Below are 277,769 nucleotides of genomic sequence, written 5' to 3'. Positions count from 1 at the left end.
TGGAAGTACCATAATATGTCACCTTTAACTGAACATTAATGACCTTTATATTTCAAACATCTGTATCAAAACCACTCAGAACATGTTTCCTCCTCCAGTGACTCAAACAGAAACACTGAACAATCATCAACAGTGGAGAAAACCAAGAGTCTCTTCCACCAGATTCCTGCTCTGAAGGAAACATCTTCACTCTTCATCGTGGGCAGCGAGACCAAACTCTTTAGAAACACATTTCTCAAGTCAACAACTATAGAAATGATCCCTGAAAGTATAGTCTTGGTTTGTTCTGCATGTTTCTCTGAGTCTTATATCTTCAGACGTGAACCTTTACTCCTGGTGAGCTGCTGTGATCCAGGAAGACAAACCTCCTCCAATCACAAGTTACACTTTGATTTCTGTGGCTCATTGCTGTCATAACAATCATAACTGATCAGTCATCAAAGACAAAAGAACAACTAAGACGTTGTGTAGTTGAGATATTGTCGATTCAACAGTTTATATGTATGTTCAATAGTTTTTAAATCATGTTCTGAAGAAGAGATTTGTTTTTCCTTTTCAAACTACAAGTTAATATCAGAATAGTATTTATAGAGTTAGATATATTTTGGATTTCATTGTCATTTATTGAGAAATTTTTAAGTTTGTGTGAAAAATAAAGTTTGTTTAAAAAATAAAGTTTATTGAATCTGACAAAAGTTTGGTCGACAAGTCATTAATCATAAAGTATCAGAGACTCACATCATTGATAATCGCTGTGACACCGACTCACAAATACACATGAAGATCAATTCACCACTGAAAACAGACCCAACACAGGGTCTCAATTTCAAAATAAAGGTTCTCATAACAGCAAAACTAATGACTGATACCTATGAACCTCACAACTTTATCTTTCTGTCATTACATTGAGTTCTGGACTGAAACTTTAACTTAACATTAATGAACCTTTATATTTTAAACATCTGTATCAGAACCACTCAGAACATGTTTCCTCCTCCAGTGACTCAACCAGAAACACTGAACAATCATCAACAGTGGAGAACACCAAGAGTCTCTTCCACCAGATTCCTGCTCTGAAGGAAACATCTTCACTCTTCATCGTGGGCAGCGAGACCAAACTCTTTAGAAAAACATTTCTCAAGTTAACAACTATGGAAATGATCCCTGAAAGTATAGTCTTGGTTTGTTCTGGATGTTTCTCTGAGTCTTATATCTACAGACGTGAACCTTTACTCCTGGTGAGCTGCTGTGATCCAGGAAGACAAACCTCCTCCAATCACAAGTAACACTTTGATTTCTGTGGCTCATTGCTGTCATAACAATCATAACTGATCAGTCATCAAAGACAAAAGAACAACTAAGACTTTGTGTAGATGGGATAATGTTGATTCAACAGTTTATATGTTTGTTCAATAGTTTTTAAATCATGTTCTGAAGAAGAGTTTTTGTTTTTCCTCCTCCAGTGTCTCAACCAGAAACACTGAGGCCAGGCTCCCCTAGCCGGAGGGAGCCGGGCTTCCCAAGCCGGGGGGGGGGAGCCCCTGGGGAGCTAGGGAAGACGGTCTCGCGAGCTAGCGGGCTCCCCGGCTAGCATTAGCTCGCTAGCTAACCGGGCCGGTGGAGCCCGGCTAGCTTTAGCGCGCTCGTCCTGGGCCATGTAGCGAGACTCCCTACATGGGCATGTAGTGACTATGACGTTTATTTCGGTCTTTATCCCATTTGCCGCACTCTGGCGTATCGTTTCAGACAAAGAGGAACCACAACAAATCGCGGGAGTTGTTTTTTTCCGGAGTTTTTGGGACGGTAGACATGCCAGATACCCAAATTAACGTGTAGAAGCAGAACAAAAGTGGAAGTTTCATAATATGTCCCCTTTAACTGAACATTAATGACCTTTATATTTCAAACATCTGTACCAAAACCACTCAGAACATGTCTCCTCCTCCAGTGACTCAACCAGAAACACTGAACAATCATCAACAGTGGAGAAAACCAAGAGTCTCTTCCACCAGATTCTTGCTCTGAAGGAAACACCTTCACTCTTCATCGTGGGCAGCGAGACCAAACTCTTTAGAAACACATTTCTCAAGTGAACAACTATAGAAATGATCCCTGAAAGTATAGTCTTGGTTTGTTCTGCATGTTTGTCTGAGTCTTATATCTACAGACGTGAAACGTTACTCCTGGTGAGCTGCTGTGATCCAGAGAGACAAACCTCCTCCAATCAGATGTTGTGTTGACACTCGCGTGTCTCAGCAGGAGGAAGAGAAAGTGGATTGTGTTAGTTTGAAGTATTGTAACAGACTCATTTTGCCTGCGGGACTTTTCAACCCACACATAGTGTTGAACACAAATCATGACGGACTCAAAGTGGCATCAGATCCCAAACTAAAAGTGGAACCACCAGAAACCACAGTGAACCAGTGGAGACAGTTACACACAGTCTGTATGAATCTTGACTGGAAACAGGGACTTTGTAAACTAATCACGATAAACTGACAATGATAGAACTTTAGACAAAGTTCTTGCTGATAACAACATTCTGAAACAGAACTAAAAGTCAAAGATTTTTGGACCAAATTTCATAAAGGAATAAAAGAACATTTTCAAAATGTGCATAATAAGAGGAATTTTAAGGGTTCCATTTACTTAATTTTGCACATCAAACATTTTTATCTTTTACTACATATTTTAAGATGTAGTTTCAATATTTTGAAAATAACAGTAGCTGACCACTCAGAACATGTTTCCTCCTCCAGTGACTCAACCAGAAACACTGAACAATCATCAACAGTGGAGAAAACCAAGAGTCTCTTCCACCAGATTCCTGCTCTGAAGGAAACATCTTCACTCTTCATCGTGGGCAGCGAGACCAAACTCTTTAGAAACACATTTCTCAAGTCAACAACTATAGAAATGATCCCTGAAAGTATAGTCTTGGTTTGTTCTGGATGTTTCTCTGAGTCTTATATCTTCAGACGTGAACCTTTACTCCTGGTGAGCTGGATCAGCGAGTTACACCTCCTCCAATCAGATGTTGTGTTGACACTCAGGTGTCTCTGCAGGAGGAAGAGAAGATGGACTGTGTTAGTTTGAATTATTGTAACAGACTCATTTGGGCTGCAGGGACTTTTTGAAACCTCTTATCCCAAAGTTTCCTTCTATGATGTCACAACAATCAACCTGGCTCAGTTCAGTAGTCACCATCTGAGTTCACAACATCAAAAGGCTGACGGGCATCAGATCAACACAAGCAAGACTTTCCAGGCTGCTCTCCTCCCGTTTATCACTTTCTCATCTTTGTCAGAACAGGACATGTCTTGTTCTTGTCTTCACTTCTTCTGTCCTGATGTCAATGATGAGCTTGTTCCTCCAATCAGGAGCCAGGCCATCAAACAGTCATGATTCTGTTCAGTCGCTCGCTCGCAGTGAGGGAGCAGCAAGGTGATGGGCCGATGCAGAGCAGAGTGGACGGGCTGAGGAGAAAGGTTTACCAAAGACCTGGATTTAGACTGGACCTGATCCGTTCACAGCACGGTACACAAGTACTGTTGTCTTGATGTGGATGCAGAAACCTTTTGGTAACCAGTGAAAGAAGCAAGGCACATTACTACTGAAACATCTCAAACCTTCTGTCATTACATTGAGTTCAGGACCAAAGCTTAAAATTACTGAACCTTATATTTTAAACATCTGTATCAGAACCACTCAGAACATGTTTCCTCCTACAGTGACTCAAACAGAAACACTGAACAATCATCAACAGTGGAGAAAACCAAGAGTCTCTTCCACCAGATTCCTGCTCTGAAGGAAACATCTTCACTCTTCATCGTGGGCAGCGAGACCAAACTCTTTAGAAACACATTTCTCAAGTCAACAACTATAGAAATGATCCCTGAAAGTATAGTCTTGGTTTGTTCTGCATGTTTCTCTGAGTCTTATATCTACGGACGTGAACCTTTACTCCTGGTGAGCTTCTGTGATCCAGGAAGACAAACCTCCTCCAATCACAAGTTACACTTTGATTTCTGTGGCTCATTGCTGTCATAACAATCATAACTGATCAGTCATCAAAGACAAAAGAACAACTAAGACGTTGTGTAGTTGAGATAATGTCGATTCAACAGTTTATATGTATGTTCAATAGTTTTTAAATCATGTTCTGAAGAAGAGATTTGTTTTTCCTTTTCAAACTACAAGTTAATATCAGAATAGTATTTATAGAGTTAGATATATTTTGGATTTCATTGTCATTTATTGATAATTTTTAAAGTTTGTGTGAAAAATAAAGTTTGTTTAAAAAATAAAGTTTATTGAATCTGACAAAAGTTTGGTCGACAAGTCATTAATCATAAAGTATCAGAGACTCACATCATTGATAATCGCTGTGACACCGACTCACAAATACACATGAAGATCAATTCACCACTGAAAACAGACCCAACACAGGGTCTCAATTTCAAAATAAAGGTTCTCATAACAGCAAAACTAATGACTGATACCTATGAACCTCACAACTTTATCTTTCTGTCATTACATTGAGTTCTGGACTGAAACTTTAACTTAACATTAATGAACCTTTATATTTTAAACATCTGTATCAGAACCACTCAGAACATGTTTCCTCCTCCAGTGACTCAACCAGAAACACTGAACAATCATCAACAGTGGAGAAAACCAAGAGTCTCTTCCACCAGATTCCTGCTCTGAAGGAAACATCTTCACTCTTCATCGTGGGCAGCGAGACCAAACTCTTTAGAAACACATTTCTCAAGTTAACAACTATAGAAATGATCCCTGAAAGTATAGTCTTGGTTTGTTCTGGATGTTTCTCTGAGTCTTATATCTACAGACGTGAACCTTTACTCCTGGTGAGCTGCTGTGATCCAGGAAGACAAACCTCCTCCAATCACAAGTTACACTTTGATTTCTGTGGCTCATTGCTGTCATAACAATCATAACTGATCAGTCATCAAAGACAAAAGAACAACTAAGACTTTGTGTAGATGGGATAATGTTGATTCAACAGTTTATATGTTTGTTCAATAGTTTTTAAATCATGTTCTGAAGAAGAGTTTTTGTTTTTCCTCCTCCAGTGTCTCAACCAGAAACACTGAGGCCAGGCTCCCCTAGCCGGAGGGAGCCGGGCTTCCCAAGCTGGGGGGGGGGGAGCCCCTGGGGAGCTAGGGAAGACGGTCTCGCGAGCTAGCGGGCTCCCCGGCTAGCATTAGCTCGCTAGCTAACCGGGCCGGTGGAGCCCGGCTAGCGTTGGCGCGCTCGTCCTGGGCCATGTAGCGAGACTCCCTACATGGGCATGTAGTGACTATGACGTTTATTTCGGTCTTTATCCCATTTGCCGCACTCTGGCGTATCGTTTCAGACAAAGAGGAACCACAACAAATCGCGGGAGTTGTTTTTTTCCGGAGTTTTTGGGACGGTAGACATGCCAGATACCCAAATTAACGTGTAGAAGCAGAACAAAAGTGGAAGTTTCATAATATGTCCGCTTTAACTGAACATTAATGACCTTTATATTTCAAACATCTGTATCAAAACCACTCAGAACATGTTTCCTCCTCCAGTGACTCAACCAGAAACACTGAACAATCATCAACAGTGGAGAAAACCAAGAGTCTCTTCCACCAGATTCCTGCTCTGAAGGAAACATCTTCACTCTTCATCGTGGGCAGCGAGACCAAACTCTTTAAAACACATTCCTCAAGTCAACAACTATAGAAATGATCCCTGAAAGTATAGTCTTGGTTTGTTCTGGATGTTTCTCTGAGTCTTATATCTACGGACGTGAACCTTTACTCCTGGTGAGCTTCTGTGATCCAGGAAGACAAACCTCCTCCAATCACAAGTTACACTTTGATTTCTGTGGCTCATTGCTGTCATAACAATCATTACTGATCAGTCATCAAAGACAAAAGAACAATTAAGACGTTGTGTAGTTGAGATAATGTCGATTCAACAGTTTATATGTATGTTCAATAGTTTTTAAATCATGTTCTGAAGAAGAGATTTGTTTTTCCTTTTCAAACTACAAGTTAATATCAGAATAGTATTTATAGAGTTAGATATATTTTGGATTTCATTGTCATTTATTGATAATTTTTTAAGTTTGTGTGAAAAATAAAGTTTGTTTAAAAAATAAAGTTTATTGAATCTGACAAAAGTTTGGTCGACAAGTCATTAATCATAAAGTATCAGAGACTCACATCATTGATAATCGCTGTGACACCGACTCACAAATACACATGAAGATCAATTCACCACTGAAAACAGACCCAACACAGGGTCTCAATTTCAAAATAAAGGTTCTCATAACAGCAAAACTAATGACTGATACCTATGAACCTCACAACTTTATCTTTCTGTCATTACATTGAGTTCTGGACTGAAACTTTAACTTAACATTAATGAACCTTTATATTTTAAAGATCTGTATCAGAACCACTCAGAACATGTTTCCTCCTCCAGTGACTCAACCAGAAACACTGAACAATCATCAACAGTGGAGAAAACCAAAAGTCTCTTCCACCAGATTCCTGCTCTGAAGGAAACATCTTCACTCTTCATCGTGGGCAGCGAGACCAAACTCTTTAGAAACACATTTCTCAAGTTAACAACTATAGAAATGATCCCTGAAAGTATAGTCTTGGTTTGTTCTGGATGTTTCTCTGAGTCTTATATCTACAGACGTGAACCTTTACTCCTGGTGAGCTGCTGTGATCCAGGAAGACAAACCTCCTCCAATCACAAGTTACACTTTGATTTCTGTGGCTCATTGCTGTCATAACAATCATAACTGATCAGTCATCAAAGACAAAAGAACAACTAAGACTTTGTGTAGATGGGATAATGTTGATTCAACAGTTTATATGTTTGTTCAATAGTTTTTAAATCATGTTCTGAAGAAGAGTTTTTGTTTTTCCTCCTCCAGTGTCTCAACCAGAAACACTGAGGCCAGGCTCCCCTAGCCGGAGGGAGCCGGGCTTCCCAAGCCGGGGGGGGGGGAGCCCCTGGGGAGCTAGGGAAGACGGTCTCGCGAGCTAGCGGGCTCCCCGGCTAGCATTAGCTCGCTAGCTAACCGGGCCGGTGGAGCCCGGCTAGCGTTAGCGCGCTCGTCCTGGGCCATGTAGCGAGACTCCCTACATGGGCATGTAGTGACTATGACGTTTAATTCGGTCTTTATCCCATTTACCGCACTCTGGCGTATCGTTTCAGACAAAGAGGAACCACAACAAATCGCGGGAGTTGTTTTTTTCCGGAGTTTTTGGGACGGTAGACATGCCAGATACCCAAATTAACGTGTAGAAGCAGAACAAAAGTGGAAGTTTCATAATATGTCCGTTTTAACTGAACATTAATGACCTTTATATTTCAAACATCTGTACCAAAACCACTCAGAACATGTCTCCTCCTCCAGTGACTCAACCAGAAACACTGAACAATCATCAACAGTGGAGAAAACCAAGAGTCTCTTCCACCAGATTCTTGCTCTGAAGGAAACATCTTCACTCTTCATCGTGGGCAGCGAGACCAAACTCTTTAGAAACACATTTCTCAAGTCAACAACTATAGAAATGATCCCTGAAAGTATAGTCTTGGTTTGTTCTGCATGTTTCTCTGAGTCTTATATCTACGGACGTGAACCTTTACTCCTGGTGAGCTTCTGTGATCCAGGAAGACAAACCTCCTCCAATCACAAGTTACACTTTGATTTCTGTGGCTCATTGCTGTCATAACAATCATAACTGATCAGTCATCAAAGACAAAAGAACAACTAAGACGTTGTGTAGTTGAGATAATGTCGATTCAACAGTTTATATGTATGTTCAATAGTTTTTAAATCATGTTCTGAAGAAGAGATTTGTTTTTCCTTTTCAAACTACAAGTTAATATCAGAATAGTATTTATAGAGTTAGATATATTTTGGATTTCATTGTCATTTATTGATAATTTTTTAAGTTTGTGTGAAAAATAAAGTTTGTTTAAAAAATAAAGTTTATTGAATCTGACAAAAGTTTGGTCGACAAGTCATTAATCATAAAGTATCAGAGACTCACATCATTGATAATCGCTGTGACACCGACTCACAAATACACATGAAGATCAATTCACCACTGAAAACAGACCCAACACAGGGTCTCAATTTCAAAATAAAGGTTCTCATAACAGCAAAACTAATGACTGATACCTATGAACCTCACAACTTTATCTTTCTGTCATTACATTGAGTTCTGGACTGAAACTTTAACTTAACATTAATGAACCTTTATATTTTAAACATCTGTATCAGAACCACTCAGAACATGTTTCCTCCTCCAGTGACTCAACCAGAAACACTGAACAATCATCAACAGTGGAGAAAACCAAAAGTCTCTTCCACCAGATTCCTGCTCTGAAGGAAACATCTTCACTCTTCATCGTGGGCAGCGAGACCAAACTCTTTAGAAACACATTTCTCAAGTTAACAACTATAGAAATGATCCCTGAAAGTATAGTCTTGGTTTGTTCTGGATGTTTCTCTGAGTCTTATATCTACAGACGTGAACCTTTACTCCTGGTGAGCTGCTGTGATCCAGGAAGACAAACCTCCTCCAATCACAAGTTACACTTTGATTTCTGTGGCTCATTGCTGTCATAACAATCATAACTGATCAGTCATCAAAGACAAAAGAACAACTAAGACTTTGTGTAGATGGGATAATGTTGATTCAACAGTTTATATGTTTGTTCAATAGTTTTTAAATCATGTTCTGAAGAAGAGTTTTTGTTTTTCCTCCTCCAGTGTCTCAACCAGAAACACTGAGGCCAGGCTCCCCTAGCCGGAGGGAGCCGGGCTTCCCAAGCCGGGGGGGGGGAGCCCCTGGGGAGCTAGGGAAGACGGTCTCGCGAGCTAGCGGGCTCCCCGGCTAGCATTAGCTCGCTAGCTAACCGGGCCGGTGGAGCCCGGCTAGCGTTAGCGCGCTCGTCCTGGGCCATGTAGCGAGACTCCCTACATGGGCATGTAGTGACTATGACGTTTAATTCGGTCTTTATCCCATTTGCCGCACTCTGGCGTATCGTTTCAGACAAAGAGGAACCACAACAAATCGCGGGAGTTGTTTTTTTCCGGAGTTTTTGGGACGGTAGACATGCCAGATACCCAAATTAACGTGTAGAAGCAGAACAAAAGTGGAAGTTTCATAATATGTCCGGTTTAACTGAACATTAATGACCTTTATATTTCAAACATCTGTACCAAAACCACTCAGAACATGTCTCCACCTCCAGTGACTCAACCAGAAACACTGAACAATCATCAACAGTGGAGAAAACCAAGAGTCTCTTCCACCAGATTCCTGCTCTGAAGGAAACATCTTCACTCTTCATCGTGGGCAGCGAGACAAAACTCTTTAGAAACACATTTCTCAAGTGAACAACTATAGAAATGATCACTGAAAGTATAGTCTTGGTTTGTTCTGCATGTTTGTCTGAGTCTTATATCTACAGACGTGAAACTTTACTCCTGGTGAGCTGCTGTGATCCAGAGAGACAAACCTCCTCCAATCAGATGTTGTGTTGACACTCGCGTGTCTCAGCAGGAGGAAGAGAAAGTGGATTGTGTTAGTTTGAAGTATTGTAACAGACTCATTTTGCCTGCGGGACTTTTCAACCCACACATAGTGTTGAACACAAATCATGATGGACTCAAAGTGGCATCAGATCCCAAACTAAAAGTGGAACCACCAGAAACCACAGTGAACCAGTGGAGACAGTTACACACAGTCTGTATGAATCTTGACTGGAAACAGGGACTTTGTAAACTAATCACGATAAACTGACAATGATAGAACTTTAGACAAAGTTCTTGCTGATAACAACATTCTGAAACAGAACTAAAAGTCAAAGATTTTTGGACCAAATTTCATAAAGGAATAAAAGAACATTTTCAAAATGTGCATAATAAGAGGAATTTTAAGGGTTCCATTTACTTAATTTTGCACATCAAACATTTTTATCTTTTACTACATATTTTAAGATGTAGTTTCAATATTTTGAAAATAACAGTAGCTGACCACTCAGAACATGTTTCCTCCTCCAGTGACTCAACCAGAAACACTGAACAATCATCAACAGTGGAGAAAACCAAGAGTCTCTTCCACCAGATTCCTGCTCTGAAGGAAACATCTTCACTCTTCATCATGGGCAGCGAGACCAAACTCTTTAGAAACACATTTCTCAAGTCAACAACTATAGAAATGATCCCTGAAAGTATAGTCTTGGTTTGTTCTGCATGTTTCTCTGAGTCTTATATCTTTAGACGTGAACCTTTACTCCTGGTGAGCTGGATCAGCGAGTTACACCTCCTCCAATCAGATGTTGTGTTGACACTCAGGTGTCTCTGCAGGAGGAAGAGAAGATGGACTGTGTTAGTTTGAATTATTGTAACAGACTCATTTGGGCTGCAGGGACTTTTTGAAACCTCTTATCCCAAAGTTTCCTTCTATGATGACACAACAATCAACCTGGCTCAGTTCAGTAGTCACCATCTGAGTTCAAAAGCATCAACATGCTGACGGGCATCAGATCAACACAAGCAAGTCTTTCCAATCTGCTCTCCTCCCGTTTATCACTTTCTCATCTTTGTCAGAACAGGACATGTCTTGTTCTTGTTCTTCACTTCTACTGTCCTGATGTCAATGAGGAGCTTTTCCTCCAATCAGGAGCCAGGCCATCAAACAGTCATGATTCTGTACGGTAGCTAGCTCGCAGTGAGGGAGCAGCAAGGTGATGGGCCGATGCAGAGCAGAGTGGACGGGCTGAGGAGAAAGGTTTACCAAAGACCTGGATTTAGACTGGACCTGATCAGTTCACAGCACGGTACACAAGTACTGGTGTCTTGATGTGGATGCAGAAAGCTTTTGGTAACAAGTGAAAGAAGCAAGGCACATTACTACTGAAACATCTCAAACCTTCTGTCATTACATTGAGTTCAGGACCAAAGCTTAAAATTACTGAACCTTATATTTCAAACATCTGTATCAGAACCACTCAGAACATGTTTCCTCCTCCAGTGATTCAACCAGAAACACTGAACAATCATCAACAGTGGAGAAAACCTAGAGTCTCTTCCACCAGATTCCTGTTCTGAAGGAAACATGTTCACTCTTCATCGTGGGCAGCGAGACCAAACTCTTTAGAAACACATTTCTCAAGTCAACAACTATAGAAATGATCCCTGAAAGTATAGTCTTGGTTTGTTCTGCATGTTTCTCTGAGTCTTATATCTACGGACGTGAACCTTTACTCCTGGTGAGCTGCTGTGATCCAGGAAGACAAACCTCTTCCAATCACAAGTTACACTTTGATTTCTGTGGCTGATTGCTGTCATAACAATCATAACTGATCAGTCATCAAAGACAAAAGAACAACTAAGACGTTGTGTAGTTGAGATAATGTCGATTCAACAGTTTATATGTGTGTTCAATAGTTTTTAAATCATGTTCTGAAGAAGAGTTTTGTTTTTCCTTCTCAAACTACAAGTTAATATCAGAATAGTATTTATAGAGTTAGATATATTTTGGATTTCATTGTCATTTATTGAGACATTTTTAAGTTTGTGTGAAAAATAAAGTTTGTTTAAAAAATAAAGTTTATTGAATCTGACAAAAGTTTGGTCGACAAGTCATTAATCATAAAGTATCAGAGACTCACATCATTGATAATCGCTGTGACACCGACTCACAAATACACATGAAGATCAATTCACCACTGAAAACAGACCCAACACAGGGTCTCAATTTCAAAATAAAGGTTCTCATAAAAGCAAAACTAATGACTGATACCTATGAACCTCAAAACTTTATCTTTCTGTCATTACATTGAGTTCTGGACTGAAACTTTAACTTAACATTAATGAACCTTTATATTTTAAACATCTGTATCAGAACCACTCAGAACATGTTTCCTCCTCCAGTGACTCAACCAGAAACACTGAACAATCATCAACAGTGGAGAAAACCAAGAGTCTCTTCCACCAGATTCCTGCTCTGAAGGAAACATCTTCATTCTTCATCGTGGGCAGCGAGACCAAACGCTTTAGAAACACATTTCTCAAGTCAACAACTATAGAAATGATCCCTGAAAGTATAGTCTTGGTTTGTTCTGGATGTTTCTCTGAGTCTTATATCTACAGACGTGAACCTTTACTCCTGGTGAGCTGCTGTGATCCAGGAAGACAAACCTCCTCCAATCACAAGTTACACTTTGATTTCTGTGGCTCATTGCTGTCATAACAATCATAACTGATCAGTCATCAAAGACAAAAGAACAACTAAGACTTTGTGTAGATGGGATAATGTTGATTCAACAGTTTATATGTTTGTTCAATAGTTTTTAAATCATGTTCTGAAGAAGAGTTTTTGTTTTTCCTCCTCCAGTGTCTCAACCAGAAACACTGAGGCCAGGCTCCCTTAGCCGGAGGGAGCCGGGCCTCCCAAGCCGGGGGGGGAGCCCCTGGGGAGCTAGGGAAGACGGTCTCTCGAACTAGCGGGCTCCCCGGCTAGCATTAGCTCGCTAGCTAACCGGGCCGGTGGAGCCCGGCTAGCGTTAGCGCGCTCGTCCTGGGCCATGAAGCGAGACTCCCTACATGGGCATGTAGTGACTATGACGTTTAATTCGGTCTTTATCCCATTTGCCGCACTCTGGCGTATCGTTTCAGACAAAGAGGAACCACAACAAATCGCGGGAGTTGTTTTTTTCTAGAGTTTTTGGGACGGTAGACATGCCAGATACCCAAATTAACGTGTAGAAGCAGAACAAAAGTGGAAGTACCATAATATGTCACCTTTAACTGAACATTAATGACCTTTATATTTCAAACATCTGTATCAAAACCACTCAGAACATGTTTCCTCCTCCAGTGACTCAAACAGAAACACTGAACAATCATCAACAGTGGAGAAAACCAAGAGTCTCTTCCACCAGATTCCTGCTCTGAAGGAAACATCTTCACTCTTCATCGTGGGCAGCGAGACCAAACTCTTTAGAAACACATTTCTCAAGTCAACAACTATAGAAATGATCCCTGAAAGTATAGTCTTGGTTTGTTCTGCATGTTTCTCTGAGTCTTATATCTTCAGACGTGAACCTTTACTCCTGGTGAGCTGCTGTGATCCAGGAAGACAAACCTCCTCCAATCACAAGTTACACTTTGATTTCTGTGGCTCATTGCTGTCATAACAATCATAACTGATCAGTCATCAAAGACAAAAGAACAACTAAGACGTTGTGTAGTTGAGATATTGTCGATTCAACAGTTTATATGTATGTTCAATAGTTTTTAAATCATGTTCTGAAGAAGAGATTTGTTTTTCCTTTTCAAACTACAAGTTAATATCAGAATAGTATTTATAGAGTTAGATATATTTTGGATTTCATTGTCATTTATTGAGAAATTTTTAAGTTTGTGTGAAAAATAAAGTTTGTTTAAAAAATAAAGTTTATTGAATCTGACAAAAGTTTGGTCGACAAGTCATTAATCATAAAGTATCAGAGACTCACATCATTGATAATCGCTGTGACACCGACTCACAAATACACATGAAGATCAATTCACCACTGAAAACAGACCCAACACAGGGTCTCAATTTCAAAATAAAGGTTCTCATAACAGCAAAACTAATGACTGATACCTATGAACCTCACAACTTTATCTTTCTGTCATTACATTGAGTTCTGGACTGAAACTTTAACTTAACATTAATGAACCTTTATATTTTAAACATCTGTATCAGAACCACTCAGAACATGTTTCCTCCTCCAGTGACTCAACCAGAAACACTGAACAATCATCAACAGTGGAGAACACCAAGAGTCTCTTCCACCAGATTCCTGCTCTGAAGGAAACATCTTCACTCTTCATCGTGGGCAGCGAGACCAAACTCTTTAGAAAAACATTTCTCAAGTTAACAACTATGGAAATGATCCCTGAAAGTATAGTCTTGGTTTGTTCTGGATGTTTCTCTGAGTCTTATATCTACAGACGTGAACCTTTACTCCTGGTGAGCTGCTGTGATCCAGGAAGACAAACCTCCTCCAATCACAAGTAACACTTTGATTTCTGTGGCTCATTGCTGTCATAACAATCATAACTGATCAGTCATCAAAGACAAAAGAACAACTAAGACTTTGTGTAGATGGGATAATGTTGATTCAACAGTTTATATGTTTGTTCAATAGTTTTTAAATCATGTTCTGAAGAAGAGTTTTTGTTTTTCCTCCTCCAGTGTCTCAACCAGAAACACTGAGGCCAGGCTCCCCTAGCCGGAGGGAGCCGGGCTTCCCAAGCCGGGGGGGGGGAGCCCCTGGGGAGCTAGGGAAGACGGTCTCGCGAGCTAGCGGGCTCCCCGGCTAGCATTAGCTCGCTAGCTAACCGGGCCGGTGGAGCCCGGCTAGCTTTAGCGCGCTCGTCCTGGGCCATGTAGCGAGACTCCCTACATGGGCATGTAGTGACTATGACGTTTATTTCGGTCTTTATCCCATTTGCCGCACTCTGGCGTATCGTTTCAGACAAAGAGGAACCACAACAAATCGCGGGAGTTGTTTTTTTCCGGAGTTTTTGGGACGGTAGACATGCCAGATACCCAAATTAACGTGTAGAAGCAGAACAAAAGTGGAAGTTTCATAATATGTCCCCTTTAACTGAACATTAATGACCTTTATATTTCAAACATCTGTACCAAAACCACTCAGAACATGTCTCCTCCTCCAGTGACTCAACCAGAAACACTGAACAATCATCAACAGTGGAGAAAACCAAGAGTCTCTTCCACCAGATTCTTGCTCTGAAGGAAACACCTTCACTCTTCATCGTGGGCAGCGAGACCAAACTCTTTAGAAACACATTTCTCAAGTGAACAACTATAGAAATGATCCCTGAAAGTATAGTCTTGGTTTGTTCTGCATGTTTGTCTGAGTCTTATATCTACAGACGTGAAACGTTACTCCTGGTGAGCTGCTGTGATCCAGAGAGACAAACCTCCTCCAATCAGATGTTGTGTTGACACTCGCGTGTCTCAGCAGGAGGAAGAGAAAGTGGATTGTGTTAGTTTGAAGTATTGTAACAGACTCATTTTGCCTGCGGGACTTTTCAACCCACACATAGTGTTGAACACAAATCATGACGGACTCAAAGTGGCATCAGATCCCAAACTAAAAGTGGAACCACCAGAAACCACAGTGAACCAGTGGAGACAGTTACACACAGTCTGTATGAATCTTGACTGGAAACAGGGACTTTGTAAACTAATCACGATAAACTGACAATGATAGAACTTTAGACAAAGTTCTTGCTGATAACAACATTCTGAAACAGAACTAAAAGTCAAAGATTTTTGGACCAAATTTCATAAAGGAATAAAAGAACATTTTCAAAATGTGCATAATAAGAGGAATTTTAAGGGTTCCATTTACTTAATTTTGCACATCAAACATTTTTATCTTTTACTACATATTTTAAGATGTAGTTTCAATATTTTGAAAATAACAGTAGCTGACCACTCAGAACATGTTTCCTCCTCCAGTGACTCAACCAGAAACACTGAACAATCATCAACAGTGGAGAAAACCAAGAGTCTCTTCCACCAGATTCCTGCTCTGAAGGAAACATCTTCACTCTTCATCGTGGGCAGCGAGACCAAACTCTTTAGAAACACATTTCTCAAGTCAACAACTATAGAAATGATCCCTGAAAGTATAGTCTTGGTTTGTTCTGGATGTTTCTCTGAGTCTTATATCTTCAGACGTGAACCTTTACTCCTGGTGAGCTGGATCAGCGAGTTACACCTCCTCCAATCAGATGTTGTGTTGACACTCAGGTGTCTCTGCAGGAGGAAGAGAAGATGGACTGTGTTAGTTTGAATTATTGTAACAGACTCATTTGGGCTGCAGGGACTTTTTGAAACCTCTTATCCCAAAGTTTCCTTCTATGATGTCACAACAATCAACCTGGCTCAGTTCAGTAGTCACCATCTGAGTTCACAACATCAAAAGGCTGACGGGCATCAGATCAACACAAGCAAGACTTTCCAGGCTGCTCTCCTCCCGTTTATCACTTTCTCATCTTTGTCAGAACAGGACATGTCTTGTTCTTGTCTTCACTTCTTCTGTCCTGATGTCAATGATGAGCTTGTTCCTCCAATCAGGAGCCAGGCCATCAAACAGTCATGATTCTGTTCAGTCGCTCGCTCGCAGTGAGGGAGCAGCAAGGTGATGGGCCGATGCAGAGCAGAGTGGACGGGCTGAGGAGAAAGGTTTACCAAAGACCTGGATTTAGACTGGACCTGATCCGTTCACAGCACGGTACACAAGTACTGTTGTCTTGATGTGGATGCAGAAACCTTTTGGTAACCAGTGAAAGAAGCAAGGCACATTACTACTGAAACATCTCAAACCTTCTGTCATTACATTGAGTTCAGGACCAAAGCTTAAAATTACTGAACCTTATATTTTAAACATCTGTATCAGAACCACTCAGAACATGTTTCCTCCTACAGTGACTCAAACAGAAACACTGAACAATCATCAACAGTGGAGAAAACCAAGAGTCTCTTCCACCAGATTCCTGCTCTGAAGGAAACATCTTCACTCTTCATCGTGGGCAGCGAGACCAAACTCTTTAGAAACACATTTCTCAAGTCAACAACTATAGAAATGATCCCTGAAAGTATAGTCTTGGTTTGTTCTGCATGTTTCTCTGAGTCTTATATCTACGGACGTGAACCTTTACTCCTGGTGAGCTTCTGTGATCCAGGAAGACAAACCTCCTCCAATCACAAGTTACACTTTGATTTCTGTGGCTCATTGCTGTCATAACAATCATAACTGATCAGTCATCAAAGACAAAAGAACAACTAAGACGTTGTGTAGTTGAGATAATGTCGATTCAACAGTTTATATGTATGTTCAATAGTTTTTAAATCATGTTCTGAAGAAGAGATTTGTTTTTCCTTTTCAAACTACAAGTTAATATCAGAATAGTATTTATAGAGTTAGATATATTTTGGATTTCATTGTCATTTATTGATAATTTTTAAAGTTTGTGTGAAAAATAAAGTTTGTTTAAAAAATAAAGTTTATTGAATCTGACAAAAGTTTGGTCGACAAGTCATTAATCATAAAGTATCAGAGACTCACATCATTGATAATCGCTGTGACACCGACTCACAAATACACATGAAGATCAATTCACCACTGAAAACAGACCCAACACAGGGTCTCAATTTCAAAATAAAGGTTCTCATAACAGCAAAACTAATGACTGATACCTATGAACCTCACAACTTTATCTTTCTGTCATTACATTGAGTTCTGGACTGAAACTTTAACTTAACATTAATGAACCTTTATATTTTAAACATCTGTATCAGAACCACTCAGAACATGTTTCCTCCTCCAGTGACTCAACCAGAAACACTGAACAATCATCAACAGTGGAGAAAACCAAGAGTCTCTTCCACCAGATTCCTGCTCTGAAGGAAACATCTTCACTCTTCATCGTGGGCAGCGAGACCAAACTCTTTAGAAACACATTTCTCAAGTTAACAACTATAGAAATGATCCCTGAAAGTATAGTCTTGGTTTGTTCTGGATGTTTCTCTGAGTCTTATATCTACAGACGTGAACCTTTACTCCTGGTGAGCTGCTGTGATCCAGGAAGACAAACCTCCTCCAATCACAAGTTACACTTTGATTTCTGTGGCTCATTGCTGTCATAACAATCATAACTGATCAGTCATCAAAGACAAAAGAACAACTAAGACTTTGTGTAGATGGGATAATGTTGATTCAACAGTTTATATGTTTGTTCAATAGTTTTTAAATCATGTTCTGAAGAAGAGTTTTTGTTTTTCCTCCTCCAGTGTCTCAACCAGAAACACTGAGGCCAGGCTCCCCTAGCCGGAGGGAGCCGGGCTTCCCAAGCTGGGGGGGGGGGAGCCCCTGGGGAGCTAGGGAAGACGGTCTCGCGAGCTAGCGGGCTCCCCGGCTAGCATTAGCTCGCTAGCTAACCGGGCCGGTGGAGCCCGGCTAGCGTTGGCGCGCTCGTCCTGGGCCATGTAGCGAGACTCCCTACATGGGCATGTAGTGACTATGACGTTTATTTCGGTCTTTATCCCATTTGCCGCACTCTGGCGTATCGTTTCAGACAAAGAGGAACCACAACAAATCGCGGGAGTTGTTTTTTTCCGGAGTTTTTGGGACGGTAGACATGCCAGATACCCAAATTAACGTGTAGAAGCAGAACAAAAGTGGAAGTTTCATAATATGTCCGCTTTAACTGAACATTAATGACCTTTATATTTCAAACATCTGTATCAAAACCACTCAGAACATGTTTCCTCCTCCAGTGACTCAACCAGAAACACTGAACAATCATCAACAGTGGAGAAAACCAAGAGTCTCTTCCACCAGATTCCTGCTCTGAAGGAAACATCTTCACTCTTCATCGTGGGCAGCGAGACCAAACTCTTTAAAACACATTCCTCAAGTCAACAACTATAGAAATGATCCCTGAAAGTATAGTCTTGGTTTGTTCTGGATGTTTCTCTGAGTCTTATATCTACGGACGTGAACCTTTACTCCTGGTGAGCTTCTGTGATCCAGGAAGACAAACCTCCTCCAATCACAAGTTACACTTTGATTTCTGTGGCTCATTGCTGTCATAACAATCATTACTGATCAGTCATCAAAGACAAAAGAACAATTAAGACGTTGTGTAGTTGAGATAATGTCGATTCAACAGTTTATATGTATGTTCAATAGTTTTTAAATCATGTTCTGAAGAAGAGATTTGTTTTTCCTTTTCAAACTACAAGTTAATATCAGAATAGTATTTATAGAGTTAGATATATTTTGGATTTCATTGTCATTTATTGATAATTTTTTAAGTTTGTGTGAAAAATAAAGTTTGTTTAAAAAATAAAGTTTATTGAATCTGACAAAAGTTTGGTCGACAAGTCATTAATCATAAAGTATCAGAGACTCACATCATTGATAATCGCTGTGACACCGACTCACAAATACACATGAAGATCAATTCACCACTGAAAACAGACCCAACACAGGGTCTCAATTTCAAAATAAAGGTTCTCATAACAGCAAAACTAATGACTGATACCTATGAACCTCACAACTTTATCTTTCTGTCATTACATTGAGTTCTGGACTGAAACTTTAACTTAACATTAATGAACCTTTATATTTTAAAGATCTGTATCAGAACCACTCAGAACATGTTTCCTCCTCCAGTGACTCAACCAGAAACACTGAACAATCATCAACAGTGGAGAAAACCAAAAGTCTCTTCCACCAGATTCCTGCTCTGAAGGAAACATCTTCACTCTTCATCGTGGGCAGCGAGACCAAACTCTTTAGAAACACATTTCTCAAGTTAACAACTATAGAAATGATCCCTGAAAGTATAGTCTTGGTTTGTTCTGGATGTTTCTCTGAGTCTTATATCTACAGACGTGAACCTTTACTCCTGGTGAGCTGCTGTGATCCAGGAAGACAAACCTCCTCCAATCACAAGTTACACTTTGATTTCTGTGGCTCATTGCTGTCATAACAATCATAACTGATCAGTCATCAAAGACAAAAGAACAACTAAGACTTTGTGTAGATGGGATAATGTTGATTCAACAGTTTATATGTTTGTTCAATAGTTTTTAAATCATGTTCTGAAGAAGAGTTTTTGTTTTTCCTCCTCCAGTGTCTCAACCAGAAACACTGAGGCCAGGCTCCCCTAGCCGGAGGGAGCCGGGCTTCCCAAGCCGGGGGGGGGGGAGCCCCTGGGGAGCTAGGGAAGACGGTCTCGCGAGCTAGCGGGCTCCCCGGCTAGCATTAGCTCGCTAGCTAACCGGGCCGGTGGAGCCCGGCTAGCGTTAGCGCGCTCGTCCTGGGCCATGTAGCGAGACTCCCTACATGGGCATGTAGTGACTATGACGTTTAATTCGGTCTTTATCCCATTTACCGCACTCTGGCGTATCGTTTCAGACAAAGAGGAACCACAACAAATCGCGGGAGTTGTTTTTTTCCGGAGTTTTTGGGACGGTAGACATGCCAGATACCCAAATTAACGTGTAGAAGCAGAACAAAAGTGGAAGTTTCATAATATGTCCGTTTTAACTGAACATTAATGACCTTTATATTTCAAACATCTGTACCAAAACCACTCAGAACATGTCTCCTCCTCCAGTGACTCAACCAGAAACACTGAACAATCATCAACAGTGGAGAAAACCAAGAGTCTCTTCCACCAGATTCCTGCTCTGAAGGAAACATCTTCACTCTTCATCGTGGGCAGCGAGACAAAACTCTTTAGAAACACATTTCTCAAGTGAACAACTATAGAAATGATCACTGAAAGTATAGTCTTGGTTTGTTCTGCATGTTTGTCTGAGTCTTATATCTACAGACGTGAAACTTTACTCCTGGTGAGCTGCTGTGATCCAGAGAGACAAACCTCCTCCAATCAGATGTTGTGTTGACACTCGCGTGTCTCAGCAGGAGGAAGAGAAAGTGGATTGTGTTAGTTTGAAGTATTGTAACAGACTCATTTTGCCTGCGGGACTTTTCAACCCACACATAGTGTTGAACACAAATCATGACGGACTCAAAGTGGCATCAGATCCCAAACTAAAAGTGGAACCACCAGAAACCACAGTGAACCAGTGGAGACAGTTACACACAGTCTGTATGAATCTTGACTGGAAACAGGGAATTTGTAAACTAATCACGATAAACTGACAATGATAGAACTTTAGACAAAGTTGTTGCTGATAACAACATTCTGAAACAGAACTAAAAGTCAAAGATTTTTGGACCAAATTTCATAAAGGAATAAAAGAACATTTTCAAAATGTGCATAATAAGAGGAATTTTAAGGGTTCCATTTACTTAATTTTGCACATCAAACATTTTTATCTTTTACTACATATTTTAAGATGTAGTTTCAATATTTTGAGAATAACAGTAGCTGACCACTCAGAACATGTTTCCTCCTCCAGTGACTCAACCAGAAACACTGAACAATCATCAACAGTGGAGAAAACCAAGAGTCTCTTCCACCAGATTCCTGCTCTGAAGGAAACATCTTCACTCTTCATCATGGGCAGCGAGACCAAACTCTTTAGAAACACATTTCTCAAGTCAACAACTATAGAAATGATCCCTGAAAGTATAGTCTTGGTTTGTTCTGCATGTTTCTCTGAGTCTTATATCTTTAGACGTGAACCTTTACTCCTGGTGAGCTGGATCAGCGAGTTACACCTCCTCCAATCAGATGTTGTGTTGACACTCAGGTGTCTCTGCAGGAGGAAGAGAAGATGGACTGTGTTAGTTTGAATTATTGTAACAGACTCATTTGGGCTGCAGGGACTTTTTGAAACCTCTTATCCCAAAGTTTCCTTCTATGATGACACAACAATCAACCTGGCTCAGTTCAGTAGTCACCATCTGAGTTCAAAAGCATCAACATGCTGACGGGCATCAGATCAACACAAGCAAGTCTTTCCAATCTGCTCTCCTCCCGTTTATCACTTTCTCATCTTTGTCAGAACAGGACATGTCTTGTTCTTGTTCTTCACTTCTACTGTCCTGATGTCAATGAGGAGCTTTTCCTCCAATCAGGAGCCAGGCCATCAAACAGTCATGATTCTGTACGGTAGCTAGCTCGCAGTGAGGGAGCAGCAAGGTGATGGGCCGATGCAGAGCAGAGTGGACGGGCTGAGGAGAAAGGTTTACCAAAGACCTGGATTTAGACTGGACCTGATCAGTTCACAGCACGGTACACAAGTACTGGTGTCTTGATGTGGATGCAGAAAGCTTTTGGTAACAAGTGAAAGAAGCAAGGCACATTACTACTGAAACATCTCAAACCTTCTGTCATTACATTGAGTTCAGGACCAAAGCTTAAAATTACTGAACCTTATATTTCAAACATCTGTATCAGAACCACTCAGAACATGTTTCCTCCTCCAGTGACTCAACCAGAAACACTGAACAATCATCAACAGTGGAGAAAACCTAGAGTCTCTTCCACCAGATTCCTGTTCTGAAGGAAACATGTTCACTCTTCATCGTGGGCAGCGAGACCAAACTCTTTAGAAACACATTTCTCAAGTCAACAACTATAGAAATGATCCCTGAAAGTATAGTCTTGGTTTGTTCTGCATGTTTCTCTGAGTCTTATATCTACGGACGTGAACCTTTACTCCTGGTGAGCTGCTGTGATCCAGGAAGACAAACCTCTTCCAATCACAAGTTACACTTTGATTTCTGTGGCTGATTGCTGTCATAACAATCATAACTGATCAGTCATCAAAGACAAAAGAACAACTAAGACGTTGTGTAGTTGAGATAATGTCGATTCAACAGTTTATATGTGTGTTCAATAGTTTTTAAATCATGTTCTGAAGAAGAGTTTTGTTTTTCCTTCTCAAACTACAAGTTAATATCAGAATAGTATTTATAGAGTTAGATATATTTTGGATTTCATTGTCATTTATTGAGACATTTTTAAGTTTGTGTGAAAAATAAAGTTTGTTTAAAAAATAAAGTTTATTGAATCTGACAAAAGTTTGGTCGACAAGTCATTAATCATAAAGTATCAGAGACTCACATCATTGATAATCGCTGTGACACGACTCACAAATACACATGAAGATCAATTCACCACTGAAAACAGACCCAACACAGGGTCTCAATTTCAAAATAAAGGTTCTCATAAAAGCAAAACTAATGACTGATACCTATGAACCTCAAAACTTTATCTTTCTGTCATTACATTGAGTTCTGGACTGAAACTTTAACTTAACATTAATGAACCTTTATATTTTAAACATCTGTATCAGAACCACTCAGAACATGTTTCCTCCTCCAGTGACTCAATCAGAAACACTGAACAATCATCAACAGTGGAGAAAACCAAGAGTCTCTTCCACCAGATTCCTGCTCTGAAGGAAACATCTTCATTCTTCATCGTGGGCAGCGAGACCAAACGCTTTAGAAACACATTTCTCAAGTCAACAACTATAGAAATGATCCCTGAAAGTATAGTCTTGGTTTGTTCTGGATGTTTCTCTGAGTCTTATATCTACAGACGTGAACCTTTACTCCTGGTGAGCTGCTGTGATCCAGGAAGACAAACCTCCTCCAATCACAAGTTACACTTTGATTTCTGTGGCTCATTGCTGTCATAACAATCATAACTGATCAGTCATCAAAGACAAAAGAACAACTAAGACTTTGTGTAGATGGGATAATGTTGATTCAACAGTTTATATGTTTGTTCAATAGTTTTTAAATCATGTTCTGAAGAAGAGTTTTTGTTTTTCCTCCTCCAGTGTCTCAACCAGAAACACTGAGGCCAGGCTCCCTTAGCCGGAGGGAGCCGGGCTTCCCAAGCCGGGGGGGGAGCCCCTGGGGAGCTAGGGAAGACGGTCTCTCGAACTAGCGGGCTCCCCGGCTAGCATTAGCTCGCTAGCTAACCGGGCCGGTGGAGCCCGGCTAGCGTTAGCGCGCTCGTCCTGGGCCATGAAGCGAGACTCCCTACATGGGCATGTAGTGACTATGACGTTTAATTCGGTCTTTATCCCATTTGCCGCACTCTGGCGTATCGTTTCAGACAAAGAGGAACCACAACAAATCGCGGGAGTTGTTTTTTTCTAGAGTTTTTGGGACGGTAGACATGCCAGATACCCAAATTAACGTGTAGAAGCAGAACAAAAGTGGAAGTTTCATAATATGTCCCCTTTAACTGAACATTAATGACCTTTATATTTCAAACATCTGTATCAGAACCACTCAGAACATGTTTCCTCCTCCAGTGATTCAACCAGAAACACTGAACAATCATCAACAGTGGAGAAAACCAAGAGTCTCTTCCACCAGATTCCTGCTCTGAAAGAAACAGCTTCACTCTTCATCGTGGGCAGCGAGACCAAACTCCTTAGAAACACATTTCTCAAGTCAACAACTATAGAAATGATCCCTGAAAGTATAGTCTTGGTTTGTTCTGCATGTTTCTCTGAGTCTTATATCTTCAGACGTGAACCTTTACTCCTGGTGAGCTGGATCAGAGAGTTACACCTCCTCCAATCAGATGTTGTGTTGACACTCAGGTGTCTCTGCAGGAGGAAGAGAAAATGGACTGTGTTAGTTTGAATTATTGTAACAGACTCATTTGGGCTGCAGGGACTTTTTGAAACCCCCTAATCCCAAAGTTTCCTTCTATGATGTCACAACAATCAACCTGGATCAGTTCAGTAGTCACCATCTGAGTTCACAAGCATCAAAATGCTGACGGGCATCAGATCAACACAAGCAAGTCTTTCCAATCTGCTCTCCTCCCGTTTATCACTTACTCATCTTTGTCAGAACAGGACATGTCTTGTTCTTGTCTTCACTTCTACTGTCCTGATGTCAATGATGAGCTTGTTCCTCCAATCAGGAGCCAGGCCATCAAACAGTCATGATTCTGTTGAGTCGCCCGCTCGCAGTGAGGGAGCAGCAAGGTGATGGGCCGATGCAGAGCAGAGTGGACGGGCTGAGGAGGAAGGTTTACCAAAGACCTGGATTTAGACTGGACCTGATCCGTTCACAGCACGGTACACAAGTACTGGTGTCTTGATGTGGATGCAGAAAGCTTTTGGTAACCAGTGAAAGGAGCAAAGCACAATTACTACTGAAACATCGCAAACCTTCTTTCATTACATTGAGTTCAGGACCAAAGCTTAAAATTACTGAACCTTATACTTTAAACATCTGTATCAGAACCACTCAGAAAATGTTTCCTCCTCCAGTGACTCAACCAGAAACACTGAACAATCATCAACAGTGGAGAAAACCAAGAGTCTCTTCCACCAGATTCCTGGTCTGAAGGAAACATCTTCACTCTTCATCGTGGGCAGCGAGACCAAACTCTTTAGAAACACATTTCTCAAGTCAACAACTATAGAAATGATCCCTGAAAGTATAGTCTTGGTTTGTTCTGGATGTTTCTCTGAGTCTTATATCTTCAGACGTGAACCTTTACCCTGGTGAGCAGGATCAGAGAGTTACACCTCCTCCAATCAGATGTTGTGTTGACACTCAGGTGTCTCTGCAGGAGGAAGAGAAGTGGACAGTGTTAGTTTGAAGTATTGTAACAGACTCATTTGGGCTGCAGGGACTTTTCAACCCACAGATAGTGTTGAACACAAATCATGATGGACTCAATGTTGCATCAGATCCCAAACTAAAAGTGGAACCAGCAGAAACCACAGTGAACCAGTGTAAACAGTTACACACAGTCTGTCTGAATCTTGACTGGAAACAGGGACGTTTTAACTAATCAAGATAAAATAATGATGGAACTTTAGACAAAGTTCTTTCTGATAACAACATTTTCGAAACAGAACTAAAAGTCAAAGATTTTTGGACCAAATTTCATAAAGGAATAAAAGAACATTTTCAAAATGTGCATAATAAGAGGAATTTTAAGGGTTCCTTTTACTTAACTTTGCACATCCAGCATTTTTATCGTTTATTACATATTTTAAGATGTAGTTTCAACATTTTGAAAGTAACAGTAGCTGACCACTCAGAACATGTTTCCTCCTCCAGTGTCTCAACCAGAAACACTGAAGCCAGGCTCCCCTAGCCGGAGGGAGCCGGGCTTCCCAAGCCGGGGGGGGAGCCCCTGGGGAGCTAGGGAAGACGGTCTCACGAGCTAGCGGGCTCCCCGGCTAGCATTAGCTCGCTAGCTAACCGGGCCGGTGGAGCCCGGCTAGCGTTAGCGCACTCGTCCTGGGCCATGTACAAGACTCCCTACATGGGCATGTAGTGACTATGACTATTATTCCGGTCTTTATCCCATTTGCCGCACTCTGGCGTATCGTTTCAGACAAAGAGGAACCACAACAAATCGCGGGAGTTGTTTTTTTCCGGAGTTTTTGGGACGGTAGACATGCCAGATACCCAAATTAACGTGTAGAAGCAGAACAAAAGTGGAAGTACCATAATATGTCACCTTTAACTGAACATTAATGACCTTTATATTTCAAACATCTGTATCAGAACCACTCAGAACATGTTTCCTCCTCCAGTGATTCAACCAGAAACACTGAACAATCATCAACAGTGGAGAAAACCAAGAGTCTCTTCAACCAGATTCCTGCTCTGAAGGAAACATCTTCACTCTTCATCGTGGGCAGCAAGACCAAACTCTTTAGAAACACATTTCTCAAGTCAACAACTATAGAAATGATCCCTGAAAGTATAGTCTTGGTTTGTTCTGCATGTTTCTCTGAGTCTTATATCTACGGACGTGAACCTTTACTCCTGGTGAGCTGCTGTGATCCAGGAAGACAAACCTCCTCCAATCACAAGTTACACTTTGATTTCTGTGGCTCATTGCTGTCATAACAATCATAACTGATCAGTCATCAAAGACAAAAGAACAACTATGACGTTGTGTAGTTGAGATAATGTCGATTCAACAGTTTATATGTATGTTCAATAGTTTTTAAATCATGTTCTGAAGAAGAGTTTTGTTTTTCCTTCTCAAACTACAAGTTAATATCAGAATAGTATTTATAGAGTTAGATATATTTTGGATTTCATTGTCATTTATTGAGAAATTTTTAAGTTTGTGTGAAAAATAAAGTTTGTTTAAAAAATAAAGTTTATTGAATCTGACAAAAGTTTGGTCGACAAGTCATTAATCATAAAGTATCAGAGACTCACATCATTGATAATCGCTGTGACACCGACTCACAAATACACATGAAGATCAATTCACCACTGAAAACAGACCCAACACAGGGTCTCAATTTCAAAATAAAGGTTCTCATAAAAGCAAAACTAATGACTGATACCTATGAACCTCAAAACTTTATCTTTCTGTCATTACATTGAGTTCTGGACTGAAACTTTATCTTAACATTAATGAACCTTTATATTTTAAACATCTGTATCAGAACCACTCAGAACATATTTCCTCCTCCAGTGACTCAATCAGAAACACTGAACAATCATCAACAGTGGAGAAAACCAAAAGTGTTTTCACCAGATTCCTGTTCTGAAGGAAACATCTTCACTCTTCATCGTGGGCAGCGAGACCAAACTCTTTAGAAACACATTTCTCAAGTCAACAACTATAGAAATGATCCCTGAAAGTATAGTCTTGGTTTGTTCTGGATGTTTCTCTGAGTCTTATATCTACAGACGTGAACCTTTACTCCTGGTGAGCTGCTGTGATCCAGGAAGACAAACCTCCTCCAATCACAAGTTACACTTTGATTTCTGTGGCTCATTGCTGTCATAACAATCATAACTGATCAGTCATCAAAGACAAAAGAACAACTAAGACTTTGTGTAGATGGGATAATGTTGATTCAACAGTTTATATGTTTGTTCAATAGTTTTTAAATCATGTTCTGAAGAAGAGTTTTTGTTTTTCCTCCTCCAGTGTCTCAACCAGAAACACTGAGGCCAGGCTCCCCTAGCCGGAGGGAGCCGGGCTTCCCAAGCCGGGGGGGGGAGCCCCTGGGGAGCTAGGGAAGACGGTCTCTCGAGCTAGCGGGCTCCCCGGCTAGCATTAGCTCGCTAGCTAACCGGGCCGGTGGAGCCCGGCTAGCGTTAGCGCGCTCGTCCTGGGCCATGAAGCGAGACTCCCTACATGGGCGTGTAGTGACTATGACGTTTAATTCGGTCTTTATCCCATTTGCCGCACACTGGCGTATCGTTTCAGACAAAGAGGAACCACAACAAATCGCGGGAGTTGTTTTTTTCTAGAGTTTTTGGGACGGTAGACATGCCAGACACCCAAATTAACGTGTAGAAGCAGAACAAAAGTGGAAGTTTCATAATATGTCCCCTTTAACTGAATATTAATGACCTTTATATTTCAAACATCTGTATCAGAACCACTCAGAACATGTTTCCTCCTCCAGTGATTCAACCAGAAACACTGAACAATCATCAACAGTGGAGAAAACCAAGAGTCTCTTCCACCAGATTCCTGCTCTGAAGGAAACATGCTCACTCTTCATCGTGGGCAGCGAGACCAAACTCTTTACAAACACATTTCTCAAGTCAACAACTATAGAAATGATCCCTGAAAGTATAGTCTTGGTTTGTTCTGGATGTTTCTCTGAGTCTTATATCTTCAGACGTGAACCTTTACCCTGGTGAGCAGGATCAGAGAGTTACACCTCCTCCAATCAGATGTTGTGTTGACACTCAGGTGTCTCTGCAGGAGGAAGAGAAGTGGACAGTGTTAGTTTGAAGTATTGTAAGAGACTAATTTGGGCTGCAGGGACTTTTCAACCCACAGATAGTGTTGAACACAAATCATGACGGACTCAATGTTGCATCAGATCCCAAACTAAAAGTGGAACCAGCAGAAACCACAGTGAACCAGTGGAGACAGTTACACACAGTCTGTCTGAATCTTGACTGGAAACAGGGACGTTTTAACTAATCAAGATAAAATAATGATGGAACTTTAGACAAAGTTCTTTCTGATAACAACATTTTCGAAACAGAACTAAAAGTCAAAGATTTTTGGACCAAATTTCATAAAGGAATAAAAGAACATTTTCAAAATGTGCATAATAAGAGGAATTTTAAGGGTTCCTTTTACTTAACTTTGCACATCAAGCATTTTTATCGTTTATTACATATTTTAAGATGTAGTTTCAACATTTTGAAAGTAACAGTAGCTGACCACTCAGAACATGTTTCCTCCTCCAGTGACTCAACCAGAAACACTGAACAATCATCAACAGTGGAGAAAACCAAGAGTCTCTTCCACCAGATTCCTGCTCTGAAGGAAACATCTTCACTCTTCATCGTGGGCAGCGAGAACAAACTCTTTAGAAACACATTTCTCAAGTCAACAACTATAGAAATGATCCCTGAAAGTATAGTCTTGGTTTGTTCTGCATGTTTCTCTGAGTCTTATATCTACGGACGTGAACCTTTACTCCTGGTGAGCTGCTGTGATCCAGGAAGACAAACCTCCTCCAATCACAAGTTACACTTTGATTTCTGTTGCTCATTGCTGTCATAACAATCATAACTGATCAGTCATCAAAGACAAAAGAACAACTAAGACTTTGTGTAGATGGGATAATGTCGATTCAACAGTTTATATGTTTGTTCAATAGTTTTTAAATCAAGTTCTGAAGAAGAGTTTTTGTTTTTCCTCCTCCAGTGTCTCAACCAGAAACACTGAAGCCAGTCTCCCCTAGCCGGAGGGAGCCGGGCTTCCCAAGCCGGGGGGGGAGCCCCTGGGGAGCTAGGGAAGACGGTCTCACGAGCTAGTGGGCTCCCCGGCTAGCATTAGCTCGCTAGCTAACCGGGCCGGTGGAGCCCGGCTAGCGTTAGCGCACTCGTCCTGGGCCATGTAGCGAGACTCCCTACATGGGCATGTAGTGACTATGACGTTTAATTCGGTCTTTATCCCATTTGCCGCACTCTGGCGTATCGTTTCAGACAAAGAGGAACCACAACAAATCGCGGGAGTTGTTTTTTTCCGGAGTTTTTGGGACGGTAGACATGCCAGATACCCAAATTAACGTGTAGAAGCAGAACAAAAGTGGAAGTACCATAATATGTCACCTTTAACTGAACATTAATGACCTTTATATTTCAAACATCTGTACCAAAACCACTCAGAACATGTTTCCTCCTCCAGTGACTCAACCAGAAACACTGAACAATCATCAACAGTGGAGAAAACCAAGAGTCTCTTCAACCAGATTCCTGCTCTGAAGGAAACATCTTCACTCTTCATCGTGGGCAGCGAGACCAAACTCTTTAGAAACACATTTCTCAAGTCAACAACTATAGAAATGATCCCTGAAAGTATAGTCTTGGTTTGTTCTGCATGTTTCTCTGAGTCTTATATCTACGGACGTGAACCTTTACTCCTGGTGAGCTGCTGTGATCCAGAGAGACACACCTCCTCCAATCACAAGTTAGACTTTGATTTCTGTAGCTCATTGCTGTCATAACAATCCTGTTTCAGAAAATGCTCAATGACCTGAAATCTTCATGTAATTAAGACTAGTTGTTGAGTGATAAAAAAGCACGAACTTTATCTGTTTTTGGTCATTACTGTTCTTCACACCCTGCAGCAGGAGGCACCTGGTGGCTGTTCTGAACTTCAGAGGTCTGATGAGAGGCAGAGAACACCATCTCATCCTGCAGAGATTCACCGAGCTGAAGAAGAAACTGGTTAACGCCAGGGGAGTTAAAACCGAAGTGTTGTTTGGAGACATGCAGGTCACCGTCAACACAGACTGCCTGTCCAATCTGCCATTCTCCTGCTTCAGCTGAGTGACGGATAATTCTACACAGACAATGAACTGATGTAGGTAGGTGAAGAACATTAAGAAGTGGATATAATGTGGAATCTCTGGTTCCACATATTTATAAAGTAAAGCTGACCACTCAGAACATGTTTCCTCCTCCAGTGACTCAACCAGAAACACTGAACAGTCATCAACAGTGGAGAAAACCAAGAGTCTCTTCCACCAGATTCCTGCTCTGAAGGAAACATCTTCACTCTTCATCGTGGGCAGCGAGACCAAACTCTTTAGAAACACATTTCTCAAGTCAACAACTATAGAAATGATCCCTGAAAGTATAGTCTTGGTTTGTTCTGCATGTTTCTCTGAGACAAACCTCCTCCAATCAGAGCATCATAACCGACAAACCGACACATGCCCTCAATAAAACTGAAACCATCTGCAGTCTATAATAAACACCTTATTCTCAGTAATATGTTTCCATTTGTTATACCTGTGGTTGCTGTGAAGTTTCTGTTTCCCCAGACACCTTCTGTCCATCACTTGCACTGATGCCAGTTTGAGCAGGGGATGTTCTCATACTTTCACTTTACATTTGGATGGTGGGGTAAACACAGTGTTTACTATCACTTTGTCACATTGACAAACAGTGATTGGGTCATTATGGAAAGAAATGCAATCAGAAAAGATTGAAACACAAGTCACTTCCTCTGTTGTGAACCGAGACAGGAAAACAGCTGCTTGGTTAAATAAATACATATCTAAATATGCTTCCAGGAAATGTGAGGGGCATGATATCCACAAAGATTTCTCATCAGTCTTCAAATACACAGACTGTCTGTTTAATCTGTGTACGGCAATTAAAAAGATAATGAAGCCTAGAAGCAGGTTTGGACAGGCCTCTGAAAAGGGAAACTCCATCATGAGACACACCCTATAGCTATGTTTGGAGTTTTTAAAAAGGGAAATATCATCAAGTGTAGAAATATGAGCTTCAGGCAAAACGGCATCTTAACTCCAGACAAACAATCAAAGCGAAATATGAATGTTTCCAAAATGTATATATCTAATTAAACAATAACAAAGTTCATCAAACCCGTTTTAAGACCAACTAGAAAGAAATGTAATATCTTTAAATATCAGGGCTATAAAATGATTAACATCTTCTATCAACTTCTAGTTTTTAAATGCAAAACGTCTCCTGGCGACTCTCAGTCACATGTTTCATTCCTGATTCGTCTCCTGAAGAAGCCGAGCAGTGGTTAGAACGGTTTCCTCAAAGCGAGAAGGTCGTGAAAATACTAGGGAATAGTTTTCCAAAACAAGAGAACAGAATCAAAACCTGCACTTGCCTTGAACTTATCTGTTTTCCAGTGAAGTAAAAACTTTTAGGTTAAATTTTACCATTCAAGTCTTATTATTTAAATTAGCCGTTAATTAGATTTGGAAAATCAATTAATTATCAATAGATTTTGTCCTCATGCAGAAGGTGAAGTCACATGATTTTTAAAATAAAGCCTGAACCACAGGATGAGAAGCTACACAACAGTTCAGGTTTTCTCATGTGTCTGCCTATAAGAGGAAATGTGCAGGTGCAGGAACGGAAACCAACGCATGCGTTCATGATTTAAACGACATCCTGTCATTTGCATTACCACGAATATCTTCTCAGTGTCGGGTCGACCTGCTGCAGAGACACACGAGTTCTCACCTGTGAGTGTCGCAGCCTTCAGGATGTGTCGCAGATGTTTCTCCAGAAGATCCTCCAAAGTGTCAACACAGCATCAAACAGGTAAACTAAGTTATCTACGGGCTGCAGGGATGAAAGATCCAGTTTATATTCTAACAGTAATACCCAGTTTGATCCTGGGCTGGTAACAAAAGAGCTGATGTAATCTGGACCAGACCAGTGCTGTGCTTCCTGAACAGAACTATAAGTTTAGTGGGAAATTGAACTGCAACATCGTTTTATTAGATTGTCGTGAATAATACACGTTATCTGATTTTAAACTTCTTCACTGAGTTACCAGAAAACATCACCTGGTCTGTATAACACTTCTTTAAGGATCAGTTCTTGAGTGACACCTCCCTTCATCACGATTGTTATGGTCAGTTAGCAACACCGCAAAACCACATTCTCAAAATGATCATAGTGAAGAAGGATTCATCACAGGCCTGTGTGAGCCTTGTTCAGGTGGGTCTAACACACTGCCTCCGGAGTCTACACAAATTATTCAAAGGAGAAGACGGAAATGTAAAGGAGAGGGAGCAGCAGCTCAACAAAGGATGGAAATCATTATGGAAAATGGAACTCCACCCCAGTGCGAGATAAGATAAGCAGCAGAACGCCTTATCGGTCAGCTCACGTGAATGTGACAGGCTCCCACTACAGTTCCGGTCTGGTCTGGTTGAGGTCACCCTGTGGAAGCTGGGAAGGAAACCGGTTCTTGATTGGTGGATTTGTGCGGGGGGGTGTTCCAGTGAGAAGTTGCTAATTTGCTTTTACTCATAAGGGACGGAAGCTATTATTCCCTCGGCCTCATGCACAAAGACACACAGCAGCTTGTTGGAACATGACTGCTGGTTGTTTACCGAGGGAGAAGAATCATCGGATCTGAGCCTCGAGAATCATCGACGGCTTTGTTAGTGACCGAAAACAGCCAATGAGCAAACGTCATCGATTCCAAACATCTCCACTCGAGCGTCTCTCGACTCTGGAGTTGTGTGGACGGAGAGGAATCTGAAGCGGAGTGGATCATTTTCAGTGTCCTCTCCATGTTAGCAGATTAAAGATCATTTAATGACCAACTGAGAAAACGAGGTTGAAATCCTTAAGTGTTCCACAAATGAACAGTTCTCTCTGGCAGGAAGTTGGGCATTGTGTTCTGAGGTATCCTGTCGTCAATTACTATTTGACAAGTGGAACCTTTGACCTGTTGGTGGCGCTAAAGATTCCTCTACAGGCGCAATGAATGTGTCTGTAATGGAAATTACACAGTAAAAAAAACAGAGTGAGAGAGTGTCCAGCATTGCTTCAGCGCTGGTGATTCTAAAAAAAGACCAGCTCCCTCTCTGTGTGTGTGTGTGTGTCTGTGTGTGTATGTGTGTGTGTGTGTGTGTGTGTGTGTGTGTGTGTGTGTCTGTGTGTGTGCGTCTGTGTGTGTGTGTCTGTGTGTGTGCGTCTGTGTGTGTGTGTGTGTGTGTCTGTGTGTGTGCGTCTGTGTGTGTGTGTGTGTGTGTCTGTGTGTGTGTGTCTGTGTGTGTGCGTCTGTGTGTGTGTGTGTGTGTGTCTGTGTGTGTGCGTCTGTGTGTGTGTGTGTGTGCGTCTTTGTGTGTGTGTGTGCTTCCCCTCACTGGAACTATCAGTCACATAGCAGGAGGAGCTTGTTGCCTTTATAATTCAGAGCAGCTGTAGAGCAGCTCACAGAGCAGCGGGACCAGGGTGAGTAGCTTCTCCTGACGAGTTCAGACACAAACATGTTTATCTGCGTATCCGAACCGAATGATCGTGTGTGTTTCTGTTTCACATCGTGTCTGTAGGGACTGTGTGAGATTTCATTCTGAACTGCTTATTGTTAATCCATCTGATTTTTTAAAAGCTATTTGTATGATTATTGATTATGTTTAGTTTTAAGTCCAATGTGCTGTTTACTGTACATTCACTTTGCTGTATTCATGGGATACTCTCTCCTTTGAATCATATGACTTTTTTATGATTGTAGTTTTCACTACTCCTTTGTGGTTTACTGGGAGGAGGATGGTGATGTTGTGCTTTAATTCAATGAAATTCATATTCCTCTTCTAAATAATGTTTCTGTTTAACTTGATGACTCATTTCATCTTTGGAGGAAAAATGCTCTTTTGATGGAGTTTATTTCTAAAGTATTATGGAAGCTGTATTAGCAGCAATTATAATTATTTAGCTGAAGCTAGCTTTTAAGGTTTGTTTTTCTATCGAAAAATATAAGAAAATATCTTTAGGGTCATTTTTAAAATGCAGTTTGTGAGGTAATTAAGAAATTTAAATTAAGGAAAGCAACAACAAATGTATTGTTGTTGAAAAATCTAATTGAATAAGAATATTCTAGCTTGCTAATGCGATGAGCTAGTGCTAATTAGCTAAGAAGCTAGCACTGAAATCTCCTGTTTTTCACTAACTTTATTTCTCTTGACGAACGTGAACTGTTCTTCGTCCTCACTGACTTGTTGACTCAATTCCAGGTTGCTGGTTCAATTTCCTCACTTGCTTCAGGATGCGGACCAGGTCGAGCTCCACGCAGTCAGAGGGCAACTTCCTCCCCAGCCAGGGTTCTGAGGGAGGAGGAGGAAGAGGAGGCTGGTTTAATGGGAAGCTAAAGAAGTTGTTCCGACGGCCAGGAGGTCAGGAGAGCGGCAACAGCACCGGCAACCTCCCCGGTAACATCTCCAGCCCCGACAGCCACGTCCTGCCCAGCGGCCCCGAGAGGCCTCCGACAGCAGGTACAGCAGCTGAATTCATACTCATATTCATACACACAAACTGATATTATACATTGTTTGTTTGGGGTCTAAAAGTCCATCATCTGTATTTTAAGCCTATATTCAAAGTCTTGAATATGTTGAAATACCACAAACAAGGTCTCAAATAAGATTAATCAACTTCTGCTGCATTTATTTTTAAAGGAAATTGAGTATAAATTCATCCTAGTGAGGTTTTCATTAGTGTAATTGTTGTTTTCTTTCTTGTTTTGGTGGCTTGCATAGTTTTTGATATCTGTAATATTTACAGAATGTATTAGCTGCAGCCCTAATCTGCAGTTCATCTCCGAGGTTTAGACAAATCATTTTCCTCTCAAAGTCGGCCGTAGATTAAAAAGTGCCCTTGTCTTTGCTCTTCTCTCCCAGCGATCCTCAAATTCGAGGAGAACATTGAACAAAGCCGCTTCTGGGAGGCCAGCCAGCAGCTGATAGAGAGAGAGGAGCGTCTATTCAGTGAGAACCCCGAGGTCGAGGGGCTTCCAGGTCACGAGGAGGAGGTGAACAGTCTCGCTGCTGACTATAAAGCCCTGGAGCGCCTCGTCCTGGAGACTCTACAGCAGAGTTTGTCTCTCAACACAGGGGGGGCCAGCACCGAGGCTCTGACGTCTGCTGTGAAGGCCATCTACCAGGAGGACGAGCAGGACCAACTGTGGAAGCAGAGGGACGGGCCCCCGCCTGGCTGGAGGGCCAGGGGCTGGATGGAGCTCCATGACACAACTGTCCGCCGCTTGGTGAAGGATCACATGGACAATCCTTCGACTCCTCCTGCCAACCAGGTGCAGCAGTCCTCTGTGGAGGCTGACATCTGCAGCATGGGCCGGCAGCTGCTGGCCGACCTGCAGCTGGTGGTGGGCATGGTGAAGACCTGCTACCCAGCACATGTGAACATCTGTGATTTCTACGCCAGGATCTTCCACCAAAAAACCAGTGCCAGACTCAAGAAGATCGCAGACTTCGGTCTGGGGATTAAGGACTGTACGTTCCTCCTGCGCTGGGTGAACGAGTACTATCCAGGGTGAGTCCTGGATTCAACTCGTGTTTGAAGTAATTATCACGTTGAGGATACAGTCAACATTGTGGTTTTACTACTTTTACCAAAATAGAATATCTGAAAGCTTATTTCAGTTTCATAGAAAAATTCAAGATCCAAGAAGGAGGATGTGTTTTTCAAACAATTCCTCTTTGATAAAACCAAAGTGTTCACGATCTCCAGAAATTGAATCTAAGTGTTTTCGGTGCCCACCATTTTCTAAAGCCTTTTTTTTCTAGTGTCACATTTGACACAAACCCCAATTATCACAATTTATCTTGCTGATCTAATGAGCTTAGTCATCCTCCCCCAGAGGAGAACCCCTTCGGATTGTCCTGGTTCCAGTTTAAGAGACGTTTTCCATCCCTAACTCCTGTGTCTGTTCGTTCTCTTTCTTGCTTTCATATTGAAAGAGGTTCCTGAAATAAGTCTGTTTATATTTAAAACAAGTTATTGCCTGAGCTGGGTTTGAAATGGTGAAGCTCACAGATAAAGATCACGATTGAAAGCTGTGATTTCTTCTCCTCTGTCAGACTCTTTCAGAAGCCGGAGCTGGTCGGGGAGATCAGTGTTGAGCCGCTGGGAAAGCTGCTGCCTGAGGAGCACCTGAAACCTCTGGAAGAACAATACCTGAGCACTAAACAGGTAACAGGAGCTTCACTGGATGTAGATGTATTATTAGTTATTCAAACTACTGTTACGAAGTGTTGGTGAGAAATCTCAGATCTGGATCAGAATGTGTTTGAAAGACTGTGAATCACGTTTTGTTGTTTTCAGACCGAACTGATGACTTACATCCTCCGCGTCCTGGAGCAAGAGAAACAAAAGTGGAAAGACGGAGAGGAGCCGCAGATGGAGGACGGCTGCTACAACAGTCCTGTGTCCTACGACATCATCCAGGTACATCATCAACACGACAGCATGATGTTGAGATGATCATAATCAGTATTTGTATGATCGTGCATCCCGGAGGTCGAACCTGTCACAGTCCTGCAGCTTGAACAGTGATTCTCCACCCGGGAGGCATCAGGTCACTTCTTGGAGTCTTCAGAAGGTTGTGGAGGACGCTGTTATTAATCGTGTTCTCCCTCCCTCTGTAGTTCATCAATGGGATGGTGACCGTAGCTGAGAAAGTGGTGGGAGACCTGCACAAGGCCCGGAGCATAACAAGTGAACTGGACACTTTAATGAAGAGGTAACGTTTCAAAGACATTTCTCTCTTTACATCATGAAACGACTGTGGAGGTGAAAATCAACTGTTGTCCTTCAAACACAAACTCCTGCAGCTTCAAGCTCTTCCAGGACGAAGTCGTGAAGAAGAACCAAAGCAACAGGAAAGCGGTCATCAAGGCGAACCTCGGGGGGGTCCAACAGTTCACGTACGTTTCTGATGCTTCAAATCAAAATCCTGATCGATGGCACGTCTGCAGGTTTCAGTGGGAGCTGATGTAGCTTCTGGGTTCTATCTGCAGGAATGTTCTCCAGAAGAATGGTCACCTGTTCCAAGAGGACGCGAGGACAAACTGTCTGAAGGTTCTGAGCGACATGAAAGAATCTGCACACACGTACCTACTGAGTTCCTTGCACGACGTCCTCAAGGTGAGTTTTATAAATACACAAAGCAACAAACACAAGACCGATAAATAGACATAGATATTGAATTGCAGCACCATGCTACACATGCACCACAGATCCTTACAGATGTATTGGTTTGCACTCACCCAGTTCCCATGTTTGAAAATGTCACTTTTACTCTTCTCTGCTCTGGATGAAAGTGTTAACTGGTCATTGCATCATATTTCTACCTCATGCAGCCACATTACCGCAAACTGGGAACCAGTGAGTGGCTGAACAAGCCCGAGTTCGAGAGGCTGCTGGTCAGCATCAAGACGCAGAGTAAAGAGCTTCAGGGTTCAAAGGAATCCTGTCACCAGGTACTGAGCACAGCATTGAACGCACTCTACCCTTCAAAATAAAAGAATAGAGAATAGAGAAGTATAAATCTTTGGATAAGCAATAGGCTATTTTCTACAAATAAAAAGTAAAGAAATGAAACTAACGTGTTGTTTTTTAATCCCAGGAGCTGATGAGCCAGTTTCATCAGGAGGTGGCAGTGGAATATGTGAAGAGGCTCCTGAAGGGAGGAGTGAAGCTGAAGGACAGGAACCAGCAGGATAGAGCCTGCATGACGGTGAAAGACAACGCACAGAGTCTGCACGAGCTATTCATTGAAATGGTGAGAAATCATCCTCAATAACAAAAAGCATGTGGGCAGGTGCTGTGGACTGACACCAGTCAATCAGAGGAGTTTGTCATTTGAATTTGAAATGTTTTAACCAGACTAAATCTGGTTCAGATACGCAGATCTGAAGGGCTGCAGGAAAAGTTAGGGGAACATTCGGGAGGAGCTCACTCAGACATTCTTGTCCTGTAGCCAGAGAGGAGATCATGAAACAGTTTGTAAGAAGAAGTCGAGTGCTCTTCAGATACATTATACATGAGCAGACCTTCTTATAAACATGAACATCTCTAGAATACAGACGTCCTCAGTCACTAACAGGCTCAGTTCCTGCCCAAGCGTTTTATCCCTCACATCCTCCCTCTGATTTCACAATGAGCTTCACTGGACTGAGCAGCGAGTGACTCATCTGTGACCAAGGGGAAACTCCAGGGTGGATCCTCCTCCACTGTGACCCCTCTGGATTAGAATCCGGCTCGGTCACGAGATGTGCTGATTGGTGATTGGGGAAACTCAGGCACTAATGTAACTGGTCCGTCTTGGCAGGGCTCAAAGGAAGACTGGCTGAAGGAAATCCTCACCACGATTGCAGAAGTAATAAAACTCCAGGATCTTCCCGCCATCCAGATGCAAGTAGCATCCCTGGGAAATGCTTTTCCTGACCTGAGGTAACATTTCCCACAATAACTTTAACACAACAAAAAATTATGCATATCTCACACAGACATGCCGAGGCCTTGTTTGTTTATGGTGAATAAATAAATAAGTATAAGTGACCGAATATGGACAGAGGATGTGGGTTGTTTACATGACATCTTCCTTGACGATAAATAAACCCAGAGAGCAGAAAGTGAACCGAGCCAAGACATCGTTCAGATGTTTCCCACACAGGAAGATATCAAGAGCTCAAAGCTCGCCCTGTTCTGAGGGTCGATGAGAGCAGAGAGGGAGCTGGATTGTGACGTGTTTGTGTGCAGAGAGTTGTGTGTGTGGAGTTTGATTTGCTGTATTAATTGTTTTGTCTTATGCTGTGATCTCTGAGTCACTATAACACGTCAAAACTACGTCTCAGTCTTTGGTTCATTTGTCGTTTTTTCAAATTTCCTTGATGCTAAAAGTGGATTTTTCTCTCCCCCCCTCACCCACAGTGATAAACATGTGGTGGCTCTGCTCAAGCTCAAGACCAACATCACCAAAGCCGACATGAGAAAGGTCAATTTGACTCTGTCGGACGCTTTGAGAGAAACCAGCGGCGCCGGCTCACGGTCCTTTTTCTCCAAAGTTCAGGTGAAGTGAAGAAGTGGAAGTGAGCTGCAGCGTCTGAGGACAGGGACGTGTTTACTGAGCATTAGAGCAGGGAACCTCAATAATAGTAAAAAGGTCATAACACATGTTGTAATTATCGAACTGCACATGAGCAGGATATCTCATTTAATGTCCAGTATTATGAACTTCAGTGTTTGTGTGTAAGTATTATTGAGTGTAGTTACTGTATGAATGTACAAGCTCAACTTTGCAAACGTGGTGCTGTTTACTGCTAAAACCCATCAGGTCAGTTTGTGTGTATTTTATTTTGTTTACAGAAAAAAGGTCAAGATCAAGTGTACTGCTCTTGTGTATATTTGTACATGCTTTGTCTTGTATATTGTGATATTGTGTTTAAAATAATTTAAGCTATTAAATAAAGTTGGTGAAGCCTCAGTGTAGCTTGGTTGTAGTAGTATCACAGTTTTCCACACATCCTACATCCTGGATATTACTGATTCCTTTGATAATCCTCTGTTGTGTTTCAGTTATTTATGTTAATAAACCCCTTTGTTAAGCCTTGTTAAGAACCATGTACCAACATTTACTCTAAACAGTATTTGAAGGGTTCAATTTGTGAACATGTAGTTTAGGAGGAGTCACATGGAAAGATATCGTCCCTGCAGCCAAAAACCAGAATGTGGCTTTTCCCAAAGGTCAGAGGTCAAGGCTTGTAACGACTCAAGCTCTTCATCACCGACTCTTCATCGGGGGAGAGGTAACACCACTGATCAAACACCAGGAGTCCTCCCACTCAGAGTCAACATCAACATCATTCATGAACAATTCTGGGAAATAATAGCTCTTTAGTGACGGAGCGGAAATCGAGGTGTATGAAGTTTCTTGTTTTTAAGGCGTGAAGGGAAGGAAGTGAGTGTGCCGAGAATTACTGTCAGCCCGTTATGTCTTTCCTTGAAGTGTGTGTTTGTGTGTGTGTGTTTGTGTGTGAGGAAGGATGTTGCTCAGGAAGACGGGGCCACAGCTACAAGCCCCCCTCTGGAGAGCGGGAGCGACAGAGGGTCAGTGAACTGCAGCCGTAAAAACCCGTTCATTAACTGGAAGCTGCTTAATGGAAAAACATGGTGCTTTCACTGATGAGTTGAGATGAGATAAGATAAGATGAGATAAGATAAGGTAAGATAAGATGAGATAAAATGAGTTAAACTGAAAGAAGATAAGTTGAGAAGAGATAAGATAAGTTAAGATGAGATAAGATAAGATGAGATAAAATGAGTTAAACTGAAAGAAGATAAGTTGAGAAGAGATAAGATAAGTTAAGATGAGATAAGATAAGATGAGATAAAATTAGTTAAACTGAAAGAAGATAAGTTGAGAAGAGATAAGATAAGTTAAGATGAGATAAGATGAGATCAAATAAGATAAGATAAGATGAGAAACGATAACATAACATAACATAAGTTAAGATAAGATGAAAAATAATCCTTTATTAGTCCCATAATGGTGAAATTTGCACGATCAAGAGTTTTAAATGATTTAAGCTGTGTCAGACATTCATGGTCCCCAGAGGCTGAATCCTACTGACTCTTGTGGCTCCTCTGAAGTTTTCTCGCAGCGCCACCATGTGGTTGATATTTCTGGGTTTTGAGTGAAAAGTTTTTTGGGCGACTATCGGATTGTATTTGATGAAATTTGACAAAGACAAAACGTCTTCACTGGACACGTTACTGGGAAAGCGCCTGAGGAGAGGGTGATCAACAGGAGCCGGTGTGAACTTGACTGGAACTGTGAGGAGCTTTGAGAGATCAATAAGACCGCTGAAGAAATACAACTTATTCACACGCACGTTTCCAGGAAATCTGCAAAAAGTCTAAAGTCTAAACAGTCAAACCTGAAAAATCTGCACAATGTGGTTGACGTTAGTGTTTCTTGTAAAACTCAGCTCGACCACATTTTGCCTGAGGCCACATGTTCACGTCCGTCAACGCTCCCCTCGGGAAACTCCTGATTACGATGTCGGAAGTGAGAACATTGATTCTGGGCAACGTTAGCGTCGGCGTCATAGACTGTGAATGAAAAAATGCTGACTCATCCATGTTAGCAGATGGGACATGTTAGATGCATTTTTTCTCAAAGAGTGTTTCTGTCTGTTAAGTCAGTTCTACACTGATGCTTGTTCATCTTGTTTCTGGTGAGGAACCGCAGCACCATGGAGGTTTTCCTGGAGACACCGGTCGTCCTGTCCGGTCTCCGACGTCCTGTCTCTCAGCTGACTTGTATTTCTCTGCTTACAGGATTAAAAGACGTCGGTTTGATCCCCAACAGATCAGCAGCTGCAGGAGCTGAAACACAAAACCCAGAGCCTGTGAGGAGAGACTTGGTTATTTAGAACATGGGACGCCTGTAACTCTCAGATCTGAGTTCTCACATGCAGCAGCAGATTCTCTTTATTTCTTGTCCTGTTCCGAGAAATTTAAATAGAAATTTGCCTCACAACATTTAAATCATACTTTATATATTATGAAAAGTCCTCCCACTTGGATTAAAACAGCTTCTTCTTTAGTAAATAAACTCATAACGAGACTCTGGCTTCAGGCTTTAACCCCGACAGTGACGACCTGTGACCTCTGTGACCTCAGAGAACGAGGGTGAAACACGGCAAACAATACACCACTCAGACGTTTCCTCCAGGGCAAAGCACAGGGCCAAGATGAGGACGAGTGCAAGGCATCCTGGGAAATCCTTTCTGCCAAGGATCCCAAAAAACAGAAGAGCAAGGTGGGACACAAACTGTTAATGTGATGTCTTGAATATTTAACATTTACAGTGTATTTAAAATCACTGGCCTTCCAGCGTGTCAGCATCTAAACACAGGAAGATGAAGAAAAGAACAGAATCATCTGCGCGGAGGAAAAAGGTGAGTCTGCAAAATCTGTTTTAATCTGTAAAATCAAAGTCTATTGACCAGAACGTTTACTTAACTGTATAATTGAATATATTTGATTGTTTTAGTTCTTTAATAACCAACTGTTGGGTCCTGTTTTCTTCTTCAACAGGAGCCAGGGTCAGGCTGCTGCAGGAGGAAGAGGAGGAAGAGGAGGAAGACACATCTCTGAGTGAATGTTTGAGTTCACACCTTCTCAGATCTTAAATACCATCAGAAGCTCAGACATGTCACAATATGTGTTTGTATATATACATAAAATAATAAATTCCCTATTACCATCTGTATATGAACTGAATGTGTGTATTTGTGTAGATTTCCCTCAGTGTTCATGAATCACTGGATAACTTCTGTTGAACGTTATATTCTAATTTGAATCATTTTGGTTTGTGAGGGAGTTTGAGATAAAGATCATTTGGCAGCTGCTCAGTTTGAAGCGGGTTATCAAGGAAGAAACTCTGGTGCCCTCTGGTGTCACCGAGAGGAAACTACATTCTGGAAAATAATGAGCGACGGGACAAAACCTCTTCGATGAATCTTGTTCTCACGATTAAACCTTCAAATGATAATGAACAGCTTCACTGTTAAAATAGAACAAACAGCAGAAGATGAAGATTTTAGTTTCTCTGAGCTGCAGCTGTTTCCTTCCTGTATTTACCCTGATTCATGAGAACACATGAGGAAACTCTGATATAAATATTGCAATGAACCCTGACACACGACTGTGCAGTATTTACAAGTGTTATTATATTAATATCATAGGTACCTTCATTTGATCCTCTGTGTTCATACTGAGCAGTCTCAGCTTGTAAATATATTTAATAATGTTTATCTTATAGGTCATGTACTTTGATTATTCACTTGACTTTACATTATTCTTACTCTTCTACAAAGCTTTTTTTCAGGAACATATTTTTGTAATAACCGTGTGAGAATAAAACATCTTGAAAGTCTGAACTCTAAATTATTACAAGTTAAAGACTGTTACTGTGAGAGAAGTTTGACTGAAGAATCTCTTTTGCTCGGACTCCGGAGAAAACACTGAACACTGAGCCGTACGATGAAGTGTTAGTTTTCATGCGTATTGTTGTTGTTCTACTTTACGACAAAACGGAGTGAAATTAGATCTTTATTGTGGGGAACAACAGACTGATGATCGACTACACGAAGCTAAAGTCCTGTTGGTTACATGAACAGGACAGGAGGGTGAAAAAAACAAAAAGACAATCAAAGACAGAGAATGGCACCAAATATTTCTTTTGATAACAAGTACATGGGACGTTATTGCATCTCGACAGCGACCAGATGACAGCTTGGAATCAAGCAACTGCTGATGACATATAAACAATATAATACACAGCTCTTTCAGAGTAAAGTTTGGATTAACATCGTGGTGACTGCGGGGTGGGGGGGAAGGGGGGGGGGGGGTCGGGTCGGAGGCGTGGCCGCCCCTGTCTCCCCGTTAGAAAAAGGAATGAAATGCGAAACTGAGCCACGTTAACCCAACTTTTCTCCTCATCACGTCTTTAAGATTTCTTGTACTCGATTCTCTCGACCTTCACGTCGTCGCCGATCAGCTGATACACGTACGTCACCACAGTGGAGGCCTGGATGTCCATTAATACGAAGGAGGGGATGATGTTGCTGTGAGGAAAGAACACAGATGGGTTTCAGGGTGCAAGTCTCATCCAATACAAAACTTCAATCTAATTACATCAGTTATTAATTAACATGTTAATCTCTAACCTTTCCAGTGCGCTGTAGGCTCCTGTGGCAGAGCCGGGGTTGATGTAGAACTTGTTCTCGTTCTCAAACGCCTCGAACTTGTGCGTGTGGCCGGAGATGAGGATGTCCACGTCCAGCTGTCTCTGCAGCAGCGCCAGGCTCGCCATGTCGCCCCAGGGAATCACCTGGTGGCCGTGGATCAGGCCGATCTTAAACTGGCCCACTGTCACCACCTTCTGCTCCGGGTAGTTCAGGTTCTGTGAGCGGAAAACAAACAAACAAAGACGTCAAGACTAACACGTTAAATCTGTTAAATCACGTTAAAGCCGAAGCAGAGACGGCTGATGAACCTGGTGTGTGCTCATCGGGGTGTGGATCTTATTTCCCATGTACATTGCATTGAGAGCTAACATGTCACAATAGCACCAAAGCCAGCTATGTTGTGAAACTGGGATAGTCATCATCGTGAGGATTGCCTAACGATTACACAACGCATACATCCGAGTCAACAGACACACACTCACCTCGTCGAAGTCTCCTCGTACTATGTGCACGTCTCCAGCCAGCGTCTTCAGGTAGTCATAGCTCTCCTTGGTGCAGAGGTTCCCCGTGCAGAGGATGTGTTGGATCTTCCCCGGGACCAACAGCTTCTTGAACTTGGCTGGCAGCGTGTTGCACCGGTGGGGGATGTGCAGGTCACCTAACACCAGGACCAACTGAAAGCATCACACACACACACACACACACACACACACACACACCCAGACACACACTGGTTAGTTAAAAACCAATGAGACCCTGCAGAGTTCTGATTGGATGTTGTGGCAGCTAAAAAAAAAGATAAGTGGGCTGAGGATCGAACCCTGTGGGATGCCGCTGGTCTTCTTCACATCCGAGGATTATGCAAACAAGCTCCTCTAGAATCATTGTACTCCTCTGTTAGTTCTTATTATTAGTTTGTCTTTCATCTTCATTTATAACCAAACTTTAGTTTACTACACCTGAACAACAACATACTCCAGACTGATTCAGCTCAATGGTCAAACAGGCTCAATTCCTGAAGGTCAAACTTGAGTAATAAGCAATATGTGTGAGAAAAAGCTTGATTGATTGTCTGAATTCAAACTGGGAAATGAACGCTACATCTTGTTTATTCCAAAAACAAAACACAGAGAACAAATATAATTAAAAGATATATAATTAAAATATGGACTCAATCTGCGGGATTTCAGACACTCAATGAGAGACACATGACACAACGACACGAGAATCAAACACCAGCATAATTAAATGAAACCAGTCAGTAAAACTCCACTGAGCATCACAGAGATGCTGTAAATAGTAGTTAAGGCTGCATGTTAACACTTTGGAGACATTTCAAGGTCACATCATACTTTAAATGTCAGTTGAGGTGAAAACCAGGAACTGTGTGTGATTGCAGGAATGATTTTAAAGATGAGATAAAGATGGATGACATGGCGCCTTCCAAACGTGAAGCTAAACCCTCTCAATTGCCCCCTGGTGGCCAGCTGCAGAATAGGACATAGAACCTGCCACTAAAACCTTCACTGTGAATGTTTGGTCAATTCATTCAATTTATAATACATCTTCAGGAATTCTACTCCTACCCCCGTGTCAGAGAAATCTAGTATTGAAACTTGAAGTTGTCTTGAATCTGTATTTATTTGGCTAAATGAGTCGTAAGTAGGTTTTTCTTTATGATAAGAGCTAAAAGCGAGTGTCAGGCCCCACATCACCGCGTTGCAGCTGCTGATTTAGCGGCCGTGCAGCCCCCGTCTCCCGTGTTAGTGTGGCAGGCAGAGAAATGAGCAGAAAACAAGGATTCCAACACAGAGCGAGGGCACTTACCCGGTGACCAGCCTGGTTGATTGGAGACACGCAAGGAGAGGGGGAGTGGGTGAGAGAGGGAGGAAGGCGGGATGTGCGTGGAGAGAATGACACGACGACGCATGGCCAAAGATTGAGGAGGAAAAAAAACACAAACAGAAGAAAAAACAAGAGAAGAAAGAGTTGGGACAAGAGGGGGAAACTGAAATTAGAAATTAAAAAGGTGGATGGATTAAGTAGACAGATATTAATCATTCAAAATCAAATAAGAAAATAAAACAACAATGTGGATGAATCATTGGTTAATGGCGGAGGGTTAGTGATGATGATGATGATGATGATGAAGCAATAGATTCTGTCTGATTGTGAGCAGATGCAAAATCCTGTTGTCAGAGCCACTCCAGCACACCTACTTGTTTGTATGACATGTTGTGTAGAGGCTAATATCATTTGTACAATATCTCATGTGTGTTTGAATAGTGGAAAATGCTGAGCTGTGTTTTTAATCCTGTTTTAATGTGTTAAATTACTTTTCTATTGTAGCTTGCGACAGGTGGTGAAGAATCTGTCATCATTCACTTTGATTGTATTGGATTTGGCTGCAACGCTGTTTACACCTGAGACTTCAGACACTTCACCACCCCCCCCCCCTCCATCGGCATAGTGGTGAGTAGATAACGAGTGACCACTTACAAAAGTTTTTGCAAGCACTATTGATTTACACAACCACAAATCATTTTAAACATAAGGCCAAGTTGAAAAATACAAATTTCACTTTAAGTGTGAGCACATCAGGTTTTCACAATAAAATCCACTTTAATTTATAGGAACACAATTTAAAAAAAGGGACTAGAAATAATCAGACAACGCAGATCAAAACTGAACCTCATCATGTTGTTATTTAAAATACAATAATTGATATTGATCCAAACTAAAGGTGAAATGATTTATCAATGGTCAGATAATTAATCAGTAGCTACTTGGGTGTAGGAATGTAAAAAATGTGCCCGTTAATGCTCTAACATTATAAGTATCTTCAGATTGACTCGTTCATAAGACTGCCAACTGAATATTGTGACAGTTCGGATGTTGAACAGTAGAAATAGGAAATCTAAAGATGTCCTGTTGGAGTGTGAGAAGCTTTAACGAGCAAATAACTAAACTTTAAATGGAGAAATTGATCTTAACATTAACATATGGTTTCAAATTTCTCCAAACTAGTGTCCAACCTGTGACACAATGAAGTGGGGAAAAGAAAACTGAATGAATGAATGAAACACTGAATGAATAAGGGGAAGATGTGGTTCTAATGTTATTGAAAATATATTCAAAATGCTGGAGCCTGTAGTTCTGGTTAAACATCATCACTGCTGCACAGGGAGGAAGCCCCATTACATTAGAGTTAGCCTGCTAGCCTGCTAGCTCTGAAGCTAACCAGTTAGCAAACAGGAAAAGTGACAGCAGGGTCGCGACATCAACAAAACAGGACACAACAACGACTCGTAAAGAAAGTAAACAAAGTGAGGAGCCACTCGGAGCAGGAGAAAGTGAGCTGCAGCTGCGTTCTCTGCTTGTTTGGGACTAAACTGTTCAGGTGTCATGTGACCGCGGGTCCGCCTCGGCTCTGACGCTTCGCTGTCGAAACATCTGGATTCGAAACACGAAGCAGAGTCCGCGAGGAGTCTGAGCAACATCTGGAGAAGCGAGCTGCAAACACGCAGCGCAAACGAGGCCGAGGCCTTTTCGCCATTTCATACTCACCATCTTCTGATCTGCTGCGGGAAGAGTCGACCTGAGGAAGCGTCTACGCACGGGCCACGTCACCGCGTCGGCCAATCAGAGGGGAAGACGTCGGCGCGTGAGTCAAGCTGGGTGTGATACTTCCTGTTAGCCTTTCAAATTAAACGTGCGGAAAAAGGTGAGGGCCCACAAAACAGGGGCCTGAAGTGTTAAGCCTGAAACATGCTTCTGCGTTTTCACGGGCCCGTAAGCGCAAGAGCCCTTCCGGGTCCCTTACGTGCTTATGTATCCCTCCTTACGTGCTGACGGGTGTCGACCCCCTTTTCTAAAATTTACGGCAAAGCTCCGCAAGCTCACTCAGCCCGCAAGGCTGTGATTGGTCTGCTCTACATCCCTTCTGGAGCTGCATTTCCGGTTTCATGCCCCATAAAACCGGCAGAAATCACGGAAGATTTAGAAGAACGAATATGGACCATATAGAAGAGCACTTGGCAGAAGATATCCGATAGTATGATCACTTGTATAACCTGTCACTGACTGGCGGATTTGTCCGCCAGAAAAAGGCTACGAGGAGCCGCAGTGGCTATGTAAATAAACAATCGACGAAGAAGAAAGAAGGCGTCTCTAAGGTCGTCTCGACAAAAAGCATTACTCCGCCTAGTGTTCTGGCGCGGAATTGCTTTGTAAGACGCGCAACGGTTGGGGAAGCATGAATGAAAACGAGTCTTGCGCCACAGCGGCGTGAAAAGACGCAAACGCAGTCGCAGAAGCATGTTTCAGGCTTTAGAGGCTGTCTTGGCCCCTGGACCGAAGACACACAAACCATGACATGCAGAATGAGTAAAGGGACACAATATTATCTTATCATATCCATTCATTTCAAATTGTATCGTATTGTATCCATGAATATGATATTGTTTCCCTTTATTTTGTATCATATCCATTCATGTAGTACCCATGGCTCTCACAGCCCTGCCATACAAGCCAGTAGCCCGTCAGATTGACCCTCAGCCTCAGCTTTTAACGTTATTGGGATTAAAAGGCTGAACCACCTGATGACGCCAAGGTACAATTGAAGACTGTCCTTATTATTTTCATTACAACAACCAGTCTGACATAGTTTAAATGTGCCTCCCCCCCACACACACACACCCCTCTATCTCTTCTCATTGTGCTGCTCATTGAGGGAACTGTTGGGTTTCTCTATAAACTATAAAAGGTCTTGCCTTTATTATGTAATGATTTGGCTTTTAACCTTTATTACAACGCATTCTCCTTTTTCCATGGACTGTTTTTGTGAAGCACATTTTAATCGTATTTAGATAAGTGTTTAAAAATAAAGTTATTATTAAGTTTTATTATCTATTTGTATCGTATCGTACCTTTTCCTGTCAAGTCCCGTCACCTCTTATTTCAACCCCATCAACACACGGGACCTCTTACTTTGAAACGGGCGCTCGCGCCGGAAGTGTGTGCTCGTGCCTCGGCTTTGATCTCCAGCTCCGAGTCGAAGCGCAGAGAAGCGTCAGAACATTCGAGAGGTGAGCGGAGGCTAAAACATCCCCCGAGTGTCCACCGCTTCGTCCGGACGTAGGTTCCCCACACGTGTGTGCGTCTCCCCGGAGAAAGACTTGCGAGCTAACCGGGCTAAAGCTAAAGATACAATCCGTCGCGGTACTTTCACCGCGGCGCGTCGACAGCTCCCGGGCTAATAGCTGACGTCGCGTTAGCATCTGGGCTCTGGCTATTTCCAGGAGTTCCAGCCCCGTTACGACACACGGCGACGTGTACCACCACGGGCTACGGTGAATCTATAACGCAACACAAAGTGACGTCACTCTACTTTTACGAACATTAACCGAGGGACTAACGTCGTTATGTTTTTTTGGGGGGGTGAATTGGGAACACGTGTAAAGGTTAGCATGTTAGCTTGCCGTCGAGCTACGTTGTGGCGTCAGGCTAACGGAACACTTTCGGCGATTGCGTGGTTCTGGGTGTCGTGACAGCCACGGAGAACGATTGTAACGTGCGACGATGCGAACGCTCTGGTTTCCGCTGTAACGTGAGTGTGCTCTCCCTCCCCCCTGAAGGTCCCCCCGAAACCCCGCGAGGACGACCCAGAAGCCCTGCCTCCGTCTCCGAGCCTGGCACCTGCACCGGTTGGACGCTCTCGGGTGTTGGACTCGTCTACGGGAGCCGCTCGACCACCAAGCATCTCTGCTGCAACCCACACGCCACCCGCCGCAGCCTCCAGCTCCGTTCACTGCGTCTCCTGGACGATCAGCGTTGTGTTTATGTCTTTGTTTTGCGAAAACGGTGAGTACCCGGGGCTCCGTCTATAACCTGTTTTTTTTTAGTAAAAGGTTGTGTGATAAATGTGTCGTGTGTCTTCTACGTGTGTGTGCGTGTTGTTCGCAGTATGACATGTTTTCCGTGCCACTGTATCAAAATGGCGTCTCCCATTCCCGTCACTCGTGTGCAGTGGCTGGATGACGCACTCTGCACCAAGCATCCAGCTAAGCTAACTAGCCTCCAGCTCCACCTCCTCCCCCCCACACACTGTAATAGCCTCGACCCGTGGCCTTCCCCTTCACCTCGGCCCGGGACTCCCCGGTGCCCATGACGAGCCGGCGGTGAGTCACCCCATGTGGAGCCGCCCTGACATCCCAAAGCCCGGGGATCCGCCGTTAGAGCCGTCAGTATGGAGGATGGAAAAGGGGGGGTGGCGGGTTTGGCAGCTGCTAGGCCTCCTGTTTGTGACCTATTAACAAGAGCAGGCCCTATGTGCCTAAAGCCAGAGGCCCGCCTGGAAGACAAAAGGCTTTTTTCTGTATTTACATGCTCACAAAAGCTCTGCAATGCGTCCAGGCGGGTTTCATTTTCCCTCTTTGGTCTAATCTGCTGAGCTGGCTTCCTCCCTGCCGGATCCCATCGATATCTGCTGGTTTTGCGGTATGTTGGGGGAGCACAGGCTGGAAACTGGCCCTTAGTCACATATCAGACTGGTGAAGCAGGAGTTTGAGCTCAGACTGGTTTGAAGTGGAGACGTGTTTGAATGAGGAGCTCTGGGGATTTTATCCATGGTAAAAAAAAAATTTAAAAGACAGAAAATGATGGTTGATAGGTGCGGTTTGCTTTGTCGCCATTTGAAGTTGAAATTTAACTAACTATTACAGTTTTTATTACATGAAGTTCAAGGGAGGGAAAGAAATGAAGGGATGAGGTCCTGATGAGCATCAATAAAACGTTACAATAAATAAATACAATAAAATAATAGTTTCAAACTAAACGATGATAAACAGGTAGTATTTGGTATTGTTAATATAAGTATACTTATTGCATCTATACAAATATCTAAAGTGAAAAACTCCAAACATTTATTTAACAAACTTTATAACAAAACCTAATCCAACTACAATAATTTAACATTCAACAGTGTCCGTGCTCAAGGGCTGGGTCACATGTATCTCAATGTATCAGCAGTGAACCGTCCACGTCCAATAAGTGCTAACGGCGGGAAATTAAAACGCCTGCTTCCTGGGCGAGGCAAATTGCCAGTGAGGATTTACATTGAGTTCAACTGTGGTGAACTTTGACCCAGGATAGTTTGTGTATGTGTCTCTGTTCACTAACGCAGCAAAATACCGCTGCTCCAAACTCGTCAATTGTCCCAGCTGGGGCCAGGGACGTCCTCGTGTCAGCTGATGTGCTGGACATGGCGTAACTGGTTAAAAGGGAGCGTCCCTCTTCTTTTAAATCGTTCTGTGTGTTGCCAGCTGCTTCAGTGGGTTTGCCCTGTGTTTCTTTCTACACAGGTTTGTTTTCAAACACTTAATTAGACACGTGGAGTGTTTTTAATGTTAAACCTGTAAGTAGAGAAACTTTCAGAGCTAAGGCAATGAAATCTGCGTTGTCATTTGGTATCAAGGTATCGGCCATGTTGGAACTGATGCCTGCTTGTCTCTGGATTTGGGCACACAGCCTGACTCTGCAGTGTCCCTCAGTTTTGTCTGAGTCTCTCTAGTTCCTCCTGAAATTCTCGTAACTCTGGAGAAATGGCTGCACCCACTCTGGACTCACTTTGCACCACAGGAATCACTTCTTTCTGTTCTTCTGGTCTGCGAGCTGTCCAGACCACAAAGGCAATGATTAATGTGCCTCAGTTGATTGGTTTAGAAACTACGTCTTCCCAGATCTTTAATTGTCGCAGCAGCAGTTTGAAACACAATGTTTAGATCCTTAAACAACAGTTTATGTTTTTAACCATCTAGGCATTCAAACCAGTGTTTTTATATTTTATTTATATAACTGAATGACAATTCTTTTGACTCAATCTGTATTAAAGTGGTCTACAACTCACACGAAGATGCCTCTAGATTTTCCTCATTACTAATTGATTGTCGTTTGTCCCTCTCTCCTCTTTCAGAGCTGTTGCGCAGCCGTTGGAACCTGTGTGGTGGAAATCTAGCCTTCAAGCAAGGAGCTTGCGGCCACAGCGGCACAACATTTTTCATGTCAGAGACCGAGCACGCTTGCAGTCGTTTATGTCATCCCCTCTTTTCCAGACAGAAGATCCCAAAAAATCCCCAACCAAGATCCTTTTATCTTACTGATAGTGCTAACATCCAGCCAAAATGTCTGTCAACGTCAACCGCGGCGTGTTGGACCAGTTCTACCGCTACAAGATGCCCCGTCTGATTGCCAAGGTAACTACCCGCCATCAGTATCCACAGCATTCAAGTTTGAGACATCGATCAGATTCAAGTTTATAACATTTTGTTAATGTTTTTGTGCAATCTCAACTTGTGTAGAGGGAATGGTGTCAACCTTGTGTTTTGTCTTCCATTCAGGTTGAAGGCAAAGGGAATGGAATTAAGACAGTTATTGTCAACATGGTTGATGTTGCGAAGGCACTGAACAGGCCTCCAACATGTGAGTAGCACCTTGTGTGGTGTCCCCTGTTCCATCTTATCTCTTCTGAATGTCTTCAGTGAAACAATGAGGATCAATAGTGTTTCAATCAAACAATGATCACACGGTTGTTTGAAAGCAGACGGATAAGATGGAAAAGAAACTGACATTTGGTTTATTGAGCCTTACTGTGATGACCTGACGTCCCCTGTGCTCTCCTCCGCAGACCCGACCAAGTTTTTTGGTTGTGAACTCGGCGCTCAGACCCAGTTTGATTCCAAAAATGACCGTTTCATCGTCAACGGATCCCACGAGGCGAACAAGTTGCAGGACATGCTTGATGGGTTCATCAAAAAATTTGTGCTGTGCACCGAGTGCGAAAACCCTGAAACTGATCTGGTAAATACACCGCACCGGACCGCATCTGGACGTCATGTTGAGTCTGTTCATTCTAATTTCACAAATCCTTTGATTCTGATCGCCCAAAAATGTAAAATCTTTAGTTCATATACCGATAAGTTTACTGTAGTTTTGACTTTGTTTCTTCCTCTCACAGAATGTCAATTCCAAGAAACAAACCATTGGCACTGTCTGTAAGGCCTGTGGACACCGCGGCATGCTCGACATGAGACACAAACTCTGCACGTTCATCCTCAAAAACCCACCAGGTGAGAACGTGTTCCTGCTTCTAATGGAACTCTGACACCAACACAAGCAGTTTTTAATGTAACGATCAAAATAGAAACCTCGACAATTTCATAGAAGAAAACTATTTTGCTTCTCCATCAACAGAGAGCACCGACATTGTAACCGCATCTGCAAAGAAAGAGAAAGATAAGAAGAACCGCAAGAAGGACAAGGAGAACGGAGGAGAAGAGGCTGGAATCACCGGGGACTTCGGCGCTCCTGAGGCTGTGGTGGGTTTCTCTCTGAGCTATTTGACCAATCAGGGACCAGCACTGAGCAGTCAGGTCACTTTAAACACTCACTTAACCTGCAGAGTTTAAAAACACTGTCAAACCCTGGTCACAGTTCAGTGGCCTAGTTGAGAGCTTATCTTTGTTAAGTACTCAAACAGAATTTATTATCAGCGTCGCACAGACTGCTGCAACTTCTGTTATCAGGCTCTGTGAATTTCATGAGATTATTCACATGCTAGTTGACTGTTGATCTCCTTAACACATATAAAAAAATCATTCTGATCATTTTACATTTAAAACTTGCTCAGTGTTTGTTTGCTGAGAAATTTTTAAACGCTTCAATGACGGATTCATGATTCACAACCTGGAGTTTATTTTGAGATTTTATTTTTACATTGGCTGTGTAGAAGATCCCTCAACTGAAGACTTAAATGTTGGTCTGTCACTAATTGATCTATTTGTGTGTCTGCTCGTCAGGATGGAGAAGACGACGATGACGACTGGGCCGAGGAGACTACCGAGGAGGCGCAGAGGAGGCGAATGGAGGAGATCAGCGACCACGCCAAGAACCTGACACTCAGCGAGGACCTGGAGAAACCCCTGGAGGAGCGAGTCAACCTGTTCTACAACTTTGTCAAAGTAAGAATCACAAACTGCTCATTGAGAATTCTCCTTATTCACATTCAGCCTCTGTTCCTCATTACAAATGTCCAATTTTGTTAAAATGGTGGAAACAGCCAACACACAAGTGGATATTATAACTTAGATCTTTTTTAATAAGTGAGTAGCTCATTAGTCGGCTCATTCTACTACTTAAAGATCTGAGTAAGACATTGAAGGAAATGTGTAAAATAACTTATGTGGCAATAGATTTTTGTAAAATACCAATTTGAGTTAAAAGGAGCAAAAGATCGTTCAAATCTTCTTGTGCAGGTTTAAACATTTCTTCTGATCAAATGTTTTCGTTCCTCCTCTAGTACAAGAAGGAGAGTGGAACCATCGACGGGGCCGATAAGGACATCTTGGCGGAGGCAGAGCGTCTGGATGTGAAGGCCATGGGCCCCCTCATCCTCAGCGAGCTGCTCTTCAACGAGAACATCCGCGACCAGATCAAGAAATACAAACGCCACTTCCTGCGAGTGAGTTGAATGATGCGTCTCTTAACGTTCCTCTGGATCAGATGTAACATCAGATGTTTCCCGTCATGACCCGAGTGTTCTTCTGACTGTCTCGTGATTTTTTTTTTTCTCCCCAGTTCTGCCACAACAACAAGAAAGCCCAGAAGTACCTGCTGGGAGGCTTCGAGTGTGTCGTGAAGCTGCATCAGGTCCAGCTGCTGTCCCGAGTTCCCATCATCCTCAAAGAACTGTACGAGTATGACCTGGTGGAGGAGGACGTCATCTTAGCCTGGGCAGAGAAGGTGTGTGTGTAGATTGTCTTTATATTAACAACTTTTATATACATATACACATCTTTGTGGTCCAAATGTTCAACTTTTCAAAAATCCTGTCAAATGTAAATGAGAAGGTGAACTTGTAGCAGTGACATGGCAGAGAACATTATTTCTTATCTGTTTGAGAACAGATGTGAACATTATCTGTTCAGACCTGAAAAAGCAGCAGCAGCGGTATTGACTCGGTTTAATATTGAACTTTATCCAGCGGCTAGTTTCAATGTTTCCATGACTTGTTAAAAAAAAAAAAAAAGAAGTCTAACCTGTTTTTAACGTTTAATTTAATATGGATTAGTATAATCTAAAGTCAAGTTGAGTCCAGTAAATAACCTGAAGTAGTACACAGGTGAGTGGTGAACTGCTTAAAATCAAAATTCAAACTGAAATAACTTGTATTTCATAGACGACAGGACATTTTCAAATAAATACACATACGTAAATTTGTAATTTCCTGCAGAAATTGAAGTAAAACTCTGATCATGGAAACATTTCCTGCAGGTTTGTTGACTTAAACTCTGTCTGCACAAATCCAGTGTTGGAACAGACTGATCACACACTGAGTCGTGTGAAGCTGGTTAGAAAAGCCACAGACAGAAAATATAGACACTTGATTTTCCTCAGAGCACCAACTGTGATTCTCTGTTTCTCCACTAGGTCTCTAAGAAGTACGTCTCTAAGGAACTGGCCAAAGAGATCCACGCCAAGGCTGCTCCTTTCGTCAAGTGGCTGAAGGAGGCAGAGGAGGAGAGCGAGGGCAGCGGAGGAGAAGAGGAGGTGGAAGATGATGAGAACGTGGAGGTAATGATGTAGATTAGTTAGTTTTAATGTGGTGTGGTACAGAACCAGATTTAAGTGTTGATATCCTGTAAACAGAAACGGGCGTAGTGATATAAGATCAGAAAGTCTGGTCTGGATTGTGCAGCGACTCCTGAGTTCATGTGTAAAAAGGCTTCAGTAAACAGACTGAACAAACGTCTTCTTGTTAAACATTGGTTGTGGTTCTGCGACACCAGTTTTGTGAGTTTATTATCCGGTGGGAAAATGTCAACGGCACTGAATCCTCATCGTGTTAAATGAACTCCCTTCGACCACAAGAATCCGTTGGAGACGTGAACCAGTGTTCGTTCAGCAGCTGACTGGTTTGTGTTGTCTCTCCTCAGGTTGTGTACTCGTCCTCCGCCCGCGAGCTCAAAGTGGAGACTGTGAAAACAGGCGCGCCCCAAAAAGAAGACGACGACCTCGACATCGATGCAATCTGAGACTCCTGACGACAGCGACGCTTTTCTTGTGTTGTGGCTTTGACTCTCATTGCCCTGTACGACCTAAACGGCTGGCCTCTCCCTCCTCTACCCCCACCCCCCCACACCCTCCTCCTCCGCTTGTGGCATGACTTAACATAGCGCTTTACTTGCTGCACATTAATGTTAATCTAATTTTGGAGATCTATAGAGTTCATGAAATGAAGTCAATTTGGGGATTTTAATCAGGGGTGTTGTGGGATCATTTTGACTGCACATTTTGTTGTTGTGTGTTTTATTTTATTTTTTGGTCCCTCTATTTTTCCAGTCAATAAAGAATGAATGTTTCTCTATCCAGCACACTCGACCGTTTACTCTGGATTGAACTCGTTTGGCTCGTGTGTTCAGATCATGCAGGTTTCTTTTACTGAAACTCGGAATTGAATTCTAAAGATCCTCGAAAATAACATTGATGGACAGAATATTAACGATGACTGTTTGAAGATTGATTGAAAATTCACCGGTCAAAGATTCTCATGTGTTTATTTGCTTCTGCCATTAAACGGATATATTTGGATTTTTTTGCGTGTTTGTCAGACATAAGGAAATGTGATTGATGGAGTTTGGGGGAATATTACAGGTGCTTTTCCACTTTACATATATTAAAGTTAATAAGTTCAAATGAAAATGTTTCATAGATGTGAAATACACATTTATATTTACAATGAAAACTTGATGGGTATCAAATTCTACTTGTGTTGATAAAAATATTTATTATCTGAAAGATTTTATATCAATTTGTTCCGGTAAAGATAAAAGAATTATTGTATTGTTTAACATCAAATGTTTATATTTAAGCACATCTGTTTTAGAGAAATACATTAAACAGATTTATATAGCAACACAAAATGTCATAAAAGCCGCAGTTAAGCCACAATAAAAAAGATCTGTGGAACAAATGGTTTCCGAGAAATCTGAAAATATACTTCAAGACCATATTATACATATTTATATTGGCCCTGTGAATATACCTGAAGTATAAATACACATTTACCAGATAGGACAAGCTCAAGTAATAGTTTATATCATGATTTATAAGAAAATAAACAAGTTGATATAATAACTACTGCTGTAAACACCTCGTAGTCAAATATCCACATAACACAACATAAACAAGATATTTACACAATCTGTTATATATTTGTTATATTATTAGCGAGAAAAAGGATTTTTGTCGAGTGTAGATGTGTGATTTAGTTCTGCACCTGATTCTTTCCTTTTTGGGTTTATTTCTAAATGTCTTTCATGGTATAAGTGTTTTTCTTCTCTTTTTCCACAGGTCATTAAAGCAGTACCAGAAGAAGATGTATATATTTGTAAATTAGGGCGTGTCTTGGTACGACAGATATAAAAAATACATTATTTAAATGTTTTTATTCGCTCATTAACAGGAAAAGTCTGGACTTTAGTAAAATAAAAAAAAAAAATAATATCACAACACAAAAGGTCACAATCCCCAGTCAGTAGTGCTCTGCTCAATTAAACTTACTTAATATTTCTGAGATTCATGTAAATATAGAGAAGAATGGAAAGTTTTTTCCCATCATTGTGGATTTTGATTTCTCTTTTAATCTCTTTTGGATAAATTGAACAAATTTATCTCAATAAAAAAGTTATTTACCAAAGTGAGGAAACTTTATAAATGTCAGTAAAGTGTAAAGAGTCCGGTTGACAGAACGTGATGTTGTTGTCGGGCTGTTTCCTGCAGCTTCCCGGAGGTTGTTTGTTCCTGAGCAGAAAGTTTCCAGTGGCGCTGCTGGGACTCGATGACAGTTCTGATCCAATGAGACCGAGCTCAGCTGCTTTCCTCACTTCCTGACGCGGCCTTCAGGCGCGGTGGGAAATATCCACACCCCAGTTTCTGTGCAACACATCTCACACCCTGACCGTTTGAAGAGTTAGTGTCTGATGTTTATTACAGTCATTAAGTAATTGTATTGACCCTTAAGAATCCTTAATTGTTTCTGTATTTTTTGTGCATACTTTGATTTCTTTATGTCAATTTCCACGTTTAATGTTGTGATGTAGCTTGAGTTGAATCAGCTGATGAATCAATGATCCTGTCCCTCGATCAGGGGTCGGGGGTCAAGGGTCGAAGGTCGAGGGGTAAAGAACGATCTTTTGTTTGCTGTTGTTGCCCCAAAGCTTCGGAACTGTTTCGTTCCAACATTTAGTTCTGATGTGCTCTCAGGCTTTTTAGTGTCCTGGCGTTGTTTATATTTATTTTTCATCTCATTTCTTTATTCAGCAGATTAGTTGTTTACACGTATTGCTGGTATTATATAACCTGCTTCACAACTGCAAATACTGTATTTTACAAATACTCAACCTTGAAGGAAACTGCAGCATTTGAGTAATTTTATCGTGACCCCACTCGTCACATTGCTAACTAACTACTAATGAGTTTTAAGTACCAACTTATTTTATCGACTAATTAAGGAACATTTTAATGATAATACATCTTAATCACAACATTTTACATCTACATTTAACCACCACTGAATTTTACAACTGAGTTTAAACTTCTAAAGGCTTTTTTTGACTAATTGATAGAAACATACTTTTGTCATAAGCCTACATTTCACTTTTAGGGCACAATTTCGGGACTACTGAACTTTATGAGAACATTTTGCGACTGCTTGATTTGACCACAAACCTATAATGAATTTGAATTCACTTATTCATGAAAAATGAAAATACATTGTAGCCACAACGACACATGTCCTTATGTTCGATATTTTCCAAATGAATATAAATTTCGAATGAATTTTGTTGAATAATTCAGAATTCAGAATTCATGAAAATCATTTTAGTCATTATCCTATATTTGAATACTTTCAACATTTTACGACTACTTGATTTTGCCACTAACGTCTAATGAATTTGAACTTGTGGTGGATTATTAATCGACTAATCGAGGGGAACAAATGAAAACAACTGCTGGTGGGTGGACGGCTTACGAGGAGCTGGGATGTCGGAGCCTGGGAGCAGCCCGTGAACGCACCCTAATCCAGCCCCGCCGCGGAGCCGCCATTTTGGTTCCACCTAACTCAGACAGCTTCACTTCGGGCCACCGGAGATGGAAGAAACCGAACCGACGGCGAGTATCTGAGCCGCCGCCGCCGTCCGAAGCCCGGTAGGAAACACGCAGCGCGGGGCCTCGACGCCATGGCTTCTTTTTAAACTGCTGTTTTCGAGGAAGGGGAAAAGCCCGGAGCCATTTTTCGCTGGACAGCGCCTGAGCGTCAGTTGAGTTCAGGGACTCGAACCCACCGGACGCACGGACGCTGCCTCGGGTCGGACCCGCTTCAGTCTCGCTGCGGACGCACGTCAGGCTGATTTCCTCTCGGCTCGTGCGCTCCAGCACGTCCGCTGCCCCTGAGAGAAGCGATCCATGCGGAGGCAGCTCGATCCGAGGGGCGACGCGCAGAATCGGGCTTAGTGGCGAGTGTGTGTCGGCGGATTTTTGGACGTAAGAACCGAGACCGGAGGAGAAGATGTCCAACAAAACTCCATTACCCACAGTGAACGAGAAGGTGACGGAGACGGTAAGAGCTCGAGTCCCGGTCTAACTGCCCCGGACGCGACGGAGCCCCTTCACTCGCTCGGGCTTCCTGTGATTTGTTGCACTGGGTCGGATTGTTTCACTTTAAATCCTCCGTCGCTCCGTGTTTCTCTTTATTCTGCGTTTTATTCACTGAGTTCTGGGTGCGAGCAGCTGATCGGAACCGGAAGTCTGGACCTTTAGGCCCGAACACAAAGTGAACTACAGCACTTTGCTTCATCTGGCAGGCAACAGTGGTTCCTGGCCCCGCTCCCCATTGGCTCGCCCGGCTGTCACTCAGGGAGTTCCACCGCTCAGCTTCCAAATATGGACTCGTTAGTCCCGCCCCCTCGTGACCAATAGAATCTCAGTCTGGGAAATAAACGTTTCAATGTAGCTGATTAGAGCTTCCGGTGTGGATTTTCAAAATTAAACTTCGCTGACGCACCAAAACATTTCATCATTTTAATCTCTAAAAATAGCAGCGTTGTAGAAAAGGAATCAAAGCGTCTGTGTGTTGTTGTTCTAAATCCTTCAGAAGAAGAAACTACGCACATTGAAACGGAACTAGAGTAGAACTGATTTGCATATGTCCCTAACCTTTAGTATTTCGAATCTGTTTTTTAAATGACACAATTTGAATTAAACGTGTTCTCCTCTAGAGTCATCCACTTCTCTAATGTTACTTCCCACGTTCCTTATTTTTGAATTTGATAGAGAAAATGAACAAAACATTTAGGTAAAACAAAATATAAATGACACTTTAGCCATATTATATAACTACCAGAGCTGGAAGTGATGACTTCAGTGATAACTGTTGTTCTCTGGCCACATGATCGGAAAAGTAGAAATAATGTACAGGGACAGATAAATAAAATGTCCTTAACTGTTAGTATTTTAAATCTGTTTTTAAACAACACAAATTGAAATGACATTCAAGATGATTAAATGTTCTCCAATAGAGTCCTCCACACGTTTTAATGCTACTTTTCATATTTCATCAATTTTGACAAATCAAATGAACAATATTTGAATTGATGCAAAACAAAATGGCAGTTTAGTCAACAGACCCGGTGGTGATGACTTTAATAATGTATAACTTCTCTGGCCACACAGCCAATAAACATAGCTCTGATTTTCTCAGTGAGCTAAAAATTTGTCTATGAAACTTAAGTTCATTCATTTATTATTTGCATCATCTTTATTTTAACCAAGCGTGCCTCAAATCCATGGGTTCCAGCTGCTCACATATCAATATCACCTATTTTTAGTTTTTGTAGGGCCGAATTATTAATAAGTCAAATGTAAAAATAATTGGAAGATGACTGAGCATGAAAATATGTAGTTTTGACCTTTAAGTTGTCACGTAAAAAAATCTTTCAGTTTATAGTTTTCAATTGTTGGGCCATTTTAATTCAAGTTTTCAGAATTTTTAAATCGGTAAAAACATCTTTCTCACAGGTTTCGCTCATTACTCATACAAACCAGCTTCAGCCTGCTCAATGCGTGAATTCCTGATGTGAAGGAAAGAGGATATATATGAATGTTTTGGTTGTTGGATGATTTAAACGATCATATTGTCAAATAATGAATTAGCTGGAAATCGATTCTGTTAGGGTTGTAGCACTTCACGCTCAAATCATAAATTCTGAGCGAACTGCTAAAGTTTCCTTAACTCTAATAACATCTGTTTAAGACGTTTTCAGTGCTGTAATTAATACTCTCTAAACCTTCACTCTCTGAATCGCCACGTGCTTCTGTTGAATTCACGTTACTTTAAAATTCATATTCCTGCTTATCCACCATTATCTCCCCTTTCTGCTCACATCCTGTTCAAGTGCGGCCATGTAACGTGCACATGTGACTTCATCAAAGTCTCATGATTCGTCATGGAAGCAGCAGGGAGTCAGAGACAAAGCACAAGTGGAGCGCTGCTGGGATGTGGTGGAACTTTATTCACCCGTGTGGTGGAAAACGAGACGTTTCACCAGCTGCAAATGAAAAAAAACTGTGAAAACCAAGAGTTAAAACAAAGATAAAAAGAAGTCAGTGAATTCAGATGAAGAATTTCCCTGAACTAATCGATTCCCAGAGTTAAACAAAATGTGAGAAAATCGTGAGAACCCTCAGTTTCTTACTAAGTCCTGAAATCCATTTGTAAGATAATCCTACACAAAGGCACAGAGGAGCCTTTATGCCCCCAACCCTTGAGAAGGCAGCTGACTGGAAGCTCTTATTTTGAAAGGATAGAGTCTGGTGTCCGGTTTTGGTGTGTCTGCCTGCACTGGGGCTTGACTGGGATCAGTGCACCCCCCCTCTCCTGTCTCCCTCTCTGTCTGTGGTTACCGGTGCTCTTGAGTTGGGGGAATCTGGTGTTGTGGGGATCTCTATGGGCATCATCCTCCTCCTCCTCCTCCTCCTCAGCGGGGCAGAATCTTCCTCCTGTTGAAACATGACGGGCGCCCAGGCGGCCAGGAGGCACCGCAGCTTCGTGAGTAGCCACTGAAAAGGAAAGGATCAAATCAAACTGGCCTTTTCTTTCTTTTCATGTCATGTGGAAAAATGGAAACTTGTTTGTTTCCTTAGAGGAAATGTTTCTGTGGAAGAAAAGAGAGAAACCCAGCGTCCTGATCTTCCCACTTGGTCTTCACCAGTGACCTTATCCCAGTTGATGGTATTTTTATCTCCTCAGTCACTGAAGAATCCTAAAATATTCCTTCAGTGACTTAAAGTGTGTCTCTGTAGCTTACAAGAGAGTTTGAAGTGACCTTTTGTGATTTTCATGGTTATTTAAACGTCCCCTGATGTCTTTACAATATTATTATGGAGGTTTTGAATGTCTGCAGCGGTAATTAAGTTGACTGTGACCTTGTCTTACCTTCGTACCTGATACTCCTGCTATCTGCTGTTATATCTCCTTTACTCTCAGTGAGACGTCTTGTTATCTGTAGTATCTGCACAGTGTTGTATAGATTTAATCATATGTCAACTAGAGACGGTAAAACTGGGTTTGTGCTTTGTGGATTGAGAACATGCAGTAGAGTTATCTCGTGGTTTATTTGCCGTTAGAGGAGCAAGAAGTTAAAGGGTGACCCTCTTATTGTTAAGGTTCCCACTTCATCACAGTCCCTTAGTCCCTTTCCCTGTTGTCGGGGTGAATGGGGTCAGATTGGGTGGGGACGGGAGGGGCAGCGCCGGGCGGAGCAGAGGGCACCACCACTGTTAATGAGACGCCAGAGGAGCAGTCGATCACCACATTTAGGTTTTATAGTTGTTGGAACGGGGGTGGGGGGGCTGCTATTGAACAGGGTATCACAAAAAAATCCATCCCTCCATTGGTGGTTGCTGTCAGAGCAGTGCAGATCAAAACCGATTAGGACGCGGCCCAGAATGCACCAGGTTGTGTGTGTGTGTGTGTTCACTGCCTTTGTGAAATATCCTGAGGAGTTAAGTTTCGGGCTCATACGTGTGACGTGGGCTGAGTTCAGATCCCACTTAGACTCACTGAGGCTGACAAAGCTGGTTGGTAAACAGGATTTTCCAGTGTTGTGTGTGAGGAGCAGTGCTGGGCCAACTCCACTGGTATGTGGAATACACACTGACGTCAGGTTGGGCTGCAACCAACTTTTTATTATCAATGAATCTTCCATTAATTTTCTTAATGCCTGAAAAGGCAGAAACTGATTGTTTTATACAAACAGAACAAACCCCAAAGTTATTCAGTTGCTGTCGTATGAGACAAAAGATTCATCCCAGTAAAAACTCAAGACTGTGATTCCAGAACTAATCATAAAACCAGTGGTGACAAATTAGGTCTAATGTCCTTCAGGGAAAAGGGAGCAGAGCTTCTCACCACAAATGACAGATATTTAATGAGTGTTAATGGTGTTTAAAGTGTCATCTGCTAATTACACAGTGGATGAAACATTATAATTCAAGAACAGGGTTGTGTACGAGCTTCACATGATCATTTTCCCAGAGTAAATAACAGCAGCAGTGTCTAAACCAGTCTGCTTCTATAGTTTGACCCGTCAATAACCTTTTATTAACTTGTATTTGTTTCTGTTCACTCTGCTGCGCATCCTGTTCATAAATCCACAGGAAGAAACACTGACAGCCACGTAGTCTTTTATTTTTCTAATCTTTTTAATGCAAGTTAAAATTTATTTTTCATTCAGAACCGAATTTGAAACAGAGTGAAGTGGAGAGTAAAGTACGGCCGCTGAAAAGTTGCTTTACACAAACGAGGAAACGAGGATGACATGAGGCAACCAGAATGGAACTCAGCCGAGCACATACCTCCGCCAAGGCCCCACAGGCTCCTTCAATTCAATCAAGCTCAATGCACAGACTCATAGAGAGTAGTCCCCTGAATCTGATCGTTTAATCAAGATCAATGAAATATTCTCTGGGAAACCGGTGAAAATCCTTTTAAAATAAAGGTAACTACGTTTTTCTGGAAATCTGTTGATCCTGTTCGGTGAAAACACAACTTCCTGAGTCACATGTCTTCAATTTAGTCAATTATTTGAACGTGACTCTCATTAATGTGTTGAAGCCAAGTTTGAACTGTGGATTCTGGTCTGGAACATTTAGATCTGATCAAAAATGAAAACAGGGATGTTCCTAAACAGTGTCAGAGCTGAGAGAATAAATAAACTAACCTAATAATCTCTGGATTTAGATCTTTCTATTTGGACATGACGTCACAGAGGAGCCTGGGAACTTGTGATGGAAATGTTTCCCCTTATTTTCTGATATCTCAGACATCAAATGATTAGACTATATTATTTATTATTATCACATTAATGCCTGTGGCCGACTTCACTGTCACATATTCCCCTGATTTTGAGGCTCTGACGGTTGAAATCATAAAACTTCCTGTAAACACCGAATTCCTCGTTCGTCCGTGGCAGGTGGGAGAGAGAAGTTACTTTCCTCGCCTGGATGGAGAACTATAAATACCATGAGTGGAGCGGCAGGTCACCACGAGTCACCGTGCATGTGACTCACGTACATGTTTCCCAGCATGCACCACCTGCAGTTATCTAAAATAATGTCTCTTTCTTTTCCACAGCACACGTCTCACAGTAATGGGCGTCAGGAGATCAACACGCGCTCGAGCCGCACCGGCGTGCGGTCGCGCAGCTCGGAGGAGCCGCAGCAGCCGCACGTCGGAAACTACCGGCTGCTCAAGACCATCGGCAAGGGCAACTTCGCCAAGGTCAAACTGGCCCGACACATCCTCACCGGCAGAGAGGTGAGACGCACCGAGACGCTCTAGAGAATGAAGTCACGCTTCAGGTGTTCAGACGACTTTTACTGGTTGATCAAGAAAATCAGGTTAATTAGTTTCACAACCCGTTAAATATTGATTACATGTTTACATTTACTTCAGAAAACGAACCCTCACTTATATCTTATTCTTTCTACTTTCTGCTGAGGTGGCAATCAGCAGCCATTTTATTTAGATGCACACATACAATCAAATCCAAACAAATACATTACATTGGATATTTGGGTTTTCCAAAAAGGATCAGTGGAAAAACTTAATGATCTTGACCTGCATCAAATGATTTTCGAAGAGATATTTTTTCTTATCTGAGGGCGTCCTGAACACGACCTGACCCAAATCGAAGAGGAGGAGGAGCAAGATGATGATGATGATTATTTTAATATCCTAAGAACCCCAACAAAGTCCCAGAAATTAAAACTCTTTCCTCTGCCAAGGCCCGACAGTCCCCTAACAGATCTCTTCCCCTGAATATATCAGATTTAAATTCACAAATTATTCCCAGGTAATAATATTAGCTTTAGAGAATGAAGTCAAGCTTCAGGTGTTCAGACGACTTTTACTGGTTGATCAAGAAAATCAGGTTAATTAGTTTCACACCCTTTAAATATTGATTACATGTTTACATTTACTTCAGAAAACTAACCCTCACTCATATCTTATTCTTTCTACTTTCTGCTGAGGTGTGCAATCAGCAGCCATTGTATTTAGATGCACAATCAAATCCTAACAAATACATTACATTTTTTTTATCATATTAAACATGATGACTCCCAAATGGACAGTGATTAGTGAGGATTTGAACTGAGCAGGAAGTGAGATCTGATCCCAGGTCGTCTCAGGAGAAACATTGAGGAAGCATGTTAATGATCTGTGTGTGAGCAGCCTGCGAGCTGATTGGGTGTTGACAGCAGGTCTGAACGAGGCCGTCGTGACTCCTCCTCCGAGTCGTTACGTTAACAGCACTGAAACTGCAGCAGTTTCATCGGGGGGGGGGGGGGAATCACAGTGATGGACCCGTATCTAGCTTTTTAAAAATGAAGCTCAGATCAAATCCCAGAGCTGGAAATGAAACATCAATGCTTCCTCTGTGGCGATAGAAATGTGTCCACAGTGCATCACATCAAAAACTGCTTGTTCCGTGATCAGACGCTTCCTAATCTAATTCAGAAGTTTTCCATTTTTAGAAAACCATCCGATCAAGGCTGCAGTTTTAACATTCTTCTTCTGAGACTTGTCACATTCAACAACTTTGACGTGTGTTCAAAAGGAAGAATTGTTAAAAATTAGAGTGTTCGGGACGAGAATGAGTAAAATATTAAAACAAACACCCTCCGTATACACAACCCGGCTCGTGGCTCTAAACCTTGTTGGCAGTAATGGATGTTTTCAGGATGAGCCGCTGCTGAGCGCTTGAACCGTTTATAATTGATGAACAGAAAGAGTTCTTCTGAACCCAGCGCTCGGCTCTTAACGTGACAGCTCCGCTCTTTTCCCCTCGATTCCCTCTTGATTCTGTCCTTAATTATTCCTCAGCTGCCGTCGGCCTGACTCCATCTGGAGGAGGATGTTGAAACCGTCTCAGTTTGTCTCTAAAAGATATAAATTGAGATGTTTCCAGTGTTTTTCCAATATATTTTCAGTTCTGCGTCGGCTCCTTAATGTCTGTTTCCGTTCCTGAGCTGCCTGATGTCAGTTCCACTTCTTCTTCTTCGTCTCTTTATCTCTGTTCTAATGCTGTTTTTTCTCTCCACAGGTGGCAATTAAGATAATAGACAAGACGCAGCTGAACCCAAACAGCCTTCAGAAGGTAATTTACCCCCCCCCCCCCTCTCTCTCTTGGTTTATTCTCTCACGCTGTGGCAGAATTCATTTACTAATTCATGACGCACGACAGATTGAGTATTAATTGTGTAAGTGGGACGCAGGGCATGCTGGGATGGAGTGTGTGTTCTCCTTATAGCTTCCCGGTGTGAACTAAGAGCTTTTATCATTTCAGTGCTTTTTGCAGTGGAGGAGATGATTCAGCTCTGTTCGGTGTCCCACTCACAAGAAGCTTCTGTAGATCTCGTGCAACGAGATGCTTTCTGTGTTCAGTCTTTTCTGTTCAATCCAGTTCAGGCAGAAAAGAGCAAACTCCAGGGTTTGAGCCAATTAAAAAAAAGAAGTTTTTTTTTTAGATTCTTCCCCGGGGGCTTTTCTGCTGAAGTGGTAATTACTGTTGTTTCTGTGAACATCTGTTCATCTTCAGGAGAAACTGAATGTGCTGTGTATATTCTTTCTTCTTCTTCACCTTCATCTACCTTCTCCCAGTTCCCACTGTTCTGGGAGGGACAGTTTAAATCACCCAAAAGCGGGTTTTTCCTTTTTTTAAATGCAAATTTCTCAGGCGGCCCGAGTGTGAATGTTCCCAGCGTCCCAGTTTCACTTTCCAGTTTGAAGTCAGCCCATAATGCCTTTCTTTTAATGTGTACACTCATTAGCAAGGGAGATGTGTGTGTCTCTGTGTGTGTGTGTGGTTGTTTTGATCTGTGCCGCTGTTCATTTTGGCTCCGTCTCTCGGCGTGGAAGTCATTTCAGGGAAGTCAGGGCGATATCGACCCGGCTGCCGCGGCTCCGGAGGCTTTCTCTGCTTGTCAGATAGATAAGAGCGGCCGGGCAGAGCTCTGCGGCTGCTGTGGCTGCTGGTGGTGTGGCGGTGATGGCCCAGCTCCTCGTTCCCTCGGCCCTCCCAGCGCTCGGCTAGTGGTTTTCCATCAGTTTTTCCAAAGCTCCATTGATTCTGTTCTTTGTATCTCAGAGGCCCGGGCCCTTTGGCATTGACTGTGACACCACCCGGACAAAAAACACTGAGTCATGACCGCGGCCGTTCACGCTAACACAAAGCGTGAGGCTTTTGTCGGCGGCGCTTGTTGTTTTTAGGTTTGGTGCTTTGTTGAAGTCAAGGAGAACAAAATGTCTTTATCCGTGGTGTTATTTTTCCTGCCGCTCCGCCGGGAACACAGATTTCCTTTTGATGGTTATTTTGAGGAATTGGAACAGGCTTGAAAAATAGAACCTACAACACTTCTCAGTACTTGGTCCATGATTGACACATTGAAGTTCACGTTCCTGTCACAGGTTTCTATTTAAAGTTCGGTTTCCGTTTTCTCTTTTTCTTTCCCGGCGGCTGAGACGCAGATTGAGAATTGAAGGAAATCCTGACATGGATTTGATTTGTGGTTTTCTTTTTTCACGGGCCTCCAGCCTGGGTCCTAATCTAGCAAGGTTCATTTCTACAAGGTCACTCGTGTTAAAGGAATACTTTGACTTGCTTTTTAGAAATGTACTCATTTGCTCTTCATGCTGGTTTTGATGAGAAAATCAATATCACTCTGATGTCATCATGGTGAATTATGAAGCTACGGCCAGTTAGCTTAGCTTAGCATAGCGCCTGGAAACAGAGGAAAAGTTCATTTGACTCTTTCTCAAGGTGACACAGCTGAAGAAAGTTCTCTGGTCCTGGATAACAAATATCACACAACTCCCCTCAACACCAGAGCATTGTGTAGTACAGATTCAACCAATGGACATATAACATGTGGTTGTGGGTTTTCCAAAAAGGATCAGTTGGAAAACTTGATGAACGTGACCTGACCCCAACAGGAGGAGGAGGAGCATGATGATGATAATAATAATATATCCTAAGAACCCCAACAAAGTCACAGAAAGTTAAACTTAACGCAGATTTCTTTTTTTCATCAAGCTTCACAAATTATTCCCATGTTAGAATATTTGTGCCCAGCTGTACAACAGAGCACCATGAGAAACCAGTGCCCAGTGATGCTGGTGAAGTTAGAGAACCCAGTGGCCGTGTTCTGGTCTTTTCTTGGGATATGGAATCAAAAGGATGAATAGAAAACAGCAAACGTCTCTTTTTAAAAACATTTATGCTCGTGCTATTTTAAAACCGTGGTTGATTTGTGTCGACTGAACATCGCCGGCTCACGATTTGTCCGATGCTGTGTTTAGGCTCAGATGAGTTTTAAAGGATTGGGTCTGATTGGGTCTGGTGTTTACTGTTTAGATTTGTCTCTGCCTCTGGGTTTGCTCGGTAGAAGCAGCCAACCTGCACCGGAGCCGGCACCGCTGTGTCCTGACCCGTTGTGTAACAGGAGGAATTGGCGAGAGGCTGATAGCGGGGGATATCGTCTCTGAAGCCGACATGTTTATTTTCAGCCTCTGTTCTTAATAGTTCAGAGGAGCTGAGCTCACATCTGTCACCGGCTCCTGGAGAACTGCTCTGCTCCTCCAGCTCTGCTCCTCCAGCTCTGCTCCTCCTGCTCTGCTCCTTCAGCTCTGCTCCTCCTGCTCTGCTCCTCCTGCTCTGCTCCTCCTGCTCTGCTCCTCCTGCTCTGCTCCTACAGCTCTGCTCCTACAGCTCTGCTCCTCCAGCTCTGCTCCTCCAGCTCTGCTCCTCCAGCTCTGCTCCTTCAGCTCTGCTCTTCCAGCTCTCCTCCTTCTGCTCTGCTCCTCCTGCTCTGCTCCTCCTGCTCTGCTCCTTCAGCTCTGGTCCTCCAGCTCTCCTCCTGCTCTGCTCCTCCTGCTCTGCTCCTCCTGCTCTGCTCCTTCAGCTCTGCTCCTTCAGCTCTGGTCCTTCAGCTCTGCTCCTCCTGCTCTGCTCCTCCTGCTCTGCTCCCCCAGCTCTGCTCCTCCAGCTCTCCTCCTGCTCTGCTCCTCCTGCTCTGCTCCTCCTGCTCTGCTCCTTCAGCTCTGCTCCTTCAGCTCTGCTCCTCCTTCTCTGCTCCTCCTGCTCTGCTCCTCCTGCTCTCCTCTCCTACTCTGCTCCTTCAGATCTGCTTATCCTGCTCTGCTCCTCCTTCTCTGCTCTTCCTGCTCTGCTCTTCCTGCTCTGCTCTTCCTGCTCTGCTCCTCCTGCTCTGCTCCTCCTTCTCTGCTCCTCCTGCTCTGCTCCTGCTCTTCTCCTCCTGCTCTGCTCCTCCAGCTCTCCTCCAGCTCTGCTCCTCCTGCTCTGTCCTCCTTCAGCCTGCGGAGGCTCCTCGTGGTCCTCCAGGTCGAGGGTCACAGAGGGAGTGTGGCACCAGGAGCTCTTGATTAAATGTGAACACCGATCAGATGGGTGAACCTCTGTTCCCTGAGTGGAGGCTCCTCTCTTCATCAGGTGCTGGAGGAGCAGTCACTAAAGCCTCTGACCTCATTTATAGAACGAGTGTTTATCACCGGGTCATAAACTCACAACAACCGGTGTTTCCGATTACACCGGACATTTAACAAGGAGTGTGCTGAGAATCTGCAGAGATCAAACTTTGATGTTAAATGTTGGATGTCGCTGCAGGCGTCGTCCTCACTTCTGTGGTTGAAGATGTGCTCAGCGTTTCCCCTTAATTACCCAGAATGCAGCAGCTGCCATCGTCTCATCGTCTTACAGCTTCACTTAGAGCCAGGATGGCACAGACATACCAATATGTGGGTTTATGTCAACATGTACTTTTTTATATAACAGTTTTAAGTAAAAACATTATTAAGTTGTCAGAATTAATCGTTGAAAACGTAATCAATTGCTCGACTAATCAACAACAGTCACATTTATATTTTGAGCTTTTGTTTTATTTTCTTTCCATTCTCTTTCTTTGATTGATCTTCTCATGACACAAAACTACTAAACTGGCAAAAGGAAAGTTTGTGTAGAAGTTTGGTTCTTCTCTTTACACCTGCAGCGTCTACTTCCCCCCCCCCCCCCCCCCATTTCCTTAAAGTGCCCAAACCGTGTTGTGATTGGAGCAGAACATTTGAACCACAGATTTCCTTCCCTCGGGTTGAAGTGCTCAGATGAGAACAATAACATTCAGGCTTTACAGAGAGCACAGAACTTGCTTTGAAAGTTGTGCTGAGGGTGAAACTGCAGCCTGGTTGTTTTCCTCTACAGTGAAATAACCTCTTGGGCCGTTCAGAGCTCCAGCGCTCTCCGCTGATGTTGCAGGGCCTCGTAATCTGATTTGTTGTGACTCAACTCGAAGCCTCAAACCCGGTGGGATGGAACCAAAAAAAAAAACATCAAGTAAATGACCCAGCGTGGAGGAGCCCACGGGATTCTGTTTACAAGCCTCCCATCACTGCTCATTCAGGTCACGTTAACCTAACAAGGAACTCTCAGCAGGGGAGAGTTTCCCTCGAAGTCGTGGACTCCCAGAAACCCAACTGTAGGAGTGACCTCACCCTCAGACCCGTGTGTCACTCGGCCCGGAGCTGCCTGGGTATTGATCACAGGACGGGTTGTGTAATCGGGACGGCTGTGCATCATCGCGCTGGTATGACTGGATCACCAGCAGGTTTCTGTCCTCGACCTAATGGTTGTGTTATGTTGTGAATCATCTCCCTCTCTCTCTGTGTGTTGCCTTTTCCCACTAATTCTGTTTACTGCTCCACCATACCTGACAAAGCATTCCCAGTACATGTTTGTGTTGGAGAGCTTTTATCTGCTTTGTAGGCCAGAACACGCTGGGCCAAAAGAAACCAGTGGCAGTGGTGGAGTTTCTGAGGAGAGAGACGTTTGTGTGCTCGTCTCTGATGGACTCAGCTGTCGCTTGTCCTCTGATTGGACAGTTTGTGTCTTTGAGCCTCAAGGACGGTGTGTTCCTGTGTCCACACGGTAAACCAGATCTATCCCACTGTACTCTGCCAGTTCAGGAGAGGGTTTTCAGGGTAATGATGGATGAGCCCTATCACAGGCGGAGAGCTGGAGACCTCACTCTCACTCCTCCTCCTCCTCCTCCTCCTCCTCCTCCTCCTCCTCCTCTTCCTCCTTGTTAGCAGCCAGACTCGTCCTGGCTCAGTTTGTTCACATGGCTTTCAACCCGGTCGACTCCATCCCCAAGGCCTCGCTGACCTGAGTTCATAATTAACCCTTCAGTCGTCTCTGGAGTTAAATTAGATTTATTATCTCATTATCAAGCGACAGCCGCCGCTCTTCTGAGAATTTGATTGTTTAAGCTACGAATGTGGAATCATGTGATTTCCAGTGACACAGACTGAGGTGTGTTTGTGTTTAGGCCGGTTTCTAGACGTGCACAGAAAGATGTTGGGATACGACTCATAGAAAACCTCCTGTTATGAGGAATAATAACATCATTTATATAGAACACGTCTGTTCTGTGCAGATCACGACTGATTTCACGATAAATCACAGAATTATTTCAAAAGCCGTCAGAAAATGGACTGAACTTTAGCTCGTGACATTTGATCCGTGTGGTTTTTAGAAAATAACTGACAACACCGGTTTATCCAGAAGCATGAGACTGATGCGATGAAACATCTGATCCACTGAACACACGTTACACAGGTTCGAGACCCGGTCCAGAGAGAGGGAGGGTCACAGTGGAACAGGACTGGACCTTACATGTCTCTGTTGAGTGGAGATGTGTAACTGTGTGTTGGGGCAGCTCAGCCAGCAGCACCACACGGGATGTGAAACCATCACCTGCTGCTTGTCACCATGTGATCGCCCCTCAGGCCGACAGCTGGACAGGAGCAGGGCGCCGCAGTGAATCACGGGTCTGAGGGGCCGTGGGTTTGATTCTGTCATCAAACCTTTGTTTACTGTCGCTCAGGCTCCAGGTTCACTCAACTGGTGTTTGCTTCAAGAAGTTGAAGGTCACAGATAAATAAACAACAAGAAGATTTATGATTCATAGCACACAAAAATAAATTTTCCAGATCAGGGTTTTTTCTCCTGTAAAATGAGATGATTTGCTTGATTGTCCATTTTACACTATAAATATTAATAAGTAGAATTTATTTGACAGATGATTTAGAATCTGCATCTTTCAACAATGTTTTCTTAATATTCCAGGGATTGTATTTTATAAAAAACTAGATGGTGTAATTAAGAAGTTCGGTATCAGAAGATCAAATTAAGGTTTTTCTAACGATGTTTCAGCTTCATGATTTGATATCGTGATGATTTTGAATTTAACATTATTCAAAATAACTATTTGTTCTTTGTTTGACAAGGTTTTTAAAAGCAATAAAGTAATAATAAGACCTGATTTGTGACTCGGCTGCAGGTGGGTGTGTTCTCTGGCAGCCCAGCCCCACGATTTGCTCCTCAGCCCTCTAACCAGAACACCGACTGCTCCCGCCTCATTAAGCATTGATGCCCTTTTATATTTCCATGGAAGGGAAGAGGCTGAGGTGTAGTTAACAGCGGATCAATAACGAATGGCACTCAGATCTCTCTGTGCCTCGTACAGCAGAAGACTAAGAAGCTTTCTTGGCCGTTACAGATCTGCTGGTCTGGTCTCTGACTGCTGATGGGGAGCCGGGCGTGTGGCGACAGCGGGTGTTATTATTAGTGAGAGGTGGGAAGATGTGACGCTGCATGTTTAACTTCATTCACATCCTCCTCTCCATCCTGTGGGGTGGGGGGGGGGGCTGGATGAAACTGTCCCTGTGCTTCGGGGACTCCTGTCGTCCAGAGGATGCGGCAGCGACACAAAATGATCACGTTTTCTTGATCAGTGCTTTGACAAGGGCGAGCACCCGGACCCGTGGTGGGCTCTGAACACATGATCTGTTGTCTAAGTATAGGAGTGAGCCAAGAAGAAGAATTGCAATGTTGACGGGGAAACATGATCACGTGTCTCATCGTCTTTAAGATACGAGAGCGGGACAGAAGGATCTGGCTTTTTAATTTGGACTTGAACTGTCATTATTGATTAATCTGCTAATTATGTTCTTTTGTTTCTTAAATTATATTCAAATGCAACTTAAAACTATTATAAGAAACCTTATTCCTACTGTAGCTGAATCAGTTCAAGACATTTGTCTAATAATCCGTTTCCCCATTGTTCTTCTGGTTTATTAGAGAAAGACGACAGGTTGACAATGAGTCTAAAAATGGATTTTGTTCCAGCTCTTTGTTTGGAAGTGACATCATGAGGTCGACACACAGCACACGTCTATATTTAAAAACTTTGACCTGTGTGACACGGGTTGTGTTGGTCAGATTGATTTGTCTTTAGAGGATCTTTGTTTTAATCTTGAACAGTTAATGTTGTCGCTTCATGTCTCAGTACGTGTGTAACTGTTTCTCTGTCCTGAGGTTTTGATTTGTTTAGAATCTAAATATTCCTGTTGACCACGATGAAATGTTTCTGAATTGTTGAATCTTGAAAACTGCATTGTGAATTATAAAAGTGTATTTTCTCTGTTTCTCGTTCCAGCTCTTCAGAGAAGTTAGAATAATGAAGATCTTGAATCATCCGAATATAGGTGAGTGGAAACGTCCATTCACACAAGTTGTCAAACTTTTCACAGGTTGTCTCACGCAGGGCTCTTGACCTTTGACCTTTCTGTCCCCGGACGGTCACATGACACCACAGGTTCATCTGGACATTTAACCCCCCCCCCCGACAATCTGTGCCTGAACCACTCTGCACGTTTCCTTTAGTGCATCTGACCTTGAATTAATAATAAAATGGAATGTCCTCGATTATTTATTACTTCATAAATAATTTGAACGGCAAATGGTTCGGTCCGAGCGAGACAAACCACAGCTCATTTCAAAACCAGATTTAAATCCTTCTTGGTCCAGATTTTTATTCGGATCCACACACGCACGCACACACACACAGACACACACACAGAAAACAGCTCCTTAAATATGCCTGTTTTTCGGTTGTCATAAAAAATCCATGAATTATTCTCTCGGAAATTGGCGCTTATGTCAAAAAGGGAGGGGGGGGGGGACCAACAGATCTTTGTTGGAGGTAAATTATATAAATATCTCCTTGAATCGAGGAACATTGTGTTATTAGAGAACATAGGTTTTGTCCTGGTTACACAATAAGTGACTCACATTCAGCACAGGTCTGGATTCGTCCCTCATTACTTTTAATTTCCGTTGCTCTTATGTTTCCTCTTGTATGAATGCGAGTACAATTACCAGGATGATGTTGTTAAGCTCCTCTCAGCTCACACACACTCTCCCACGTACTCCGTCTTTGTCTTCCTTCCCACCTTGTCTATATTTAGCAGTTCAGCCCTCAGCCGATCATCACACAAGCTTTTATATGTGGGAGCTGTACACACTGCAGTGAGAACAGTGTTTTTTTGGACTGTACAGTAAATATTGAATGCTGCTCGGCTCGGATGATCACGACATCCCCCCCCCCCGATTCCCCTGGTGTCTGTTTTTTGGAGTTCGTGCTCATGAATTCGTTACTGCCTCTGTCTGAATCGCTCCCATCTTTAGACCTGATTGAGTTAATGACTCCCCCTCTGTCCCTCTTACAGTCAAGCTCTTTGAGGTGATCGAGACGGAGAGGACGCTCTACCTGGTGATGGAATACGCCAGCGGAGGTGAGACGGAAACAAGACTCACGTGTATCTGGTGTGAAACTGGAAAAACAACATGACTGTAAATGAAAGTGTGAATCAGAAATCAACAGATCCCCGGCTGCTGTAGAGATGTGAACAGATATAATGAGTAGAAGTCTGCTCTGTACATTCTGCTCCCTGGGTCCAGGTATTATTTATTAAAACCAAATGTGATAAATGTGTGTGTTAATAATTTAGAGATGTAGGGAGCAGTGTGTACTCTGCAGATTCTACTTCTTTCTAAAAGGTACAATGCACAAGAATCTGAGTTTATCTGACTCTGAAGTTTTTTATTCAAGGAAATATCAATAAATGCATTAAAGTGCACTTTGGATGCAGCTAAGACAGAAAAGCAGTTGAGTAAAGCCTAACATTTAATTACATGAGTCCTTTATTTCATGATAACTCTAAAAGTTTCCTGAAAATTATAATTAACAATCAAAGAAACACAAAGTAAACATCAAAACATGTCCTAACGACTTCTGATTAGTGTTGGTGTTTATTGTTAACGTGTAAAGTGAGCGCAGGTCAGTGGGAGACTGAGGAGCTGCAGGGATACCGGGTGTGTAGTGTGTGTAGTGTGTGTAGTGTGTGTCTGTGTGTGACGGCTTCTTATTTAATGCAGCGACACACATACACAGAACCTACAAAGTCATTGATTTCCTGGAAAGGTCCAATTCTGAGCCAAGAAGAGAACAACAATGTTGAGGAGGAGGAGGAGGAGGAGGAGGAGGAGGAAGAAATTACATTAGCATTGAGATATGAACGCAGATCAAAACCAATTACATTTGATCCTAAAGGTTCAGTTTGTGTGATTTAGTCTCTTCTAGTGGTGATGGTGCAGATTGCATCTGAGTACTGTCACATCGGGTTTCCAATCAGCTTTTCAGAATACCGCTGTGACATGTGACCTTGTATTTAAATGATTCTAATTCAAGTCTGACTAAGACTCGAAAGTATCTTCTACTTCCCCTCGTGGAACCTCCTCCTCCTCCTTCCTGGTTTTGATCCCTGCTCTCCTCTCCATGCTCCTGCAGCTCCGACACGTAAAGTGTTGTCGGGCACATTCTGTCTTCAGCAGTTGAGTCAGAGAGCGGTGATGAATTGTTGCTCCTCTGAAGCCGTGAAGTACAGAACCGCCCCTGCAGGTCAGCCCCGGGAGAGTGGGAGGGTTTCCAGGATTCAGGGAAAGCGGGGGAGGCGTCTTTGTGCTATTATTTTTTTTAGCATCAATGTGGATGCACGTACACACACACAAGCCACTCGAGTTTAATTAGCACATGAGTAAGCGTGGTCACGTTTTGCCTGGAAGTGTTGAAGTGTGGGCTGCAGAGAGGGGCTGCTGCTGCTGGAGCACACGGCCGCAGCTCGGTGCCTCCAGGAGAAGCTCCGTGAGGAAGATGAAGCTCTCCCCTCAGTGTGGGCATCAAACCCCCGGGAGCCGTGCACATGGGTGATGGTGCAGCTGCCTGGAAAAACTTAAATCGTGAAGTTATTTCTGTCTGCTTGTGACGGACGTTTTGATTCTCTCTGTACTTCACAGCTCTGACTTCTCATTCGAAGTCTTCCTCCCTCTCCAGCACCTGACTCCATGTCTCACTCGCTCTCTTCTCTCTCTCTCTTCTCTCTCTCTCTCTCTCTCTCCTGCAGGAGAAGTGTTCGACTACCTGGTTGCACACGGACGGATGAAGGAAAAAGAGGCCAGGGCTAAATTTAGACAGGTACCCAGCTTCCCTTCGCCTGCAGTGTTCTGGTTTCACAACTCTGCTCCCGGCTCAGCCGCACACGGGCCCCCCCGCCCCCCGCCCCCCGTCCTCCGTCCTCCGTCCCCGTCCTCACAGAGACAAGACGGATGAGAAACGTCTCTGAAGGACTTTCACCCACAGTCCAAAGTCACTGACTCATGTTTGAAGGAGCCAAAGAAACAGATTCTAAATTAGTTCACTAAGAAACTTTGTTATGAGACTCTGTGTCCAACGAACACTGTTTATTTTGATCGCCCCCTGGTGGCTGGCTGCAGTGTAGTTCATGAACCCTGCCTCCTCCATGTTAGCAGATTGGACTTCTGATAACATGGAGGAGGCATGGTGACGGTTTGAAGTTTGAACCTGTGTGTTTCTACAGAGTTGAAAAGTGTGAATGTTTAGTTTTCCTCATAAATTGAACACAATATGCAAAACAAGGATTAATGTAAATTTAGAAACCACATATTTTTAGCTTTTCTATACCATTGTTAAAATGTTGAATCACTGTGTTTAGAGAAGCTCTGCACAAAGGAAACCGTTCCCTCAACGTGTTGGACGCCACCTGCTTCTCGTGCTCAGCGTCGACCTCACATCCTCCTCCACCACATCCTTCATCACAGCTTGAGAACACAGCAGCAGACGGTGAACTGAACTCTGCTCCTCTCTCTCTTCTTGTGCAGATTGTATCGGCGGTGCAGTACTGTCACCAGAAGCACATCGTTCACAGAGACCTCAAGGTGAGTTCAGGGAAAAACATCCGGGGGCGAACTCTCGTCATTAGCAGATTATCTCTGATCTGGTTCTATAGTGCAGCTGCATGATGGGACGATAGAAAGAATAAAGTCTGTCGTCATTTAAGAAACATCAGTTTTCTTTGGGATTCAGGTCTTTTGGTCAAACAAGAAAAAAAAAAGGCTGATTTAGTATCAATAATGTCCAGAAGTATGAAACGATGGAGCACCTGATGTAGGAACAGTTTATACATCTAACAAGAAGCACAAAATGAAAACACAAATCCAGATTAAAAACAGAAATAACATCTGAAATAACTTATTTATTGATAATTAGAACCGATTTTGGGGAAATTGACCGTTTTTTCTATTTCATCTTAACTTACCAAACGCATCCAGTTCAACAGAATCAACCAAAGTTTCACAGGATTGGTTATTAACCCTGTTCACCGATGCTGTTCTGTCTGATATATAAGATGCTTCAAACAGGACTTATTGATTATATCTGAGTATTTGCTGCAGGAGCTTCATAGATACATTTTCATATTCAACTGAAATCCACATTTATTCCGCGTATTAGTACCAGTGTCTCCACCTTTTGAGGCTAATTTCCTCTGACTCATATTGGATAGAAAGGTCACGGTGTAGAGAGCTGACGTCAGAGTTGTGTGTTTTATTAATCATCTTAAACTCCCAGATTCCCACCCGACTTAAACACGGTGCGTTTGATTCCCAAAACCCTGCACATGCTGCTAATGAGTCCCCGCTTTGCCGTTTTCCAACTTTGTCCGAAGCCGTACAACCACCTTGACAGTGAGCGGGGGGGCGTCTGCAAACAGACAAGCAGTCAGAACCTGCTCACATGTTCTAGTGTAAATGAACCTCCTCCGTTTTACAGCTGTGACGCACTTTCCCTCTCCAGGTTTAAATATTGATGCTTCTGTATTTTTATCTCGGCGTCACTTGAGGAAGAGGAGGCCATGTTTCCGCTCTTCCTCCGTACGTCCACACTGTGTCCTCTGTGGAGCTTCATGAATGATCCATGAGGAGCAGCCTCTTCTCCCTGCGCCTCCTTCGTATGCAAAATAGAACACGTGATCGAGTCCACAGCCACAGAGCTGCCTGGACTTTAAGCCTCTTTCTGCTAGGCGTATGAGAAGAGGCGTTATTTAGTTTTTTGATCTCCTTGTATCCAGCCAAGTGGTGAAGAGTGTTGTTTACCCCTCGTGCAGCGGACGCCCCTCAGCGTCTCACTCCCGTCCTCCCGTCCTCCCGTCCTCCCGTCCTCCCGTCCTCCGGCTCCGTGGACGTTTCTGCTCCTTTTTTTCTCAGCTCCCTAATTAGTATCTCGCCCACAGCTGCGAGGGAGCAGATGTCTGTGTTGAAGTCTTCGCCTCATTTCTTTTGAGAGTTTCATTCACAGAGGAGACGTTTACAGTTTGATTAGATCAGCTCGAACCAAACTGAAGTGAATGTGATCTCCCAATGTGATGATTTACTGCTTTAATTATCATTTTAAATACATTATCTGTAGGTTTCTGACAGTTTTTAAGGAACAAGTGATTAAATGAATTTAGTCTCTTGACCAAATGTGATTGGCATTTTCCTTTTTACCATTTTTATATATTAAACAATTAAAGGAATAGTTTATAATTTTGAGAAAATGTCTTTCTTACTATGAGCAAAACAACTTGATCAGTCACTTCACACATGTGGGTGGCATGTCCGGTTTCATTTTCAGTTTCACACAGGAAACAACTGTACATCCAAGAATTTAATGAGTTTTACTTTTCTATGAAGGTCATGAGTTTTAATCTGTTTAATTTAAATCCACAGTAAAGCCATTATGACACACTTTTATTTCTTGAAGCCTTTATTCGCTAATTAATTCAGTTCATTATCAAAATCACCGTGAACTCTGCTAATCTGCAGTTTGAGTTCCTGGTGAAACTGAATTAATTCAAATTCTCATTCAAAAGTTGAGAAGACGGTTTTAAAGTTCATCAGATCAAAACTTCACTAAAACAAGGATTCACTTGAAAGATAGACAAGGATCGTAACCTTTGACCTTCACCTGTGTGCCCGCAGGCGGAGAACCTGCTGCTCGACGCAGACATGAACATCAAGATCGCCGACTTCGGCTTCAGCAACGAGTTCACCATGGGCAACAAGCTGGACACGTTCTGCGGCTCCCCCCCCTACGCAGCGCCGGAGCTCTTCCAGGGGAAGAAGTACGACGGGCCGGAGGTGGACGTCTGGAGTCTGGGAGTCATCCTGTACACGCTGGTCAGCGGCTCGCTGCCCTTCGATGGACAGAACCTCAAGGTGGGGAGATGTTCTACTGGTGTCATGATGCTGCCTTCAGGCCCAGTGACCACCTCTTCAGTCCTGTCTCCTTCTTAACCTCCTGCTTGTGGTTCTCCTCTCTGCAGGAGCTGCGGGAGCGCGTGCTGCGAGGGAAGTACCGCATCCCCTTCTACATGTCCACGGACTGCGAGAACCTCCTCAAGCGCTTCCTGGTGCTCAACCCGGCCAAGCGGGGAACTCTCGAGGTGAGGGAGGACGCAGAAAATGTAAATATACCTCTCAGTTCTTAAAACTCTCCCCCGGCACGTCTGCACCATCGGAGAATGCCATCTACCCTACACTCTCTCCAGCAACTCCCCCCCCTCCTCCTCCTCCTCCCCTCATTCTGGTCCCTGTGCCCCCCGCCTGCATCATCTCCGCCGACGCCCACAGTGTCCTGTTTTCTGTGAGCGCGGCCCACTCTCTCTCCTCTTTCCTTTCCCGTGTTGTAACCATGAATAATGCATCGTTTGTACCGAATCTGTCCTTCCTGGTTGGAGATGGATGGAGCCTTTCCCCCGAACACGTGACTGTGACGATGCTCAAGGTCACAGCGTCTCTAAAACTTGTTGTGACCTTCACAAGTTTTTACAACATTTAGTAACAAGAAATCAAAATGTGAGACGATTCATAATCGCACAGCAGAGAAAAATTCAGACGTCTAATTTCACTGAGAGCTTCTGCTGAGATTAAAATTTTATGTAAGAGGACGGAGAGTTTGTTCCACAGATCAATTACTGTGCTGATCTCATGCAGTGAAAAGTGTTAATGATTATCTTTAGCTGTAGCTGCTGATCATCCTGACACCAGCAGAACAACCCTCGATACACACAACTGGAAGTCGTCTCTAAAAAGTTCTACTGGCAAAGTCTGGAACCTGGTTTTAGAGACGCTCTTAAGTTTATTGAAAAAAGGAAATTAGACCCAACCCGTTTTACCAAGAGCCAGTTTCCAGCTTTCATTTTCCTTTTTGCGAATGAATGTTTTATTGCTTCTAGTTAATAATAATATAATTCTGTGGCTCCAGATGCAAGTGAATGAACTTAAATGTTGCTTTGACTCTGGAGGTCACGTGTGTCGGCCTCAGATGCCACACGCTCTCCCTGGATAACGGTGAAAGCTCCGGTTACGTCAGAGCCCGATCAGAGATAATTAATTTGGCTCGGTCCTCATTTAAACCCCCCGACAGCAAATTGATCGGGTGCAAATTAAAAAATGTATTCGCAAACAAGACAAAGTGCAGCAGAGAACAATGTGGATGTTAGTGCTGCGAGGTTCTGGACCGGGAGCCACACGGGTTTCATCTCTACAGCCGTTTTCTGATGTGTCCTCTTGGTAAAATCTGGAGAGTTGGCTCTGGAGTTTTCATTTCACACATGCACAACACAGTCGTCAGCTCTAATCACCACAAACTCTGTCTTCTACGTGTATGACATCACTTTGTCACCAGGAGATATTTGTTCTCTTTTAATTTAACAAAATCAAATCCACACAACAACCTCAATGAGTTAGTTAAGAAGTTAGGATCTATCCCACTAACTCCAGAGCAACACAGTGAACAGTTCACTTCATTGAACAGCAGCTGTAACAAACAGGGACGTCACATTAGAGGGCTGTTAGAGGCGGGATGTCTCATTAGGTGCTGCTGTGCCTGAAGCACCATCTGTCCTCAGAACATCACCTTCACACATGTGAGGTGTAAACGACACTCTGGTCATTTAGAGACGCCGTTGACTGTGAGTGGACAGATTGAACCGCTCGTCTTCTCCTGTTCAGGTTTACGATGCTGGTCTAAATCAGTGATAATGATCCAGCGTGATGCAAACATCTGCTCTGTAGAACCACGACGTGCAGCAGAGACAGTTCTGCTGAGAAGCTTCTCCTCGTCCTGGTTGATGCTCTCGATGTGAACGTGGCGATTTCACAGTCGGGTCCTGTTCAGTGATAAGATGAGAAATTAGAAACTAGAAGAAAGAACGTGAACTCACTTCCTTAAGGGATTATAATTAATGGAAAGGTTCCTATCAGCCTGAATAAAAGATGTACAGCTTTTATGTCGGCCAAAAAAACGTAGACATTTTATGCTGCAGAGAAAATTGGGAAACCAGAAGAAGCTAATTTATTTAATCTCAATTACCAGTATATTTATCCATAAAACATCATGGATACCAGATTCAACCTGATTTAAAGTCTCTTTAAAAAGCTGATTTATTGGTTTCTTATCACACATGTTGGTGCATGTCTGTTTATGATAAAGAAAATGTCCGTCATGTCTTTGTGACAGTAAAATAAAGTCGGTGTCATTCGGATTCTTACTGTCTCCATCTGTGTTTGCAGCAAATCATGAGGGATCGATGGATCAACGCAGGATTTGAGGAGGACGAGATGAAGCCGTACACTGAACCCGAGCTCGACATCACGGATCAGAAGAGAATAGGTAAAATAAACATTTTGCTGATTCATGTCAAACAGCTGATATCACATATCTGCAAGTTTAGTTTCCTTTGAAAGAAAATCTTCGTCCATCAGGAGACGTTTATCGAGCGTTCTGACCATCGGCCTCGTGAAACCCTGCTGTGCAATCAGCAAAGTGCACGAGCATTAAAAAGCAGCTTCCTCTGCTTTTCATTCATCACGGCACAAAATCGATTGTGTGAGGAGACGTCGGCGTGGTCGCAGCTTTACCACCGAGAGGCCGACTCATTATTTCAGAGCTGAAGAGCTTTAAAAAGAGGAGATGAAACGTGATGATGAAGAAATAAACATGAGCGCGGCGGCTGCATGCAAAGAGACAACAAGAGAGTGAAGCCTCCCCATCGAGCTCAGGATGAAAGCTGTACAAGGGGGGGGGGCGTTACATAACAGCAGCTGGGGTTGGCGGTCAGTGCACATGTGTCAGTGCGAACTCACAATCAGCAGAGAAAAAAGAGAAGAGGAGGGATGAAAAGAAAGATGCAGAAGGGAATGAGAGAGAGAGGGAGGTCTTTGTCTTTAACTATCGCATCTGCTCCTTGTTAACTTCACTGGTTATTCTGGAAACCATTTTGACCAGTGGGTAATTACAGCCTGAGGTCGTTAATGGACACGGACGTTCAGCAGAAAGACAAAAGCCTTTTCCACCAAAACATCCAGGTCCTGGTGAACACGAGTCTACACTCAGTGAGATCAACAGTTTAATGAATGTTAACAACTACACTGATTATAACAATCTGATCATATAATATCTAAAGATACAGTTTTAAACTATGTGATGAACAGAAACTGAGGAGCAGAGAGAGAAGAGGAGGAGGAGGAGGGGGGTGAAAATGGGAGCGATGAGGAAGGAGTGATGGAGATGGATGAGAAGAGATGGTTATCACAGATTCTGCCTGGTGACAGCAGCTTGTTTCTCTCTCTCTCTCTCTCACTTTCTCTCTCTCTCTCTCACTTTCTCACTCTCTGTCTCTGTCTCTCACTTTCTCTCGCTCTCGCACTTTCTCGCTCTGTCTCTGTTTCTCTCTCTCTGTCTCTCTTTCTCTCTCCCTCCATCTCTTCTCTCTCTATCTTTGTCCCGCTCTCTCTCTCTCTCTCTCCCTGTCTCCCTTTCTCTCTCTCTCTCTCTCTCTCTCTCTCTCTCTCTCTCTCTCTCTCTCTCTCTATCTCTCTCTCTCTCTCTCTCTCTCTCTCTCTCTCCCTCCATCTCTTCTCTCTCTATCTTTGTCCTGTTCTCTCTCTCTCTGTCTCTCTCTCTGTCGCTCTCTGTCTCTCTTTCTCTCTCTCTATCTCTCTCCCTCCATCTCTTCTCTCTCTATCTTTGTCCCGTTCTCTCTTTCTCTCTCTGTCTCTGTCTCTGTCTCTCTCTCTCTCTCTCTCTCTCTCTGTCTCTCTCTCTCTCTCTCTCTGCTCTTCCACTGACCGCTCAGTTCTACCTCTGGTCTGACGCTGCACAGCCGTCAGTTAGTGTCAGTGTCCAGGTACAGGAGGAGACTGACACCATGACTTGAGTGAGATTCAATCAGATAACCGACAAATTGATATTTCTCACAGTCTGCAGCTGGTGGGGAATGAGTCACTCGATGGTATAATGATTGTGCACAGCAGTTGTGTGTCTGCATCTAACACGTCTGCTGTCACTCACTGTGGTTTGACAACACAACAACAAAAACAAACCTGTTCGTTGGTGGCAGGAAATCGGAGCTGGTTACACGTGAGTCACTTTAACACCTCTGGTCTGTGACCGACTCCATCTCTGAATCCATCTCAGACCCGTTTCAGATGGAACCGTTTTATAAAATATTAATCAGGGGAGTGATATGTGGAAATGGAAGAATAAAAGCTGTCACGTGATGCATTATGTGTGAGGGGGGGGGGGCACACAAAGGCACTAGGAACCACACGCAGAGATGAATGTTTAAAGGCCGGAGCTGCAGCAGGAAACACGGCTCTCCTTCACCTGCCGTGGTGCATCATACGTCAGCTGGTCGGGGGGGGGGGGGGGGGGGGTTACATGTCAAAGTCACGTGTGTCCGTGCCACCCACCTGCATGTGTGCTCTCATACAAACCCTCCAATCAGAGTCTTTTTGATGGATGGAGGCAGAACTACAGGCAGGGGGCTGATGACACAGTTAATATGCATATTACTGCCATATTTCATCTTTCACAATTAGTTAATTGATCATTTAACAGTCAGCAGCTAATTGATTGGCTGTCGTTTAAGGTTGAGAAGCGATGGTTTGAAGTTTGAGTAATTTTTCTGCAGAAATACCAAACATGCTCCTGATTTTCATTTTTTTCTAAATGTGAATAAACTGAACTATGTTGTGTTGCTGCAGATGTGATGGTGGGGATGGGCTACAACCTGGAGGAGATCCAGGAGTCTCTGGCCAAGATGAAGTATGATGAGATCACAGCCACCTACCTGCTGCTGGGCAGGAAGGCCTCTGAGGTACGAAGATCAACTGCCTTCACATCAGAATGACTTCTTTTACTCCCTAACACCTGCCTGAGCCTCGACTCCACACGGGCTGAAGGTGGAGGAGCGTTCACTTTGTGTTTTGACTCCGTCTCTCTGCGTCTCCTCCAGAACGAGCCCAGCGAGTCGGCCTCCAGCAGCAACCTGTCTCTGGCCAAACCCAGACCCAACAGCGAGCTCAACGGCCAGTCCCCCTCCCACCTCAAGGTGACGAGGAGCACCTCGTCCAACCACAAGCAGAGACGCTACAGTGAACAAGGTGAGCAGGACCACCTCGTGCTAACAGTGAGGAAACATCATTTTCATTTAACAGCTTCTAGCCACTGGGCTGTTGTTGTTCCTCTGAGTTGAATGAAGCTGCCTCTCTCTCCTGATGAAGTCGGTTTGTGTCGGGAGCTCGTTCAAAGCAGTAAAATCAACCCGGTCACACGGTGGAGGCACTTTACCCTTCAGCTCGGTGCTGCCCGTTGAAATATAACGCTTTGTCAATAACATCAGTTTGTACGACTTCCTGTCTGAGACCTGCAGCTCAGAGATCTACACACAGAGAGAAACCTCACAAGCTCGGTTCAGCAACTGCCACAGGAAATAATCTGGATGGAAGAATAAACTAACTGTTAAATTAAAGCTATTTAAGTAGAAGTATGTATTTAAAGTATAAATGTAATTAAAGTGCGATGATGGAAAGATGATTAATTGGATTCAATTCTATGAAAAAAATGCTAGATAAATACTTTGCATTGAATTATTAAGAGATATTTTCACATTTTTCTAATGGGCTGAGGATCCTGTTTGTCAGTTCAAATCAGTTTCAGATATTATTCTTAATCCAAATGTAGGTCGTCTCCTTTTAGATAAAAGCACTTGAATTAAAAAAAAGCCTGTTCAGTGTTTGAATCTGGTATAAACAGAATCTTCAAGTCACACGTCTCCTTTCTCTCTCAGTCGGTCAGAACAATCCTCCGGGGACGGCTCACCCGAAGAGGAGTCAAACCACCACGGCGGAGAACAGCGTGAAGGAGGAAGGAGGCGTCCAGCTGCGTAAGCCCAGCACCCCGGGGAGCCGCGGCGCCCCCCCCGCCAGCCCCCTGCTGGGCAACGCCAACAACCCCAACAAGGCCGACATCCCCGACCGCAGGAAAGGCGCCACCACCGGCCCGAGTGTGAGTCACGGCATCAGTCACACACTTTGACAGAGAGATCGACAAAACCTTCTGCTGTTGTTAACTCAACTTACAACAGGAGAGTCTCTTCAAATCAGAAACAAGACAAAGGTCCCAAAAAGAAATAGTTAAAGAGACACGGCTTCAGAGTACAAGTGAATCATAAAGAACATTCCTCTACCAGATATTCATGTTTTGGGAGGAGGGGGTGAGGACCTCTTTATCTACTTTACTCATGTTGTTATGGTTCCTGATGGAGATTCACTGAACTTGATTACTGATGGTCTTTTAACCACATTACTTTCCCTTACAGTTCTTGTCAGATCATCATGTTTTACATTCCTTTGGTTCTCTCCTGCAGAGTAACCCTGCGTCGGCTGGGATGACCCGGAGGAACACGTACGTCTGCAGCGACAGGAACAACACGGACCGTCTGTCCGTCATCCCCAACGGGAAGGAGAACAGGTGAGAGGAGGCTGCTTCCTGCCGTCAACACGGATCCATCACAACAACAGAGCGTCGGTGTTCATACGAGTAGATTCCAGACGCTGACACTTTTATCTCAGGTTTAAAAAGAACTGTTTTTCAGTTCCTTCTACAGAATCCGGTTTGTCTCTTTATCCAGAATTAGAGTTTGAATCCCAACACGGAGACAAATCCTCACCTTGAACATGAATGGTGTCAAAGTCAAGTCTTGTAAAATGTGAAATATTCGTCGTCTCAATACAAACTCCAGCGTCAGTCGTCCAACTCCAGCTTGTTCAAATGTTAAGACCGAGAGTTTCTCACGTATTGTTCAAAGATAATCAGGATCCCTGGAAAAGATTTCATTTGTTTCACCCCCTTAGTTTATTTCTTTATTTTCCTTCTATCTTAATTTACTTTCCATTTTCTTTCTTACTTTTCATTTCTGTGTGTTTGTGGTTTGGTTTGGTTTTGGGTTTTTTTCTTTTTCCAACTGTGGCTTGACCAGCATGACTGAGATGGCTCGTGCCACTAGCCCCTCCCCCGCCTTTGCGGCTGCTGCGTTCGGCGCCTCGTCCAGTTCGGTGCGGCTGAGGTATCAAACCGTCGGCCCCTCGTACGCTTGCCAGGCAGGCTGGGCCACACTGCCCCACTCCTTCTACGATCTGGACTACTGCACGCCCAAGTAAGACGGCAGGGCCTCCGATGCACCCCCCTGTCTGTCTCCTGTCTCATGTCTTGTCCGGCCCCTGGCTAACCCACACATCCAGCCAGCTTCACACTCTAACACCACAACTAAACCATGGACACGTGTCCTGCAGCGAGCTGGTTCCTCTGGTCAGGGTCTGAAATGCGTGTTGAGCAGAGAAGAGTAGGTTGAACTCTACAACATGAGTTAACTGTAGATATGTGACGAGTGGAATAAAGACGTAAGGACACTAAGTTAACAATGATCTTAACATTTCAAACAGTAACACAAGAATCATGTAGGCCCTGTAGAATGAAAGTTAATAGGGAAGTTGTATTATCCATTTTTATTTATAGTGAACAGAAAAACTCTTTAATATTTAGATTCCCATGCAGATTGTCATAGATTGAAGTTTTACTTGCGGTTTTCTTCAGACTCTAACGAGTGGAATCAAAATATTAGAAAAATATCCATCCACACTCTGACGTCGCGCCGCCTCGCTCCGACAGACGAGGCGTTTGAGTGTGATAATATTTTTCCGTCATCCCTCCATGAAGCGACCGACCTGCAGACATTCACAATAACCAACTGTCACAGCTCCGCCCCCCCGATCTCTCCTCCATCCTCTGCTGTGAACTTTGACCCTGATCTTCTCCTCCGACCCCGGGTCCCTCACCTGTTCGTCTCACGAGCCCGACGGCTGAGCTCCTCCTGCTCCTCCTGCTCCTCCTGCTCCTCCTGCTGTCCCGGCTCCCTCAGCCCGGGATCAGGGACACAAAGTCACTCTTATCATTCTGAAGAGCTTGATGTCCAGGGCGAGAAATTAACAGCATCCTGTCCGGCTGGTGAATTGACTCCAATCCTCTCTCACAGTCAGAGTCGGTCTAACTTTGATCCCTCGTAGGTTCTGCTCCACCTCTGCAGCAGCAGATCAAACCTGATCTAAGAGCTTTGTTCACACAGAACAAACACCAGGTGGCGCTAGAATCTACAACAGGATGATAGGAAGACATTTTCTTATCGCCTCTATTGAAGTTTTAAAATAAAATCAAGTGTTGTTTGACTTCCTAAAACAAGTTAAGTGAAAAATATAAAGAGAGTAAGTGTGAGTGAGAGGAAAAGAAGCTTCTTGAAACAAAGGGTCTCAAGACTGAAACGTTTTATGTTTATTAATAAAATAAAAAAACGTAATCTGACTTATTTATCAGGCTCTGAATCTGAAGGATTAAACAAGTTGTCTCAATCCATCAGCTGCTGAAAGTTTTAAATGTGATTTAATTTCCTGCCCTGTTCACATCTAACATGCCAGATTCATTTCTCTGTAACTCATGGTCGATATTAGAAGATTCCATGTACGAATAACAAACTGTTGAAACTTGAAAGAGGGAAAAGTGGTGCAAAGAGTTAGAGGGTTATTAATTCCATTGCAGCACGATACTTGTGTTCCTGCACAAACGGAATTAGAAGACTTTATTTATTTATGAATAAAAGATGAAGCAGACAAATGTAATGAACTTGTCTAAGTTCAGGCACATTGAAGTACACGTCTGCAGTGGAAGACCTGTCCCGTCCGCCTCTAAACTCCTCCCCCTCCTCCGTCCACCTCAGCAGCGTGGCGGTGTCGCCCGGCGGGCAGAGGAACCCGGTGGCGTCGACCCACAGCATCACCAACGCCACCACGCCCGACCGGCTCCGCTTCCCCCGCGGCACCGCCAGCCGCAGCACCTTCCACGGCGGCCAGCTGAGAGACCGCCGCACGGCCACGTACAACGGGCCGCCGGCCTCGCCCACCCTCTCCCACGATGCCACGCCCCTCTCCCAGACCCGCAGCCGTGGAACCAGCAACCTGTTCTCCAAGCTCACCTCCAAACTCACCCGCAGGTAAGCGAGGGGAACACCTCACCCCAGGAAACACCCACTCTTTGGGCTTTAGCTCTTTTTTCTGTTCAGTTTTAATCTTAAATTTGTTCTAAAAATAATTTAATGAACTTTTTAAACGATGTTAAACGTCGAGTGGTCGTCAGGACTGAACCAGAAGCAGAGAGACTCCTGCTCTGCTCAGTTTGATCTCCTGTGACTCTGTTCCACTTTACAAACCAATCACTTTGCCTTGTGCAGTCAGGATGATTCATTACATGCTTTGGGGAAACTTCACTGTCCTGTACCTGGTGATTTATTCTTCAGTCTGAGTTGTTGGTCTGTCACTGCCTGGCTGCCTGCCACAGAGAACCGAACCCACGACCTCTGATATCGAGTCATAAGAAGTTTGATTTCTTTGGTCTAAATCCCAGTAGAGAGTGATGTTCAGGTTCACACTGTTTGATCACATACAAAAAAAGGAACAAGTTTATAAATGCGACCACACGACCAGACTTCTGTACGACACAGGCTGAGCCACACGACGGAAACACAACCACAACACAAGTGAGCGCTGGTGGAGGTTCACTACGACAGGAGCAGAGTCGTGAACGGCTTGTGATTGTGTTTCCGTTGTGTACCCTTGTGTTTGTGTTTTCCCCGGACGTGCCTGTGTGAGACGTCTCGGCCTCTGTTCGGTTGGGCGGATGTTGAGATCTGCTGGGAACCGAGTCAGAGGCGTGTCGGGTGTGAAACCTACAAACCGCACAATAAGATGTATATTGTGCTTCTATGATGACTCGAGAGAATGAGTTTTATTTTGAGCTCTTCATGAGAAAGTAGATAAACTCTGCAGGCTGAGTCACTGGTGAGTCACCTCTCACATCCAGGTTGTGTTAAACTTTTGAATTTACTCCTCCTGGGTTTGTCAAATAAAACCTTGTGAACATGAGTCAGATCTGAAAAGCATCGGTTTTCTTTTGGGTTTAGACCAAATAAACCAAAGCATCAGAGGTTCAGGTTCCCTCTGATTCCAGATTTGGTGTCTGTAACTGTTGTCACACACTGGATTGTTCAGTTAATTTGTGTTAGAAAAATAAACGTACATTTATTGTGTAAAGCCTCTTCGAGCGGCAGCCAGGCCAGAGACGTCCCTCCTGCAATGACTGACCTAAAATGAGGAATTGAAATCATTTGATTACCAATGAAAACAAACAAAAACAAAGTCAATCTTCCTTCTCACTGTTGATGATTCCAATCAGCCCATTTTTGTTCACTCATTCAGATTCCTCATGCCCCCCCTCCCCTCCTCCCTCCCTCCCTCCCTCCCTCCTCCTCTCACGTGTCCTTCACCATTCTCACTGTGTCTTTGTCTGGTTCTGTTGTAGAAACATGTCATTCAGGTTTACCAAAAGGTAGGACCCCTGCACTGCCTTTCGCTGTGTGACAAAAAAATAACGACAAAAAACACGACTTCCTGTGAACCTCAACAGACGTGTGGGGCTGAACTAACACAACGCTTAGCTGGAGACACAAACTCTCTGGGTGCGTTTACTCAAACAGGTTTTCATCAGATTAATGGCACCGGATTTCTGACACGGTTTTTCTTACCCAGGAATTACAAATTATCATCTTATCCGATCACAGGGTGAGTTTTATTCTGAAAGGGTCAGTTTGACATCCGGGTAAATACTTTACTTTTGATTCCTGGATTTAAACATTGATTCTGATCAGGTCTACTGCAGTAAAAATGAAGCTAAATAACAAAACCATGAAAAGTGGAGAAGCAGCCTGGCTCTGTCCGGAGGGGAAGAAATCTACCAACAACAACAAACAGTAAACATCTCAACTTGTTTATCAGGAATATTCATATTTCTGCATCTGGACTTCATTTTAGAGTTAATCTGACATGTAGACTTTAAATTAAGATGAAGGAACCGTCTCCACTTCCTCTTGTTGAGCGTTAATTAAGATCAAATGTCCTGGATGTGGTAAAATATGGACATCAGGCACCTTTAGCTTCTAGTACAGTGAATTCTTAGTGTTTGGACAGGGCCAGGCTAACTCCCCCCTCCGTTTCTAGTCTTTGTGCTAAGCTAAGCTGCAGATTTGTTTTTACTGCACAGACTCTTAACAGCAATATAAGCAAATCAAACTATTCTTTCAGATGTAACTCAAACAATAAGAGATCTGAGCCGATGGAAATGTTTATTAGTATTATTATTGTGCATTAATCTGGTTGGAACTGGTGTGTGTGTGTGTAAACGTTCCCACTGGAGCTGGTCTGATGGGCGCAGGCTGACTGGGACTCCTCCATCAACCAGTCGATTAACCAGCAGCAGCACCAACAAGCAGCTTTTGCCACTAATCAATCCGCACCGTGCATGCATGGCATTGACAGCCTGGCTCGTGTTCTCACCGCAGTGACCGCCCCCCCGAACTCTCTCCTGTTCAGGCTGCACAATGTGGGCGGAGCTTCATTATTCACCAGGAAGCAGATTATTATTTAGAGTGATTTCTCATGGCCGTGGAATCAGGAGCAAACTTCTCCTGATTCACACGGTGAGGCGGTGAAAGGTTCAGGCCATGAGGAGATATCTAAAAATACAGTTTGTTGTGTTTGTGTAGAAGTTAGTTAGTTTTAAATGTTTGTTTTGCTTTATTGTGCGTTTATTTAACACCTTTAGTCATTTAAGTTTCATATCAGAATCGAACGCTTGATGCGTTTGTCCCGTTTAGTTCTCGTTGTGTTTTGGAAAGTTTGGGCCTCTTGAAGAAGAACTTCAGTTTCACTCGTTGAGAAGCGTCGCAGCTTCACGTCATCTCGACTCCATCCGGTTATTTATCAGTTCTTAACCCGTGAATAATGAGGAACATTATTATCAGTCCAGAGTCGACCTGAGCTCCTCCTTCCTCCAGGAGACCTCCCATCTTGTGGTTTGTTGTGGTTTCGTGACGCAGTCGGCTTCAGATCAACTCTCCTCTGGTTCACGGTGTGAAACCAGGACACTGAGTAGATCCCTGAGCACAGATCCATTCATTAGAGGGATGTGATCAAACAGTGTCAGCTGTGGCCTCAGAGCAGTGGAGGAGCCGGATCCAGGCTCAGCAGCGCCCCCCGGTGGTTGATTTGTAAATCCCCCGTGTCTTTATCAGCTCTGGTGTCACCTGTCGTCCTCTCATCCTCTCATCCTCTCATCTCTCACTCTTTATCACCTCACTTTGGTTTCGTGCTTAAGAACTGACACTGACAGAGTGTCGGGGGAAAGGTTTTCACTCAAGTCAACAATTCAACTGAGTCAATAAACAATCATGTGATTTAAATAATTAGAACAGAAATATGGCGCTTTATGGTTTTACTTTAATCTTCAGTCAGTTGGTTAATAAAGCAAAATCTGTTTTTTTTTTTATATAACATAAATTAAAAGTTCAATTTCTTTATTACTATTTGACTCCTTTATTAATGAAACTCCTAACTTATAAACTACATTTTTCTATAAATGCTGCTCAGGTCATTTTGATTGTTTATTAATTTATCTGAATACTTTTTTCTGGATTATATTCATAAATGATTAAAATCTCACAAATATTTAGTTTACACAAATAAAATTAATGCATGAAAAGTTAAATAGAATAAAGTTAATTGATTTAAGGAACTGATGTTTGATAAAGTTAAAAATAAGCAGCTATTTTGATAATTGATTATTCGTTTCCCTCAGAATTAATTGTAATTGACTCCCTTACTTTTTTTTATCTAGCACATCCTCAGATCAACTTTGAACTAACCATAAAACTTCATATTCATCTTCACACTCCTGTTCAGTTATTTAACAGAATATTGTTTATTGTGCTCACATTGATTTTTGACTTGTCTGATATCATGTTTACATTTTGTCAGTTTCATGCGTTTCTGTTAAAAAGCCTCTCATCACGTTTTGGGACCAAAGAGTTGAAATCATTTCCTCCTCTTCAGGACGTTGTAGGTCCAGTCTCCTCCTCCTCCTCCACTCCTCCACTCCTCTCCTCACAGTTTGTGTGTTCTTGTCTTCCTAACCTTCCTGTGTCCTTTAACCTTGACCTCTTGCTGCTCTTCCTCTCTGACTAGGGTCAGTATTGACCCGGCCAAACGGCAGATGGCCAAAACAGGGCCGGCCGTCCCTTCTACCCAGGGAGGAAAGACCCTTAGTAAGTCTGTCCTCCGGCCTCTGATCAGCCTCTCCTTCCTTCCTTCCTTCTTGTCATCCTTCCATGGTCTTTCCTTCCTTTATTTTTCGCCTGTCGTCATGTCATACATTTAGATATTCTTTCCCTCTTCCTTTCTTTCTTTCCTTCTTTTCTTTTTCTTGTCATGTGTCCATTGAGAAATTCGCCGTCTCCTCAGATTCACGTTTTTTCTTTCAGATTCAGGAGCGGAAGATATAGAGAGTTGTAGGAAGATGAAGATCTAGAGTAAGGGGCTGTTTCAATCCCTCAACTTCTCCTGAGATGAAAGTGTCGGTTACGTGGAGGGACTCACCCCCCCTCCCTGTCACCCTTCCTCCCTCACCTCCTCCTCCTCCTCTTCCTCCTCGGTCTTGTGATTTTTCACAGCCTCTCTGACCCAGGATCTGCTGTCAGTCCTGTCTGTTCACTCTTGTTTGTCGAGTCACTCGAGCTGTCGGGAGCTCGGAGTCACTTCCTCCTCCACCCGTCCTGTTTTTCTGTTTTCCGTCTCGTCAGAGGAGCAAAGGAACTTAGTTCTCATTTTCCTTGAAGTTAAGTTACTCGTGTTAGGGTGTGTAGTTCTAAAAGTCTGCGTGAAGAATGAGCAACTGATCAGATCAGTTATTCTGCTGCTCTTACTCTCGTTAGAGAAATTAGTCTTTTCCAGCAACAGTCACTGAGAGAGAGTGATCTGGAGAAATATAGATTATTTTCTTTATCTGGATTTTGATATAAATTCTACATTTTACCAGAAAATTTAGTTTTCTATCACATCGAAGTCAGTTCAATATTTAATAAAACACTTCCTACATTTTACCATTTGTAAACAACACAGATAAGACAATTATAGAAGTTTATCTTCTAATTCTGCCATGTCAGCGGTTTCCTGTGGCTCTGGTCTCATCAGTGGAACTTCAGACTGAGCAGGAAGTTTGTTTCTGTCTCTGAGCCGATAAGAAATAATCCATGGGTCCTTCAGATCTGGAGAGGAACTGTTTATTCTTCCTCTTGTTCCTCTTGAAGTTGTTTTTAAATGAGGAAACATCTGGAGTTTGTCACCAGAAGAATCCAACAGTTGCTGTTCTTCTGGTTATTATTTATTACTTATTACAGATTCTGTAAATCATCCATGATGCAGAAGAATATTTGAAATCACGCGACAAGGATCTGAACTCAGCATTTATCTAAATATTGTGATTGTAGTTTTTATATAGACACAGAATTCACGTTGAGTTTCTGTTCACGTGTTGAATTGAACGCATGAGAAACATTTACAATCAGACGTGAACATAAAGTCACAAAATAACTGATCACAGTTTAATGAAGATAAAATCATATTTACCCATTTTTATATTAAATTATAAAATGTAAGGTTTTGTTTTTTCCCTCAGACGTTTTATCTTTTTGCTTCCTCTCGTTGACGGATTTCGTTTTAAGATGTCGTCAAAATTCAGTTTCCAAGGTCGTGATTGATTTTACTTACTTTTGCCGTATTGTGATATAAAACATAACTTTAATTTCTCGGGAGGTTTTAAATTCCGACCTCGGTCCGGTGAACCAGCTCCTGTTCTGTTTGTGAAGCTCTGTGGCTCAGCGGCTGCTCCTCCTCTCGTCTGCTGTGGTTTCAGTTCGGGTTCACTTCACTGTCACTGCTTATTTTTCTGTCCCATGACTCCTCACCGATCTCAATGGAAGCCAAACCTTCCATGTGTGTGTGTGTTCTCTGCTCCTGTTTGGTTTTGTTCTGCGGTGGTGGCTCGTCGTCGTCTCAACTCTCCTCCTCACCACACGTCACATATTCTCTCTCTCTCTTTTTTTTAAATTAAATATTCTCTTGAAGTTGATCTGAAATGATTTGTCGTTCACAATCCACCTCTTTTTTTTGTTGTTCTTCTTTTTTTCCTCTCCTCCCTCGTCTGATCTTCTCATGCACCTCAGAGTCTCAACCGAGTTTGAGAGAAACGGGAGACTTGAGGGCTCAAGGTGAGGTTACCCCCCCCCCCCCCCCCCCCCGACATGTCCGTCCACCTTTAAGGCTTCAGCTTGTCCTTGTCTGCAGTTGTGACCCCCCCTGCCTCCTCCCTCCTTTGCGTAGGAACCCCCCCCCCCCCCACCACCTGCTTTGTTCCTCCTGCGCTGTTTGATGATTTGGAAGTTGTGTTGTGTTTTGAGCTTCTGTCTTTGCCTGGCGTCTTATTTTGAAATGATTTGCATGGCCCTGTACCTGAGAGCTGCTCCGTTAGCATGGCATGTCCCTGCTCCTGTCAGTCTGCAGAATGCTCCTCCTCCTCCTCCTCCCCCACCCCCTTCCCCACAAACCCTTCCATTCATCCTCCACACAGTGTTGTAACGACCTGAACAACCAACCCCTCTCTCTCTCTCTCTCTCTCTCTCTCTCTCTCTCTCTCTCTGGTCTCTCCCCCCCGACAGTCGCCATGTACCTGGGGATCAAAAAGGGGAAAATAAAGACAGTAAGCCTCGCTCCCTCCGATTCACTTGGAGTATGAGGACCACCAGCTCCATGGAGCCTTGCGACATCATGCGGGAGATTCGCAAGGTGCTCGACGCCAACAACTGCGACTACGAGCAGCAGGAGAGCTTCCTGCTTCTTTGCGTCCACGGGGACGGGCGGGCCGAGAACCTGGTCCAGTGGGAGATGGAGGTTTGCAAGCTGCCCCGTCTCTCGCTCAACGGCGTCAGGTTCAAGCGGATATCCGGATCATCCATCGCTTTCAAAAACATTGCTTCCAAAGTTGCCAACGAGTTAAAGCTATGAACAAAAGGGGTTTAAAAGTATACATATATATATCTAGAAGTATTTAAGCTGTACAATCATCCAAGTAGCAGTTTCCAAATGTCTCCTTTTTTAAAAACAAAATACAGAGTATGTATTGACTATGATAATGTATAGTTTAAGGCTTTTGGCAATAATCACTGAATTACCTACTAATCTCTGCGTCAGTTGTGGCCACACGGGGTCGACATTAACGAGTTGGATATGATTTGTCATGCTGTGAATGTGGACAAAAAAAGCATTTCTAGTCTTATTTATTTAATCTTTTTTTCTTTCTCTCTCTCCCGGAAAAAGATAAACAATTTACGTAGCATTTTGTTTTCAGTGTAAATAATGTATCTTGCTTTCTCGAGACGGCTTCACTGCAACACTCATTCTGTTCCCGTTCGTTTTCTTTCTTTTGTATCTCGGAGGAGGAAGAGGTGGGGTGGGTGGGTGGGTGGGGGGGAAGAGTCCGTGTAAACGCCCACATGGTTAAGGTTCACTCATGTCTCAATTAAAGTGTCTGTCCACTTACACGTCTCACGATCTCTTGTGTCCCGGACGCAGTTCAGATGAAGCTCGATTCTGATATTTAAATGTGTTCGATGTTTAAAGGAAAAGTGACAAACTGAACGTTTAGTTGTTTCATGTAAATAAAAGTAATGACAGATTAAAGTTATAAGCCTTTGATGAGTATAGGCCTGTTCATTATTAAAAATATTATATATATTCTCTGTGTTGATGTGTTTTCACTCTGTGTCTCTTGTGCCAAAAAATCTATGAAAGTGACTGCAGATGAAAATACTAATTTATTGAGACGTGAAAACTTGTTGAGTGTTTAGAACAGGAAATACAAACCAGCATTTAACTGAAGCCTGAAAATGTCAATTCAAATTCATGAAACAAGACCAGTGTTTATCAGTTTAAAGTCAAAGATAGAAGCTGATTTTAGCTCCAATATTTAGTTTGGGGGCATTTTGAGAAACAGAGGCAGTTATTAGATTTAGCATCTTAGAAAAAAAGTTGACGGCTGTGAGCCGAGGTTGTTTCCGTGTATCTTTATGAAGAGAATTTCCTGAATTTGAAATTTCATCAATTACTCAAAGCATTTTGTAGAAAAACACCAACGTTGGTAAATATTAAATTTAAGGAAAATAAATTTATCTACACTAATATTACATGTCAATTTTCTGAAATGTATTCTTTAGGCAATTTAAAAAGAAACCTAATATGTATATATGGACATGTCATCTTCCATAAATGCAAAGTGGGGAAAACTTCCCTTTATTTATTCTTATGCCCGACCATTATAGTCCAAACACACGACAGGAAGTTACAACTTCAAACAAAATATGAGCTCAGTGAAGAGTGTTTAGCAGAATTCATATTTAAACTCGAGCAGTAAAGAGTGAATCAAATCCAGTGAGGGATTAACATGTTGCATCAGTAACAAGGTGTTTCAGGAGCTTTAGTGTTTTCTCCCTTTACCACAGACTTTAGACTTTGAAACTTCTCAAAACTTTATCTTACGTCTTTGAAACAGAAACGAGGACGCGTCAGTGATGTGATGCTGAGAAAACACATGAAACTCTCCGGGGATCAAACTTCAACCAGAAGTTGTTTTATTTCTTTTCAGATCCATCCTCACCGAACAGGAACCGTTTCATTTTAAATACACAAACAAATCCAACCGTGTGATACAGAGTCAAACATTCATTCAGACAGGGGAGCGAGGGATGATGGAGGAGGAGAGTGATGGTGGTCGGGCGTCAGGACGGATTCACTTCTGCTCTGGGATCAGGTCGTCGATGGACTGACCCTTCTCCAGCTTCTTCTCCATCTCGACCAGCAGCCTGACTCCGTCCACCACGCCCTGCACCAGCTCCACCTCGGAGAAGCCCAGTCGGTCGGCGTTGGAGATGTCGAACACGCCGCCCACGGCAGCCGTGTCCACGCCACCTGAAGAAGAGACGAATAGAAACATCAACTCAAAGCCCCGAGTGGATCAGGAGGATTTGACCTCTGGCCTCAAAGAGAAGGTTCAGCTTCTCGTACCGGTTCCACGCTTCTGGAGCCTCAGCCTCTTGAGAACATCCTCGAACTTGGCGTGCTTGCTCATGTTGGGCAGCTTCACGTGCACGCCGGCACGCAGCCCGGTGCCCAGGTTGGACGGGCAGGTGAGGACGTAGCCCAGGTGCTCGTTCCACATGAAGGCGTGGCCCCTGTCCTTGAACAGGCCCTCGATCTACAACAGCAGAATGAGACGTTAGACAGAATCCGGCTGAGGTCACAGACGCTGATGGAGCTGATGGTGTCCTGCCGACCTTGGTGAGTCCGGTGCAGAAGCGGTTGAACACCTCCTTCATGTTGCCTCCTTTCTGCATGGAGATCACACGCAGGTGGTCCTCCTCGTTCACCCACACCAGGAAGGTCTTGGTGTCGTTGTGCCTGGAGACAAACGGGAGGAGTTCAGCCTCGGTCCAGACAGACAGAGACGTTAATCAATAAAGAGCTGGGGGACAGACGAGGCCTCACCAGATGCCCCTGGCGTCGGGCCAGTCCCGGCCCATCCCGGAGGCCAGCAGCAGGGGAGACACGGGCTTGTCGAACAGGAAGTGGTCGTCGATGAGCTGCTGCTGCTCGGCGTCGGTCATGTTCTTCAGGGCGTAGTACTTCCCGTTCAGGTCTCCGCTCAGGGAGGCCAGAGCTGCACACACCAGAGGGACACGTTGAAAACAATGCTTTTATTTTGGTGAGAGGTTCTACTGGCAGAAATTAAATACAAAATAATACTTGTGTTTTATCCAAGTTATTTTCTTTACCCTAGAAAAGGACGTTTATATTTTAATACTTTGGAATATGTCTGGAAGGAGAGGGGTGTTGAGCTGCAACACGACACTTCACCACTAGATGTCACTAAACTGAACATTTACATCAAAAACCAAGAGCTGAAGAAGTGAAAGCTAAAAATTAAGAATCAGACAAATCGACCAAAAAGACTTTGGCTTCAAAAAAAGATTAAAATGGAAACTATAAAGAAAACTGTATAAATCAAACATTCAAAGTTTTCACTGAGTTTACATTTGTATGATTTGTCAAGATGTACACTGTAAAATATATGTAAAAGTATATTGTACATTTCATTTCACTGTAAAAATAGAACCGGTGACTTTTATACACTCATGGTGTCTACACTTCCATGTGTCATCATAGTTTATACGTTTACCTGTGTTGTCACCCTTGTTTCCAATATTCTGCATATTATCCTACTTTAATGAGAGAGACGCAAAACCAGAGTCAAGTCCTTTCTGTCTCCAATTTGAAAAAGAAAACTGATTTATTGATTGAGCTGCAGCCTGCAAATATATAAATGTTTGCATTTTGTAAATTGTCTGGTATTTAATGTTTTGGTTTTATGTCTTATTCAGCTCTTGGTAACACATACGTATATTTATATTCCTATTTCTCATCTAATACCTTGAACATGTTCCTGTTCAATAGATTCTGAGGATTCATTAATTAGAGTTTAGTTGCAGCATCTGTTTTTCTGAGCCTCATTTAAATTTGTGTGCAGTGCAGTAATGTGCTCTTCCACCTGCTGCCACTAGAGGGTGCCCACCACCACAGGAATGAGCTGCCTGTGCATCACTGCCTCAGATTCTTATGTTTACGTAACAGAATGATTCAGCTGGAGCCTCGTGTGTGCGTGAGACACGTTTCAGTCCCGAACGACCTCAGCTGTCAATCCCCAGGGGTCAGCCGCCGTGACCTTTACCTTCGATGGAGAGCGTCTCCACGGCACGCCTCTCTCCTCGGCTGCAGTGCGGCGGCAGACAGAAGCCTCGCACGCTGCGTCCGGTCCTCACACGGGAGCTCAGGACGTAGTCGGAGTCCAGGTCATCTCCGCCCTGAAAGAGACGACACAGTGAGGTGGTGCTCACCGCTGGGGGGGGGGGGGGGCGTCGGCGGCTTGGGCCTTGCTTACCTTCAGGTTGTCTGGGTTCAGGTCGGTCTTGTGTTTGTCGGAGGGCTTGTAGCCTCCGTGGCGGTCCTCGATCACGGGGTCCAGCAGCTCCTTGAAGACCTCGTACGTCTCCTCGTCGCCGGCCACGCAGCCCACGGTCATGATGAAGGGATGACCTGCACACAAGGTCAACAGGGTCAAGGGAGGAGGGACGGGTGGGCCTCGGCAGGGCCTCAAGATGGAGGCCTCTACGCTCACTGCTCAGAGGGTGAACGACGCCATGTATGGTGAAGCTGCCGGGTGGAGAACCAGAGGAGGGGGACGGATGGAGCAGGAGGCCTGTCGTCACCTTGAGGCCTCCTGCTCCACCGGCCTCCTCTGAAGGGGTTAAAACATGATCCCCCCCCCCCCCCCCCCCCCCCCGCTGCAGCACAACAAGCCGCCATAAAGCCCGAGAGCAGCAGTGGATTAACGTGCACACGTTACGCAACGCCGCTAATCTGCTTCAGTGATTTTCATAAAGCTGCACCGATGCTTTTAGAGACGGAGGATGGGCGCCGCGGTGCCGCCAAGGTTTTATCCTTCAACAAGGTCACAGCTCATAGGAGGCCCAGAGCTGCCATTACACACACTCCATCACACACACACACCATCACACACAATCCATCACACTATCACACACACCATCACCAACACACCATCACACACTATCACACACACCAGATGGCTGCTGCGCCGAAAAGCCTCTTGGGGATTTTTTTTTTTTTTTTTTACCTGGGTTGTCAATCCCAGTCTGGATGACGTCATCCAGGGTGAACCCGCTGGGGGTCTGCTTGCTCCTCAGACTCTCGTACATCTCGGGGGTGAGGATCTTGGCCATGTGGTTGTTGTGCTTGCTGAGATCCGGGTACTCCTGCTCCGAGGAGAACTTCATCTTCAGCTGGTTGTGCGTGTTACCGAAAGGCATGGCTGCTCCCTGCAGGGCGGAGGAGGAGGAGGAGGAGGTGGTGGAGGAGGATGATGGAGGATGGAGGAGGCGGCGGAACAAAGGGGACAACAAAGACATTTATTTTTAGAAACGTCACAACGATGCAAACATGATCAAACAGCTGCCGACGAACGTGCACGTGACGTGTTGCAGAAATGCACATTGTAAACGTCGAGTGTTTGATCGATGCTCCTGCAGAGGAGCGGACATTTCCCTGAGGCCACATCCCCCCCCCCTTCCCCCGACTCCATCATCTAAACCTGCGGGGATCTGATCGCAGACATTAAACCCTCTGGGATCTCCTCTTACCTGTTGTCGACGGATCTGTGGATTACTACAGCTACCAGGGGTGGAGACGAAGATCCCTATGTTTCAGCCGAGGCGCGTCACGGTTCAACGGCAGCTCAGTCCTGCAGCTCTGCGCTCGGCTCCGCGGCTCCTCCGCCTCTTATAGGCGCGGGGCTCTCCTCCCATTGGTCGGTATTTGTGGTCCATTCATTCCATTGGCTCCTCCATCACACTGCGACTCGCATTCTGCACTAAAGATTGTGTCTTTCAGCCATTTTGACTTGAAGCAGCAGGAGAACACAGGTGATTGGGACCAGTTTGTAAATCACGTGACGACAAATCAAATCAAAGAAGATAGAACAAATAAAAACCACGAAGTGATTCAGTCATTGATTCTGTTTATTTCAGTCAAAACACTCGATTTACTGAGGAAATATCAGACAAAGGTAATAAGGTTTAAATGAATAAATATCTATATATCTATATTTATAAGACCCAAATGTGTAGACTGAAGTAAAGGTTTCTTAGACCTACTCTTATCTTGCAATCCTATACTTTCTTAAGTGATAATAATAATATTGTTATTGTTAATAACAATAATGCTTCTGCTCAGTATTTAGATTCTAGTGTTTTATTACTTTGCTGCTTATCGTTCGCTCAGCACTAAGTTTCTTTCCCTCTCATAACAACAACAAATCTTTTTAAATGTTGAATCTTTAATCGTTATTATTTTCATTACATCTGAGTTTTATATTTATTTCAGCTTCACGTGTTGAGCAATATTGAACCCTTTTGACAGATTCTCCTTTTTAATCTGTATTTGTACTCCCCTGTGTTTTATTAAACTTACTCTTACCCCTGATCAGCTGTGATTATGATCCTAATACTGTGTGTGATTTTGTACATTATTGTTCAACCTATAACTGAACTTTCATGGTTGATTATCAAACTGAATCTAATCAAGAAGCTTATTGATGATACAGAAACACTGACGCCGCAGTTTGACACTTTTACACTTAAGAACCATTTAAACTACATCGGACAGTGAATCGCAGATCTACAAATCACCTGCACTTCCTCTTTGAATGGACCGAAGGAGCGGATAGAGATTATAGATCACTTCCGGTCTGATCCACTCAACTTCCTGTGAAAACAACACCACGTGTGAATGAATGAGAACCTGACAGCGTTGCACACACAGACACACAAACACACGCAGACAGACACACTAAGAGCAGAAACGGTGGTTTACTAACTTAAGTGTTTGTTTGTATCGAGGTGGTAAAGACGTCACTTCCGGACAAGGTGAGTGAGCGATTTAAACTATGGTTTCAAACCGGTAGCTGCAGCTAACGTTAGCATGTTGGCTAGTTAGCATGTTGGACACAAACGCTATTATAACTATTTAGTAGATGAACAAAGGCTCTCAGTCACTCTGTGCTAAGACTCCTTGTATCATATAGATTATAAAACACTTTAATAATTTGTTAACTGTATTTGAAATGTTACCAAACGACCTAACGTTAGCATGTTGGCTAGTTAGTATGTTGAACCTTTTCAGTAGAAGAGCACAGACTGTGTGTCATTCTGTCACATGACTGTTTGTGTGTGTCTGAGGTGACATGTGACGTTAATAGTCTGTAAACTTCGAATTAAGTTTTACACAACAAGCTAACGTTAGCTTGTTAGCTAGCTGCTCCCAACAGTGGTGAATCTACCAGTTAGCATCAGTTGTGGCTAAAGCTACAGGGAAGCTAACCTCAGGTGTTGTGTCCAGGTGAGTTTCCTCTTGGGTCAAAAGTTTAAATCTGAATCTGTTGTTTTTTAACCATAACTTGGTTTTAAGTCTTATTGATTCTAAACAGGCTGCAGATCAGCTGGTTGTTGAAAAAGGACCAGCTCACTTTTAGTGTTTCTACATTTCACTGATCCCTTTGTGTGTCTGTGTGTCTTCATTTTGTCTTATTTGTTCTTGTCATTTAAGATAATAGAGATTCAGAGGGTCAATCTAGGGCTTTGAGGTTGTAGTTTTGTCTCCTTGTGGTAGTTGTGTGTCTGTGATTGTTTGTCTGTCTCTTTGCTTTTGTTGTGTATCTTTGCAGTCGTCTCATATGTCTCTATTGTCGTTTTCTTCTCTTTTTACTCATCGTTTGTCTTCGTGGATATTTTTTGTGTCTCTGTGGTTCTTTAATGTGTCTTGATGTTTACTTTGTGTCTCTGTGTCGTATCTTTGTGTCTTTGTGGCCATTTTGAATGTCATTGTGGTTGTTTGATTTTCCAACAACTTAGTTAAATGGCTTGAAATGGCTGCAGAACCTTCGGGTCACTTTATTTTATGTGTTTGCTTCATTAAACTCGGTAATCATTACAAAAGAGAATTCAAAACAAACCCATGAACACGACTTTGACTTGACTTACATGAACGACGTAACATTAATTCAACGTAAGACGACACAAAGACATGAAAGATGCAGATTCACTGCAACAACCAAAATGTGTAAAAGTCAGAAACCAGCGGATTTTCTGTATATTAAGAATTTAAAGATGAACATTTTGTCTTGTCACTTGAATTCAGTTTACATCTGATTGTGTCCTGGGCAGTAAAATTATATATGAGGAAGTTAACAAATGTAAAATAAGCTCAGCTCATAAAAAGTTGTTAATCTTTACATTTAAATATATTTAAATATTAATAAAAGTATGTGAAGAGATGTAGAGAGAAAGAAGGCGACTGCTTTCTGTGTGATTATCATATAAATAAACTCTTTTAGAAGATGGTGTGTTTTAAATAAGGAAGAACCATGTGTTGATATAGTTCCATGTTGTATTTGGTTTATAAACTTCATCTTTGACGACCTGTTGCAGAGCGACCGGTCACCATGAGCTTCGTGGAGTACAAGGACTTCATTCAGGACGGGGACGTGGCTATCGTGTACCTGGGCCACGACTCCCTGATGCCCGTCAAGGTGCAGCAGGGCGCCCAGACGCAGACCCGCTTCGGAGCCATTCGCCACTCGACGGACCTCATCGGCCAGCGCTACGGGTCGAAGGTCACCTGCAGCAAAGGCGGGTGGGTGCAGGTGCTTCACCCGACGCCCGAGCTGTGGACGGTGTGCCTGCCGCATCGCACACAGATCCTCTACACCACCGACATCGCCACCATCACCATGATGCTGGAGCTGAAGCCGGGGTCGGTCGTCTGCGAGTCGGGTGAGCGTGGATTCAGAACATCACTTATTTCGGTGCAGTTTTCTCTGGAACACAGGAAGAGAAGCTTTATATCTTTTATTTTGTGTTAAATCACGAGAACGAGAAATAACACATCTTTATTTACAGTCTCCAGATAAGAGAGGGAACCAAAATCATTACACACGAGTAATCATCAAGTAGAAGCTGCCAAGAACGTTTGGTTAAATAGTTAATGAGCTTCCATTAGTAGCCTGGGAGGCGAACCAATAACAACCCGTGATGCTGTTACTCTTCAGCACGCACAGTGGGATCCCATCACATCTCCATCTGAGCAGAAACCACCTCGTCCTGCACAAACAGAAGCATTTTGCATTCGAATGCATCACATTCAACGGCTGCTGCACAGAAACGCAGCTCGGGGACGGAAACCAAACACCAGGAGAAACAAGGCTCTCGATTCTGAAGCCATCATGTGACTCATAAATGTTCGATGCCTGATTAAATGTTTATGTCGGGAGCAAAGTGAAAGTAGCAGCTCTGCTCTCGCTGTCGACACAGGATGCGTTCAGGCACGGTGGAGACCACACTTCAGCATTTCAGCAACACACTCATACTTCTTCTGGTGTGGCTCTTAGAGTGTGACCGAGTCGTGAACCGTTACACACCCACATGCGTTTGTTCGGCACGTATGAGATGGACGAGTGAAGCCGATCATTTCCTGTGTAGACGGATATGAAGAAGCTGCACCGACTGATTCACTCTCAGGATCAGTCATGTTCCATTGTTACGTGATTAGAGAAGCCCCTGTGCAGCTCAGGCTGGAAATCCTGTCGTCTGTTTTCAGTGTTTGATTTGTGTCGTGACCCGACAGCAGCATTTCATTTTTACGATGTGTGCGTTTTGAGGTGCGGCTCGAGATCTGCTGTTCTGCTGCAGCCGGTGTTTTATTATCCAGGAAAGCTTGAGTGTTTGAATTGAATGTGACTGTCGGGCCTTAATGGAGGCAGCAGCTCTACTGAACACTGATAGCTCTCCCTTTGCCTTCAGCTGCGTCTTCCATCTCCATTTGTTAAATTGCAATCGCTTGGAGTGTGTTGCTTTTCCCATTTCTCCCAGTGCAGGAGACAGGAGTGGGGGGGATGGTAGGGGACGTTTGTGTGTGTGTGTGGTGCAGTGCTACATCATATTTGACTGCTGGCAGCCCTGCACACGTCACGTCATTGATTGTACTTGGTGAACCTTGTGTGTGTGTGTCTGTGTGTGTCTGTGTGTGAGAGTTGAGATTGCAGAGGTCTCTGGGGTGATGAATGAGTTCAGTGGGGGATCTGTTTAGTCAGCACTTACACTGCAGCTGCGTGAGGAGAGCTGCACTATCTGCATCGGTATCGAATTCCTCTGGTACTTTCTTTGTGTATGTTTAATAATCAGTGTGCATGAGAATAAAACCACAACTCTGGTGATATCGAGATCCAGAGGAGAAACGGTTTGAGCAGATTGAAAGAGTGGTTCATTAAATCTCCTCGTGAACGAAGCGTTTCATTATCTGCACATAACGACACTTCAGAGTCGTTGTGCGTCGCTAATCATCGTCTGTACGACACTGTGGTGACTCATTGTGTTCCGCCTGATGGTTTGTAACCAGTGGAGGAGACGTTTTGTGTGAACATGCAGAGATTAGAGAGGATTTTGTCAGCTCCTCTCTCTCTCTCTCTCTCTCTCTCTCTCTCTCTCTCTCTCTCTCTCTCTCTCTCTCTCTCTCTCTCTCTCTCTCTCTCTCTCTCTCTCTCTCTCTCTCTCTCTCTCTCTCTCTCTCTCTCTCTCTCTCTCTCTCTCTCTCTCTCTCTCTCTCTCTCTCTCTCTCTCTCGTTCCCCCCCCCAACATGGCGGGCCGGCTGAAGGAGCCAGCGGTCATGCGGAGGAGTCACCTTGGAGCCAGGTCGTTCCAGAACTCGCTCCCTCTGTCGAGTGGCTGCTTGTTTGATTCCTTCCTGTATCAGGGTTTCTCATCAGGCACGTCACTGCCAGTGTGCTGAGTAAATATTCACCACAACTCAAGTTCACGACCTCGTTACAGAAGGAGGAACTCGTCATTGATCCTCAAGAGTTGACGATTTGAAGTTTTAAACTGGAAATCTCACATCGAAGGGAACTAGATCTTACAGATACAGTGGAGCAGTTTTCAGACTTGACCTCCAGGTGAAGTCTGGAGAAGAGGTTCTGGAGTTTGACTTTGACACGTGCACAACACAGCAGGAGGTTTTCTGCACAGCATCAAATCCTCTGCATTATTCAGGCGGGTGGGGGAGCAGCCGGGGGCAGCAGGCGGAGACAGGAAGTGATGTATTAACTCTGCTCCAGAGATCATGTGATCGTGTTTACATCACCTGACGTCTTCATCAGTGTCTTCTACGTGTGTGACATCTTTTTTTTTAAAAACAACCAGCCTGAGAATGTATCTCCCTCCCCCCCCCCACACTTGATTCTGCTGGATTTCTACATAACATTATGCAAGGATAATAATCTTGAACAATTCGATAGACGATCAGTTTCTGTATCATGAGTCTTCAGATGTTACTAAAGGCAGAAGAACGTTTCAGGGCTGAAAGCTTCTCTGACGTCTGCAGAGTCCAAACTGGGTCAACAGAGAGAGAGAGAGAGAGAGATACTCTCTGACTTTCACTTTGCAAATTGCCTTCAGGGGAATTCAGCTTCCTGACCTCTGTGCTGGTCTCACTCTCAGAGCCGGTCTCCACGATGTGTTTGATAGAGATGGAGAACAGAAAGCAGAACTGACTCAGAGTTCAGGTCGACAGTCAGCCTCAGCCTCCCTCCCCTCCCCCCACCATGTCTTCAACCTCACGTACAGTCGCCATCTTACCGCCCTGTTCTCACAGCAGATTAGATTCCTCGGAGGAGTCACCAGTTGTTTGGATCATTAGCCTCAAAGCAAAGCTCTCACTTAAGATGAATTCATCCTCATTGGAGTAATGTGCCTTTTAAATCTCATTCCTTAATAAAGAGGAAACGCAGCTTCTTCAAATCAGTTCCTCTGCAACGTGTTCACTGGATCCAACAAAGCATCAACGTTATCTCCTCAAGACTCGAGGAGCAGGAAGATGATCAGATACGAGCCAACGTCTCAATATGAAATATGCTCCTTCGCAGCCCCACTAGTTCTGATGCCGACCGATTGTCTTCAGATGTTAATGTGAAAAAGATCAATATGCTAAAATGCTTATGGTTGTGTTGTGTTGTGGCCTAAAGATGAAGGGACAGTGTGGTGCATGCTCGATGGGGTGTTTTTCAACATCATGTCTTTTATGATAAAGAACCAAGAAGGAAAATCTTGTTCTCTGCACTTTTATCATTTTCCACTTCAGGGTTTTTTCTCTTAGTTTAACACTGATGCTCTTTTTCCTTCAGCGGTGTCACAAGCCTCCTCATGACCGACACGTCTGCTTCTCTTTTTCTGTCACATCAGGTTCTGACTTCTGCTTTCTGCTTCTATTTCTGTCCGTTCTTCTGTCTGACTTATAACCAGCACTCTGTGTCTCCGACTCACACCCTCAACTTGAAGCACAGCTCGCTGCAGCTCGGGTGTGAGGCGGCCGGGGAGAATCAGTCTGTGAGATCGGACCAGCCTGGTCTGGACTTTGGACTGACTGCTCCTGTCATGAAGATCCACTGGTTACAGACACACTTTAAAAACACCAGATCCACTTTGATCAAATTCATACTGTTGCCCAGATTCAGCTATTTGGGTTGAACATGCACTTCCTGTTCTGTTGTTGATGCTGCAGAAGTTGATTTAGTGCTTTGACAAATGGTTGATTAATATAATGAATATTATAATGAGTTACTTAACAAATGGACAATGAGAGACAGTTTATGGACAAAGACTCCAGGTCCTGAATGTGAAGCTGATTTGCAAAGGGCGACTTTCACTTCTCATTTCTTAAGTAGTTTGTGTCCTCACAATCTCGAGTTTCCAAGTCTTCTTCACTACACATGATGTTCATTTCACAAGTTGTGTTGCATCAGAGTCAAACAGTCCATTAGCATCGGGGCGGGGATACAGTGTGATTGACAGCTAGTACGGTCCAATGGCTGCAGGTGGCAGGTGCGCTGCCGGTTGATGCTCCTCAGTTGTAAAAATTTGATTAATTTTAATATTGCAAATTGAATATTTGTTTAAATTTGGCATTAACTCAACATGTGGTGAGTCCTCTCGAACATGTCAACCTCACAGTTACTCGCTCTCTATGTCCCCCCCATCCCCTGTTTCTCTCTCTCTCGCTCTCTCTCTCTCTCTCTCTCTCAAGGGGACAGTCGTTTTTTTAAATATTCCTCAATTCCAAATCGGTTTATTTAACATCTCTGTGTTCTCTCTCCTGTTGGGTTTACTTCAAAACCAGTCCACCGTTTCCTCCATCAGCAGTCTGCACCCTGTGCCGCGGTGAGGGGCTGGAGGCGGGCAGAGCGCGGCTGTGGGGGGGGGGGGACATTGGCCTCTTTGTGGCCGTGTGAACAAAGGCGGCGGTGATGTAATGTGAAGAGAAGGAGGGAGCTGTGGAGGATGGGATGTGCTGGCCTCTAGCATCAACGCTCCCGCAGACGTAACTGCAGGTCACGTGATCGGGCTTATTTCTTTGTAAAATCACACACACACAGAGACACACACACACACACACTAAGGCACACTCGCATCCTCTTTCACAAACTGTACATTAGCAGTCATTGTGTAGAGCAGGAGGAGCGACACGGCTGCTTCCCGGCAGAGAAGGCCCACTCAGAAATGTAGCATCCACTTATCATCCAGAGGAGAGAGAGCAGCAGTGTGAAAACGTGTGTGTTTGTGTGTCGTGGTTACAGCTGGACTCTTTTGTTGTGACTGTGACGCGACAGAGGAAAGATCACACCGTCATTTCAGGGACACAACAATGTCCCCGTGTGGGGTTTCTGAGCTGACGAGAGATTCGTGTGGCGTTGGGTTTTTTCCTCCTGGTGTTTGATGGAGCCGATCCTTCAGTGTGAGAGCAGGACCCGGTGTATCTGTCATCTCCTGGTCTTGAGGGTCACAGAGGAGCTGCTGCCTGGCCCAGCTGACACAGGGCAAGAGGCAGGGTGTCACAGAGCCAACATACAACATGCACACCCGTATTCACACCTATGTCCACTTTAGAGTCTCTAATTAACTTTGGAAATGTTGGAGGAAGCAGGCGAAGCGCAGGCCGCCAGGAGGTCAACATACAAACTACACGGGATTTGAACCGGGGACCTTCTTGCTATGCAGCAACAATGCTAAACGCCTCACGTTCTTCTACTTGTGTTCCTGATGCTTCTGTGCACATCTCAGATGTCTTCACTGCAGATTTCAAATGTCCATTGTAGGTTTATTTTGTTCAGGTCTATGACACAATAACGTTGGACAGATATAAAGCTGAGTAAGTCCTTTTCCCACCGTGAGCCTTCAGCCGTCAGTGACTCATCCTCCCCGTGGCGTCTGTGTTCACAGGTACTGGCAGCGGCTCCCTCTCCACGCCATCCTGCGCACCTCGCCCCCACCGGCCACCTGCACACCGTGGAGTTCCACCAGCAGCGGGCGGAGAAGGTGGCCGAGGAGTTCAAGGAGCACCGCGTGGATCACCTGGTGACCGTCAGGAACCAGACGTGTGCAAGGACGGCTTCGGAGTGAGCGGCGTGGCGGACGCGGTGTTCCTGGACATCCCGAGCCCCTGGGAGGCCGTGCACCACGCCAAGGCCGCGCTGAAGAGACACGGTGAGACGCACCTCTAATCAGACGGTTCAACTCCCATGATCCACGCTGCAACACAACGCTGATACTACACACTGTACATTTGTGTATTTAATGTGATCTGAACAACAAGTCTCAACAGGAGTGGATAACCAGTTAACGACCAGGTGTTGAGTTCATCAGATGAATGAAACGTGTTCGGCTGCGGTCGTATATGTACGGTAAAGTCACGGCTGTTCTGAGTCATCCTGGTGCAGCAGGAACTTCATGACCATGACTGAGCATCTTTTTTTAAAACACCAGCCTGAGAATGTATCCCCCCCCCCCCTCCCTCCCGTGACTGCAGCGCCTCGCTCTGCAGCAGCAGCACGAGCGTCCGTCCCGACCAGCGGCGCTCGACCTTGTGAGCGTGTGTTTGTTCATCGGGACCTCGACGTACGTTTAGCTGATGAGGCAGAAAGTTTGTCTGGAGTCTCTGTGACAACCGGGACCTGCAGCATGTCCGGGCAGGTCGGCAGATCCCTGGTCAGCGTTCACACGTAAAGTCAGGTTGACACGGAGCCTTGTGCAATGTGAGGGTTTCGTTCTGAAATCACCAGGCGTGTTAAGAGCTGTTTGTTTAGGTTTAACCAAACAGACCTGAGGTCAGATCCACAATGTCTTCACTCTAACTGGGTAATAATGACTCTGTTGCATCGGGGCTGATACCTGATCTGCTCTCAAAGGAACTAAATAAGTGAGGAACCTTCAGGGATCAGACAGAGGAGGTGGCTGAGAGGTTGAGGTCGGACCTGAGTGACTTTGTCTGATGCAAAGACAAAGAATCCGTAGAATTCATTTTATCAACGGACAAACCTCAACTTATTTTTTAATGTGCAAGAATTATACACAAAATAATCCCTGTGATCCACATCGACCCAAACAGGTGAGCTGGTTAGTCTGAAAGCAAATATTCCTGAGGCACGTGAATGCATCATGAACATCAAAACCAAGCCCCAATATGAAGAGGAATGCTGCAGGAGTGAAGATGCTGCTCTGCAACTCTCTCCACCTCCTCCGACTCCCTTTTATGGTGCCACTGCCACATCTCATGAGCTGGACCATAGCATACAACACACACACACACACACACACACACACACACACACACACACACACACACACACACATAAAGATACAGATAAATAGAGGGCAGCCATTGTGGAGCAGTCCCATGACCATACAGGGTTATGCTGCAGGGAGAGAGCTGCTGATTGTGGCTCCAGGAGGAAAAGCTTAAATTGCTTCCCACTGCTCCGACTGGATGTTTTCCTCCGGAGAGTCGGAGCTGAGCTGAGCGTCAACAGCCAAGAACCAGAAGAGTGAAACCTTCACAACTTCACCTGCAAAATCTGAAGAGACTCTGAGCTCAGGTCGGCACGACGGGTGTAAAATCCACTCAGACAAAACCCAGACTTTCCATGAATAATCCTTTTCTTATCCATAAATCACAAGAATCATCAAGTTCTACATTTCTGTGGGTATCAAATCAATCCAGTGACGGTGGCCTGCTTGTGTCCGCTGCAAACAGGAAGTGCTAATGACTAAATACTTAAAATAGAGCCAGTTTGAAAAGATACGAGCTGAATAAATAAGTTTAACATTGAGCTTCCTGTTTACATCTGCTAAAGCATTAGTGGCATTTCATTTCCCACAGTTAGGTCATGATGTTTGATGAATAACAGTAAAAACCAATGATAACCCTCATCCAGCAAATTATATCAATCTGCAGATTCTTATGTATTTGTATTTGTCCAGAACAAAGAGGAAACTGAACATAATAATGTTTTAAAACTCAGTGAAGTTTTCAGTTTTCTATCAAATAACAAACAAATTGTCTTATATCTTTTATAATATATCATTAATCGATTATTTAGTTCCCTCCTCTGATGAGTCACAGTCACCGTTCGGGCTGTGAAGATAGAATCTGTGATGTGACTGCAGATCTCCTCTCCGGCTGAGATCTGCTTCACTGCGGTGGAATAAACAACAGGCAGTGAAATATTCCCCCCTTTCTTTTACAAGTTGTAATTCAGGGAACGCTTTGGCCTGAGTCCCGTCGCTGTGCCCGGCTGTTCTCTGACCGCGCTCACCCTCCCTCCCTGCCCCTCAAAGGACTAAGGAGCCTTTATTATCTGAGTTTTAGAGCAAACACAGGAGAAGAAACTCAAGAACCCCAGAGACTCACAAACACATCCCAGCTCCAGGCATGTGAGGATCCCGGCTGATAGTCGAGGTTATTAATAACGGCTCCTCGTACAATCATCAACCCGACCCCTCCCTGTGTTGGCGCTGGTTGCCGGGAGACCGTGGCGCTGTGTTTATGGCCGGGGGGGGGGGGGGGGGGGGGGGGGGGTGGGCACTGGTCCTGTGAGCTGAAGGATGGTCTGCTATCTGAAACATCCTGCGGTGTTTACGAGACACAATGAACTTCCAACAGAGCTGCACCTTCACTCCTGAGTCCACTGAGTAAATCTGCAGCTCCTGAATCCAAAGGTTTCGAACACAGACTCGTCCATCTCCCATCATGCACCTCTGCGTCTTCCATTGGTCCTGAAGCATAAAGTGGACGGGGTCAGATCTGGGTCACTAGCACCTTGTGCTTCTGAAAAGTTTTGTCCACATTAAATGTAAAAATTAACAATTGTGAGGTTTGCGATCTGTGGAAGTTAAACAACCAACAAACAAACCAAAGAACTCCACGCACACGGGATGAAACATCATCTGAACCTCCCAGAGGATGAAATTGAAACTACAAGTGTAGGTACCGTGAATCTGGACATCGAGCCGATTGGTTCATCTACTGTATAGAAGCAGGTTTGACGCTGAGAAGAAAAAAACAACTGTATGTTTAACTTAAATCTGTATTAGAGCTGAAAATGACCCAGGAGTCCACTCCTCTGTCCGCTCTGATCCCAGCTCCGTCCAGCTGCTCTGCTCCGAGTCACATTCTTCAGTCTCCAGGTCAGCCGGTGAAAGTGCACTTGGCTCCTCGCGGCCTCCTGCTGTGATCGCAGCGGGGATCGGTTTGGAGACGAGAGGCCGGGGCCGGTAGGTGATCTGTTCTCATCCTCCTGAGGATCCCCAAACCTCAGCCTGGAGCCCGACGGGTCACAGGTCTGCTTTGTTTGGGAGAGAAGATGCTTTTCCAAACTCTCTCCTAAGTGAAAGGAAAACAAATTATTATTAGAAGCTGTAGTATCCTGAGTTTCCCTGGAGGGAAGAAGATTCCTCCTTCAGTCCATTTTAAGTTTATAAGTCTGGTTTGGATTATTTTTCTATTTCCGTGACTGTTTCAGAAGACACAGAGGAAACGCACCTTCGACACAAGTTCCTCAGACATGAGTCGTGTGGTTGTCACGAGCATGTTGGACAAGAAAACTCACACAAGGATAATTGTGTAATTGTTTCCTTTTCATAAACATTGTGTTTCGGTCAAAATCTTTGGTCCAGTCAGTTTCTCCTGTTCCCAGGAAGTCGAGCGCTTCTCAGAAAACAGAGATCCTGGATTAAATGGACCTGAATTTCCTTTTTCAGACCGACCTTGACTCACTGACATTCATATTTGTTATTGAATCTTTTCTCTCTCTCACTCTCTCTCTCTCTCTCTCTCTCTCTCTCTCTCTCTCTCTCCAGGGGGTCGCTTGTGCTCGTTCTCTCCGTGCATCGAGCAGGTTCAGAAGACGTGCCAGGCGCTGGCGGATCAGGGCTTCGAGGAGATCAGCCCCTTGGAGGTTCTGCTCCGGGTCCACGACGTTAGGAACATCTACCTGCCGCTGCCCGACTTCGGTCCTGACTCCGGGCCCGACCTCTGCGCTCCGACTGAGCCCGACGGCAAACAGCAGGCGCCGAACCACGCCTCCGTCACCCTGAAGACGACCACGCCTCCCAGAGAGATACCGGGTCACACAGGTTACCTCACCTTCGCCACCAAACCCAGAACCTAGAGCTCGGAACCTAGAGGGGTTTTTCTCTCGTGCAGTTGATAATCCGTACTTCCCTCGTACATTCATAAGACTGTGATAATCCAGCGGGGGGGGGCGGTGGGGGTACCAGGTTCCTCCGGCTCCCTGTTGGCTCTGCAGCGCTGAAAGGATTTACAGTTGTGTGTTACATGATTCTGTGCTCCTGTCACTTGGCACCGGTTGGTTGCTTGCATCAAGCAAGAGTGAAAATCAAATCCACAGCAAATTAATTTGAGAAGAATCTCTGTGCTTTTTAAGCTGCTTTCATTTGTTGACTGGAACAGTTTTATTTTGTATTTTCATTTTATGCACGTTTGGATTCATATGAAAACAATAAATGTGTAAAAAGGAGAAATCTTGTTTTGTTTTTATTTGATCCTACAACCCCATAAATGTTGTAATGAAACAAAATCTGAAACATATCCAGCCGATGCATGCACTCGACCAATCAAGAAGTCAGTCCCAGCTGTCAATCATGAAGTTTCACACTGTTTATATACCATCAAAGTTTGTTCCGTATATGATATGATATTCTGCTAACATGGAGGAGGCAGGGTTTATGGCGTATTCTGCAGGCAGCCATCAGGGGGCAATCAAGATGCTTTGGCTTCACTTTGCAGGTATAAACTTGATTTACTAATTTGATCATATTCTTTCTAATCTCAAGTTACTGATTCTTTTCACAAGCTTTTCCCAAAATGTTCAAAACACATGGCAAAGGTTGAAAGCTAAAACCAAGAAGGGTTCAAATCTCTTGAGTCTTTACAGTTGAAATCGTGAAATAATCTTGTTCCTGCTACTTGTACATGTTTGATGTCTCTGTGGAGGAAAGTTGGTGCTGTGGTTCTGTCCTCTTCCAGACCCGACCTGACGGATACCACTGTCAGATGCTTTGTTTGAGACGAGATCCAGTGAAGCTCTGGAAAATCATTACTGCTCCCTGATCTGTTCTCACTCGACTTCTTAGGAAGAGTTTCTTCTCCAAAGCGTTCCAGAAAGTTCAGAGATTAATATCTGCCCTCAAGTTACAGTTGTGAATCATTTCTGTCTAATCATATCATCACACATTGAATCTGTTTTTAGTTGAAGCTCCTGCTGCTTTTAGAGGCAGGTGTCTGCATCGGGGACGCTTCAGGCTGGTTAACGGTTTAATCCTGAGCTTAGACCTGGTTATAAAAAGCATTGAGATTGTTTTAGTTCACCGTGTGGAGGCAGGTCGCTGCATGTGTGTGTCTGTGACCGAGTGGCTGAGAGAGAGCGGCCAAAAATCTACTCCGGTAGCAGCCTGAGCAGGGATTACTCAACTGGCCAAGGCTCAGGGCTACGGGGGGGGCTAGAGAAAGTTAATTAAATTGGAGTGCGAGTCGGGCCACAATTTATTTGACCGAACCTGTGCGAACCCAAGAATAAACTAAGCATCCAGACCCAAGCCTGATGTGTCAAATAATCAACTGTGACGGCCCAATATCATTTCAAGAGTTTTCACGTCCCTGCGACCTCAAGTTGGGTCTCCACACTCTACATTACTAAACCTTACCGAGATCCTCCTTCAAATCGACTGTGCAGGAGACTGATGGGACACCATGACACCATTTCCCTCCTAAAGCTCCGGTTGAAGTGGAAACTTGTAAATGTCGGTTTTAAACTGACTGTTATTTGTGTGTCTGCACGGTAGAACTGGACAAATGAGTGTTTGTGTGTCTGGAGCTTTTCTGTGTTAACCAGTGAGGAGTGTGTGGGCGGAGGAAGTGAGTAACTCTGAGTCCAGCACATCGTGGGTGTTACTTGGATTTAACCTGGATTCACTCAAGTTTTATCAATTTCCCAGAGAACAATTCAAGGATTCAAAAAGCTACAGTTATTCCTCAATGGAAATTATGATTCTATGACTTGTGACTTGACTATGAGGCCTGGTTGAAGCTCAGGAGCCTGTTGGGCCTTGACGGAGATATGAGTGACATGCAGATGACTTCAGTCGCCTGAGGAAATGAACGTAAACTCCTTCAGACTCCGAGAAGTCCAGAGGCTCTGTGATTGGTCAGCAGATGGATGAGTCCTCCAGAGGGTCGAGGCTAACGTGTCTCTGTCGGTCACGTATTTAACCCTCCATTAAACAAACACCAGTTCCTCTGGTCAGTGTCCAGAGAGCTGAGTCATGTAATTGACTGGAAGCTGAACTGATGCCCTGAGCGACTCGTCCCACTGCGGAGGCTCTAATCTGACCGGTGCTGGGAATAGCTGCTCTGAGCCGCTGGAAATCCTGCAGCTTAACCAGCTTGTCTTCTGCCGTCCTGAGCCCAGCGCCGATACCCGGCAAACGTCCAGGCCTGACGCCGTGGTGCCAGGGGGGGGGGGCGGCACGCGACGAGATGAGAGGGCGTGTCGGGCGTCAGCTTCCATGTTTGTGATTAGTGAGGAACCAGGACTTAGAGCCACACAGATTGTTTTGGAGATTTTAAACAATCAGGGGTTTTGCTGGTGACTCAGGAGAGAGAGGAGCTGAGGTTAGAGGATTTAAAGAAACTTATATAATAACCTTTATTCATATGGACCGTGTGGCAGCAGCTCAAGGTGATTTATATGAAAACGAGTTTTTAACCGGAGCAACAGAAGCTTAATAACAGAACAAAGAATGATTTCAGTCAGAGGAGCTCACACCTCCACCACAGCTCAACAGGCTCCTGATGAAACATTCAAATTCACCAGATACATATTTCCTTTGGATCTGCTCCAGATTTCACACGCTCCAGTTCAGATAGTCTCCAGTGGCATGATGTCACGATTGACAGCTGAGACGGACTCACGATTGGTCGAGAGATACCCCGGCTCCCCCCCGCCCCGTTCGCTCTGGCTCCAAATTAAAGCATCAACACAAGACGGCAGCGTTTATATATCCAAGTTGAGACGCCTCATCTGTCTTTATTGTCAGCTTCTGGTTTGTCCGTCTCTTTCCGGTGACGTCTCTCATGAGCTTCCTTGTACGTTTTGGCAGAATCGTTCTCTGGGACTCGAAGATGAATTTGAGATGTGACCTCTCAGAACGTGCCTTTGGCCATGAATCAATAATTGATGCAAACTGAACCCGTTGTAGTTCCGTGGTTAGTTTGGTTTGTGTCTCAGATCCGGGGATAATGAACGGATCTGGTTCTCAGTTCACGGCTGAGAGAGAATCTGATTCCCTGCTTCTTGATACTCTGTATTTTATTAATATCATACACTCCACGATCCCCCCCCCCCGCTCTTATCCCATAGTGTGGGATCAGCAGAGGCCGGTGCAGTCACGGGGATGAAGGATGAGGTCGAATCCCTCGGTGCAGATCTCAGACCTGCACTTTTCTTTTAACCCTTTAATCCTGGTGGGACTAAAAGAGAACGAGGGGCAGAGGAGAAAAGAAGTGGTGATGAGATTAGAGGCTGAAAAGAGACGTGATGGTCTGAATAAACCTCTTACACCTCTCTATCTCTCTCCCCCTCTCTCCCTCACTCCTCTGTCTCTCTGTCTCTCCCTCCCTCTCTCTCTCTCTCTCTCTCTCTCTCTCTCTCTCTCTCTCTCCCTCTCTCTCTCCCTCACTCCTCTCCCTCTCTCTCTCTCTCTCTCTCTCTCTCTCTCTCTCTCTCTCTCTCTCTCTCTCTCTCTCTCTCTCTCTCTCTCTCTGTGCTGGTTTCACAAATAGACGAATGTCATGAGGGGATTTTTCCAGTGGACAGATTAGAAATGATAAAAGCACACAGAGCAGAAATGTATCACACCTCTGATAATTATCACAACAATTCAACACACAGTGAAACGGGTGAAGTGAGAAGCTGCAGGTGTGGACGTCTTGTATTTGAAGGAAGAAGCTTGACGTCAACACAACATGAATGATCTGTTGTCTCGGGACTAAATCCCACAACCCGCTGTCCACAGTGAGTGAAGAACACAAAGATAAAGACTTTGTGCAGCTGATACAAACACGCTCCTCTTATCGTTCGTGCGACACACCAGCGATAACTGAAATGTCTGTGACCCAGTTTCTCTCACGGACGACTGTTTCCATCCTGTGGAGCGTTCAGAGCCACGGGCCTCGTCTGGCTGATCTGAGTCCTGTATGAAATATTGATGATGATATGTTCCAGTGCTTTTCGACAGGACCATCGATCGGTGTGGGGACGCGACCTCAAGCTGGTGTGTCCTGTCAGGGAAACACAAGAAACAGTTATTCACGTTTGATGATTAAATGGAAAAGAGCTGAATGAATTCAGATCATAACTGGATTGCTGGCAGCAGAATATCTGAGTGCAATCGCAGAGTTTGAGCACAAGCAGAGATTGTTGTGATTAGAGTGAGAGCGAAATCTGAACATTACAAGTTGTACTTAATTACTAAATGAGTAATCAGATTTGTCTCTTTTTGTCAACCGATGAACTTCAGTATTCCAAATAATCCGTCACTGACCCCCCCCCGCGCCCCCCCAGTCTATCATGTCCTTGATTGTGTGATGAAACTCCGGCTCCTTTAGGAGATCACTGATTGAGCCTGATTTGTTTTCCTGTTTCCTGATGTAACTCCACTTCCTTGTCTTTCTACCTCTTACATAAAAAAGCCATGAACAGCCTCCCTCTTTTCCCAGGCCCATAATGGCTCCCAGTGTACCCACAGCCCAGTGCCCATTTTCCACGGTGGCCTCCTGCCAAGCGGTTCTTCCATTAACGAAGCCGAACGGTTCTCTGCAGTGAAACGCTGATTGACCTCTCCTCATTGTCGTCCTACTTAGAGTGCGACCCCACACCTCGCCATTGAAAACCACTGGCCTCGGTCCAAACTGTGGTGCAGGAGCACTGGTGTCACTGGGAGACGAGGGTGGCGTGATGGTGGAGAGGCTCGGAATATGGTGAAACTTAGACTTAGACACTTGTTTTCTTAACTCAAGTTCTATATATTTGATCGTATTTGATCTTACATATTTATTTTTAGTTGTTTATGATAAAGTTTATGGTTAAACTGTAAAATATCAAACCTCAGTTACATTTCTTTGGCATGAGGGTTTGATAACGACCTCTTTTTACGACCTAATATCAGCAGCCACGTCAAAATCTCTAATTTAAACTCTGTTGTTTTGCCAGAATTCGTTTCCTGGATGTTTGAAAGTTTCTCTCTGAACCACAGAAGCGATAAAACCAGTCACATGCTCAATGTCCTGTGAGGTCACAGAGCAGGAGGACGAGCAGGAGACAGACACACACATCATGTCCCCTGGTGCAGATTGTCCTCTCGGGGCTGCAGACAGGATGTGTCCACGCCTGCAGCGGAGTTCAGGCACAGTGTGAGCGTGTGGTGCTGTACTGTACGTCTTTGTGTCTCTGGCTGCCTTGTGGCCGATGTGTGTTATCAGCGGTGGTTTCTCAGAGGTCAGAGGTCAGGCTTTGTTCTCTGACGCCAGCGACCCGTCAGCCGAGGCTTTGTTACAGTCGCTGCAGCTCGGAAAATGGCTCCTGTTGTTCTGCAGGAGCTCTGAGAGCAGGAGATCAAACGTGTCTGTGAAGATTCTTCTCTCCCACTTTGAGACGTTTCACACTTTTCAGCTTTGAATGGATTTAACTCAAACTGTGGAGCAAACGTGACGTCACATCACAACGAGGAGGACAAGGCCGACGACAACGAGTTATCAGCTGAAACAATAACACAAAGATTGACTGAATGTTCACTGAGGACAAATGATGACGTGAAACCTCTGATAGGAGTCGAGGAGGAAGACGAGTTTCGTTACAATCTGCTCTGTAGTCGTTCTGTGATCCTGTTCACAAACAAACACTCAAGAACCAAAACATGTGATCTGATGCACTGGGCTCAAAATGAATCTAAAAACCAGTGCATAGTGTGTGTATGAGTCAGTGAGCTCACACACAGTGCTGTACATGAAGGATCAGTCTCTTATCTGAACAGTGAATGTGCAGCCTGCAGGTCGAGTACACACAGGAGCAGATATGTTATCTGACATGGTTCAGCTCTGAGGCGACGAGTGGAGACCTCAGAAGGTGAGTGGGACACGACGTCATGTTCGTGTCGGGGATATTTTGGCCTCATTTCTTGATGGTGTTTATCTTCCAACTTTATTGAGTCTATGATAAAGACGGACGACATGACGGCTGAAGCCAGATTGTCTCCATCGCCCCCTGGTGGCTGGCTGCGGTGGAGTGGATCCTTGTTTGAACTGAAATCACCAAATGTGATGAAGACACTGAAATGTGAATACGAACAGTTATGGGATGTTTGATTCTATTGAAATGAAGAAAATACACGAACGAACCAAGATAAAGACTGAGGTAAAACATTTATAGACTTCAACCTGAGGAACACGAGAGCTCTGGAAACACTGAGAAGCAACTAATCTCAAGGAGACTCACTTTCAAATCGCCCAAATCACGTCTTTATTATTTCTCACTTCAACAAACACATTCACAGATTCACGTTGACTCAAAGTCATTAAAGCAACTCTTCACCGTTTAACCTTAAAGCCGCAGCTTGACTAAAACGAGTTTAATGGTTGAGTGACTGTGATTATTGAAAATGTTTCCTCACCCTGAACGTCTGTTCTATGTAACTTTAGTGAGTGGGTTCCATCTCCTGTGAGAAGTGCGGCTGCTTCACAGAACAAACATTAACTCCACAAAATGTGAAGCAGCAGCAGGTTGTCGGGTCCGACTCGTTCACAACAACAGGAACATGACGTATAAACTCTGCTGTGGACAGATAAGTGTTGTTATGTAGAGCTCTTCCACACCGGCGTCGGCCCTCATCACCAGAAGATCTGGAATCTCCTCGTCTTTCCAAGTTGACGTCTTACTTCTTAGAGCTTAACGGTGTCAAAATCAATTCAAATCCCAGCCATTACCAATCACTACTGGTGTTCCTCAGAGTTCTGTCCTGGGGCCCCTTCTGTTTATCAACTACTTACTTCCTCTTGGCAATATTCTCCATAAATTGAACATAAACTTCCATTGCTATGCAGATGACACCCAGCTCTACATCTCAGCCAGACCTACACCTTTTAATAAAATACGGATTATAAGGCGCCTTATCATCAAAGGCGATATCACATGCCTTCCCTACTTCAAAGCACACGGATATTGAAGTTGCAGATTGAGAAAGAAGAGAGTGACAGTCTGCAGTAAACTGAACAAACTAGAAGAAGAAGCACAAGATTAGAAGAAACAGAGCAAATCAAGCAAAATGATCAAATTTTTTAGGCAAGAGGCTCTCGGGCCCATCGTGAACAAATACTTCCAGAGGTTCACTGCAGCACAGTGGTGCATGTTAGCTACAGAGGTCCATGACTCTGCTTTAATAGTGACACTGTCTGATATGATGAGTGAGATTGTGCAGACACTCACCACAACGGTTCTGAGGACCATCAAACCAGTGTTGGAAAAGGTCCTGCACAAGAGAGCATCTCCAGTTTATCTACAAAAAGCTTTGGAGAACATCAACATATTTCAGGGAGAGTCTCTCCTTAGAATATTTGCGGACGCTCTTGACATTCGAAAGGTGGAATGTCCTCATACTGAAGATCTGACGGCTCTAGTTGAGAAGGAGGTTTCAGAGAAGATCAGCTCCATCTCATCTGCGATCCTAAACTGCTCCGTTTGGCCCCAAGCGCCTGCTTTCTATGTCGATGGCTCCGTATCCAACACAAAGTCCCTTCAACAAATTGTGTGTTGTGCTGCATTGTGTTTGAAAGAGCTGACTCTGAAGTCCTTGTGTTGCGGAGGGAAACCGTCTCAGTGCATGAGGTACAAGATCTCTGAGCCCGGAGCCACTGAAACTGTGACGGAGGTTCTCCTCAACTGCTGCACGAAACTCAAAGATGGTGTTCTACATCCTCCAACACCTAACAACTATCTGGAGGCTCAAAATGCAGCTCCTGATATTGTCAGTGACATTTGCAAGAACCTTCTTTGTGGGAGAAGCAAAACAAAACCTAATTTTGATATGAGGTCAATTTTTAAAAAGGTAAGAACGTTTATTGAAGGAAACGTCACAGATGTCAACCAAGGAATTCACAAACACAGGTTTTCCAGATTTGTCCAAAGGTTATTTGCAAAGATGCTGTTAAACCTGAGGATAGCCTTCAAGGAAAGAGGCTCCAAGTTCCTGGTGAGCCTCAAGAGCAGTTCAAAGCAGAACACTGGTTCCGACTCTACTCGTCCTACATGGAGAACCCACTGGCCGACAACCATCTGTGTGAAAAGCAAACAGTCTTCAGAGGATCTCGCAGCTTATGCCATCCGACATCTGGCCAACATCGAATCCACTGACATGAGGATGAAGTTTTCAAAGGAGCTGACCTATAAAATATATCATCATCTGGTCGGCCCCACATTTACCATGTTTGCAAAACACTGCAGCTTTTCTGGAACCGTCATCACGGAGAGCTTGAGCAAGGCAGACATCAAACAGTCTGGCTCCCCCCCCCAGGTCCTGTACGTGAAGACCGAGGACGCGGTGCAGAGGTTCGTGCAGCAGGTGCTTCTCTGCATGAAGAACAACCTGTTTGAGAAAACAAATAACATCGAGACGCTGGCGGGTGTGATGGCCGACATTGAAGTCATTATCACAAACATGGTGAATACAGACGAACACACCAGCAGCCAATCAGGAGCCTCCAGAAGCAGCTTTTCAGGAAACTGCAAAGCTTTGTTTTCATCGGCTGTTCCCACAATGATTCACAATAAGGTCCTGCCCGAGGTCGATGTGGAACCGATGAAGAGTTTGGAGAACATGGACTTCATCGTTGCACTTTCTAAAAAGATCCACAGAAAACTGAAGCAATTAAAGAAGCCCACAGACATTAGCACCGTCAGTAAGCGTCTGTCAGACTGGCTGGAGAACAAGATCCACATTCCTGAATCTGCTGACAAGAAGGTAATTGCCATGGCCGTGGTTGAGGACCTTCTCTGCAGGTTCTGCTCTCCAGATGTATTATGGGAAGCTGGAGTGACGTCAGAATACAAAACATTCGATGATGCTGTCATCACGAATCTGTATCTCGACCTGAACAACCACAGAAACCAGAAGAAACGTGGAATCCACAGAATTTACGCTTCAGCAATAAAAGCTTTGACCCACAGTTCACTGCTCAAGCGCATGTCTGGTGCCAGAGCCGTCCCATCAACCATCGATCTGGACTGTATTCAGTTGTACAATTATACTCAACTGGCCGAATGAACAGATGCGGACACCATTGACACTCAGTCAGTGTGGCGGTGCCCACCAGCCCGACCCCCAGAGAGCCTCAGCGTGCAGGATGGGTTCCTCACCTGGCCTGTGGGGAGGCGGGAGGGGGGAGTAGTTCAGGCTGGATGGATCCCTGGCCTGACTGGTGATGGGGGCATGTGGAGGGGAGGGGGCCGGTACCTTCACCTGCACCAGAGGATCATCAGCAGAGGTGAGAGCTGCCACCTTGTTGAGCCTCAGGTTTTAAAGGTTCCTTAGGATGACAGTGATGGACACTGAGGAGTGGAGATATGAGAGACACTGAGCTGCAGAGTTCAGAAAGTTAACTTGACTTATGTTTGCTCACGTGTGTGTGTGTGAGTGTGTGTGTGTGTGTGTGTGTGTGTGTGTGTGTGTGTGTGTGTGTGGAGAACACTGTAATTAAGATGCTGCCTAGCCACACCCTTGTCTCTGGCTGTGTGTGGTAGAGCCCTGTTGGACGGTCAACTGCCACAAGCAGCGAATCATATCACACATTGTCTCAAAGCTCTTTAGGTAGAAGGTCAACACCTTAAAGATCAAAGAGAAAAACCAACAGTTCCCACAATGAGCAGAAGAAACCCCCTCAGTCAAATGACTTTGATTCAAGTGACTTTGATTTTGTAATCACGAGTTCTCGTGTTCCATCGAAGGCAGCGAACGCCAACATGCTAATGTTTCACCAGATTAATGTTCACCGAGTTCTCTCAGCTCTTTAGAATGATCACTGTGATAAGGTGGCAGCCGGTAAACACTCCACATCTCTTTACCAGTGGTGCAGCCTTCTCTCTCAGCAGGTGTGTGTTTGCAGAAGGAGGTGCGTCTCATTCCTGGAGGTATGAGCAGGTGCAGAGTGACCTTGACCTCTTCTGGGGGACACGCCCAGCTGCCGGAGCTCCACACGGTTCCATTAGGAATCAGTTAATCACGATTTATGTGAGTCTTGTTATAATTTATTCGAGAGCATGGTCTTTCAGCTTGAGAGCACAAACTGTTGAGATTTTTTACGCTCTCACTCAAAACCCTGTGCTTGCACTCTAATGTACCCTGCTGGTGCTTTGATTTCAAAATACCCAAACCATTAAAAAGCCGGGTGTAGAGATGGTGAATGTAATGGCCCCGCCCTCGCAGGTATCTGACCTGATCAAAGTCTTTGAAATTAGTTTGTATATAAAGATTTTTTTCTGGCTGATAATTTCATAAAGAGGCAGCAATATTATAATGAGACCATTTCATAACTATTCAGAAAACATTGAAAGGACTTTTAAAGCTGTATTAGTTTACATTTTGGCCACTAGGGGGCTGACACAAACTTTTTAGTAAACAGTTGTTTACTTTGCAGTTGTTCAACAAACCTCTCACAGCAGTGACCCAGGAACATTATCCCACGTTCAGGATCCATGAACCTTTAAATCTGACCACGGTGCGATTGTTAAACTCCTCAAGCACTTTGCTTCTTCCTCCTTTTGCTCCAGTGAAATATTGTGTCACAGGTTGCAGGAGGGAGGGAGGGAGGGAGGGGGGGGGGGGCTTCTGAAACACCCGAACACATCACATGTCCTGTTCAAGGTGAGAAGGACACGTGCTCGATGATCGGCTGCCCCCTGCAGGCTGAGGTGTGACACTCACCCAGCCCTGCTCTGAGTGGACTCGCAGTGGATCGGATCTGAATTAATTATGACCGGGTCTCACTCGGGGGCTTTCAGCTCAGGCCCTGAGATGTGAACACACCAGAGTACATGAAAAATGCATTAGAGCTACTGTGCAGGGACAGAAATGGATGAGCATTGTGTTGAGTGTGACGGATAGATGTCCTCTCTATCTATGGACTCAGGAGAAGCTGATGGACGATTGTCCCTCAGACGGACGTGTTGGACACAGATCACATCCCATTCCTCCCTCTCTATTCTGCCACCGCCAGTTGTGCTCGGCCTCTTCCTGGCACAGCACGGCGAGCTAAGTGCAGATGTAGAACGTGGGAGTGGAGACACACAGTAATATCCACGGGCCAAACCGGGGGGGGGCAGCTGAGGTGGAGGAGGAGTGAGTAATTCCTCCTGTTACTGTGGCAACCTGCCAAATATGGCACCGTCACCATCAGGCTCTGTATCGATGGTGACGGTGGGATGGAAAAAAGTCTCCGTGCAAAATGGAGTCTCCAGCTGTTGTCCTGCACAGCACATGGACCTCGGACTTCACCCAAGACTCCCACCTCAGTGAGGAACACTGGGAAGCTGCAATCCCCCCCCCCCCCCCCCCCCCCCCCCGACCCTGTGAGTGTGGTGCAGTGAAGTTAAAACCTCTCAAACTTCAACAGTGAGGAGTTTTACCTCCACCGAGGAGGTTATGTTTTCACCTCCTGCACGGGGCCACGTACACAGGCCATGAACCAGCAGCAGTATTCCACAGGTTTCCCAGTTAGACCAGTTGACCTCTGACCCGAGGCTTGTTCCACAGCAGCGAGGTGAAGCCAATCCAATGTCCCACCCACTGAGTCGATGTCCCGGCGGCTGGTGGTCCGAGTGTCTGCCACCCAGGTCAAAGGGATTAGAAGCCATTTTGTTTCAGCTCCCCCCCACCCCCCCCCCCCCCCCCCGGCAGCTTACGCTAATCGATGGCGGCGGCGCCCACCGGGTGAAGAGGCTCGGCGAGCGTTTACGTAACAGGCCCCCCCCCCCTGGTTCTGCACCGCTGCACAGCTGACAGCGCCGGGGACCCTGCTGCATACCACATGACATAACCAGCGTCCACAACACTGTCCTCCCTTCATCCCTGGACCCCCCCCCCCCCCCCCCCGTCCCTGTTCAGAGTGATTCTGCTCTGGGACAAGCCGACATGCACTCTGTTTATTAATAGGGATTCATCGTTGGTCCTCGGGCTGTGCAGCACCTCCTGAACATCTTGCTCTTCTCACTGTGCTTCTCCTGCATAGTGTGTGAGTGTGTGAGTGTGTGTGTGTGTGTGGGGGGGGGGTCCTCGTGACATAACCACACAGAGAATCCACCGTTAACTGTCCATGTTCGTCCCTCGTGATGCTCCGGGTCCAAACAGAGATGTTGTGATAAGTTGACGTGACACAGCTGGAAACAGCCACAGAGAATAAATACAGGCCTGTTGTTGATGATCCTGAAGCTTTTCTGACTCTGGCCCTTGTTTGACTCTTAATGTCGGTTTGTTCCCGTCTTTAATAAAATCATAAAAACGTTCCAGTTCTGATGTTTGGTTTCTTTTCTGTCCATCACACAAGAATCTGTAGAAGACATTTAGGCCTGAATGAAAAGATCCAACATTGACAAAGCTACTGTGGCAACAGGGAGCGAATGGTAGCTTCCATCGTTGTTTGTTGTTTGGATTAATTTGAATTAATTTAGGATAATTTACTGTAAATAATCTATAGGCCTTAAAGGTCTTTTGGATTCTTTCACTTTTACTCAACTGCATATATCAACTTATACCTAGGTCCATGCATATATATGTATATGCATATTTATACTTACAGAATATTTTGTGTTTCAGATTTTGGACAACATAAGCTGTCTGAATATGTGGCTTTGTGGTATCCTAAAAATGATAGTCTGACATATTTCATACAAAATAGTTTTAACCAATAAGTTGAGGAAATGAGGCAGCTTGATTTATGTTAAGGTCATCTTCTTGTGTATTTCGATCTTGGACAATTATGATAAACTATATTTCCCATGAGCACTTGCACGGCCCAGCACAGGTGGGTTCTGCTCCACCTCATCACAAGGTGAATCCTGACGAGTCCAATGTTTCCCTGCAGAAAGTCTGGAGGTTTCTCCTCTGCACACGTTGGATGTTTGTGTTGGGAGAGTTCCTGGTGAGTCTCTAATGAGGTCATGTTATTCATGCAAAAACAATCCTCTCACCAGTGCTTCACTGGGATCAGCCTGTTTACAGATAGAGTTCAGATCTTTAACCACTGGGTGACTTCATCGTTCTTCAGCTGTTGGTACTGGAACATTGTGTTGTCACTGGTGCTTTGTGCAGTTGTGTTGTTACATTCCTGGACACTAACTGGTGCTGCTCAGGATCCAGTGATGAAGACGGTTGTTGCAGCAGAACCTCTCTCAGAATCAGAACAGCCTGGTTTGTGTGAGTCGCAGCTTCTGGTGTAAATGTGACACTGGAACCACAACTCACACCCCACATCTGACTCCACACAGCTTCCTGTGAGAACCCTGTGAGGGTTGTACAGCTGCTGGTTGCAGACGGTGACCTTTGCATCGTGTGCAGCATCAAATCAGACAAATCAGAAAAGAATCTCGTTAACGTCCCGGCTGCTGCTCGTATCGACGCTGCTGAGGTCGTGTTTTATAACCTCCGTGTTGCATCACACGGCCTCACACATCTATAACACGCCACTGCCATCTGCCCTGGGGGGTGGGGGGGGGTTGGGCGCTAAGCAGCCCACTGCAGACTGAGGATGTGGTGCCCCCTGGTGGCTACACAACACAGATTTCCCCCTGAAACATGTCAGGTCCTCCTGACTCTGGAGGATCTGGAGCAGAACAGGAATCTGGAGGTGTGTCCTTCCTTCTTCTAAACGCTTCCTTCCTGAATGACTCATTGAAAATCTCCCAGCTCCTCAGATTAGATTCATATTTCAAAAAGGTTTTGTTTTCATCTCAGTTTCATGTCTTATTTTAGACATTTCTGATTATGTCTGATTGATCTGGTGAGAGACAGGAAACAAGGACGGAGCTAGATGCCCTGGCTGGGAATCAAACCATCGACCATGTGCTTTAACCGTTTGTCCACTGGACACACTTTGTTTATTGATCCTTTGGATTTAAGCGGTGATGTTGTTATGAAACTAAAAAACTATAAATTTGAATTTAACGCAGATAAATATGCATTATTCTGAGTGTTTGGCCTTTAAGATAAATACAATAAAACATGTGGATTAAGGATCTTTATGTTTGTGTCCGTTAACAAGTCCATTAGTTCCAGCACTTAAGTATTTAAGTATTATTAAGAAGATTAAACCCTCTTACCCCTCAAGTCGTCCGAATCCAATCTGGCATCTGTCAGACAGAAAACTGTGTTCGGCCTGTTTCTGTTTCACTGAGTGAGAAACATCTGAACACTCAGAGCTGAGCCGCTCTGCTCCCTGTGTCCTCGGGCTGAGGACGGACGTGAGCGTCCTCTGAGAGAGACTCCATCTCGGTCGCTTGCAGTGTGAAAGGTCATGTGATCCCACGCATGGAGCGTCCCGGTGGAGGCGGCCTGGTGGTCACCGGCTGGGAGACGTGAGCGGCTCAGTGTTCTCATGTTGAACCTCTGAGTCCCGGCGGCTGCTGGAGGAACTCTGGATGTTTCACATATCTGGACTCTGGAGGCAGAGTCGTGGGATGAGCTTTATCGGAAAATATATATATATATATATTTATATATATATATGAAAAACTGTAGAATGACTTTCTGATTTAAGCATTAAGGTGATAATCTGAAACAAGGTGTGTGACCATCAGTACATGTTATTAATATCTATATTTTCTAATTCACATTTTTACAAATAATTGAGTAGGAAGTTAACCTTTGTTTTTAATTGTTCCATAAAAGTTATCAATAAGGAGAGGGCTATTGATCCATTGATCAAATCAGAGGGAAGTCTGTATTATTCTCGTACATTACATCTGCATAATACACACCTAGCAGCGAGTGTGACAGGGGGGGGGGGGGGGGGGGTCTTAAAGAGACAGGAGCTAAAACCAAGTGTTTGAGACAGAGGCTGAAAAGAGGAGCAGCAGCGATGGACAGTCTGAGGACAGTGATGAACATTAGAGCATGAAAAGATATAACTTTAATAACACTATTTAAAACACTATATTCTGTGGAGGGGGAGTTTGTGTTGTGCTACTGAAGGTTTTCTTAAAAAGTCCTGAGTACTTATTTCTTCACCTTTTATAGAAACGTGTTGATTCCTCTGCACACGTTCCAGACTCAGTAATAAAAAAGAAACACCAGCCCAGATGAAGACGAGTCGTCTTTATTTTGCAGTGAGAATACAAATTTAAAACACAACCATCCATGGAGCATTCACACAATATTTGTTCAGCCTCGGAGTGTCGTTATGTTTTTGTACAAGCGTGTCTCGGAGGAGAAGCAGCAGAATCTTTCACAATCAATGCAGGTAAAGGCCTTTTAAGAAAACCTATTTCTGGGAAGAGGAAGAAGAGGAAAACCTTTCCTGTCTCGGAGCAAACTCGTCATCCTCAGAGAGAAAGGCAGCGCATGATAACCAACAGGGAGTCGGGAACAAAGAAGTGCTCTTAAATAAAATGAAATAACCGTTTTCTCCATAAGGAAGAACTTTTGTTCCTCTAGTAACTTTCTACAATTCTCAATGTTTATCTTGGTCCGTTATTATTCCAGGTTTTCAGATTCCGCACTTTGTCCCTTGAGATGTTACGATTAAGTTTGGTTTAAGGAAATACAGACAAACACATTCCTCAGTGACTACATTCAACACAGGGCAGGAAAATCTAATATTGAAAGCCTCTGAATCTGGAGGTGACTCAGCGCACGGACCTGTTGTTTGGTTTTAAAAGCATCGTCCGGTAAAAGGCTGATAGAAGTAACACAACTGGATCTGAATCTTTTAAACCTGCTCACTAATGGACTCCAGTGCCACCGAGAGGCCGGACGACCCCGAGATGCTTTTAGCGTCCGGCCGAGTGTTGAGGGAAATGACAGCGAGTAAAGACGCCACAATATTTGAGCTGATAACAGGTCTGAATAAATATATGGTTTTTCTTTTTGATGCGGCTTCTTCAGAATCATTTTTGTCATGATACTGAAATTAGGGAGGAACATGATATTTGATGAGCCCATTGTTTGTCTGAATCCACATTTGGTAGATTTAATATTGACATCAGGAGAAAACGGTTTTAGATCAAATCAAAATGTCTTAAAAGACCAAACATCTGTTTCATAAAGTCTGATTTGTTGTTCCTGCGTCACAGAGCTGCTCTGTTAAAACTATAAAACTCTTAAAAACACATCGATGAACTGCAGCTCCTTCATCACATTGAATTTGAGAAAATAGTTCCCAACAAATTGACTATTTCCTCCTGATTGTATTAAACATGTTCAGTTGTTTTAGGGGAAAACTCAATGATTATTAATTATTATATTTGGTGTTTTTGTGACGTTAAACCTACAAACGTTCAGGTGAGAAGTCACCCAGTATTGAAACATGGACTAATACAACTTTGGTTTTGGTATTTTCATGTGATTATCAACTTGTTTGGATAATGGAAGAGTTGAAATGCTTTTTCTGTAAATGCATCATTTTGTTGACCAAAAGAAAAGTTTGTTAAACAATTCATTATTTTCAATTCTCTACTTTTAGCTTCTCAGAAATACTTTTCAGATTTTGAGTATCTGATGCTTGACAAGTGAACAACGATCCATATAAAACATTTGACTGATTATTATTTAAGGGTTTAAATGAAAAACAAGATGTTTCAAGGCTTAATATTTCTGACCATATGATTTATTGAATTATTGAGAAATTAACTCACAGATTAAGTAATAATAGCTTTTTGCAGCTGTAGAGTTTACAACATGTATTGATTACAATCCCAATGAATTCAGAAGTGAAACAGGTTTGTGTAGCTTGGATCTAGAGTCTCTAAACAAACACTGTGAGTTAGTTGCTCCGTCTTTCTGACACAAACATCTCGACTTCATCACGTAGAGAACCGAGCTTCACTGACGTGCTCCCTCTGGAGTTTGTCCTCATGAACCACAGATAATAAATGTGTGTTTTCCAGAACGTTCACCAACACTGATTTAAAACCAACAACCGAGGCTTCGAGAGGACGAGACGGAACAAGAGCGTTTCTCTCTCTCCACTGTAAAACTCTTCTGAAGAATGATGCTGGAGAAGGAAGCAGAGTTCAGAGGGAACTGTCAGTACTAAATGTACATATTGATTTGATATATATATGTTTTTACTGCATACAAAAAGGAGCATGTGAACTTAAGGTGTGTTCGGGTTGGTTTGGTTTGAGAGAGCATAAGGTTCGCTGTGAGATGGCATCTGTTGCAACAGCAGCCGGGCGACCAACATGGGTTCATCTAGTTTCCCCCGTCTGAGTCAGTGACCAGGAGGCGGAGCTGCGGCCAGGAGGCGGAGCTGCGACCAGGAGGCGGAGCTGCAGGCTTTGTGCCATAGAACGTTTCCAAACGCAGCTTTAATGGAGGTTCTGTGGGAGTTCACTGAACCAGCGGTGAAGTACAGGGGCTTTTAGGCGACAGGGCAACAAGGAGCTAAATGATTTGTGTCTTAAATCACATCTGAGCAACTTGTTTCATAGAAACTATGAAGACATTTGACTTGTTGGTGATCGTCCACACTGCGAGCTGCACACACCCCCACAGAACCAGGAGGACACTCGGCTGATGAACGGTCTCCTCGGCTGAGAGATGTTGGCGTCAGTTGAGCTTCTCTGTCGTTTGCTGGCTGACCTGGGATCAGATGAGATCCACAGGTTTCCTCTGCTGACGTGGCAAAGTGAGGCCGGAGCCAAAAAGATCTTCTGCTCAAAGTCAATGAAGCTGCTTTTGTGGACGTTTCTGTTAAATCTCGGGGTCTTCATCAGTAGATGAAGTCTTAGGAAAGTAGATGTTTGAATTTCATCTATTGGGGGGGGGGGGGTCACTATTATTGCTTAGAATTGAGACCAGGACTTTCTAGTTATCTGGTTTCTTCCGGATTAGTTTGTTTTTTGTAAATTTGCCCTGAAGATGAACTTCTTTATCTCATTTGATCTGTTTACTGCTGGTTTCCTGTTACTCACGAGGGGCAACTCCCAGTTGTCACTGGTGGAGGGAGGAGGCAGAGGTAAGTCAGCGTTCTGGGGAAGTTCTACATTCAGCTGATGAGCCGTTTCAGTTGTGGTCGTCTGATTGTTCTCAGGGAGGCTGTTTGCAGTGTGTCAGCACAAAGTGACTCGTGTTGCTTCCTGCTACGAGACGCGTCCTCAGTCGACAACAACAACAACAACAACAATACCACCACCGATATCTGGGGAGTAAATACTGATTTGCAAAAAGACTAAATTTCGGACAAGTAGTGCAAATGTCTGGTGGCGGTAACGGCCAAGGTGCCCTCCTCCACACAGCTGCCTGGTCTTTGTTCAGTCGCTGCACCACAAAGCTGCTGTTACACAAACCCAGTTCCAAGAGAAGGGTGAAAATAAAGGCACAGAGATTTGGACTCCTCTCCCAGTCCCCCCCCCCCGATCCCTCTGCACCAGCAGCTCCATCCAGTTTCTAGAAGACTCAGTCGACTGCGATCACCGTCACTCGTCTCTCCCACACAGGACACTGCGAGCTTCAGCCTTGATGTGTCAATCCAGTGGACATCACAGCCTCCTCTTCCTCACAGCCTCCTCTTCCTCTTCCTCTCCACAGGGACGCTCCCCGTCCTCAGTCGGCCGACAGCAGTGGGTAGAAACAAAAAAGAACCTGAAGCAGCAGCAGCACATTTTCCCCTCCTCTCCCGTCTCTCTGATCCATTTATAGAACAACGCGATCGCACAAAGTCACAACAAACATTAGAGAACACACTACAGACTAACGGCAACACAAGCAGCGGGTGGAACTGTATTTTTATCTTTTCAGACTTCCTGTTCAGAGCTGATGGGCGGCGGCTGCACCAGATTAAAACATGGATTTTAGTTTCCTGGAACTTTATCGCTGCTTCTGCTCCCGGTTTATTTGTCAGTTGAGCGTTTCTCCACGTCAGCCGTGGTCGGTCGGGTTTACGTCACAGTCGTGTGTGCGAGAGCCGAACCAGCGAGGAGATAAATAGGTCACACGGGAGCGGAGGATGACCTTACATCAATAATCCCACTGTTCTCTCTCTCTCTCGCTCTCTCTCTCTCTCGCTCTCGTCTCTGTTCAAACCGCCTGCACTTTTCAAACTTGACTTCTGAAATGACTCTTTTGTCCAAACTTCGCTTCAATTACTTCAAAGAACATTCGGCTGAAGATTCAACTTGTTTCCAGATTTGATTTCAACACAAACTGCAGCAAAATAAACCAGAAAATGTCAAATTTGACATTATAGAAATTTAAAATGGGCCCAGTCCCAACAGGTAACCTGTACTGGGCCGGGCCCGGTTCTCTGTAATTGGGTCACAGAGTTCATTAGCAACTGAATCAAGATCAGGTCCAGTCTGGGGGGTGCGAGCTGTGGAACAGGCGTTATGTAGTGCGTTGGCAGCAGGTTCAACAAACACACACGTCAAATACACAACGACAATGACGAAGACTCACACACACACGAGATTTTGAAGAGAAAATGTCCAATAGCACAAAAGAATGTTTGTGTTTCACAAAAGGAGTTGTGTGAAGTTTCCTTCTCAGCAGGATCAGCCACGACTTTCACAAAGAGACGAAAGAGAAGCGCTGCTGCTTTGCATTCTGGGGATTTGAGTCCATATATTTACAGCCTCTGGAATGATAAGGTCAGTTTTCTGTATTTACACATCAGCTCCTCTCATTCCTGCCCTGGGATCCACGTTCCTGACTCAGTTAATACTCCCACTCGTCTGTCTTCATGTCCAGGTAGTTGAGAATGTTCTGGGCAAACTTCACCGCCTGCTTCCGCGCCACCTTGGCCGTCTCGTCGCCCTGCGGGTCCACGGCGTCCAGGGACAGCAGCTGCTTGGTCAGGTTCTCCTCCAGGATCATGTAGTTCTTGTCGACCCTCTTGCCGTCGAAGCCCAGCACCTGGGCCTGGAGGTCCGAGAGGTTGCCCAGGACCTGCCACACGGCCCGGTGGGACGGGTGCTCGGTGTGGCCCGGCTGGCGGCAGACCAGGGCCTCGCGGAGGTCAAGGAAGGTGACGATAGCTTGGACCTCGACCACAGCGCGGCGCCGGGCCTCTCGGATACAAGGGTTCTTGGCCGTGTCCACCTGGTCCAGGTGCGTGAGGAGGCTCTGCAGCTCGGCCTTGGGTCTGAAGCTGAGATCGCCCATCGCACAGTGTCGCAGGATCCCCTCTCGCAGGTGGGACACGTGAGCTCGCACGTTCTCGATCTCACGGATGGAGTTGTTGTGACCCAGCTCGTATCTGAATGAGAACAACAGGGAAGATATAAGACTTCAGAAGACTCAAGTTTAGAGAACTAACTGCTCGCGTCTCTTTTGAAAACTGAAGCTGAGGCCAGATCATTTATTTGCCAGACAATATTAACTAACTAGTCACATTTGAAACCATGAACCTAAGGACAGTGATATTGGCATTAATGTTTGTTAATGATATGAAAAGAAGATGATTTATATCAAACTGCTTGTGTTGACAAATTAAGTTAATTAATTTTTTGTTATAACATCAAATGGATCATTAATCTGCATATGGAACAATAATGAAACGATCTTAAACAGTTGAAGTCTTGTGGACTTGATTCTTTCTTCCTACCTGCGCGTGTCGTCTCCTTCCCCCTCCAGGTCCAGATGTTTCAGCAGACCATTTATCTCCTCCACCACCTGCTTCCGGTAGTTTCTGATCGCTGCGTTCCCGGACACGTCCAGAGCGTCCAGCTCCACCTGCATCTCCGTCAGGATGCGTGACAGATGGGCGCAGCTGTCCCTCCCACTCAGGCCCATCAGCAGGGCCACCAGCTGGCTGCGGGCCACGCTCACCTTCACCATCACCTGGTTGATGCGGTTCACGGCCTCGTGGGTTTCCCCCGACAGCGGCAGCGAGAGCGTCTGCTGCTGCGTGCGCCCCTCCACCACGTCCTGCACGGCACACAGACGCGTCAGCGCCCGGTACCGGGCTTTGCGGAGCGGCACTCTCCCCTCGGTCTTGACCTGGGTGAGCCTCAGCACCAGCTGCTGCAGGGCCTCCACCAGCTCGTCGTTTATCTCAGCCACCCCCCCGACGCGCTGAGGGGCCACCACGCGGTCGTCCACCAGCTGCCGCGCCTCGTTGCTCAGCTCCTCGATGGCTACACGGGACGGGTGCGTGGCGTTCTCCTCCAGGTACCTCAGGAGGCCCTCCACCTCCTGCGCCGCTCTCTTCCGGGCCCCCTGCAGCTCCGGTTTGCCCTCGGTGTCCACCTGGTCCACGTCCAGCAGCAGCCGGGTCAGCTCCCGCTCCAGACGCTTGTAGTCTCTGTCGTTCTGCAGGCCGCTGAAGGTGCAGACCTGAGGCCCCAGAGACGCCACCTGCTTCTGGACCTCGTACAGACGCATCATGGCAGGGTGCTGCGCATTGTACGACTGCTGCTGCTGCTCCATCGGATGCTGATGCTGCGGAGGGCCACCATGGTCCATTCTCTTCCCGCCATCAAAGGGCTTCCCAAACAAGCTGGAAAACAGGCAACACGGCAGGAGGTTAGGACAAAGAGCAACAAATCAGAAACTGAGTAGAGCTCACTTCTTTGTCCACAGACCTCGACTGGCTGGATCACATGAAACGTTTCTCTTCATCCAGCAGATGAAGAGAACCTCCAACTAATGTCTGGATCCCTGCCCGAGCAGATCAGAGACATCAGCAGCTCCAGCCAAACGTTTAGAGTCTCCACCGAGTCCAGAGGAATTCACAACAGAGGGTCTGGACCAAAACACCTTGATTTCTCACACGCTACTTAAAGCAACACTATGTAACTTTGACTGAGCAACAGCGCCCCCTGCAGCTACAGGTGGGGATTAACTCTGTTGGGCTAGTTGTTGTATCAGTTGGAAACGAGTCCTAAGGTCCCGACAGACAGTTGATAAATTCTTTCTTATCTTATGTTCACAACACAAGATAAGAAAGCTTTGTAACAGAGCAGCAAGAGTTTCATGATATGACAATCCAAGGTGAGAGGATGAAGTCATGAGAGGTGCATATGAATTTTTTGTAAATGATCTTTTGTGCAACATTTAGTCTGATATCTTTAGTTATGTTAATAACACATAACATTTGGACATCACCACTGTGGTGAATGAAGATTCAGATTCATGTAAAAAAACCACCAGCAGAGAATAAAGTGTTGAATCTCAACAGTCTCTCCAGCCTCGGGGCCAAAGAGTCATTAAACATGAAAATAATCCATCTTCAGTGTGAGCAGTCCTGATGCTCCACTGCTGTGCCGGGCTCCAGAAATATTACCACATGTGCCGAGGAAAGAAAAACGGTTTCATCCGACTGGAAACTGATCCTGACACGCCGGCTTTGTTGCTCCTAATTCCTCGAAGCTTTTTAGTCAAACTGGGATTAGAGTCTGAACGGTACTGGATTCTTTAACATCACAGCAGCCAATATTCATCGTTCTACACAAACCACATGATGATAAAGAGACCGTGTTCAGAAGGTGCTGCTGGATGAATTTTTACAGACCTGTGATCAAGGCATGTTATGAGCACCGGATGATTTACGGTTTAAAATGACCTGTCAGTTGCACTATCGGCACTGGGATTCAGTTATCAGCTGGTACCAGTGGCAGAGGAACACCGTACGCAGCCACACCTAACTGCTATCAATTCAACCATGAACATAATGTTCAGCTTTTTATGACATTGTTGTAAAGGTGAGAATTTAAAGCTGTTATGTGACAACCTTAATACACAACTTATTGTAATTTGCTGTTTAACCATTTTCCATTATGATTTACACTTCAGAGCGACCGGACACGCCCCCAGCTTCCAGAAGTTCCTCTGATTGGTCGAACCACAGTGTATTGTGCAGGGAGGTTCCCGCTTGTAAGAAATCCAGTTACAGAAGTCAGATCAGAAACCTGTCCGACCCATGAACCACTTAGGGAGACGTTATCTATTAAAATGCAATATTTAGAATAAACGTTGGTGAGATATTTATTACTAATTTGTCCCATGATTGAAGGGTCACTGCGTGGAAACACAAAAGCTGATGAGTTGGGACAGAAGCTGCTGAGCTGAGCGTGCTGTCGGAATGTGAGCTCCAGTACCAGGTCACTGAAAACCACTGAACCGACACTAAAGCCACGAACAATGATTGCTCACAGACAAACAACAACGCAAGGAGGCAGCCAATATTCTCGTTTAAAGATTTCTAAACGTGTCCTCGCCCACGACACCACGTTTGGTTTTCCCTTCTTTGCAAAGATTCAAGTCTTAAACCTCCACCCACCCACAATTCCAACCCTGCGATCTCTAGAACCAAGACTGTGTTTAGTGTCAATATGCAGAATACAGTGACGACAACATCCCACAAACACACTGCGGTTAAACGCTGCCAGAGCTTCTCCTGAATCTAAAGTCTCCCTTTGACCTTCGCCTCTTTTTGTGGAGTCTGCTCTTATTTCCTATTAACTTCAGATCAACTGAAAAACAATTCACCTAAAGACAAGTGAGGAACAAATGAGATTTTCTCCTGAGGATCATCCAAGACCATGAATGAGGTTAACCTACATTTGCCAACACCCACATGACAACCATTCAGAGCAGGGCTGTGTGTTGCCATCGGGCTCGCTGGTGATAGCTCTCTAATCCCAGTAAGAAAAGATGTTGCCTGCCGATCTGGTTTTTTGAAACACAGAGGAGAAAAAAATCAATGCGTCTGACCAACACCCAAAAATATGAAACAGTCGGTTGCATCTCCGCCTGAAGATTCACAGCCGAGTGAAGTGTGTCACAGGTTCCTCGAGCCGAGAGATGACAACTCCCAGTTCCACACGACTCACCCGCAGCAGAGTCTCACCTCTTAGTCAGAATAACAACAGGGATACGGTTGAATTATTACTTTTCTTTAAAATCAGCTTCTCTAGCTCACAGCTTGGACATTTGAAAGTGTCATTTTGGGCTCTGGAAACATTTCATTTACGAAATAATTTACAGATTAATTGTGAAAAACAATCAGCTGATCCCTCCATAGAAGTGTTCATGTGACGTATTAGTACTAAGACCACTGGGCCTCTGCTGCTGTACACGCCATTGTGAACAAGCACCCCCCCCCACACACACATATCTGGTATTTTCATGTGGTTTTGGTGATCCCATCACCGCTGACACGCGCCCTCAACCAATCAGGAGTCAGTCTCGGCTGATAATGAAGTTTAACCCTGTTTTTTATATCATTAAAATAATAAGTTAAAACAACACATACCGGAAAATGGATTCTTGAACCCTAAAACTCTCTAATGTGACAGAAACCGTCTTTGAGAACAATTTTAACTTTTTAGTTTGGTCCATGTCTCATCTGCTCACATGGAGGAGGCAGGGTTTATGACCTACACTGCACCCAGCCACCAGAGGGCGCTCTCAGAGATTTGGCTTCACATTAGAGCAGCTGTCATGTCGACCATTGTTATAAACAGTTCTGTTGTATTACAGAGGAGGGTTGTGTCAGTGGGACAGGAATCTGTAGTCGACTGCATCGGTTTGTAGTTGTATTCTTTAACTTTTGTGTATTCATGTGATCGTTTTGTGTCTTTTAGGGACAATCTGCAAACGGACTAAATCGGATGTTGCTTTAAAAACGTCACCCGTGCCTCCATATTTGTGTCTTGCTTGAGAGGTCGAGAGTCGTACAGTGACCTTTACTTTTGACCTTTAACCACAAACATCTTATACAGTCCGTGTGAACAATGAAGCCAAATTAGAAGACATCGCTTCAGGGTGTTGACAGGACGTCCACAGACGAAGGGACAGACAGACAGACAGACAGACAGACAGACAGACAGACAGACAGACAGACAGACAGACAACCCAAAAACAGTCACCTCAGGCCACGACTGTCACCAGCACAGAGGCATAAAAATAAGCAACCTCAAACACTGGACCGGCTTGTTGACAGATACTTGATATGAAGAGACCGATCAGGATCAATAAATCGACTTAAATAAGGATCAACCCTCAAACAACTGACAACAGATCTGAAGAACGGAGCTCTGGGTGGATCCAGGGTCAGATTTCTAAAATCTGATTGGCCCCTGAGGTGCTCACGTCCTGTCACCTACTAACAATCATAATCATACATATAGCAATATGGGAAGAAGTCACATAAGCTATATTATGAAGAACACAATGTGCTTGATCTGTGGGTCATATAATTGGCCCCTCTTCATGGCCCCTGACGTGGAGGAATCCTGTGTTACTGAGGTTATTCCTTCCAGAGGCCCGGTGACACCACAGTGAACTTCTCTTTCCACACAGAAGCTGCACAGCAACACAGGACGTGAAGCACGTCTCGGAGGGAGAGGGTGCACGAAGGCCGAGGCCCCTGGAGCTCGGTGGGGTTGATGCATATAAATTCTGCAGCTCACGATATGATGATTAGTTTTCCACAGCAGCATTAACACTCCTCACTACAGACAGGATCATGTATCAGCATCTCCTGGAGCTCCTTTATGTAACACGGAGCGGGGCTGGGCACCTCCAGCACAGTGGATGAACGCATGCTGGGCCACAGCTCCCAAATCTGAGCATTTATTAGGATAATCCCAGTAAAACCTCTCCCAGCCTGGCAGAGACTGGGGCCAGGAGCCAGTCAAGTGGAGCTGAGCACCCGGCAGAGGAGGCTGGAAGGAGCAGGAGACACCCCCGGATCAGACCTCCTCTCCCCGGGGTGATCAGACTCCTTCCCCCGGGCTCCAGGCTGCATGCACCGGCCCCGCTTTGCGCATTATGTCGGCCCGGGGCATCGGGCCGGTGGGGGAGAGGAACCCTCCAGCTCTGCAGCATCCCCTCAGCCAACACCTCCCCGATCTCACGCAGCATCTCCGGCCGCTGCCGCCCCCCCACACACGCCCCTGCAGCCCGGTGCTCACCTTTTCAAAACTCCGAATACATTCGCGCACATTGTGGCGGAGGTCTGTTCCCATGGGCCGGCGGCGGCAGGGCGGCTGCTCGGGGACGAAGGTCCGAGTCTCCGGTGGTGACGGGGCTCCGGTCAGCTTCAGCACCCACCGCCCGACTGGCTGCCCGCCCGCCTGGATGACTGACTGCGACGGGGCTGGTGCTGGGGTCGCCCCTCCCACCGCCGCTTCCTCCGCTTCCACACAACTTACTGAATAAACACACACTTCACCGAGTCCCGCACACGGTCTAAACCCACAAATCAGACCCGGGGACGCGGGGACGTGTCCGGCTCTTCCTCCGCTGGCCGCTCCGCGTCGAGGCTATTGTGTGTAGTGAAGCTAGCCGGCCGGGGATCACCTGACTCGGGCCCCACCTTCCCCAAATCACTCCGGCCTGGTTCCCACCGTCCACACACACATTCCAGTCACTTTAACAAACTGGGTCTTACCTGCACAACCACCGCACAGCCATCGGACCCGCAGCCGGACAGTGCGCAGCTCCTCCGGGGGGAGATCAACATTAGCTCACCTAGCCACCTTCCAGAGGAGTTACTTTACTCACGGGCTGAACTAACACGGAGTTCGTCTGAGCCCAGCAACTCTACACTAAAGCGGTTTCAGGACGTTTGTTCGACTCCGCTACCACGAAACAGTGAATATGTATTAATTGAACTTGACAACTCGAACAACAGTGAATATAAAAACAGAATTAACCGTGTTTGGTCGCGGCTGTTGCGTCTTAAGTGGATCCAACGGTAGGTTTTGGTTGTCCAACATTGGGTGCGCTTCATTTTCTCATGCTGCCGCACCGTTTGTCACGTAGCTAGAATTCAAGTACTCGTAGCTACTCGAGTGTTGTGTATTTCTGATACTATTACTAGGTCATATTCAATATTTAAATGCATATTTTTATATTTATAAACTGCCCTGTCTTGTGGTATTATAGATACATAATAAGTGATGTACTATTATATATATTCAAAATGTTAGAGGAAAATATTTAAATGCATTACATGTAAACACTGGCTTGTCTTGTAGTAATAAAGAAATATGATATCATATGGAATACATATACATGTTAAAACATTGTAATAAACTATATAATAAACATAGTAAGGATAAATATAATGCGATATGTTGTTTTAAAAAGACCCCGCCCGAGCTGTTATATCCGGAGCGTATTGGTGAGGTTACCGAGCGCACCTCTGTTTCCTGCCGGATCCACGTGACCGCTCGTCGGGTCGTGCACAGAAGGACGTGCACTGTGTGATCCGAGGACCAACAACAACCTCTTATAAATCATATTAATATCATAGTTCCATGTTGTTATCATCTAACATGTGTTCAGTGAGCGCGAGGCGGAGTTTAACCTGGAGGAGCTTCCGGTCTGCGGCTCTCTCAACTGGGACCAGTCGATCCTGCAGCTCCCAGCACAAAACACAGCAGGGAACAGCTCCTAAGGTTGGTTTGATGGTTATTAATAATGTGTTGATGCATTTATCAAGTCGTAGATCACACAGCTGCTGGCTCACAGGCTGTTCACATGTGTGTAATTGTGTGTGTGTGTGTGTGTGAGCTGCATGCATGTTGGTCAGGTCTGTGATGTGTTGAATGATTTCCTGCTTTACTCAAATTAACTGATTTGAAGGGTTTTAATTGAAATAATGATTCTACTCATGTGTTTGGAAACACTGGAACAAACATCTTCATGTGTTTCACTCTCTCTGGACCTTTCAAAGGTGATTATTCACTTTTAAATTTCATATGCATTTCATGTTTCGGGAATTGACCTCTTAAGAATAACAGCAAGAACGTTTGTTCTAGCTACACTCAACAGCTCATAATGACAAAGCAAATGTTGTTTAACTACGAATATATTATTTATTTACTCTATTACGAATCCAGTTGCCTCCTGATTTAAGACTCAGAGCAGTAACAAGTTCAAGCTTATAAACACTTAACAAGTAAAATGGGTGTTTTGTGTTTTTCAATCAAAACAACAAAAACAGACAGTCTCAGTTTGCGGAGCTGAAGTAATAATGGATAGATATTGATATGGAAGTGATTCACCTGCTTCATTAGTGTCAGTGAATTGATGCTGTAATTTGAGAAGCTGTGTTTTTCTCCTCACATTATTTTCCCCTGAGGTTTAAGTAAATCTGAAGATGTTCTTACCTCGGTGGTTCTGGTGTGTGGGAGCGTGTTCTCCTCCTCGCTGCTCCTCTCATCGTTCAGTCTGGCCCGACCTGATAAGCTTCTGTGGCACAGCTGCTTTCTAAAGCCACGTGACCTCCGTCTGTGCTCAAACTAAAACTGTTATCTATCTGAATGACACGTTCCTCTAACTCACACAGACGTTTACAGAGCGACTCCCTGGCTTTCAGTCATAAACCCTTTATGACCGTTATATTTAATGTATTTAAAGGGAATAAAAGAAATGATCACAATGATCAAAATATGGGGATTCTAATGTTTCAAGTCTTTCATCTTAGTTAAACTGAATATCTTTGGTTTTCGTGCTGTAGGTTGAACACAAAAAGCTACTTGAAAACATCCGGTGGAGTTTTGAGGAATTGTTTGATTATTTTCCGTTTTAGATCATCTTTAGGTTTTACACTGACAACACAAGACATCTAAAAACATCCTGTGGGAAGCTGAGAGAAGATTTATCTTCAACAAACCAGTAACTAATTATGGAAACAAACAATAGTTGCAGCACTGACGTTATTTTCCTTTTGCTCCTTATGCAGAGATCGATCTTCAGACCTCCACCCAGCTCCACGTGCGACTGGATCGGTCCACCCAACCCTCTGTCCAACCTGCGGCCCATCGTTTACCACATTGCCGAGAACGAGTCGGAGCTGCAGAGACGTCTGAGGAACCTCCGGCAGGAGACGGAGGACTGGAACCACGAGTTCTGGGCCAAGCAGAACATCGCCTTCAACAAGGTGAAGAGGCTTTCTCTATTTCTGTTAGAAAATACATCTTTAGTGTCTCCATCCCCCCCTGGTGGCTGGCTGCAGTAAAGGTCATAAACCTTGCCTCCTCCATGTTAGTGGACGGGACAGGGACCAAACTAAAAAGTCAAAATGCTTATCAAACAACATAGTTTCTGTCATTTCAGGTGGTTCTTCTCACTCTGGTGTTTTTCAAGTGTTCATGTTTCCAACTAGTTTGGTTTTTATTCGTTAGTTGATGATATAAAAAATGGGGTGAAAAGTAATGAATGTCAATAACTTTCTCATCTTCATCGTTAATAATAAAGTGTGAGGAAGGAGGTTTAATCTGTTCTTTTATGGAGTAAAGTTCCTATTTTCACCAGCAGAGAGCAGCACCACGCAACAGGACTCTAATGCACCTCATCACATCTGTTAGAATCAGAATCTGTATGAATATTTAAATTAAAAAAAGTTCCTTATATAAAGGATTAAAGTTCAAAACTCCCGAAGGAATTTGAGCGTATTTACCACCAGATATTCTAAAGACAGTTTGGAAACACCAACACACCGAGAATGTTTGTGATCCTCGGTAGAAGACATTCCTCTGCTGAACAATCCGACACATTAGGGTTGAACAGATCAGTGTTTGCTGTTGACTTTTTGTTTGTGGTAAAATCTATTGAAATGTGTTAAGATCTCATATTTTTACTCTCTCTGCAGGACAGAGATTCTTTCATCACGTCACAACTGAAGACAAAAGGCCTGACTGTGCGTGATGAGCAAGGTGAGGACACACACACACACAGACACACACACACACACACACGGTGAAGCTGTTGATTTCTAAGTGAGAGTAAAACAAATTCTCTCTCTCTCTCTCTCTCTCTTTCTCTCTCTCACCCAGGAAAACGGCGATGCCTCAACTCAGAGGAAATGGCGGTGTTCTACAAAATGTTCCTGGACAATAACAGAACACGACACATGAGTTACAACAAGTGAGTTGTGTTGCAGCCGAGTGTCTCTCGTGGTGCAGCCGGGTGAACGGGTCCGTCCCCCTCCATGGGTGCATTGAGCTTTAACTGACGTCGTCTTACACTGTAGCAACTAAGTTTCCTGCCCACACAAACACACACACACACAAAACAGGCACACACACACACACACACACACACACACACACACACACACACACACACCACCTGTTCACCTGATTTCAGTTGTGTGGATGTGTGGGTTTTTTACTTTTGTTTGCACAACTGTGTCCTTGTCGTCTCAGTTATTGTCTCAGGTTGAACTTGAATCTTCCAAAACAACAAACCTTTGTTACATTGTTCATCAGCATTCAAACCATCTGTCTGCACTGTTGTTCATGTACAAGGTTACCAGCTTCCAAACTTTTACTTTACTTTTCATGCGTTGGTTTATGAATGTGGGTGTGTAGATGAATGGTTCTTACAAAAACACATTTAGAATCGGTCCAGGAGATCGTCTCTGTCGGCAGCAGAGACACGGAGATGGTGTTAAAGGCACAAGTTGTGATTCTGGGTGTTTGCTAAGAGTTTGGCATCATTACCCATGTCCTACTCAACGAGGCGTCTCACTGTCAAGTCTCTAACACTCGGGCTAAAGCAGGAAGACGGAGGTGGACACACGAGTGAGGGAGCAGGAGAGTGGAACTGGGATTTTACTGGATGTCAATGAACCTGGGCCCTGGTTGAACAAAACCAAAATACCCCTTCAAAGTGTCAGTCAATATAAAACAAGACATTTCTCTTTTAAAGAATAAAGCATAAAGCATAAAGTGAAGCCCAAATATTGAGTTAAAAGTTACATATTACACATGAAACCTTCTGTTAAGTGGCTGATATCTGCAAATATTATCTAAAATCATTACTTTGTTTGAGAAATGATGACGGAGTTAGTTAATGTGATAATCACTTTCTTCTAATTCTCTTTTTCATTTCCAGGGAATGGTACCGACGGAACTTCACCATCACTTTGCTCATGGCCCGAGTCGCCCTGACCAACATGTGGACGACTGTTCGACACAGCAAGAAGAAAACCAGCTCTCCTGCCTCCGGATCCTAAACTGTTCTCTCCCCTGTCAAGTCTTTTACTGTGTGTTTCTGTGTTTTGCTTTTTCCTTTGTAAATTAATTACCAAGAATTAAAAAAAAACAATCAAATCTAATTGGAGATTTGTCTGTTTTCTAATCCGTCTCTTTTTTTCCTGTTATCTTTAATGTGTGGTGGATTCGGTCGGTTCCCCTTCAGCTCCAGCGATATTTCCACTGCTCACTTGGAGACAAAAATGATGAAGACGTTTTTAGCTGTTAAATTGATTTTTCTCAGTCGGAGTCTTTCTCGTAATCACTCTGGAAAATAGTCTGAATTTAGGAGGCGCTTCCCCTGTAGCAGTTTGTTCACCGGAAACACAATTACATAAACGCTGCGACAGTATCAGGTCTGTTCACGGCTTCCTGCGCGTTGTTATAAAACACAGGCCCAGAGCGCTTCTACAGATTTAAGGATAAGTTGTGAACGACCTGCCTGTTGGTTCGATCACTGAGTCTGAAGATATGATGTGTGAGAGGTGGTGAAGGATCAATGCAGGATGTCGTACTGTGTGAAGCCTCATCAGCTCCAGATTCTTCAGGTTTGACTGTTTTCATCGATACAATATGAAGACGAGATTAAACTATATGTTACGTTATGTTATCAAAAATCATTAGTTTCACTCAATCTGTACAGAAACATACACAAGTCACTTCCTCGTTGTAACACTACAGTTACATGTATACTCTTTTGTTTACAGTGCAATTATTCCTGTGATGACATGAATATGCATTTCCTGGTGCTTTGGTGAGAGAGTATATACATAAAAAGCTTAAACTTTAAATAATGACTAAAACCTATATGTTAGATTACCTCTGTGGATTCTTTCAAGAAGACAACGTGAGTCGACAGTACAATACATGTATAAATACAAATATTTTTAAATAGATAAATCAATGAATAGATTCATTAATAAATAAATAGATGAATACATTGATATATAAATAATACATTTAAAAAAACAAATTTATTAAAAAGATACATATCTAACTAAATGAATAGATGGATAAGTAAAAGTAATGTTTTAACAAATCAATGAATAACTAATTGAATAAACACATACAATTGTATAAATAAATGGATTTCTAATTAAGAAAGGAACTGAATAAATAAATAAATACATCTTTGAAGTATAAGTAAATAAATAAATGTATGAAGAACAAGTTAATAAATAAATAAATAAATAGATTTCTAACTAAAAAACGAACTGAGTAAATAGATCAACGCTTGCATGCAGTATAAACTATAAAGTATAAATAGATAAACACTTGTAAGTAGTATAAATATATAAATGTGATATAACATATAGATGTGTCTGCTCCCGTCGCACCGCAGCTTCCCCTTTAATCCGGACAGAGGTGACATCATCACCCGGGAGGGGAGGGGGGGGACACCGGCTAACGCCATTTTCGCGCAGCGCACTCACTCATCCAGCCGCGGAGCTCCGAACTGTCACCTCCTCATCGGTTCACCCGGCCCCCGTGCGGCCGCTGTCGGGTTCGGTTTGACGGAGGCGTCGCTGCCATGGAGCCCCGGGGGGAGAGGCTGCAGCCGCCGAGGCCACTCTTAGCTTCCCGTGTAGCTACGTAGCTTACCGCTCATCATCACCCGGAGAAGCGCTCACTGAACACGGCTCGGACACTCGGTAGATTCCGCTCCGGAGCTCCGGGCTCACATTTCACTCGTCCCGTCAGACGTCGGCACACGGAGCAGCAGCCCCATCGGGGAAAAAGACGTGATTCTCGCGGGGGAAGAGGCGCTTCAGTCCGGCTACACTGGCAACGGATGTCCTGGAGGACGGTAAGAATGGCTCCGTGTATTACTTGGAGTGGTCTCATTAGCTTGGAGTGGTCTCATTAGCTAATTAAACACTTTCACTCCCCGTGGAGCTAATTAAACACTTTCACTCCCCGTGGAGCGTTTTCTCCCAGTGTCATTCTGTAAAAATACATTTATTTCCCCAGTTCCACCACCGAGGCTCCCGGGTTGTAGATAATATTAATAATATGAATAATAACAACCCCCTCCCTGGCTCCATTCCTCCCGGGGGGCTGGTGTTTACCTTCGCTGCAGGAATTAGACGCCAGTTTGGCTGCTGTCAGTGGAGGGCTAGCCCCGGGTTAGCACTGGTGCTAGGTGTGTGTGACTGGGAGGTATGGGCCAACTGGTTCTTCAGGTTATTCCGTGTGCAGAGCGAGAGGAGCTGCCGAGGGATGCGTCTAAATCACGGCTGTCAAGGTGGAGGAAGGTGGAGGAAGGTGCACTGCAGCGGGGATGGACCTGTCATGTGACGGCCATGTCTCCACGTTGGACGGGCTCTCCATTGATATTCACAGCGGGCCGAGGGCAGTGAAAGCTGCCTGTGTTGGGGGGCAGCTCCGGGGGGACAGTGGGTCCCAGTGTGGGTCCCACAGCTGGGTTTAAAAACACTGGATGGGATCGACCCCGCAGGACCAGCAGCCAGAGCTCAGCTCAACACTGTCCTGCTGTGTGTGCACCTTCCCTGCAGTGTGTAACGGGTTGTCCACCCGGAGGATGTCCCTGCTCCCGACGACCTGCAGGGGCCCTGAAGACCCTCCGCTCCCCGGGGGCAGCTTGTTGTTGCCTGGGACGTCCCTGAGGGTTTGAGTCCTTAGTTCTGCAGGGAAATTGTGATTGTTGTCACAGCAGATAGTGCAGGTTTGCATGAGAAGCACCAAACCCAATGCAATCAAGAGCTATTTCCACTATTGATTAAGCTGCCATGTACAAAGAAAACCTTGAAATCTTTATTTACGAGCAGAAAAGTGAAAAACAGTTTCTCTTAGTCCAAGATGACGCCTTTTAAAGGTTTAATCTTTCTGCCCGACCCCAAGAAAACTCAATTCTCTCAGTTCACAATTGCATAAGACACAGAGAAGCAAGAAATCATCAGTATTGGCAATAAAAACGATTATGTATCGGTAATTCAGAATTAGTATTTGTGAAAATGTATATATAGCTGGGGTTGTAAATCTTAGAAAAGCAAGAGCAGCCCCTCCCAGGTCTCGGTCTGACACTGAGAACTGTGAAGTGATTCTATCTGCTGGAGAGGAACTGAAATACTGGGAACACTGGTGAGGAAATCAGGGGCAACTCATGGATTCTACCATCTACCAACACTTAGTTAAACCCAGTTCTGCTCCTACAGAGTTAAAACCTGTGTACAGTCACAAGTCAGTTGTGTATTAAAGGCCAGTTTGTGTACGAGAAGTGAATCCAGGAGATTGTGTTGCTGCTGCTGTTGTGTCTGCAGATCAGAACATCTGAAACAACTGCAGAGACTCAAATGATAAATTCGCCCGAGGCTCGTTCACGGAAATTAAAAAATGATTGGAGCTCCTGTCATGTGAGAGCGCAGCAGAAATGAGGCTGCAGCTAATTTTAATGATGACACAGTTTAACACAGCAAAATGCAGCCCCCCCCCCCTCCATGTCACACTGTCACATCCCTGCGTTTGAGTTGGAATCTGACGTTTTGCTTGTGTTGTTGATCTCTCACCTCCCTTGTCTGTTCGGTTATTAAAACACATCACGCTTTGTCATTTCCTCAGTTTCCGTCAGGCAGTGACACATCTCGTGACCGCCCTGTGAGTTAACCCTTAACATCTCCACACAATGAGTTCATAATGTGTCGATAGTGGAGTCGAGCTGAGGAGCAGGAAAGGAGGCAACACGTGGAAGATAAGATTAGCAGCATGAGATGTAAAGGGCAATAAGTTGTGTTCAGTATTTCTATCAACAGTGGATCACATGACTCCTGTTACATGTGTGAAAGGTGTTTTCTTGTAGTAAAGACGCCACCGACTCTGTGGTTCCTCTCATAGAGATGAATATCGTCTTACTGGTGTGTTGTGGTCCACGAGGAGGTTATGGTTTCACCCTCTGTCGGTTTGATTCTCAGCAGGATGAAGCAAAAACTACCAGACAGGTTTTTATGAAACTTGGTGGAAGGCTTCAAGAAAGAGCTCATTCAATTTCTGAGTGGATCAAATTCAGATATTCCAGATATATTTTCCAACTAGATAAACAAATAATCAATTATCCACCGTTCAGGAAAATAATGACGAATGTTCAGTGATAACTGGTTTACTACTGGTTTCTTCTTTCTTTCTACTGGCTAGAAAACCTAACTTAAAGTATTATTTTATTTAACTTATTTATCCATCAACAATGATGCTCATTGATCAATATATAAATAACTAAATGAGCTGGCGTTAGCATAAAAGGCTCATTTATCTGCTGGAGGATCTTAAGAGGCGATAACAAGACGAGGTTCAAGCTGTTAGTTGGTTTTCCACGCTGCTCTTTTCCAAAACAACAGCTCCAACTGGGCGGTGAAGTCGTGTCTTGTGTTTGTGTCGTGCTCTTCTTTGTTCTGAGCCTTTGGTTCACATCTCAGCTGCAGTTAACTCCCCTGCCCAGTCCTCGGAGCTATTTGATACAGACAAACTGTGGTCTCCCTGTGAGCAGCAGTGGTTTCCATTGACAGGATACTGGTAGAACACCTAGCGGCAGTTGAATCCCGACTATCCAAACAAACGCACACGTCTGGCAGCGTGGTGCAAATTCTTTTAGATTCAAAACCATCCAGTGTATTTAAGGTGCAGTGGCTTAAAGTGTCCATCACACGTTCACTCTCTGTGATTGTGATGGTGTCTCACAGCTCTCATCATCTAATGACTATCAGCCGACACATCGCTGACTGAGATGGTTCTTCACAGGGCGGCTCATCCTGCCGCAGGCTCCATCCTCGTGCATGAAGCCCAGAGCAGAGACTGAGTGTTCCTCTTCTCACTGCTCCCAAGCACCCCCCCCCCCCGCCCCATCTATACCCACTGCCACATTTGTCTTCATCCTTCTTATTGCCTTGAACTGAGTCGCTGCCTAAACCTGTTTACGTGAAGACCTGCAGCGTTTCCCCGGGCGCGCAGCTTCAATTTATCTATTTGCATTTCAAAAAAACATCAGAACATAGTTTTCTCTGGCTTTTCCCAGTGGTGCTTTGACCTCTGAGACTCATCTGATGCCAGAAATAAAAGATGCTTGGATCAGAGGAGGGAGAAAAGCTTGTGCTGTCACTTTCACTTCTGCATTACGCCGCCTGCACAGATAGTTGTGCGTCTTCCTCTCTGCAGCTCAGTAAGTTTCCAGTGGTTAAAAGTTGACCTTGCTCTGTGTTGGTGGGTGATGAAGGATTCACTCTGGATTGAAACCCGGCTTCTCAGCTTGGTCCGGTCAGGGATCCATTTTTAAATGTGTTGTTTCAGTGTATAACAGCTTGTATTTTGATTCTTACACTTTACCCCTTAATGAGCCGTACAACAAGTCATCAGTCTCAGATTTGAATCTCTCTGAATGTGAAGGAAGCACTGTTTTTTAATTTGCATTACGTGTTCTACGCTGTCCTAATTAAACAACTCACAACAAACCAAATTCAGAAACGTGCTGCAAACAGGGAAAAAACAACAGCAGAAATGTTTCCAGGGAACCAACAAAGGGATGAACCTGCTGTAGCTCAGGGCTTTTTGAAATCTGCTACTCATCAGTGGGGTTATGAAAATGAAAAAGCCCAAAGTCTGTGACACAGGGAGCTTCTCTCACGCACAGGAAACACTGCAGCCCCTGAAACACCCGGTCAGTAGTCGGGCTGTTCCGCATCAACATGTCCCACATTTCCATAATGCACGCCTAGCGGCTCGTCTGGCAATACCAGCTAACAACAGCCGGCACTTCCTATATGCGCTGGAAGCAGCTGACCAATCACAACACAGCTGCTTAGACTAAATGAGTAGCATCTTATATTCCATCAATCCACTTTCTAACAAGTTAGGTCATTTAAGTCTTTTATTTAAAACCTGAATGCAGAACATGAGTCAGCATCAGTCCTGCTCACCTGGTGCTGCTGTCTCCACCTCCTCCTTCTCAGCCTCAGCTTCCTGCTCTGCTGTCAGCTGATAGGCTGCCGGCCGGTTGCTGAGTCACATGGAGGACATGGAGGACTGCAGCCCCCCCCCCCCCCTCCCTGTCTGTCTCACGTGCTCAGAGCAATCTTCATTCAGCTATGTTGTTTTTCTTCTTCATAACTTGAAGTGAAATGTGAAGCAGTTCACTTCGGGAGACGCCTGCTGTCTTCACCACAGCAGCTGTGATACTGAGGTGGTCACCAGGACATCGGAGATTTAACCAATGTTTGTTTCATTTCTGTATTTTCCACCGAGACGATCGGTTGAACACAACTTCCCTCCGGGTTTCTGTTATTGTTCAGCCTGTTTGCAGCTTCAGTGTTCTGCGCTTTCAGAGATTTATTAGGCAGCTCACTACAAGCGCTCAGTCATAATCCTCTTAAGAGTGTGTGTGAGTGCGTGTTTAGTGTTAATGTGTGTGAGAGAGAGTGTGTGTGTGTGTGTGTGTAGTGACTACAAAACAAAGTCAGGTTAGATGTGAAGAAACACACGAGGAGTGTGATGCAGAGAAACTGACATATAGTCTTTTGCTTACATGTGCACATTAATATAATATCATATACTAATAATAATAATAATGATAAAATAATAACACCTGTGTTCTTCCCTAATCACCAGAGCTAACTCAAGATCTGATTTTGTGCTATGACTGCATTATGACAGCACTAAGGAGCTGGTGATTATGGGAGATATTACAACCATGAATGTGTGTGTAACACCCGGATGGGAATATTACTTTGGTGGGAATCTCCCAGTTGATAAACTTTTGGAGCTGGTTCAGTCGATGGTGAAGTCATTGTTCAATAAAACACATTAAGGACAAGCAATAGAACTTATATCCATCCGCCCATTATCAACCTTAAAGGTCGAGTCGTCTGGGGCTGTAGCCAATATCTGCTCATATTGATTCCCCTCATATGATGTCATATTATCAGTGATGTCATGAAGCAGTGAGAAAATGACGTCATGCATAAGTAATTTATGATCACATGGTAGAAGGATGTCACTGTGAAGTCCAAAAATGATATAGTGTGGTAAAGTTTATTAGAAACACAAACTGCTTCTTGTTTTGATGAATCCATCCTCATCAGGGTTTGATGGGACGTCAGCCTCATTGGGGCTTGAACACAGCGTATCATCGCCCCTCGGATGCTTTTCATTTCTCTTTGAACTCACAGCGTCTGATCTGAACCGTCAGCAGGAAGCAGATTTAACTTCTGTGGATTGGTTCACATTTTTCCTCACAGCTGAACCTAAGTCCCAGTTTTTCTTTAAGCATCTTATGTGATGACTCCTCAGTTTGTTTTTAAGAGCACATCAAACAGCGATTTACAAATACACAACTTGTCTTTATCTCAGCCTTTTCTGCTCTCACACGCTGTTCTGAGCTTTTCATGCAGAGCAGGTGGTTCAGTCAGTTCCTTACTCAAAGGCACCTTGAGTTGTAGTAGAAGGAAAACAGAGCATTTAGTATCAGAGGTTCCAGGAAGTGTCACAAACACATGGTCTAGATGTTGTTTCTCAATGGCAGGGCTCTGAAAAGCTGTTTGCAGGTCAGAAGATTTCAACTGGGAGTGAAACATCTGAAGAGTCTGTTTTTTAATGTGTCCCATGTGAGCCCTGGTCTGCTATTCCCTGAAGGGACCTGGACGCCCAGTCCGACCCATTTACAGCTGCGACAGTAACAGACGTTACCAGTTACATGCATTTCATTAAGTTCTGTCAGGAACTGAACCTTTAAGCCACGATAACATAACGTGACATATAATTAATGTGCTCCTCATTTTCTTTCCCCGCTCCAGGATGCGTGAGGACATGTCCACCATGGTGTGCATGAAGGAGGAAGAGGACCCTGGGGAGAAGATGACCCAGGATGAGATCATCTCCCGGACCAAGCAGGTGATCCAGGGGCTGGAGGCGCTGAAGCAGGAGCACCACTCCATCCTGGACGGCCTGCTGGGCACGCTGCGCTGCCTGAAGCAGGAGGAGGAGGGCGTCCTGGTGGAGGAGAAGTCCCACATGATCCGCAGGTCCATGGAGATGCTGGAGCTAGGGCTGAGTGAAGCACAGGTTTGTGTCCATATGTTCCCACACATCTCAAACAACAGAGAATCATTGTTTAGTTGTTGGCTACATGCTCGAAGCTATGTAGCCTCAGCAGAAGGTCACCATTAAAAATAACAAGCCACATATACTAGTAGTATTCCTATATTATCTTAGTACTTAGTATTCTGTTGGACTTGAATTTCATTGTTCATTACTAAGATCCCAAAAAATTTGTACTTATGAAGGATCTTAAACTTTGAAATGCTAAATTTGTCAATTCAGTCCAAATGAATGACATGAAACGTCACCAGGCTAATTATTATCATAAGTATATTTTTCCAGTATGCTCCAGTAGAGCGGTTCCAGGTCTTTATACATCGTGAGTAAAATAGAAGCACATCTGCTCTAAACGATCAGACTTCAAAAAGACTCCAGAAACAATCAGAAAAATGCTGCCGGTGTGGACGGGTGTTCAGTGGACGGCTCTTTGTCTTCACAGATAATAACAGACCATGAGTTCAAAGCATTCACACAGATTCCAGAGCTGAGATGTTGATTCCATCGTTTCTCTTAATTATCATTTTAAATACATACAAAAGTGAATTCCTGTCGCCATTTTAGCTCCAGTGTTTCCTTAACACAATTCACACTTGAGAAATAAAACGTTTGTTGAAAGTGTTGAGACACTTCCTGTGAGTCAGCGATGAGTCACTCTCTTCAGCCCTGATCTCTCACTCTGATTTCCACCTCAACTTCTTTTACCAGCAGTCACGATGAAGCACAGAGTGATTCATATTTTTCTACATAATTCTTCAACATCTCTCATGTGTCAAACTCTCCAGACAAACTCTCTCCCTCCAGCTTCTCACCTGAGACCGATATGCTTTAATGAGGAGGATTAGTTAGTGTACACATGCTGGGTTACACACAACACTTCCACTGATTCTCTCATTATATCTATTCATCACATACTCTGGTGTTATGATACTTACAAGTGAATATCATCTTTGCAATGAATGTTTATCCAAAAAGCCCAATCATCATTCTGTTTAACCAACAGACTGTAAATATGAACCGATGAATATCCATTTGTGTAGTTGATCCAAACTGTGTGAAGGAACTGTTGTGTCTAAACAAACACGCTCCTCCTCCTCCTCCTCCTCCTCCTCCTCCTCCTCCTCCTCCTCCTCCTCCTCCTCCTCCTCTTCCTCCTCCTCCTCCTCGTCCAGGTGATGATGGCGCTGTCCAGCCACCTGAGCTCGGTGGAGTCGGAGAAGCAGAAGCTGCGCGCCCAGGTCCGCCGGCTCTGCCAGGAGAACCAGTGGCTGAGGGACGAGCTGGCCGGGACCCAGCAGAAGCTGCAGAAGAGCGAGCAGAGCGTGGCCCAGCTGGAGGAGGAGAAGAAGCACCTGGAGTTCATGAACCAGCTGAAGAAGTACGACGAGGACCTGTCCCCAACGGTGAGTCCACAGAATGTGTCTCCATGGTCTCATGTTTAAGATGCTTGCATTTCCAAGTTAACACCTTCATCATCCTGAGATATTTACATTATTATATTTTCAGGTTTTTGGGGGTTTTGTATAAATATAAATGATCTCAAGTGTTTTAAGTGCTTTTAAATGTATTTTCCAAGATCCAGAGGACAGAAGGAGTGACTCAGCAAATACTTGAAATGTTCCTTTGTGGTTTAGAAAACAGTCACTACATTACTCCTCCGTCTCTGTCCTCCTTCTCTCTCTCACTCCTTCTCTCTCTCACTCCATCTCTCTCTCACTCCATCTCTCAGGAGGAGAAAGACTCTGACTCCAAGGAGACTCTGGATGATCTCTTCCCTGATGACCACGACGACCAGGCCCCGGGCAGTAAGTGTTACATCTTCTTCTCTCCACTCGAGTTGTGAGCAGTTTCAAATGAAAACATCAAATGTTCTTCCTGGTGTTGGGATGTAGATTTAAAAGCACTGGTCTCGTTAAACCTCTGGAAACAAATGATTTTGTCATGTTTCTATATTTGGATCAATATGTTTATTTAGCAAAATTTAAAGGTTAAACATTTCTGTATTTTTTAATTTATAACATAATGTCAAGACTTATCATTCATTATGCTTCACTGTATTACATAAACATGTATCTTAGGTTGTATAGAGTTTACAGAATATTAAGATTTTTATAAAATAAGCAAAAACACAGATGTAAACACTGATAAACATCACAGAGTTCAAATGGTTCAAACTTAGATTACACCGAGAAGTTGTTAGTGTTTCTGTTCTATAGATAGAATCCTTTGGGAATCTAACTACTGTATTCGTACCAGTGTAAGTCAGTGGACCCCCCCCCCCCCTCACTGTTGATGGGGTGATTTTTCAATAACTCAGTGGTCCAGACAGTAAAGCTGTGCTGGCTGTAAAGTTCCATTTGTCAGGACCTGTTTCTGGTTGGTTGGAGGCCACACTGGTGATATTCAGTTACTTACACTGATTAACCTTCTGCTTGGCTCTAGTCTTTGACTTCAGAGGTGTGGTTATGGTCTGATTAGATTTGGCTTTGAATTTCAATAAGCTGGAAGCACACAGTGGTGATTAGCCTCACCCAGTTTGTCTTTCTGGAACCAGTCCAAGTCCAGTGCTCTGGCGAAAGAGCCACAGCATCTACTGCTCAGTTTGAAACATCTGAATTGAAACAAATGAAGCGTGACCTTGAGTTTGTTTTGGGGATGAATGAGAGAGTGACTAAGAAGCTTCTGGTCTCAACAACAAGGAAAACGATTTGTCCTCCAACTTGGCTCTGACTGTTTAAACCTTTTTTGTACCAAGTTGATTTCCATTTGGCTCCCGGCACCAGTTTGTCAGCCAGTTTTAAACTGGCAGCAAACTGGTTCACACTCTGAGCCAGACTCCAGGCCTCTGAAGAGCAAATAGATAAATAAGATTAAAAGATATAAAATAAAACAAGGGACTACTATTACAAGGAAATAAAAACAAATACAAATGTTCAAGTTAATCAAAGACAGAACTGTCATAGCAAACAAAGGCACACATTTTGTTATATTTCATACAGACACACAAACACACTGCAGTTTTATTGTGAATCAATGCAACACTCACTGTCCTGCTGCCCCACATACTCAGCAGAGCATCAAATATGCATTAATGTCCCACTGAAAACCACCTCCAGCAAACGCACTGTTTTTTCCCATTTATGTTTTTAAAAATATAGATGATGAACTCGTGACATCTTATCGTGAAGACAGACGCTGCACACAGTTGACTTTTCTGGAGATTTGCTGTGAATAACAGAAAAACAGAATTTGTCTCTCTGTATCTTTTCAAGAGGGATAAAGATCTGTCAGTGTCAGATATATGTTTTTCAGCACATTCCTCTTCAGGCGGAATTAAATTCCCAAATTTTTAGCTGTAAAGGCTTTTTGTCGTCTGAGTGTTTCTGTTCTTATGAAAACAAACTTAATTTTTTTGTATGTGTAAATGCCAGGAAGTGGTCGGAGGTATTTCCTCTTTCTCACAGTGTCTCGTGGGTGTAAGTTCAGGGTGTGATCCAGATTCCTGTGTTTGTTCGGCCCAAATTCTGATTTCAGGTTGAGGAGCAAAGGAGGCAGAGCAGGTCGGAGCAAATAAGAGGATATTATATTTATCTGATTTTTTTATCATAACTTACATGCTGAGAATGAAGGATGTCAAACTCATGAGATTAAATAAGGACAGAGAGATGGGATGTGTTGAGGTTCTGCTGGAGAAAAGTGGATGGACGCTGGAGGAGAGGAGATGTGTTCCTCCTCCTCTCCTCTTCAGGCTGCCTGGAAAGCTTCTGAGGCTTTGGTATATTATGTTAGCAGCGAGAAGGTAATGGTGCAAGCAGGACGCTAATGATGATGAGAGCTCTTTCTGGTTTTAAACTGACCTCAGGCTTATCCACAGTGGTTTTTCTGTACAAATATTTCCATTTCAGCATTTTTGATCTGACTCTCTGATGCACAGCGAGGTACTGGATGTACTTGTAACCTGTTGTGTTAATGAAATGAACACGTCCAATAGAAGCTGCAGGTTTATAATAAAGGGCTGAACACCTGGTATCACTTGGTGTGTCTGAGTCTTTACTGTGGTCAGTGTGATTGCTGCCGTGGGCGGCTCCCTCTTTAAACACCAATCGCTCTCCTTCACAGTAAATATAGAGATGCCTGCCTTTAGTAAGACACTCAATCGGGGGGGTTTCCTGACCTCTCACATGCACACACACACACACACTCTCACAGAGGTAGACCTACAGACGAAGGGTATATTCTGAGAGGTTCCTATCATGTCCTTCCGGCACCGTTCCACTCAGAAACCATCTTCTGTGCACTGCAGCAGAATGAGGACATTGTTTGTGTGTGAATAATCTGTTATATAGGGCACATGTTAACAGCCTGATGTTTGTGTGTAGCAGCTCAGCAGCGACCACACAACCACATGGGAGGAAAATTAGAATTCACTTAATCTGAATTGGATCTGCAGTAAATTGCACATATTTATAGATATCTGTCCCCTAAACATGCAGAATTATTTTCCATCAAGATCCCAGGAATTATTATCTGAGGAATCAACTAAAAAGTTAAAAGAAAACAACTTATAATGTTTGAGAAGATAAAACATAATTCCTGGATCCACCCCCAAATCTGAATCCGCACTAATGTGTCATCAATGTCTTGCTACACTCGTTTCAGTAGTTTTTGTATAATCCTGCTAATTATATAATACCTTATTACATGATTATACAGAGAATTGTTTTCTCATTTCCATCTCCCTCTGTGTGTCTCCAGTCCAGCCGGCTCATGGCAGTGCTGCGGCGGCGGCGGCCCAGCAGGGGGGCTATGAGATCCCGGCCCGCCTGAGGACCCTCCACAACCTGGTGATCCAGTACGCCTCCCAGGGCCGGTACGAGGTGGCTGTGCCGCTGTGCAAACAGGCTCTGGAGGACCTGGAGAAAACCTCCGGACACGACCACCCAGACGTCGCCACCATGCTCAACATCCTGGCCCTGGTCTACAGGTTAGTCGAGGAGTTCAGTGTGTGTCGGTGTGTGGTGGATATCAATGAAAGGAATGTTAATAACCTTGTTGCTTCATGGCGCAGCTTGAATCCTTCAGCTCTGACAACAATCAAACCTTTTCTGAGCCAAACATGCAGCAACTGACACAACTCGTTGTGTCTTTGTCACTCTCACAAAGGCCCTGGAGGCCGTTTGTACACACCTTTAAAACCACTGTGTGACTGGCCTCCCAGTGAGAGCTGGATGCCTTTCTACGTCAGGAGCGGAACACGGCAAACACAACCCGAGATTTACAGAACAGTAACACAACGGGTCGAGTGTTAATTTCCCAGGCAAAGAGCCGAGGAACAAAAGAATGACACAAGAATTCTCCAGGGTCGTTGCCATGTTCTTTTTCTCCTCTTCCACAAATCTTATCTGTTGAATGGTGAGCCCGGGCTTCTGATGTGGTTTCCCTGCAGGAACGATGGACTCGCTCCACTTGATGGACTCGCTCCAGTCGCACTGACTGTGGGAACCTGTGCAAAACTATTTCGACCTTGTCGCCTGAAAATAATGGGCTATTAGTGGAAATTGTCATCATAGTTGTGTCTCCTCTTGTGTGCTTGTGTGTCAGTCTGTGCGTCTGACTCTGCTGGTTTGTGTTTGCTCCTCAGGGATCAGAACAAATACAAGGAGGCAGCCAACCTGCTGAATGATGCTCTGGCCATTAGAGAGAAGACGCTCGGCAGAGACCATCCAGCGGTGAGTGCATCTCCCTCTTCATCACACCATCGTCATTCTGTTGGGTTTTCTTTAATCTGAGAGTTGGACAAGACATTTTAATGCAGTTGATTAAGTCACAACTTTATCTGAATCATAGATGTGTCATTTTGTTCTAATGGTTATGTTGCCCTTGGTGGAAGAAATGTAGAAATGCATAAAAGGTCAAATATCGATCTAAACTGAGCATCACACAAGTCATATTTAACAAGGGAATCCATCAGAACAACCACATTAAATTAATAATTTGACATTTCATAGGAATCCTGCTTATTTGCTGAATTGTTTAAGTAATGCTAAGCTAATTAGTTAGTTAGCCAAAAGGAAATGACATCCATTAGAGGCCCAGTGTTTAGTGGGAATTCAGACCATAGATAAAAAGAGAAAAACGAAAGAAATACTTGTGATAATAAATAAATAAACATTCTGATAAATGTAAAATAAAGTGCACAAACATGCTCATAGGATTGGAGTTTGAGTGCTGATGTGTGTCTCCTACACTGAGATGATGATCAGAGTGAACACGGAGGATTTCATAAATATTTAACCCAGATCCATGAAACAGTGTAAACACACAGCAGGTCGACTAACTGTGTTAACCCCAGCAGGCTTCTGTCTCCACTGTCTGGACCAACATCCCACTGCACTTTGTCAAGCTGAGGTTAGCCCCCCCCCACCCCCCCCACCCCTCCTCCACCCTCTCACACCGTCACCAGGCCGCGATCCTTCCACAGAGAGTTGATTCTGATTCGTCACCACAGAAGGAATCACATCTCAATTCACCGTTTTCTCTTTCTCTGTTTCTCTTTGAATCCACTTCACAACCTCTTATGTAAGAATCTTTCCAATCTTCCCAGTCTCCTCTACTGTCCTTTGTCTTCACGTTAAGTTTTTAAAACCGGTTCTGAGTGTGAACTGGAATGCTCCGGGCACTTTGTCTTCACATCATCTGATCTGGAAGTGTGAGTCTGGGATGAAACACCAGATTGTTAGACTCTAATTTCAATGATTTATTTTAGAATGTGCCAAATCCCCACTACTACTACATTTTAGTTTTAAAACAAAATGTATTCTGATTGATGTAGCCTTCCTGAATCATCTGGGAGAGTTTGCCCCCCGTCTCTCGCCCCTCTGTCCTTCCTCTCTCTCTTCCTCCCACTTGGCCACATGGCCACCAGATCCTGGTCTGGATCAGAGATCAGAGGCGACCTCCAGGCGCCTCAGCAGGCTCCTTCCTCCTCAGTGCACGTGTTGGGGAATTATCACGCAGCTCACAAGGATCAAATTACAGCCCACGATGATCAACCACTGTTTCCACACCTTCTCTGTCTCCCCATCGAAAACTCACTCACCAGATCAATGGCACTGGGCTGCTGTGGTGGAGATCTGTGGTTGCACACGGAGGTGGCCGTGATTTGAAGCTTGAAGGATATTTCAGATTAATAAACGTGTCATTGTGTTTTTCAGGTTGCTGCCACCCTCAACAACTTGGCTGTCCTCTATGGGAAGAGAGGGAAGTACAAGGAGGCGGAGCCTCTGTGCAAGAGAGCGCTGGAGATCAGAGAGAAGGTAGGTCAAAGGTCGCCCCACACAGGAGCAGTTGAATTAGTAATGAGGGAGCGTGAAGAAGCAGCTGTTTCTCCTCCAGAAAGATGTTCCTGCTTTTGCTACACAGCCAACGCATGGTTATCATTCCCCCCCCCCCCCCGTCCTTTCAAACTGAAATTTACATTCACTTTCAGAATCAGTCAGTGTCCTACTGAGCAAACAAAAAACTCTCAAGATGGCTGCCATGAGTCACTGATTTAAACGGACATGACTAAGATCAAGGGAAACGTTTAAGGAGACGTTTCCTCTCTGAATCAGGAGGACTGAGCTGAAGAGGCTGAGATGAGCTGCTTTCACTCAAAGATTATTTACATCTGGGATCATTGAAGTAGGAACAAATTCATTTTCCATCATTCATTCATTCGATGGGTCCCAATGACACAACTGGTGTGGACACCCTGCCTCCTCCACATTAACAAGTGGGACATGCCAAAGACTAGACGTTCAGAAGAAGAAGATTAGACGAGGATTTTGCCAAATAAAGATACGAGTACAGAACGTTCCATCTCTACTAAAGTTAGTTACACTGGATAGTAACTCACTTTCTAAGATTGGAGTCCTTCCTGTTTCCATTTACCTCAAGAAGAAAATATGTATCATGGTGCAGTCTTACATTCAGGGAGAATCTTACTGTCATCATTCATCTCATCTGTAGTTTGATGCCGACAGAATCGCTGCTCAGAAATCTTAAAAGTGCAGAAGAGACTTTTAATCTTCTGCTCCATCCACAGCTCTTTTCTTTAAACAAATCCTCCTCCTCCGAGAATGAAACCTCATCTCTCCTTAAGCTGAACTATTTTATTTTTGATGCATCTTTAATTCGGATGATAATGGGAATAGGTGGCTGTTGCAGAGCTGCTGATTCTTAAAGATTTTCACTTTCCTGCAGTTTTGTCTTTTTATAGAAGCTCAGCCGCTCACAGAGTTTGAGCTTCAGGGAGATTGGAGATGGTAGAATTAATTTAAAAACTGCTGCTGAGGCTTTTCACTGTTTATATGAGTAGAACTTAAACACTTTATGGAAACATGTTGACACAGAATGAAAAGAATGAAATCATGTTTATGTTCTCAGATTCTGCTCTGATTGATTTATACACATGATTAATATAAGCGCTGCTATAAAACTAATTTAAAACTAGATCCAGGACACGTTCTCATTATTTGCCGCATGATGTCAGCGACTGATAAACTGATCTGTAACATTAAGACTTTAAATTCAAACTACAGATGATCAGTGTTTAGTTTGAGCATCTTAACTTTAACTTTTAGTCCTTAGACTTGAAATGACTGAAACAATTAACTAAATATATCCCAATAAATGTTCATGTCCATTGACCTATAGATTGATTAATTGTTCCTGTTCTAGTTAAAAGAGTAGCAGTATAAATAACTCATTCTCCTGTTCAGTAAATATTCATGTGAAGCGTGGGTTCAGTCGGTGCACTGTGAAGACGAGGATCCTTCCTTATTAATTATAGATGAAGGTGGTGTTTCTGAGAGGTTCCCATTCTCTGCCTACACTGGTTGTGCTTCCTTTTTAATTTTTAGATATTCTCTTCTGTCTTCTGTCATCTCTTAATCTCTTCTTCCTTTCTTCTTTTCTTCCTTTCCGTCTTTTTCTTGATTCTTGAACCTTACCTGTAGTTTTCTAATCCTCGCCGCCTGGTTTGGTTTCTGTTCATGTTCTCAGATCTTTCACACGTCACTCAGATCTAAAGGCTTCTCAGCACACAGGATATGCTTACTCTTCTTTCACAGCCACGTCATTACAAACACATTCACTTTTAAATGATGAGGATATTGTTTTCTGTGAGTCATTCTGTTGGTTCCTCTTTTCAATGTGTTTCTACTGTTCTCAGCTTTTTCTTTATCAAACAATAGTAGATCAACGTCCCACCTGTAGTTCAGAAAGCAGGTCGGACTTTTCAGTGTGTAACCAGAACCAACAAGTAGTTTAGGGGTCAGATGAAACTGGCAAGAGATGAAACAACCTGTTCCAGTGACAAACATCTCGCTGTCCCTGGAAATCCAGAATTACAACACCTAACACAAGGTTCAAAACTGGGTCACACATCTGAGATTGAAGGTTATTTAGTAGAGATATGGTCAAATAATAACTAACCATATTGTAGACGTATAAAACAAAATACTTCTGCAAACTGAGTATCTGCAGGATTGAATTAAAACTACTGATCTGATTTCCACCAAATCTAAGAGCATAAATAATGAATCTTGACAAAAAATCTGGCATATTTAGGGAACTGATATTTATGAGTTTGTGCAATTTGGTGCAGACTCAAAAAAACGTCTGGATCAAGCTGATTTTAAATGAGGTTTGTAGGGATGTTGGTTTTTGTCAGCTCCAGTTTATTTGTAGTACATTCTTTGACATCATACGAGGATGAGGCTCTTGACCCTTGACCCTTGGAGTAGGTTTTCCGCTCTAGGTCTCATTTCTAGTTTTATAGTCGTGAACCTTCGTAGCTACAGGAACAGATTCAGTAGCACCCGGCTACTGTCTTGTGATAATCTCTCACCCGGGAGAGGAGCTGTCAACCAAATGGCAGCAGCCAGACGCAGCTTGTCGTATAAACTCATTTTCTTAACCCCCATGTCTGCCTGCTTCCGTCCCAGGTGCTGGGGAAGGACCACCCAGACGTGGCCAAGCAGCTGAACAACCTGGCCCTGCTGTGTCAGAACCAGGGCAAGTACGAGGAGGTGGAGTACTACTACATGAGAGCACTGGAGATCTACCAGACCAAACTGGGCCCCGACGACCCCAACGTGGCCAAGACCAAGAACAACCTGGTGAGGGAGAGAGGGAGGGAGGGAGGGAGGGAGGGAGAGAGAGATAATCATATTCTCTGGGAGTTGAATCTGCAGGAAAACCTCTGACATTTCACAGGACTTCTCAGTTTCAGTCTTGTGCTGAGTTGCTGTTTGTTTGTGTGTTTTCCAGGCGTCCTGTTACCTGAAGCAGGGCAAGTTCAAGCAGGCCGAGACTCTTTATAAAGAAATCCTCACCCGCGCTCACGAGAGGGAGTTCGGCTCAGTCGACGGTACGGTGTGCACACGTGACGGGGATCTACACACGCACACTTTCATATTTTAAATACCATCCTGTTATCGCTTGTGACTTTGCATAACTCAAACAAACATATTCTTACTTTATCGTCCACCCTCCTGCTGTTCTCTCCTTCTCGTGGAAAGGTTAACGCATTCAAGCTGCTGCTATCGAAAGATAAACAAACCAAAACGACCTTTCAGCTGAAAATGAGAAACTGTTTTTCCTTCAGAACCACAGAGATTTAAAATGTGTGTCGTGTCTCCGGCTGCTTTTCTGAGTGAACGTGTGAGATTGATTTAGTTCTTTCTCTTCAGATGAGAACAAACCCATCTGGATGCATGCTGAGGAGCGAGAGGAGCAGAGCAAGGTGAGAGACTCCATCATGTGCACTTCCACTAGGTCTCTAATATTTATTTATATCTCCTATTTTGGGGTTCAATGTTTTCTTTGTTTTCCTTAAAACCTTATACCTGAAGAAACATTAAAAAACAGATAGAATTTGTCTCTAAATTAGAAATATGAATTTAATTATATGTAAGAAAAATTAGCCACAGGCACAGAAAACAAACAGTCTCGTTTTAATGATCCTATTTAAGATGGAATATGAAGGATTCATGACACAAGAGCTGGATAAGCTGCTTAAGTCTCAGTAATAACAGTTCCCCCCTGATGATGGTGTGAGTCCCTGACTTTCCCAATAGGACTTCATTTCATCACTGTTTACAGGGTTTAGTTTTTCAGGCGAAGGAAAAGCAATGACCCGGCTTTTTATAATCCCCCCCCCCCCCCTCCATATGATATCCTATGGTATTAACAGGATTTAAAAAGGGGTTAATTTCAATCCTTCTCAGCATTAGTCACTTCACGTTTTGCTTCATGGGTGTTTTTGGCTTCTTGTCCAGACTTGGATCTTTCCTGTTTGCACAGGTTGATTCCTCACAGCGTGTGTTTGCTTCACAGGGGAAGCAGAAGGACGGTTCACCATTTGGAGAATATGGAGGCTGGTACAAAGCCTGCAAAGTGGACAGGTCAGTTTGTTCAGTGAAGACAACAAACACAACTCAACATATGACCAGTGTTTCCCAGCAATCTTGATTTGTGACCCTTTAAAAAGACAAATATATGTCTTTTGTGACGAGATCTTTCTGCTTCTTGTGTTCGCAGCCCCACGGTGACCACCACCCTGAAGAACCTCGGCGCCCTCTACAGGCGACAGGGCAAGTTAGAGGCTGCAATGACGCTGGAGGAAGCCGCCCTGCGCTCCAGAAAGCAGGTGTGGTCACTAACACAGAATTCCTATCTGGGAGTTAGACGTCACTGGGGGGTGCTACAGAGTGAGCTGCAGCACCAACACTCATGAGTCAGCGTTTGTGTATTCTGGAGTAAAATCGGGGCTGAGGTGATTGTTAGGATGCTGCAGCGCGGGGGGGTAGTCTGCCTCGTGGTTTATGGTGTTTCCTGTGGAGATGAGAAGTCGGAGCAGCAGTGAAGCCCCGAAGCTTTTATCCCATAATAGGATCTCTGTGGTGCCACTGCAGTTAAATCTGTAGAGAGTAAAATCAAATTGAGGTAATTAAGGATTTTAGATTTTAGATATTGCTCCTCCTGTGCAGATCGCTGTCATCTGAATTTTGGAGTTTTATTTAAGAACATTAATTCACCAGATTCAAAATGGCAAAGGAGATGGAGTCATTCTGGCATCATTTACAAATCAACCTTTAACTAGAGAAACAGGAAACTGAGAACTTTGGTCTCAATGTGTCATCAGAAGTCTCTGCTCCTTCGTGAAACAACAAGGTGTGTGTGTGTGTGTGTGTGTGTGTGTGTGTGTGTGTGTGTCAGTGCAGCAGGTGGAAGACATCTGTAGCTTTAGTGTTACTTGGATGAATTGTTTCCTGTCGTCAACTCTATTAAGTCAATGTGTGTGTGACTGTGCACAGAAGCTGCTGTTGCTCAGCTTCTGCTTTGATTGGATTAGTTGAATTGACATTTATTGCTGCCTTGTGTGTGTCTTTGTGTGTGTGTGTGTGTGTGTGTTAAGGGTCTTGACACTGTGCACAAGCAGCGCGTGGCCGAGGTCCTGAGCGAGCCGGAGGCCCGCGAGAAGCAGCGGAGCCGCGAGAGCTTGACCTCGGACGCGGTGAAGTACGAGAGCGGGCCGGACGGTGGCGAGGAAGTGAGTATGAGCGTGGAGTGGAACGGGGTAAGTACAGTACACAGCCCTCCACACGTCACTGAGTCTCACACTGACACGTTCACACTCGTTAGAATACATCTGATTGGGTCAAAATGAGACTTGTTGAATGTGTAAGTTTGATTTACTGTGAGAGAGACTGGAACAAATACACACGTGTCTTCCTCTCAGTGGATCACATATTCAACACAAACCTGCTATGAGTACACATCGACTTACGGGCACTGGTTTGTTTTTCCACTGAACTCTGGAGCCAGAAATTACATCAGGGAGGTTTTATTAATCATCTTGATCTTCAAATTGAAATTCGCAGTTTTAAGATCAAAGGCTCTGATTCACTGGATATCAAAGGAATTTAAAGGTTTAAAGGTTCATTAGTGGAATTGATGAACTTTCTAGAAGTCAAGGTCAGACAAGAAATCCTCACGCTCCACTGACGGCTCCCAGTAAATTATATTTAATCTGAAATAATTACAATTATCCAACAAATTTCTTACAATATTCTTCCTTGTTTAAGAAGATTCCTGCTGAAATTCTCTCCTTGAGTTTTAGAGTTTACACAATCAACATGAAATCTGCGTAGTTGCTCCAGCTTCACTATCATCCTTATGTATGATGGAAATTAAACATCAGAGTTTATCAGTTGCTTCTTTTAAAGAAAGATACACAACGGTTGTTACTTCTCTGTTCATTCAGTTATTCCCATCAGGGGTTTCTCCCATGGGCACAAGTCCCAGTATAAACCAGTTAGAATGATGTAAAAGGGCCCCTTAGTGGTGTACAACACTGATTGACCGTCACAGTTCCTCTTCTCTCCTTCACTAGTTACTTATCTTGCTCGTCCTTCACTGTTAATGACAGATTAATAAACAAATTAAAAGCTGCTGATGTGCAAACAGCTGGATCTCAAATCTCTAAAATTAGGTTCTTCAGTCGTCGTGTTGACACAGAGCTGTGGTCGTAATAAAACCTCTTTTCCCACTAAACTCTCTTCTACTGTGGAGCTTCTCCCATTAACATTAACTCCACGTCTTAAAAGCTGCAGCCCTCCCCCCCCCCCTGCTGCAGAGACACTTCTCTAACCGAGCTGCTGCAGGTCAGTGCCTCTGCCGTGTTTCCTCGGCCTCCAGTGACTCCAGAGTCTCAGCCTGTAGACGTAGCTTCGCTGTCGGCTGCTTCACCATCACGACTTATTCCCTGAGAGCCCCCCCACCCCCACCCCAGGCTCGGAGCTCACATAGCAACAGTAGGCAATAGAACCTGAACAACCAATCAGCAGCCTCCTCCTGTATCTCCCCGATGGTGTGAGGTGATCTCTGCACATTTTCATATCAGAGTAAAAACTGCCCGTCTCGCCTGGAGACAGCTTCAGATGGAAGTACATTTAATTATAATGATTTTACTCTATTCTCTGGTTAAATAATGAATAAATCTATCACAGCTAAAAAGTTACTACACCTGCTAAAGCGTGTCAAAGGGGAATTCATTCAAATTTGATTTAATATCAAATGAAATGAATCGAAGAAGAAAAAAGCAGCAGGAGAAAAGAGGTCGATAGGAACAAGATAAAGATTAAGAAGTAAATTAAAATATAATTACAGACAAAAACAAATTTGAATGCTGTATAAATACTGCACAGTGAAGTACCCTCACCACTTGAGGTTATTCAATTTAATAGTTTTCCTGCAGTAAGTTGCACATAAGATATAATATAGTATGAATTAATCATTACATAAAGATAAGTGGAGCCGGACTGATTTATCGATTCACAGAATAATCAGTATCAGGGTTTGTGACGGACGACATGAAAACTTATATCTTACAAAATAAGTAACGCAGAAAACAATGTTTACATGTTATTATTATTAGTGAAGTGTGACTCTAGGTGTCTCTCCACTGATTCGCTGGAGTTTTGCTTCTCAACTGGTCAAAAGAAACCATCTCCTCCTCTGGAGCTCTGTCCTCAGGCAGCTGTGAAAAGCCTTTATTCTCTCACGTTAGTAAATCCTGTGCTCAGCCCCGCCTCCTCAGTGTGTTGGTCTGACTCCACCTGGGCTCTGTACTGTACTCTGCTGATGTTCCTGATCCTCGTCTTCTGTGCTCCATGTGTCTGTCTCTCCTCTGCACTGCTGTGATGGATCTCATGTTCCATCTGCATTTGTTTTTCCTCCTCTGACCTTTTTATTCCTTTTTCGTTTCGCCTGCTCGGTCGGCGTGTGAGCAGCCAGAGAGGAAAACCTTTTAATGACCGTTGGGCTAGAAAATCAAAAGGTTCCACATGAAACTGAGAAACCTCTTTAAAAAACAATAAAACACTTCTGTTCATGTCCCGTCTCATTTGAACTGTGCAAAGCAAAGTGGGACGAATGGACACAAAGCAAAATAAATAGACGAGACAAGTAAGGAGTTGAGTTAATGCACATTGGGAGACGTAGATAAATCCTTTTTATACTTTACGATTTGTGATTTGTATGACAGGATATTTTCACAGGTTCTCTGGCTGCTCTCACGTGACTCTGACCTGCGTCCCTCTGTGTTTATGCTGTTTAACAAAGTTTTACGTTGTTCTACTCGATGTGTTGATAATGTTTCAGACGCAGTGTTTCTCCACCAGGTCAAACTGTGCAACAGCTCCACATAGTGGCAGAGTCTGAGAATTACATTGAAGTCATTTAGTCTGATCCCACTGAATCTAAATCCGACTGAGTCACTTTTAAACTTACATGATAACAACACATTATACTTTGGGATTTTTACTTATAACAAACTCGTTCAATAAGTTTGACCTGGAGATGTGGAAGAAGCAAATTATATTAATGAAATTCACTCCAGTCAGAAAATAGATCCACATAAGATATTTAACATAAATACATTTCATAATAAAAGAAGTTGAACATCCACGAATTTAATACGAACCGAGTTCCCTCTCAGACCAACTCCTTTAATCTGTCGGTTTCCAGATGTGATCAAACATCTGCAGTGAAATGATCATCAGCTGATTAAAGACCAACAAGCTGCTGGAGAAATACTGCGTCTGCTCTGATGATAACTTCCGTCACAGTCTCTTCTCTCTCCTTCTCCTCCTCCTCCTCCTCCTCTTCCTCCTCCTCCTCTCTTTAACGGCTCATTCTCATCTTGTTGTCTTTTCTCCTCTTTCACTGTTTGTGTCTCTTCTCCTCCTGCTGCCGTCTGACCGCCAGGCTTAACTCCAGATGCCTTGTAATGGTTCTAATAACTCGCCTCCTGCATGACGGACGCCTCGCCTCGCCTCCCCGTGGCTCCACCCCTTCAGCTTTTGCAGTTTCTTCAGCTCTGACTCCCCCCCCCCTCTTGTTTCTCCTCCACCACCTCTGGGTTCTTGTGGGATTCTCCTCAACGGGTTTAACCAGAGTGATAGTGTTGCTTACTACTTGTCCTGTAGCTCTGTGCTGGACTGTGTGTGTGTCTGTGTGTGTCTGCTGTGGGTGGGAGGGGATCAGGGGGGAAGGGGGTTTCTTTATGGCAACATTTATTTCACCAGGTTATTTCTTGCTGTAGTTTAACAGAAGCCTCTGCTTCTCTCTCTCTCTGTCACTTAAACTGTATTTCATTCTGGCTGTAGACTCAGTTAAAGGTTGTTGGTTGAATTGTGTGTGTTGGTGGGGGGTGGGGGGGATTAACAGTTTATCCTTAAACCAAATATTTGCTTTCTACCTTTTTTTTCTCCAAACCGTCGTCACCGTCCTCTTCAACCTGAAATATGAAGTTTGGACTTTTCAGATCCTGAATCCCAGCAGCCCCCCCCCCCCCCGTCGTCACTAACTTTAACACTGAACAAATATATAGATTAAAAAATAATAAACCATACCCAAAACCACAGAAAATGTAAACAAATCTTTATGTGAAATGTTTTGGCATCTTTTTAATTTAGCTCGGCCGGAAAAACGTGCAAATTAAAGTCATGTGTAGGTTGTAGAGCTGAAACAAGATATGAATTAGTCAATTAACAGATAATTAAACTGTTGTGATAATTGATTTATCATATAAGTAAAACTGATCTGCGCCCAGTTATCAAATGTTTGAGGTTTTTCTTTGTCGCGCACGATGGTGAAAGTGTGAAAGGAAGAAGTGAAGCTTGAGTCTGAACATCCTGCAGCCTGTTCACCTTCTGTATATCTCTGTATATAGATGTAATGGTGGGGGGGGGGAATGGGACAAGTCTCCGCTCTGGTCTCTTCTTTGCTTCTGCTACTAATCCTGTGCGTGGTGTCCTGTCCTGTGCATCTGACGGTTTGTCTTTCTTAACTTCTAATAAAAGCTAAACTCTCTGCTCACTCCACCTCAGCCTGTCGCCTCTTTGTGTTTCTCTCTCTCTTCTCCCTCGAGCTTCAGACTGTCCCAGCTCCTCTGTGCAAACCGACTGGAGGAGGAGACACGACTAACTCCTCCCACGACCGTGTCCCTGGGAACTTCATCTGGAGTTAAATATGGACAAAAGAACTAAATATTCAAGCAACAATACCAGAGAATAAAAGTCGATACTTCCTCTTTGTTTATTACCTTCAGAAAAAATACAAACTCTGAGCCCTGGGAACAAGATTCCTGTGTTTCCTGTTTCCATCTCAGTCTGAAGACCAGTAGAGAAAAAACTAATACTAACGAACAAGCGACAGCTCCATCTGGCTGTTCCACTCCAGTCCAACAGGGGGCAGTAATGCACAAAACTATTCTGCAACAAACATACTTAATCATTATGACCCATGATCCAATTCCTCTGAATATCTTCCTCAGCAAAAATACTGATAATGTCGACACGTTGAAGATCGACTGAAAGAAACTAAACGCAACTTTATAATGTTTATAGCTTCACATGATAATAATAATAATAACATGAAAACCAGCCCAAGTTGAACTAATAGAAGTGATTTATAAATATGTGTAAAGTTTAGTTTTAGATGTTTGAGGTGATGAATGTTACTGGAGCAGCTCAGAGGCTCCGCTCAGTTACTCAGGTGTTTTATTTTGTTAACCGTTATGTTGAAGGTAAGTGACACGACAATCACAACAATGATAAATAATCATGATGAACTTTGTTGATACAAGTTTAACATGAATAACTGAAGAGCAGTTTGAAGGTCACACAACATCACATCAGGGCGGAGACATTAGAATCAAATGTTACAGATGAGAACAGAATAAAAACCTGTCAGATCCGACCGAGGATTCATGAACTCTGTGACCTCAGACTGGAAGTACGACGCCCAGTTCATCCAATCAGCAGCTCCACTGGTTTCTAAACGAGCGAGCACGTGCATCACTGCACCGTGGAATTCTGCACGAGAGATTGTGCACTTTGTATGCATTGTACGAACGTGTGTGTGTGTATTTGCATTTGAAAAGTGTTTCCTGATCTTAAATTCATCACATCGTGGTCCCTGAATCACTGAATCACTGAATCTGCTCTGAACTGAAACCACAGTAGATCACATGATTCTGCCAAGGACGAACTGTCAGCTCAGTCAAGGTTCACTAATCACTCACTATCAGACCTGTCAATGTGCTTTTCATCAAGATCCATGAATCATCAAAGAGAAACAGTGGAAACGATTAAAAACTCATCATCTCACAAAGTTAAAGGAAGTGAAGAGGAAACTAAATCCTGGATCTGCCCCGAGCTTTAGTGGATTCTCTCCTGACTCCACATCAGATCCTCATCCTGCCACTGAATGCAGCAGCAGCTTTTGCTGTCAAACAAACAAACAAACAAACAAACAAACCCACAAACAAACAGACGGGGGTGAAAACATAACCTCCTTGGCAGAGGGAGCAGAAAGTTCCAGATCCCTGTGAACAACAGTGCTTCTCCTGCATGTCGACTTCTTTAAGATCTGCATCAGGACAAACACTGTGTGTGTCACTGTGTGTGTGTCTGTGTGTGTGTCTGTCTGTGTGTAACCCTGTGACCTCTGCCATCAGGACGGCTCCGGCGCCCTGAAGAGAAGCGGCTCCTTCAGCAAACTGCGAGCGTCGATCCGTCGCAGCAGCGAGAAACTCGTCCGGAAGCTGAAAGGCGGCGGCACGACGCGAGACAGCGAGCCCAAAAACCCAGGGTAACTATCCCCCCCCCACCACCCCCCCTCACCCCACCACCCAGACACTGACAGTCTGACTTTAAGCACTGACGACCTGGAGGATGGAGTCACTAACCAGACGCTGCAGACGGCTCCCTCTGCTGGGGACGCCCTGGTTTCACTCTCAAGCTGTTTGCACATGAAACCATCGAAGGAGCTTTCACTCATCTGGGCCCCCCCCACCCCCCCGCCCCACTGCATGAGCTCAAACTTCTCTTTCCTCACGTCGCTGCTGTTAAGATTTTGTTTGAATGTTTTGTCCGGAGCTCGAACCCCCGAGCGTCCGTCAGCTGCAGCGTCAGCTCCGATTCTCAGGAGGAGGATATATCATAGATCACGTTTACAGAGTTACGATATTATGGAGGAAAAGTGAATATAGAGTTAATTTTTATAAAGTTAAGAGAAGGTTGTAGTTGTAATGTGTCAAAAGAAACGGTGCAATTTCTTAAAACAATATATATTTTAAGTAAATAAATATCATGACTTCGATCAAAGATCAAAATATCTTGAGGGAACAAATTGTAAAAAGTTGTTTTATCTTGAAAAGGATTTTTTTAACATTTACTGTAACTTACATTGTTCTGAAGAGCTTAAAACGTTCAAGAGCTATTCACCATCTGGTCCTTTATTCTGAAACTATATATATATTGTAAAGTAACAGATTGAGAAGAAAGTGTAAATGTCCTGAGGAAGAAAAGCAAAAGAAAAGTACAAAGAAATGTTCGTCAGTCTGAAACGTCTTCAGAAATAAACTTTACTCGTGTTTAATCTGAAAAGATGATTTTTCTCTGAGATCCTCACGATCCAGGAATCTTCCTTTTGTTTTAGAAAATAAAAGTCTGTTTTACTTCCTCTGATAAAAAACGCGACAGCTTCTGGAACTTTAGGACCAAACATGAAACACGTATTTTAACTTCTGTCCTGGAAGCTTCAGATATGTTATTTCCTCGCCTGCTGATCGAAGCTGAACAAAGTAGAGACAGAAACCAAAGGAAAGTAAACGAGCGTCTACTAACGTCTGCTTTGTGAAACGTCTTCGTGCTCTTTGTGCCTGTGGAACCTGGTTTTATTTTAACTACTAATAGTTCCATCTATTTATTGCATTTTGTGGCTTTGGACTATTTATTTCAACCTGTTTGAAATAACGTTCACTTTTACTCAGCTTTGGATTTTTATTCTTTTTTTGGGTTGTTCTTATTCTGTGTGTGAATTTTATTCTGAAAACAAACTGCATGGCTGTTTCTGTGGAGGATTTTATTCTGTGTTGAATTTTTTTTTTATTTATGAATAAATGTTTCCTCGCATGCCTCATCTGTGTGCTCCCTGGTTTCCTGTTTCCTGTGCTCAGCTCTTCTCTGTGGCTCAGTGATGAGGTGATGATTTCACTTCTTCTTCATGTTCTTCAGTTCAATGCAGTTTTAAAAACAACACTATGTCTGAGCAGCAGCGCCCCCTACAGGCCACAGGTTGTCATCACACTGGTTTGGCTTCGTGTCCGAGCTTCTTTAAACTTTAATACTCGAACATGACGCCATCAGGTCGATTTTCTTCTTCAGTGGAGATGAAGACTCCAACTCCCATGATCCCTCGCTGCTTCACCACACATAACACTTCATATTACCCATGATCCTCTGCTTCAGCTGTAACAAATCCACTTAACTCTGTTCAGAATTCTTCATGTTTCAACAGTTTCCTGATTAGTATTGGCGTTAAACTTTGGATTCTAAAGATAAATTGGAGTTTTTTTTAACTGATCTCAGTTCAGCTTCACGAAGAAAGAAAACAACTGAAGTTTCATATTGTTGCTTTACAATGAAAACAAGCGTTCACACTGTTACATGAAATTCCTCTTGAATCAGATTTTCATTTAAATGCTCAACAAACGTTTTTGATATAAAATCATTTAAATAAGCAGCAGTTGATACGAGAGACAGAAAAACCTGCATTTAAATGAAACTGTGTTTAATGTGGATTTACACTCACACACTATTGTATAAAGTTTGTTTAAACATTCACGTTTCTATGAAAACATTCTGCTGTTTGTGTGTATGTGTGTCTGCCTGTGTGTGTGTGTGTATATGTGTTAACTGACGTGAAAACATTTCAACACATACGATCCATTAAAATGTAATTTACAGATAAGTTCATCTTTAAACAGTAGAAGACATTTTGAACGTGTTTTGTGAAACTAACCTTTGTGTGTAAATGTCGTTAACCAACACAAACATCCCATAATTCTCCTCTGACCTAAACTCCTCCCCCCTGACTCTCACCCCCCCACCCCCCCACCCCTGCATGTCACTGCTGTGGGTGCAGCATGAAGCGAGCCAGCTCTCTGGGCGTTCTTAACGTGGCGGACAAGGCTGCGAGCGACCACTACCAAGTAAGGAACCAGAGTCCAGATCTGCAGGGGGCCACTGGTTTGAACCCTTCTGGTGATGGGGGGGGATTTACTGTTATGGGAAAGGTCAAAGTTGAATTGAAAGAACAAATAACTCCGACAACATGTTGACGACACTGTGACCAGTGAAGAAACTAAGAAGCACAAGCTCAAGAGAAAGAAAGAGAACAAAGCTTTTTCCGGTAAATTTATCAATTTGAAACCTGATGAAGTTTTAAAACTTTACAAATGTAATAAATTCTTTCTTACAAAGTACAAAATATCATCTATGGATATTTCTTACAGCTGTAATAGAAATGTTCAGCCAACAAACTTAAATCTTTTATCTGAAGTTTAAACTCTTGTGTCCGTCCTGGGAGACGGATCCTCACATGAGTCTCTGAGGTTTCTGTGTATTTGTTAAAAGGTTTTTAGTAGTTTTTCTTTACTCCTGTTGAGGGTTAAGGACAGAGGACGTCTCACGATGTTGAAGCCCTATGAGACGAATTGTGAATTGTGAATATGGGCTATACAAACACAATTTGATTGATTGATTGATAAAGTAAAAGAAAAACGAACCAACATTTTTCCAAACATCCTGAATTTTGTTGAATCATATTTTTACAGGGTTATAAAATCATCTGCTCTGTTGCGTCTTCAAACTCAAACTTATATCTTTGATTTAATTCACCCAGAAGTTTCCTCAGATACTTCTCTCCCTCGCTCCTCTGTTGTTCTTTAGTTCTGTTCTTAACCATTTGTCCTCCTCACATTTGTCGCTAATTAAATTAAACTAACTTCACACCATTGATAATTTCACTAATCAACACAAATTACAAACACAGAAAAGAATGAGTGGCCCTGTCGACTGATCACTTTATTAGGAACACCACATGGAGCCTGTGAAGTCACAGATCAGTTTCCTGTCGGACCACATGTTCTCGATCAGCTGATCACTGGGGTCACTGACTCTGGATCAGTATTCTGCAGGAAGTTTTACAAACTGTGGTTTTAGAGTGACGTACTTATCCAGGTTGATCATTTTGATTTGAGTCATAACTGTAAAATGTTTTCATGATCTCACGTTCAGAAAACATCACTTTCCTCAAACTGCTGCAGCTCCTCTTCTCAGCCTCTGTCTCTTTACGACCCCCCCCCGACTTCCCTTAATAGATACACAGCTTAAGCCAATCAAGGCAAGAGCAGAAGGTGACATATCCTGCAGTTGACCAATCACAGCAGAGGGCGCCGTTTGGCCAATCAGAGAGACCGGAGCTCAACATGTTTGAGACAGAGGCTGAAAAGAGGAGCTGCAGCAGCGTGAACTGATTAATCAACTGAATCTGAGCAGAATAATTCTGGTTTGAATCAGAACCCACGAGTCGGGACTTGACCTCGTTTCCTTCTTCGCTTCTTTTCCTCCAGGAACGAAATAATCGTCTGAGGATGAGTCGCGACCTGAGCGCCTCCCACACCGACCTGGCGCTGTGAAGGTCACTCCACGAGGTGAGGGGCGGAGCCTGAGAGGTCACCGAGGTCACGGGAGCTCCGTCATTCGTCCAAACTTCAGCCCCCCCCCCCAGCTGTAAATAGGTTGCTGTGGACGCTTCTCGTTTCCCTCGTTCACTCGTTCTCTCGCTGTTCAGGTTTAAATCTTTTCTGCACTTTTACACGTTTGAGGTGTTTATTTTTTTTCCGTCGGTGCAAATGTAGAAACGGGGGGGGGGGGGGATGAAATCCATGATTTTGAGTGTTTTTAAGTTGTTCATCTTTTCTGTCTGTTTTATTTTTGTGCGTTTACTGTATGTGAGTCCGTTTTAATCGCCCGAGATAATAACTGAGTTTCTTTCTCAGCGATTCACAGACTGTACTTTCTGCATTAATTAAAAACCTTTCAGGACACTCCTCCTGTGAACCTGCAGGGGGCGCTCACGTCTCCTCCAGCTTCCATCATGTGGCGAGTGAAGATTTTGCTTTTGACGTATGAAGTTCTATGTTTACATTTGGGTTTAATGTGTAAATGATGTTTTATTTGTTTCTGCTCTGAAGAGTTCGTTTCTCTTGAAGTTTGTAAAAAGTCTCGAGATCCGATCATGACAACTCGTCCCTGCGTCAGAGAAAAGAGGCGGAGTCACTGAATCCACCGAGTGGCGCCCCCCTCAGGACGGAGGCTGTCGTTTCACACACTGACCACAAAGTTCAAAACACTTTAACACAGTAAAGAAACTCCAGACAACACTTCACCTGAGTGAAGTGGAACAAATCCAACCAAACATATTTAAAGAAAATTATTATTATGCAAATTATGATTCCTGAGCATTTTCAGACGTGACTTAAGTTGCCATTTTTTAAATATTTATATTTGCTTTTTACCAAAATAAAAGAGGCTTGTAATTAATAATTAGATTCATAGTTTTATAAAAGATAAACTTAACAAACCAGCGATTCACTGTGATTTGTTTTTTAAAACTGAATTCAATGTAGATGAAAACAAACAGTTTTACAGCAGGAGAATCAAAATCTGGACAAAGAAGTTGATTCAACGTCACAAACATATTTTAATATTTTCAGTGTTTAGAATCTGACGAAAACTAAGATTTAGTTTTATCAACCTTAATAAAATTACATTTATCATCTTATTCTGGTGAGAAGCTTAAACTGTCGACCTCATGATTCAAACTGAAGGATGAAGCTCGACACTCAGTTGTGTTGATGCTGATTCACTTTGATATTGTGTGTGTCTGAAATGTAGAAATTGTTTGAGCTGGTGATCGTTTGAGTTTTTATTTATTTTAGAGTCAGACAGAAAAACAAATGTTTCCACTTTAACAAACACATTATTTTGTCCATAGTAACTAAAATATTAATTTTCAATTCAAGATTTTAAAACTTTTTTCGCTAAAGACACTTTTCAGTCTTAACTAAAACACAATGTACTCAGATTACTCTGATCAGGTTTAACCGTTCAGGATTTTAACAAAAATACTTCAGATTGATTTTAAATCTCAAACAGACGAAACCTGGATTTTATTTTATATTGATTGAAGGAAGTTTTTAACCAATCAGGCTGATATAAAAATTAACAAACATGAAGTTATTTCATTTTAATGCCAAAATAATCAAATCTGATTTGTGATGCATTTGCTGAATTGTAAATTGTTATGATCTTTTCATGCAGACGTTTGATGAGTGTGTAGTTTTTTTCAGGATCGTGCAATAAGTCTGACGTGAGCTTCATTTAATTAAAAACTCATTTCTGCTTCTGATCCTTAAATCTGATGATAATTAACTGACGTCTGAACGAGGCAGAGATTTTAAATGAAGGAACCAAATCCAACACATTTTAATTATTCTTTATCTCCCTTCTCTTCTCTTAAAACATTTTCTATTTCCAAACTAACAAATTAAATACGAATGAAGCCTTGAAAATGTAAATATACAGTAAAATCTGAGTAGATTAAATAACTTGAATATGATTGATAAGCTTTTTTTCCGTCTGTGCCTGGAATGATTTAGTGATTTTAGAATTAAATCTGATTGTTTTTCTTTGTGAGGATGATTTCATTGATGAGTCGAGTGTGTGGACTGTTGATCAGTCTGCTCATCAAACTGCTTTTTAAAAATCGCTGATGTCTTAATGTAGAAGTTCTGCAAAGTATCGAGGCACATAACTGATGAGTCATGGTTCTGACGAGGGAGCAACAGTTTGAGCAACGACGTTTCAAAAGATCAGATCATGTTCACGGTAAAATGTGAAGATTGTTACAAAGGTCATTTTCTTTCTACTCTTGTTAGAGGTTGTTTTTCCTTCAGTAGCCTTTCGGGCTATGTGCTATAATTAAATATATGAAATAAAGTGACAGATGCTGTTTCACAACTTAGGGTCAAAGTTTCCTCAAACTGTTGCTCTAGAAACGTACAAGTAACTGGAAGGAAAGTGAGAAACTTTAAAACTCCTTCGTGAGTGGCGATGACGTGAATGTAAAGTTCGATTTATTAAATCACAGAAACGTCTCGTTGGACTTTGTGTGATTTTCTTGTTGAAACAGTTAAAGTCTGTTTCTACATGTGATCGATTTGATTGGATCTGTCACGGCTGTGGACCATGTTGTTGTGTGGAGCTGTAAAGTGGACGGTCGCACAAAGTTCATCGGGATAAAGACTAAACACAGCGCCCTCTATCACCCCCAAGTTGAACTGCATCAATATCTATCGAACTTAAACACCAGCTACATACGTGATATTCCGTCATACTTCATGTGTATTCATTGTGCAGCATCACACAAATCAAGGACCCGAATCTATATTTATTAAATGCGTCAGTACCTTGAAAACATATTGGACCCTCCTCTTTTACAGCTCCACGAATCACAAGCTCCTCTTTTCTTTTCTTTTTGTGACGTTACAATTTTAAGAAATACAAACGTAGAAGTTTTCCCTCTGTGTTAAATATGAAAATAAAGCCGTCCCCTGTTCAGACTTTGTGTTCCCAGTAAATAAATGCTCCTGGATCAGACTGGTCCCACATGATGCTGCTGGTGTTTCCTCACAGCTGCTCCCCTGCTCACATGAAGCGTGTGGCGTGTAGCGTGTAGCATGTAGCGTGTGCTGATGACCTGCACATGGCAATATGAAGTTGACATAGCAGGGACTTTAAGTTTGAACACATCTCATCACAATATCTGCACCTGGGTAGTTTTATGAGTTCCTGTGATTGTGAGGATTTTTTAAACCTAAACAAATTATTGTTCATTTAAATGAATTGGAAGAAAAAACTTAAGTCAAATTAAAGAATGTGAATTTATTTTAATTTCATCTTTAGACTGTGGGTTAATAAATAAGTGATGTGACTTAGTGCCCCCTGCTGGACATGGCGAGCCTCTGTTCATGTTAATTACAGTCAGTTGATAATAATTTATAAAATATCAGTTTTGTTTTAGTGAAAAAATAAACCCAACTCATATAAGTATATTGGATTGAAGGTATTGGGGAATATAAGGTAAAACTATTCAGAAAAGTTGAGTACATTTTTCTCAAGTGAAAATCTTTATTTGAAACCCTGAAAACCACATTGAAGCAAATGTTTTGAATACATATGTAAATGTATTATTTTATAATATTTCATTTTTATATTGTAATGTTTATATTATATACTATTACCTCTAATTATACTATATTTCATTATTATACTACATTAAATTATATTACATTATATAATATATGTCGTTATTATATGATATATGTTTTTTGATATGATATCATACAATAGTAAATTATTTTATATTATATCATTGGATATTATAGTATGTTTCATTATATTATTTTGTATTGTATTATATAATACTAAAGTATGTTCCATTATTATATTTGATTATATTATAGTACATTACATCTTTATGTTATTTCAATATATTTTACCTTATTTCTTTCTAAGTGTGTTTTCCCTGCAGCTTTGTTTATTTATTAATTTATTTTTCATTGTTGTAAAAACCAAAACCCTCCACTCGGCCCATCGCACCACGTGACTCGATCTCTGCGCTGCGGTTGGTCGCTGCTCCCGTCACTCGGCGTGGAGGGGGCGTGTCGGCACGGTAGTAGCTGGGCGGGGACTCGAGCGCAGAAGGAAAATGTCCGCGGTGCCTGACGGGAAGAAGCTGGTTCGCAGCCCCAGCGGCCTGCGCATGGTCCCGGAGAACGGAGCCTTCACGTGCCCGTTCTCCCTGGACGAGCCGCGCTGGGTGCCCGACAGAGAGGTGAGGCACACGGGGGGGGATCATCAGCGACACGGAACAGCCGCCGGAGCTCCGAGCAGCTAGCTTAATGCACTGCGCGCTTCCGCTTCACTCCTTCAAAATAAAACGTCCCAAATGTATTTATTCAGCTGCGCACTAAATTATGAAGAAAACTACTGACGTCAGACTCTGTTATGTTTCTGTGAAAACATCTGGTTGATGTGGAAAACTTAAAATCTTTCATTTTGATTTTTTTCACTATTTCTTAGAAGTAAACTCTCGAGGACACTTTGACTCCTTTTCTGTTTGTCTCAACAATTTCCTCGAATATTAAAATGCTCTATAAATTAATATTATTAGTATTATTATTATCAGTAAACAAATCATATTCATGTCTCTTTACTTTACTGAAAAGTTAAGATGTTTTCTCACTAGTAACTTAAACCCGTGTGTTTAGTGAGAGGACCTTTATTTTGTTGGCTGTGTGAACATCCGGTCCGCGCGGCTCTGTGTCAGTATCTCGGCCTCTGAGCTGCAGAGAAACGATGAAGACTGACGGAGCGTCACTAACCAGCTGGTTTATCGACACACACACTGGTTAACACACACAGACACTGGTTAACACAAACACACACTGGTTAACACACACACAAACTGGCTAACCAGCACGTTAAACAACACACACACTGGTGTACACGCTAGTTAACGTCTTTAACCAGTTGTCAGACGCAGTTTATCTTCGTTGGATCGATAACGTGATGTTGTTCAGTGTGTTCGCTCACAGCTGAACTCTGCTTCATGCTAGCTGTGTGTGTCTGTGTGCGTAGAGGGTGTGTGTGTCTGTGTAGGGTGTGTACGGTGTTTGTGTGTGTGCTGTGTTGTGTTTGTGCTGTGTGTGTGTATGTCTGGTGTGTGCGTGTATGGTTTGTATGTATGTGTGTGATTGTTTGTGTGCGTTGTGTGTGTGTTTGTGTCTATGTGTTGTGTGTCACAGTTGAATCTCAGTTAATCATTTATTCTCTGATCAATCTGGTGTTTTCATTAAAGTGAATCTGCTTCAACTCTTCAATGTGTTTTTTTTACAGTATTGTTGGTTTTTAAAATCACATTTATTAACGAGCTGAACTTGATCTTTTTATCCTGAAAGTTTGTACTTTGTGTTTCTTCTGTTTTTCAACTTTTACAAACTGTTGAATGTGCTCGGCTCAGCATGTTGTGTAACTTCCTGTTTGTGTCCTCTCTCCCCGTCCTCCAGTGTGCGAGGTGTATGCAGTGTGACACCAAGTTCGACTTCATCAGAAGGAAGGTCTGTCCCCCCCCACACACACACAAGTCTCACACTCTTGACTCTGCACAACAACACACACAAGTTGTACTGAACAATACAAAACTTTTTTTTTGTCTTTAAAACCTGAAATAATGATTTTCCCCTCCACTCGTCTTCTGCTCATTTATTTTGTTATGAAACTCATCTCAGGCTCCGAGGTGACGTCTGCTCGTTTCCCTGATTCACCAGCAAAGGTTTCAAAAATATACAAACAGTTTAAAAATACAAATGACAGAACAGATTCATGAAATTAACGTGATTTAGTGAAGACACAAAAAAACAGCAGTTTTCAGATTAAAGAAAATCACTAATAATAATTATACATTTATTTAATGCAGCCTTTCAAGACACCAAAAGACTTATGATATGTTTTATATATTACAGACATTAGGATTAGGAGACACAAACACAACAAATAACACAAGAGTAGTTTAAAAGTTGATCTAGCTTGATATTTTTCCTTTACAATGCAATCATTTATTCCCCTCTTGGATTATTAAAATGCAAATCAGATGTAAAGAAGTTAAACTAACGCCTCAGACGTCGTCCTGATGCAGCTCAGTGTTTTTCTTCTGATGCACCAACAACACAACTTATTGTTACATATTCCGTTGATTGAGTTATACAGAACTTTGATTTTAGCAGCAAACTGAAACATATTAAGTGTAGAGTTGAACCCGACATGTTGACGTGTGCGTTGTCCTGCAGCATCACTGCCGGCGCTGCGGCCGCTGCTTCTGTGATAAGTGCTGCAGCAGGAAGGTGGCGCTGCCGCGCATGTGCTTCGTGGACCCGGTGCGACAGTGCTCCGAGTGCAGCCTGGTGTCGCAGAAGGAGATGGAGTTCTTCGACAAGCAGCTCAAAGTTCTCCTGGGAGGTGAGGAGGTCAAACTGCTACACGTGTTCTCTGTTTGTTATTTCTGCCACAACCTCAGGCAGAGTTTTTTATTTAAATATTTACAGTTGAAAGTAAAAGATTGTGATTCCAGTTAACAACAGGAAGTTGTGGTTTCATGACCTCGTCCGTCTCTGAGGATCACAAGTTCACTGCAGCGAGTGAATATTAATATTTTGATGTCACTTCCTGTTTAATGTGGAGTTAAATTATGTTAGTTAAAGAAAAGGACATGAAGCTGCAGCACACATGTCACATGACTCAGAGCTGCAAGCAGGAAGCAGAGATACAATAGAAATGATCTCTGTGATAATCGGTAAGAGCTCCTCCTCCTCCTCCTCCTCCTCCTCCTCCTCCTCCTCCTCCTCCTGCTCTGATCATCTGTTGTGCTGTTGTTGAGTGTGTGTCAGTGTGCAGCTATAAATACACAACAGATCCATCAGCAGCTGGAGCTGCAGGCGGCGGACGAGGGCCTGGGATGTGAGGCCTCGAGATTTATTGATGAGCCATTAATCAATATATGATGAAGAGGAAAAGTTGACAAAAGATTGAAAAATTGATATAAATATTTACTTTTTTTTATTTTTCTCTAAACGTTTGATACTCTGTTAAGTTTAGGTAATATCGTTTGCTGATGAATCCTCTGATCCTCTTCATGTCAGGACGAAGTTGCTGAGTCGACTTCATCGTTTCTCTCTCTGTCGTGTTTTCTGTTTCCAGGCGGATCTTTCCTCGTGACTCAGGGGACGTCCGAGAAGTCAGAGACGATGACGTGTCGCCTCTCCAACAACCACAGGTGAATCTCCTTCTGTAGTTTCTATCGTCTAAATAAGACGCTGTGATGCAAACAGCCAATCAGATCCCACGCAGCTCCTCTGGTTCAGTCCTGGAGAACTTCCAGAATGTGGTATCAGTCTGAAAGCAGCTCCAGAGTCAGATTTGTGTTTCCCTGATCCGATCCTCAGGTATCTGTTCCTGGACGGGGAAAGCCACTTCGAGGTGGAGATGTCTCGGATGTCCACCATGCAGATCCTGACGGACGGGACGAGTCCAGGAGGTGAGACTGATCCTGAACCAGGGAACTAAACCAGAAGAATGAGTTAATAGCAAAAATTCAGTGCACGTTGCTGATAGTCTTTTATAACGTAAAGAAAACTCTTTCCACTTTGTCGATTAAAACTCAGAGCTGCTCTCCTCCTGTAATGATCGTGATGTTCTTCTTCTTTTAACGGATCCACTAACAAACTGCTGATTTCCCTCTTGAACACTGAAACACTAACGGTTTCTCCTCGGCTGATGTGACTCTTCCTCCTCTGGACTCAGAGAATGACATTCACACTTACACAGGTCTGCTGGACAGTCACTGTGTATCTGAAGGTTAGCTGTTTCTCCACATCTGGATTCATCTGTGTTCACATCTGTCTGCATGAAGCTGTCTGCTGCTCCGTCTGCAAGTCAATGACAAAATTCCTAAAAGGCTCAAATTTCCTGGTTTTGTCTGATCGATGGTGCAAAACCCAAAATACTAAATTGACAATTAGGGAAAATCTCTTTTCTGTGCAACGGCGACTTCCCATCAGTAAATAAACTGAATCATCTCGAAGAAGAATCACAAACCAAACAACTGTTGCTTTTGAGAAACTCTTATTTTGACAGTTTGCATGTCGTCTTCTGTTTCCTGCCTCGTGCGTACGTGTCTCATCTTGTTTTCATTTTGTGTTTCATCGTTATTTTTGCATTTGTGTGTTCGTGCATGAATCTGTTCAAATGGTTGAATCTGGTTGGTTCTGTTGAGGCTGAGCTGTTGTGTGAAGAACCACTGATGATATTTAAACACTTTAGCTCAACTGAAAGCGTTTTTTTCCGTTGGTTCGATTAAACAGAAGTTTAATAATATTCAGTTTGATATGATTGAAGAAAAAAGGCAGAAAAAAACGTAACATATGAACAAATTCAGCATTTTGTTCGTTTGTTGCATGAAAACAAATCCAGTCAACAAATAACTGACTTGCAGCTCTGTGTCTGTCTGTGCGTGTGTGTGTCTGTGCATGTGTGTGTCTGTGCGTGTGCAGGAGGCACGTCTCGGGCCAGCGGCATGATGCTCCACTACAAGCCGATGGGCTCCCAGGACGCCCAGCAGCTCCGCATGGAGGCAGCGGACGACAAGAAGGTGGCCTCACTGTGGTTAGCTGCAATGCACAAGGTACGGCTAGTTAGTGAGTTAGTCAGCTGGTTAGTTAGATAGTTCGGTACTTAGATTGCTAGTTAGTTAGAATGTTGGACCCTGATGGCAAAAATAAACTCTTCATTTGTAAATATGAGACGTAGTTAAAGAACAATGTAAAAGTACCAACACGACCTGTCCTCTGTCGCCCCCTTCAGGCCAGAGATCAGATTTGTTCCCTCACAAACTATCAGGATATCAAATGGAAAAGTAGCTTCAGGATTAGTTTGAATTCCACATGTTCCTCGTTCTCCTGAGTGACAGCAGCTCTTCATCTTACTGTCGTTCTCCCACAATAAAAACATGATCATCACATAATTGAAGACATTAAAATGATGGTTTCTACGTTTTAAAATCAAGTGTATGTTCAATAAATCTCACACTGTATTCTAACGTTATCTTATAAATCTTGCAGGCGGCCAAGCTGCTGTACGAAGCTCGGGACCAGTGACGTGCAGCGCGCCTGCGGGTCGCACCACCCAGCACACACCCAAGTGTTCTGTCCCCTTCTTGCCGGGGGTTCGATATCTTTTGGATTTGTATCAACGCCGGTTCTGCTTCTGCTTCTCCGTCTGATTCCTCCTCGGTTCTAATTCTCATTCAAATGTTTTCAACAAAGACATGTTGATAGAGAAAAACAAACTTTATTACCTCTTTAACCAGTGCATCATGTTTACCACACGCAGGCTGATTGTTCTTCATTTGGCTTTATGATTTATGATTTATGATTTTGTGCTTTGCCAGGTCTGGAACAGGAGATTCTTCAGTCAGACTTTCCTGGTTTAATACAAATGAAGTAACACATGAATCAGGGGATTCGCAGAATTAACGTTTCAACATAAAAGTGTCGTCACTACTTTCTTTTTCCAAGTTAAACTTTGACGTCTTATTATTTCACGACGTCAGAGAGTTGTTTCTCTTTATATGCTGCTGTTTATGACCCGTGTGTGAAGGAGGATTCTATTTCCTGGTAGAAATGATGAGACACTTTCTGGATCCCCGTGGGGACGTTTTGGGTTGTTTTTATTTTTTAAATTTTTTGCTCAAGGGACCTTCAGCAGATCTTCCAGATTAAACCTGGTCGCCCGCAGGTTAAAGGACAGATCCACCTTAAATCCCTTTAATGAGGAGAGGAGAGCAGCCAAGTGTAGATAGCAGCACATACAGGAACTGTTGAACGGCATTCTGGGAAATGTAGTTTCCTCTAACGGGAGCAGAAGCAGGAAACTTTCAGAATAATCCCTGAAAGAGCATCACAGATTCATTCACTTTCTATAGAAGCTATGTCAGGCGGTGGATCTTTCCTTTAATCGTCCGTTATAGATTTAGATTATTAAAACGTTCCAGTGACACGTTAACGTTCTCAGTTTCTTTTCTTTCTACTCAAAGTATTAACAGATTAAAATCTGGAGGAAGCGACGGATTCTTCACTGATTCTAGGGAAACTCAGTTGATGCTTTAAATGTAGTTTCACGTATTGGAAGTTTTGTACGAGTTATTTTGTTTAATATTCCTACTTTAACACAAGTTGTGTTCGTACTCATGTATTTTTTAATCTGAAGTATGACGATAGTTTTTGTAAAACTTGTGTACAGCTCTTCCTTTTCTCCCTGTTCACATTTTTGTCCTCGTCATCGTGCAGAGACGCGACCAGGACGTCAAACCGCCGGCATCAAACCACCGGTCATGTGTGGTCGAGTCGGACGGTTCAAGAGCTCGACAGGTTGTTAGTTGTGCTTCCGAGGAAATATTAAAAACAGAAACTTAGTCCTGACTCAGATGGGGAAAGTGTAGATTTTATATTTAACCAGAGCAAGAAGGAGTTTACGTTTGTGCTGCAGCTTTCTGTGTCTCTGAAAATCAGATTCCAACTTCCTGTCGTCGATATTTAAGGTTCAACGTTCACAGATCAATTCCCTGACGTTTGTTATCTCACTTCAAGTTCCCTCGTTTAGTTCTGAAGAAAAAGATTTGAATCTCAGTTTGAAGACGTGCTTCTGTAACTCCATAACCTCGAAAATACATTTGAGCTTTAACATGAAGGGAATTTGTGGATTCAGTCAAGATGATGCAAGACTGTAGATTAAGCTCAAGTGTTGGGACACAACTCAGTTTTTGGCTCAGGAGATTTAACTGTTAATAAACTTTATTGACAGTGAACATGAAGACAAACAAACTCCACCTGCTGAGGAAGAACATGAAAATCTGCTCAGTGGACTTTGAGTTTAAATCACCACCCTGCACGACCTAAGATCTGATCCTACACCCCAGTGAAAAGTGTAAAATGATAAATGTACAGTTTTGCTTCAGCCGCTGACACTTGGTGCTTTAAGTAATCTTAAGTTTTTTTTTAAAGTCCTGCCTGCACCCGCGTGTCTTCCCTTCCTGTCTGAGCCTGAAGACTCTTTGGTTTAACGCGGCTCCGACCGGTTTGTCGACATTCGTGTCGCACGGAGTGAAAACTTCCTCCTCCTCCTCCTCCTCCACTTTGTACCGTAAAGTTTATTTTTATATGCTGCTCACCTAAGAATTGAAATCACAAGTTGTTTGGTTCGAGGCTCCAGATCAGAGACGGAGGAGAAGATTGAGAGGATCTGGGGAAACAGTCGGGGGTTCGATGCCCATCCAGTTTGTTCAACACAGTCGACGTCTGAAGATGTCGATTCTCTTCCATTACACTTCTGTTTGCTTGTGGAGATCATTATCTGCACAGTTTGTGTTGTAAGTTTGCACCACCTGTGAAATCACCACGTTCGTGTTGCCCCCCCACTCCCCACTCTGTGACTCTGCCCTTCTCATCACACGTCTGGTTTTATTCTGAAATGCTTCACTTCACCTCCTGTTGGTTTATTCTGTTGAGAATAAAAAGAAGTGTTTATACGTCTGTGGTGTTTTGTGTTGTTTTGACGAAGGAGAGAGATTCAACAGCTTCACTAACTCATCAGCTGATCCTCGTGACAATCACTGACCGACAAACCAGGTCAACTGACAATGAACACAACGTTGATTTAAAAAAACTACAATAGACAAATTAAAAACAGATAGAACAGGTAAATACAAGAAGAAATAAAACTGGATAAAAAGATAATATTAACAGATGGATCAAATTAATTACGCACGTCTTCTATCTTCATCTAATCAAACAGTTTTACTATTTAAATCAATTAAGACTGATTTTATTTTACTCTCCAAACCAGGTCCATTAGACTTCACAGTTACATATGAAAAGTAGCTACAGCAATCAAACGCACTTTATTTGTTCAATAATTAAACTACATTAACGATTGAATTTATACGTTAAAGTATTTTATTTCATTTTTTATTTTATATATTTTGTTTCATTATAGTTTATTGTTATTTTAATTTTATTTAATTCATTTTATTTTAGTCTCTAAACCAGGTCCGTTAGACTTCACTGTCACTGTGAGACGTACCATTAAAAGAAGGGGGGGGTAATTTTCCGATTTGAACGATTATTAATTCGACTTTTAGATTATAATGTTTCCCTCTAACACTCATCATTAAACTATAACTCATTTCTACGTCACTATTTCGAACTCAACCCTCAGTCACGTGCTATTTTTTTATTCAGTCGTTTATCTGTCGATAGACACCGCCCCCCACACCCCCCTCCTCTGAGCCGAGGTGGTATGGTCCGTGTCCCCGGTAGCAGAGCACATGTGTGTGTTGATCTGAGGTTTGTGCTATTTTATATGTGCAGCAGACACACACACACACACACACTGAGGAACACACCAAACACAGTACAACTTATGAAAGGATATTATAACTTATTAAAACCAGTAAACCCAGTAGCTGCAGGAACCATCGAGACTGTGGACTTCAGCTGAAGTGTCAACGTGTCTGCTGCTGTTCCACTGAAGGTACGTGCAGCATGTGTGTGTCTGCGTGTGTCTTTGTGAGTCGTTGCGTGTGAGAGAGAGTGTGTTTGTGTTTGTGTCAGATTGTTTAAATTCAAACGCTCCTCAGCACAGGTTGTAGTTCCGGGTTAGAGTCTCAGTGTGAGTGTTAGCTGCTCCGTTAGCTTCGATCAGCTGTTAGCGGCTAACGGCTCCGGACACACACACACACACACACACACACACACACTCAGCATGTTGGTTCAGTGAAGAAGAAGAAGAAGCAAAAGAAGAAGAAGAAGAAGAAGAGAGTTCCGGTCTGTGACTGACTCCATGTTAACACACGGGACAGGACACGATGAGTTTAACAACCGCTGCCGCTGCTCATCACTGCCACGTAGCTAACACCGGTGAAGATCTGCTCAATCACTGCAGCACGATGAGGCTCATCAGTGATGGAAGTCATCAGTAACATGAGGACGATGAAAGTCATCATTGATGTGATGATGATGATGATGAGGATGATGAGTCATCAATGACCTGAGGATGATGAAACAAGTTGAAACTCATCAATGACATAAGTTTCATCATGTTATTGATAAGTTTCATAGAATTTCATCATCCTCTTCATCAATGACATGATGAAGAGGATGAAACTCATCAGTGACATGATGAAGGAGCATGACCCTGATCCATGACATGAGGATGAAGGTTCAGTGATTGAAGAAATTCACTTTAATCTGAATGTTAACTCCCACGACCAAGTTAAAATAATAATTTAGTGTTGTATAACCATATAACACAAAATCACTGTTTTCAAATCTCATTAATTAGAAGTTTTATTAAATCCTCATGAATCACCTGGTGTTTCAAACAGAAAAGATGAATTTCAACCAGTCTGTTGCTAAATCTTCAGTTTTAAAGGTTCCAAAGTCTGAAGGCCTCGAATTCCTCAGTGAAAAGTGTGCGTTTGTTTTTACACAGATTCTTTTGTGTGATTTGTTCTGATGTGTCTTTTTTCCCATCAGGCATTGCGGCCGGCCGAGCGCCGCCATGAGCCCCCGGGTGTGTCCGAGCTGCGGCTCCTCGGACGTGGACGTGGACCAGGCCCGAGGCGACGCCGTGTGCATGGGCTGCGGCACGGTGCTGGAGGACAACATCATCGTGTCCGAGGTGCAGTTCGTGGAGTCGGGCGGGGGGGGCTCCTCGGCCGTCGGCCAGTTCGTCTCCTCAGAATGTGAGAACCCCCGAGAACACATGAGAGATCAAACTGTTTGTTTATGGAGCATGAAACATGATAAAACAACAAATCAAACACAACATGTCTCCATTCTGCTCGTTCACTGCTAATAAACATCAGATTATGAATACAAGAGTTTAACATCATTCAGAAAGTCAATGTTGGCGTTCAGGAGCAGCGAGGCTCTTGGGTAATAGTTTCCTCTGAGTCTTGTGAGCGTTTGGCCTCAGCTGCTTATCTCTGTAACATTTACCTTCTGTTAATCTTTGACCTTTGACCCAAACAAACGTTTTACTCAGCGTCAACCAGACGACTTCTGTCCAACCTTATCTTCTGTGGTGCAGTTCCTCTGTCTGTCCTCTAGAGGATGCTGTTGGAGTACACGGCAGAAACACATTTGTTTTATTTTATTAAAAATAAACAACCTGTACATTCTCTCCTGTTACATTTAATAACCTGTTAAACATGAACTCACATGTGATCAGCCATAATGTTCAGACAATTTACATCTAATACCAAACAACACAAACACAGTGTCGGCCTATTTCTGGTTATTTTCATAATCAAATCGTCAGTGTGTGAGAAAAACTTGAGTCTAACATCAACATTTTTGTGTTTGACCTGAGTGAAGTGAAATGTTCTTAATTTATGTGAGTTTTGTTAGTGAAATTTTAACACGTCAAGTTTGCGACTTGGACATTTAACAGTTTTCTTTACATTTGATTAACAGTTGATGGATAAGAAAAATATCTGCTGCATTTATTTGCCTAATGATTGTATAATGAAAATATAATAGATAATGTTTTTTGCAGCACTAAGTGAATCTCGTTCTTATAACAACAAATATTAAGTTCATCAATTTAAAGCTGTCTTCTTTGGAAAATGTCTCTGGACATTTCTATGGTTTGTGTATCTCATGTGAAGAAGAAGAAGAAGAAGAAGAAGCAGCGGTGGAGATCATTTCTCAACATGAACATCTGTCCTCTGTGTTTTCAGCTGAAAACCGAATTCCGGCCTTTGGAGAATCTCACATCGCAGGAATCGGGCGAGCGTCTCGAGCGCAGACGCTGCAGAAAGGTGAGTGACCAGCAGATGGCGCCACACTCCTGTTGTTGGACTCCATGAAGGAGGTTTTCTGGTTGAAGGAATCAGGTCGTCTGGAAGTTTAGTCTCTTCTCTTGTTCTTTGTGTTGAGTCTTTGGATCAGGATCATACACGTGTGTGTGTGTGTGTGTGTGTGTGTAGGTTATAAACACACTTGTGATGCTGATGAGATGAAGTGACTCAGTGAAGTGGTTTTTATTTCCTCCAGAGAGAATATATCGATCAGTATTTCTCTCCATTCACCTGAGCGTCTGTGATCCTCTTGATTCAGAACTAAACTTCCTGTGTACTGACGGTCAGTGGCTTCATGTTTTCAAGTTGTGCGTCTGCTTCTTATGAAACTTATAAGGGTCAAAAGGTCATCAGGCCCACATTTGACCAGTTGAAGATGAACTGATTAGAATTCAGAGGTCACGTGACCTCAGCATGTTTCTGGTAGAACCACAGGGCGGTGCATCTAGTTTTTTCTTTATATATTTTGTTTTTTTTATGATATTTGAGAAGGTTTTCAGCTCTTCCTGATCGTGGCACCAGACGATCTCTCTTTACAGATTCGCCAGCAGAAGTCGTTTCTCGTCCCAGATTCCCTGTTCCTGTCCGTCGGTGTTTCCCCATCAGCTCGCGTGCGTCCACACGTCTGGTTTAATCCTCACTTCTTTTATTTTGCAGCGACATGTTTGTTTTTTCCATCGTCTGATGCAACAGTTCAGTAATTAAAGGCTTTTTTAAAAATCCATTTTCAGAGATTTACCTTGAGTCTGGTTTACCCTGTAGGTTCAGAGGTTCTCTCGTATCAGCAGCTCCAGTCACAGCTGCTTGGGTCTGTGTCTCTGACTCTCTGTGTTTCTGTGTCTCAGTGTCTCTTGTCTCTGTGTCTCTTGTTTCTTTGTCTCTTTGTCTCTGTGTCTCTTGTTTCTGTGTCTCTGTGTCTCTTGTTTCTGTGTCTCTTTGTCTCTGTGTCTCTTGTTTCTGTGTCTCTTTGTCTCTGTGTCTCTTGTTTCTGTGTCTCTTTGTCTCTGTGTCTCTTGTTTCTGTGTCTCTGTGTCTCTTGTTTCTGTGTCTCTTTGTCTCTGTGTCTCTTGTTTCTGTGTCTCTGTGTCTCTTGTTTCTTTGTCTCTGCGTCTCTGTCTTTGCGTTACTGTGTCTCTGCATCTTTGCGTCTCTGTGTCTCTTTGTCTCTGTGTCCCTGTGTCCCTGTGTCTCTGACTCTCCTTGTCTCTGACTCTCCTTGTCTCTGACTCTCCTTGTCTCTGACTCTCCTTGTCTCTTGTCTATTTGTCTCTGTGCCATCGTGGGCCTGTGTAGATGAGACGTCATGTGATGTGAGGCGGACGCACACAGAGCAGACGCACATGTGTAAACAAACCAGAAACATGGCAACCGAGGGAAGCAAACCCACGTTAGAAACTTTAACACAAACAAGCCTCGTTGATTTCAGATGAAAACGTCTAATGATGGAAGCTCTCGTACGTGTGGATCTGATTTTCAGACGTTTTAACAGACGTGTTCAAACAGGATCTGATGTGGTTCAGTGAAATGTTCCAGCCCACAGAAAGAATCTTCTGCCAAACATAACTCCACCAAGACTCAGCTGCAGACGAACAACTGTAGAAGCATCTGATAGAGAACATCTCACACAGCGACTGATGGTGGAGCTCTGTAGATGTTTATCTCTCAGGGTCAGAGACACTTTTTAAAAGACTCTGTATTGTAGGAACTGAAGAGAGCAGCTGAGACGCTCTGCTGTTACTGGTTCCAGCAAATCTGTGTTTTTATTAGATTCAGAAAGCAAAGGGTCGATTTAACCCTGGGCTCCGACTTGAGAAGGTTTTCATCTTGCATTAATAACTGATCATTTCCCCAGTTAATCATTCAGTTCATCAAATTCTGAGAAGAAAACCCTCAGAATCTTGTGAAGAGAAAGAAACAGCAGCAGATGTTCTGTGTTTTTTTTATTCCACAAATATCTGAGATGATGAATCGATAAAATAATTCCTGATTTGACTTATTGATGAACTTGTTGAACTGGAGCAGCTCGTGATGGGAGATGCTCCTCTCTGCCTCTATGGGGGGTTTTCAGTATCTGTCCCAGTTGATTCACTGTTTCTCTCCGGCTCTCCTCTCGGGCCCCTGGGTGTGTGTGGGGGGGGGACCTCTGAAGGGCCCTGTGGGTGTCCCCAGACCTGACGCCCTGTCCTCTTTCATCTCCACTATTCTGTCCATTTAAGAAACACGTCAGCAGCTCGTAGCAGAAGACAAACGGCTCCACTGAGTCACTGAGCTGTCGGGCTGCAGCAGACGTGTGAGAGAGAATTCCTAAAATATCAAACTGTTCCTTTAATTCAGTGCAGACGAGTGTTTGTGTGTTTTCGTCTGTTGTGGAACTGGAGAATTCACATTGTGTGTGTTTGTTTTATGTCTTTTGGGAGATTTACGGTCGTCTGTGAGTCTGCACACATCCCTTCTTCTCCTTCTTCTTCTCATCCTTTTCTTCTTCTTCCTCCTCCTCTTCTTCTTCCTCCTCTTCTTGTTCTTCTTTTTCATGTCCTCCTCAAACTTTCCCCAGCGGGCGTCTGCCTCCTCCTCCGTCTCACCGCTGTCTGATACATGTCTGGTCGTGCAGACCCCCCCCCCGCCCTGTGTTTGTGTGTGTGGGTCTGTAATGTGTCACCGGTCCCTTGTGTGTCGGCCCACAACTCGCCGCAGTGCAGGCGGCGACTGGAATTTCAATGTGACTTTAAAAGCTGCTGAAGGTGGATTCATGTGTGAAAGACTTGTTCTGAACAAAGTGGAGCTGCAGTCAGAAACTGTCTTATTCCTTAACATGTAGACGTATTGATACTGTGATTAATATCAATTAACAATCAATTAAATGTGTCTGATGTGAAACTTCATGTTGCTAATTAGAGTTTAATGATCTATGAGTTTGGCTGCTTTCGCTTCTTCGTTTTCCTGTAACTCTTTAAAGACTCTTCACAGACAACAGGAAGATAAAACAGCTTGTTTTCATTTTGTTTAAAGTTTATAAAGTTTTTAAGTTGCTTCAGATTATTTGGTTTAGTAGTAAATTACTTAATTCTTCTGTTTTCCCCTTGAATCTATATGATCACTATCGGCCTGTTGTCGCTCATCAGCAGCTGTTTTAAATTCGTGTGAAACTTCTTCACTGTCCCAGTTTTTATTCATGAAGATGTTATGAGTTTTATTTATCTACATGCACCTATGAGAGCACACGTTGTGGTTTGAGCTGAAGAGTTATTTAAAGTGCAGGAAGTTTTTATTTCTATATCTTCTTCTTTTAAACCTGAGACGCTCCTGATAACCGCTGCAGCTCGAGTCTCTGTCCCTCTCATCATCTCCTTCAGACTCTCAGCTCCTGTTTCCAATTTCTACATCCACAAAAGTTTCCATCGGTCTCCTGCTGATGTCTGGGTTTTATTTTTGAGTTGATGAAGGAATGTGCTGCTCGTCCTCTGGTGTTCGGCTGAAGCTGCAACAAGAAGAGAAACCGAGGAAAATACAGATTCTTCATCTCATTCATACCAGGAAGTTGGATTTCACTGCTGAAGAAGCTGTTCACATAAAGCAGGAGGGATGATAGAGGTTCAGGAGACAGAGCAGCAGACGTGGTTAGGATAAAGGGGTGTGTGTGTGTGTGTGTGTGTGTCTGTGTGTGTGTTGGTGTCAGAAGTGTGTAAAACTGAGCAGGAAGCTGGATGATACTCGATGAGCTCAGAGTTGTTCACATTCCCAGACATCACACTCAGTTCAGTGGGTCACACACATCTGGCTTTGTGTAAGTGTGTGTTGTGTTTGTGTGTAGTTTGTGTGTGTGTCGGTGCAGGTCATGAACTCTGGGCACGCACAATACAACACACACAATACAACACACACCCTGCAGCTCTGTGGCAGTTAATTATAAACTCTTTTGTCTTGAGTCTCCACCTGCTGCTACAGCTGAACTGGCTTGTGCATTGTGTGGGTGTGTGTGGGTGTGTGTGGGTATCTCTGTGTGTGTGTGTGTGTGCATTACAGAGGATGGCGCACACATGCCTCTGTGCCATTGCGTGTAACGACGCAGTTATGCAGTTGCACACGTGTGTAATGGAACCCTTGTGCGTGTCTCCAGGCGTGTGTGTCCCGACATGCCTCAGACTTGTGTGTGCACACGGTGATGTTGTGTAATTGCTCTCCTGTAGTTTCTGGTTTGTTTACACCAGGTTGGGTTCGATGGTTTCTCCGTGGTCAGATGAACGGATCCTCACGCCTCAGGTTCCTGCTGCAACTTGTCAGAACTTATTGTTTTTCATTAAGTGTGTGACGCACAGACGTGTGAACACACAAGACCATTCAGGTCTTTGTGAATCAGGAATCTGAACAACCACAACATCTGGTCAAAGTGTAGATGAATCAACAAGAGTTAAATACTCGTGTGAGTGACGTGGTCAAAATCCTGTTATTAAGTGACGTCACATCATATAAGTAGTAAAGTAAAGAATGTTGAGTGGGAATATCTGAAGCTGAAGTTTGAAAGGTTTCCAGGTGTGTTCCTGTTTTCTCTGAACTTCACAGACGTTGTTAGAAACGTGTTTGATAATGAAACCTCCCGGAGCTGAAGGGATCTGAACACAAGTTCTAAAGTTTAAACATCTCTTCTTGTCCCTTTAAATCATCACAAATAAACTCTAAACATGAACCTTTGAATCAGTTTGCTGATCAATCAGGTTTGTGTTTGTGTAAAATGAAAAAGAAATCCCTCCGGGCCTTAAGGGAGAGTTCAGCAGGTTTGTTACACGTGCACTTTGTTTTATGAAATAATAAAAAGATCCACTTGAACAAACAGAAGAGATGCACTTTATAAAATGTTAAAATGTCTTTTGTGTTCAAGTGAATAAACACGTTTGTGTCTCATTTGTTGTTAATTAATTCTTGAATAGAAACCACAACATGAAGCTGATCTCTGAATATCAGCTTCAACTATTGAAAAACCCAAATATGTGGAGCTCTGTGTTGTAACCAGTTTAATTCTTACTGGCATGAAATGGACCCAATGTGAACGTCTGTGTTTCTGTTGGGACCCGATGAGACACAACATCAAAACACAACTTCTTGTTTCTCATTACAGGAAACTAAAAATAACACTAAAGTGAAAATAGCACTAAAGTGAAACCAAATGTCATCTGGATAAACTGAAACGTCTCTGTGTGCTTGTGTGTGTCTCTCCAGCCCGACTACACATCAACACTCTGGGTCACCAGCTGAAGATGAACCAGCACTGCCTGGACACGGCCTTCAACTTCTACCGGATGGCGCTCTCCAAACATCTGACCAACGGGCGCAAGTGTGGCCACGTCATCGCCGCCTGCCTCTACCTGGTCTGCCGCACGGAGGGAACGCCGCGTATCCTTCCTGCTCACTTCCTGTTGTTAGGAAAGTTGGTGATGGGCAAAATTAAACTACTAACATGGAGGAGGCAGGGTTTATCACCTGTACTGCAGCCGGCCACTAGAGGGCGATAGATACGCTTTGGCTTCACTTCTGCCAAGGGACGCCATGTTGTCCACCTGTGATGTGTCTGAGGAAATGTTGTTAGAGGAGATCTGATCGAAAACCACCTCTGTTATGAACACGCCATTTCCTGACGTGTCCTCGTCAGAATAAAGGGACTTTAAGGTCGATCCTTGTTTCCCAGGGTGGCTCGACGTTGTTGTCGTTCTCGGTGTTGTTGTCGTGCTCAGTGTTGTTGTTGTTGTGCTCGCTGTGTGGTTGGTTTGATCCTGACTCACTTCGCCTCCGAGCTTGACGGTTATGTAACGGTGGCACAGGACGGACTGGATAGGTTCAACTAATGTAAGAGGGACGAGGAGGGTGTAATGCTTCCTGCTCAATGGTTAACAAGGCCTTTGTGTGTGTCTGTTTGTGCGTGTGTGTGTGTGTCGGTACAGGCCTGTCTGTTTGTTCACGTTGGGCGCAGTGAGTCCTGGGTAAAAATAGCTCTGCGCAAGTCCTCCTCCACTGCTGGGTGAGAATCAGGACGAAGCCGAGTGAGAAGGAACTGGACTTTGATTTAAAGGGCCGGGTCACACCATCTGTCCTCGGCTGCAGAGAACTGATCCATCTCCTTCTCTCTGACCTTGACTCCCCCCCCCCCCCCATCAGTTAGAGTCGATAGCATCTTCTGGGTCACGACACGTCTCTGACAAACGGCATGTGAAGACCAGGTGTTAGACACTGGCTGCAGAGATGGAGCCCCAGGAGCATTAGGTAGTTCCTGATGTGTGTTGATAAACTCTGACTCACAGTCCATGTTCTGGTTCATCTCAAAACGGAGAGAACCACTGAAACGTGTCGGTGCATGACCGGAAGACAAGTGAATCACAAAAAGAAGAAGTTAGTCTAAACTGTCTCTGCTTGAAACCATGAGAAACCTCCTCAGACTCAAAGTTCTGACTCCATCAGGCTCAGGATCCGTCTCCTTGTATTTAAGTCTTGTGTTGCACCAACAAAAGATTGTCGTTACTTCTTTTCACGGACCCAGATGTTTTGTTTGTTTTCCCTGATGTAAGGCGCTCGTCTCTAATCTCCAGACGGCGTGCGCTGGGATTATCTTTTTCCATTTCACCCGCGCTGCTGCTAATTCCATTGTGAGGCCTTTTCAGAGGAGCCCGGCTAATCCGCCCGGACAGCCGGCCTGGAGACCGGTGCACCTGCCGCCAGGGAGCCGGCTGGATGGCGAGTCCGGAGGCCGGGGAGGTGTGTGTGTGTGTGTTTCTGTGTGTGTGTGTCTGTGCGTGTGTGTTTGTGTGTGAGGTCACGATGAGGGCAGCGGCGGCCTTGCAGTATTTTTAGACGAGTCGTGGTCAGAGGTGATGGTTCAGTGATCAGCTGCCGTAGCTCAACATGAGTCACTGGTTTGTTTCTCCACTGGTTTGTTTCTCCACTGGTTTGTTTCTCCACTGGTTTTTACAGCGTCACTGGTTTGTTTCTCCACTGGTTTGTTTCTCCACTGGTTTGTTTCTCCACTGGTTTGTTTCTCCACTGGTTTGTTTCTCCACTGGTTTGTTTCTCCACTGGTTTTTACAGCGTCACTGGTTTGTTTCTCCACTGGTTTGTTTCTCCACTGGTTTGTACAGCGCCTGGCGTTTGAGTGGCTGTTGCCTGTAAAGTGCGATGAGGCTGTGATGTCATCAAGCCTCTGAATCAGGATCAAATGAGTCTTTAACTGTGATTCTTTCATTTCAGTTTCCTTAACCCGTCGTTCTCAGACATGCTGCTGGATCTCAGCGATCTGCTGCAGGTACGTGTCCTCGTCACTTTCACACGAGAGCAGAGACAAGAGAAAACTGTCCTGAACCAAACCTCCATCTTGAATAAACAAACTGAGGCTCTTCTTAAAGCGAGTGATGAGCATCTGAAGACGTGTTGGGGTGTTTGTACACTAACGTTTTGTTTCACAGTTACACACATTCACGACTGCGTTGTGTCCTTTACACGTCACTTTGTCCCAGATTCAGCCTTCAACTGTTAAATCCCCTCAAAACTGAGAAATGAAGCAAATGTGGTGCGAACTTTCTTTTAGTTTCAAAGTGAAAGTAAAATCTAGAGTCCAAACCTCTGAGTATTCTGTGGAAGACAAACCAGTGAAACCAGAAGTGTTCCGTCCAATCCATTAATTAATTATTGCAAATTAACGCCTCTAAAGTTCCAAACTAGAAGAAACTTCTAGCGGCTTTTAAATCATTTATTTCTCCTCCTCACTTTGATGTGTTTTGATGTCCAACGTGCTGTAACCGCCACTTAGGTGCCCGCTCTACCTCCCATAATGCATCCCTGCATAACCACTTGCCCCTGCAGTCCTCTGGCTTTCAGGCCCATGTAATTAAACCTGAGTGTGTGTCTGAGTGTGTGTGTGTGCACATATGTTTAAATTTAGAAACCCCTCCATTTGTCTGCATGTGTAATTCACGGTGAGTCGGGGGTGTGGTTGGACATTTCTCGGAGTCACAGCTGGTCGGGGGCTTTTATTTTTATACGCCCAGCTGCTGTGGTGGAGCCGGCAGCCCCTCCCCCCCGCCCTCCACACCCCGGCATGTGGAGGCTGGGCGTGGATCTGAAGTGGATTTGAGGTGGGGTGGGGGGGGGTGGTTGTGGCTCGCTGATATTCCACTGATCTATTTTTTCACGTGTCCACACCCAGAGCTTCTCACTTTGTGTGGATGAATCAATAACTGACTTTACATCTATCAGCTGTTCCACATGTTGACCACGTCGGGTTTATCATGAACTCATCACTCTGGAGTTTCCTCTGGAAGCTGAGCAGGTTGCATCACCAAGGACCATTTTCCTCTGATTTAAAAGATCCAATAACCTCAGGGTTGGTCTCCAGTGTGAAGGGATTGAAGCAGAATTCACTCCCGGGTCACGAGCGGCTGTAAATCCTCCAAACTCTTCAACTCTCCTTCTGATCTCCAGTTCAGCTTCACTCTTCAACCTGCTGGATCTGATTCTGACACGTTCTCCCTGTGACGAGTCCGTTTGTCATCAACACGATCGTGAAGCTGTAAAACGCTGAGTCATGTTTAAGTCACAGAATTCTCCTCACCACCTGTTGGTGTGAAGACCTGTTGACATCACACGTGTGGTTCTGTAGAAAGTTAATTAAATCCGATCCGCCCTCTTGTTATCGTCTCCTCGTCCACCTGTTGGGACTCGACTGGGAAGGATCTCGGATCCACTCAGTGTTTTCCCAGTTGACCCCTGACCTGGAAAGTTTCACTTAGCTCTGAGGAGGAGGAGAAGGAGATCTCTTCTCCTCCGCTTCTCCCTTTCATCTTAGCAGGAGTTCAAGAGCTGCGACTGATTTTAATCTGCAGACGTGAGGTCGGTGTTTCTCTCACTCACTCTCAAATATCAGTTTAAAGGAACTCGAGCTACCAGACTCTTGACTTTCAAACATGATGCTTTAAACAACTGTAAAATCAATAGAGCTTTTCCACTGATTATATAGAAATATTGTTTATTGTAGATTTTAAAAGCTAAAGTAAAGACAGTAAAGAAGAAGAAGTGAACTCCCTCATTCTAGTTTTATTTGTGCAGCCGTTGAACTGAAAACATGAAAGTGGCTCCACTTGTTCCTCCTCCTCCACCTCCTCCGTCCCTTTACTGGAATCCTCTTCCCAGAATAGCAGAGGAGCATCTGCGCTCCGGTCCGACTCCAGAGGGGGCTGAGAGCGAGAGTCCGTCTGTCTGCCCCCCCCCCCGGAGGTCTGGAGCATCCCTCTGAAGGAATGACGGGGATCTGACCCGAGTTCACGACCCGATCCTCCAGCTTTCGCTGCCGTCTGCTTCAGCTTTCAGCCCCGCGCTCACAGAAGCTTCACTCTGAGGCCGTGGTGCTGTGAATCTGTGGTGATGATAGATGCTCGGCCTCGTGGCTTTGTTCGTCATCAGGTCCTTTCAGAGAGGACAGGGCGGGGGGGGGGGGGATGACAGACTTTACTGCCGAGCCTTCTGGAGGTGCTGTGGGTAGAAGACAATGAAACATCTGTGATGGGAGTTTCCAGAGCGATAACCCCGCTGACACGTTGGTGCTCATCCACCATCTAACTCCACCCTGACCCAATGACACATCCTCCAGTGGAGCAGGTCCCCATGTTCCTGCTCAGCCTGGTTTAACTGCTGGGGGGGGGGGGGGGGGGGGGCTCATCAGAGCGTTTACCAGAGAGTCAGGGAACTAGTTTGAGTGATTCTGTCAAACTTATCGTGATTATTTGGTCAGAAAATACAAAAATACAGATCGATTTGTCATTAGACCTTAACACTCCAACTGTTTTTACCACTGATACAAAGTAATCTATGTTTTCTATAACAAGAACTTTATTTGTTCTTTACTCCTCTTTGTTTTGTTCTTTCAACTAAACAAATCAAACTTCTCAAACCATGTGAACACAAGCAGTCGGGCTGGAACTTTGTAAAAATCGAATCGGCAGAGTTACAACTGAAATCATAAATTATCCGTATTCAAGACCCAATAAGCACGGAGAAGTTTGGTTCCAGAACCGATCTTATATTCTGTTGGTGACAGAAACGTGGACTGAGTCCTGTTTGCAGCCACAGATACTTTTATTAGAGTTGAACCGACACCTGAAAACAACAGAGATCTTTGAATCGCACATGTTGAAGGAAAATGTGCTGCAGCCTCCGGGTGGATTATGTAACCTGAGCACTGAACCTGACACATCTGTATTATTACATAACCTGATGGTGTTCTGGTCTCTAACGCACCAGTCGTCCTCCGTCCTGTTAAAACTGATGCTCTGTATTTCTCCATGTCGCTTTGAGAGTGTGGTGACTCCTGGATTCATCAAACTGACTTGGGATCTGCTGAATCACCTAAAGTGTCCGAACCCAGTTAGAGAATTAGACTAAACTGATGCACAAGGACACAGACTTTTACTCTGGAGGGTTTTAACTTCTCCTCTCTTGTGTTGGTACCTCCACCAAGGACACCAGGCTGTTGTTTCTTTCAGTGGAGAATTGTTTTCAGCTGCTTTTCAGTAACAAATGGGACGAGAAGCTTGTAGCTGTCACCAGTGTGTAGCTGGGAAGCGTACAGTGGAGGTTTGCATCACACTTACTGCCGCTCTAGATTCTTTAATGTTATGTTTCCTCCGCAGGTGAACGTCTACGTGTTGGGAAAGACCTTCCTCGTCCTGGCCAGAGAACTGTGCATCAACGCCCCGGCTATAGGTACTGACCTCTACTCGCATAATTATCTGTGGATGCTGAGTCAGCTCCTTCTGGTTGCTATTTTATGGATATCTTTAATGTGACCTAAAGGATAATCTTATCGATTGATAGGCCAATCATATCTGTCTATATGTCACCGAAAGAAGTGAAAGAAGTCTCTCACAATTCCCCCAGACCCAAAGAGATTATTCAAATGTCTCTTCTTTGTTTGACCAACTGTCCCAAACCCAAATATATTAAATTAACAACAAACTAAAATAGAATAAAGCAGCAATTTAATAAACAGGAACCAGCTCGAACAATTGATCACTGGTTTAAATGGGTTCTGATGGGACTTAATTTGTCCATACAAATTGGAGACTGTCAGCTTGGGCGTGTTAAACATCCACGTAAACTCTTCATGTGATTCACTTGAAGTTTCCAAACCCAAACTAAAGATTCACTTTGTCACAGCGGCTTTAAGAGTCTGAGTATCTCAGTGATGTCACCAGACACAGAAATGACTCCAGTGAGCTCTACCAGTTAGACATCAGGAGAAATGACCACGGGTATTGGATCAGGTTCAGTTGAGGTACTGGGAAAGAAACGACTCTGTTTGTTTACATTGTAAAACTGGTTGATTTAGAGTTTTTTAAGCAGCTGGGTGGAGCTCCACATGTTCCCACTGATCCACAGAGACGAGCAAAGTCTTTAAAATTAGAAACCTCACATTCTGTAACATAACCTTTTGGCCTTTCTCTAGAAGTTTGTAAGACTTAGCCCCAGAGGAACTAAACCAAGCCCTGTATCGTTTCCAGTGAACCCTATTTTTATTCAAATGTGGAAAGACATAAACAATCCATCCATGTTTTCATAAACCCACAGTGCAGTTCCCTCTGATGTAACCAGAGGGCGCTGCTGCCCCTCTCACCCTCCCACTTACCCAGGAACCATAACAAGATGACATCTGTGGCTTCAATCACATTAGAACCTTTATGTTTCATCATCAGGTGTTTAGTCATTCTCGTACAGAACACATCTGGTCTCCAACAGCATCAAGCTGCTCACATATTTTACAAAAGACACAACGTTTGTGAGGCCGTTTCTCTGAAGTGCAAAAACAACTCGACAACACTTCTACCTTTTCCTGCGTTTAGAATCATAACACTACACAAAGCTCCCGGTTGTGATTGGCTGCCTGGAACTAAAGCGTTTACCCAAAGTGAAGCAGCCACTGGTTGTTCCAGTTTAGAGCTCAGCTTGATTACATCACCACAAATCAGCGTGTTAGTGTTTTCTCTACAGCAGCGTCCCAGCAAATAACGTTAACCGAGTATTTAAATAAAAAAATAACATTAAATTAAATAAAGATAAAACAACAGCTTTGTTTGAAACAGTCTCTGGGAGAACTAGCCAGGCCATTAAGTGTGACATTACTCGAGTGTCTTTACTGCTACATTACTTTGAAGGCCGGGAGGCGAGCCCCCCCTCAGCAGTCCAGAGCAGCTCATGCGTAGAACACGAGCTCTGGGATCTGTCCTCCCTGCACCCCGGTCCCGTTGGTGCTGTCGGACGAGCACTGGAACTGAAAGGTCACCTTCCCGCACTGCACCTCCGTCATGCCCTCCTGGCCGAAGTAGCTCAGCTCGTTCCCGTCCAGCACGGCGCTCACCGTGTAGAAGGCGTCCTGCTCCACCTGGACCGGGTGTTCGAACCACACGGGAAACGTGCTGCTCGACCCGTCCGACACATACTTGGTGTGGTTCTGGGCCAGGACCACCCCCTGCCTCTTGAGTTCAATTTTGACAGTGTACTCGGCTTTGCCGCCGCTCGACCCGTACAGTCCCAACCCGGCGATAAAGATCCGCTTGTCCACGGCGAACTGAATGCTGTCGCACCGGCCGCGGTAGCGCCACTGATTGCTCCGGTAGGCCGAGGATTGGAAGCGATGGCACCTCTGAGGCGCCAGACCCGTCCGCTCAGTCTGGGGGAAGTCCAGGTCCGGCTTTTTAGCTGCAGTGTACCACAGGAACACATTGTGCATCTCCTCCAGTGTCAGGATTTCAGACTGCGCCGCCCCGTTGGCAAACTCGTCCAGGGTCATCGTGGGGATGCGCACCAGAAACAGCGCCTTGCCGAGGACCTCCCTCCGGTTGTGAGTCGTGGGCTCCAGTCCTTGTCTCTTGCACTCGGCCGTGGCCCAGTTCATGACCGCCTCGAACACCATCACCTCCTTGGTGTTCAGGGTCTCCCTCCGCAGTATGATCTCCAGCGTCTGCAGGTCGATCTCACAGAAGCCCTCGGAGCCCAGAGCCAGCTCGGCCTGAGCGTCGATCACCTCCCAGCACCGCTGCGTCAGCTCGGGCTCCTCGAACAGGCGGCTCTGGGAGAGCAGCACACAGGCGTTCTTAGCCTCCAGGCTGGTTTCCAGAAAGGTGACGCAGGCCTTGGCCAGTGCAGGGACGATGTACTTCTTGGCAGCGTACAGGGTGGCCAGCACCGTGTCTGCCTCCAGGTCGATCTCATCACTGTACATGTACCTGGAAGAGGAAGAAAGACGACCTTTAGATATGCAGAACTCTGACTAAGCAGCACAGATCAACTGAGTCTTTCATAATATTCTTCTTAATGAGACATGATGCTCGTGTTCTACCGTGCAAACTGATTCTGGATCCCTGAAAAGGGCTCTGGAGCGATAATCTCCTCTTCTTCCCATTCTAATTTCAACTGGACTCCACAAGTGAACCAAAAAGGCTCAATGGAAATAATGATCTCCTGTTTCTACGTCTCAAAGGCGAGCGTGTGATGACTTAACTCATCCGACCCGTCTCTCGAACCGGGGCCCGGTGCCGGCTTAGCCAATGCTGCTAACAAAGGCCGGTTATTTATAACCACTCGTCTGAACATATATTTTCGCCTCTAAGAAAAATATCAGGCTGTGGATGAGGAGAAGGAGAGAAATGTTTCAAGTTGAACAAAGAGTGCTGAGAAAACCAGCAATTACAGAGCACCAGGCTGCTGCTGCTGCTCTGTGCCGCTCTGCTCTGCTCTGGATGAGTAATAATCTGCTTTGAAGTGACACTGACTGCCTCTGTCATCTCTCCTCCTGCTCGGCTCGGTGTGAGGGAAGGTGAGTGGCTTACTTCAGCAGAATTAGAAAAGAAGCGGGTTCCACGTCTGGGATGTGGATCTCGGGATCCTCCTCCGCCAGATCGCCGTAGAACATGGCGCAGAAGACGGAGCTTCCCACGGCCAGCACGTACTGAGAGGGGGGGGGGAGGACAGATGCGTTAGACACGTGCAACCACAACCACACAGAGATCAGTGGGAGGCCGGTTGTGAGTGCTGCACACATAGATTAACAACTTCCCTGCTCACGTTTGAATTTCACTGACAAACTGTCAACACGGCTCGGTTTTACATTTTCATCTTTCAAGGGCAAAATCAGAAAGTGTGCGATGTCTTTACCTTGTGAGCTGGAACCGTCTGCTGCTCCCCCAGGGGGCCCACGATGAAGTGGACGTCCGCCATCAGCTCATTGTTAAACATCAAGGCATTCCTAGGAGCAGAGCAGGTTGCATGAGTAAGCCTCCAGTGTTGTGTAACACCCAGTGCCTCCACTGCCGCTCTGCCTGGAGACACTGGTTATTTTCATGGGTTTGCGGAGGATTAGAGCCACAATGGCTGAATCGGAGAAACCGACTTATTATTCTAGCGTTTGAGTTCCCGGAGCGAAACACAAATGTAAAACAGTCCACGATCATGGAAGAAAAAAAGTAAATCCTGGATCATTTTATTGTTTTTAAAAGCTTCTTAATGTTGCAGCTCAGTAAAGAAAGATATATTACAAACTAAAAACCAAGATGATTCTTAATTAGTCATTATTAAAAAAACATCTGTAAAAGTAAAGGCAAGGAAATGTAAAAGTAAAAATATATAAAGTATTCCAGCGGATGCACACAAGTGGATAAGTGAATCGTGGTATTCCCTTGTTTATAAAAACTTCTGAACAACATGAAATATGTGCTATTCTGCTAACTTTACAATAAATAAATAAAATGGTGAATCTCAATATGTCGACGCTGCAGGAACAGACTTCGTGAGCCTGACTGAGGAGGTCCAGTGACCTCCCTGCTCCTTGTGGAGCATCTATCTGCTTCTCCAGCTGCTGTCCTGTTATTACAGCGGCTGCAGGCTCCTGTCATTACCCGATAATGACCTTTAATCTACTTTCTGCAGAGTCTGATCTCTGGTGGTTTGAGGGGTGGAGGAGGCTGAGTGTGGCCGGGTACCTCTCTCTCAGGGTGGGGTGGCTGCTCTGCCAGCTGGGGGGCTCCAGGTTGTTGTTGTTGATGTTCTGCTGGGTGGTCGGGGTGGTGGCCGCGCTGCCGCCGCACGCCGCGCTCACCTGCGCCGCCTTGCTCTTCTCGGTGTCCGCCACCGTGGTACCGTTGGCCAGGTTGGTGTGGCCGGACGCGGGGTAGAGCTCCGCGGCCATCTTCCTCTGCTTGTGCTGCTTCTTGCTGCTCAGGGACAGGCTCAGGATCTCATAGTACAGCGGCAGCCTGCCCGGGAGCCCGCCGACCTGCTTGGACCTTTTCAGCGTTTCTGGGAGTAGCAGCAGGTAGGTCCAACACCTCATGATCCGGCCATGATGGAGCAGCCTGCAGTCCGCCGTGGGCATCGGCACCAGCCCGCCGAGCCTCCGCCGCGTCCGTGTCCGACGAACCGAGTCGCAGCCGGGGGAGCGAACGAGCTCGCGGTGCGGGAGGAGAGAGGGGGGAGCTCAGCCTCTACTGCCCGGAAAACACGCCTCCAAAACGGCGTCGAGCGAGAAGTTTTTCCCACGATAACATCCACAATATCCTTCCGGTGGAGTCCGCTTCGTCCCCCACGATTTACAACTTCGACCGCGGGCACTTTTCCTCGGTTTCCCGGCGGTCACCGCATCTTCTCCGGTCGATCCAACCGGAGGAGATTCGCTTGTTTTCCCTTTTCTCTGAGCGGATAATCCGGAGAGAGCGCGTCCCCCCGCCCGCCTCCGCGTCCTCTGTCCCGGCAAAAGGTTCCGCACGCAGCCCGCAGAGCAGTCCCGAAGGTGTCGCGTCCCGGTCCCGGAGCAGATGTCCCGGAGGTGCCGTGTCCCGGTCCGGAGCGTCTCTGTCCCGGAGCTTCTCTGCGCCGCGGAGCTGATCCGTCATGTGTCCGCACTTTCAGCGGATTTTAGTTTTTTTATTCGTCGTGATCTCGTCGGACGCCCGGAGCTCAGCGAGGACCAATCAGAGTGCGGCACGGCGCCGACGTCACTAGGACCGGAGCACCTCCCTCCTCAGCTCCGCAGAGTGCGTCACCGCCCCGAGGCTCCTCCTCCTCCTCCGCCCCGTTCACTAGAGCCTGTGGAGAAGTTAGAGAGGATAAGAAAAGATGGAGAGAATGAAAGAATCAATAATAATCTGTTTAATAAACGCTATCAGCTCAGGACTGTGATCTATTTAGATAATAAAGATTCATTTTAAACATTTGGTGTTTTGGTAGGTGGGTAGAACAAATCCCCTCCATTGACTAGCATACATTATTAATAATAATACATGTCATTTTTTAAGAACAAATAAGTATAAAGAGATTAAAACAGAAGAAAACACTTTCATACCACTGTCGTGTAATGAGCAATGTAACTAAGTAAATGTACTCAAGTAATGTACTTAATAATACTGCAGTTTAAATACAAATTTGACTGCAGGATTTTTCTGGGTTTACATGGATGACACTGTAATGAGGAATGTAACTCATTACATTGTTGCTGAATTTAATATTTAAACTGCAGTATTGTTAAGTACACTACTTAAGTACATTTACTTCGTTACATTACATTCCACTCAAAAAAAGTAATGTATCCAATTTTATATTAAACTGCTATATTAAGTACACTACATTTATGTTGTTACCTTCCACATTACATGGTTATAGACACTAATGTAAACATATAAACGCCCTAATACATGTGATGCTGAGGAAATACCTGACTCAGGAGGAAAGGCTTTACTTATGAAGTTTTAAGAAGAACAGATCGACACTGTTCGGATCTTCAGGAGCATAAATACTGAGAGAGATCAGAAAGAGCTCCAGGCTCATGGAGATATCCATCCTGTGACCTGAGAGATCTGCCGGGATGCTGAACCTGACAGCGTGTCCGATAAGTCCTGTGGAGACAGACCATGAAGGGACTCGTAGACCAGGAGGAGAATTTTAAACCGTGTTCTGAAAACAGGAGAACCAGAGTTCCACGGTCTGATGTTTTTGATCTGGTGCGGTCGAGTTTCGGATGAGATGTAATCAAGGGATTGTTTTATTTGGACGAGCTGTTGACAGAGAATTGCAGTCGTCCAGTCTGAGCATGACAAATCCAAGCATGAGCTTCTCTGAGTCAAGAAAACCTCAGGTTCTGAAAATATCACAGAGACACAACACGTGTTTGACTGAGATTTGTACTGATCAGTGTTTTTAGCCTTATTTTGGCAGATTCAAGATTTTGTTCTTGTTTCAAAATTCTATATTTTACTACTTTTTTGAGGCAAACCTGAAAACATCTGTTGTGTTTTGCTGAAGAAGCCTTTTTTTTATTTATCTTAGTTATTCCTGTTGATTTCTGACCAAATCAACAACGTGACATCATATCAAAGAATCTGAAAAAGCACCAGTGGAGGTTTTATGCCAGAAAATGCTTGAAACCCCATCGGTGTCCTTCAGGATTGGATGAGAGCAGGCTTCTCTCCAGACATCTCACAAGGACCATAATACAGATATAAAATCCATCGGGCAAACCTCAGAAACCCAGCAACCAATTCCTTCAGCCGCGGTAACAGAAAATAGACCAGAATGCATTGTGGCCCGCGGACAGGTCTGGGTTCTGAGGGAACAGCTTCCTCGCAGCTCTAATGCTATTCATGCAGCTCCGCTCTCACGTCTGATTGAAAGGAGCGAGTCCAGAGCCCGTCTCCCGGGGTGGTCCGAGTAATTCTGGGGAGCGGGAGCAGCCAGGAGTCGAGGCCGGCTGAGGTAAAGTGGGGGCATGGAAAAGGTAAACTGCAGCCCTCCATCACAGAGCGCCTCCCGGGCGGGTTGAGCAGCGCAGATTGATTATATTCAACCGAAGGGGGATTTAAGGTGGATTTATTTCCCCTAAACAGCCTCTTATTTCTTTTCTAAGGAGATCTTTTCTGGCCCGGCGCTCACACACACTCCAGTGAAACTCCGAGCGGCGATGGCCAGCTCTGCAGACGTATCATTACACGGCTCGGAGGGGGAAGGGATCAGCCTGGATCTTATTACCAGCTGGCTCCACCAGCTTTCCACTGCACTGCTCTCTACTAACTTCAAAGATATTCGACTCCACCGTCACTGCTGAGCACAAAACTCCTGAAACCTTTTGTCTCCCGGTTGTAGTGGAACAAAGATTCCAGTTAATTTCTCTATTAAGTTCAATTCCTTTACATGTTAGAAACATTTATAGGATTAAAAACAAAGGCTGGACACCTGCCACACGGTTTCATGACAAAAACAGGTGGTTCTGTTGTTTTTCTCCTCATCTGCATCTGGAGCGTTTTCCATAAAGTTTATGATTTCGAGTTTCTCAGAGAAACTCGAGGAGCAAAGAGCTTGAGACGGGAACTTGTGATTGGACGGCTGCCCGCTCGTATCCTTTTGCCAGCTGAGAAAATCTGGACAGACTGTGAATGAGAAACAGGCTGTTCGCTCTGCGGTGAACTCTGTGGAGCTAAACGCTAATCCTCTGGTTCTCTGGTGGAGCAGAGCAGCAGGAGACTGGTTTTACTGGGAAACTTACAGGTGCTAATCTGAATCAGAAAAAAATGGAATGACCCGACTTTGCTTCTGGTTTGTTTATTGCTCTGAGGTGAAGCAGGACTCGTGAACTAATGTCCCAGGGACTCGTTGGCAGTTAATTGGGAAAAGTTTTGTCTCAGCAGATTCGTCCTGTGGCAGCAAAACAGATATTAGTCTCTGACAAGTAAATTAACATGGAGGCTCAACTCTGAAGACCTATCAGATGCTACTCTGGTGCCTTTGAGCAAATGAAATCAATTCTTGCACAAAGACAGTAAAAAAAGATGGACGATCGGGGGACAATATGAATTTGTGCAAAAAGTCAAAGGTGTTTTTAGTTTGGTCCATGTACCATTTGCTAACATGGAGGAGGCAGAGTTTATGACTTATACTGCTGCCAGCCACCAGGGGGTGATCAAGATGATTTGGCTTCAGATATGGGAGCTGTCATGTCGTCCATCTTCATCTAGATTATCTTAATCTCTTACTTTCCAAATGTGATTGAAATGAGTGCTTCATTTCCTGCTGATTAATTAGAACACAGCTAAATAATGAAAGTCTGACCACACAAGCTCTTCAGTTGCCTTGAAGTTTTGCTTCTTATGATCAGGCCCTTAAATCTTCTCCCCCCTGTCTCCTGCCTCCATCAGACCCGTGCCTCTACATCCCACGCTTCGCCCAGCTGCTGGAGTTTGGTGAGAAGAACCACGACGTGGCCATGACGGCGATGAGACTGGTGCAGAGGATGAAGAGGGACTGGATGCACACGGGACGAAGGCCGTCGGGACTCTGCGGAGCAGGTGAGACGAAGGTGGAGGACTTAACATTCTGTCTGTGCAGAGAAGGGTGTTGATGTCGGGGGGGGGGGGGGTAGCTGCAGCCTGGTGGTTCCTGGTTCCAGTCGTCAAACTGACCTTGGGTCGCCTGAATAATTAACTGCTCATCATAAATCTTTGAGGAGGATACACTCAGTTGGAAGAAGGAAAAGTTTGTTCCCAAAACCGATGTAAATATCCCTGGTGAAGCTCCAGAATCATGCACCGGGAGAAAGTTCTTTCCGGTGGAAGCAGAACCAAGTCACTGATTTCCTTTCGGTGAGTTCAAGGACAAACGGGTCGTGAATGTGAAGAGACAAAGTGAACTCTCCATGAAGAAGAGGGAAAAGCAGCAGTGCTGGAGTTTCATCCTAATGGGGCTGAGATGTTTGAGAAAGTCCTCAGCGGAGCTCCGAGCCGGCGCTCCGGTCCTGAAGGCTGTTAGATGTGTGCATGTGGAAGTAGAAGCATCTATCTTTAAACAGGCTCTGGAGTGAAGCAGCACTAATGACTCTTATATAACTGTTCTCCTTCAAGGCTCAACTGTAACTCATTGCATAATATTAACATTGTTGTGAGTCCTTTTTAAAAACTGTTTGTGTTGGGGGGGGGGGCAGTTGGCTCTGCGGACTCAGGTGCCCCCGTCCTGTCGGGTCTGACCTCCAGTCCTCCAGATGTTCAGAAACAGCTGGAAACCAAAACATGGCGTCTGAGTTTGAGTCTCATCTTTGACTGAGTCCTGATCATAAATGTGTACTTTTGTTACATCGTAATTTGGGTATGAATATGTATTTATATTTCTATACATATATATAAATCAATATCTACAGTTTCTGGAGAATTATCCCTGTTTTCTGTTTCACACTTCATCTTGGACACGTGATATTTTCCATATTAATAAACTTAGGATCAGCAGGCGACCTGAGCTCTGTCCCTGTTGAACCTGGAACTCATCAACGGCATCAGATTCAGGATCTGTGAGTCCAGCTCCACTGAGCTTTGTGTAAACAGGTGAACAGATCTCTGAGCAGCTCTTTATCTGCTGCAGGTCACTTGACAGTTTGAGGAAGAGAAGCAGCTTCACCTCAGTCAAACAAACTCATCCCACAGGTTTAGAGACGGAACCAGTAACAACTCCCCAGTGGAGCTTGGTGTTGGATCGTGGGAGGAAGTGGCGTCCGTCTTTATACACAGATGGGAGGGGGGGTGGGGTTCTGTGTACTTGTATAAATTTAGCTCCAGATTCGCTTCAGTGCAAAAGTCCACACAGACGTGATTAGAGGCTGTTGTCTCATGTTGAATCTCATCAGTGTTTTTTCCTCTTCCTGTTTCCAGCTCTGCTCGTCGCCGCCCGCATGCACGACTTCTGTCGCACGGTGAAGGAGATCGTCAGCGTCGTGAAAGTGTGTGAAAGCACGTTGAGAAAGAGGTGAGCAGGGGGGGGGGGGGGGGAGCAACAATATTCGAATCATGTACTGACAATAGAGGCTTTGTTACGTGGGCTCGGATTTGAACCGAACAGGACGACCTCCGACTCGTCACCATCTTGACCCTGTCTTCCTGTTCCCGGTTGTTCTCCGGCCTCAGACTCAATGAGTTCGAGAACACGCCCACCAGCGAGCTGACCATCGAGGAGTTCATGCGGGTGGATCTGGACCAGGAGTGTGACCCGCCCTGCTACACGGACGGACTGAAGAAGAAGAAGATCAAGCAGGTACGCACCAGGAGGCTCAGCTGGTGTATTTGTGACGTTATATTAAACTATTCATATTTCATCTCATATTTTCCTGATGATTGGTTGCAGCCCTCAGGTGTTAATGGAGGTTATTAACCTTGTTTCTTCTCTGTAGAGACGTGTGATAGAAAAGGTTGAACATGTTTAAAAATTCACATTGAACTGAGGGTTTTTGAGTTCTGTTGAAACCTTCTTGACAAATATTTAAGACCAGAAAATAATTTTAAGTAATAAACATGGAATAAATGATCAGTTTAAATCCTGATAAATATTCAATTCATTGATTTGCATCCGTGTTGATTTGGTTTAATTGATTTTATGAAATGATTTAACAAGTTATATTTAAAATTAGAAAACAGGGTTTTAACAAAATTCATTCTGGAAACATTACTAGATTATATTCAAGTATAAATTATACATAAATAAATGTTTACAAGACCTTATATACCAATACATCATAACATCAAGCCAATCCCAACATGTTTTTATTCATAAGCTAGGAGTACCACACTTCCCACAATCCTCAGGTGTAATAAGTGTTTGAAGTTGTTGAAAGGCATTATTCACAGTAGATTATTGGATGTGTATGTCCTTCACTCTAATGTACACAGTCTTATTCCCACATTATTTTCTATTGTTTCCATTATTTTAACGTCCACGGTGAAAACAAATGAGAAATTGGCCGGAGCCGCTCTAACACTCGATAGATGTGAACAACATATGATTGTGTTCTCATACTTCCTCTTTAATACACAGCCTGCACCTCGTCCATCCAGATGTTTCTCTCCATCCACCCTGTAATCATTGATTTGTATTTCTTCCAGCTGGAGGTGGAGCTGAAGAAAAAGATGGAGGACGTGGAAGGTATGATTGTATAGATGTTTTTCTTTTCTTTTAAGGAACCTTAGCTTTCCAGGATATCTCTTCATATTCATATGTTCCGGTTGCATCGTCCTGTTCTCGTGAACGAGCCACTGCAAAGTCAAACTCTGCTCAGACAGGAAACGGCTCCATGATCTTTTCAAAGGAGCTATTTTCTGCCCACCATGTAATTAACCATACATCATGCTACAGTACATATTCTGTTATAATCACAGACCATATGGGAAAAGTAATTTAATGGGTTAGAACCGTTTCAGGACTCTGACAGCCAAGATCATAAAAAGCACCACAAGTGTAATTTGTGTTCGCTGCATGCTTCATACACTCGTTCTGTCTCAGCCTCTGATTTTCTTTCTTCTCTTCAGTCTCTAATATGATGGATATAATGAATCTCTCGTTTTAATCTTCAACAGATGAAATCCACGACTACGAGGATGAAATCGATGCCGAGCTCGAGAGCGTCCGACCCAAACTGAGAGGAGTGTACGCTGCTTACACTAAACAAGGTATGGATCAGGGCCACGTGCACACACACACACACACACACACAGACACGCTAAGGCTCTGTCCACACTCATACGTTTTCATCTTATTACAAAACATAACGCAACCCTTGGTTTTCAAACTACAATAAGCAGCTTTTACAAAAGTCTCATTCTAGGGCTCAAAAACTGGATGGGTGGGGAAACTTCTATCTTAGTGAGGACGCTCTTTGGCATTAAGGCTTTCCCTAGTTCCTTCTCTGAATCTTAAAAATTGAATGCCCTCCCCTAATCCCCTGAGCTGAATCCTGAGGCCACGTCCATACTAATACATTTCTATCTTCAAACTAATGCCGGAGTTTGTAAACCAAACAGAGGCCGGCAGCCAAACTTCTCTTTCTGTGAGTCTGAATGAAATGTCCTCACCCAGTAAGGTCTATGCTCCAAATGGTGCTCACGTAGATATAAGTACACACACACACACACACACACACACACACACACACACACACACACACACACACACACACACACACACACACACACGCCCACCCACGGAAAATAGCTCATCAGATCACACTCCCTGTCGCTCTTTGTCTTTATCTGCTTCTACCTTTGGCTCTTTATCTCTGGCTCTCTGTCTTTGTCTGTCTCACACAGACTCACACACACAGACACACACACACCCACACACAGTACAGATAGGGGGGGTCCAGCTGCCGCGGCGCCCTCAGATCCGGCAGCGTCTCGTTTCTTGTCAGGCCGACGTCTGATAAGTTGCTCCTGTGACTCGTGGGCTGAAGTCTGCGTGAGCACGTTTTAATTGTGTCCAGTCTCAGGACTCGTTTTAATCAGCAGCCAGGACGACAGGAGAGACGCCAGAATGATGATCCCAATCATTTTGCCTGCATGTCATTGTTTCCCATCCGTTTCCTTTGTCTGTGGTTTATATAGTTTTTGTCCAAAAATGTATGTTTTCAATTAAATTAGTCTTTTCAATTGAACTTATCTCTATTGTTATCACTCTTGTCCGTCTCTTTACCAGAAGATGTAGATGTCAAAGACGACGTCCTCTCCACGTCGTCCAAAGTCTCAGACGAGGGGGACGAGGAGGCGGAGGAGGAGCTTCAGGCCGTCGCCAAGCACTTCGGCAAAGAGCTGGGCGACATCACGCTGGAGGCTCTGCTGAAGCTGGAGAAGAAGAGGACGGAGGAGGAAGAGGAGGAGGAGGAGGAGGAGGAGGAGGGGGGTGTTCCGAGGAGAAAAGGCCCGACGCTGGAGTCCATCCTGGGTAGGATGCCCACGGCCTCCACCCTGGGCCTCTCAGAGACCATCAGCAACTGCATCGGACACGAGAAGGAGAACGGTGAGTTCCTCGCACGGTTCTGTCTGACGCAGAACGATCTGGTTTGGTTTCACAGGAATCAGGTTCATTCGACTGGAGGTTTCCTCTATGATGGAAGAATCGCTGCCATGCTCCTCTTTGTTTGTTCTTCTTAGATTTGTCTTCTGCTCTGAAAGCTTCTTCTGCATTTGAACCTGTCGTCTGTGTGATCCACGCAGATGAGGAGCGAGCGGGTGTGTTTAATAAATCTCCACTGAACAAACAGTTGGAGCCAAAGAATCTGAAGAATCTGCAGCTTTTAATAAAACACCTCCAGCTTCATATATTTATGAGCTCTTGGTGTTTATGAGACTGAGGAGTCTGAACCGATGATGGTGCTGTATCATCATGATGACCCATAATCAAGTCCCACATTGTCTCAGGTTTAATTGTCATGATTAACTTTGCTCCAGAATTAAATTCTCTGAGCTGTGAATGAAAATTTCACTCACACTGCGAATGTGTGGGAGACGAGAAGGTTCTTTACCCTGGAGGTCGTTGTTGTTGTTGTGTATTCGGGTCAACAAGCTGCTGTTGTTGGTTGGTTGGTGTCAAACATGTCTCTGGAGAGAAGAATGAAACTGAAGACCTCAAGGAGAACCTGAAGAAACTACAGGAAGCAGTGGGAGGATAGATGTTTCATTAAAGTCTGATCTCGAGTCACATGCGTGTTGAGTTGATTCTCGAAGACTCCATTCATTGGTCGGACTAGTGGCTGAGCAGGAGCCAATCCCAGCTGTTAGTGGGCGGGAGGCGGGACTCAGTCTGTTCAGGGCTGCGGCTACGGCAGCTGAGAAGGTCATTCTAGGTAGAGGTAGATGACATGAGTTTAAACTTGTGTTCATTAAAACACACTTGATCCTATAGTGTCGACAACGTTAGAATCAAATGTGTCACAGTCTTTTTAAACATGGAAAAGGTTCATATCCTTGTCGCTGCTGATTTGACCTTGAAACCCGTCTCACAGCGTTTAGAGCAAACACTTGGTTCAGGACGGAAACGGAGCAAAACCTTCTGAGATCGAACGTGTGCTGGAAACTTCTCACGTTCACATTCACTCCTGAAGGAAATTCAGATTGTTGAATGAACCTGCACGTCCTTTGACCTTGAGACAACCCTCGCTGACGCTGGGAGAACCAACTCCACACACTGAGGGATGGGCGCCGAACCCAGAACCTTGTGACTGTGATGTCAAGCTGACGTCCGTCTGACGCCGGGGAAAAGGACTTTAACACAAAACAACACTTTGTGTCCTCTCCGGTGAAGAGACAGTTTGGACCTGACGACACAGATTCATGAAGCTGCCTCATCACCCAGCCAGTCGGGGGCTTCATGATCACTGCAGGCAGAACGTGAGGCAAATAACAAGTCAGAAAGTCGAGTTCTAATCATGTAGCTCAGTTTAAACAAACCACTACTACACACACACGAACAATATAAATGAATAGAGATGATATGAGACACGGCAAAATTAAGAGAACAGCCTGAATAAATAAACAACAGACTATGACTCAGGGATGGAGGCGTATTTATATAAAGTCTTGTTTGTAAAAGACTAAACAAATATTCTGGTAAATTGGTTGGTGATGACTTTCTGTTCTGCATGTGGAGCAGAGGAGAAAAGAGATCTGAGGGTCGGAGGTGGAATGTGAGGAAGATGAGGAAGTGAACCTGTGGTGAAGGTCATTCAGTGTCTGATGTGTGAACAGGGTATGCTAGTGAAATCTGAATTTTACAGAAAGCCTACGAAAAAAAAATATTAAGGTCCCATGTACCCGGACTGATGTAGGTTTATATTTGACATCAGAAACCATATTTTATTTATTAACTCAAGTTCTATAAACGTGGTTGTTTGTGCTTTCTTTTTATTTTTGTGAGTAAACTATAAAATATCAAACCTCACTAAAATGTCTTTATCATGAGGGTTTGATAACGACATTGGCATTTTTTAAACATCGATATTAACTGCTAATCTGTATTAGAAATGTTTTACTCCCTGATGTTGACGTCCATATTGTTTGGTCTGTGGTCCGATCGAGCTCAGGAACACGTCTCATTGGTTCATCCATTGGTTTAATCTTTTTTTTGACAACAACATGCATCCGGCTCCGGACACACACACACACACACACACACACACACAGTACCCGTTCACAGAATCTATTAATTGGTGAAATTTGGTGTAAATACAAACGATGGACTTGCCCTTTAAGTGGAGAAGCTGCTGTTGAAACGTCCGTGAACCAAAATGAACCAGAACCAGACGTTTTGGTTTCAGCCGCAGTGAAACAACAAACACGCCCTCTGTCAGCGGGACTTATTAACGCTTGTGAAAATAAAACAACTACAGGGACCCATCACTCAGTGGCCATAATTACCTAATTGCCTGAGTTGGTTGTTCTGCGTAAGCACCCCCCCCCCCCCCCCCCCGGTCCTTTCTGGGTGTGCAGAGGCGGTGATGGATGCGTGGTAACGCTGCCACTCAGCCACATCTGCCCTGCTGAGGAAACCTGTGCTTTTATGGCTCGGAGTGGGAGGACAGGGCGTCAGGAGAGGCCAGGGGTGGGAGGGGAAGTGTGCTGTGTGGGAGGGGGGGAGCAGCTGTGTGTTTGGAGAACAATCCTGTAGCTCAAAAGTCACAGGTTTGAATCCAAGCCCCCTGGTGTCAACTCAATATTGACCTGGGTCTTTATTTTTTAATAAAGTGCTTTGTGAGTGGACGGGAGTCGCACAGTGCTGAATGAAGGGATTGATTCAAGATTCAAGATTTTTATTATCGAATGCACAACAATAACATGAAGCAGTCGCTGGCAGGGACATGCTTGAGTCACAGGCTCTCTGCTAGCAATGCTCAAGTAATTACAACCTATAAAATGAAATAGTATAAAATAGAACATCAGAATTTAAAATAGAAATATAATATTTATATCTATCCATTGATTCTACGTTTCTCTCAAACTCAAATACCTTTTAAAAACAAAAGTTAAATGTGGATGTGCAGCCACAAAGGTTTATAACAGAGAAATGCTCTGTCCAGTAAATGACTAAAGTGTGTTCCCTCATTTAACACATGTTGTAACCACGGTTTAATCCAGGTTGTTAAATTAAACTCTTAAAAACCTGAAACGTGTGGATCTCGGGTCGAAGCAGCCGTTAACCTGAGGGACATGTCTCCGGGTGATTCCACCGTCCTCACGTCCCAGAGACAGGACGGGGACGAGGCTCAGAGTGAAACCAGCCTCGACTGTTGAACTGTGATGACGCACCGCTCCGTGAATCACTGGCTTTTATGTTGATTATGAATTCGTATCGGTTTCTTTGGAATATAGATTTTTGTTGGAGTGATGTTACTTTGACTCATCGTCCCCGAGTGGACGTGTGTCACAGGGCTCCTCGTACATGAACCACAGAATCGACATAAAGATGAGAAGTGGAGGTGATTGAAGGTTCGACTGTTGGACGTCAGGCTGATCTCACCACGAGTCATGTGACTAGAGAAGAGCCGGGGGGGGGTCCGTCTTTTCTTCTTCTCTGCTTCTTCTGTGACGGTCGCTTGGTGGAGCGTCACTGAACCGTTACATCTCAAGACTGTTAATTCAAAAATATCACATCCTTCCTCTTGAAACTCTCTAATCAGACTGGTTTGAGTTATTGAGATTTGGTGAAATGAAAAACATACTTCCTGCCCCTGTTTGTGTGTCTGGTTACACTTCACATCATTGTGTGTGATAATTCAGTCCGGAGGTTTTCTTGAGATTGTGTTATTAACACAGCAGGAGAATCTCCAGAGCGATCAGGGGATGTGAGTCTGTAGAGCAGCAGGAAGTCGCAGCCGGGACGTATAAATCCAAAAGCACATGGACACTGGCTTCACCAAAACATCACAAAACAAATCGTCTTTCAGAGTTTAAATATTCATCTTCGTCTTCTCCTCTTTTTAGATATTTGTATTCTCCAGTTCTAGTCTGTCATGTTAGAAACCTCCTCAGACCTCTTTGTTCCTGTGTTCCCCTCTGGAGTTTGGAGCTGATGGAGGTTCAGTGGATTCATGCTGGTCCTGGTTTGGTTCAGGCTTCTGCTGATTGTGGTGGAGATGAGGGTGGAGTGTGTGTGGTTGTGTGTGTGTGTTCGGGGGGGGGGGGGTACCATGGCCTCCCTCGAGCTCAATGTTTGAAGTGGACAGGGCAGCGTGTCATTAGGGCCGAGCCTTTCATCTCTGTGCATGTGTGTGTGCGTGTGTATCAGTGTGTTTGTGTGTGTTTGTGTGTGTGTGTGTGTGTGTCGTTAGTGGAGGGCAGGGCCCTCAAGGAAGTGGAAGAGGCTGTAATTTTGGATTCTCTGAGGAAACGAGAGCAAGAAGGAAACAAACCACACAGACGACAGTTTGTTGTTGTTATTATCACAGACACTTTTCAGATCTCAGCTCTGGAACAAGAAGCTTTTCTTCCTGTTGAACCGAAAACACTTTAGTTTGATGAGAATTGATGATTTTCAAGATGCAAACTTAAATATTAACACTAATTGGCCTTTTTAGAAATCGAGTCGGACTAATGAATGAAGGTAGAATGTCTCTGTCCTCATCGACTCTCAGGTGGAGCTTTAATCTCTCTGTCTCCTTCAGGTCAATGAGGCCCAGTAATTACCTGATGATTTATTAATGACGCTGATCGTTCTGTTCGGTGAAAGTAATAAACCTGGTTAGTTACTGATGTGTGAGCAGAATATTCACGTTTTAAATCTCCAGAGATCATGAACCACGTGAAAGTTCTGTCTCTGGAACAGTCGAAGCTCTTCTCTTTTCTCTTTTCTCTGTTTCTATCTTTCGCTCTGTTTAGCTTCACTTCCTCATCGGCTTGTCAGAGTCCCGGTGTTTTCATTCACCGGAGGGTCGGTGTCGGTGGAGGTTCGGTGATGGCAGAGGGTCGGTGATGGCGGAGGGTCGGTGATGGCGGAGGGTCGGTGCCGGCAGAGGGTCGGTGTCGGCGGAGGGTGGGTGCCTGCTGAGGGTGGGTGCCTCCGGAGGGTCGCGGCTGGTGGAGGGTCGGTGCCTCCAGACGGTTGGTGTCGGCAGAGGGTCGTGGCCTCCGGAGGGTCGTAGCCGGCGGAGGGCCGGTGTCGGCGGAGGGTCGGTGTCGGTGGAGGGTCGGTGCCTGCGGAGGGTCGGTGGAGGGTTGGTGTCGGCAGAGGGTTGGTGTCGGCGGAGGGTCGGTGCCTCTAGAGGGTCGGTGGAGGGTTGGTGTCGGCAGAGGGTCGGTGTCGGTGGAGGGTCGGTGTCGGCAGAGGGTCGGTGTCGGTGGAGGGTCGGTGTCGGCAGAGGGTCGGTGTCGGCAGAGGGTCGGTGTCGGCAGAGGGTTGGTGTCGGTGGAGGGTCGGTGGAGGGTTGGTGTCGGCAGAGGGTCGGTGCCGGCAGAGGGTCGGTGCCTCCAGCGCCTCAGGATGTGACGCTGGTCTGTGGCCACGGCCTCTGGGAGCTCGGCCCCGCACCATTAGAGGCGACATTGATTGAGGCCCACTGTTTCCAGCGGAGCACTTAGTTCAATCAATGCCGTTTGGCCTGACCTTAACTACCTCGGTGAGCTCGCCCCCCCCCCCCCCCCGGCTCCTGTCAAACCACTCTGCCGCTTTTATTGCCTGCGATCGTCTGGGGAACGAGCGATTTGTGAGAGAGGTGTGTGGACGTCCAGATTTTCAGCTCGGCCTTTTGGCTCTTTGAAGAGTCCACTTCATTTTGACGGAGCTAACTCGGTTTCACACCTTGGTTCTGAAGCTCTTTCCAGGCTGTGAGGCTGCGTTCAGGGGAAATGGACTTTGCGAGTTGTTGTCCTGAAACGTTTTCTGGTGTCCGTCCTCCTCGCTCGCAGCGATTACTCCGGTGAATCTTTCCCTCAGAGCTCGGGGGGGGTGGAAGCTCTCTGACAGCGGCTCTGCTGAGTCAATTATTGTCTTTCAAATGAGCAGCATCTGTCTCGTCCCTCTCTCTGCGTCCACTCAGGACTCGTTCAGGGATGAAAGAAAATGCAAAAGCTCATCCTCTGTTTCAGCAGCTCCACATTTCACCTCCTCAGCAGTCGGCTCTGCAGAAACAAGAAGGCCGGCTCCTTTGTGTGGTGTTTTTTAGATGCTAATGAGGAGGAGCAAGACCTTCAAACCAGGAGGTCACTGGTTTCAAACAAATGGCAAAAGGATTCTTCACTGGTTTCCCAATATACATCAAGCCTACAAAACAATGTCTTACAATTTAGATTCCAGAAACAAAGGAGGCGTCACTCGGACATTTAAAGATCGGTCGCACCACATCTGCTGAATTTCTCTGTTTTGAAGGTTGAAACAGTTAAAAACTGAATCTGTGACAAATTAGTTGTAAAGGAAACATCTCAGTTGTTTGTGTGTGTAACTGTAAAAATAAACTGAAGTGCTGGAAAATCTCAGTTACACACGTTTCAGTTCAAGGGACATTAAATAATCTGTGACCAAACTACTGTGAGAGATAATCTGTCACTGTCCTGAATACTGGATTTAAAATTCACATTTTCAGATGCCGATCAAAAAGAGAAGTTTAATACATAGGTTTTAGTGAAGTCTGAAATCTTCAATAGTTGAAAACAGCTTCTTACGATAAAGGTCCTCACAAGTATAGAGCCTAATACAAAAGAACGTGTGTGTGTGGGGGGGGGGGGGGGGTTGAGATGATTTGATAGACGTGAATCTGTCAAATAAATATTTGATTTTACTGGTGTGTCAGTTTAACACCTGTGGCCATCACCTGCTGTGGGACAGTAAAATCAAATGTATTGTTCCTTTAATTAGTCAAAACCTCGTTATTAATTCATGCTGCTGATCCGTTCACTAACTCGTCCATTTGCTCCTCGTTCTCTGCTGGAACAGCTGACGGCCTGAGAGGGGGGGGGGGGCTGGGGGTGTAACAGTGCCGGGGGCAGTACAGTGGAAGCACATATGGTGGGATGGACACGAGCTCTCAGAGGAGGAGAGTGATGGAACGAGATGATGGACACACAGAGAGAGAGAGAGGTGATGACAGAGCAGGGAGACGGGTCACTGAGGAGGAGGAGGGGAAGGGGAAGGAAGAGGAAGAGTAAGATGGAATAGTGGAAAAGAAAAAGAAGTGGAAATAGAAGAAAGTGGAGGAGTTCGATGATGAAGAATAGGGAAGAAGAGGAGGGGGAAAAGAAGTAGAAGGAAAAAGAAAGCTAAAGGGAGGAGGAGAAGTAAGAAGATGGAAGGAGAGGAGGAAGATGGAGGAGGAGAAGAAAGTAGGAAAGAAAGCTGTGGAACAGAGGAGGAAGAATGAGGAGTGGTGGAAGTAAATAAGTTGTTTATTTCAAGCTCTCTCTCTCAGAGGAGAAACTCTCGTACGTCTCAAGTGACTCAGGTCGAGCTCAGCAGCATTGAGGAGTGGAATATGAAGTGTGTTTGTGTGTCTGTGTGTGTGTGTGTCTGTGTGTGTGTCTGTGTGTGTGTGTGTGTTAGCAGTTAGCGGCCTGTCTCTCTGGTGAGACGGCTGCAGCCGCCCGTCACAGCAGTGATTGGAGCTGATGTTCGCTTCTGGCCTGAGGAGGGAAAGAGAAGCAGCCTGACGGGAGATGACAGCTACCGTTTAGCAGGAGGCCGCTGGCCGCTGGCTGTTACGTCACTGCTCCCCCCCCCCCCCCCCCCCCCTCTGTCTGGGGTCTCACTCTGGACAGTCAGTGTGTGGATTCAAAATATTAAGAAGAGTTTAGGAACAGTCATTTTCAGCATAATACAAAAATGACACGTGAAACTGGATGAATCCAAATATCTCAGGGGGTGAAGAAGAGGAGCCAGACGCACGTAGAAGATGAAGACGTCCACCTGGAAAGACGAGGATACACCAGCTCATGGAGAACATGACTGAACAGACAGAACATGTCTTTGATGAACAGAAATCGAACAAACCAGTGCTGCAGTGATATTTTTAGGTTGGTTCGTCTGTTTTGAATCAGCAGAAGCATAAACACAAAGAAACATGAAGAAGAGTGTTTCCAGCAGGACATCACAGACAGCTCTCTCCTTCCCTTTGATTTGACGTGTCGTCCTTTGATGACTTCCATAGAAAGTTGGTAAATGTGTGTCATGCAGATGAGTCAGTGGTTTGTAGCACGGGAGACGCTGAGGCGCTGAATCATCCGCGTGGCGAAGGCAGTGTTTGGTGAAAGGTCTCTGTGGCGTCAGTCGGACATTTCATGAGTTTGATTCCCCGGCACGACAGCGTTATCATGACATCATTCTCCAAAAACCTACAGCCGTGTCCTCGTCCTCCCTCCGTCCGTCCAGTGAGACTCTTTGTAGAGTCGCTCGCTGCCGAGGATTCTCTCATCCTCGCTCTGTGAAATCTGGGTTTTTGGAAAACAGGCCGAATCCTGAAGCAGGGCCGAGATTTATTTATTCAATATACTCCACAGAGAAGAGCAGCCACTCTCAATAGTCTTGTGTGTTTTTCATGAGAGGACAAGCGACTGCAGCTGATTTAAGATCAGAACACGGGAACCAAAGTGATGGTTCAGTGTGGGTGTGTCCTGAGGGACGAGTCTGTCCTGAGGGACGAGTCTGTCCTGTGAGAGTTGTGATATTAACTTTGACGTCATCGTTTCACTGATCAAACATCTCAATGCGTTGGAGGTGTGATTCCTTATTTTGCATTATCTGGGTTTTTCCATGAAAAGGTGAAACAGCTGCAGCTTCATTGACTATCTTGCAAATACAGTCCCTGCTTATTAATTGGTTAAAATGTCAAATGAACAACAGTCTTGAATATTGATGATGAAATTGAAATATCAACAGAATTATTTCTCATTATGGTTTTTAATCGTGTGGAAAACGTAGAATCTACCAACACCTCAGGTTCAGGTTTGGATAAGTTCACAAGTCGTAGGAAAACACAATGTAGTTTTAAAATGGGATTTGTTGACAGTAGAAATGTAGAAACCCCCCGGACTTGTGTTTTTAATGAAGTTCGTCCAACTCTTCACACGTTTGTGTGCGAGCCGCTGCGCCCCCAGGACCGTCCACCAGCTCCCTCGTCCACGAACCTCCTCGCTCCCACTCTGTGTCCCGAGGAGGAGGAGCAGGTGGGCGAGTGGGCGTACCGCTCACTCTGAGCTCCTCCAAGGTCGGCGAGGTCACGTTTTAATGGGCGAGTCCATGTCAGTGAGAATCTCTCTCTCTATTTATTGCCCGGACCGGCTGGTTGTGTCTCCGGGGCCGAGCTGGCACCGAGCCTTGTTACCTCACACCGCTGCAGGGGGGGCGTTCCTTTCTGTGTTTGCGTCTGAGGCAGTGGACTGACCGGGGATTCAAACCCTGCACCAGTCAGATGTAAACACTGCAGGTAAAACGTTCCTCGCTTTGCTCCTGACTGTGGAAGCTGCAGCTCGGAGCATCAGAGCAAACCGAGCTGAGGCTCCGCGCAGAAGAACAGAACTAAACCCTGCTATTGTTGTACTTGTTGTAAAGTGGGTCACACACACGCACACACACACACACACACACACACACACACACACACACACACACACACACACACACACACACACACACACACACGTGGACTCAATAGGAACCAAAATAAAGCTGCAGTGGTGAAACAATAGTTTTCAGAAAACAGAAGTTCTTCTTTCTTTCTTCTTCTTTATCATAGCCTTAAAAAGGAATTCTTCTTCTTTCTCCCAAACTTATCGTCCTGAAGAAGAATTATATTATTTATTTATTTTGTATTTTTATAATCGTTCTCTCAAATTATATAGTGATGATTTGTAGTTGTTGTTTAAAATCTAGGGACGACAGAAGAAAACATACAGTTCTCAAAATACAGATGTATCTTCCAAAAAACCTTCCTTTCAAAAACATCTGTATTTACCTTGAGAAGCCACAGATTCAAACATCCACCTTTACCTGCGGCCCTGTGGCCCAGCGGCTCGGTGGGCTTTGTGTGTCGGGGGGAGGATCAGGATTGTTGCTGACATGGAGAGCTGCGAGTCGGGATAACGTGAGCTCCGTTTGAAGAGAGGATGATCGCTGAGGCTACACAGCCTCATTCATCCGGCACATCACACACTCACTCTTTGTTTTGGGGCGGAGGAGTGGATGAGTGGATGAGTGGAGGAGGGGAGGAATGGAGGAGTGCCGGAGTGGAGGAGTGGAGGAGTCAGCAGACTGAGGCTTGTGTGACTCCTCTCCTTTTCATTCCTGCTCTCCCCTCATCTCCTCTTTTCTGTCAGCAGCGCTCGAATGAAACCCGGCTCGGGATTAGAAGGAGATCAGTGAACTTCCCTGAAACCCCCCACTCTCTCTCTCTCTCACTCGTTCTCTCTCTCTCTCTCTCTCCCATCTGCCTCGACTCTTCCTCTCTTCTGCCCTCCCTTCTTTCAGCCTGTGTCTTTACCTGCTGTCTTCCTCCATTCACGTCTTCCCTCTTTGTCTCTCAGCTGCTGCCGGCTCATTCCTCCATGTCCTCCCTCCTGCTGCTTCTCTCCATCAGTCTCTGTGTCTCTCAATCTCCGACCTGCCTCATTCTTTCTCTCTTAATCTTTCCTGCTCAGCCTCTCTCTCCTTTCTCTGCCTTCTTTTCTCATTACCCCCCCATGCTGCTCATTTTTCCTCTGAATCTCTTCGGCAGCTTCTTCTATCATTTAAACGTTTTTTTTTCTGTCTCTCTTGAAGGATGAGGCCGATGCTCTGTTTGTCGTGTTGTCAACAAATCCCATTTTAAAAAAAAAAAAAAAAAAGAAAAAGGCCCAAACTGGTTTTCCTGATAGTCTGATGGTTTGATTGTTAATTAACTCAAAGTCGTTAGTTTCATTAGGAGAGTTTATCGTTAGCGGCTTTCAGAAGTCGCTAGAAAAGCCTGAAACACCTGACCTTTATCTGACCTGCAACTGGTCATAAGAGAATCATTTATAAGATTAAGAAAAACCCCAAACAAGTAAACGCTGGACCTCTGAATGTGGGTTAATCACTAATACATGTATTATTTCTTCTTGCTTGAGTAACGACAATTAAACAAAGAACCTTCAGCAGGAAACTGTGACTTGAGGCTCAGATCCGCCGTCAGAAAGTGTTTCAAGATTAATTAACGTTACTAATTCATGGTTTTGGTGATTAACTGGGATTCAAAGACGTTATTTTCTAATTTCTCTGCTTCTCTTACTTCACTCTGATTACTCTGTCACCCCCCCCCCCCCAGCTCTCCCTCCCCCCTCCTCTCTGTTCTTTTTAAATCTCTTGATCTCGTTGCCCCCCCCCCCCCAGGCTTCAAAAGGCCTTCTCCTTCACCTGCTCACCTCTGGTTCCTGCAGGGCACGTTGTCTCAGCTCCTTTGTGTTCTCCCCTCTCTCTTCTTCTTCTTCTTTGGTATTAGAGAAGTGAAGCAGCTTCTTCTGCTGACCACATCAGACAGGTCGCCGCCACCCGGGACAAAGACGACAGGGAGGGTATTCCTGAGGCATTATGGGTAACCGTGGCTTCAGATTACCTGTCTGTGACGACCAGGAGACAACAGACTGATGGAGTTCACAGCTCGCAGGCACGGCGGCGGTGCTTTCCCCGTAGAGCGATCAGGCTGGTGTTACACCGTCTCTTTCTCGATTGGTTCTCGGGCCGGCGGTGTTCGGTTCGCCTCAAAGAAATTGAACGTGGCACCTTCTCAGGCGGTGGCCGTGGCCGCTCCGCTGCCTCACTGTGACGCCTGAGGAGGGAACGAAGGCGTCGCTTTAAAGAGAAGCGGCAGAAAAAGAGTCGTGGCACAACTGAGATAAATGTGACCTGCCGTGCTGGTGCATTGTGGGACGAGGAACCAGAAGTGTTGATCTTCACATGTGATGAAGGTCGTTCAGGTCTTCATCAGTGTTTCATGGCTGTTAGCGTTTTAATAAACTAAAGCTGCAGCTAATGGTTATTTTCATGATCAGTTAATGAGGTGAAATCGATTAATGAGTTTCCTGTGAAATGTGAGAAGATGATGAAGAGGTGCTCGTCATCATCGATTCTCTCTTCATGTTCTTTGTTCGACTCAGGTAGTGGAGTAGAAAAATAAATCCAGGTTCATGAAAAATGTACTTTATTACATCCTGCCACTGCACATGACCTTCACAGCCTCCTCTTCCTCCCCCTCCTCCTCTTCCTCCTCCTCGTCCTCCTCCTCCTCTTCCTCTCGGGCCTTCCACTCTGTTTCATCTTTAAAGGACAAAAATAGGTGAAATCAAATCTCTGAACCTAAACTCTGCAGATTCCTCTGCACGCCCACCAAGAGTGATTTTACGGTTTAGATCAAATTAGCGAGTGTAGATTTATCAAAGCCGCGGCTGAATAAGATCTCGGTAATTGCCCCTCCCCCCCCCCCGTCTCCCCGGGGTCGGACCGGTGTTATCAGCTCTTCGTGTCTCGTGCCTTTCTGCCTCCCGGCGCCCCCGATCTCCCCCCGGGCTCGTCTCCCTCTTATCTCGCCCTCGCACTTCACGCAGAGGAAGTTCTTAGAGGGCTGGGCCCGGCAGATAGCGGCTGACCTGTCTCTTCCCTCTGCAGCGGGTTTGACTTTTTAAGGAAGCTGAACTCAAATGACTGAGTAGATAATCTCACCTCGACTGTGCAGCCTTCACTGTGGGAGGATGGGCGTGTTCCTCCTGCTCTCTCCTGCTCTCCTCCCTCTCTCTCCACCTGCCTCTCCTTCATGAAGCGGGGAAGCTGCCTGGTGACTCAGGTGCTTTGAAGCTGCCGCCCTGTTGGGAGTTTGAACTGGAGGAACTGGAGGAACCCTGGGAACACGTCAAAGGCAGAGAGCTGACAGAAGCTAAACGTCTCCTATAAACCTGCCGCTCGCTGCCTCTTTAAAAAACTCCTTCTCCATCTTTGATTGACTGTCAGATGTTTGTGTGCAGCCGGAGAGGAGTCGCACTTTGTTCCCCGACAGCTAATCAAGTGCAGTGAATCTCCATTGATGCTTTTCTCCCACTGTCAAATCCTGTGAAAGACGTCACATGTTTTGTTTCCTTTATCAGAGTCAGTCGGATTGTGTGTGTGAGTCTTTCTCTTCCATAATTGAAGCGTCGTCTCCTGGGGACGTTTTAAAAGTGTCTCTCTCTCACCGGTGTGTTAGAGTGTCTCTTGTGTCTCTGATGCAATCGTCTCCATCGCAGGGAGACGCAGGGAGAAGCGAGAGAATCCAACGCCAGCGTCGCAGTGTGTGAAATGCAAATCGTCGTTTCAGCATTTCTGTTTCTGAAATAAAGCGGGGCCACAATCTAGAGAGCAAATCGTAATTGAAAAGAAAGTGTGTTGAGGTAGATCCGCCGGAGCGTGAGTTAAGCTTATTAACGTGTTATCAGGCGGTCGCAGTGCATCTGATTCTCTGATCCGCCTCCGATGGAAGATGCTGCACGAGGACGAGACGCCAGCGGGATGTGGACGGTGTTGTTCTGTCGGCCGGCAGCTGTTTCCTGTTCGATTCCTCCGGGACGAGGAAGCTGCCGTGAAAAATGTGCATCACAGCAAATTTCCTAAGTGTGTCGTCTCTGATTTGTGTGTCTGTGACAGATGGCGCCGCTGACAGTGGGGAGCTGGACCTGAGTGGGATAGATGACAGCGAGATAGAGCTGGTACGTACCGCCTGCTTAATGAGCCTTGTTCCATCTGCACACACACATACACACACACAAAGAGACACACACCTTCTAAAATGTTCATGTTCCTCTCGGCTCTGCAGAGAGGAACCTTCTGCAGATCAGATCTTATATTTATTTCTTTGTTTTCCAAAGAGCTCAACAGTTCAGTGTCTGTGTTGTTGTGTGTTTCCTTGTTCAGCTTCTCAGAAAAGTCGTGAATCAAGTGAAATAATAAATGACAATATTTCAGTTATTTCATAATGTTTACTGTATAATTACATCAATTAATACATTAACAGTAAAATATGTCATATGTTATTACCACCCATTCCAATGAGCCCCTGTCACCTCTCCACCTGGTGGATAGTTGGATATTCTAAATGTCTTCCTTATGCTGTGTGATTATGAAGTTATGTCACGTGTCACGTGTTAAACCCGTTGTTATTATTTATGGATGTTCTCTGTGAACCTGCCGCTCTACAGTACCTGCTGGACGACAGAGAAATCAGAGTGAAGACGGCGCTCTGGATGGCAGAGAACTCCGACTACCTCAAAGAGCAGAGAGGTACTTTCAGGATTTAACCTTCATCTGCGTCAAAGTGTGCGTTTGGTCTGTTGTGTCTCTACCGTGTTGTGTTGATGTCTTTATCTCTTGAGTTTTTTGTGTTCTGACTGTTGCTCGTTTCTCTTTCCAGAAAAGGAGGTGAAGATAGCGAAGGAGAAGGAGCTCGGGATCTACAAAGAGAAGAAGGTAACAGCAGGGGCGGACTTAAACCTTCAGATAACCTTCTGAAGGTCAGATGAGAAAAATGAGCAAATAGCAACCAGCAGGTTTCAGAACCTGTGGATACAACCTGTTATTCACTCACAATCTGCTCCTCCACTCACAGTGCAGGGGACAGTGGGACAGTCACAGTGCAGGGGACAGTGGGACAGTCACAGTGCAGGGGACAGTTGGTCAGTCACAGATCTGTGGACAGTGGGACAGTCACAGATCTGTGGACAGTGGGACAGTCACAGTGCAGGGGACAGTTGGTCAGTCACAGATCTGTGGACAGTGGGACAGTCACAGATCTGTGGACAGTGGGACAGTCACAGTGCAGGGGACAGTTGGACAGTCACAGATCTGTGGACAGTTGGACAGACACAGATCTGTGGACAGTGGGACAGTCACAGTGCAGGGGACAGTTGGTCAGTCACAGATCTGTGGACAGTGGGACAGTCACAGATCTGTGGACACTGGGACAGTCACAGTGCAGTGGACAGTTGGACAGTCACAGTGCAGGGGACAGTGGGACAGTTGCAGATCTGTGGACAGTTGGACAGTCACAGATCTGTGGACAGTTGGACAGTCACAGTGCAGTGGACAGTTGGACAGTCACAATGCAGTGGACAGTTGGACAGTCACAGATCTGTGGACAGTTGGACAGTCACAGTGCAGTGGACAGTTGGACAGTCACAGTGCAGTGGACAGTTGGACAGTCACAGTGCAGGGGACAGTGGGACAGTTGCAGATCTGTGGACAGTTGGACAGTCACAGATCTGTGGACAGTTGGTCAGTCACAGTGCAGGGGACAGTTGGACAGTCACAGTGCAGGGGACAGTTGGACAGTCACAGATCTGTGGACAGTTGGACAGTCACAGATCTGTGGACAGTTGGTCAGTCACAGTGCAGGGGACAGTTGGACAGTCACAGTGCAGTGGACAGTTGGACAGTCACAGATCTGTGGACAGTTGGACAGTCACAGATCTGTGGACAGTTGGACAGTCACAGTGCAGTGGACAGTTGGACAGTCACAATGCAGTGGACAGTTGGACAGTCACAGATCTGTGGACAGTTGGACAGTCACAGTGCAGGGGACAGTGGGACAGTCACAGATCTGTGGACAGTTGGACAGTCACAGATCTGTGGACAGTTGAGTCGTCTGGTTTGACAGCTGGGAAGCAGACTGTGGAATAAAGACAGACAGGCAGACGGTTTCCTGTCTAACTGGTTCCCTCTCATTTCCCATTACTGGTTTCTTGGCTCGGTGCAGACCCTTTGTCAGACCCAACATCTGCCGGCTGGTTTTAACTAGCTGGATTAACAGAGGCACTGGGACAGAGACGTAATGAGACGAGCAGCCGGCTGACAGCCGCCTGTCACATCACCGGCCGACGCGTGAATAAATGAACAACACACAGAGCGAGCTCGTTGTGTCTGCGCTCGGCGAACTGAGCGTCCCCTCGTGATTTATGAATTACCATCGATTTAAGACGTGTGGAAACTGCAGGTCTCTGTGGGAGAACTGGAGCTGAGTGAAGACCTCATCCGGGGTCAGGATCCAGAGAAAATGATGATCACAGAATTGGTTCTGTTGTGCGTTTGCTCTCTGACATGATCCGCTGGTGGTCGGCAATTACTCTCTGATTTGCAGCAGGCTAATTCCGCTCCGCTGGGAACGAACCAGTCTAAAAATGACTTCCAGATAACGTTAGACCGTCTGCTGAGCTGATCCGGAGTCAGTTCGGTGAAGAGAGGTCGACTACACGGCCTGATTGTAACGTGGTGTTTGCACAGTCACAGCCGGGACGAGCTCGGCTTTGTGTTTAATCCAAAGAGCTCCAGCTGGGACCCTGAGGACTGGAGGTCTAACTGTAAACCTCTGTGTTCCAGCCCAGAGGCCCCTCCAGGAAACGGGCCCCGATCCGAGCGAGCACCGCCGACGAGGCCATCGGGAAGATGCTGGAGCAGAAGAAGATCTCGTCCAAGATCAACTACGACGTCCTGAAGGACCTGAACATCAAACCCGGTGCCAGCCCGGCTCGCGCGGTCGAGTCCCCGAAGAAGGAGCCGTCTGCCGCCAAGCTGACGGGACGCAACCGCCACCCTGCCCGGGCGCCACTCAGCCTCAGCACGCCGCTAAGCACCCTGGGAAAAAGGTTGGTGGGAGGCATGTTTTCTTCTTTTCTACACAAACTCTTTAGTCAATCTGAAACTCGTCTCTCAGTCGGAGCTCGAGAGTTAATCTGATAATTATGACACATCTTCAGACAAATGTCTAAAATGTTTGAAGGTCAACTTTACTGGGACATCATAAAGTTCTGTAAAGACACTTAACTGACCATTTCTCAACTGGGAGAAGTCGGGGGGGCTGCCCCCTGATCGTTGGCCACTTTAAGCTGCTGCACTTACTGCAGCTCAGCCCCCCCACATAGCTAGCTTGTTAGCATGTTAGCTCGGTCAGGCGTGCACCATGAAGCATCGAACCTTCGTGGCTCAGGAAGTGAAGGACACATTTGCCGGCTGCGTTAGAAAGAGCGTTTGAAACGGGGCCGACGAGTCGCGGCTGCTTCAGATGAAACCTCCGACCGATGCAGACCCTGAACTGGGAAACGGGTCGTGACCACATGTCCTGCATCTTCACTGGTTGGTCTGCTCAAACCATCACTTGAAGACATTTCATCTGAAATTCATTCTGGATTCTATCTCATTATATAAACACAGTCCAGCCGATCATCTTGAATACTCTATATTTCAGATGGTAAATGAACCCTCGTCTTATTAACACTCAGCTGTCATGTCTGCCGTGTGTAGACTCCTGATAAACAACATCTGAAGCACATGAATCCATATTCAATTCAACCGAGGGGTCGTCTCACCACTAATTCATCTTCAGTGCAAACAACAGATGCTGGTTGAATAAAGAGGAGAATGAGTGTGTTCACTGTGAGGCGTCACCAGCCGTTACTCCTCTGTCACTCAGTTCAAATCCCTTCTTTCTCTGGCATGTGGCGTCGGTTCCATTCCACAACGATGAGGCAGCACTTCTTCTGTCGCCCAGAATAATCACCTGCGACAGGAGGACAGACTCCGGGGGGATTTTCTCTCTTATTATTTTTTTTTACCCGAGATGCAGCGTCTCTGGCAGGATCTGTGTGAGGCTGTTGCTCTGCCTCTTCCTTTCAGGACATGCATTCAGAGCACTGATCCGCACGGAGCCTTTCACAGGAACTTAATGGGTTTTCTGCACTGCACAGAAAAGCTCTGGCTCTTTCCCCCCCAGTTTGTTTGGTGTTGGGGGGGAAATTGGTTTCCTATGGCTCTGTTTTTAAACCTCTTTCAGTTCATGTTGGTTTTAGGAACCATCTTGGAGCTTTAGAGGAGTCCTATAGAGGCAGCTGCTCGGTGATTAAGGGGATGTAAACCCTCCACCCTCGCCCCCCCGCCCTTGTTTCGTGGTGAGTTGAGCTCCAGTCATCTGGTAGCAGTTTGCTGGGCCTTGGTAAACCCGGTCCCGAGCCCCCCCCCACCCCCACGATGCACTGTACTCTGCTCCAGACCCACCAAGCAGTTTGATAAGTCTGCTGTTTATTGCAGTCGGGATTCTTCTCAGCGCCACTTTCTGTCTCAAGTCAAATAAAAAGTTGTTTCTTTGACGCGGTGGGTTTGTTATGAGGCGCTGAACAAAGTGACGGGACGTGAACACAGATAAAAACCAGAGAACAAACACAACGTGAGATCTGAGACCAAAGCCTCAAGAGTGGAAAACAGGTCGTGGAAGAACATCTGAAGACAGAAATTCAATAAAGCAAGTTTTTATAGATTCTAACTAAGCTGTTTTCTAAATGAAATGTGTGGATAATAATTTAAGCCGTGACTCTTTGTCCCTTAATCTCAGTGTTCGACCTCTGCTGTGGTTTCTCAGAATATCGTTGAGAAGACACTGACGCTTGTGTTGCAGCTCTTTGTGCGTCTGTGTTTGAATCATGCGTTTGTGGCCGACGGGTTAATACTCAACATACAACCTGCAAAATATCCATTTGGATCTTCATGTCATTACAGAGAAGAGGAAACGGAAATGTGAAACAATTAGAACTCACACTTCCACTGACAGAATGATTGATGACACAAAGTATGACACAATAAAGCACTTCACATCCACAACATGGTAATGTGAAACTTTATCGATCGTTTCCTTTATGTTCCCGCTCCTCCTCAGGGAGGTCGGAGGTCAGCCCGGGCACAGTGAAGCTGGGGGTGCAGCCACAGTGTCTCGTGTTGCTCAAGGACACTTCAGTAGAGCGTCTTCCTGCCTGCTGAGGGTTTGAGCACGATGTGAAAGACTTAATGTAAACCGTTTTTCTCACTGAATAACGAAGGCTCATTAACGATGTGACGACCTCGGAGGCACGTGGGGCTTTGATTTGTTGCAGCAATGTTTTATATGGACTTGAATTGCACTTGAGCTTTTATTTTGAAAAGCTGTGCACTTGATTCTGAAGATTGTGTCGGTTGTTTAACAGAACTCCCGACACCAGTTCAGTGAATAATTCAAACTTAAATAGAAATCTCCAGTGCAGATCAACCAGGTAGGGTGAACACAAAGTTGTGTAACTCTGCTCACAAACAATAAACAAGTGACAGTCTATTGTAGAATCTTTCTGAATCAACACAGGAAAAGACAACAGCCCGTTCACATCAGGGTTCTGCACTAGTTTAAATTAAATTCAATCTGTGAGTTTAATAGAATAAATCAACTTTGAAATATCCATAATGCCAACTAAGGCAGAAAATACTAAAACAATTTCAAAGCTCATGTTGCAAAGAACAAAGCTGTGGGATGCAGCCGGTGTCTGAAAGCTCCAGAGAGCCATGTTTGAACAGGGGCCCCTCGGCCATCAGACGTCCCTGCTAAGGGCCACTGAAGAGGGGGACATCATAGAAGCAACAACCTCAACAGAAGGAGGGAGAAGAGGAATAGAACAAGAGGAGAAAGCTCCGGGCTGGTCCTGAGAGCCCGATGCAGAGCAAGCCCCCGAATCTACAGGAGCAAACCCTTGAGCAAAGCACCGGGGGCAGCCAGGAGCCTGGAGGAGCCACCGGGAGAGGGGGGGGGGGGCAGCACAATGCGGCAGTGTAGCCCCTGAGCGAGGCCTCCGAACAAGGCACAATGGCTGCTCTGTCAGCGGGCCTTCTCCTGCACTCTCATAGGGCTCCCTGACACCAGGCCTCTCCCCTCGCTCAATAACCAGCACAACAACCTTTTCAGGGTTCGAACCAACGGTCGGCTCCTCCGCCGGCTGAAAGGAACCATTCTGTGCTCAACGGTCGCTGGTTGAGACGGGTTTTTGTCTTTCTTCAGATTTTCTTCATTCCAGTGCTGCCCCTGACATGCCAGCAGAGAATGGGAGATTATCCTCATGTTGTTGTTGCTCAGGCAGTTCGGGCTTCCTGGCTCCTAATGGCTCCCAACCGCCGGGGCCGACAAAACTGTTTGTGCGTTCGATGTAACAAAGTGCAGAGTTCAGCGATTTTTTTTTTGGGGGGGGGGGATTAATGGATGCAGCCAGCGTCCATTCAGGAAAAGAATGAAAAATGAAAGACGGAGTGGCATGAATGATTCAGATCAGAGATCAACTTCAATGGTTCACTGAGAAATGGGTTTTAAAAATGCAAACAGGCCGGAAGCTTCAGGAAACAGGGTCCATTCTTAAAAAGCCCACAACACAGGGCCTGGTGCTGAGGACGCCGCTCTTCAGGGACGAGGAGGACGGACGTTCATTCATGGAGCACGTCGGCTTTCCAGGGACCAGATCAGCCGCTCTGGCAGCAGCCATTAGCCAACTAGAGCGGCTCAAACCCGGCAGCCCCTCAGCGCCGCTCGTCCACTGCTGTTGTCAAACTGTCCGTTTTGTTGACTTTCAGACAGATGAAATATTAACCCTGTTTTCCCATTGGACGTTCAGTCCTCAAGGTCGAGACACAGAAGAGAACGACCTGTTCAGAGTCTGTGGCGTCTTTTAACTTCTGGATTTGTCTGAAAAACAACAACAGACTCTGAAGACGTAAACAAATCTTTCTGCATCATTTTCTTTTCTGTCAGATCCTCGTTCACTTTCTCCCTCACCACCTTATTTCCATTCACCTCCTCTGTCCTCCACCTCCCTCCTCTCTCTCTTCGTTCCCCTCCATTTCCTCCTGACAGCCTCTGTCCTCAACTTTCTCCATCATCCCACTTTGTTTCTTTTACCCGTCTCTCCTCCCTCCGGTCCTCTATCCTCTCGCCTCCTTCTCGAATCCTCTCTGGTCTCAGTGAGAAGCCTGGAGCCTGAGCTGCAGGCCTGGAGCTGCACCTTCAGGTCCACTGGAGCTTTGGGCGACTCGCTAACGACTTCCTCTCTTTCTTCTGCTCCCTCTGTCGTTGTTCTTTCCGTCTCTTACATCTTTTCTCTTGCTCTCTCCTCTGAAGTGTTTTCACTTTACAAAACGTGGCGTGAATTTGCTTCGCTTCCCTCGGACGAGTTCGATCTCCAGACGTGACGAGGCCACTTTGAGCAAACAGAACGTCGGAGCCGTTTCCAATATGCTGACATCTTAACTCCACTTGTTATTGTTTTCAGAGGTCGGAGGCTTTCTTCTCCGTTTCCTCTGCGGCTTCCTGCAGCTGATGCTCTGGTTCGTGTTGAGCTGCTGCTCCGCGTCACGTCCTCCTTCAGGGAGCAGAGCTTTTGTCATTAGTGAATGTTGGTGGGCACTGGACTGGACTCAGTGGGTGGAGGACGTGGAGTTCAGGGAGTAATTAACAGCTCTCTGGAGAAAGTCCTGTTCCGAGGCTGATTCCCAGTGAAGATGCAGGAAACAGAAAAAGGTTCTTAACTAATGAAGAGAAAGAGGAGATCTGAACTCTGCAGCTTCCGTCAGCTCAGCTGTTTCCAAACAGATGTCTACAAACTTTGGTCAAAATGGAAACAAGCATTTAATTTGAAACTGATCCAAACAAAGATCCTCGTTATTTTAATCAGAGCTTTTATTTGACAGTTTGGCTTGCTTTCATTTTAAAAAGACATTTTAAAACCATCTCTGTCCACACGAACGGTGACGGTGTAAAACAGGAAGCTGATTGTCGACCAGTGATTCACAAACTGTCAAATAAACTTTATTCTCCTGGGTTTTATGAGACATCATCTCAGGGATCTGTCAGACGTTCATCTTCGTCTTTATCAGTTGGACTTTTGCTCAGAAAGTAAATTTGCGTTCCTGCAAACTGACGCCGTCGCTCACGTGACCTCCACAGACTCTGTGTCTCTGTCCAACCTCGTCTCTGTTTTCTTTCCCTCTGTTATCTGTCTCTCAATGTCACCCTCCTCCCTCTCTCCCTCTCTCCCTCTCTCCCTCTCTCCCTCCTCCCTCCCTCCCTCCCTCTGCACTCGGCCCTCCAGGAGCAGCGGGGCCCTTCTGGACTCACTGTACCGGACAGTTTTAGGTTCAGACGTCCCATGCACTCATTCACTCCTCCTCCTCCTCCTCCTCCTCCTCCTCCTCTCTTTCATACCCCCCCCCCCCCCCCTGCCCCTCCTCCTGCCTCTCCACCTCCTCCAGCCAGCTGCCAAACAGACCCTCCCTGTTCCCTCCATCCTTACTGGAGGATGGAAAAGCAGTCTTCCAGAAATAGCCCAGATAATTGCCCTCCAGTGATGTGTTTTCCTCCCTCGGTCACTCTGCGCTCCTCTGCTCCTTCATCTGTTCTTTTCCCGTCCAGAGCTTCTCTCCTCTCTCCACTCCCTCCGTCTCTTTGTGGAGAACTTGTCGGATTCCAGAGTTTTTTTTGGACAAAGAAAAGAAGAGAAGAGAATTCCTGACGGAATTTTTCTGTCCCCTCAGTGGGAGGCGACCGTTTCTGGTCTGTTTTTCAAAAATGTAAATGGGTCCGAGAGAGAGAGAGAGAGAGAGAGAGAGAGAGAGAGAGAGAGAGAGAGAGAGAGAGAGAGAGAGAGAGAGAGAGAGAGAGAGAGAGAGAGAGAGAGAGAGAGAGAGAGAGAGAGAGAGAGATGAGAGAGAGAGAGAGAGAGAGAGAGAGAGAGAGAGAGAGAGAGAGAGAGAGAGAGAGAGAGAGAGAGAGAGAGAGAGAGAGAGAGAGAGAGAGAGAGAGAGCGCGAGCGAGCAGTTTCCCGGCCAGATGTTGCCAGCGCTCTGCCACAGGGAGGAAACACTTCCCAGTTTGTTTTTCCAGCTTACTGGAGCAGGTGTCATTGTGGAGTCAAGAAGTCACCTGCGTGTTTTTTAATTTTTAAAGACTTTGCAGAAACAGGAAACACTGAGTGACGGGGGGGGGGGGGGGGGACCTCCTTCAGGTGTGAAGGGGAAACGTGGAGGTCGGGACAGTTGCCGTCACATTTTCCTGCTCGATGGAAGAGGATGTTTTTCCTCGTGACCAGCTGTGTGAGGGGCGGGGGTGTAATTTGTCTGTGGTTTGCGGCCCCTCCCTCTAAGCCTCAGATCCCTAAGTACCACCCCCCCCCCTCCCCCTTACCCCACTCTGCTGCGACCAATGAGCCGGTGGATGCTGGTGGATGTTTGCCGACACACAAACGGACAAGGAGGGGGGGGTGGGGGGGGGTGTTCATGGGTGTTACCAGTTCCAACCCGCCAACCTCCCCCCCGCCTCTCACACACTCTCACTGGGACTCTCCCCCGGCTCGTGACGTGGGTGGTACACACTGATGACGAGATTAAAAGCTTGTTGGTGGAAAATGTGAGCTTTTCAGGAATTAAGGTTCCAACAAGTGTTATTCTTTCAAAGCCGTTTGTGTAACTTTAAAACCGAAGGAGCATAAAATCTTTTATTTATGGAGCATAACTACTTCTCCCAGATGGCTTCAAAATGAGGACAGTCTCCTCGTCCTTGCCCCTGTTCCTCTATATCAGTTACTATAATACATTATTATACCATTTTATTCATTCTGAGATAGTTGTTTTAGTTTTTAGTTGTTCCGATTTGTGATTCGGATGCAACTGATTCAGATTCAGAACTGATTCAGAAATTTGCGTTCTCACTTGCAGCCCCTCCGAATAACTTCAGGAGAACATCAGGAGTTCAGTTCAGAGACTCTTCTTAGCAGCTTCCGAGTGAGACACTTCCCTCAGCAGCTGGAGGAGACCAAAACAGAGTTAGACGTTAGGGTAGAAACACAACTTAAAGTGAGTCGTGCTGTTGCTCTTGATCTTGTGGATGTTAGAATTATCCTCCTGTTTCCAACACATTTATCATATCAGCTGTATAAAGTGATCATGGTGTTTGTCAGTGTTGTGTTTACAGCTTGTTGCGTTTTCCCCCAAGTGGCAAAAAAAATCCATGTTGTCTTCTCTGCTCAGAGGAGAAACGGTTGTGTTTTCTTTATTGATTTATTAATGAGGCACAACACGTATTAATTAACATCAATGTCATGATGTTTTTCATCTGTAGTCCCCGAGCAGCAGGAAGTTAAAAAGAAAACCAGACAAAAACAACATCAGAGCTCCGGCCATGAACTAATGTACAGCTGATTCAGAAATACACATTCAACAAATCAGATCGTCACAACTGCAGATTTTAGATTTTAACGATCATATCTGCAATTAATCAATTAGGTGTTGATCAACAGCTGGAAACACAGATGTTCATTTATCAGTGATAAATTGAGGAAAGTAAATCCTCACACTTCAGACTCTTGACTAATCCCGTGTTTGCAAATGTTGCTGAAATAATTAATTGATTACCCCATTTTTTTGGCAGATTAACTTTGTGTTGACGGATTCGTTAATCCACTAATTGTTTCAGTGTTAATAATAGATTAACACGAGAGAAACAGAATTAGAGTCGATTTGGATCTGATGAAACACAAACCAGTGACGTGAACTGGGCTCCTCTTCACTTTGGATCAGGCGAGTGGTGACGTGGCTGGTTCTCACATGAAAGAGGCAGCCAGGGGCCAGTAGAACCAGTCCTCTGCTGGGAACATGGGAATGAAACACATTTCTCATACACGTACATTCCGCTCTTTAACCCCCAGCTCTTATTCAGAGAGATGCTCAGATATTTACCCCCCCCCCCCCCTTCAGATGAACCCATCTCTCGTGAAGAGCTGAGAACCGAGAGCGTCTCTCTGGTTGTGGACAGCAGCAGCTTTCTCTCCTCCTCCATCCAAACACTCTCGAACGGCCGGCCCTTTGTTCTGCCGCCGCCTCGCTCTGTAACTAATGAGCGAGCCGGGGCTGGAGTTTCAAGGCAAACTGTAAAACTGGGCCATTTGGAAAACATCCCAGTTTTCATCCGCGGCTTAGCCACAGAAAAGAAGAAGAAGAAAAAAGGGCCAAGCCAGCAGACCCAGAATGTTGACACCAGAGGAGTTGATGGTCTTGTTGGTGGTTCGCGGCCTCGCGGGGCCGGAGCCCAGCTTAGCGGATGAAGACTCTCTCCCCCCCCCCCCCCCCCAGGAGCTGCGAGGAGAGACGTCTTAACAAGCACACGGAGACACTGCCTCTTTTGTCCCTCGTTATCTTGACTCTCAAGTTGGTCTCTGCTCTCTGTTAAAGCCCAAGATGATATATTAGTTCCATTTTTATATTTTACTCCCCTTCGCCGCTAAGTTTTTTGACACCATCCCCCCCGAGCTATTGCCAGTTGTCAGCCAGCGGCTAAACGGCCTCCCTCAATCGCCTTTTCAGCTCAGGCTTAGTCTCATTGGCAGTAAGCTGATTAGGAACCAGCCGCTGAGCTCGGCAGAGACTGATAGCCTAACAGAGAGAGTCGTGGCGCAGTGGATGAGCGGAGGAGGGCGAGGGAGGGTGAGACAGACGAGAGAGGGGGGGGGGTGAAAGGAGAGCGAGCGAGACAGGACGGACACAGATTAATGGACGGGAGGACGAGTGGGTTTACTGGTGTGTGAGGGTGAAATGTCCTGGATGTCTGCAGGTAACACGAGGGCGTCCTCCTCTGACCTCGTACGCAGCCTGGAGGGCGGGCGGAGGAATGGCCCAGCGGAGAGTCGTGAAGCGTTAGAGAACGTGTCCGAGAGGAGGAAGGGAAAGTGTTTGTGTTGATATTAAACAAGTCAAACGGACGAGTGAGTGGATTGAAGAGAGGGATGAGCAAAGACGATCGGAGAGGGATGATGGGAGGAGGAGGACAACTGAGGAAATGTGTGATCTGAAACATGTCGAAGGGGAAAAGGGTTGAACGGGAGAAAAGAGAGAAAATGTTCAATAAACGGAAAAAAGAAGCAGAAGAGATGAAGAGAAAAGGGTTAGATCGAAGGAAGAAATCCCACATTTTAATTTTGTCTGTTTAATGAGCACTGAAGCTCGCGGCTTCACTTTGTCATCAACCTGTAAACGACCATGCACAGTGATGGAGTCGTTCGTCAGTGGATCAGTAAACATCAGCGACAACAATCCCAGAGGTAAACAAAAGGTAAACAAAAGTAAACAGACAGGATGTAGAAGGAGAGAGAGAAGGAAGTGACTTGGCTGAGTAAAGAAGGTGAATGAACAGACAACTGGTCCAGTGTTCTGTGATGTTTGACCGGGTTTTAAAACAAGCTGCTGCGTTTCAGACACTTGATCGTTGTTCTTCTGTGATTTCAGTCCGTCAATGTCCCTATTTACACTTTGTGATTTTAGAATAGTCAACAGACGCTTGAAACCTGAGACTAGATATTGGATGTCTGCCTCCTGGTGGCTGCAGTTGGTCGTAAACGCCGTCCTTCTCCATGTTAACAGATGGGACAAGATGGTTTCTGTCATTCTAGTTTGTTTTAAGTCTGTTTAAGTTTCTGATAAGTTTGGTTTGAGTTATTTGATGATATAACGAAGAGGTGATTGACAGCTGAGACTGACTCATGATCGGCCGAGTGCATGTACAAGAAGCAGTTCTCATAAGTTTCTTCTTAAAAGTTTTGTTTACGTATGTTCTGCAAAAGAAACTCTTGCGTTTGACGTCAACGATCTTTCTGAGTCGGGCTCATCATTCAAATGTGTCGAGATAAAACTGATCCCAGATCATTTGTGATCACAGAGGAGCTCGTCACTCAAGTCCTTTTTCATCTCAGTTGTATTTTCACATCAATTTAAATAAATGTAACTTTCATCATGCGTCAGCGGTTCAGCTTCAGAGAGAGAGAGAGGTCGACCAGCTCTATGAAGAGCTGCAGAAAGAAAAACACTCCAGCTTTTTATAGAAGTTCAAGAGGTGGAAAAACAGACCGAGCGAGGAAGAGAGAGCTGTGACCTCCTCTTCCTCGAGGTGAAGGACACCGGACGAGACGAGCAGAGATAAAGTGAAGAACTGTGACCTTTTAACGGAGGTGAAGAAGTGAAGAGGGGGAACAGAGGGAGAGGAAACTGTGACCTTCCTAGAAAACAACCACTTAAAAAGCCCAGAGCCGGTTACTGCTGAGGCAGTTTGTCTCCGGCTGTTGACTGAGGACATGGAATAAAAAACCTTATCTGGAATCTACTCCTTCCAAGGTGGAGGTCTTCGTCTTCTACGTGTTGGGCTCCTCGTCCTCATCCTGAGATGTTTGTGTTCTTCAAGCTTCACGTCCGTCACGAGTTAGAAACCTCATCAACACGTCCAAACTCCAGCTCTCTGTTTTCTCACATGGACTCACGCTGACATGTCCCAGACCTTTTACAAGGGGGCTGCAGGAGACGGGGTTCTGGAAAATGTCCGGAGCAACTGACTCAGACATTTTCGTCCTCACATTCCGTCCCTCTGGATCATTTCAGGAAAGTGTCCAGACTTCAGTGCAGGTGTGAAAGCAGCTCTATAGTAGAATGAGAAGACTCCTGGTTGGTTCTGATTCAGTCGAGTTCCACAGATTCCAGAGGAGAAGATGTTCAGCTGGTTTTGAAGAGACGAGTTTCTCCTTCAGTTAAATGTTTCTGAACTGGAAACATCCCTCAAGTGGATGAGACTGAATTGTTTTCGTGGAATTTGGATTCATTATAGTTGATGAGGCCTTTCGGACTTTTTACCACTAATGGAGACAAAGACAATGAAGAAGAAGTAAATTCCTCTTTAACACTGTTTAAACATTTGCTTTGTTTAGTCTTTTCTGAGGATGGAAACATTAATTCAGCTTGTTTGTTCGGCCTCGAGGATTCCTTCACACAATGAACTTTTGAATGAAAGCAGATTTTGTTGTGTACAAGGAAACTCTGCAGGAAACCTTTAAGCTGTTTGGCTCGTTCTCTCGTTTCACGATTCTGACGAAGCAGAGGAACGTTGCCAGTGTTCAGATCCTGGATTACATCGGATTCATCGGCTGCTTTCGAGGGTCGAGTCGGCGTCTGATCGTTTTTTAGAAATTAATAAAACTGTTGGATTTCTAGTGAAGAAGGTTGAAATGTTCTTACAGCAGCGATTCATGTCTTTTTATTAATATTCCATTTATTCTTTATTCAGCCGCTCAGAGAAAGAAAAGAAACCCGATCAGAAGAAGTGTGAAGGGAACTGGAATCAAGGAGTTGCTCTTTTGTTTATTAATAGTTTTCATTTCAACAAGCAGCAAACCATGTGCTTGTAACCAATATTTCTGCACCATGTGAGTGTGTGTGTGCGGGGGGGGGGGGGGGGGGGGGTCCTCCTTTATGAGAGCGCTACATGCGCCACCATTGTTTTCCTCGGGGGGGGGGGGGTGATTCATACACGGTGATTAATACGCCGGGGTCCAACCGGGAGGCGGAGCCACTCCCTGCTGCTGTAACTGGTCGCCATGGAGACCAAACGTCTGCCGCCACAGGTCGTCTGCAGCGCTGTTGATGACCGTTTGACCTCTGACCTCTCAGAGTGACTCCAAGACTCTCCCAGTGAGCTCAGATTAATCATCGCTGTCAGAGAGAAGCTGGTAGCTCCAACGTGTAAACAGTGGAACCACATCGACTTCAAGACGCATCATCCACAGATATTATTAATAATAATGATCATATCTGCTTTTATGGGTTGAAATGCTCAACGTGTGTTTGAAACCCACAAGAGATAAAAGCTCCTATTGATCTTCTTTGATTTGTCAGTTATGATTAATGTATAAATATAAAACGTCAGAGCAGCTCGATGTTGTCTATTATAGTAGATCAAATAAATAGAATAAAAACATAAATCACAGAGCAGATGATCTAAAACCAGTTTCAGGTGATTACTTACTGGGCAGTACTTTAACAGAGTAATTAAACAAAACAAAATACTTAAAAAACTATAAATATAAGTGCAAAGTACAAACGAATCCAGATCCTTAATGAGATGAAACGTGATCTGTATTTAAAACAATTCGTTTCTGTCGGTAAAAGCAATAAAAGTCAAATGGAAGAGTCCAGTTAAACTGGGACTGGGTGATGGTGAATAGGTGGAAAAGGCCATCTGCTTTTTTTAGAAAATCATTAACACGATCGAAACAAAAGTCTGAAGAAACTCAACAACACACAGGAAACAAAGGACGGAGACGAGAGGCGAGACAGACGGAGACAGACGCTCGGCCGCTCGCTCTCGAGACCAGGACGACCGCAGGGACGGAAAATAAAGAGAAAATGAAAGTCTGATGAAATGGGAGAGGAGGTGGGTCGTCCACGGAGCCGAGTAAAGTCTGGAGCGTGGGCCGAATAATAAGATGATCTGATTTCCTGCTGATGGTGGGAAGCTGGCTCCGCTGGGAGGGATTACAACTTGAGAACGCTCACTTCCTTTCGATAAAGTTGAAGAATTTCTGCAAAATAATCAAAGAAAGTTTCACTGACCCAAATGTCAATAGACCCAGATCTGTGCTGCAGCCGCTTCTGTGGATTGAATATTTCACAGGTTTTACTCCAGTGGTGGAAAGTAATTAAGTACATGTACTTGAGGTACTTTATACCTGAAACATTCGTCCAGGATCATATCATCAGCTTCGTCCGTCTCTGCTGTAACTTCAAACGACAAACGACAATGCTAGCAGCCAGTTCGCTTTTTTTTAACTTCCACTGTTTGAACCTTTATCGATCACGATCATTCGTTAGTTTGTTCTGTTGCTGAAGCTCTCACAAAGTCTAGTGGCCGAGGCTACGTATAACGTACGTCTAAAGAAAGTGAAAAACAATCCTGGAATTGGTTATGAGATACTTTTGCATCACAACAAAACCAACAGTCGACTGGACCTACCCCTTGTGGAGGTGGGATCGTGTTTAAAGTAGATTTGTTGTTGTTCACGTGTTAGCAGTGACTTGTTGAAGTGCCTCACCTGCAGGGGAAGTCGGTTTGTTGGCTGCATTTTAGAGAGTGAGTTCATAACCAGCATCAAACCACAGTTGTAGAAATGCGGTCGGCCTCATGCGAGAAGGAGCCTTGTTGTTTCCATGGTACCTGAGAAGATGGAGGCTGGGTTCCCTCCCCCCCCCCCCCCCCCAGACCACCTTGTTGTTTTAAATAACAGCAGCTCTTAACAGATGCTTGTGGGACGCGCCGGTCATGGTGACTGCTGCTGCTAAGCCACCACGGAAAACTTGTTTGATTCAGAGACGTGATGAACGAGCTCCTCTCTCTGTGGGGAAGTGAGATGTTGGAGATTAAAATGACTTTGGACCAGTGGAGGAGCTGAATGACAACATGGAGGGTTTCCCTGTATATTGTTTACTTGGTGGTTTGCTGCTTGTTGAAGCTGCAGCGACTCGAGAACCTTGGTGTTGTCTGGTGATGACAGCCAGTCCAGATGTTTCGAGGTTCAGGTCTGGGTTTACGTTCCAGTGGGAACTGTTTCTTTGACTTTGTGTAATATCAGTAAAGTGAGGGTCCTTCTCATTGTTCTTCTGTTCTTCCCTCGTGAGGATGTTGTGTTGTGATCTTTAAAGATAAAAAATAAATCCAAGCCTGCAATTAGTTCCAGTACCTGCTGTTTGTTTGTACTTTTTTATTTTTCCGTTTATTCTTCTGAGGTTCCTCCAGGGCCCGATTCAAGGATACACTGAGCTGTGATCCCACTTTTAATTGTGTTTTCTAGGCCATAATATTTCCATAATTTCATCCTCTTGTGTTTTTATATGAGCTGCAGTCGGAGCTGGATGATTGACAGGAGACAAGACGCTGCTGTTCGAGGTTAAAGGACGATTTCACCGACAAAGAGTCCGAGTGCGTGTGCGTGCGTGCGTGTGCGCGTGTGTGTGTGTGTGTGTGTGTGTGTGTGTGTGTGAGATTGCACTCCTGTCAACTCTTTGATCTCTCACACGTTGTCTGACTGTGTGTGTAGATGTGTGTTAATAGCATGTGATCCTCCCCATTTGTGTGATAAGTGGTGTGTAACGCTGTGATCCTCCCCTGCGGTCACGCCACCAGCCCCTGCCGACACACACATACACCCACACACACACACACGTATGTTACACTGCCCGACAACACACTGTGATAGTTTATGAAACACTTAATGATCTGTTCCTTCTGTGTCGAGCATCGTTCCCTCCATCAGAGAACTGCCCTGCATTTATTAATATACAATACATAGTGTGTGTGTTTAGCCCACAGCCGTTAACAGCCCCCCCCCCCCACCCCCCTCTCTATGAATGGTTAATCTTTGTTCACAGGACCAGTCACGGTCCCCAAATATCTCTGAGCGCAGCTTCTCAGCCCGGTGCTAAGTGACCCAGAAATCCTCTCCGTCTCTGCACATGTCACAGCTCCCATCAGACGGCCACGCATGGGTTAGTGGGTTATTAAATATGGGGGGGAGGGTTGGGGGGGCTGGTGGTGGGTTGTCTCATAGAGAAAGTGATGGAAATCCCCCCCTCACTGAGGACACCTCCTCTCCTGAAAACATTAAAGTGACATTGTTGGAGTGAAAATGAAAACCCCTGACAACAGATTTTCTTCATCAGCGCCTCCATGTAAGTGACAACCTGGTCGTTTCAGATGTCAGAGTTGTGTATTTGTGTTTGTGTGTGTTTGTTCTGATGCACCTGGCAGCCCTGACGTAGTCCACACATTTATCAGTTGATTGATTTAAACCTTTTATTCAATTTATTTATTTAGTCTTTATTCAATCTGATCTCAGTTTCTAGAGAGACCTGAGAACCGGGAAGACCCACAATCAAACCACCAGCGCACAAAAACAACACAAATACAAACAAAGCAACATAAATGCAGACAAAAATATCACCTTGACACAAAATGAACCCAGGACTTTGTGTGTATCTCCTGTGTCTTCGTGCACACATGCTTTTCTATACAATCAGCAGTACCAGGTACAGTGTGTGTCTGTGTGGGTGCATGTCTTTCTAGTGTTGGACATTTTGGCTCAGCGATGAGTAATGTCAATAAACTGGGGTCCCTACAACTGTGTGTGTTGTGTGTAATGTTGTGTGTTGTGTGTGTGATGAATGGGGTCAGTGCTGGACGGAGCAGCCAGAGGAGGAGAAAACACAATCAGGTCTTTTGGCTGAATCTGCGTCTCCTGCTGCCAAGCTGCACACCGGCCCACAATGCACTGCAGCCTGAATGGACACAGCTCTGCACAAATGAGTGACTGTGTGTGTGCTTGTGTGTGAGGCTGCATTGTGTTTCTGTTTGCGAGGTTGCGTGTGTGCATGTCCCTTGTGTGTAAACCTTATGTGTGTGTGTGCTTTTGTTTGTGGGAAAGTATGAGGGAGCACCACAGTAGCGTGTGGTGGCTTACTGTGTTTATGCCTGGTTTAATTGTGTTTGCTGAAGGAGGGTGCGTGTGTGTCTCTGTGTGTGTGTGTGTGTGTGTGTGTCTGTCTGTGTGTGTGTGTGTGTGTGTGTGTGTGTGTGTGTGTCTCCAGCTGGAAAATCAAATTAGAAGCTCAGATTATTATCATCATTTATTTACATCCGAGTCCATCGCAGCACTAATTTCATTCAACGCCCAGTTTACTGACTCCTCCTCTTCCTCTTCCTCTTCCTCCTCCTCCTCTTCCTCACGTTATTGATTGTATTATTGTATGAATAATGAGACGTCTCCCTCGCATTAATTTGTGTTGTGGGTTTGAGCTGAATCACGGAGCGAGGACTGGGAATAGTCGTTGACTTAACAGCAAACATGTCACCTCGACGCTAACAAGCACAACGACCACGACGACAACAACAATGTGTCAGACAGACACACAAACCTTTGATATAATGTAAAGAGGAGAGCAGCGTGATGCACAGCGATTTATAAGATCTATAAAGTGACACGGTGGGGGGTTATATTAAAATGGATCTAATGCAGGAAATGAAATCATAGGGGAGTGTGTGTGTGTGTGTGTGTTTGTGTGTGTGTTGAGTTCATACACAGCAGCAGCAGTGACTGGCTCATTAGAAAACTCTGCCGGTGGAGAAGACTCCAGAGACCGTGTGAGAAGTGGAAATGATAATATTTGTAATGTTTCGGGAGGAAGATCGGATTCTTTCTCTCTCGTGGTTTTATTCAGACGATGATTTCAAAGAACCAGTTCTGTTCACGTCTGTGAGGAGATGATTCTGAAATATTCTGAATAATAACAAGAGGGAAACACGTCAGAAACAAATCGTTAAAACTTAATTAGACCAAATGCAGAGCAAATACTGTCGTTACTCGTGAGTCGGCTGCGTCGTATTGATTATTGATTTTATTGATGATCATTTGATTCATGTTGATTCTCTTCAGCTCAGTTTTGCTGCCTCTGTGAATCTGATGTCATAACACCCCCCCCCCCCCTCCTGTGGGAGAGTGATGATCTCACATCGACCGGAGAGAATCACTCGTGTTTTATTGATTATTGATCCACGTGTGATCACAGCAGGTCAGCGATCGATTCTTTTAAGGGATCAGGATTTAATCACATTCTCAGTTTCCCCTCTTCCTCTTCCTCTTCCTCAGCCCATGTTCTTCTCTCTTTTACCCTTCATCACTTTGTCCTCACGCTCTTCTTCACCCTTCCTCCCGGCACTGCCTGTTGCCTATACCTTTTATGTCTTCCTCACAACCTCTCCTTTCCTCGGTCCTCCCCTCTTCCCCTCCTCCTCTCTTCCCCTCCTCCTCCCTCCCCAGTGTCCGGGTGAGGTCCCGGGGGAACTCGTCTCGTCTCTAAGTAACGGGCCCTGCCTGGTTCGCTCAGCGGGGGAGCGACTCGCCGGCCTGGTTGGATTTTTCTAATGAGGGTTGAGTGGGGGGGGGGGGGGGGGGGGGGGGTAGCTTTAAAGGGTGAAGATGCCACATTCGCTCTTACTCCCCCCTTTTCTCCCACAGACACACACACACACACACACACACACACACACTCCCCCTGGTTAAAGCAGATTAATTAAAAGCTCACTCTCTCTCTCTCTCTCTCTCTCTTATCAGCGAGAGTTGAACACTTACTGTACCCCCCCCTCCACCCGGGGGGCTCAGCGCCGGGTGGGCTGAGGGTGGGGGGCGGGGAGCCTCTGGGAGCGATGCTAATTCCAGCCGGTGGTTCGTTCATCTCAGATTATCTCTGCGACTGTCGGGGGGGAGATGGAAGTCCTCCACCTCCGACGTGTCAACGCTGAGTCCTGTGGGATTCCTCAGAGACGAGTCTTCACAATCTGTCTTGTTTCATTGAAAAAACTAGAATCTGCATCACTTGCTGTCAATAATTAACATAAATATCACATTAATAATGATGGTTATGATGTGAATGTCTTTCCTTTTGATTTTATTGAATATCTGTGGCTGGTTTTCACATGGAAGGGATTTACCCTGGTGTTTTGGTGAATAACAAACACAGCAAGTAGAAAATGAGGAGGAAAGTAAAACATGTTATAATGGAGCTGCAGGGAACACGTGGATATTAGAGGTCGGTTTGTTCTGATGCTGTTTTGTCGTCTGTGTCGCAGGTTGCAGCCGTTCATCACCGGACAGCCCAACAAGAAGCTGGCTGTGGAGCAGGTGAGCTGCCGTTCATCTTCTCACGTCTGCTCGTCTTCAGACACTCACTCACTCTCTGAAGGTTAATTCATAATCTCAGAGTCCTCCCCACCAATAGGGTTCGCTGTGATGAATATATTTAGTTGTTCAACACTGTCGGGTCCAGTTTCTGGTGCGATCTTTGTTTGGTTGCACAGAAGAGGAAGACCTTGGGCGCTGAGGCCTGATCCCACGTTGTGTAGCTCATATCTTCTGGAGCTTCTTCATGCAACACTACAGTTGCTTCTACTACTTCCTGATTTAAACAGCGGTTGACTAATTCATCTACTGGAGACATATAAGGAGTCAGACTTATTCACAACAAAAGGAAATGCGGATGATTACGCTCACACATAAAGGAAATACCTGGAGTTCAGTGCAGGTCTGAAATCAGCTGCATAGTTGATACAAACTCCAATAAATTCATGTACTTCATAAAAAATAATGTCAACCTCATTGTCATCAGTGGTTTTCCGTCATTCTTTGACCAGTTTGACTGAAAAACACATTAAGTTTGAGTCTGAGTGGTTTTAAAATATGATTTAATACGTTGAACGTGGCAGAAACCAAACTGGATATTTATGGCTCAGAGGAATAAGATGATTTGTTGACAATAAGAAAAAGACTCCAGGAAGCGACACAGCCCCAGAGGCTCCAGGTAATGAAGCTGTGACAGTAACAGACCTGGAGACAGGGTGAACCCCCCCCCCCCCCCCCCCCCGGTCACTCTCCTCTCCTCACCCTTTACATAAATCTCCCGTCCGGCCGTGTGAGAGGTGAAGCTCACTTTGTCTTTGTTTGCCCTTCTCTTATTACTCCCCCCTCCCTCCCTCCCTTCCTTCCTCCCTCCAGGGTGTTCACTGCTCCTAAAAATAAATCTGACAGGCTCTTAAAATAAATACGCTTTTAAACTTTAACATAAAAATGTCTTAAAAAGCACTTTCAGAGGTGCCTGCTCCTGCGGTGAGGAGCTGCTTGTGGCCAATGAGGATGAATCCAGAGACACAGGGTCGGAGCTGCAGTTTAACTGAAGCTGGTTAGAGGTCAGTTTCTCATTCTGACGTCTACTGGGAGAACTGGGACACTTCCTCCAACTCTGTGTCTTAATTTGATTTTAAATTGGAGCCAAATTCAATCACAGGTGGCTTCACGGATCTGACAGAGTCTTACATTCAGCTGTGTGAATATACCCCCCCGCCTCCTGCTGATCTGTATCATCTCTCAGGATTTATCTTTAACAACTTTTGCCACGTTCCACTTTCCACAGAGAAGAAGAAGTGAAGGAGTTATTTAGTTTTTTCACGTTAACAGCGTGTAGTGATCGACAGCTGGAGCTCGTCCAACCAGCGAGTTCAACACTGATCTGTGAAGACCCAATCAGCAAGAGGCTGTGAGCGTCTACATCAACGGGTCATTGGCTCTAAAACTCTGAGTGGACACCAGACGATTCAGTAGCAGAGTTTGTGCATTTTCAAAACAGATCATAGTTGCGATGAGAAGGACGAGGAACCCTCAGATCCTCAGCAGTAGATGAAGATACTGTGTCTTTCATGGAGTGGTTCAATGTCAGCTCCAGATGTTCAACATGTGGAAGGCAGCTCAGGGTTCAGTGGTGGCAGAGAAAGAGAAAATGAATTTGTCTGTTTTCATCACAGTGAGATGGAAACAACCGCTTCTTCTCTTTCATCTCCTCCAACACAGATTATTAACAAGTGACATTAAACTGACACTGGATCATTTATTGATATAAGAGAACTAGTGACTCTTCTCCAGCCTCTTCTTCTCTCTCCTCTTCTTCTCTCTCCTCTTCATCGCTCTCCTCTTCATCGCTCTCCTCTTCTTCTCTCTCCTCTTCATCGCTCTCCTCTTCATCGCTCTCCTCTTCTTCTCTCTCCTCTTCTTCTCTCTCCTCTTCTTCTCTCTCCTCTTCATCGCTCTCCTCTTCTTCTCTCTCCTCTTCATCGCTCTCCTCTTCTTCTCTCTCCTCTTCTTAACTCTTCTCCTCTTCATATCTTCCTCTTCATCTCTTCCTCTTAACGCTCCCCTCTGCTGCTGTACTCTTTTCCCATCATTATCCTTTTTTTGATTTCCTTCTTCCTCCACATTCCTTCCCATCTCTCCATCTCCCCTCCTCCTCCTCAGTCTTTGTGCCCCCCCCCCCCCCCCCCCTCCATCATGTGCTGCTGGCAGCTCTGAATGGAGGAGCTCAGGAGCTCAGGAGCTCGGGCTCCGTCGACCGGGAAGAAAACATTACCACAAGGGGCCGGGTCAACAAGGCTAGTTACTTAGCAACCCCCCTCCCCTCCCCCTGGGAACTGGAGGCAACCGACCGCTGCCATTGGCTGAGGCTGCTCCTCGCTCGCAGCCCCTGTTATGTAATGCTGCCATTTCACTGCAGTGACAGGCCCAGATTGAAAAGAGATCTGTGTGTGTCTGTCTGTGTGTGTGTGTTTCTGTTGGTCGCTTAACAAGGAAACCATTTCCTCCTCCCTCCTCAGTGACCCAGCAATTAGTCTGTACATTATTCAAACGAGCCAGGGAAGGAAATGATGAGTTTACGAGACAGAGAAGAAGTGACGAGTCGATTTCTGCCAGCAGAGACTGGTCCAGCTGCCCCCCCCCCCCCCCGACCTTTCCCCTCCTCTCTAAAGCACATAGAGATCGAGACGTGGGGATTTAGAGCGAGAGGCTTAGGAATGTGAAAAGTGTGATGAGGCCACGGGAGAGGTGCTCGGAGCGGCCGGCGTCGCTCTGGATGCTCCAGCTGCCGTCTGCTTGTGCAAGCAACCATCATGGTGATTCATGATGGAGTCTGTTCGGAGTCTGGTTCTCTGAGAAGTTCTCAGGCCGTCGGGAGACGAGGAAACAAACACACACTCACAGACGCCTGTTGAGATTCATATTGCAGTAATCAGAGACTTGAAGCTCTTTGTAAAATGAGCACACGTTGGTAGTTTTTGTGGAAACCCTGTGGCGATGCCCCGGGTCTGAACCACACAGCAGCTTTAAAATGAAAAGTCCTCTCGTCTTTTAACGTGCCGACCTGGAGTCGACCTGCAGGAGACAGAGATTTATTCTTTCTGGTTCTGATCCAGTTCAAACACAGAGCGTCTGAACGGGAGCGTTTTCCTCTCACTTCCTGTTCTGAGTCACTGCAGCCGTCAGACGTCAACACGCTCGCGCTCGTAAAACCTGCTTCCTGTCGCTCGCTGGCTCTAAACAAGCCGCTCTCCCATTGGACGGCTGAGACTCAGCAGTTTGAGTTTCCAAGCGGATATTTAGAGTGGAACATTATCTGTGTGTAAATATGAGAGTGGACGAGGTCCCCCCCCCCCCCCCCCCCCCCCCCCCCCCCCCCCCCCCTCCTGACCCATGTAATAGCTCTCACCTTCTAATTAGTCTGGAGCAGCGTGTTTATGGTTATTTATTTTATATTTCTTCACATTACCGCCTGCGTCCAGCAGCAGTTAATGAGGCGTCCAGCTCCTGTGATGAGGAGCCTCTTTACAGCCTGGTGAGGTGAGACTCAGCGGGGGGGGGGGGGGGGGGGGGGGGGGGGGGGGGGGGGGGGTTAAGGACAAAGTCAGGGGGAAGGAGGGAGGAAAGGTGGATACTCTGTGGTTTCAGTTTTTCAGTTTAACCGCTGATCAGCAGAGAAACAGACGAGTTGGGGGGGGGGGGGGGGGGGGGTTAAGGACAAAGTCAGGGGAAGGAGGGAGGAAAGGTGGATACTCTGTGGTTTTCAGTTTTCAGTTTAACCGCTGATCAGCAGAGAAACAGACGAGTTGGACCCACAAAGGTTCCCGTGAAGGAGGGAGGAGAGAAGGATGCACTGAGGAAGGGTGGAGAGGAAATGGGAAATAAAAGAGAGGTGGGGAGGAAATGAAAGGGAAATTTGAGGAAGAGACGGCAGCAGCAGGAGGGAAACGGGAGGTAGCAGGGTGAAAAAGGAGGAATCATGAGAAAGTAGTGGGAGCAGGAGGACGCAAGAGAAAGCAATAGGAAGCAGGGGAAAATGGTGAGAAGGAGGGAGGAAGCAGGAGGAAGTAGGGGAAGCAGAAGGAAACAGGAGAAAGTAGGGAAAAGCAGGAGGAAGCAGGGGGAAGCAGGAGGAAGTAGGGGAAGCAGAAGGAAACAGGAGAAAGTAGGGGAAAGCAGGAGGAAGCAGGGGGAAACAGGAGGAGGCAGGAGGAAGCAGGGGGAAGCAGGAGGAGGCAGGAGGAAGCAGAGGGAAGCAGGAGGAGGCAGGAGGAGGCAGGGGGAAGCAGGAGGAGGCAGGAGGAAGCAGGAGGAAGCAGGGGGAGGCAGGGGGAAGCAGGGGGAAGCAGGAGGAGGCAGGAGGAAGCAGGAGGAGGCAGGGGGAGGCAGGAGGAGGCAGGGGGAAGCAGGAGGAGGCAGGAGGAAGCAGGGGGAGGCAGGAGGAGGCAGGGGGAAGCAGGAGGAGGCAGGAGGAAGCAGGAGGAGGCAGGGGGAGGCAGGAGGAGGCAGGGGGAAGCAGGAGGAGGCAGGAGGAAGCAGGAGGAAGCAGGGGGAGGCAGGAGGAGGCAGGGGGAAGCAGGAGGAAGCAGAGCCTCAAACAGGCTGTTGCCGGGGAAATCTCTCTCCATCACAGATCAACCCTCCACCTGCTTCTCCTTCAGTTTTATAATCAGCTGAATGGAAATTGATTCTTTTTATTGCAAAAACGGAAAATCTGAAGAACATCATTTATGAAATGACTCAATCTACTCTATTTAGACTCTTTCAGTGTTTTCTGTGCAGGAGACGAGCTCAACAGACTTTAGACTTTTTAACTATAAAGTTTAAATTCCCTCTTTCGTTTCTTTGATGAGATCTTAGATGAAAACTAGTTTTTATTGATATATTATTATATCTGCTTATGAATGTGACAGTGGTGATGTGCTGAATTACAAAAAGATAAATAAGTGTTTTTAATGTGTCTGAACCTTCTTGTGGTCAAATACAAAGTTGAGCATTCATCCTGACATTTATTCAGTCGTTCTTTCCTCTGTTCAGATCCTCTCGTCCCTCTCGTCCCTCTCCTCTCTCGTCTCTCTCGTCCCTCTCGTCTCTCTCGTCCCTCTCGTCTCTCGTTTCTCTTGTCCCTCTCGTCCCTTGTCTCCAGCCTCTGTAGCAGAGCTCCATGATACCAGCTGTTGGTGTCCTCCCTCTGCTGCTGCCAGCCTCTCCTCATGTTTCAGGCTCCATGTTTGTCTCCAGCAGGAGAACCCCCCTGCTGACAGAATCCTCTGCAGTGATTCTGTCGTCATATTGAGACGAGAATGTTTGACAGCTCAGACGATGTGAACCTGGTGAAATGCAGAAGAAGACTCTGATTACCTCGTTGCCCCCCCGTTCACCCTCACCCCTTCACTCTGATTGGACACGCTCTCCATGAACGTTGACGGGCGCCGTTGCCCCGAGGCTGCGTTTGACCTCTGACCCCGTTCTGCTCGACTCAGAGGGGAACACAGTGTGGAGAAGTCAGAACCTTAATTAAGATGTAGTGTCAGATAATAAAGGTCGTGGTTCTGCTCTGATTCTGTGTTTAGTCGTATGTGCAGAGGCTGCAGCAGATGAAATCCCCCCCCCCGCCTTGCAGCTCCTTGTACATTATGTTTATATCAGTTTAGAGGAAGTGGGGCAGGTGAGATCACATCGAGCTCAGATTTCCCTCGGGAGGAAATTTTACCTTCATGTCACGCCGAGGAAAATATAAAAAAATACAGAACGATGCACTGAACGATAATATCTCTGTTTGCTCAGGTCGGCTCCTCCCACCCCCTGCCGGTGCCGGCGGGAGACCCCGCCATCGCTGTGCTGGTGGAGAGCGGGCCGGTCGTCTACGATGAGGCTGCCGATGAGGAAGAGGAGGAGGAAGAGGACCCCTGCATGAGCGCCATGGAGATGATGGGCAGCAACGGTGAGTTCCTCCTCAGTCCTAAGCCCCGCCTCCTCCATGTTAGCAGATGGGTCATGGACCTAAAGCGTTAAAGCAGACATCAAGTAAACATTTGTCAAAGCAGGTTTCTGTCATGTCAGGTTGTTTTATCACACTGATGTTTGTTTACTTGTTTGTTGTTAGTTAGTTATTTGATGTCGTTACAGTCGACATTAAAACAAAGTAAAACAATTAACATGAAAATAAAGTGATTAATCAACTAATCATGTTTCTGTGTTTGACACAAGATAAAAGTTGAGGCAGACTCTCACACTGATTAAAGTTAGAACATCGTGATGAGGGCTCAGATAATCTTTTAATAAAAGATTAAAAGATAATGTTCAACTTCTCCGTCTCTGTATTTGAACATTTGAATTTCAGCTTCTGACTGTGAAAGAGTTTTTTTAATGAATCTCCCGCTCGGGCTCACGGATCCGTTTCCTGCTCCGACTGCTGCTGAGCTTTAATGAGCCGGCGCCAAGATTAAATTTCTCCACTTTACGTCTGTGGCTGTTAAACTTGAAGGTCTCTGACTCGGCTGCAGTAAAATAAAAAAGCTTCTTAATAGATTTGTGTAGTGGAACTCTTTGTTTGTAGTCCGTGACTCCCTCAGAGGTGAAAGGTCAGGGTCAGACTCGGGGTGTTGAACCTTTTACTTCATTTCACTACAAATCTGTGGAACCTGAGCGTTCTGCTCTCGTCCAGTAAAACCTTTTGCCTTGTTCACTTCTTCTAGATTTTAAATAACACATTTAACTTCTCTTCTCGTCCAGATTACGGCTGCGACGGAGAGTACGAGGACTGATTCCAGCTTCGACCTCCTCGGCTCATCCTCTGTTACTGGTCTGCTCCATTTCGGATCCCCGACTGTATCATGTGTTCACGACAAAGGGAAACAAAATGGCTGCAGCCACAGATGAGAACTGTGAAGCTGTCTGAGAGGAAGAATTAAAAACCTCCCGCTCGTCCTCGTCTGGACGGACACAGAGAGACAGAGGTGCTGAAGAGGAAACCAGAGACAGTGTGAAGGAAGGAAGCTCGACTGGGACAATCATTCACACAGTCAGGTTACATGAAGCTGTTTTAATAACATATACATGACTGTGTTTTAATACTTCATGATGAAAACCAGTCGTTCAAATGCTGCTGAAGCAACGATTATGAAAGAGAGACATGCAGGAAGACTTCATCTGCAGCTTCCTCTCCTGGTTTTAACCTCTTCATCGTTCAGTCTCCGGAGACACGAGTGGGACAAACCATCTTCATCCTTCAACCGGCACTTCATCACTCGAGTACTTGACAGACAACAACGTCAACAACTTCCTGTCGTTCTCAAACCCTGTTCCTACACTTCAGCTTCTCCACGTTCTCCAAACAAGCTTCTGCCAATCGGGTGGCGTGGGATCAATCATCGCTACCCGTGATTGGCCGATTGTATTTTTCAGGTCGATTAAAGCCTTCTGTGATTGGTGGACGGACGCGAGCCGCCTGCGTCTCCGAAGCCAAAGTGTCACAGCAACGACGCCTTGGAACAAGAAATCCCAGGTTCACCAAACCAATGTTGGTTATTGAATATGAAATAGTGAGATTTTAGTGCATTTTTTTTAGGCTGGTATTTCAGTTTGGGGATTTTCCGGATTATTTTGTGACAGAACGGATTTAATTTAACGAGGTCTTGTCTTTTCCTTGGAGGTGATCACTGAGGCGTTCAGGATCTATTTTCTATTTAAGGTTTTATGATTTTTTGTGTTGGAGTAATGACACTTGAGAGGTGAAAGTGAATGTGGCCTTTTCACTGTGTCCACACACACACACACACAACAGTGTTTAACGAGGTGTCCCTGAACGCCTCTGCTGCTGCTGCTGATGTTACAACCTGCGTACTGTTGAGTGAGTTTGCTGCTAAAGTAAAGATTTCACTACATGAGATAAAGAAATGTGTCCTCGTGTTTTTAACTGTGTGTTCGTGTCTGTAGATGTTGGATGTTGAGGTCGGACATCTTGATTTCATGATGTCAGTGGAATCACAGACAGTCACAGACGCTGTTTTCACTCCTGAACCTTCTCCAGAGTTTCTCCTGCTAAATCAAACCCTGGAGAACGTCCCACTGAGCCGTGCACGTTCATGTTCACGAGGTTTTTACTCCCAGACGCAGATCTCAGTTTATCTTCTCCTCGTTATTTCATCTTCTAATTAATTCCAGTGGAGACCAATATTTACACAGTCGATTAAATCAAATTAATCTCCACATAAATAAAAGAGACGAGAGCAGAGTGTAAACGCAGCAGCAGGAACCCCCTGTGTTTGATTGGGTGAAATTATTTCTCTTTACACTTGATTAGGATTCACTACAAACCTCATTTGCATGCAGGAGAATCGTCGAGGCTCTAAAATGATTATGTTCATATTCAGCTCGGCTGCTGTTCATTAGAGACGTGATTTAACAGGAGCTCACAGATAATGAGTTCACAGCTTCTCTCCTCAAACACAGAGCAGGTGAGGACGAAGACGAGCGGCTGACGAAGGTCGGACATGTTTTACACTGAGTCTCAGGGACACTTTCAGGAAGGAAAGATGTTTTACTCATAACATCCTAAGAATAAAGTCGTTATATTTGGATAAAGTCAGGATTATAGGGAACATGTCATTTTAGCATTTTAATGAGGAATGTGGAGAATTCTTGTCTCATTACAACGTTACCTTAATTTTCACATTTAAATATGAAGTTATTCTCTTACTGGCTTTTTCTTGTTTAAGATTTTATTCTCATAACTTCATGATTATTTCCTCATTTAATTAGAACCTCAACTTTATTCTAACGTTTCATTACAGCTGATTTTCTTCTTTGCTCAACGTGTCCCTAACGTTTCTTTACAGAGCTGCAAACCACAGCAAACATTTGATATCATACAAATGAAAGACATTTATTAATCTTGTTTATGTTCATTCAATTCAATTTCAATTGTGTTGTGATCAGTCGCTGGTTTCAGATGTTCAACTCACAAAAAGGAACTTTTTTAAACCAAGTGAAAGTGTAAAGCAGACGCCTGTTGAATTAGATTTGTAACAAACAAAAGAATAAGTTCCATTATTCCCTCATGAGAATTATGTGCATATCAGCCTCTTGTAAGCAAATCTGCGCCTCTATTATCTTGTTTAGTGTTTAGCTACTCGCTCCGTTTCAGACAAAGAAGGAGGAAACAAAGATGGAGAGAGAGAGGGAGGGAGGGAGGAGGAGAAGAAGAGAACGAGGCAGATTAAACGGACCATTAGATCAAAATGACTCCTGTGAAGAGGGATCAGAAAACAAACAGAGGAGCCAATTACCCTGGTTATTATTGTGATCATGTTTAAAGTGATGATTCAGCTCAACTGGTGACAGGAGCAGATTCAGTTTGTTGGATCATCACAGTGAATTGTGGTAAAACTTATTTATATTAGCAATAAATGAAACTGTGCCTCAATAAATAGACCTTAGTAGAGTGAATGTAAATATACAGAGAAGGTGGTAAAATAGCTAAATAGACAAAGAAATAATCTACATTGATCTATATAAATAATTTCACCTGCAGAAAACAAAGTTGTTCACTTATTAGCAAATCTCAACTTTCACCTTTTCACTCTTAATTTAAATGTTTGTTTTATTTTGTCTCTGAAACGACCTCGTCAGCCAAAGGTTCAAATCCTCAGAGCAGTTAATTAATTAACTCCTTAACGAGAAGCCACCATGGCAACCACGGCCATAGTGCTCCATGCTGTTGTGGAGTCGATGGTGGAGGCTTTTTAACCACACACACACACACACACACACACAAACACACACATGTTAAACACACACTGTGCTTCCCCTCCGTGCTGATGTTGATGAATGATTCTCTTCAGCATCGTCGGCCTCTGAGTTTGAGCCGTTTCCTTCGATCTGTCTGATTCTCAGTCGGAGGCTGAGGAGACGATCAATGTTTTATTTTTCTTCTCTGAATGACTTCATTAACCTTTATGTGCGGAGCGATAATCACAGCTCAGGGACCTCCTGCTCCTCCTGCTCCTCCTGCTCCTTCTCCTCCTCTCGGCCTCCGTGCTGCCTGCCTCATCTTTTCTCTCTGATACTGTCCCCTCTGCTTCCATCTACTGTTTCCTTCTCCTCCTCCCTCCTCTCTCCTCCTCTCCTCCTCTCCTCCTCTCCTCTCTCCCAGCCTCCATCCCTCTCGGTGCTCTTTCCCAGTACAGCCTGATTGCTCATAATCACTCCCAGTCTGTTCCAGTGACTAATGGGCCCATTAGAGTGGGACTGGGGCCGAGTGGTCGCCCGGCAGCCACTGTTCACTTCCTCCCACAAACGCTGGTGAGTGTCGGGTTGTGTGTTTCCTACGTGCAGCGCGGTAGGTTTGTGTAACGCTGACTGGTCTCAGTGTGACCAGTGCAGCAGAACCATGGACCCACAACATGAGGGGGGGTGAAGAGAAGAATGTTCCACTGTGAGAAAGTTCTTTCTTGTTCAATACTTTCACCACAACAAACAAACCGACCGGATGAAACATGACGGTGAACTGAGAGTCCACTAAAAATAATCCTACGTCTACAAGTGATCACATTAGTGAGTCAATTAAACAATTATAGAAGATTGACAGAGAATCTAATCATCATAATGTCCAAGCGTCCATATGCTTTTGGCTGTGTGTACGTTCAGGGATTTATACAGGTGTGTGTTTGTGTGTGTGTGTGTGCGTGTTCAGGTTGGCAGCCTTCACTCTTCCATTTGCATCACATCAACACGCTAAGCTCTTACATAACCAGAACCCTGATGGGAGAGAAGGAGGAGGAGGAGGAGGAGGAGGGAGGAGGGTATGATGGAAGATGGAATGGGGATGAGAGAATGTAAACGTGAGTAATGGAAGAGAGAAGGAAGGAGAGGGAGGAGAAGTGAGAGAGAATAAATAGAACGCTGAGGAATGAACCAGAAGGAATAGAAGACGGAGGAACTATAAATAAATTGACCCTTTTTCTCCAGTTCCCAGCAAATAATTCCACATTAAAACAAATAGATATTTTCTGGTGTTTGGATCCATGAGGCTTTTCACTTCAGATTATCAGACGTCGTCCTCGCTCCTTTGATTCTTCTAACAATATGAAGGAGTGTTGAACAGATTCCAATGAAACTTGGTGGTTCAGGTGCAGATTCAGAGAAGAACTCATGAAACCTGGTTTGAATCTGGATCAGGGAGAAGATTCAGGACTTTGTGAGATGTAATTTTAAACATTTCCAGTTTCCCAGAGAAATAATTCATGTTTTTTTTATGAAAAATAACTAATATCTGACACACTATTTTTATTTTGCTCTATATCATTAACTGTTAAAATACTTATTTTTGAACTAACTCTGCATCCACTTGTCCTTTGGCCCCAATTTAATTTAAATCTGCCGACAGGACAATGTCATTTTATCAAACAAAGATAAAAAAGGTCCCAGGCAAAATGTTGTCACGTCACAATATTAATATTTCATCCGTAGATTTCCCCAGTTGCAGAAAACAAGATTGTGCAAATGAAAAAGGTAAATAACCAGAAGAAGAAACGTTGGCTGCGCCTACACCAGGAGTTTCCGTGTTTCATGTGTCACGTCTCCTCCTGCAGAGCTGTGAGGAGGAGGAGGAGGTGGAGGAGGTGGAGGAGGAGGAGGAGGAGGACTTCCTGAATAAAGGCATCAGCACAAACCTCTTAATTACTGAATAATTTATGGAGCCTTTAAAAACAGAAGCAGGAGTCTGTTATCGACGGGAGCTCCGGTAATGAGGCCGGCAGGAGAGGGAGCAGATGGGAGGATCCTCGCATGATAACTGTGTGTGATGCAAATTCCTCACTAATGACTTACTGTAAAGACAGTGTGACGTGTGTGTGTCTGTCTGTGTGTGTTGTGTGTGTGTGCGTATGTCATCACTTGTGCAGGCAAGTGTGACATCTGGAAAACGGAAATAAGAAAAACCACGCGAAGGAAAACTTGCTTAGGGAAGTGACACTTCTCCAAATTTACACCAAAGCCAACACACACACACACACAGACACACACACACACACACCGACAAGAGACTTGGTTGTAAAATAGCTGCTTGAATATGATCGTGATCTGCTCAGTGTTCAATGTTCAGAGGAAGTTCTGCTGAAGTAAAGATAAGTTATTACAAAATATTAACTTTGTCAAGAAGAAGTTTGTATAAATTGTATGAATTCAAATCAGCTCAAGTTTGCTTATTAATTTGTGTGTGAGTGAAGTAAAAAGTATGACATCATCAAATTATTGTACATTTTGTTGTGATTATTATATCTTAAGTGTGACACCATTATATGTTGTGACTTGGGGCATTCAATAAATGTTACTGTCAGAAAGATATTTTCTTCAGGGAGGAACAGGTGCTTCAGATAATGTTATGTTTACATCTCAAATTAAAAAAGGTCAAAACTCTGTTTCTGTTTCATAGTTTTTATTATTTTAATCACAATATTAAAATCACATCACTCGGCTGCTGTTGAATAAACACTTTTTTGAATTATTTTGGCTTCATCACATCAAACAGACAAACGTTCATATATGTTGGATTTTTGAACAGACTTAATGTGATTAAACATGAATCATGTCTCATGTGTGAGTTTGAATAAAGTTTGTTGAATGTGAACAATGATCAGCTGTTATTGATAAATTTTCGATCCAGCGTTACAGAGACTTTCACAGGTAACAGCTTCACTGGGTGACGATCTCCAATGTTAAAGAATGGAAACATCTTCTGAGTGAAAGTGTGTCTAAAGGTGTGAATGTGTTTGTTAGTATCAGGATCAGAGAACAACAGTTCTCCTCTGTTCCAGTCCAGTTTCACTCTGATCCTCTGGATCTTCTGCACAGAGAGAACAGATGATGCTGATGGTGAATCTGCTGAGTATTTACCTTCATGGAACACTATTCTCCATGTTTCAGACAGATTGTTTCCCTTCCTCTGTTCAGACTCTGCTGACACACCCAGTAACCAGTAAGTACTGTCTCCAACCAGGACGTCCCAGCTGTGAGTCCCTGAGATAAAACCCTCAGATCCCAGGACTGAGGCGTGTTTATCAAACCTCTCTGGATTGTCAGGAAGCTTCTGTCTCTCTTCTTGTTTCAAACTGGTCAGATCTTCAGACAGGACAAATACTGGATGAGCAGAGTTTGGGTCGAGAACCACAGGACTGTAGGAGACCACGTCCTTCATCTTGTTCCAGATGTTCAAACTCAGGTTGCCCAGATGTTTGGCCTTGTCTATCAGAGCTCCTGAGGCCAGCTGTGGATCATCCATGAGGGGGCGCTGCTGGACTCGTTCCACTGCAGCCTTGTAGTTGAGCAGGAACGAGATGTCTTCAGCTCTCAGCTCGTCCTCTGTGGTTCTGATTGTGTCTGAAAGAGACGTTATGTCTCTGCTTAGAGACTCAATCTTCTCCTTCATCATCTGACTCTTCTGCTCCTCTTCCTCCCTCAGTGCAGCCATCCTGGCCTCCTCTTCCTCCTCCAGAAACTGATGAAGCTTTTTAAACTGCCCCTTGATCTGCGTCTCTGTGAGTCCAGCCTGGACCTTAATGTGTTCTGCTGTTTGTTCAAACTTAACTTTAACACGTTCAAAACACTGTAACTTCTTCTTCAAGGGCTCCAGATTTTCCTGAAGCTGCTTCTTGTGTTGTTGTGCAGCTTCAGCGATGGGTCTGAATCTGTGATCGGTGTGTTTTTCTGAATCTCTGCAGATGAGACACACTGGCTGCTGATGGTCCAGACAGAAGAGTCTGAGTTTCTCTGAGTGCAGACTGCAGAGAGCATGTGAAGAGCTCTGATCTCTCTCCTGTAAGAAGGTCTCACACAGGTTCTTCAACACCAGGTTACAAAGTGGTTCTGACTTTGAAGATCTTCTCTTACAAAGTGGACACTCTTTTTCTTCTTTCTCTTTCCACCAGTTCTTCACACAGCCTTTACAGAAGCTGTGGCTACATGACAGAATGACAGGATCTCTGAAGACATCATGGCAGACGGCACAGCAGAGATCCTCTTCTGATCTGGAAGCCATTGAGTTGTCAGGTGAAGCTGAAAACAGACAGTCAGTCAGTCACAGCTCCATGAACTTCACTGAGGTTCACTTCCCCTCTGAGTCGAGGTGTTTGTTAAACTCACGGTCAGTGTGTGGAGCGTCGGCAGGTTGTAGTTTGACTCTTCTCTCCTGTAGCTGGACTCACTCAGGACGTTTGGTCTGGTTTGGTTCAGTTTGGTTTGGAAGGTGAATGTGATCGTCTGGTTTTCAGCCTGCGTCTCTTCAGGGAGGAACAGATGCTTCCTGGTTTCTCTGGTCTGTCAGGACACGATTGTAAAAAGTAACTCAAGCCACTGATTTGATAACTTGTCTAAAGTCATTTGGCAGCAACAAGTTCACACAGACGAGAGACTTGGTTGTAAAATAACTGCTTGAATATGATCGTTACCTGGTGAGTGTTCAATGTTCAGAGGTCGCTCTGCTAGAAAGTGAAAGTTAAATATAAACAGGAAGTGCAGTGGGGGGAGTCTGTGACGTCACTGTAGAGCTGAAGTCGATTTAAAGAGACAGAAGCAAAGTGCAAACAAATGGACAGAAGCAATGTCAGAAAATAGAATAAATGCCTGAACCTCCTCTCTCTCTTTTCAGGAGAAGCAGCAGCAGATCTTACGGTGGCCCTGAGAGCTCAACGAACAGCAACTTAAGAAAACACATGCAAGTTGACAAAACACAAGCAAAGTAAGAAAACATCTTCATCAATTTCACAACACAAAACAACACATTACAGAAACGCGCATTCAAATAGTCATACGTGCTGCAAATAGACACAAGCGCTGCAAATAGAGGATGCACAACACTGAACTGTACAGCCACTGCAGAGGGGCTGAAGAGCCGCGGGTTGCCGACCCCTGTGCAGAACCGGAATTGTATAGTTTATTGGACGTTTTAGTGTCTCCGGTGTCCTTCCCTTTTACCTGTCCTCTGGAAACATTTCCGTTGTGTTGTCGCCTCTATTTGCTGCGTGTTCGTCTATTTGCAGCACTTGTGTCTATTTGCAGCACGTTTCTGTAATGTGTTGTGTTGTGTTGTGAAATTGATGGAGATGTTTTCTTACTTTGCTTGTGTTTTGTCAACTTGCATGTGTTTTGTCAACTTGCATGTGTTTTCTTAAGTTGCTGTTTGTTGAGCTCTCAGGGCCACCGTAAGATCTACTTCGAGCTCACTCACCCGCTTGTATCCATGAAAATCTTCTGCTCATCTCATGGGTTTGGACGTGAATCTAGATCTACTGGTCGAAAAGCTTCACATGATCAGGGGCTCTGGGTTGGAGGTTCTGATCTCCTCCCAGCTGATGTCTGAGTCTGAGTCTGCAGGACTCTGCACCGAGTTCCCTGGGTTCATTCATACTCCGTCTTCAAGTCCACAAACCATGACCCCCCTTGACAGAATGGAATCTGTGTTGCTCTGTCTGAATCAGTCAGAGACTCTTCTCCAGGACCCTGGCATAGACGTCCCCTTGGAGGCTGGACAGTGTGATACCCTGATAGTGTCTGCCCCCCTTTTGAAGTGGACCCAACCACTCACTCAGACCTATCACAGGTTATGACCAAGGGGCAACATCCTGGGCTGAGCAATGAGGCCGATACTGAAGTGTAAAAAGCTGCAGTTCACTGGATGGCCACTTGAGGCTGGCTCCAAGAAACAGAAAGTCTCATTGACTCCAACGTTAAAATGCCCAACTTTAGAGCAGAATTAAACTAACTTAAAAAGGTCAGAACTCTGTTTCTGTTTCATAGTTTTTATTACTTTGATCACAATATTAAAATCACATCACCAGGCTGCTGTTGAATAAACACTTTTACAGACAGAATCATTTTGGCTTCATCACATCAAACAGACAAATGTTCATATATGTTGGATTATTTCATATGTGAACAGACTTTATGTGATTAAACATGAATCATGTCTCATGTATGAGTTTTAATAAAGTTAGTTGAATGTGAACTGTGTCGGTCTCGCTAACGCAGGCGCTAACTATCCAACCAGCTTAAACAGTCAAAAAACTCCACGGTAGGTATTTTCGTGAACTTTATTGAAATTTGTAAAAAGACGCTGCATTAACTCGCAGAAGGATGACACACTTTACGAGTGGAGCTGCCGTCTATAAACAACATGTAACGCAGATAAATTAACTTCGGATTACATCCGGGTGAATCCCAACTTGACCCCTGGCAATATTGTATGCCTGAACTTCCCCAAGGGGGAGCTGTTGCATAACTAAATATAGCATACATTTGAGGGGCAGAACACTCCTTGTCTGGGGTCTTTAAAGATCCCATATCACTTAACAAGAGTCCGTTTTTGGAGACAGAAGCAGGACCACTTCTGTAACGGGACGAGAAAAAGTATTTTTAGATCCGTCCTTGAAGACCTCAACCTCTTTTTTCCGAACTAGTCCATCCCTGCCTGGAAAAGTCTTTGTGATGATGGCCATGGGCCATTCGTTTCTCCGAGCCTGATTGTCTTTCAGGGGAACACATTCCCCGTCTTGAAGGTTTGACCTTTCCGTCTGCCACTTGTGATGAAACTGCAGGGTCTTGAGACATTCACGTCTCCACCTACTCCAAAAAGGTGTCGGCCAGGTTTTGAAAACTTGCTTCCACCTCCAACTACTCCAGTCCATTTCCATGTCTTTGGGGAGTTGCTTGTCAGCAATAATGGCCACCTGCTCCTTTCTGAATCTTGTTAGTACACCTATCAGGCTATTATTGAGGTCAGGGCCTGTGAGAAGGACCTCGTTGAGTGAAACTTCTTCATATGTTGCACTGGATCGAAAACCACACGGATCTTATCTGATTTCTTAGGATGAGATACGCCAAACAGGGGTAGATGCCAGCACTCTTGTCCTTGTTTCAGAGGTGGAGCAACTTCTGTGTGTCCTTTGCTGAGCATGTTTTCCATGAACTCTATGAAATAAGCCTTCATCTGCGGCCGCTTCTCGAGTGTGCGCCGCAGAGACACAAGGCGGTTGTGTGTCTGCTTTTTATTATAAGACAGTCTCTTTCTTGGTGACCTGAAGGGTAGTGGTCCCACCCAGCTGTTCGAGCTGTCTTGATGGAACTCAGCTTCCCCGATCTGGAGAAACATCATGTTCTCCACTTTATGGTCATCAACGGTTCGAGTGAAGATTGTTTGTCCTAAGTTGTCGTCACGATGTTCCGTTGAGCAGTATGTGGGTGTCCCATGCCATTAACAGTTCACCATTTGGTTTATTGACGTTGACTTCCTTGAGTCTACTCACCTGTTCTGCTGACTCTTTACCCAGATACTTGGATAGCAGGTAGAGTTCTTCTCCAGCAGATAGGTCTAAACCAGCAATAGCAGTCAGAAAGGATGCTTTCCACGCCCAATAGTTCATTGGTTGGTCGTCAAATTTAGTGAGGCCTGAGGTTACTAGGTTGCTGCATGCAAGATATTTAGCCAAATCGATAGTTGTTTGGGGATGATTATAACTAGATCCGTAAGACGTTCTTTGCTCAGGAAGTGGGGAATCATAATAAATGTATTGTTGTGGTGGTGATCCACGATCCTGAGGAGCCTGTGATGTGTGATGAGGCATGGTGTAGGCAGGAGCAGCAGGTTGTGCTTTGGAAAAACCTTTGCGTAAAAGGTTTTGTAAAAACACGATGCGTTAACCCGCAGAAGGATGACACAACTTACGAGTGGAGCTGCCGTCTATAAACAACATGTGACACAGATAAATTAACTCTGGATTACATCCGAGTGAATCACAACTTGACCCCAGGCAATATTGTATGCCTGAACTTCCCCAAGGGGGAGCTGTTGCATAACTAAACATAGCATACATTTGAGGGGCAGAACAAGAACAATGATCAGCTGTTATTGATAAATGTGTTTTCAGTTTGCTCGACTTCATGGATCCACACAAAATCGAAATGATAAAAAACATTTTTCATGAAAGTAAAAAACAAACCAAAGATATAGATCAGAAAAAAATCTAATCTTTTTACACACGTGGAAAAGTCGACAGGAGAAATAAAAATGAGTGAGAAGTAAAAGTGGAAATAAACAAAACTTTACAGTAACCTGTAAACTCGGCAGATTTCTCTTGAAGAAATAAACATGATCAATAAAATCTTTATCTCTAACGTTTCTGATCCAGGGTCACAGAGACTTTCACAGGTAACAGCTTCATGTGATCTCTAATGCTAAAGAATGGAAACATCTTCTGAGTGAAAGTGTGTCTGAACGTGTGAATGTGTTTGTTAACATCAAGATCATGGAACGACAGTTCTCCTCTGTTCCAGTCCAGTTTCACTCTGATCCTCTGGATCTTCTGCACAGAGAAAACAGATGAGGCTGATAGTGACACTGCTGTGTATTTACCTTCATAGAACAATAGTCCCCAGTATCCAGACTGTTTGTCTCCCTTCCTCTGGACAGACTCTGCTCTTACACCCAGTACCCATCTTGTACTGTCTCCAACCAGGACGTCCCAGCTGTGAGTCCCTGAGATAAAACCCTCAGATCCCAGGACTGAGGCGTGTTTATCAAACCTCTCTGGATTGTCAGGAAGCTTCTGTTTCTCTCCACGTCTCAAACTGGTCAGATCTTCAGACAGGACGAGCCATGGACCAGCAGAGTTTGGGTCGAAAACCACAGGACTGTAGGAGACCACGTCCTTCATCTTGTTCCAGATGTTGAAGCTCAGGTTGCCCAGATGTTTGGCCTTGTCTATCAGAGCTCCTGAGGCTAGCTGTGGATCATCCAGCAGGGGGCGCTGCTGGACTTGTTCCACTGCAGCCTTGTAGTTGAGCAGGAACGAGACGTCTTCAGCTCTCAGCTCATCCTCTGTGGTTCTGATTGTGTCTGAAAGAGCCTTCATGTCTTTACTCAGAGACTCAATCTTCTCCTTCATCATCCGACTCTTCTGCTCCTCTTCCTCCCTCAGTGCAGCCATCCTGGCCTCCTCTTCCTCCTCCAGAAACTGATGAAGCTTTTTAAACTGCCCCTTGATCTGCGTCTCTGTGAGTCCGGCCTGGACCTTAATGTGTTCTGCTGTTTGTTCAAACTCGACTTTAACACGTTTAAAACTCTGTAACTTCTTCTTCAAGGGCTCCAGAGTTTCCTGAAGCTGCTTCTTGTGTTGTTGTGCAGCTTCATCGATGGGTCTGAATCTGTGGTCAGTGTGTTTTTCTGAATCTCTGCAGATGACACACACTGGCTGCTGATGGTCCAGACAGAAGAGTCTGAGTTTCTCTGAGTGCAGACTGCAGAGAGCATGTGAAGAGCTCTGATCTCTCTCCAGTATGAAGGCCTCACAAAGGTTCTTCAACACCAGGTTACAAGGTGGTTCTGACCTTGAAGATCTTCTCTTACAAAGTGGACACTCTTTTTCTTCTTTCTCTTTCCACCAGCTCTCCACACAGTCTTTACAGAAGCTGTGGCTACATGACAGAATGACAGGATCTCTGAAGACATCTTGGCAGACGGAACAGCAGAGATCCTCTTCTGATCTGGAAGCCATTGAGTCTCCAGGTGAAGCTGAAAACAGACAGTCAATCAGTCACAGCTCCATGAACTTCACTGAGGTTCACTTCCCCTCTGAGTCGAGGTGTTTGTTAAACTCACGGTCAGTGTGTGGAGTGTCGGCAGGTTGTAGCTTCACTCTTCTCTCCTGTAGCTGGACTCACTCAGGACGTTTGGTCTGGTTTGGTTCAGTTTGGTTTGGAAGGTGAATGTGATCGTCTGGTTTTCAGCCTGCGTCTCTTCAGGGAGGAACAGATGCTTCCTGGTTTCTCAGGTGTGTCAGGAGAGGGTGGAGCTTGAGATGCTGGATGATAAAACCTGTAAAACCTGAAACAAATGTACAAGCAGCTCTGCACCCAGTAACAACTCTGCACCTCCCTTATGGACTTCACTCTAACACTTTAACTCTTAACTGTGACTGATTCATCTGCTTGTGAAATATCAACAGTTCATGAAAATTCCACCACTGGACAGTTGATGTTAAGATTAATTTGTTTAGAGCCTACTGCACCCCTCTCTGTACAGCTCCACTCTGGGTGAATTACAAGAAGGAGAGCTTTCATAAATTGAAAGTAGCCTATAATGACTGTTTTTGGCATGCTCGTCCTCCAGACTGTTTCAGAACCTCCTGCTGGGAGAGAGTCTGTGTAGATAAGAGAAATGATCATTACAGGAGGACGGAGAGAGGAAGGCCGCGGTGTCGGACACGTGTCCTCCGTCAGCAATCGGCTCATTAATCGTGTGTTGACCTTCAGAGGACGAGTCAGTCAGAGAGGAGGAGGAGGAGGAGGAGTCAGTCAGAGAGGAGGAGGAGGAGGAGGAGGAGGAGGATTCATCCTGGCGCTGGTGGGGCTCGGACTAAGGTGCGTATGATGATATCGTGGGTTCACATCCCGCCTGTGACCTTTGGTAAATGTCACCGTGCTCTCTCTCTGCTGCCTGTCACTTCTCAACCATTAGAAAGAACTGGAGCGTCACTCAGACTTCACTGGGAATCACAACATGTCATTAAAGGTCAGCGGTGATTCCAACTACTTATTGTTTTGTGATTAAGATCCATTAGACTACAAATAGAAGCTGTTGTATCTGTAAATTTCTTTTTTGAAACTTTAGAACAGTATCTCTGATCAATGATGTGGTAATTATTCTTTAAGTTAAACGCTCCAATCAGTACCTGTGGTGTAAGACTAGAAATAAGGAAGGAAAGGGCGAGGATGTGCTGACGAGTGTTTCTGCCGACAGGTTTGAACGATGGGTTTTTCTTGCTGCAGATGAGTTTCCTCTGGATGAGTCACTACGACACCTCTGCAGAGGAAACAGTCGGCGGAGCGAATCCCGAGAGCAGCAACAGTAAACACCCGAGGTGAGCAGATCCGTGAGGGCGTCTGTCCAAGAGAAGATCAACCAACCACGAGCTGAGGCTGCGAGGAGGGGGGGGTCTCTGATCATTGACTGTGTAAGATGAGTTTACACAGTGAAATATAATCAAGGCAACAATATTCACTTTCAGAGCTTTGAATCAGTCGCACGTCATTTAACATATTAAATCTATAATGAATACACACGTGCATCAGATCGAATGAAGCATTAATAAATCAAATAGTGTTTTTAAAGAAGGGAACATGGCGGCATCATAGAAATAAAGAAATGTGTTCAGTCTTTGCAGCTGATATGCGTGAGTTATACGAACACAGAGTTCGTATTTTCACGTTTCACAAATAAGTACGACCTCGTTCATTTCGATCAGATGATGAAATTCGTGTCTTCTCAGGACCGGATGGACCCAACTCTTCCTTTTGACTACACAAGGAAGTGAGAGAACCAGGAAATGCTGCACGGCCCAACTCCATTTCTCGAACAAATAGAATAATAAATCTCATCAGACTCAACTCATCTGGGTGACGGATTAAAGAAACCTTGTGTTCTCCTTCGGGGGAGGAAGTGGAACTCTCCTCTCTGGTGTCTGCAGTGGGATCACCTCAGTGCTGGAGTCAGAGCTCACGATGCTTAACTCTAAAACCCTCTAAGACCCTCAACCCTCTCCGGCCTCCACGTGCACCCTGTGAGCGGGCGGGCCACTGGATTAGATGGTCTGTTTAATTTGGAGCCTCGATGCAGAAACGCTCCCACACAGCTCCGGCTCTTTCTCACTGCTTCCCATTCAACTTGTTACATCCAGGCCTCTGCTGGGGGGGCTTTGTATCAGCAGCTACAGAAGCTCTACCTTTGCTCAGTGTTTCCCTTTGTTTATCTGAGCAGTGTCTCCTGTGACGGTTTCATACCTGATGCGTTCAGCACTGTGAGCCTGTGTGTTTCGATGGAACCAGCCAGCGGGCGGTGGTGCAGAGAACATGGTCATCGTTCCTCCCAGTTCCCTGCACCTCCTCCTGCCCCCTCCTGAATCATTCAAACTTTTGGGTGAAGTAACACACATCTATTATTCACCCCGGCTCCCTGGTGTCGAGCTGCTCGTGAGACCTGAAGGGAGCGGCACGTTGTGTCAGCGGGCGTACCGTACGCAACACCGTGCAACCGTCGTCATTGTGGGGAGATTTGCATAAAGTGAAAAGGAATTTAGCAAGTCAGTTTCACAGCAGGATCTGAACAGGACGTGAGAACCGGCAGCGAGGAAACACTGAGAGGAAAGTTTAAGTTCAGGTGAAGTGAGAGAAGCGAGAAAAACTTTATCAGACAGAAGCATGTTCCTCTACACCTTTAATACCCCCCCCCATCACACACACACACACACACACACACACACACACACACACACACACACACACACACACAAACCGCGCTCCATGATAAGAGCAGAGGTGAGGTAAACTGCTTCTGTTTGCAGGGAAACATCAATCACACACAAAAGCCTCCTCCCAGGTGGCGGTGACCTCTGGTGACCCCACAGCTCTACCACACTTCCTTCCTGGAAACTTCCTGTGTGTCTATAATGTGTGTATTTTGTGAGTATTCACACACAGCCTCGGGTCTGCTGTGTTCTTTTTTTTCTAGTTTTATCTCCATAACCAGATTCTCTCCTGGTGTCAGAGTCTCCTCACTGTCGAGAGAAGCTTCTAGATTCAGATTCAGGAGCAGAAGATCACGTCCACAGACTGAAAACTGCTGAGTCATCTCACCGACTTTATTTTGAAGTTTCTCTTGTTGACATCTCCAAACTGCAGCAGCAGCTCCGCCACAATAAAAGAGTTTTTCTTTATGTTTATGTTTGCAATTTCACAAAGTAACTTTTCAACATTGGAACTCGGTGCAATGAAAAAAAAGATTCTCTATCCACCAGAATATAAATGACTGAATTTAAAATTTACCAGCAAAAATATATAAAGAGAATTTTAAGTTTTTATTATGCAAAATAGAACTAAGCAGTTTTATGCCGATATATAAAAGGAATTAATGGATTATTAAATTAACTGAATAATAATACTTTCCATAAGGACAGAATCTTATTAGGTTTGTATGAAGCTTGAAAACCTGCTTTTAAAACAATAAATAGTAAATACTGATCTGCATGAATGGTTTCAGTCAGATTCTCTATATCTCTTTATTTTGACATTATAATGAATGAATTAAAAAGTAATGACCTTTAAAACTTCTAATTTCGCTGTAACATGGGACAACAATGATCTGGTTTCTCTTTGTCCACAGATCTTCTCCTGTCATCCAAACCCCGACAGGAAGAACCTGCCGAGTTCTGATGTTTCCCACCGTGTCGTCACCGGAGAGGTTCAGCAGGAGAACAAGGAGCTGGTGGAGGATAAGGGTGTCAGATGAGGAAAGGTGTTGAAACATCCAGAGATTAGCTTCCCGGGCTTCAGCTCCTAATCCCCCCCGTCCTCTCCGGGAGCTCCGAGACAATGACAGGGTTTGAGGGAAGTGGCTTAACCTGGTGTGGTGCAGATAATCATCACTTCCTCTGCTGACAGGAAGTCGATCCTGTCCCCGGGGGAAGTTCCCGGCTCACGGCGTTTGTTTAGTAGCGTTTGGAGGAGTCGTGACATCCTCAGGAAGAAACGCTCGGTTCCTCTGGTTCCCGGCTGCAGGAGCGAGGAGGAGGAGGAGGAGGAGGAGGAGCAAAGAATGAGGGGGAGAAAATAGGAAGTTAAGAAAAGAAAGGAAGTGAACATTTCTCTGTTTCCATGTGTGAGGCAGAGGAATTGTGGTGTTCTCGCGTGTTTGGTGAAACATCAGCAGGAGACAAACGATGAATAAAGTCTGGGGGTTTATCTGCGACCGGGGGGGGGGGGAATCCAATGAGCTTTGTTATCCAGCTGTAATGAAGGAGGATCCAGAGCGAAGGCAGTTCAGGCAGTTCCCTGCAAAATATGCATGAGATGAATATTTCATGTTTCAGCAGGAGGCCGGGAAGCGAAGCTGAGGGCTTCAGGTGGCGGCGAACGGCTAAATGAGTGTTTCTATCCTTCTTCTTCTTCCTGTCTGATCTTCCTGAGCACATTCACACACCCCCGCCCTCCTGCTGTGGGGACACAAGTCGTTCTCTTCGACTTGACGGAGCTGCTCCACCGGCGCCTCCTCGTCTAATCGACCCTGTGAGGCTCGACTCACTGCAGCCGGATTCAAAGTATCAAGGAGGTCAAACGGCGTTAGTTCCTGTGATGGACGGATGAGCGAGTTAGATTTTGTTGTTTTGTGCAATAGATATTAAAGAGAGACAGGAAACAAGAGAGAGAAGCTGAAAACAGTAGGAAAATGTCTGGAAGCTTCCCAGTGAGCGAGTGGATGAGTGGATGAGGTTTCTGTCTCAGGATGAAGAAGAGGAGCCAGACACGTAGAAGACGAAGACGTCAACTTGGAAACACATCTTCAGTCATGTCACAGTCGGCTAAAAAGAGTCGGAGGAGGTCAAAGGTCATCACAGTTTATCAGGTACGTCACCGTGAGCTGAGATGCTCTGGGCAGAGGTCAAAGGTCGTCAGTCTTTTTATTTAAAGAAGGAAGGAACATTTGAAGCCACAAGCTGAGGTCAGAGGTGAGTTTAACGCAGCCGCTGAGTGAGGACGGACAAAGCAGGACGGAGAGCTCAGGGGGACGACCTACACGAAGACAGAGGTGGTTCTTCTTGTAGACGAGGTGTTGTTATCAGCAGTGGACCCACAGTCCGGTCCTGAGCTGCTGCTGCAGACTGGATATAAACCACAGAGGAGAGGACGGACGGAGACGCTCCTGTGTCCACGTGTCCTCTGTGACTTTGACTGGAGACAAAAAGGCTTTAAATTGGCAGCAAACGACTCGTGAGTTGTGTTTTAATAGAGGAGAGGATGTAAATATTAAAGAGGACCTCATGAAAGATGATTTTATTTTCCCACATATACTCCGCTGACCTTTTACTGTAACCCTCAAATAACGAATCACTGAAGCAACTAATCAATTCATCTTTTAATCCCTTCAAACACAATTAACTGTCAATTGTCCTTGACAGAGGCTTAAAGTTCAGTTTGAATATTATGTGTCTTTATTTGCAGTATATTGTGTAGTAAAGTTATATACTCTATGTTGTATAAATACCTTGTGAGTATCTTGACTTCTGACGTGCAGCTGTCACCGTGCTGCAGCAGTGGAGTGATAAATGTGATGATGTCTTATCAGGCTGCAGCCGGCAGCGTCTAACTTCAGCTCCACTGCTGCAGAGTCTCAATGTGGAAACACACACAGACTCACAACTTCACGTTTGTTTGGACGACATTTCATAAAATCCCAAACTCTGTCACAGTTGCCGGCGGATTCGAGCCGGCGGAGTAAATTCAGTTTTCTGAAGAAGCGCCTGGTTCCCCTGAAGCGTCACCGAGTCTGACTCGGCTCTATTTTAAGCCGGTCGACTGAGATAACCTGTCGGGGGGGCAGGGAGGGAGGGAGGTGAGGAAACCTGCTCCACAGAGACTGAGCTTCAAAATGTTTCCCGGTGGTTTGTGTGAATGATGCATCAGGACCAGTGACGGCAGAATATTCAGAAGTTTAGTTTCCCTCGTAGGAAACAGTTCAAACAATTATAATGTTTAAAGTTGACTCAGTTCAACGACTTTTCACCGATTGATCCACGACAGGTTGAACCAACAACCTGAATCTGATGTTAATCAGATTCTCTTTGACGCCTGCAGCCAAAAGCATCGTCGACGTTTCCTGAGATCCAGACTCTCGGATTCTGGATCAAATTCTGGATCGTGGGAGGAACCGGAAACACGTCGTATATTTTATTAACAGTTTTGTACGTTTCCTTACTTCAGGAAACACACGTTTAAAATGTCCAATCAAGGGCTGAGACATTTTCTGATTAGTAGATGTGTCCTCGTCCACGTGACGGCTCGGAGGACGAGTGGCTGCTCACGATGTCAAACCAGTGCTCCGGCCTGTGTGGATGTGTGGGAGAATAATGGTTTAGAATTAGCTGAATAGCATGTGGGCCGCCTGTCAGCACTATCGCCTGTAAATGGCACTTTGGGACAACTGGGTCAACACCCGCCTCCTCTGGACATGAAAAACCTCCTTGGATCTGCCTCCTTCCTCTAAGATCTCTGCCCAGTGTTAGTGGCTTCTCTCCTGAGGCCACATCTTCCACCAAGTTAACTGGGAATCCATAATTTTTTCTGTAATCCTGCTTATTAAGAAACAAACAAAGAACAAGGAACAAGACAAAAACTGTAAACAACACAAACTTGTAAACAACACATATTTCACCACATTCAATGAAATGTAATGACGTCATCATGATGTGAAACTCATCGAACTTAGTATGAAAATAATGAATGTTCCAGTTATTATATCAACAATTTGTGAACAGCATCGATTACCTGCTCCAGTGAGGAGCCCTGTGGGACGTCTCAGTGTCAAAGTGCATCACATATTCTTTTATTGGTTTAATAGTTTAATGAAAACAAAGTTCACCAGATTCATATTTGGATTTTCCTTTGCTTCCCTGTGGAATCAAAGAATTCTGTGTCACATGATTTACAGACTTTGGCCCCGTGGCTCAGAGAAGCAGAGAAACAGAGAGTTCTGGATTTGATGAGTGTAAATCCGACGCTCTCGATCCCGTGAGCCGCCGCTCTGTCAGGAGATCGCCGCTAATTACCGGCAAAGGTAAATCCCCCCCCCGCAGAAACAGCTTAAATCAATTAGCCCACACTGTGGACGGCTGGGCTCCAGCCTCGCCGCCTTTCTCACGATCCTGAGGAGCTGTGGGAAGCCGGGCTGATCGTCGGCTCCCCCCCCGAGGCTTCTCTCCCCCACGCCTCCTCCTCCTCTCCTCCTCTCCTCCTCTCCTCCTCTCCTCCTCTCTTCCTCCACCATCACCAGCTCCAATCTGCCAAGCTGCTGTTTTACTGTGAAATAACAAAACAAGGATCCGTTGACCCCCCCCCCCCCCCCGAGGAACTTGGCAGCTTCTCCTCAGGATTTAGTGACTTCTCAGGCTCAGTAACTTTATTCCTCCGCAGTGACGAACAGGGTCGGAGCGTAATGTTGGTTTGATAATAAGTATTAACACTGGGTTCCAGCCAAGTCCATTTATCATAATGATTCAATCTTCTCGCTGCTGGTTTTTATTAACATTCTGTTGATTTCATTCATATTCCTGCAGAACATTCGTTGTCTTGTTCTCTTCAAATCAAAGTTCAGGGTCAGTTTACATCTGCCTCCAGGTTTAGAACCAGTTCCTCTCCACTCAGCAGCCGAAGCTGTGGAATGAACCAGTCACTGCTCGGTTCTTATATCTGAGATTAAAGTTTGCTGATTCCTGCGGAGGAAAGAGCTGCAGCAGCAGCAGGGAACAAACTATTATAGAGGGACACAAATAGAATATGAAATAAGCAGGAGAAGTATCGGAGGCTCATGTAAACACATTCTGCTGAGACTCTCAGGGTGTGGAGGCAGAGCTGTGGTATTTATGGATTTACCTGCAGATGTTCTCACTCAGCTCTGCCTTCCCTGAACAAATGAGCAGTGAAGGAGAAACATAATGCTCGAGGGCACGTTGGCAGGAAGGAGCGCTCTGTGTCTTTGGTTATCAGTCGACCTCGACCTCATCCTAGAGCTGCTGGAAAGGCACCGCCCTCGTTCAAACTGATTTTAAAGCTTAAACCCTCGTTCACCATCAGTTTCAGGAGGGATGTGAACCAATCAGTAGCCGGCACCTTCAAATGAATTTAAATGAGCGACCAGTCACAGACGAGGAAGCTCGGGGGGGTTCAGATCGTTTCTTGCAGGTTTGAGATGAAGATGCAGCCGGCGTCTCCGCTGCATGAAGACTGAGGTCGCTGGAGGAATTTAAATTTACTTCAGCATCGTTCTGCTGCACGCTGGTTCCAGCTGCGGTGGAATGTGATCACGACTTCATCGGACATTTAGAAAAGAGCGAAGGGTCATCGACGTGAAACCTGAACGCTCAGATTCAGATGATAAAACCTTTACATTACCAAACATTTAAAGGGAATATGATATGATCATTTATAGGACTTTAAAACAGTGATTAGAAAGCAAATAAATAAAACATATCATTTAAAATCAATGAAACAATTGAAGTGACACATGAAACAGTTTGACATGATAGTAAAAGCATCAAGAAACATCAAAGTAAAAGATATAAACAAGTATATTAACTCTAGTCAGTAAAAGTAAGAATTAGCATTTTTGTATTTTCTTTTACATAACCCTCAACCCCAAAGTTTAAGATAAACATATAATAGATATGTAAACAGATCTATCATCTATTTAAAAAAGACAAGATAATAAATTATCCTTTTTACAAAATAACCAGGTCAGTGGTAAACTAAAGGAACGGGTAAAGTTATTAATTCAATTATAGTTATCATATG

General features: G+C 44.6%; 14 protein-coding genes and 34 non-coding genes across 81 annotated transcripts; 8 read left to right on the top strand and 40 right to left on the bottom strand.

Annotated features, from left to right (window-relative positions):
- Positions 1-70: 70 nt before the first annotated feature.
- LOC133963112 (small nucleolar RNA U3) lies at positions 71-278 on the bottom strand. The gene has a single exon (XR_009922628.1). It is a non-coding gene; the product is annotated as a small nucleolar RNA U3 (small nucleolar RNA).
- A 694-nt stretch (positions 279-972) lies between these two features.
- LOC133963156 (small nucleolar RNA U3) lies at positions 973-1,180 on the bottom strand. Its single transcript, XR_009922671.1, has one exon. It is a non-coding gene; the product is annotated as a small nucleolar RNA U3 (small nucleolar RNA).
- A 740-nt stretch (positions 1,181-1,920) lies between these two features.
- On the bottom strand, positions 1,921-2,128 carry LOC133963152 (small nucleolar RNA U3). Its single transcript, XR_009922667.1, has one exon. It is a non-coding gene; the product is annotated as a small nucleolar RNA U3 (small nucleolar RNA).
- A 603-nt stretch (positions 2,129-2,731) lies between these two features.
- On the bottom strand, positions 2,732-2,939 carry LOC133963115 (small nucleolar RNA U3). Its single transcript, XR_009922631.1, has one exon. It is a non-coding gene; the product is annotated as a small nucleolar RNA U3 (small nucleolar RNA).
- A 764-nt stretch (positions 2,940-3,703) lies between these two features.
- On the bottom strand, positions 3,704-3,911 carry LOC133963125 (small nucleolar RNA U3). The gene has a single exon (XR_009922641.1). It is a non-coding gene; the product is annotated as a small nucleolar RNA U3 (small nucleolar RNA).
- Positions 3,912-4,605: 694 nt separating this feature from the next.
- Positions 4,606-4,813, bottom strand: LOC133963136 (small nucleolar RNA U3). Its single transcript, XR_009922651.1, has one exon. It is a non-coding gene; the product is annotated as a small nucleolar RNA U3 (small nucleolar RNA).
- Positions 4,814-5,554: 741 nt separating this feature from the next.
- Positions 5,555-5,761, bottom strand: LOC133963122 (small nucleolar RNA U3). Its single transcript, XR_009922638.1, has one exon. It is a non-coding gene; the product is annotated as a small nucleolar RNA U3 (small nucleolar RNA).
- A 694-nt stretch (positions 5,762-6,455) lies between these two features.
- LOC133963129 (small nucleolar RNA U3) lies at positions 6,456-6,663 on the bottom strand. The gene has a single exon (XR_009922645.1). It is a non-coding gene; the product is annotated as a small nucleolar RNA U3 (small nucleolar RNA).
- Positions 6,664-7,404: 741 nt separating this feature from the next.
- LOC133963134 (small nucleolar RNA U3) lies at positions 7,405-7,612 on the bottom strand. The gene has a single exon (XR_009922649.1). It is a non-coding gene; the product is annotated as a small nucleolar RNA U3 (small nucleolar RNA).
- A 694-nt stretch (positions 7,613-8,306) lies between these two features.
- LOC133963128 (small nucleolar RNA U3) lies at positions 8,307-8,514 on the bottom strand. Its single transcript, XR_009922644.1, has one exon. It is a non-coding gene; the product is annotated as a small nucleolar RNA U3 (small nucleolar RNA).
- A 740-nt stretch (positions 8,515-9,254) lies between these two features.
- On the bottom strand, positions 9,255-9,462 carry LOC133963160 (small nucleolar RNA U3). The gene has a single exon (XR_009922675.1). It is a non-coding gene; the product is annotated as a small nucleolar RNA U3 (small nucleolar RNA).
- A 603-nt stretch (positions 9,463-10,065) lies between these two features.
- On the bottom strand, positions 10,066-10,273 carry LOC133963140 (small nucleolar RNA U3). The gene has a single exon (XR_009922655.1). It is a non-coding gene; the product is annotated as a small nucleolar RNA U3 (small nucleolar RNA).
- Positions 10,274-11,038: 765 nt separating this feature from the next.
- LOC133963137 (small nucleolar RNA U3) lies at positions 11,039-11,246 on the bottom strand. Its single transcript, XR_009922652.1, has one exon. It is a non-coding gene; the product is annotated as a small nucleolar RNA U3 (small nucleolar RNA).
- Positions 11,247-11,940: 694 nt separating this feature from the next.
- Positions 11,941-12,148, bottom strand: LOC133963147 (small nucleolar RNA U3). The gene has a single exon (XR_009922662.1). It is a non-coding gene; the product is annotated as a small nucleolar RNA U3 (small nucleolar RNA).
- A 738-nt stretch (positions 12,149-12,886) lies between these two features.
- Positions 12,887-13,094, bottom strand: LOC133963111 (small nucleolar RNA U3). Its single transcript, XR_009922627.1, has one exon. It is a non-coding gene; the product is annotated as a small nucleolar RNA U3 (small nucleolar RNA).
- Positions 13,095-13,788: 694 nt separating this feature from the next.
- LOC133963154 (small nucleolar RNA U3) lies at positions 13,789-13,996 on the bottom strand. Its single transcript, XR_009922669.1, has one exon. It is a non-coding gene; the product is annotated as a small nucleolar RNA U3 (small nucleolar RNA).
- Positions 13,997-14,736: 740 nt separating this feature from the next.
- Positions 14,737-14,944, bottom strand: LOC133963151 (small nucleolar RNA U3). The gene has a single exon (XR_009922666.1). It is a non-coding gene; the product is annotated as a small nucleolar RNA U3 (small nucleolar RNA).
- A 603-nt stretch (positions 14,945-15,547) lies between these two features.
- Positions 15,548-15,755, bottom strand: LOC133963114 (small nucleolar RNA U3). The gene has a single exon (XR_009922630.1). It is a non-coding gene; the product is annotated as a small nucleolar RNA U3 (small nucleolar RNA).
- A 764-nt stretch (positions 15,756-16,519) lies between these two features.
- On the bottom strand, positions 16,520-16,727 carry LOC133963124 (small nucleolar RNA U3). Its single transcript, XR_009922640.1, has one exon. It is a non-coding gene; the product is annotated as a small nucleolar RNA U3 (small nucleolar RNA).
- A 694-nt stretch (positions 16,728-17,421) lies between these two features.
- Positions 17,422-17,629, bottom strand: LOC133963135 (small nucleolar RNA U3). The gene has a single exon (XR_009922650.1). It is a non-coding gene; the product is annotated as a small nucleolar RNA U3 (small nucleolar RNA).
- A 741-nt stretch (positions 17,630-18,370) lies between these two features.
- LOC133963120 (small nucleolar RNA U3) lies at positions 18,371-18,577 on the bottom strand. The gene has a single exon (XR_009922636.1). It is a non-coding gene; the product is annotated as a small nucleolar RNA U3 (small nucleolar RNA).
- Positions 18,578-19,271: 694 nt separating this feature from the next.
- On the bottom strand, positions 19,272-19,479 carry LOC133963127 (small nucleolar RNA U3). Its single transcript, XR_009922643.1, has one exon. It is a non-coding gene; the product is annotated as a small nucleolar RNA U3 (small nucleolar RNA).
- Positions 19,480-20,220: 741 nt separating this feature from the next.
- LOC133963159 (small nucleolar RNA U3) lies at positions 20,221-20,428 on the bottom strand. The gene has a single exon (XR_009922674.1). It is a non-coding gene; the product is annotated as a small nucleolar RNA U3 (small nucleolar RNA).
- A 603-nt stretch (positions 20,429-21,031) lies between these two features.
- Positions 21,032-21,239, bottom strand: LOC133963139 (small nucleolar RNA U3). Its single transcript, XR_009922654.1, has one exon. It is a non-coding gene; the product is annotated as a small nucleolar RNA U3 (small nucleolar RNA).
- A 765-nt stretch (positions 21,240-22,004) lies between these two features.
- LOC133963145 (small nucleolar RNA U3) lies at positions 22,005-22,212 on the bottom strand. Its single transcript, XR_009922660.1, has one exon. It is a non-coding gene; the product is annotated as a small nucleolar RNA U3 (small nucleolar RNA).
- A 693-nt stretch (positions 22,213-22,905) lies between these two features.
- On the bottom strand, positions 22,906-23,113 carry LOC133963146 (small nucleolar RNA U3). Its single transcript, XR_009922661.1, has one exon. It is a non-coding gene; the product is annotated as a small nucleolar RNA U3 (small nucleolar RNA).
- Positions 23,114-23,851: 738 nt separating this feature from the next.
- On the bottom strand, positions 23,852-24,059 carry LOC133963158 (small nucleolar RNA U3). The gene has a single exon (XR_009922673.1). It is a non-coding gene; the product is annotated as a small nucleolar RNA U3 (small nucleolar RNA).
- A 767-nt stretch (positions 24,060-24,826) lies between these two features.
- Positions 24,827-25,034, bottom strand: LOC133963150 (small nucleolar RNA U3). The gene has a single exon (XR_009922665.1). It is a non-coding gene; the product is annotated as a small nucleolar RNA U3 (small nucleolar RNA).
- Positions 25,035-26,110: 1,076 nt separating this feature from the next.
- LOC133963143 (small nucleolar RNA U3) lies at positions 26,111-26,318 on the bottom strand. Its single transcript, XR_009922658.1, has one exon. It is a non-coding gene; the product is annotated as a small nucleolar RNA U3 (small nucleolar RNA).
- Positions 26,319-27,012: 694 nt separating this feature from the next.
- On the bottom strand, positions 27,013-27,219 carry LOC133963149 (small nucleolar RNA U3). The gene has a single exon (XR_009922664.1). It is a non-coding gene; the product is annotated as a small nucleolar RNA U3 (small nucleolar RNA).
- A 739-nt stretch (positions 27,220-27,958) lies between these two features.
- Positions 27,959-28,166, bottom strand: LOC133963131 (small nucleolar RNA U3). Its single transcript, XR_009922647.1, has one exon. It is a non-coding gene; the product is annotated as a small nucleolar RNA U3 (small nucleolar RNA).
- A 594-nt stretch (positions 28,167-28,760) lies between these two features.
- On the bottom strand, positions 28,761-28,968 carry LOC133963118 (small nucleolar RNA U3). The gene has a single exon (XR_009922634.1). It is a non-coding gene; the product is annotated as a small nucleolar RNA U3 (small nucleolar RNA).
- Positions 28,969-29,706: 738 nt separating this feature from the next.
- Positions 29,707-29,914, bottom strand: LOC133963142 (small nucleolar RNA U3). Its single transcript, XR_009922657.1, has one exon. It is a non-coding gene; the product is annotated as a small nucleolar RNA U3 (small nucleolar RNA).
- A 573-nt stretch (positions 29,915-30,487) lies between these two features.
- LOC133963119 (small nucleolar RNA U3) lies at positions 30,488-30,695 on the bottom strand. The gene has a single exon (XR_009922635.1). It is a non-coding gene; the product is annotated as a small nucleolar RNA U3 (small nucleolar RNA).
- Positions 30,696-32,064: 1,369 nt separating this feature from the next.
- On the top strand, positions 32,065-39,838 carry LOC133961879 (tumor necrosis factor alpha-induced protein 2-like). Of its 2 annotated transcripts, none has more exons than XM_062397248.1 (12): positions 32,065-32,142; positions 34,572-34,829; positions 35,235-35,883; positions 36,432-36,543; positions 36,676-36,798; positions 36,999-37,093; positions 37,185-37,277; positions 37,371-37,497; positions 37,713-37,832; positions 37,979-38,134; positions 38,684-38,805; positions 39,286-39,838. In XM_062397248.1, exons 1-12 carry the CDS (start codon positions 32,085-32,087, stop codon positions 39,431-39,433), a joined length of 2,061 nt encoding a protein of 686 aa, XP_062253232.1. In that variant the 5' UTR covers positions 32,065-32,084; the 3' UTR covers positions 39,434-39,838. The 2 variants fall into 2 exon arrangements, with proteins under 2 accessions (XP_062253232.1, XP_062253233.1); XM_062397249.1 differs by lacking the exon at positions 32,065-32,142 and adding an exon at positions 33,770-33,792.
- A 3,622-nt stretch (positions 39,839-43,460) lies between these two features.
- On the bottom strand, positions 43,461-47,832 carry vps29 (VPS29 retromer complex component). Of its 2 annotated transcripts, none has more exons than XM_062396618.1 (4): positions 47,679-47,832; positions 44,594-44,785; positions 44,091-44,326; positions 43,461-43,988 (listed from the first exon to the last, which is right to left on the bottom strand). In XM_062396618.1, exons 1-4 carry the CDS (start codon positions 47,679-47,681, stop codon positions 43,871-43,873), a joined length of 549 nt encoding a protein of 182 aa, XP_062252602.1. In that variant the 5' UTR covers positions 47,682-47,832; the 3' UTR covers positions 43,461-43,870. The 2 variants fall into 2 exon arrangements, with proteins under 2 accessions (XP_062252602.1, XP_062252601.1); XM_062396617.1 differs by lacking the exon at positions 47,679-47,832 and adding an exon at positions 45,939-46,480.
- A 1,278-nt stretch (positions 47,833-49,110) lies between these two features.
- Positions 49,111-56,756, top strand: eif5 (eukaryotic translation initiation factor 5). 2 transcript variants are annotated; one of them, XM_062396616.1, is made up of 12 exons: positions 49,111-49,198; positions 49,748-49,973; positions 52,084-52,363; positions 52,508-52,589; positions 52,795-52,967; positions 53,125-53,236; positions 53,361-53,485; positions 53,966-54,127; positions 54,466-54,627; positions 54,744-54,908; positions 55,596-55,739; positions 56,102-56,756. In XM_062396616.1, the coding sequence occupies exons 3-12, from the start codon at positions 52,292-52,294 to the stop codon at positions 56,198-56,200; spliced, it is 1,296 nt and encodes a 431-aa protein (XP_062252600.1). In that variant the 5' UTR covers positions 49,111-49,198; positions 49,748-49,973; positions 52,084-52,291; the 3' UTR covers positions 56,201-56,756. The 2 variants fall into 2 exon arrangements, with proteins under 2 accessions (XP_062252600.1, XP_062252599.1); XM_062396615.1 differs by having other exon boundaries at positions 49,139-49,247.
- Positions 56,757-59,260: 2,504 nt separating this feature from the next.
- On the top strand, positions 59,261-96,823 carry mark3a (MAP/microtubule affinity-regulating kinase 3a). Of its 24 annotated transcripts, XM_062396764.1 has the most exons (21): positions 59,261-59,787; positions 64,861-65,043; positions 66,833-66,886; positions 74,298-74,346; positions 75,370-75,435; positions 77,104-77,174; positions 77,879-77,935; positions 80,018-80,254; positions 80,362-80,502; positions 82,613-82,712; positions 85,088-85,200; positions 85,339-85,486; positions 86,173-86,390; positions 86,752-86,855; positions 87,364-87,540; positions 89,152-89,424; positions 90,789-90,815; positions 93,506-93,585; positions 93,802-93,849; positions 95,542-95,586; positions 96,034-96,130. In XM_062396764.1, exons 1-19 carry the CDS (start codon positions 59,737-59,739, stop codon positions 93,846-93,848), a joined length of 2,196 nt encoding a protein of 731 aa, XP_062252748.1. In that variant the 5' UTR covers positions 59,261-59,736; the 3' UTR covers position 93,849; positions 95,542-95,586; positions 96,034-96,130. The 24 variants fall into 24 exon arrangements, 23 of the variants coding, with proteins under 23 accessions (XP_062252748.1, XP_062252739.1, XP_062252751.1 ...); XM_062396755.1 differs by lacking the exon at positions 93,802-93,849 and having other exon boundaries at positions 96,034-96,253; XM_062396767.1 differs by lacking the exon at positions 90,789-90,815.
- Positions 96,824-97,974: 1,151 nt separating this feature from the next.
- ckba (creatine kinase, brain a) lies at positions 97,975-101,794 on the bottom strand. Its single transcript, XM_062397630.1, has 8 exons — positions 101,641-101,794; positions 101,118-101,319; positions 100,365-100,519; positions 100,155-100,287; positions 98,915-99,086; positions 98,704-98,827; positions 98,435-98,624; positions 97,975-98,338 (listed from the first exon to the last, which is right to left on the bottom strand). Exons 2-8 carry the CDS (start codon positions 101,308-101,310, stop codon positions 98,160-98,162), a joined length of 1,146 nt encoding a protein of 381 aa, XP_062253614.1. The 5' UTR covers positions 101,311-101,319; positions 101,641-101,794; the 3' UTR covers positions 97,975-98,159.
- Positions 101,795-102,762: 968 nt separating this feature from the next.
- trmt61a (tRNA methyltransferase 61A) lies at positions 102,763-114,913 on the top strand. The gene is given in 6 exon segments (XM_062398088.1): positions 102,763-102,924; positions 104,485-104,829; positions 110,324-110,360; positions 110,362-110,471; positions 110,474-110,587; positions 114,239-114,913. Coding segments are annotated over 5 exon segments (903 nt in total). The 5' UTR covers positions 102,763-102,924; positions 104,485-104,498; the 3' UTR covers positions 114,550-114,913.
- Positions 114,914-129,796: 14,883 nt separating this feature from the next.
- Positions 129,797-142,828, bottom strand: bag5 (BCL2 associated athanogene 5). 3 transcript variants are annotated; one of them, XM_062396896.1, is made up of 3 exons: positions 142,780-142,828; positions 135,261-136,154; positions 129,797-134,912 (listed from the first exon to the last, which is right to left on the bottom strand). In XM_062396896.1, exons 2-3 carry the CDS (start codon positions 136,118-136,120, stop codon positions 134,372-134,374), a joined length of 1,401 nt encoding a protein of 466 aa, XP_062252880.1. In that variant the 5' UTR covers positions 136,121-136,154; positions 142,780-142,828; the 3' UTR covers positions 129,797-134,371. The 3 variants fall into 3 exon arrangements, with proteins under 3 accessions (XP_062252880.1, XP_062252879.1, XP_062252878.1); XM_062396895.1 differs by lacking the exon at positions 142,780-142,828 and adding an exon at positions 141,054-141,691; XM_062396894.1 differs by lacking the exon at positions 142,780-142,828 and adding an exon at positions 140,575-141,010.
- LOC133961648 (cytochrome c oxidase assembly factor 8) lies at positions 141,777-145,733 on the top strand. The gene is made up of 5 exons (XM_062396897.1): positions 141,777-142,065; positions 143,355-143,552; positions 144,264-144,327; positions 144,448-144,538; positions 145,511-145,733. The coding sequence occupies exons 1-5, from the start codon at positions 141,925-141,927 to the stop codon at positions 145,629-145,631; spliced, it is 615 nt and encodes a 204-aa protein (XP_062252881.1). The 5' UTR covers positions 141,777-141,924; the 3' UTR covers positions 145,632-145,733.
- A 1,326-nt stretch (positions 145,734-147,059) lies between these two features.
- klc1a (kinesin light chain 1a) lies at positions 147,060-179,329 on the top strand. Of its 4 annotated transcripts, none has more exons than XM_062397912.1 (16): positions 147,060-147,457; positions 153,444-153,711; positions 154,917-155,147; positions 155,474-155,549; positions 158,500-158,728; positions 159,386-159,473; positions 160,959-161,060; positions 163,734-163,907; positions 164,059-164,158; positions 164,481-164,533; positions 165,127-165,194; positions 165,331-165,439; positions 166,208-166,342; positions 172,316-172,449; positions 174,787-174,853; positions 176,276-179,329. In XM_062397912.1, the coding sequence occupies exons 2-16, from the start codon at positions 153,445-153,447 to the stop codon at positions 176,339-176,341; spliced, it is 1,899 nt and encodes a 632-aa protein (XP_062253896.1). In that variant the 5' UTR covers positions 147,060-147,457; position 153,444; the 3' UTR covers positions 176,342-179,329. The 4 variants fall into 4 exon arrangements, 3 of the variants coding, with proteins under 3 accessions (XP_062253896.1, XP_062253895.1, XP_062253897.1); XM_062397911.1 differs by having other exon boundaries at positions 147,061-147,457; positions 166,208-166,369; XR_009922110.1 differs by lacking the exon at positions 176,276-179,329 and having other exon boundaries at positions 147,061-147,457; positions 169,561-172,449; positions 174,787-174,802.
- Positions 179,330-180,454: 1,125 nt separating this feature from the next.
- On the top strand, positions 180,455-187,912 carry zfyve21 (zinc finger, FYVE domain containing 21). Of its 2 annotated transcripts, XM_062397020.1 has the most exons (8): positions 180,455-180,603; positions 181,838-181,888; positions 182,618-182,786; positions 183,525-183,600; positions 183,770-183,861; positions 184,128-184,181; positions 184,877-185,007; positions 185,444-187,912. In XM_062397020.1, the coding sequence occupies exons 1-8, from the start codon at positions 180,478-180,480 to the stop codon at positions 185,477-185,479; spliced, it is 735 nt and encodes a 244-aa protein (XP_062253004.1). In that variant the 5' UTR covers positions 180,455-180,477; the 3' UTR covers positions 185,480-187,912. The 2 variants fall into 2 exon arrangements, with proteins under 2 accessions (XP_062253004.1, XP_062253005.1); XM_062397021.1 differs by lacking the exon at positions 184,128-184,181.
- A 778-nt stretch (positions 187,913-188,690) lies between these two features.
- brf1a (BRF1 RNA polymerase III transcription initiation factor subunit a) lies at positions 188,691-257,273 on the top strand. Of its 2 annotated transcripts, none has more exons than XM_062396624.1 (19): positions 188,691-188,912; positions 189,917-190,125; positions 191,125-191,205; positions 196,459-196,632; positions 198,498-198,529; positions 201,909-201,981; positions 210,453-210,602; positions 211,953-212,046; positions 212,205-212,331; positions 213,177-213,216; positions 213,648-213,740; positions 214,765-215,082; positions 228,667-228,728; positions 229,218-229,299; positions 229,430-229,485; positions 231,391-231,656; positions 249,332-249,383; positions 255,168-255,324; positions 256,116-257,273. In XM_062396624.1, exons 2-19 carry the CDS (start codon positions 189,942-189,944, stop codon positions 256,145-256,147), a joined length of 2,073 nt encoding a protein of 690 aa, XP_062252608.1. In that variant the 5' UTR covers positions 188,691-188,912; positions 189,917-189,941; the 3' UTR covers positions 256,148-257,273. The 2 variants fall into 2 exon arrangements, with proteins under 2 accessions (XP_062252608.1, XP_062252607.1); XM_062396623.1 differs by having other exon boundaries at positions 214,762-215,082.
- Positions 202,935-207,180, bottom strand: LOC133961499 (BTB/POZ domain-containing protein 6-B-like). The gene is made up of 4 exons (XM_062396627.1): positions 206,253-207,180; positions 205,429-205,519; positions 205,104-205,222; positions 202,935-204,500 (listed from the first exon to the last, which is right to left on the bottom strand). Exons 1-4 carry the CDS (start codon positions 206,642-206,644, stop codon positions 203,468-203,470), a joined length of 1,635 nt encoding a protein of 544 aa, XP_062252611.1. The 5' UTR covers positions 206,645-207,180; the 3' UTR covers positions 202,935-203,467.
- Positions 257,274-261,811: 4,538 nt separating the features above from the next.
- Positions 261,812-263,895, bottom strand: LOC133961502 (E3 ubiquitin-protein ligase TRIM35-like). The gene is made up of 3 exons (XM_062396629.1): positions 263,828-263,895; positions 263,523-263,696; positions 261,812-263,435 (listed from the first exon to the last, which is right to left on the bottom strand). Exon 3 carries the CDS (start codon positions 263,416-263,418, stop codon positions 262,018-262,020), a length of 1,401 nt encoding a protein of 466 aa, XP_062252613.1. The 5' UTR covers positions 263,419-263,435; positions 263,523-263,696; positions 263,828-263,895; the 3' UTR covers positions 261,812-262,017.
- A 3,649-nt stretch (positions 263,896-267,544) lies between these two features.
- Positions 267,545-269,275, bottom strand: LOC133961503 (E3 ubiquitin-protein ligase TRIM35-like). Its single transcript, XM_062396630.1, has 2 exons — positions 269,032-269,275; positions 267,545-268,944 (listed from the first exon to the last, which is right to left on the bottom strand). Exon 2 carries the CDS (start codon positions 268,925-268,927, stop codon positions 267,545-267,547), a length of 1,383 nt encoding a protein of 460 aa, XP_062252614.1. The 5' UTR covers positions 268,928-268,944; positions 269,032-269,275.
- Between the last annotated feature and the right edge of the window lie 8,494 nt (positions 269,276-277,769).

Source organism: Platichthys flesus, chromosome 10, assembly GCF_949316205.1.
Source record: "Platichthys flesus chromosome 10, fPlaFle2.1, whole genome shotgun sequence".
Lineage (NCBI taxonomy): Eukaryota > Metazoa > Chordata > Actinopteri > Pleuronectiformes > Pleuronectidae > Platichthys > Platichthys flesus.
This window is presented reverse-complemented; position numbering and strand designations above follow the sequence as displayed.

Excerpts from the sequence above, each read along its gene's own strand:
- LOC133961879 (XM_062397248.1), top strand. The coding sequence starts at position 32,085 with ATGTGTCGCAGATGTTTCTCCAGAAGATCCTCCAAAGTGTCAACACAG. Across the intron at positions 38,135-38,683 it reads ACGAGCTATTCATTGAAATG|GGCTCAAAGGAAGACTGGCT; the intron begins GTGAGAAATCAT and ends CCGTCTTGGCAG. Across the intron at positions 38,806-39,285 it reads AATGCTTTTCCTGACCTGAG|TGATAAACATGTGGTGGCTC; the intron begins GTAACATTTCCC and ends CCTCACCCACAG.
- vps29 (XM_062396617.1), bottom strand. The coding sequence starts at position 46,172 with ATGATTAATATCTGTCTACTTAATCCATCCACCTTTTTAATTTCTAAT. Across the intron at positions 44,786-45,938 it reads TCAACCAGGCTGGTCACCGG|TTGGTCCTGGTGTTAGGTGA; the intron begins GTAAGTGCCCTC and ends TGATGCTTTCAG. Across the intron at positions 44,327-44,593 it reads TACGAGGAGACTTCGACGAG|AACCTGAACTACCCGGAGCA; the intron begins GTGAGTGTGTGT and ends TTCCGCTCACAG.
- eif5 (XM_062396616.1), top strand. The coding sequence starts at position 52,292 with ATGTCTGTCAACGTCAACCGCGGCGTGTTGGACCAGTTCTACCGCTAC. Across the intron at positions 52,364-52,507 it reads TGCCCCGTCTGATTGCCAAG|GTTGAAGGCAAAGGGAATGG; the intron begins GTAACTACCCGC and ends TCTTCCATTCAG. Across the intron at positions 53,237-53,360 it reads CATCCTCAAAAACCCACCAG|AGAGCACCGACATTGTAACC; the intron begins GTGAGAACGTGT and ends CTCCATCAACAG.
- mark3a (XM_062396746.1), top strand. The coding sequence starts at position 59,737 with ATGTCCAACAAAACTCCATTACCCACAGTGAACGAGAAGGTGACGGAG. Across the intron at positions 77,175-77,878 it reads CCAGGGCTAAATTTAGACAG|ATTGTATCGGCGGTGCAGTA; the intron begins GTACCCAGCTTC and ends CTTCTTGTGCAG. Across the intron at positions 80,503-82,612 it reads TGAGGGAGGACGCAGAAAAT|CAAATCATGAGGGATCGATG; the intron begins GTAAATATACCT and ends CTGTGTTTGCAG.
- ckba (XM_062397630.1), bottom strand. The coding sequence starts at position 101,310 with ATGCCTTTCGGTAACACGCACAACCAGCTGAAGATGAAGTTCTCCTCG. Across the intron at positions 100,288-100,364 it reads TGAACCCAGACAACCTGAAG|GGCGGAGATGACCTGGACTC; the intron begins GTAAGCAAGGCC and ends CGTCTCTTTCAG. Across the intron at positions 98,828-98,914 it reads CCCGACGCCAGGGGCATCTG|GCACAACGACACCAAGACCT; the intron begins GTGAGGCCTCGT and ends GTTTGTCTCCAG.
- bag5 (XM_062396894.1), bottom strand. The coding sequence starts at position 140,606 with ATGTGCGCGAATGTATTCGGAGTTTTGAAAAG. Across the intron at positions 136,155-140,574 it reads GTATTCGGAGTTTTGAAAAG|CTTGTTTGGGAAGCCCTTTG; the intron begins GTGAGCACCGGG and ends CCTGTTTTCCAG. Across the intron at positions 134,913-135,260 it reads GAAGGAGACGACACGCGCAG|ATACGAGCTGGGTCACAACA; the intron begins GTAGGAAGAAAG and ends GTTCTCATTCAG.
- LOC133961648 (XM_062396897.1), top strand. The coding sequence starts at position 141,925 with ATGTTGTTATCATCTAACATGTGTTCAGTGAGCGCGAGGCGGAGTTTA. Across the intron at positions 143,553-144,263 it reads AGAACATCGCCTTCAACAAG|GACAGAGATTCTTTCATCAC; the intron begins GTGAAGAGGCTT and ends CTCTCTCTGCAG. Across the intron at positions 144,328-144,447 it reads GACTGTGCGTGATGAGCAAG|GAAAACGGCGATGCCTCAAC; the intron begins GTGAGGACACAC and ends TCTCTCACCCAG.
- klc1a (XM_062397911.1), top strand. The coding sequence starts at position 153,445 with ATGCGTGAGGACATGTCCACCATGGTGTGCATGAAGGAGGAAGAGGAC. Across the intron at positions 163,908-164,058 it reads CCAAGACCAAGAACAACCTG|GCGTCCTGTTACCTGAAGCA; the intron begins GTGAGGGAGAGA and ends TGTGTTTTCCAG. Across the intron at positions 164,534-165,126 it reads AGCGAGAGGAGCAGAGCAAG|GGGAAGCAGAAGGACGGTTC; the intron begins GTGAGAGACTCC and ends TTTGCTTCACAG.
- zfyve21 (XM_062397020.1), top strand. The coding sequence starts at position 180,478 with ATGTCCGCGGTGCCTGACGGGAAGAAGCTGGTTCGCAGCCCCAGCGGC. Across the intron at positions 184,182-184,876 it reads CAGTCACTGTGTATCTGAAG|GAGGCACGTCTCGGGCCAGC; the intron begins GTTAGCTGTTTC and ends GTGCGTGTGCAG. Across the intron at positions 185,008-185,443 it reads GGTTAGCTGCAATGCACAAG|GCGGCCAAGCTGCTGTACGA; the intron begins GTACGGCTAGTT and ends TAAATCTTGCAG.
- brf1a (XM_062396623.1), top strand. The coding sequence starts at position 189,942 with ATGAGCCCCCGGGTGTGTCCGAGCTGCGGCTCCTCGGACGTGGACGTG. Across the intron at positions 196,633-198,497 it reads CCGCACGGAGGGAACGCCGC|ACATGCTGCTGGATCTCAGC; the intron begins GTATCCTTCCTG and ends CGTCGTTCTCAG. Across the intron at positions 201,982-210,452 it reads CATCAACGCCCCGGCTATAG|ACCCGTGCCTCTACATCCCA; the intron begins GTACTGACCTCT and ends TGCCTCCATCAG.
- LOC133961499 (XM_062396627.1), bottom strand. The coding sequence starts at position 206,644 with ATGCCCACGGCGGACTGCAGGCTGCTCCATCATGGCCGGATCATGAGG. Across the intron at positions 205,520-206,252 it reads CACCCCACCCTGAGAGAGAG|GAATGCCTTGATGTTTAACA; the intron begins GTACCCGGCCAC and ends CTCTGCTCCTAG. Across the intron at positions 204,501-205,103 it reads TCTTTTCTAATTCTGCTGAA|GTACATGTACAGTGATGAGA; the intron begins GTAAGCCACTCA and ends TTCCTCTTCCAG.
- LOC133961502 (XM_062396629.1), bottom strand. The coding sequence starts at position 263,418 with ATGGCTTCCAGATCAGAAGAGGATCTCTGCTGTGCCGTCTGCCATGAT.
- LOC133961503 (XM_062396630.1), bottom strand. The coding sequence starts at position 268,927 with ATGGCTTCCAGATCAGAAGAGGATCTCTGCTGTTCCGTCTGCCAAGAT.